Raw genomic sequence first — 288,358 nt, 5'->3', positions numbered from 1 at the left:
AAACAACCCAAGTTGGGTTGAAAATGGACAAACCCAGCGGTTGGGTTAAATGCTTGTCCAACATGCAGTTTTATTTAACCCAACTATTGTTTAAAAATTATTATATGGCTGGCTTAAAATTAACCCAAAAGAGTTTGGAAATTAAAAATCAGACATATAATTACTAGAGGCAACAATAATAATCAAAAGGTGGACATTTATTAATAAGCAATTAAATAATTGTTAATTGTTTAATTGTTTAATTTACTTATTAATAAATGTTCATTTAATTAACATATATTAATAAATGTTCATTTCCAACATATTTTAGGTTCATTTTAAGCAAGCAATACAGTAATTTTTAAACAATAGTTGAGTTAAATAAAACTACCCAGCAGGTTGGGCAAACATTTAACCCAACCGCTGGGTTAAAAATAACCCAATCGCTGAGTTTGTCCATTTTCAACCCAACTTGGGTTGTTTTTAACTTAGCATTTTTTTAAAGTGTAGTTTAAGTAAAATGTTGGTATATGTGACTTTTTAAAATATTTCTGTTTAGCTTTGTTAATTTTTTTTTTTTTTTTAGTAATTTTACTTAAAATTATTTTATTTCAGTTAGTTACCAAGTCAACGTTTCTAATTTTTGTTTAAAGTCCCCCTGTATTCAATAATTGCATCCCTTAAAACTCATCTTTGATCACCAAAATTACATATTTACATATAAAAACATAATTTTGTTCCTGTGAAAAAAAAAATCTTCAAGCCTTAAAATAGCTTGAATGTAACTCTACACCCTCGCCTCATTTAATATACAAAGATCTATGAATATGATAATTAGCCCCGCCTCCACTCACTCACACAAGCTCAGACGAGATGCACTTGGTCAACTTACTGATTTAAACGCTGCACAATGGTATCGCTTTTTACAATATCAGACACATAAAGGTTAATATGATTAGCATTTTGCTTGACTACTTTATCAAACAGTTAATAATGTGTTGCTAATGTTACACAAACCATGTTCACGAGACAGACAGCTGCCTTCTAACAATCAGTATCCTTACAAACATCAGTGGAGAAAAGCATATAGTTCATCATAACATCGTAATATGCATCATACATCCACCATATTTCTAAATCTACCCGATTTTTCATATCAACAGAAAAATATACCAGGATAACCTTCTTTTGAGACTCCCTTGCACGGTCAGGTAATGATATGCTAATGATATTCTGACATGATTGGTTACAAGATAGTTTGTGACGTCAGAAACACCAGCGATTTCAAAACGCGGGTTTGAGACTGTCTTTGGTTTACTGCAGTTTTAAGGAGAAAATATTCAGCAATGGTGTTGACTTATGAATTTGCACATGGTTTGTCTTAAAGCATGTTAAAAACACCACATATAAACAACATTAAAAACTTGATTTTCAAGATTTAAGCTTTTAGTACATTAATGGTTTGGGAGATCCATATCCCCTGTACCTCATGTCAAGGGCATGTATTAATTTTCATATCTTAAATAAAAATCTAAGAAGTTAACATTAGTACATGAGCATTCCTCCTCTCCTCTCCTCTCCGGTTCGGCCTGCGGTCACCTTCATGTTTTAGGCCTGTCAGACAGAAAGTGTAAGGATACAGTTGAAAGTGTTGAAATTCGAGCACTTCTACTTCTGATGGGTTAATTTACCGGAAACACGGTCTGCTCCAGAGGAGAGAGAGAGAGGTTGCATTTTCAAATCCATTGCAATAAAAGCAGCCCACCTTCTTGTGACATGAAAAACTGAAAGTAGTCCATTTAGAGAAATAGTGGGTGTTATTCGTGGTCTGTACTGATGGGTAATGGGATTGTGGTCTGTTAAAGGAATACTGTAGTCATTCAAAAATAAAACTTCTGTCTTTTTTTCCTTGCATGCTGTAATTTTTTCCCTCGTGGTTCAAAAAAGAAGATTCAGATCCGGGTCATGCTATCCTACACAGGCTTTGAAGAACACGCATAAGTGTGACATGTACACTTATAGCTCTCCTTGGATGTCCTTGTCAAACCTGTGCAGAAGTCATCATCCATACTCTGTTTATGTGAACAGCCCTTATCAAACGACTGCAGGAATCAGACAATTCATAGTGGGATTTTAATCCACACACTAATCTTGACTGCAAGACATGTTTACAGAAAGAACCTCTCTTTTTCTTACTGAGTGAAGGCATGTTTCAGTTAAAACACATGAAAATATAAATATATGTATGGGGAAATATTAAATAAATAAATAGAATCATAAATAAAAACACTAAATGCAAACTAAATTTCTTCCCTGTTTTATTATCTCTTACAAATTTCCCAGTGGATCTGGAAATGATTTGTAGTGTTGTTATTGTTAAAACTAAAACTATTAAAACTAATTTTCTAAAATAAAACATATTTTAAAAAATAATTTTTAGATGAAAATGTTTAATATTAATTCCCATGACTGTGGACTATTACATTTAAAAGAGGAAGGTGTGAATATGTGTCATTGTCACTTAGAGATGCAGAACCTGATTCTACATCAGTGTTATTCACCTATCATTTCCCTCTGATTTTATGGGTAGGGTTAGGTTTAGGGGGGATAGGGTTAGGAGTAAATTATCAGACAGGAATGTTGTTCAATACATATGTTCATATGTTGACCTAGGAATGCGTCTAACTCGGCAAAATCAGAACATGCCTTAAAGATCAAGCCATAATGTCAGATTTATATATTAAATGAGATGTAAGACATGGTCATCAAGACAATAAATTGGCATTAAATTGGCATGTCATTTTCAAAAACAGTCATTTGAACTACAAAAATTTTGTTCATTATGTACATAGTAAAAAAAAAAATCAAATAAAAAGCATATATTTCATAAACATTATTTTTAATACAAAAGTAAAAACAAATCATTTAATTATGAATTAAAAATATTAAATATTAATTTAGTTTTGGTTTTATTAATTCAATTTAAAACTATTTATAATGATTAATTTAATAAAAAGTCATTTTAATAGTACAAACAGTGTCTCATATATGTTCTGATTAAAATTTCTGTCATAAAAAGATTTGATGATAAATATACAAAAAATATGAAAAATGTTTAAAATAAATTTGGTGAAGTATAACATGTCAAACTGTAGGTCAATACCAACCATCCATCCATCCATCCATCACAAACAAAAACAAATTTCCATATGCTTATATGGGGACAGTACGATTTATTTTTATTTTTTATTTTTTTTTAAACAAATTATAGGAATACATTAATTCAGCAAGGATGCATTAAATTGCTCAAAAGTGTAACAAAATAATGTTAGAAAATATTTCTATTTCAAATAAATGCTCTTCTTTTGAACTTTTTAATATTAATTTAAGAATCTTGAAATAATGTTTCATGTAGCAGCATAACTGTTTTCAACATTAATTAATAAGAATTTCTTTATTTCTTAAACAGCAAATCAGCATATTAGAATAATTTCTGAAGGATCATGTGACACTGAAGACTGGAATAATGACTGTTGAAGATTTCTATTTCAATAATATTGTAATAATATTTCACAATATTCTGGGTGTACTCTTGGGGTCTTTTTGATCAAATAAATGCAGCTTTGCTGGACAAAAGATCCTTTTTTCAAAAACATAAAAAATCTTTTTTGAACCATATAGTGTTTATATATCTATATTTATATGCACTGTGATATCCAGAGACTCTGCTGTACTACTCCTTAACCCTTAAATGCATACATCGGGTCTTCAGTGACCCGTCATTCACTACCCTCCTCCTCGTTCATTTTTTAAAGTTAGACATCAACCTTCTTGGTATTCCTCAATCAGTTCATTATAAAGAATATAACAAGAAAAAAATCATAAAATTATAAAAGAATGCCTATTTTTGTATTAATTTTTTGTCAAAATTGTATAGGGTCGCTATCGACCCGAGGTGTGTATAAGTGTACGTATATATTTTTCTGCACAACAATAATTGAATCTTATATGACGGAATAAGTGCAATTCACCTTTATTCCACAAGGTGGCAATGTCTGATACACAATGATGAAGTGACAATCCATTCAGACAAAAAACAAAAGAATAAGCAAAACATGAAATGGCTCAGCGATTTACTGCAGAGCAAGTACTGAACGCAATCAAATATGACTGTAACTGTCACTGGATGGATCTGGTGAAGCTGTTAGCGATCGAAATATTGATTTTGAAGATGTTGAAAATTATATAGTTTTGAGAATATGTTTGAGATTGCGAATGGGCTCATATTCGCGACCTCAAACATAAAAATAGCCTATTATTTGTTGAATTTACTGGGAAATGAGCTCTGACGAGGACAATGGTGATGGCATAAAACACCTGCTCAACCGGAGCCCTTTCAAGCTCCAAAAGGTAACAAAATATGATTTATTTTATTCTTCTGTAATTGTTACTCTAATATCAGAGGATTTTTATATTATCACGACAGGTAGCGATCCATCAGTGTTAGATATAGATCCGGGTCGATAAAGACCCGAATATGTAAGAATGATTGGCGAAACAGTCATGCATTTATGGGTTAAACAATAATATTAGAGGGCCTGGTTCCGTGTATGATGGGGGCCGAGTTGAGAGGGGCTGTCACACATTCTCAATTACGATTAATTCATCTCAGCTAGATGGAGGAAGCGCACCCCAGTTCACTATGTTTCCCACTAGTCGCCTGCTATTCAAAGACAAAACATCTGCTCTCGCTAACAGAAAAGTACGCATCAGCCCTTCTCCCTGCTTATGTACTTTCATTTCAGGAAAATAAGACACTTTGCTGTCTTCCTGCTCTGTCAAAACACTACATAATTACTCTGAATAAGGCTCTGCAAAGCGGAAAAAGGAGAAGATGTTTGTTGCTATCTTTAAAGCCACAGCTGCACTTGTTCATGTTTTGTAAGTGTTTGAATTCGGAACGTTTCACTAACGAAGATGCTTGCGGAACGGGTGGGAGCGAGAAAGCGTAATCTTAGTCTTGATTGGTTTTAACAGCTCTCTCTTCATCACTGAAGTGTGTGGAAAGTGGAGGTGTCTATTTTCGACTCTTGTGTAATGGAGGACTTCGATGCACGTACTTTTAATCAGCTTCCTCTGTGCAAATGATGCCAGGGAGAGAGTCTATTTTCCCTGGCTTTGAGGAACATAAAGACCTCAGGGAACAGTCTGGTTATAAGATACACAAGTGAAAACAGGAAATTACAGCAAAAACAAACAGTTTCTGCTTTTGCTACTCTGTTTATCTGTTTGAACGTTAGCATGAAAGCTGAATTGTAATTGTAGATTAAATGGTTTTTAGTTTGTTATATGCAAGAAATCAATGGCAAGTGTTTTATTAAATATAAAAATTTAACAATCTTCAACAGTCTGTGTGTTTATACTGTATGCATATATGTCTAAAACACCAAATCAGCACATTAGAATGATTTCTGAAGGATCATGTGACACTGAAGTAATGACTGCTGAAAATTCAGCTTTGCCATTAAAGGAATAAATTACATTTTAAAATAAATTTAAACATAAAACAGTTGTTTTGAATTGTAATAATATTTCATAATTTCACTGGCATTTGCAATCAACTCAATGCATTAGACTTCTTTCAAAAACATTAAAAAACGTACCGACCTAAATGAATATATACATTACATACACTACTGTTTAATAAAATACTGTCTTGTGTCTCTTGAAAAGATTCTAGAAAAAGAGTCAGCTGTTGAATCACTGGAAAAAGTTTTTGGTTTTTGGAGTCTATAAATGGGTTTCCTTTAATCGACCTCGGTGGATATGATTTCCTTTTCATCAGAGAAAAAATGGCTACAGGTTTCCATGAGAAATTCTCTGATTCAGTCCCAAAATCTTTCCAATTAGAAAGTGCAAGGGACCCTGCACTCCTTTTGTATCACATTTCACACAGAGGAAGCAGCTAGTCTCTGTTTCCTGTCCTCTAATCTCAAGTATCTCTTTACTGCCAGCCGCATGATAGATGTTGGCTGGATTGGTGCAGTCTGTGGCTTTGAGAATTACCCAGGCCTGGCCCATGGTTCCCACCCCCAACCCAAGAAAAAGTCAAGCAATCATGTCGCAAGAGCCCTTGCCATTTTTCACGGAGATAGTGTTTTGATTGCCTGGGAAGAAAATAATACCATTTACTTCTCTAAATTGCCAGGCTGGATTCCCATTGGCTGAGAAGGAAGCCACAGAGTAAACATGACTCTCTCCTTGGCCTTTCACTTCCTCGCCTCCTCATCCAGGTGAAGCTCTATTTAGCCAAAGAGCACTTGAAAACTGAGATCTCAGGCCTGAAAAACAGTCTTTAGGGCTAAAGGACTCCCGGATAGACGTGCACAGCGGGACGCTCGCAAACAGCATGTGTGTGAAATCTCACCGGGATGAACTGAACAATGTCTGAGGAGTTTTAAAGGTTAACCCTAAACGTGATTTAAAATTTACAGTGCTTTCTGATCGCATGGCAACACTGATCAAGCATAGGTTTTAAATTCCATGCTTCTTTCGCATGCATTGACACTGGATTATAACAGGTTTAAGGAGTCAATAATTAAAGGCTTTATCCCTTACAAGTACACTGCAGTTGCTTAGAAATATGTTTAAACTTAACAGTCTGCACAGAAAACACTGAAAAAAGTGAAGATATAGTTACCTTAAAGGGACAGTTCACTCATTTTTATTTTTTAAAAGCTTCATAAAAAAATATTTACATTTTCATTAGTGTATCCTAATGAGTCAGGTTGATTTAGTCATATTAAATAATATTTTTGATTTTAGATGTAAAATTTTTTAGGTTACTTGACCATTTTTTCACTGTATCTGCTTCAAGCTTAATCACTGAGATTTCCTCTAGCAGTTCTGTGTATCGTCAGCGCCGGGTTCAGGGTCAAAGGTTAGATGGTCTTGTCAGACTAAATGACACTGGGAAACTTTGGGGTCAAATAGCTATAAACAAACATCACTCTTAAGAGTTCTTACAAGGCATCAATTTCCTTTCTTCATGCAAAATGATAACTCATTTTTTAGTAATTAAAAAAAATAATATATCAGCCATTTATCCTACATCGCACTGCAACTGAATGCAAGCCTTGTATGGTTTAGTTTTTTTCCCCATTACATGATCATACACATGGAAAAATGAATATTACTTTTGACAAATATGTTCACAATTATTTTCACTCACTTGAGATGAAGACTCCAGTCATATCAGTAGTCTAATAAAAGCTGATTTATTTAACATGGAGCAGGTCGCCTCATGAGAGCGTCATGTTGAGATCACACTACTCGCTCTCTGTCTCAGTAACCTCCCTGTTACCAGATGCTTTGGCTCACAGAAGAAATGAGTAATTGCTGAATTTGGATAGCATTTCTATGATGACATCTGTAACTGGAAACTTGATTTTTAATGTAATGCTGCCTCCATGCCTGCAATAGGTTTCAGTAACTGTCTAAAAAGTAAAACAAAAAAGTCGAAAAAAGTCGAGATAAAATGTTGAGAATAAACTCGTTAAATTACGAGAAAAAACTCGTTAAATTTCGAGAAAAATGTCGAGATAAAATGTTGAGAATAAAGTCATTAAATTATGAGAAAAAAGTCGTTAAATTACGAGAACAAATTTGTTAAATTACGAATTTGTTCTCATAATTTAATGACTTTTTCTCCTAATTTAATGACTTTATTCTCATAATTTAATGAGTTTATTCTCATAATTTAATGAGTTTATTCTCAACATTTTATCTCGACTTTTTTCTCGTAATTTAATGACTTTATTCTCATAATTTAACAAATTTGTTCTCGTAATTTAACGACTTTTTTCTCATAATTTAATGACTTTATTCTCAACATTTTATCTCGACTTTTTTCTCGAAATTTAACGAGTTTTTATTCTCGTAATTTAACAAGTTTATTCTCAACATTTTATCTGGACTTTTTTCTCATAATTTAATGACTTTATTCTCAACATTTTATCTGGACTTTTTTCTTGAAATTTAACGAGTTTTTTCTCGAAATTTAACAACTTTAATCTCGAGATGGTTTTATTTTTTTATTATTGATTGGCCCTAATCCTCTTCCGTAAATTTCAGACCAGTATGACTTTCTTTCTTTTGCTGAACCTAAAAGAAGATATTTGAAAAACTGTTTTTCTCCATACAATGAAAGTCAAAGCAGTCCAAAACAACATTGGCCCCAAATGATTTAACTGTGGACAGAATAGCACTAAGATATTTACAAAAAAATATATATATATATTAAATGCGTGACATGAAGCCACATAATTGAAAATGATTTGATTTAAAGTCATATTTTATATCTGTTACGGTTGCTGGTGTAGAGATGAGGCAGATACGGATTTCCACAATAACATCCAATACTTTAATAAACAAAAGGCAGGAAACACCAAACGCAAGCATAACACAACAGAGAACGAACAAGGAGTGCAGGGAGTGAGTGCCATATAAAGGGAGTGAAGATAATGAAGTCCGGGTGCAGGTGATGAGTGATGATGAGGAGCTGACGAGGGAAGTGAGTGCAGGTGACGAAACAGGAGGATCATGGGAAATAGAGTCCAGGGGAACAAGGGATCTGTAACAATATCGGGGGAAAAAAATTACATTCAGCTCTGCTAGTTTTTGTTTTTATCTGTATTCTGGCATCTGCTTTTCCAAAATTAAGCTCCTATCATTTTACAATGCCTGCAAACCAAATAAAAACAACACGATTCAATCAATCACAGTTGTTCTTTTCCACCACATTATTGGTTATGAAATTGGTGACGTTCTGATCTGTCACAGTTATAAGCCCAAAAGCGTGATCATATTTCATCCTGTAATTAGAATGTTCTGTGTCAAAAGGTTTCAGCAATTACTGTCCAATCACCCACTTTAATAATCAATATCAATAAAGTTTGGAACAACCTTCCCTCTCCCACCCCTCTGCTGAAGCCCCTCTTCCACTTAACATTCCACCCATGGAAATCAACTGGCAATTAATTCCTAATAAGTGTTAGAAAATGCCTAATTGCTTCTCGTGCCCATTCTAGTCAGCTGTAACGAGGAAATGAGCTCGGTGCTAATGATGCATTGCCTCTCAACTACACGGCACAGTCGCTGGCTTTAGCCAGTGTCTTTTAATTAAATAGCGTGTGTAGTGCAACATCTTCTGCCACCACTGGCTCCTCTTCTCCCCACGGGTTTTGGGCCCCTGACAGCATGTGATATCCCCCTCTGAGCCAAATTAATTAAAATATGTGGCCTGCTTCGAACCGGAGAATGTTACCGCTTCTGAGAGAGACAGAGAGAGAGGGAGAAAGAAGAAGAAGAGAGAGAGAGAAACCACAACAAGGCATTCCTTCCATCTGGTTTGATTCCATTATTCAAAGCTCACGAATTTGTAAATGGTTTTGTATCAGCTAAAGGAAGCAGATGAGATAAGAGACGTCGCTGGTAAAAGCCTTTCAGGTTATCTCCCATGCTGCTCTGATGTGTCTTCAGACAGTACGACTGCATTTAAGCATCATATATTGTTCAGCATGTCAGGAATCAGGAATCGCATGTCCTTTTCCTTTTGTCACCTTCAACAAATCATCTCGCAGCAGAATATTAATGATAGGCTAAGCAGTAATCCAACAGACTAGATCATTTTATTCATGATGGTTTATGATCTTTTATGATACTTATGCGTGAAATGATTTGGCTCTTCAATATATAACAAAAGTCTTCCAGAAATAAAAAAATAAAGGGGAAAATCCACTATAATGAATTGTGCCATGCAGCTGGCATTGTGTAAAACACATTTGGCACCTGTTAAACTGGATTGCGAGCGGTTAGCAGGTTTTTGCGCTGAAATACTCAAAAAGTGGCACAAAAGTTTATGCATATGCGTGTTCTGAGGTCAAAAGAGATGAACTTACAGTCCTTAGATGCTGGAGGTCTCCAATTTTAGACCGTTTTAAGACGCATCCACTTCAGTTACTGTCTTTTATGTCTGTTCACCAGACTTTGTCTTGGATGTGGCAGCACTTTAACTCCATTTATCTCTCTGACTCTCTTCTTCTCTCATCCAGCCATTCAACTCAGTGGCAAGATAATGAGAAGTGCTGTGAAATTTGAAGCGCAACAAACAAAAGTGGCTGTCTTGTTGCTTTTCTTTTCTTTTTATTTCCACCAGCCAATGGACAGGAAAAAGGCAGGGTTATGTTTTAAGATTTAGATTTAAACCACAGTAATTTTCCACATTTTTGATACAATCCTATGAGTTTCTCTCTTACTGTTTGGCACCCTCAAATTTTCTTTGGAGTATAAATGACTTGTGGACTTTCTTTCACTTGCTGTGCTCAAACTTTCAGCATACTTTACTTTAAGGAAACATATATTACGCAGAGCTAAAATTTCCCAGTCGGAGACATGAATGAAAATGTTAGCATTTAAAATGAGCAATTTATATTTCTCATTTCCTGTGCTGTAACATACAGAAGGAAATTAATGAGTGTTTTGAAATCCAGGAAAAAGGCAATACCTGTTTCTGGACCTCATCTTAACAGTCTAGCAGCAAAAGGTGCAAACCACTGCACATTCATACTTGACTTTAATGTACAGTATTACCAGGGGATACCAGTACCAACCCCATAAGCTATTATCACCAGTATCAACCCCATAGGCCATTATCACCCATCACTCTGCTCTTTCTGAGGGAATACATGTTTTTAGCTTTTATATATAAGAAAAGTTTGGTCGGAATGTCCAGATGTGTGAAACATTTAACTTGGTTTTAATCCAACATACTGCACATAAAGGGACCATTTTTTATTTTATTTTTTAAAGGTGCCCAAGAATGCTTTTTCACAAGATGTAATATAAGTCTAAGGTGTCTCCTGAATGTGTCTGTGAAGTTTCAGCTCAAAATACCCCATAGATTTTTTTTTATTAATTTTTTTAACTGCCTATTTTGGGGCATCATTAACTATGCACTGATTTTTTTCAGGGCGCCGCCCCTTTAAATCGCGTGCTCCCTGCCACACGAGCTCTCGACTATATTACAGCGCATTTATAAAGTTCACACAGCTAATATAACCCTCAAATGGATCTTTACAAGATGTTCGTCATGCATGCTGTGTGCATACATCAAATCATGTGAGTAAAGTATTTATTTTGATGTTTACATTTGATTCTCTATGATTTTGAGGCTATGCTCTGTGGCTAACGGCTAATGCTACACTGTTGGAGAGATTTATAAAGAATGAAGTTGTGTTTATGAATTATACAGACTGCAAGTGTTTAAAAATGAAAATAGCGACGGCTCTTTTCTCCGTGAATACAGTAAGAAACTATGGTAACTTTAACCTCATTTAACAGTACATTAGCAACATGCTAACGAAACGTTTAGATAGACAATTTACAAATATCACTAAAAATATCATGCTATCATGGATCATGTCAGTTATTATTGCTCCATCTGCCATTTTTCGCTGTTGTTCTTGCTTGCTTACCTTGTCTGTGCACAGATCCAGACATTAATACAGCCTTTCCTTGTCTAATGCTCGAACATGGGCTGGCATATATGCAAATATTGGGGGCGTACACCCCGACTGTTACGTAACAGTCGGTGTTATGTTGAGATCCGCGTGTTCTCCGGAAGTTTTTTAAACAAATGAGATTTACATTAAAAAAAAGGAGGAAGCAATGGGGTTTGAAACTCAATGTATGTCTTTTCCATGTACTGAACTCTTGTTATTCAACTATGCCAAGATAAATTAAATTTTTCATTCGAGGGCACCTTTAAGATATTTAATAATGGTCAATGACATAATGATCTTTTTTTTTATCCAGATCTATTAATTTATGCAAAAATACATAAAAATGCACCTCATACATGCATGAACTTGACTCTTGATAAGCACGTTGTTAATTTTCGATTTTATTTATTTATTTATTTATTGGGGGAGGAGGGCATAAATTAGTTAGTTCAGGTTCAGGTAAATTAGTTCAGGTTGTAAAGAAATAATATTTGTGAAATAATAACTTTAAAAAAAATTAAATGTTGGGTTTTTATGTTATGTTTTATAAGGACTCTCTATAAAGATTATGTTCTGATTTGGTTTCATTGTGTTTTGGTTCTGTTTTCCCTGTTCTGGTTTGCCTGTGTTCCCTAGTTAGTTTTCTCATGGGGACCAAAAAATGTCCTAGTATTACTATCCTTGTGGGGACATCGTAAGGTTTACCAGGACACAGGTTTGTTTTGCTAAATTTGTGAGGATATTCCATAGACGTAAGGGTTTTTATACTGTACAAACTCCACTACTCCTACTCCTAAACCTACCCATCACAGAAAACTCATTCTGTATGATTTATAAGCCTTTTGAAAAATGGGGACATCGGGTAATGTCCTCATAAGTCATCCTCTCCTTGTAATACCTATGTCATACCCATGTCATTGTACAAATTTGCGCGTGGAAAAGAAAGCGCACGAGACCATGGATTAAGAATGCATTTATACAGTTAACCAAATGAGAATTAATTTTCATATGGCATGACAGTTACAGCTTCAAATCTGTTAAGAGTCAATTTTAAATTCGAAAGTAAATTAAAATATCTATCTATTTATTTATGTTATCAATCTGCACGACACTGTCGTTGACTTTCTTTGATGACGTTTGCAGGGCGTTCCAAATGAACGATTATTGTCAGCGAAGTCCACTTCAATGGATATACCGTGCTCAGGGAGTAGGGAGCAGTGAACACTGCGTAGGGACCCTGTCGAATGGAACGCAGCTAATGTTAAAAAAAAAAAAAAAAAACACTTTCTGGATACAGGCATATCACAACACAATAAATTAAGTTTCTTCCATGATAACATTCAATACTATGCTAGATTGTTTCCACCATATCCTTTCATTTCATAAAATCCAAGTGTAAAGGCTCAGGCAAGTTTCCCAAGCTTCATCAACTTTACCTCTTCTGTACGACACTATGAACATAAACATTCATCCCTCTTTCACTTTTAGTTTCTAGCAGGTGAGGAGGCTTTTTCATGGGCAGACAGGCAGGCAGGCAGCGGCAGACGTGAGAGGGGGCGGTGGGATGGAAGTAAAGTGCAAGGAGCTGCTCAGAAAAAGTTACCTGCAAGGACACGACTCATTTTCAGTGAGTGGGCGCAATCCCTTAAAACTGCAGGGAATGAGCGATAGAGTTGTGAAGAATGTGCCGGTTGCCTATACCACCTATGTCAAGATTTGCCACTGCTTTCAACAACACTTCTATATGAAATCATATGGCTAACATGCTTCGGTTATGACAGCCTCTATATACAGATGGTCATATAAGAAGCATTTATATTTTTTTAAAGGGAAAAATAACACATCAGTTACTGTAAACATTTAGATCATGAAAATCATTATCTTGTTACTTGCTTAAAAGAATAGTTCACCCAAAAATCAAAACCACTTTCACTGTGTGGCTTTCACTGTACTGGCTTTCACTGTCTGGACAGCTGAAACATTCTTCGAAATAACTTCTTTCATGTTCCACAGAAGAAAGAAAGTCGACATGAGGAACGACATGAGGGTTAACTATCCCTTTAAAGGCACAGTATATAAGTTTCACCATAAGAGGTCGCTTATTCAAAACAATAACTAAGGTGTAGCTTTATGACGCTGTGAATGAGCGTGGAATCATGGGAGTTGTCATCTTCACCTCCACAACCGATGGAAAGCAATCCGAAAGCAAATCATGAGGAAATCATGTTCATTTATGAGCTAATGTATTAAAGTTTTATTAACGTTACTGTGTTTTGAAGCAGGGCGAGGCTCCTTTCGTTTTGTTGCTTATGTTTATTTTACAATTAAAGTTAAGTTTAATGTCCGCCTTCTTCCCTGAACTTGAACTTTGTAATAATAGGTATGTTTGATCACTTAAATTCACATTATTTTATTTCATTCTAATGAAACTGCTGAATTACTAATCATACAGGTCAGTTTACTTGACAAATTAAAATTGTGGGATAAAGCAGCGCTGTTTTACTTGTTCAAAACAATCATACTAAAAATACATTTGAGTGTAGTAAAAATACAGTTGACTCTGTTCGTCAGCTCGGTGGCTGGTATGAGACATTTTTGCGCATTGAAGAAAACTAGATCGGTATTAGAATATCATATTAATAAAAGCTGAATGACTTGAGTTGCTAAATGGCATGCAATTAATTTTAAAATATATTGTATGGTTGAGAAAATGCTGTATTACTGTTACTACAAATACAGCTCTTTCTAATTATGCCATGTTAGCCACTTGACAAAATAGTGTTGTCTTTGAGGCAAAAATGTTATTCGCAGTAAATCAAGAAAACAAGAGATTCGAACAATAAGACTAATCGTGTTGAGCTATATATTAGTTTTCTGTCGAAAAATGTATGCTCACCTGTCTAATAAAACACATATGTGGTTCAATATTAATATTATAAAGCGACGAGAATATTTTTGGTGCGCCAAAAAAAAAAAGCAAAATAACGACTTATATAGTGATGGCCGATTTAAAAAAAAACTGCTTCATGAAGCTTCGGAGCGTTATGAATCAGCGTGTCGAATCAGCGATTCGGATCACGTGTCAAACCGTCAAACTGCTGAAATCACGTGACTTTTGGCGTTATGAACCGCTGATTCATAACACTACGAAGTTTCATGAAGCAGTGTTTTGAAATCGGCCATCACTATATAAGTCGTTATTTTGTTGTTTTTTTTGGCGCACCAAAAATATTCTCGTTGTAATATTAATTAATCGTGTAATATTAATATTGAACCACTGTACTCACATGAACTGATTTAAATATGTTTTTAGTACATTAATGGATCTTGAGAGAGGAAATGTCATTGCTGGCTATGCAGGCCTCACTGAGCCATCGGATTTCAACAAAAATATCTTAATTTGCATTCCGAAGATTAACAAAGGTTTTACGGGTGTGGACATTTTTTTCATATTTGGGAGAACTAACCCTTTAATGTCTTCACTACAAAGTAAAAAAAAAATCTTTCTTATAGGCATTTTTGAGCATTGCTAACAATAACGCAGGAAAAGTCCTCCATTCAGCTGAGGTGTGATTGACTGCTGCTGCATTGCCCTGATTGCGATGTTCCATCGGGGATAGGTCCTCATAGCAGAATATATTAAGACACTTTCCAAGAATGCAGAGAGTGAAATCATCAGCAAAGATGGCAGTCAGTCCATCTGACTGTCATCATCACTGATGAAGAAGATGAGAAGTTACTTTTCTCAATTGTCTCACAAAAACACTACATGATATTGCCAGTTTCAAAGTACCACCTGTCAATCAGAGATGGTATCCTTAAATAATTAAATAATTGTTATGAAATGTACAGGATCCCTACTGTTTCAATCATTTGGATTCAATTTTAAAGAATCTTAAAGGATTAGTCCACTTTTAAATAAACTTTTCCTGATAATTTACTCACCCCCATGTCATCCAAGATGTTCATGTCTTTCTTTCTTCAGTCGAAAAGAAATTATGAAACATTCCGGCAGTGTAGACACTGCTAAGTGTATTACTGCCCTCCACAGGTCAAAGTTTGAACTGATTTTTATTTGCAATATGCTAGTTCAATAACAATTAGTTCAAACTTTGACCTGTGGAGGGCAGTAATACACAATTCTAATAGAGAAGAAGAGAGCTAGTTCAAGATGAGCATTTCTGGTTAAAATGTATACAATTTTAATTTTTTTTTTTAGAAAATGAGTGATTGCTTCTCTGGGATCGTGTAGAACGCTTTGAAGATGCAGTGAAACTAATTTTGACCTTCAACTGTTTGGTGCCCATTGAAGTCCACTATATGGAAAAATGTTTTCATCAAAAACTTTAATTTCTTTTTGACTGAAGAAAGAAAGACATGGACATCTTGGATGACATCCGGGTGAGTAAATTATCAGGAAAAGTTTATTTAAAAGTGGACTAATCCTTTCAGTAAAAAATAAAATCTTACTAGATAAACTGAGATATTATTCAGTTATTTTACAGAAATTCATTTTATAGTTGGATCCTATTTTATTATTTTTATTTGATTATATTAAGATTGGTTTTGAATATTTATATTTATTGTTTGTTTATATTTATGAATAATTATTTATTTATTATTTAGAGCTTATCAATTTTTTTTAAAAACAAATATATTACATTTTTTACACAGCCAAACTACAAACACATATGCCATAAATAAATAAAAAAATAAATAAAATGTGACAAAGTTAGACTGACTCTAAGTCAAATTCATGGCACACACAGTCCTATTACAACACTCAAAGTAACATAAAAGTGTGCTAAGTACAAACTCATTAATGGCATCAAACACTGCAAACATCGGCGGACTCTCAAATAAAATAAATTGACTTTTGTCTCTCTAGGTTGCGCTTCAACAGATGACAAAAAACTGACTGAAAATTGGGCGAAGCTCCATAGTGTGTGGTCTGAAGATGCATTCGGGATAGAACACTTCACAGATCCATCTGTGCTAATTGACATTTATATTCCGTTAGCAGCAGGGTGAGATCTAATGCTGATGAAGCGGCCATATTGCCAGAGTATCGCCTGTCTGTCAGGTTTATGTGTCAACGCCAGCACATATGGGACCCTGGGGAGGTTCATGCCGCAACTCCTCTTGTTCTAAATGAGATTCATTGGCCTAATCTAATACAAAAACAGCTTTTTGACCAAATTACTCTGTCCTTAGTCTCCAGACAATCTTGGGGATCTTCTGGAGAATCAGCAGTGAGCTAGCTGCACTCTCGAAATCAATTAGTTGCCTACCAGGTTCACTGATGTGATTGAACCTGTGTGTAATGGAAAATTCAAGCTAATTAAATTGGCAAAGAAGAAATGAGGGTAAAGAGAAGAAAGGGCGAGAGAGATTTAGAGACTTTAGCATTTTAGTGAGATTGTGCCTCGCGGCGGCATGCGCTGCGTATTGGCATTCTAAAACTGAGAATTATGCCAGCCATTTGAAACAAGCAAATTAGAGAAAGCCCGTCGCAAAACACTGCCGTCCGGCAGCGAGCCCTTCGCCGCACGTGGCAAAACAATAAAACTGAGGATCTATGAAGCCTGTGACTTCTGAATAGGGTGGATCTCTTCTAAATACCTGTCAAACATTTTTCAAAAGCAAATAGAGCACAGTAGCTCAATCGATTTGCTATTTGCTCAGTTATCACAGCCATATTTGAAAGGGAGACGTAATATATTGACTTTGTTACAGACGGCACGTGCTGCCGATCTGACAGCTTCTTCTTCTTCTCAAGCAGCTGATTTATGGCTTGTGCAAATGGGGGGGAGGGGGAATTCATATTACTCTGGACGCACAGGGAACGATGCATCCGGGTAAAGAACAAAAATAAGCAGTTCTGAACTATGCTTGGGCTGCCCGCACATCGGCTTTCCCTTTCTTTGACCTCTGCTTGGCAGTTTTGCTGATGCGTAAGCTGGCGCTGGCAGGTATAAATGAATCTCAATTTCCTTTATTAATTTTGCATGTCACTACAAACTTGTTTCTGAGGAGACCTCTCCAGGCGTTTATGCTTGGTGGAGTTGAAAGTCTATTACAAGGTTCTACATGAGTAGTTTTTGAACATTTATGTGCGTAGCAACTATTGACTGTACTTCAACTTTTAACAAGTGAATTTATTCACTTTAACAAAGCAAATCTGTAATGCTTGTATCATCACTTTGGTAAATTCTTCTATTTATATATTTTTTTTAAACTTCCCAAGCCAACAAAATATGATGTTAACCTCTGTGTCAGCATTTTTTCTGTTCTTACCATCCCACCGTGAAGATTTTGCAATGAGTTCCCGTGGATTCGCCACATTGACCAAGCAGTTTGGGTTGAAAGCAGTGGTGTTAAGAATTTGAGTATATGTAATTAGTTTCTGTACTTAAGTATCTTTTTGTCAACTTTGTAGTTTTAAAATATTAGTAACTTTTACCCTCTAAATGACTATTTTTTAATAAGTATATGTACTTTTTATTCCAATACATTTGTAATGAGTAATGCAATTACTTGTTACATTTTGCATGGCACCTAACTTTTTCTGCAGCGGTTTATTTCTGCTACAAAAGAAGCGATATTGCCATCTACAGGGCAATGAAGGTACTATATCTTGTGCATTTTGCCCTTACTCACCCAAACTTGTAAACAAGTCTACTTTACGTGAATGTGAGTGCATTAGCAGGTAGTTGCTGAATCGCAGATGTTTCATATATGAGATGAGGACATGAGGCTGAAACCAGCATGTTCATTGCACGTCTTTGACTATTTAATTTTACTTAACATTATTCTATTTATGTACTTAACTGAGACTTGAGTGTTTGTAGATGTTTAAGAGGCTGTTGTGTTGACCTTGATTTATTGCAATATTGAGGTGTTCAGTTTTATTTTGACTTTAGAAAGTAAACATGAGATTGGTCTCCTTACAAATCAACTGTTTCTTTTTTTCACTGGTATGAGGACTAGTGCATCTTTGAGCCAACATTCAGTATGAGTAAAAACCCTCTTTTGGTGTTAAAAAACTACTGTTGGGATTTGCCAAAGACATGCAGTGCAAAAATTAGCGCTGAAAAGGCGTGGACTTAGTTGTTTTTGTGGTTGACCTTATTGCATATGCATTTGTAGGAGTTTCCCTTTCAGACACAAAATTTATGGGAGGAGAGTATTTAAATGAATCACGCAATGTGATTTACTAATGTTTGCGCTAGTCAATTTACTGGTATTTGCGGCATTATTTAATGCCCAAAAAAAGCATGTCTTAAAGGGTTAGTTCACCCAAAAATGAAAATTCTGTCATTTATTACTCACCCTCATGCCTTTCCACACCCATAAGACCTTCGTTAATCTTTGGAATGCAAATTAAGATATTTTTGTTGAAATCCGATGGCTCCATGAGGCCTGCATAGGGAGCAATGACATTTCCTCTCTCAAGATCCATTAATGTACTAAAAACATATTTAAATAGTTCATGTGAGTACAGTGGTTCAATATTAATATTATAAAGTGATGAGAATATTTTTGGTGCACCAAAAAAAAGCAAATAACGACTTATATAGTGATGGCCGATTTCAAAACTGCTTCAGGAAGCTTCGGAGCATAATGAATCAGCGTGTCAAATCAACGGTTCGGAGCACCAAAGTCACATGATTTCAGCAGTTTGGCGGTTTGACACGCGATCCGACACAGAAGAATCATTACACTCTGAAGCTTCCTGAAGCAGTGTTTTGAAATCAGCCATCACTATATAAGTCGTTATTTAGTTTTTTTTGAATCACCAAAAATATTCTTGTCGCTTTATAATATTAATATTGAACCACTGTACTCACATGAACTAATTTAAATATGTTTTTAGTACATTAATGGATCTTGAGAGAGGAAATGTCATTGCTGGCTATGGAGGTCTCACTGAGCCATCGGATTTCAACAAAAATATCGTAATTTGTGTTCCGAAGCTGAACGAAGGTCTTACGGGTGTGGAACGGCATGAAGGTGAGTAATAAATGACATTATTTTCATTTTTGGGTGAACTAACCCTTTAACCTATTTTGCAACATGGCTGCAATTACTGCTGCTAGGAAGAGACACCGCAGAGAAAAGAGAGCGTGTGGTAGAATACAGAAAATATTTTCCACTTGTATTAATTTCTTTGGAATGCCAGAGGAAGATGTTATCCGTATATTACATGTAACGAGTTGCGCCTGTGTCGGCCCGCACTTGATGAGCATCAGCTCTGCTTATTTGCTAATTTGCACTGCTCTTATTAGATTGAGTTGGTCATTATGTAGATGATTTGACTGCGTCTGTGTTCTTAAATTTGCACGTCAGCAGTAGATCATGTGCAAAACTTGCCACTCCCATCGGCACATTTCTGGAATTGCGATCTCACGCTAATGAGCCCCATTTAGTAAATCTGGCCCTAAGACTTTTACTCAAGTCCTATTGGAATTGGTGACATGTAACTTGTAATGGAGTCATTTTCACTGTAAGGTATCTGTACTTTTACTTACGTATGGTTTTCAGGTACTGAAAAATAATAAATTCATCTATTCATCTACTTAATAAATTCAGCTATTTTTTTTTTCTTGTGGACTATATAAACATCTATTATGTAAAATATCTTACTCAGGACAGAACTAAATTAATAAAATAACCAGCATTTTGTATGATCTCTCTTATTTTGTTAAAATTATTCACATTTTCACTGATTCTGCAAGTGGTTCACATACTTTTTCTTGCAACTGTATATATATATATATATATATATATATATATATATATATATATATATATATTTTTCAAATAAATTGCTCTTTTTAACTTTCTAATCAACATAGAATCCTCAAAAACATTAAAGAATCCTCAAAACACAACTGTTTACAACATTAATAATAAGAAACATTTTTTGAGCACCAAATCAGCATATTCGAGTGATTTTCTGAAAATTCAGCTTTCCCATCACAGGAATAAGTTGCATTTTAAAATATATGTATTATTGCTTTTACTGTATTTTATTATGACTGATCAAATAAATGCAGCCATTGTAAAAATAAGAGACTTTTCAAAGAAAAAAAAAAAAAAAAAATCTTGCCGATTCCAAACAGTAGTGTACATGGCGGTATAGTGCAATTATGGTTAAACTGCAGTACTTTCCATATTTTACTGCAATTATGGTTACTCTAATTATGAGCGTAATCAAATTAACATAATTACAGAATTCTGTTTACACACGCTTAATCGCATTATAAGAGCCCATGTAAACGTAGCCACTATCAGGTGTGCTTTCTCCATCAGATGATGGGTTTATGTATATTCCACAGATGCCCGTACATATGGTCATGTGCTGTGCACCTGCATCTAGAAGCATCCGGTGTCATGCCTCCCTCCTTCGAGGGTTTTGTTAGCATCTGGTGTCAAACATGCTAACTGACTTTCATACTCAAACTGAGCGTGCATTTTAATCTAGGTGCAATCCAAACGCACCTGTTTACAAACAAACAAATAAACTAGCCTAAGATAAGCTTCCCTAGCATTAGCCTCTGGCATCTGACGAGAAAATGCAGCATGTGAGTGAGTGATAGAGAGAGGAAGAGACAGGAGGAGAATAACTTTATTTGAGATATGATGGCATGTGTCTCTCAAGCAAGCAGGCTGCTCATTACAGGCACTTTCTTTGACTGGCTGCTCAGATGTCAGCTGTCACAGTTCATCATGGTGTGCTGAGGTGAAGAAAAAACAAACAGCTGCCATCTCTCCCCTGGCAGGAACCATGCAGGTAAACACTGAATAATAGTCAATTCCCCTTCACCGGTGTGAGACTCCACAGATCCAACTATCTCCACACTGCATTGACTCTATTATTTTAAGAAATGAAATGCTTTTCAGAGAGGAAAAAAAAAATCAAGCAGTAAGCGGTCTCTCGGCACAACGATGGAGTTCTGAATGGAAACCGAGCTTTTCCACAAAATGGTGGACGAAAAATGTGAGGAAATGATGAATCACTATATATGCACCTACATTATACTGTGGTAGGGGTCTTCAACAGGGGGTCCATAGTGATTCTGCATTTTTGTCGGAATAATTAACAACAATATTAAGTTAACTTAAGCTAAAGCTAAATGTTTCATTGTAATAATTATGTGTAACAGGTATATGACTCTAGTATACAAATCAATAATTATTATTAACAATTCGCGTACTTGTTCGCGTACTACAGTTTCAGTGCAACTTCAAAGGGCTTTAAACGATACCAGACGAGGAATAAGGGTCTTATCTAGCGAAACGATCGGCCATTTTCCAATCAAAATACAACTGTATATGCTTTATAAACACAAATGATCGCATTGCAAGTGCTTCCACCATTCTGCTTTCCGTATTCTTCAAAAAGCTTACGCTGTATGGCCTACGCCTTCCTTATTCTACTTACGGAAAAAACGGAACTGGTGCCGCGTTCGTTCCATAAGTACAATAGGGAAGGCGTAGGACATACAGCGTAAGCTTTTTGAAGAATACGGAAAGCAAAAGCACTTGCAAGGCGATTATTTGTGTTTATAAAGTATATACATTTGAATTTTTTTTAAAAATGACAGATCGTTTTGCTAGATAAGACCCTTATTCCTCGTCTGGTATCATTTAGAGCCCTTTGAAGCTGCACTGAAACTAATTTTGACCTTCAACCCTTTGGAGTCCATAATAATAATCCTGGAATGTTTTCATCAAAAACCTTAATTTCTTTTCGACTGAAGAAAGAAAGACATGAACATTTTGGATGACATGGGGGTAAGTAAATTATCAGGAATTTTTTATTTGAAAGTGGACTAATCCTTTAATAAAAAGAGTATCTTAGAAGAGTATTTTGTAACAAGTTAATGCTATGCTAAGCTAATAGGCTAAGCTGTTTGCTAACTGAAGGCTGACTGAAAACACACACAAAAAAGAAGGAAATATCTCATTTGACTGCAGCATAGTATAATGTGAATATGTGATATATGTGTCATCTACATTAATCACATTATCTTTCACAGGTTTGGGTTTGGTAAGATTTATTAATGTTTTTGAAAGTATGTTTAAGCTTATGTTTTATTTGATCAAAAATACAGTAAACACAGTAATATTGTAAAATAGTATTATTTAAAATAACTGATTTCTATTTGAATATATTTTAAAGTGTAATTTAGTGATGGCAAAGCTGAACTTTCAGCAGCTATTACTCCAGTTTTCAGTGTCACATGATCCTACAGAAATCATTCTATATAATGATTTAGGCCTAGTGCTCAAGAAACATTTCTTGTTACTGTTAACAATGTTAAAAAAACATTGTGCTGCTTAATATTTACGTGATAGATTCTCAGTATTTTTTTGATTAATAAATTAAATCAAATAAAATTTTTGTAACATTATAAATGTTTTACTGTAACTTTTAATAATTTCTTACAAACAATTTTTTTGAACAGTGTATATTTTCACATTTAAGAATACATTTACAATTAAATATATTTAATGATATTTCTACACTCTAAAAAATGCTGGGTTGTTTCAACCTAAATTTGGGTCAAATATGAACAAAACCAACCTTTGGGTTAAAAATTTCATTTAAAAATTTAACCCAAATTTGGGATGAAACAACCCAGCATTTTTTTAGAGTGTAATCTGGCACAGAATAAAGTTAAATAAAAAGTTGCGTGTGAGGCGGATCTTTCATGCCACCGGCTCTACTTCAAGGTGTCCTTGGAATAAAAAAGGTTACAAACACCTTCATTATTACATTTAAAAAACAAAACAAAAAAGATAGACAGAAGAGCCTTTATTTCATGTCCCAGCTGACAAACTTAGAAACAACCTTTAAACTCTGTCCTGATCGACCGAAAACAGTCTGATTCCCATTGGTCACACCAAGGGCCAAGCTTTAACTCCAATACGTTAAATTCAGTGGTCAGCTGTATAGACTGAGTGCTAACAGGGTGGCCCTAATCCCACAAAATCCCCCAGTTTCCTGCACACCTGACCCAGTGGCATTGAAGAGAAATGAGCTGTTACACTCCAAGCTGATGTCTTCAGCCATATCCTGCCCCACAGAAGGCTCAAAATCTCCTTTGAGTCGTCTGCCATTTTTATCACTCCATTCCTCTACAGAAAGCAGGAGAAGAGATAGCAGGAGGAATAATCACAAATAACAAGAATGTCCTTGATCCCTGTCTGTCTGGTTCAGCAGACAGCCTATAGAGTATGAGAGAGCTCTTCCCCTCTCTCTTTCCTTCATAGCGGGGGTTCTGCAGCAGATGCAGACATTACCCGACAGACTCTCCTTTATCCAGAGAAGCTAGACACAACTCTCCTCTCCTTCTCTTCTTTTTATTGCAGCTTTTCTCCGGTGAGTGCTCTTACCCTCATTACGAATGCTGCTCTCTTCTCATCACAGAAATGGACCTATGCCTGAATAAAGTGCCAGTGACCACAAAATCTGAGGCCTTGGCAGAAGGACGCATTTCAGGCCACTCTGACTCCATGTGCCCGGGTTTGACGGACAGCATAATGAGGGAGTAAGAATGTCACAGAGAAAGGCAGAAAGTGGCACATTAGTGCCTGAATTTTTTTCTTCCATTTCTTCACACTGATAAATTTCATACAGGCACATATGGAGCCTGAACTAGCCTGAAAAACTTTTCGAAGATGTTTTGGGTGGGATTCATTAGTGTGTGACCAGCATTAAAAGGGACATCATCATTTACTCATCATCCAAGTCAATAGTAGATCTGAAGAAGATGATTTGTCCATTCAGTGCAAGTCAATGCATCCAAAAAAGGACTTAAATTTAGTTTATTGTAAAGTAATCCACACAACTCCAGTGGTTTCCAGTGGTTATATATATATATACATAGTCTGCAACAATGCTTAGGTAGGTGGTACGTGTCAAAGTAACATCCACATGGATGGCAGGACCCAAGGTTTCCCAGCAGAACATTGCCCAAAGCATCACACTGCCTCCACCGGCTTGCCTTCTTCCCACAGTGCATCCTGGTGCCATGTGTTCCCTAGGTAAGCAAAGTACACGCACCTGGCCATCCACGTGATGAAAAAGAAAACGTGATTCATCAGACCAGACCACCTTCTTCCATTGCTCCATGATCCAGTTCTGATGCTCATGTGCCTACTGTTTGTGCTTTGGCCGGTGGACAGGAGCTAGCATGGGCACCCTGACTGGTCTGCAGCTATGCAGCCCCATACACAACAAACTGTGATGCACTGTATATTCTGACACCTTTCTATCAGAACCAGCATTAACTTCTTGAGCAATTTGAGCTACAGTATCACATCTGTTGGATCGGACCACACGGGCCAGCCTTCGCTCCCCATGTACATCAATGAGCCTTGGCCGCCCATGACCCTGTCACCGGTTCACCACTGTTTCTTCCTTGGACCACTTTTGATAGATACTGACCACTGCAGACCGGGAACATCCCACAAGAGCAGCAGTTTTGGAGATGCTCTGACCCAGTCATCTAGCCATCACAATTTGGCCCTTGTCAAACTCGCTCAAATCCTTTTGCTTGCCCATTTTTCCTGCTTATAACACATCAACTTCGAGGACAAAATGTTCACTTGCTGCCTAATATATCCCACCCACTAACATGTGCCGTGATGAAGAGATAATCAGTGTTATTGACTTCATCTGTCAGTGGTCATAATGTTATGCCTGATCAGGGTGTGTATATATATATATATAGTTCTTGAAACACATCTTCAGATGCACCTGAACACATCATCAGTGATGTTACCTGGGGTCCTCGGATGTTTCGGGTCTTTCAACATCAGACACCCTCGCCCAGGCGACCCAGCCGCGGCTGATCAGACCGCGACTTGTGTTCAGGTAGCACTCGCTTGCCCCCATGGTGCTCCTCTGCGGATCCAGAGCCATCTCGAGGCTTTCTCGGCTGCGTCGGTGATGTTCTTAATGGCCCTGCTCCTTGTTGTTCCTGTAATGCCCAGCGCAGTAAAGGCTTTGTAAAGGGAGCGCCCCACAAATCCTCTGCAGCCAACCTCGATAGGCATGCATCTCGCCTTCCAGCCCTGTGCTCGACAGTCTGTGACCAGATGTTCATATTTGGTCATCTTTCTTTCATGGGCTTCTCCCAAGTGGTCCTCCCATGGCACAGTCAGTTCCATGATGATTATGCTCTTGGTGCTTTCTGAGACTAGGATGATATCTGGCCTCATAGTTGTGCTCACAATGTGCTGGGGGAATTTCAGCTGCTTCTCCAAATCCACAGAGAGTTTCCAGTCCTTGGCTGATGCCAGGATCCCTGCTGGTGCCTTCCTCCCTGCTTGTGGCTGTTCTCCTGCCCTAACAAATGCGATTGAGCAATTGGTGTTGCTCCCTCGGCCGCCTTTGCTGATCTCTTTGCTGATGGTGTCTGCAATAGATTTCAGCACCTGGTTGTGACGCCAAGTGTACCGACCCTGGCCGAGCGCTGTTGGGCAGGAACTCAGAATGTGCTCCAGTGTTCCCCGAGCTGGGCACAATTGGCAAGTTGGTGTGTCTGCTTTTCCCCACGTACAGAGGTTTGCTGGACTAGGCAGGACGTCGTACACTGCCCGAATCAGGAAGGTTATGCGATGTGGCTCGCTTTGCCAGAGCTCCGTCCAGGTGACCTTGCGGTCCATGGCCTGCTCCCACCTTGTCCAGGCCCCCTGTTGCCCCATTCCAGCTGCTCTACTCATCCTTCCTTCCTCCACAGCAGCTCTGACCTCTTCCTGTATTCGACTGCGTTTCTCCTTCCCCTTCAATTCTTTAAGTCGAGGAGGTGTTGGGAACATCCCCAAGCCTGCTCTGCCTCGGGCCACCACTCCCACAAGCTCTTTGTGCCTCAGACGTGCCTGTGCATCCAGCACAGCGGCTTGGGCGCTCCACTTTCTCCCTGTCCTCACCAGCACTCCTGCCTGGGCCACCTTTGGGTCGTTGGAGTCTCTATACATCACCACCTCGCGTGCCCGAGTCACTTTAAACTCCTCTTCCAGGGATTTCAGAGGCAACCGGAGCATTGTGGTATTTCCATAGAGGGCAATGTTGCTGAGGCTCCTGGGCAACCCTAACCATCTCCTGAGACAGCTGCTGACCTTTCTTTCCAAGGTCTCCACCGTAGAAATGGGAACCTCATACACAAGTAGCGGCCAGAGTATTCTTGGCAGGACACCATGTTGGTAAATCCATGCTTTAAACTTGCCGGGGAGGCCAGAACGGTCTATTGCTCTTAACCAGCTGCCCAGCTCCTGGCAGGTTGACTGGACTGATGCGGAGTCTCTGAGGCTGCTGTCAAAAACCTTGCCCAAGCTTTTCACTGGCTGTTCTGACAGTGATGGTATCTTTGCCCCTTTGATGCTGAAATGGAACTTCTCCGTGACCTTGCCTTTCTTCAGCACTAGCGAACGGGACTTGGTTGGTTTGAACTCCATCCGTGCCCACCGGATGAGCTTTTCCAGTCCTTGGAGTATCCATCTTCCTCCTGGCACTGACTCTGTGGTGACTGTCAAGTCATCGATAAATGCTCTAATTGGTGGTTGGCGGACCCCTCCTCTACTTTGGGGCCCTCGACACTCAGGCTCAGCCGATTTGACAATCATATTCATCGCCACCGCAAATAGAATCACTGAGATGGTGCAGCCTGTGATTATTCCCACCTCCAGTTTGTGCCAATCTGATGTCACACCTCCTGCAGAGACTCGCATCCTGAAATGGTTGTAATAGTCCAAGATCAGATCTGCAATGTGATGTGGCACATGGTGCTTGGTCAAGGTGGTCTGGACCAGCTTGTGGGGGATAGAGCCATATGCATTGGCTAGGTCTAACCACAGTACCGTAAGGTCTCCCTTATGATCCCTAGCTTCCCGGATGAGCTGAGTTACCACTCCAGTGTGTTCTAAGCAGCCTGGGACACCAGCAATTCCTCCCTTTTTTTAATATATTATATATATATAATAACCCGATTCCAAAAAAGTTGGGACACTGTACAAATTGTGAATAAAAAAGGAATGCAATAATTTACAAATCTCATAAACTTATATTTTATTCACAATTGAATATAGATAACATATCAAATGTTGAAATTGAGACATTTTGAAATGTCATGCCAAATATTGGCTCATTTTGGATTTCATGAGAGCTACACATTCCAAAAAAAGTTGGGACAGGTAGCAACAAGAGGCCGGAAAAGTTAAATGTACATTTAAGGAACAGTTGGAGGACCAATTTGCAACTTATTATGTCAATTGGCAACATGATTGAGTATAAAAAGAGCCTCTCAGAGTGGCAGTGTCTCTCAGAAGCCAAGATAGGCAGAGGATCACCAATTCCCCCAATGCTGCGGCAAAAAATAGTGGAGCAATATCAGAAAGTTTCTCAGAGAAAAATTGCAAAGAGTTTGAAGTTATCATCATCCACAGTGCATAATATCATCCAAAGATTCAGAGAATCTGGAACAATCTCTGTGTGTAAGGGTCAAGGCCGGAAAACCATACTGGATGCCTGTGATCTTCAGGCCCTTAGACGGCACTGCATCACACGCAGGAATGCTGCTGTAATGGAAGTCACAACATCGGCTCAGGAATACTTCCAGAAAACATTGTCGGTGAACACAATCCACCGTTCCATTGCTGGCTAAAACTCTATAGGTCAAAAAAGAAGCCATATCTAAACATGATCCAGAAGCGCAGGCATTTTTTCTGGGCCAAGGCTCATTTAAAATGGACTGTGGTAAAGTGGAAAACTGTTCTGTGGTCAGACGAATCAAAATTTGAAGTTCTTTTTGGAAAACTGGGATGCCATGTCATCTGGACTAAAGAGGACAAGGACAACCCAAGTTGTTATCAGCGCTCAGTTCAGAAGCCTGCATCTCTGATGGTATGGGGTTGCATGAATGCGTGTGGCATGGGCAGCTTACACATCTGGAAAGGCACCATCAATGCTGAAAGGTATATCCAAGTTCTAGAACAACATATGCTCCCATCCAGATGTCGTCTCTTTCAGGGAAGACCTTGCATTTTCCAACACGACAATGCCACATACTGCATCAATTACAACATCATGGCTGCGTAGAAGAAGGATCCGGGTACAGAAATGGCCAGCCTGCAGTCCAGATCTTTCACCCATAGAAAACATTTGGCGCATCATAAAGTGGAAGATGCGACAAAGAAGACCTAAGACAGGTGAGCAACTAGAAGCCTGTATTAGACAAGAATGGTACGACATTCCTATTCCTAAACTTGAGCAACTTGTCTCCTCAGTCCCCAGACATTTGCAGACTGTTATAAAAAGAAGAGGGGATGCCACACAGTGGTAAACATGGCCTTGTCCCAACTTTTTTGAGATGTGTTGATGCCATGAAATTTAAAATCAACTTATTTTTCCCTTAAAATGATACATTTTCTCAGTTTAAACATTTGATATGTCAATGTTGTATTCTGAATAAAATATTGAAATTTGAAACTTCCACATCATTGCATTCTGTTTTTATTCACAATTTGTACAGTGTCCCAACTTTTTTGGAATTGGGTTTGTATAATATATATATATATATATATATATATATATATATATATATATATATATATATATATATATATATATATATATATATATATATATATATATATATATATATATATACATACACACACACACACATACACACACACACACACACAGAAACAATAAATTTTACATTTATTGCAAAACATGTAAATATATACAAATATTTAAGTATGAGAGCATAGGAAGACTCCATTATGCCACTCACAGTGCTTCATGTGCATTAATGAGCTCTTATGCATCTTTTTTGGCTTCAACTAAAGCATATATCGATTAAAAACCTTGTTTAAAGGTTTATAAGTTAACGTTTAAAATCAATTCCCCTATGGAGAAATTGATTAGGATTTTTACTTCCAGAGCCCCACTGTTGTACTCTATCAGTTCTTGTGTGTCACATGGCTTAATGTCACCATTAAGGCCACCAATAAGGCTTCAGAAGACTGATTAAACCGCAGAAGATGTATGGATTACTTTTATGCTACCTTTATGCCCTTTTTGGAGCTTGACATTTTTGGACCCCATTGACTTTCAGTGTATGGACAAAAACAGCTGAAACCTGTTCTGCAGATGAAAGAAAATAATAGTAGAACGACATAGTGGTGAGTACATGATGATAGAATTTTAATTTTTGGCTGAACTATTCCTATAATTAATTATTCTAGGTGTCACAGCAAATTCTGAGCCACACAAAATCAGAGAGGTTAGGTAAGTGCCTCAGCAACAAATCTCTTTATTCGTAGCTACTGCAACCCTTGTATTACAATCACAATGCATCATTTATTCAGAGACGGTGTGACCCTGAAAAAAGAAAATACCTGACCTCTGGGTCCCAAAAAAGCGAGTGTTTACTGGGCTGAATCCCTTGGAGAACACTTTAAAGAGCTAATCTACTACTCTGGACACCATCCACATGGCATAAATCACTTTTTAAAATGATTGATTCTCTTTGAAATAAGATGTAGGCACTGCATAACAAATGGAGTGAAACTAAGAGAGAAAATAAGCAAAGTGTGTCATAAAGAACAGAACACCGTGACTCAAAGATATTCAGCAGGCCTCTTTCTGTACCACTGCTGATAATGGTAAAGCTCTGGACCCTAGAGCTCATTACCAGACAAATACCATTCCTTTGGTGCGCAGCATTCCTCTATATTCAAGCTCTCATGAGATCACTGTTATTATTTTTTTGTTTATTTTTGTACTTTTCCATTGCATCATTATGAGATACAGTTGCAAGACTTATACCTTGGTTTCGGATGCAAATGTTTTGCTTTTGGCTATAAATTTCAATGAAAATTCTCCATTTAAGGGTTGATTAAGTTTGTAAGGTAGGTTGTTTTTGAAGATAAATGTAATTACACTTTAGCAAATTTTACATCACTTATTTCCTGAGAGAAAATGTTTGCGCTTAATAATGTTTCTTCTGTGAAATTTACATGACAACATTGCATCAGATTAGAAGAGGTACTCGCTCCATTTTTTCTGATTAAAAGGTTACAGATAGTCATAAACCAGGGCACTTGAGGATAATGCTCTCATCTACTTATATGAATCTTTTAAAGATTAATAATGTCTGACGCCTTTGATGGAAAGGCCTAGCTCTAAAGTGGAGATGCAGCAGCCGCAACAGACAGAAAAGGTCATTCACCGTGCTTGTTTCCATCCTCTTTTAACTTTGACTGACAAATTATCACCGCATAGAGACAATAGAGGTCTTATCGTTGGGATCTGTGTGGTCTAAGCAAAACATTGGTGCGTTGCAGTACAGTCTCGGCCCCTGGTGACCCCTCTTCTCGCTTGGCACTACTTATCAAGCGCAATGTCCCCCAGCTCGGGTGGAACAATTCGGAAAGGTCAGTCTCAGCTGGTCCCCATGCTCAGCAGTTGGTCTCTTTGGCTGTGCAGCCAGGCTCCAGCTGAGAGCAGCTGCAGTAACTCTGTCACCCAACACCCTGCAGGGACGGCTGAGCTCAAATTATGCTTTACGAAGAGAGAACAAGCCATTTATTCAAATGCTGTTATGAGCATTCAAATAACAAAGTTTAGTGTGAAGCAGCAAGATCATGTATTATGTGATATATCATCGTTCAGCTCGCAGTGTTAAATATGTTCTTTCATAAAATGAAAAAAAGTTTCGAAAATCTATAACTTCCTACAAGAGTATATATGCTCTGACTGTCTTTATGAGTGAGCCATTTGAATCATTTATACAACTGATTGTTTAAAAGCACTTATTTATTCAGGGGGAAAAAAAACTTGGTGAGAAATTGAAACATTCACTCAGCCGATACGTTTATAAACACTGATTCATTCAGGAATGGAAAAAAAATGATTCTATATGAATGAGTCATTAAATAAATTCATTGAAACGATTAATTCAAAAGCACTGATTCATTCATGAATTCATCAACTAACTGCTTTTATGAGTGAGAAATTGGATAATTTAGTCAACCAATACATTTGTATACACAGATTCATTCAAGAATTTAAAAAGTTCTTCTTTATGAATGAGTCGTTGAATCATTCAAATGATTTGTTCAAAAGCACTGATGACGTCCAGCTCCTCCTCTCTGGACGTAACGGCTGGAGCTTGACATAGTTATGTTTAGGAATAGTGTTATAGGGTGTGGCTGAACCTTCAAGCTCCACCTATTACGTCCAGAGAGGGGAACATCTCAAGCTCTGCAAGCTCTTATTTGCAGATAGTAAATAAGGATAGTAAGGCCCGGTATCAAATGGCACACTGCATGTGCACTTGTGGTCTTGTGGACTTACAATGACCAGTGATGAAGAAAGTTACTTTTAAAAGTAATGTCTTACTCTGTAAAAAAAGTAACTAATTGCATTACTTAGTTACTTTTTATGGAAAGTAATGCGTTATATACTTTTGTGTTATATTACTTTTCACTTTTTTTGATAAAAAAAAAAAAAAAAAACACCTGCCGCAATGTAGCGTCAGGTGTGACGCTAGTGTTTTTTGCTTGTTTCAGCTTGACACAGTTATCATTTTCACATCCTGCGCCAGGTTGTTTAAATAGCAAATGCATTTGTGTCCATTTATGCACCCATGGGCATGCTGGTCTGAAAACGAGGTGCGTATTGTTGACACGTTGCTATTTTGAGGCAACTGAAATAGACTGCGCCATTGACCAACTGAAACTTGGTCTAAAGTCTAAGGTGCAATATTTGTTTTGTTATTTAAAGAGTGCGTCAGTAATATGCACCTATATGCAGCTGCACAACACGCGTACACTCTGCTTATTATACACACAGGGACACGCAGCAGCACACAAACATGCAAAATATAAAAAATAAAAGGATTGCCATGTAAAAGATTATTATTGTGTGCATAAAGATAAAAATGCTTTGGTGGAATGCTCAAAACATACCCATTACTCATTAAGAGAACAGGGACAACCCTTTTAGACCACGCGCCGGGTGCGTCGACCATTTTTCCCGTCATTAAACTAGCAAAAGTGGATTCGGATACGGCCTAAGTGCACTTGAGCCGTGCGCTTTAGTCCATGCGCTTAGATCGTTAAAATAGGGCCCTATGGTTGAACTGGATCATTGAAGGTCAGCAGCAAAGACTTAATAAAGTGAGATTAAATACATAAAGTATATTTGTGTAATTTAAAATTGTGTGTATATATTTGTGTAATTTAACATAATTAATTATTGCATGTTTGTGTTTGCATTTCACTGCTTTTATTCATTCTGTGGAATACTGAATCTGTTTTTGTGTAAGTGAGATGAGTAAATGCTCTCATTTAGTCTAGAACTACAATACCCATCATGTTCACACAGCGCACACAACGCCTCTGTACTTACGATTCCTCTCAAACATGGGGACAGGAGAGCTGTCAGTCAATACACAGGAAAACAAAGTAACTTGCGTTACTTATTTGAAAAAGTACATTTAAAAGTAATGCATTACTTTACTAGTTACTTGAAAAAGTAATCTGATTACATAACTCACATTACTGACAATGACCACCACGTGCACATGTCTGTTGAGTCCACAAGACCATAGAGTATCCCATTTGTCATTTCAGGTTTCAGAAAAGTTCTCGTGAGCATCCCCTTTGCGGCCGTGATGTGCAGCCGAGCCACAGCATACTTCTACCCGACAGCCAAAGTGGAATTATGTCAGTGGTAATTCCAGTCACCCCCTCGAATGCGATTTCAATCACTGAATCATTCACTCGGAGATGGCACAATGGTTAATTTTGCTGTGCCTTCATTTATAACTATCTTTACTGGTAAAACACCCTCACAAAGTAATATTTAAAAATAAAAAAATAACATTCACCAACAAATGGTGTTGAATATTTGTATATATTGTACATTTCTGGTAAAAAGCCCTATGCATGTCAATCTACACTGCATTTTACAGTGCATTTAATTTGCTCTAGGCTTATGCTGTATATTAAATGCAGCAACAGCACTCAGTGAGTGTAGCAATTGTTCACGGGGCTCTTTTATGTGGCTGCTCACTGTTACAGCAGCAGTAGACTAGTACTAATCAGCTTGTTGGGTTTATTCTTCAGCTGATTTATTTTAAGTGTCACATAAATCCAGAGCAAATGAATGGAGCATTTAGATAGAGTTAAAATTCTTTAACAAAATGACTGCACACAGTCCCCTGATGCTCTCTCTGTTTTGCTTGTCTAGCTGCAGCAGAGGGGATTGTTCTACTTACACAAAATGATCTGCATGAATATTTACAAAGAACAGCCTTTTCTCGCACCCCTACCCCACACGCATACACACTCTTCCTACTCCAATTAAACATTGTTTGTCTTATTTGGGACATGGATATTCATAATGCCAAGCTTAAGAGCTTGCGGCATCTAAAAAGCCATAAACGAAAGACAAATGTTTGTCAGCTGCAGAAACATTACGCAATCAATCAACTTAAAAACGGCAAAAGATTATTTCCACTTCAACAGAGTGCTGATACCGGCATAAGGAAATTAATGAATTTATTCTAATTGTATCGCAGCAATGCATATGTACCTACGATGTGTTCTGTGGCTGCTTCTACACTTCATCATAGTGAAGGTAATGGAGCGCTTCGTGCTGATGCGAACGTGATAGAGCGCTAGTGCCACCATGTGGGAGAACAACAAAGTAAATGAGACTGCTTTTCACTTCTTTCTATTAGTCCTTCAAAGAAACCACCTTATAGAGTTAGTATAGCACTAAATAAAGCTTAAAATAGTTGCCAATTGTGGCTGTGTTGATGCCAAAGTGTGCAGATGAACTCTCACTAAGGTTCTTGTTAGACAGAATGATGTCTGTTCCCACGCCTTACAAAATAACAAGCAGACGAGGGCAATGTTGTGTGTCTTAGGGCATTCTGGATGAAGACAACCTAGCAACACAAGGTAAGCAAATATCATCTGTTCAGAGCCAGATCCCACACCATATGCCTACCCTTGTACTTTGTCTCAGAAGAACATGAAGAGCATTCTAATGAGCTATTTGGTTTTATCATTAAGCCTAATTATTACATGGGGACATGAATGGTACCTGTGTGGCCACAATTCAATATATCTGCTCAGCTTAATTACTATCACTGCATCATCATAATGCCATTATGTTTAAGAGAACTGATCGCATTCATTATAATGTACTGAAAAGTCTATTTCGGATATTTATGAGGTGTACTTCTTTATTGATTCAGTATTCTTCTAAAAAAAAAAAAGTCCATGAGAAAAATTAAAGGTGCAGTAAGTGATTTCTGAGAAACGCTGTTGATATTTGAAATCACCGAAACAAACATGCCCCTACCCAACACCCCTATCTTGATAGCTCCGCCCCAAAATTCACAAACATTTTATACAGCACAGGCAACTAGTAATCTAGTAAAACTGAAATAAAAATAAATTAAACCTAAATAGCAATATTTAAAACAAAAAAGTAATAAATTACAAAAGCACATAAGGAAATTACTAAAAAAATAAGCTGAAATTAACATATAATTATTAAAATAAAAATGTAAAAATAAATCTAATTCAAAATATTAATAAAACTATAATATATATCTGAGAAAATATAAGGTTTTGAGTCAAAGCTCCAATTTCATTTTAAATAACTTTTTTATGCTGTTTATTTAATCGTTGTGCGTTTCATAAACACATTCTGTCATGAAACTCTAGAGGGTGCAGGCTGATGAGTCTCAACACAAACTGATGATAATTACAGCATTAACTACTTGGTACAAGCTGGTTGGTCCATGTCACTTCTGCAGCCAATGAGCTTGTTGCTCACACATTTTAACAGGCCTGGCTCCAGCTTTGAGCTTTTGAGGAGTAATGCTAAGGGATTTACTGGTTATTTGCCCTGCCAAAATTTTCACTGTCCCCACCACAAAAAATAAATAAATACATAAATACATACATACATAGTTTTTTAATAAATAATGTTAAATAAAGACAAGTAAGAGTCAGTAATAAAAATCTAATAAACTTTCTGGTAGGTCGAACAGTATTCAGGTACGAATTACTATAATGTATAAATTTAATATTAATCCAATTTTGTTCTTTAATTAACATTATATGACACAAGACAGCAGCTGGCATATTAAGCTACTGTCACTTTAAGACCAAATACATGGATCTGACACACATCAGATTTTCTCCCAACACAACCCCTAGTCCAGCTCCACCTTGGTCGATCTAATGGGTGGAGGGATAGAGTTATCGGCAGGGTTAGGGTGTTGTTGGACCTTATCTCTAAACCAATTATGCCCAAATTACATCTGGAGAGGAGGAGCTGGACTTCATAGCTCTGCAGTGAGCAGCCTCTCTCAAAATCTGGAGCTGAATGGTTTGGCGTGGGGCCAGGGTGGCCAAGCTCCTGATTGGGTGGGACAGGCCAACCCTGGCCCCCTGTGGAGCCAGGCCTGTTGGGCAATAGCAATGGAATTTCTTTTATAGTATGTGCCTGTACAGAAATTGAATAATAAACATACCCTGAGAAATATTCACCAGGCTGAAACGTTTGACAGCTAGCCCCGGTCTCTTCCACTTCCTGCCAGTACTATCTACATTAAATGAAAGAGAAAGACCTGCACCATTACTCACTCCATGGAACCCACAGTGGAAATGATGTCACCAGTTCCCCAGAGAGGACAGCGCACCGCTGGAAAGGTTACTTCATCTCAGTAACCTTGTTTGCATATGAACGAATGTTGTTTATGTTTTTCCAGCAGTGTTTCTTTCCAGTGATGAATAGGGATCATTTTCAGCTGTCATGAAATGATGGTTGAAATTCTGGGCTTATATTTAGCTCACCAAGGGCATGTGATCAGGTTGCTCAAATGTGATTTGTTGATCGGTTTGATAACACATTACTGTGCAAATACACTTACATAGGTAGGGATCACAATGGATTTTTAAGATGTGTTAGCGCAAGGGATAACAATTTCCACAATTATACAAACACCTGTATAAAAACAATCCCCAGATAAACAGTACAAATCAACAATAACTCAACTGAGACTGGGATGTGGTCACTTACCTATAAAATTATGATTATTTTCAAACAAGCCAGTTGTGAGGTCTTGATCAAACTATGGAACCTAGGATAGAGAAGAACCTCATTACTGACACTACTGGTAATGTAAAGCCACTTTATGTCAAATTAAGCATCAGTCACAATAGATTCCCACACCTTTTAATAATTAATAGGTCTGTATTTTGAACAACTATCAGATAAGGGCTGTTAGCCAACCACTGATTCACAATGAGAGATGTTCACAATAATGTTGCTGTCAAAAAAAGATAGTACTATGTCCTGACAGAAGGAAGGTTAATAAAAAAAAAATTTGCCTCTTTTGCTAGGTTTCACAGCTATGCCATACATTGTGCCATTAGATATGTATTAAATCTGATAATATTAAAGTCAGCCTTCATCCTGATCGCACAGGCTCAGGTGAGTTTTAGATTTCTAATGTAATTTCAAGCAATTGTGCTTTTTATTTTCTGTGTAACAATCATGACATATCTACTCTGTCATATAAGTTGTATAGAAACTGTTTGTGATTTTTAGATAACTGCCATCACTTTAACATTTAATATATGTGTGATGTGCAAAATATTATCTTGTCAATGTTGAAAGATTACATGTATGTGGTGACAAATAAATAGATCTGAAAATCATTTTGGAAATTCATTCCTTGATTGAAATGAATTCTAGATATATTTAATAATCTTGTCAATATTTATAATAATTTTCCCCCCATTTCCATATCATATGAATAAATATACATGACAGTGTTGACTAATACTGAGTGACAGGAAAAGAAAAACATGTTTTTTGAGAAAATGGAAGTTGAACCCAAACATAGACCTGTACTTTTAAATATGCTGAACAGATTAATACATAAAATGACAGTTTTTCATTCTTCAGAGAAAAAAAAAGGATGAAATGTATTGTTTTTCAGTAGGCCTCCATGAAGTTACCTGGTGGTGTTGTAAGGATGCTAATGTAACTGATCCTTTTCTTCTCAGTAGGAATACACCTCCAGATAAATATTAAAATCAAAGCGAATCCCCTGTTAGAACGACTGGAAATTATTCTGGCAGGCCTTGCTTGACTCCAATCTTGGAGACATTTCAGTTGGCATGGACTAGAGGGGGCACAATACAAGAGAGCGCACACTTCCTGGAGCTTAAACAACCCCCACAGAAAACAAGAAAAACAAACGAGCCCATGGAGGCGAGAGCTGTAAAGTTCTAGCCCCGTATCCGATGGCTCGGATGCCTTGTCCTGGTCAACGGGACACGTAAAGCAGTTTTTATCGAGCGGTATTTTCGGGCACGTAGAGAGGCCGATGCGCGGAGCGGCAGCGGCGGTGTGGAGTGAGCGCTGCGCGGAGGGGAGATCCATCGACCGCACCAGCGCGAGCCAGCAAGCGGCCTAGCGCTAACACACACAGAGCCTGCGCTTTAATGTCGATGGGATACCCTTAAGTGTACTTCACAGAGACCCTAGGGCGTATTCCCCTTCTGAATGACAACATTTACCGTCGTTTGGCATGTCTGACATACTTTAATCTGGTTCGGAGCCTCTTAGCCGTCTGGCTAACGGATTAGATTGACAGGTTAGCTCGTTAGCCGCTAAACAAGTTTTTAAAGTGACTTATCATACACCTATATTTGTGTAATGCAGGCCGTGTTGGAGGAAGGGGTGCTCCAGCTACCGTTTTTATTCTGAAACCGTTCGGTAGTGTAGTTTTAAGACTATAAAGTCAGTTGTTTGTGTATTAATGATTAGCTGGCTAGCGAGCTAGCGATGTCTATGCCCTCCGCCGATATGCTGGAAACACCGCCTATGTACCCGTTTGAGGAGATAGAATATGGTGATATTGATGTGGAAGAGGTGAGTGACTTGATACGCAAGTTATGAAGTTAATAAACAGGCTGACAGGAATGTTTAAATATCCTGCAAACATTCCCTTGATAGCTGTACTATAACTGGGACACTTGACATTGTATAATCTCACTACTCACTAATCTCTATTTTTAACTTCATTTTTTTATGTTTTTCATAGTTTTTGTCAAGCCACCGTGTGTTTGAAGTTCTACAAAATGTGTTCTACTGAAATATTTCTTTGCAATTTTTATAAAACACTTGTTTTACACTGTTCTAGACGTGAACCTGTGTAATGTGTGAGTTTCTGAGTTTCACATGTTAGTTTTGTTTTCAACTTTTCCAGTGCTGTGAGTTTGTAAATGTGTACTTTAATTCTGTGTGATGTTTTTCTACGTGTGTGTTTTGTAGGTGGTGGGCAGAGGGGCGTTTGGTGTTGTATGCAAGGCCAAGTGGAAAGGCAGAGATGTGGCCATCAAGACTATAGAGAGTGAATCGGAGAGAAATGCCTTCATTGTTGAGGTGCTGTCATATTATGTTTAATTTGTTATTAACTGTAGTCAGAAACATAAAACGTGCATACACTGATTAAACAGACATTTGGTCTAATTTATTTTATAAAGCTTTTGATTGAGTTTTCTTTATTCTCTCTCCAGCTTCGCCAGTTGTCTCGTGTAAATCATCCCAACATTGTGAAGCTGTATGGCTCCTGCAGTAACCCTGTAAGTCTCTACAACATGTTGCTATTGAGTGGATTTTGATCATGATAATGAAACTTGATAAAGAAGTGTTTATGATCCAACATTTTTTTGATTCTTGTGAAAGCAAACATGTGACAAGGTTAATGATTTTACTGCAGGTATGTCTGGTGATGGAATATGCAGAAGGGGGTTCATTGTATAATGGTAAGTAATTTTTTTAACTTACTTTTTGAAAATGTGAACAGAATTATTTAAATCAGAAGGTCAGCTGGAAGTTTAGCAAATATCTGAAGTACTTAAGTCGACAGAAAAAAAAAACTAATCAAGAAGGTTTGGGGTAATGAGATTTTTGCTGTTTAAAAAAAGCAAGGATGTATTAAATTGATCAAAATTGACAGTGAAGACATTGTTCAAATAAATGCTGTTCTTTTGAACATTTTATTCTTTAGAGAATACTGAAAAAATGTATCACAGATTCCACAATAATATTAAGCAGCACAACTGCTTTCAGCATTGATAATAATAAGCAATGTTTCTTGAGCAGCAAATCAGCATATTAGAATGATTTCTGAAGGATCATGTGACACTGAAGTGTAGGGCTGGGCGATAAATCGCATGCGATTCTCACGCGCATTTCGTCAGTAAAGCCGGTTCCCTGATTACCGCTAAATCGCCATCACCTGCTTTCAAATGGTGCGCCATTTAACAGACAGAGCCGTAGTTCACTGATAAGCCACGCAAATATCGTGTTCATTATCGAAGGCGATTCATCTGCGATATGAACGTGATATTGCGTGGCTTATCAGTGAACTACGGCTCTGTCTGTTAAATGGCGCTCCATTTGAAAGCAGGTGATGGAGATTTAGCGGTAATCAGGGAACCGGCTTTACTGACGAAATGCGCGTGAGAATCGCATGCGATATATCGCCCAGCCCTACTGAAGTGGGGTAAAAAAAACAAAATACTAAAAGTAAAGGTTAAACTTGCATTACTGACATCATATTTCATGGGTTATCATGGGTCAAATTGACTCTAAATGGATTCAGTACAATTCCCCAAAAATCACACTATGAAAAAAAGCATACAAGCAGGTACAAATTATTAACTTTTAATATCAATACTTTTCGCACATTACAATGAATACATTTCTCAATTTATGATTTATAAAAATGTTTATAACCGCTATTTTTAGGACTGCTCCACCCCCTCCTGTGGGACATTTGGGATTACACATTTATAACTATAATATATCTTAGTCTAAACCTAAAGTAATCTTGACAAACTATATATCATTTGAAAGCTTTCAGACTCTAGTTTTCATATTTTGTGACTGATTATCAAAAGAAATGACAGAGTAATAGATAAATAGCGTTAGATTCTTCATTTGTGATGTGGTGCCAAACTATAACGCTCTGATTCTTTCCGTGTATTTTGGGGGGTTTTTTTTATGTGGGTTTTAGAGATTGGATTCAAAACAAATATTAACTTTACAGCCCAAACTACTTCTGAATAGGATGTCTACTTCATAAATATTATGAAAATTATGGAAATCTATGGTTCAGATCACTCAAACCATAAATGGAAATAGAAGAGTCCTTATATGGTTACCGGTGGAGTCTGGATGTCATCTAGTGGAAAAGTTTGGTACTGTGCACAAAAAAATCTTACTGAAAGTTCTTTTTTTGAGATATCAACTTAAAATTTGGCACAGAACTTAGTTTTGATTTTCTTGACGTTTTAGAGTTTAAACATGTTTTGTAAAATACATATTTTATATAAAATATAAAAAAAATTATATTTTTATATTTTACATTTTCATAAACGTAAACTCCTATACCTTTTTTAAAACTTTACTTTTACAACTTTTTTTTTTTCACTTCTACAATATTCTGTACCATTATTAATTTAAAAAGATATCAAACTTAAGTCTGTGCTCTGAAGTAGTCAAGATTTTTAACAATTTAAGTTGGAAAAGTCATTTTCATGTCAATGCTCAAAAAGTGGGACAGACAGTTAACGGGTAAACAACTTTATATTTTCACAAACTTTGAAAATTAAAAGTTGTTAAACTCAGCAAGACACTGGCCCTTCAGGACTAGAGTTGAAGAGCTCTGACATACAACACAGAAGTGTTTTGACCCACGAACGTAACGGTAATTTTGTGTGTATATGTCATAACACATCAGCGTGTTGAAACTTTGCATGCATGTTCATGACCCTAAATGAGAAAAAGTCACAAAATGTCAAGGAAAAAAAAAACAACTCAAGTTTTGCCTACTAGTTTTAAGCACTTTTCTGGCTGGCATTGGGTTTGCAGTTATAAAATAGAATTAAATAAAATGAAATTAGATTTGTGTCACTTAAATACTTTGCCTCCAGTTGCTGTACTTGGACAAATCAAATAATATTTAGTTTGTTCTGTTGTAGAATTAATTTACAGAAATGTGAAAATACTCTTCGGCCTATATATATACAAATTTGCATACGTGCTCCGAGCATCACAACAGATTATCTTGTGCAGTATTTTTTGCAGTACAACTGTTCTTTGATTCCATGGAACTTTGCATTTCAAAAATGTATCCCTAATCCCAGGCCTGTAGTAATAGCAAGTCCTAAAGTTCTAGTCAGTGTCCAAGCACACGAGCTGTTTCACAGGTGAATGATATCGCATGTACGCGTGCTTGTGTTTATGACTGTATTCTGTGTTGACAGTGCTGCACGGTGCAGAGCCTCTCCCTCACTACACTGCATCTCATGCCATGAGCTGGTGTCTGCAGTGTTCTCAGGGGGTCTCGTATCTCCACGGCATGAAACCAAAGGCTCTCATTCACAGGGACCTCAAACCACCCAAGTATGCACCTCCATCATTTCTCTTTCATCACACTGTCTTGCCTCATGTCACTGGAAATCTCTGAGAATTCCCTTTTCTCCTCACCCCTGTGTTTGTTAAAGTTAGTCCTTGTCGTATAAGATGTGTTTTCACTTTTATTCAAAGATAAGGGTTTTAAACACACCTGGTTACATTAAGTCTTGCCTGACCATTTGTGATCTAATCACCTGAGATTAACACCAGGTGTAAACTCATACATGTGCTGACTTTTTTCTGACTGATGATGGTGGAAACATTACTATATCATTCAGGACTGCCATTGCTCATAAATGCCAGGTGTCGAAGGATGTATGTTCTGGATTCTTATCCTGCATCACTTACATCATGGCAGCGTATGGTGTTGTCCAGGCCAGGGCTGGTTATTTATGAGCCCCTGTTTGTAAAAAGCCCTGGCAGCACACCATGGAAATGGTCAGCTGGCTCCTCTCCCAGACACCTAGAATGAAGTTCTCTGGAAGAACTGGGTTATTACGAACATTTGATATATTACAGCTCACTACAGTTGGCATCAAAGCTCCATGAATAGTTCACTAGTGTTTAAACTTTTTAATAGGACTAAAGCACAGCTGGTTAACTGCCATCTGTGTATACCTGTAGTTCTGCTCAAAATATTGCAAACTCGAGCAATTTTCAGAATATGTGCTCAGTTAATGTTCTCATGCTGGAATTTTTGATAAGGCACACACACACTTCTACTTTCTCTTGTATTTAACCTTCACTACCGTTTAAGTATTTCATTTTTTAAAGAAATTAATACTTTCATTCATCAGGAATGCATTAAATTAATCAAAAGTGACAGTAAAGTCATCTAAACGTCGCAAAATATTTCTATTTCAAATAAATTCTCTTAAACTTTCTATTCATAATTCTGATAAAAATGTATCACTGTTTCCACAAAAATATTTTTAACATTGATTATAAGAAGTGTTTCTTGAGCACCAAAACAACATATTAGAATGATTTCTCAAGAATTGTGACACTGAAGACTGGAGTAATGGCTGCTGGTAATTCAGCTTTGCCATAACAGGCATAAATTGCTTTTTTAAAAATATTACATTTGAAAACAGTTATTTTGAATTGTAATAATATTTCACAATATTGCTGTTTTACTGTATTTTTATTAAATAAAAGCAGCCTTGGTGACCATAAGAGATTTCTTTCATAAACAACCCCAAACTTTTGAACGGTAGTGTATATGTTCTGTTTAACCCAAAAGGCTTTGGCTCTGTCCTGAAACCTAGTGAACTTACTTGCTGAATTCCCAAATACAACCTTTTAAGTTGGCATACACTAGCAGGATGTTCACTAATAAAGGGGTTGGGAATGTACATTTTACATTTTGAAATTTACAAATAAGGGACATCACAAGCAGCTTATAATACAAAAGCCAACAATATTTACAGTGCAAGGAAAATTTTAGTAATCAGGTCGCACACTTTATTGCAACTGGCATTTAAATGGATAGGAATACTAAACTGACTAAAACAAACTGCTTAATAGACTAGTAATAACCACAAAAAATTGTTGCAATTTTAGTCATAATTTGGTAATGCAATATTGCCATAGTACTCCCATGTTGCCTAAAAATATATATATATATTTTTTGCTCATAGTCTGCTTCTGGTTGCTGGAGGTACTGTACTGAAGATCTGTGACTTCGGGACAGCATGTGACATCCAGACACACATGACTAACAACAAGGGAAGCGCAGCCTGGATGGCCCCAGAGGTGTTTGAAGGCAAGTTTCAGGAACTTTCCAAGAACTTTTGTTCATATTTAAACAGTCACTGGTAGGGCTGGGTATTGACACAATTTTCACGATTCGATTCGATTACTATTCACATGCTTTCGATTCAATTACGATTTCGATTCGATATCGATTTATTTTGGATGTAGTACATCAGTTACAGTACATGGCAAATTTTCTAGAGGAAAAAAATCTCTCATCTAATGCTGTAAACTACACATGGAAGTCAGTTGGTACTACTATAATAATATTGAAGGTTAAATTAACTCATTTATATACAAACACTTAAATTACACTCAATGATGTTTTTATTATAAATAAAGTTTAGAATTACATAATCATATTTCTAGTCCAATTAGTTGTTGTTGTTTTTTAAATATAAACATTTCAATTGTGGCTGTCATAACTGATTTATTCAAACATGCATTAAATATTGAAGAACATTAATGAATATGTAATGGTGCATAGCTATATTTATCCGAATGCTGCTCACTAGAGTTAATTTTAACGAGTTTATGGTCACTGAATGTTTTTCTGAGGTAAATGCGACGTTACGTGACATTGTTTACAAGCTGTTTTATTGACGTCTTTCTGAGGTTGAAACACTGATTGAGCTATTACATGAGACGTGATACGGATTTCGGTAAGTTTTACTGTATATTTTAACATACCTTCAGATGTTTAGTCGTGTTTATCGCACGCTGTAATAAAGCAGAGGAGAGGATCAGTTCACATGCGCTCCGTGCTGCCGCTTCTCCTTAACTGAGGCACTACAGCGATCTGTCACGTCACATTAAACAGCGCCAAAACGGTATTTTATTTTTTGAGTCTCATAATAAGATGGATGTCATTTGAAATCTGAGACTTTGCTTCATATCAAAAATAACAAAGCACAAAGATTATTGCGATTTATTGGATGGGAAGCGCGCTACATGTTCTGTGCATTCATCAACTGAAAACAGACTAGACTAATCGATTCTTGGGATTTAAGAAATTGATACTTTTTACCCAGCCCTAGTCACTGGCTTATCATTGGTTTGTTTTTGATTGTATCCGATGATCAAAACTGACATCCCATTCTCTTTTTTTACCAGTCTTTCTCATTACTTGTCTTCTCATAGGCCACTTCATTCTTCACTATGAAGCATACAAATATTTCCCTAAAACCAGAGTTACTGGTTGTTCCTGGTCTATATGATGGATGAAACCATTATAATTTAATGCATGCGTTTGCAATCAACCGCTAATGGGTTTCAATTTTACCAAACGCATTCAGGGGCACTCAGCTGTCAGGGGGGTCGGAGGAAACATCAATTAGGAGCAGGTTGTTATCTTGTTTGTTTAGGGAGGAGCAGAAATCCCATGTTACTCCACTAGCACTGCCAGCAGAGTAGACGCAGCGCTTCTCATTTCCCGCACTGACAACAGTATTATCAGAAGACCAGAGCAAGGCAGCGTAAAGACATACTAGTGCGAGGCGCTGTAATTTAAGAATAATAAGAGCAGCAATTAAGGCTCTCCAGGGCAGCATGAGTGGAAATTAGCTCATCTGTTCAAAAAGGGCCGACAAGATAAAGGCTCCACAACCCTGGATGGCCAAAAATTAGCTTATGGGAAATAGCTTTCATTCTTTATGGTGTGTGGTATCATTTGATACTATGTTGCTATTTTGGGTAGCTCAATGCAGATAGCAACTATAACGTAGAATAATTAATTATTTACCAAAAAAGGTAAAGGTCTATATTTTACTGTATTAAACATCTATTAAAATGTAATAATATAAGGAAATTTCAATGTTTATCCACCATACAAGACTAACACTAAAAGAAAACAATATAAGATATATATTTCCTTTTCATATTGGTGCACATTGTGTATGGTAAATAGATAATGCAATTTATAAAATATTTGAAATAATTTTCAAAAATGCAGTTTCCTTAATTTATACTACAAGAAACTTATTTTAGAATTTAAAAGGGCCACATGTATTGTTTGTGTTTTATTGCTATGCCATTGAAGGCTTAGAAGTTTATATCAAAGTTTATATTACACACTACAGTTCAAAAGTTAGGGGTTAATACGATTTTTAAAGATGTTTTTGAAAGTCTCTTATGCTGAACAATTTATTTGATCAAATGGTAATGCATGTTTGTATTGAAAAATATTAGTACAAATTAACGCAATATTTGTTTAAAAAATATATATTTTTTATATTTTTAAATGTAATTCACTTCCTGTAATGGCAAAGCTGAATTTTCAGAATCATTACTCCAGTCTTCAGTGTCACATGATCCTTCAGAAATCATGTTGCTCACAAAACATTTCATATTATCAGATATAAAAAATAGTTGTGCTGAAAATGGTTATTTTTTTTCTTTTAGGATCCTTTGATGAACAAAATATTGAAAAGGACAGCATTTATTTGAAATTGAAAACTTTTGTAACATTATAAATGTCTTTCTTGTCAATTTAATGTGTCCTTGCTGAATAAAAGTATTAATTTGAACAAACTTTTAACGGTAGTATAATTCATATCAGCAACTTGCTGTAATAAGTTACCGCGTCCATGTCGGTGGCATTCCTTACTTAAGCATTATAAAAATGTTAATACAATAATAAATCTTTCACAGAAACATTGAAATGTCAGAATTTTGTGGTTTAGTAGTGACAATAGCTGTGGAGCATATAAATGTCTTTTTCAGAATAAAGGCTCAACCAGAATGTGGACGTTAATCAGGAAATGATGTGCATGTAGGTGATTATTATCTGTATGTGTGTATGTTACAGGCAGTAACTACAGTGAGAAGTGTGACGTGTTCAGTTGGGGTATTATTCTCTGGGAGGTGATCACACGCCGGAAGCCCTTCGATGAAATTGGTGGCCCTGCTTTCCGCATCATGTGGGCTGTGCATCGCGGTGAGTTTTATGTGCGCTTGCTTGTGCCCCATTTAAGACTTTTTGTCATGATGAGAATCTGCTGAGATCGTCTACAGGTTCAAGATTAGAAGCTTCAGTCATCTCTCTTTCTGTAGGCACGCGACCACCTCTCATTAAGAACCTACCGAAGCCCATAGAGAGTCTGATGACTCGTTGCTGGTCCAAAGACCCATCGCAGCGGCCTTCCATGGAGGAGATAGTGAAGATTATGAGCCACCTCATGAGGGTAACGCCACACCGCCAGCATGCCTGGCAAATCATTCCAATGTTCCTGGTTGTTTTGTTTTGCATCTAAATCTGCCTCTTCGGTCTGATCCCTCTCTCCCCCCTCTAGTATTTCCCTGGATCAGAAGAGCCTCTTCAGTACCCTTATCAGTATTCAGATGAAGGCCAGAGTAACTCTGCCGCCAGCACAGGTACAGAATAACAAAATGGGCTTGAATAATAAATACTTGTTCATGGCCATTTCATCTTTTTTTTTATTCAAATAATTTTCTGATGGTGTGGGTGGGAAAAAATTGCTTAGATGCTAAACAAATGGTTTAAACTAAATTCTTCCAAACAGTTACACAACCGTTCAAAAGTTTAGGGTCAGTTAAAATTTGTTTGTTTTGTTTTTTTGGATGAAATTATTACTTTTATTCAGCAAGGATGCATTAAAGTGATCAAAAGTGACAGTAAAGGCTTTCATGTTGTAACAAGATTTATTTTTCAAATAAATGCCATTCTTTTGAACTTTCTATTCACCAAAGAATCCTTAAAGTATCAGAGTTTTCACAAAAATATTAGGCAGGACAACTGTTTTCGAATCTGATAATAATAAGAAATGTTACTTGAGCACCAAATCCGCATCTCACAATTATTTATGAAGGATCATGTGACAATGAAGACTTTCATTACAAGAATTAGATTTTAAAATATTTTAAATTGTTATAATATTTCACAATATTACAGTCTTTACTGTATTTTTTTTTTAATCAAATGCAGCCTTGGTGAGCATAAGAGACTTCTTAGAAAAAATACAAAATTTACAGAGCCCATACTTTTGAATGGCAGTGAATGTGGAAATGTTGTTACATTTTTAAAATGTTCTGAATTCACATTTAAATATCATATCTGTTTAATCCAGGCTCATATATAGACTACACATGTACCAGCAACAAGAATGACATCAACATGGAGCACACCAACTCCCCAGGCAGCAACGACACCATCAAATTCCCATACAAACCAAAGGTAACGCATCAACAGTTGACATAACCACACAAAGACAGTGTCCTTTAAGAAAGTTCAGAAGTAGAATCCGCGTTTGTGTGTGTTTCAGGGCGACCCCTTAAGGCCTGGTCACCCCCTCTCCAGAGGAAGCAGCGTAGAGAGTCTTTCCGGCAGGCCACATTGTCTGGCTTCATCCGACAGCAAACGAATGAGCGCGGATCTCTCCGAACTGGAGCACAGATTGCCCTTTGCTCCCACAGGTATTCCTCAGTGCTTGTCATAAGGGTTCATACCTACCCAGAAATTCATTGCGAAACTGACATTTTACAGTTCATACATCAGTTGATCTTATTTAACATTATTTTATTAATATGGAGTTTCTTTTCTCTTTTGCAGTAGACACAAATATTGATATATTCGTAAACTTCACACTTTTATATTCCTGTTATCAATTTTGTCCTCAGGTTGATATGTTAACAAAAATACACACCACTAACAATGTCCCTTTTATAGACATTGACCTCACTTTTCTGTACTTGCACTGGCTGAACAGTGCGTACACTAGTACCCAGTGTACCACTGACCTCAGTCAGTGCGCCCAAACACACATCAGGCACAAAGAGCTGCATGGCATCTCCATTCCTTCTTTGATCTGTCCTTCAGCAGTCACTAGTTCATCAGGCTTCCTGCCACTGCACGAATGTATGTGTTTGTATGTATGTGTTGCATGTATGTCTTAATGCAGCTGAAGAATGGAGTGACGTCCCTCACCCAATCAGCTTTGATGTCTGCACCACACACTTTCTCTCTCCCTCTGTCTCAGTACACACATTGCATGCTTGTGTTCGTCGCTACATGCGCGTATCTGTATGTGTGTTTTTGCAGCACGTCCACAATATAAGCGAGGTCACCGTAAAACGGCATCACATGGCACCATTCTGGACATTCCCAAGATCATCGTCACAGGTACCGGGAGTCCAGGTGCTCCCAGCAAACAGCTCCTAATCAGAGAAGGGCGTCACTGTGACGCACGAGCACGCATTGGTTGTTACTCCTGCATGTCATATATCCCCCGTCACCCTGACTTTTTCATTTTAAGGAGAGTAGAAGATCCACATCTGAACATTTTCTATGCACGTGCATTTGCGCAGTGGGCATGCAAAGACACGCTGATGCACTATTACTATTATGGAAGTAACTCTTGATCAGGGGTTGTAACCTTGTGGTTAGTTATGAACCATATTTAAGCCATATACTCCAGGTGAACCACAAAGATCCACTTGACAAATCACACAAGTTTGCTATCCAGTTGATTAATTAAAAATTTATATAAAGTAATTTACTTAATATATGGTAATTTATTTTGGCCTACTTTTTGCACTATAATACTTGATTATTAATGAGGTTTACAGGGAGAAGTGTTTTAAATACATGATTCTCAACATGCCACACACAAAACACGATGGTGACACTCAAAAGGTGCACTTTAAAGGTACATAGTGTAGCTTTTGTCCCTCTAGCGCGGAGGTCGGCAACCCGCGGCTCTAGAGCCGCATGTGGCTCTTTAGCGCTCCCCTAGTGGCTCCCTGGAGCTTTTTCAAAAATGTATTAAAATGGAAAAAATATATATTTTTTGTTTTCATATGGTTTATGTAGGAGGACAAACATGACACAAACATTCTTAACGTTTTTCAATGCTGTAAAAATGTGTATAATAAATATTAAATTTCAACATTTCTGTCAACGAAGATTTGCGTCATAGCCATCGACGTCACTTTCCCGCCGAAAGCGCGCTCCCTCAGCTGGACTGATTGGCAAAAGAACCTGCTGCGTGACTGGATTAAATAGAGGAAACTGCGAAAACGCGAGTAAAAACAAACGAATTACACTAAAGGTTGGACTCGAAAGTGTTTCTTACAACTTGTCAAATAAACCTAATCCATGGATATTGACATGTAGCCAGGAGTCGTGTTTCCTGACATTTATATGTATTTATATTTATAAATACATAAAGCAAATCTGCCTGTGAATATTTTATATAACTACAATATAGGTAACTTAGGTTTAAATCCGCGTAATTACTTAACGTTATATCAATGTTATATATATCGTCATATTGTCCATCCCTAAAACATATAGTTTTATAGTATAGTTTTTGTCAGTGTTTATTTTAAAACGCACAATTATGCAGAATATAAGATGGGAAATATTTAATAGATGATTTGTCAACATAATATATAACAATACAATATATATGGAATGATTTTACCTCAAAATCCAACAATTTGACACAAAATGATAACTGCAATTCCATGTTTCTCTGCTGGAGTCCAGCTGTTTCTGTGGATTGCACCGATCCATTTGCTTCTTTTTTCTGTAGCTTTCAGCAGTTTTTAAATATATACCTCGAGAATACCTCATTATGTATTTGTAGCCTACTTAGTCATTTTGATAGTAGGCTAATATAGCTAATATACACTTACAGCCTGTGTTGCCTTCATATAAGGCTTATATAAGGCTTTTAATTTTTTGCGGCTCCAGACAGATTTGTTTTTTGTTTTTTTGGTCCAATATGGCTCTTTGAACATTTTGGGTTGCCGACCCCTGCTCTAGCGGTTAAAAAAACAACTGCATGCATTTTGCGGAAGACTATTGTTTTGGTTGCGCTTCGGCTCTGCGGATGAATATGGTTATCCTGTCGTTCGTAAATCATTTACGACTAGGCTTAAAGGGTTAGTTCACCCATAAATGAAATTACCGTCATTAATTACTCACCCTCATGTCGTTACACACCCGTAAGACCTACGTTCATCTTTAGAACACAAATTAAGATATTTTTGATATTTGAGATCTTTCTTAACTCCCTATAGACAGTAACGTCATAAACAATTTCAAGGCCTATAAAGGTAATAAAGACATCATTAAAATAGCCCATATGACTGCATTGGTTCAATCTTAATGTTATGAAGCAATGAGAATAATTTTTTTGTGTGCAAAAAAAAAATAAATAAATAATGACTTTGTTCATTTATGCTGTTCACGTAGTAAACACAGTGCAGCGCTTCCGGGTTCTACACACGTATGCTTCGTGGTGCTCACATGAACTGCGTTCGCCAATACTGAGCCGGTGTTCTGACATAGAACCTGGAAGCGCTGCACTGTGTTTACTAGTCTTCTTGTTGTTTCATGAAATTAAGGTTGAACCACTGTAGTCACATGGACTATTTTAACGATGTCTTTACTACCTTTCTGGGCCTTGAAATTGGTTATGACGTTGCTGTCTATAGGGAGAACAGAAAGCTCTTGGATTTTATCAAATTTATCTTAATTTGTGTTCCAAAGATGAACAAAGGTCTTACGGGTTTGGAAAGATATAAAGGTGAGTAATTAATGACAGAAATTCCATTTTTGGGTGAACTAACCCTTTAAGAGATGTAACCAGTGCAGAGCAACTTTTCTCTATTTATGGATATGACGAGACACACACAGGCAGGTGATGAATGTACACAGTTTCCTGTGATAACCATCCTGCTAGGTCTAAAACATAAACACTTATAATAGGCTTACCATAGTAAAGGGTAAGACAAAAACACGTTTTGAAAGAAGAACTGGTGTATTGACTCACTTAAATGTTGTCAATTTTGAACAAAAGAAAGTTACATAATGTGCCTCTAGTTATCAACACAAGACACTCAATAAAAGCAGGGGTTCCCATGGTTCCCAGCTGGTTCCCAGCTGGAAATATCAGGAACATTCAGAAATGTCAGGAAAAGTCATGGAAATTGAAATCTTAAAAAAGGGCAAGGAAATTTCTATAGTCAATATCAATTTTTCTAGTTATTCTTAGTTCAAAATAATTTTTCCTGAAATTACTCTTTTGTGAGAGCAGTAAATTTAGTTAAAAAAAAAAAAAAAAAGTCCATATGCAGCCTTTACAAATGACAAAAAAAAAAAAATTAAAGAAATTAATAATTGGTCAAAGTGTGGGACAAATAATACAGAATGATATGCTGTGGTGAATGCTGGGAAATAGTCCAGTAATAAACAAATTAAAAATAACTTTATAAAAAAGGTTGGCAACCCCTGCTCAAGATAATTATTAGATCAGTGTTTGATTCACTATTTTGAATCCAGAATCAAATAGTTTGTTGATCTTATTTCCAGCTAATATTTTCAGGTAGTTTTTCAAATAGATTTTTTTTTGTCAGATTTGACGGTGGTTAGTGATCCTGGAGTAACACCCATTCCACTCTCCTCTTTCTCTCTCCTGCTCATCTCTCTTTGCTTTTTTGACTGTAGTGTCCTGCAGGCAATGATTTTCACACCCCATCCTCATGTCTGCCTCTGACCACTAGAGGCACCTTTTATAAATGCTGTTTAAAAAATAATCAAGAAAATCTCATATGCAGTGATTTAAAGCATGCATGTTGAATGAAGGTGTAGATGGGGATGTGGATTGATACGCCTGCCTCAGTCTTCCTGTTTGGCTTTGTAGCAGGTGAAAGCGGATCAGCCCCCAGGATGTTTGTCTCTCTCTCTCACTCTCTCAGTGGTCGTACACTAGTTCGTCCTTGTCTCGCCTGCAGAAAGGATGTCGCCAAATGCTCTGCTTTTTGATCTTCCCTCCTCCATACACACAAGTTCATTAACTTGTTCATTAATTCAGTGGATGTGATAAATCTCCTTTACGTTGAGGGTCATCGCTATTATTATCATCATCCCTAATAATGCTGAAGGAAATAGGGACATTGAAGGATTGCGTAGTGGGAAAAAAAAAGTTCAAAGCGGGAGTTGCATGATAAAGAGGTTATTAATTTGGTGTAACAATGAGAAAATCTGATTGGCATTTGAATTGTATCCCTCCTGCATGCATGTTGTTAACCTGTCAATCATTTTTGTTATTCTCATAATCATTTTGACATGCAATTGACCTCATCAATGTCTATCATTATTAATAATAAGAGTTAGGGCCATATTCATCAGAGGATTATTGGGGGTTTTTTTCTAACGTTTTTGTTGTAACATTTTGTTTTTAATTTTTTAATTGTGTGCTTGAATGGGCTGATTTCATGGTATAAGAGAGATTACATAGACATAAAAGGAATATTACTGGTGAAATGCAAATTAGGATCTATCAACAGTATCTGTGGCATGCAGCAGATGACTACAGACAATTTTGACTCGTTCTTCAGGTTTTAGAATGCATTTACAGTGATAAACGTACAATAGAAGCCTTGCAGAAGCTGGCAGCCTTTTTATTTTTTTTTAAATGAATGTATTTGTAAAGTTGTCTGCATCATTTTTTTGAGTTAGGGCTACTTGTTTATGTGGTTATGTTACCAACATAACTATTTTGGGTGGAGTTTTGCTTTACAAATAGTTATGACAAATTCCTTCCATGTGTCCTCAAAGGAATATCAAGTAAAAGTAGTCAGGTTAAGTTTTGTTTTTTTGTTTTTAGCTAGGCAAGGCATGATTTTGCATAGACTAGGGTAGTAAACAATTCTGTCACACCTGTTTTATGTTAACTTGACATATTAAGACTGTAGTTAAACTGGGAACAGTTTCTATTTTACATTTTATTACCTTTATCATTTCATTACAAACTTCAGGACAAATGTATTTTTTCTGTTGCCTGCCACAGATAAAGTTCATAGAGCTCAAGCTTTTTTAACCCGGAATATTCCACCTAATCATTTGCATTATGTATTTTTCTGCACATATAGTACATCATATTTATTAAGTCACAGTCTATCGGTAATGGTTGCATTTCCTTTTTACTGATACTATTCTAGATGCTTTACCTGAATTATAGTTTGTCTATGAAGTGATTTGTGTGAGTGTTTGTTTATAGGCTTTCTTTAGTACACTTGTGTTAACTTTTAAATGAGTACAGCTCCTATCATTATTGCTGCTTTATTTTCCATAAATACACACTAATCAAAACCAAAACCAAAAAATAACAAACAAAGAAACAAACAATAAACATTATCACACCATGATAGGAGCTGTCCAATCAAAGCAGGATGAGCTGCCTATGTAATTCTGTAGGTGTGGTCTACTGTTTTTGGTGTAGTGTGTGTGTGTGTTTTGCTGGGACTTCAAAAGGGGTTTGGTCACGTGAAGGCCATGTTAGAGGAGATGCTGTCATGGTAGTGATTTGGGGCTTTAATCAGTGCAGCTGTCTGAGTGTCACATCCCTCTTGTTCCAGCCCTTGGACGAGAGCTCATACACTACCAATAAGACTTATCAGATTCCTCTTTTCTCTCCTTTCTCTGTCTCTCATCTCTTTTTGCAGCAACCTGTGAGCCTCATAGACGCAGATCAGTGCAGGATCTCCCTGCCATTGGTACGGAGTCCAGTCAGGTAGGATGCTTCAATTTCACACTTTCATTGGTGCGATATGCAAGGAACTGGGAAGAGTTTAGGTGCCACAAACGGTCTTAACGATGGCATTTTATACAGCCAAGTAACAAAAAGGTGTGCCATATCTCATGTGAAATAAGAGCTCTCACATCTTATGCACTGGGAGGACACAATAGGGGGTTTGCGTGAGATCTGTTTTGTAACAGGAGATGTGTTGTGGGTCTAGATTCAACCAAAAGTTAAGTTGGCACCAGGCAGATCATCACTTATGGTTGAGACAATTTCTCTGATTTGTTTCATGTGATTTTTTTTTTTTTTTTTTTTTTTTTTTTTTTTTTTTCTTGAAGGGTGAATCCCATTCATATGTAGACATTACTATGTGCTTGTAATATACACTACTGTTTAAAAGTTTGGAGTCGGACAGTTTTTTTAATGTGTTTGAAGTATCTTAAGCTCAGCCAGGCTGCATTTATTTGGTCAAAAATACATTAAAACAGTAATATTTTGAAATATTATTATTATTATTATTATTATTATTAAAAATAAGTGTTTTCTATTTTTAATATTTTTTTACAATGTAATTTATCCCTGTGATGGCAAAGCTGAATTTTCAGCATCATTGCTCCAGTCTTCAGTGTCGCATGATCCTTCGGAAATTTCGCTCCGGAGGAACCTTTTCATAGTTCCTAGAACTATTTGGCTGAAGTACTTGGATTTTGCAGTGTTCACACTGCAGGAACTAGAATGATTTTAGTTCTAGGAACTCCTTTTGGGGGAACTAAATTAGCTCCTACTTCAGAGTATGGTCTAAACCAGCTCTATAGGAACTATCAGTGACGTAAGTGTATGTTGATTGGTCAAACGCATGTCAAACACCGGCATTTTTTAAAAGCTGTGTAAACAAATTTACTTCAAGAACATGGAAAACAGCTATAACTGCATTTACCTGTTGTCTGCAGGGTTGTGTTCTTTTCTCCGCCTTTATGATATGTAATATTTAAAGTTGTCAGGAGATTTTGTCTCTTAGCCCCACTTTTTGCTCTTTCAGTGGCGTAAATTATGCGTTTACATTCCATCTCCGTTATCACGAAAACCACAACACACAACAAACACAGCTTAATATTTTTGTGGAAACCATGGTGCATTGTTTTCAGGATTATTTTATGAATAGAAAGTAAAAAACAGCATTTATTTGAAATAGATTTTTTATAACATTATAAAAGTCTTCGCTGTCACTTTTGATCAATTTAATGCGTCCTTGCTGAATAAACCCCAAACTTTTGAACAGTAGTGTAGCTGCAAAGATTGTTGCCAAAATAATGCCAAAATAGTGTGGATGTATATTGCTTTTATTGTTTGCTTTGAATTCAAACTTATTTCAACTTGCGCCCAGTCCCTGGGTGTGTGAGAGCAATTAAAATTCCTGGTAAGATTTTCAATAAATGACCTCAGGGTTTAAAATAAATGATAAGGATGTTGCACTCAGGATCACGTGATTATAAACGGCTATATTGCTTCGTTATGGTGACCATCACATGAACAGTGATGGGGACCCTTTATTAGAGGATCTGAAGGCCTGCAGTGCTCTCGATGGGTGCAAAAACAGCATTTTGGAATCTACAGTATTCCAAATTTGAGCTTTTTTTTTTTTAAATTATTATTAAGTTTCTAATTGACACATTGTTTGACCAATCACAGGATAGCAGAAACAACAGCAGACCATCCAGCCCCAGTGTGAGGATGATTACGCCAGACAGGACAGGTAGAGTCTACAGTTTTCTTTCTAACCATCACACACTCATGCTTGCACACAGAGTTCCTGTAAGAATCTTAAGGCCGGGACACACCAAGCCGACATTTTTGAGCATTGGTCGGCTTAGTTTTTTTGGTGTGTTCTGCACCATTGGCTTTAGTCAGATACCGTCTGGGTTTTTTTGGCTGATTCAGCATGTTGAATTGCTGTCGGGCTGTTGGTGAGAAAGAGAACCCTGATTTGCAGTTTAGCTTAGTGAACAAGTCATTGCACGAGAATAAAAGCGAAAGTGATGAAAGCGAGCAAGGAAGTCAAGATGGTACAGACAGAAGGCTATTATTTACGCCATCTTACCTGAGCATTCGAATGCACAAATATTTTCATAACATGAGCCGACTGGTATGAAGAAAATGATCAACGTGATTGATATTCAAAATGGTAAGCAAGTGCTGCGTTGTTTACGGTTTGTATATCTGCAGTCCTAGTATCGGTTTCACTTTTTGAATGACGAAAATAGACAATTGATACCTGCTGCAGAAGATATTTATTTACACGCAGTCGCCTTTCGTCCTTTTGGTGTGTTCAAGCACAGCTTTTTACCCGAGACGCAACTGACGAGAGGCGACAACACAGTCAGCTTTCACAGTCGCCTCTAGTTCTTTGTCGGTTTGGTGTGTCCCGGGCTTTACAGGGACACACTTAAAATTTAAAAATGGATTGTATAAATATATAATAACCCAATAAGCTGGGATTCTAGTTGATTCATTATTATGAGCCTTGTGCACGTTTGGAATTGCATCATTATATAGATTGTGACATTTTGTGAAGATATTTCTGAACACTCTGTTGATGTTCCCTCAGTGTGACCTCAAAGTTCACGTCCTCAGTGTGTTTGTAAATTAGTATCAGTGACAGTAAACGGCTCAGGCAGAGCTGCAGACATTACGTAAGCGCCATCAATGATTTAGGACGCTTTTCTGTCTGACAGTCGCAGTCCTGGACTGAGATGAGACTGGGCTCACTCTCACTCTCTTTCTGCCGATTATCACAGTTTATAGTAAACTGCGTTACTCAACAAACTAAAAAAAAAAACCACACAAAAAAAAACACTTGTTGTTCTGCGTAGAGGGGGGCTTTGCTCTTCATATCCAAATAATATAAATAACCATAGAATACGGATGGAATAGTTCAGATCTGCTGTACTCAGTTAATAGTTTTTGGATGTTTACTAAAACTGTTTTCCCCATTCTTTTAGACACCAATGGCTCAGATAACTCCATCCCCATGGCCTATCTGACCCTGGACCATCAGTTACAGGTACACACTTCAGATGTGACTGATATATGTAGATTTTAGAAAGTTTTTGTCCACCAAAAATAAGCTGAAAATGTCAAAAGGTTAAAATACTATGACGTATGACTGCACGTGCATGGAAAGTGTTTAGTCTATATCTGTGGTGTGGATGGTTTTGTTTCCAGGGTGCTGTGGTATCACTCCTCTCTGAAAAGGTTCCCATGATGTAAAAACAGCCCTCTAATCGAATCAAGTCTGGGTTAAAGATTAACCAGCCTTTTTTATGCTATTTATATGGTGTAATTCAGTTATAAATACATGGCAGCAAATTGGGAGTGAGGCATTTTGATATTTTTGGCAATCAGATCACAGCTGGTATAAATATCACTTTTGCATTTCAGATTAATTAGCCAATAGGTGACATTTAATGAATGAATCTGTGTTTGTTTGCAGCCTCTAGCCCCGTGTCCAAACTCCAAAGAATCAATGGCAGTGTTTGAGCAGCACTGTAAGATGGCACAGGAGTACCTGAAGGTGCAGACAGAGATCGCTCTTCTCATACAGAGGAAGTAAGTCTGAGGAATCTGAATCAAATCATCAGTATGTACAATAGGAACTAGGGTTGCCCAGGGTTTTTACCATTAACCAAGTCTATTAAACACATTTCTTATGAATAGAATAAAAGCTGAAATAAAATATAAATAATAGATGAAAAACATAAACTAACGACATTTAGAAATGTTGCCTTGGCAACTAACTGAAATAAGTAAGTTGAATAAAAAAAAAATCATTAACTAGAAAGAAAGAGTAAATCTGAACTGAAATTAAAAAAGAAATTGTAATATGGGGGAAAAAACAAATAAAATTGATGAAAGCAAATGACTAAATTACTGAAAATTAAATTAAAATGAAAATTGAAAAGATAAAAATAAAAGCTAATTCAAAATATTAAAGGGGACCTATTATGCCCCTTTTCACAAGATGTAATACAAGTCTCTGGTGTCCTCCAGAATGTGTCTGTGAAGTTTCAGCTCAAAATACCCCACAGATCATATTTGCCCCTATTTATGTGTGAGCAAAAACATGCCATTTTTGTGTGTGTCCCTTTAAATGCAAATGAGCTGCTGCTCCCGGCCCACTTTCCAGAAGAGGGCGGAGCTTTAAAAGCTCACGCTTCATTTGCTCAACAACAACAAGGCTGGAGAATCTCACGCAGTCAAAATGACAATTGTTAGTAACGGTGTTCAGCCTTACCTTGTTCAAACCGGAGTCGGACACTGATGCAAAGACTCAGGAAGAAGTTACAACTTGTAGCATCTGAACCGTTGGTGGATAAATTTATATAGTTGCTGTGGAGTTGATTCAACTCATTGACTAGCATGTGCCGTCATATTAATCTTTTATGCAAATCCAGTATTGAATTGACCCTCGTTTGTGAAGCAGACCAGTGTAAAATGACGGCATGGCAACAACGCTCTACTACAACAACTCTTCCTCTTCTCTAAAGCAGCCCACTATGGCCTCGCACCCTTTGTTGTGTGTTCTCAGGGGCAGGGTGGGTGTTGTAGTCCAGAGAAAATATCTCTGTTTGCATTGAACTTTGAGCATCGTAACTTTCCAGATGTTGTTTATGCTCAAACAGCAACATTACACACCAACTAAAGTTTAAAAAAAAGTGAAATCATAATAAACTATAATAGTATATAAATAATACTAAAATAACACTAGTGTTGCCATATCATCAAACTGACATTTCACAATCATTGATACTAATTCTGACATCACAGCAAGAATTAATATATAAAGTTACTCCTTTTATTATAAAAAGTTAAATATGTAATGTACTAAACATTCCTAAATATTCATATTCTTAAAATAAGTTATCTAATTTTTTAAATAATATTTATTTAAATATGGAAAAGCTATGGTGAAATACATTTTATGTTTCTGTTTATAAGTTGTAGTATGCATGCTATTCGATTTGCTCTTTCTGAAAATTATTATTATTATTATTATTATTATTATTATTATTATTATTATTATTATTATTTTTAATTCTAAGTAATTAAAGGGATGGTTAACCCAAAAATGAAAATGCTGACATTCACTCATCATCATGTTGTACCACACATCTATGACTTGCTACTGCAGAGCACAAAAGAAGATATTTTGAAGAATGTTAGTAACCAAATAGTTTCGGTTCCCATTGGTTTCTATTATATTTTTGACCATTGACCATATAATGGGTGTCAAGGGGAACCGAATCTCTGTGGTTGGATTATCCCTTTAATTAAACAAATAAAAAAAGAAAACAGGGTTGGTACAAACAACCTAACAACAATAGAACAAAGATGCTCATCTTTGGGCTTGAAGCATTACAGGTATCTAACAGGAGTATCAACTGTTAAAGTAGACATTTAAAAATGTATATATACAAAGCTATCATGTACAATAAAGCTGCTGTATTATATTACAGAGTACAAAAAACAAAAACAGCCTAAAGTAACAGCCATTGAAAAGCATAACAATGTAATATGTCCATAACTGTTATTCAAACTTTATTAGTTACATATTGCTAAATGAACCTAACTAAGGGTGAAATTGTGCCACATTCCAAAACAAATGCTCAAAGTGAGCCAAACATGAAAACGCCCTAAACCAACAATACCAGATAAACTAGATTCCAAAGTATTGGTACTTTTGACATCCCTACTATGATCGATGTCTTGTTTTCTCTCCTTCTCTAATGTCCGTTTACATCTCTACAGGAAAGAGCTGATAGCAGAACTGGACCAGGACGAGAAGGATCAGCAGAACGCATGTCGCCTCGCTCAGGAGCACAAGAAGCTCCTAGAGGAGAACAAGAGTCTGTCCACCTACTACCAGCAGTGCAAGAAGCAACTGGAGCTGATCCGAGCGCAGCAGCAAAAGAGACAGGGCACGTCATGAACCCCTTTGATTATGAAACGGAGCCAGAATGACTCTTATAATCACAGTCCCCGTTATCTCGTCCACCCCAATCCAAACATTGGGGTTAGCTATATAGTTTGGCCCAGAAACCCCCTTATTCTACCTAAAAGCACCCCACTCTGGCCGCCCATGCTCATATATGCCCATGAAACTTGAAGATGGTAACTGTATGAGCTATACTCCACAGTGACCATGGGCCATTTCCGCCCATGCAAACAGTTCTGAGACCGAGACCCTGCACTCAACTGCACAAGCATGCTGCGTTGCATGCACCCGTGAGTCTGCGGAAGGATATGCAAAAGCAGGGATACGATTAAAGCCCGGTGGGTGTAAAACACAACTGTTGGCCGTGATTCACGCAGACAGTTCTTCAGAAATCATACAAGTCTAAACGAGCCAGCAAACCCAAGTCTGTCTGCAAAAACGATTTGTTTTCAAACAGGAAAACCGGCATCTTATGCCAGGGATGTTCAAAGAGAGGATGTTAAAGGAACAAATGAGGTCTTTTGGAATGTCACATGTTTTTTCCCTTCCTCTAACAATCCCAGAATTCTCTGTGGGGTTCGCCTAATTCCCCTCAATTAGGTGTCGGTCCTTAAGAATGTGAACGCAAAGTGGCTTTAGGTTACATAGAAAAGCTAATTTTATCATTTTAAAATCTAGATTTTTATTTTGTTGCATTCACTTTGTGTGTACTTTTCATTTTAGCCCCTTTTATGCAAAAAAGTGCTACAGATGTTCCCTCTTTTTTGATTTTTCTGCCCTGAAAAGTGTTATGTATTGATTGAAATCGGGGGATGTATTTTACATATGCCTTGCATGTCGACCTTGTGTTTCTAGATGAACAAGGGTCGATCTGTGTGTATGTGCGGCCTCACAAGAAAACGCAGTTTGTAATCCGCTTCCTTTAACACAACGCTCAAAAATCATCGCTCTTAAAGAGACCGAAACAAATGGACTTGAGTGTATGTGATTGTGAGTACAAACATTTTAATCATGAATACAGTATTCTTGTGTTTCTTTGCTCTGTTGTGTATCTTTATCTAACAACGTATGGTAATTTATCCAGGGTTTTCAGAGATCCGCTTCATAGTTTTTGTTGTAAGTGTGGGAAAGACTCTCTTTCTCTGAGCTTGATTTAGGTATTTTTAGTTCACATGATGCCTTAGAGTTGAATTGTTTGCGTTTTACTTGACTTGTTTTGTTGCTTTACGGCAGCGAGACCGCTCACACGCCACGATTAGAAACATGAATGAGAGTTTTAAAAGGCTTTCGAATGCAACATGAAATCAAGAGCGGCCAGAGTTTTGTCTGGTCTGAATGATCTTGTCAATATGCTGCAGAAATCACGGTAAGGGCAGTCAACCCACTCACCCATTCTTTTTTCGTTAAGTTCCTTGTTCTTACCACTAGTTTTCATCCCTGTACTTAATTTAAGGTTTTGAAAGAGAAAATCAGATGTATTGTTACATATTATGAATTCCTTTTAGAGATCACACTTTACTTTGTTGCCCCCAACACACACTCAACCCATGTTTTTGCACAATCCTGACTGGTTATCACTGATTACAAAGAATGCGCTCTATACCGAGGAAATCTCGAGCAGGGTTAAAGACACATTTGGATGTTCAGGATCTTTAAATGAGTTCTCTGCAAAACTATTTGTTTAACAGTGAAGTGGTGTATTATTATTATTTTTTCTTCGAGTTCAATGTTCATGTTGAGTTTCTGTACTATGTGCTGTAAATAAGATGTCTGATTTCTTAAGCTGTTGGGAACGGGAATACACAGGTGAAGGTCGCATCTTGAAATAAATCGAACAGGTAAACATCATGCTTCAAACTGTCTGTGCCGTCTCTGGTCTTCAGTTCACCTTTTTAAAAAACAAAAAACAAAAAAAAAAACAGGATATTCGCAAACACATATGTATGTGTATGTATGTATGTATATATATATATATATATATATATGTGTATATATATATATATATATATATATATATATATATATATATATCACACTCGTAGCCATGCAGTATGGCTGTATATCAGCACGGCTATGCGGCCTCGTTCCGTAGGTAATCACAGCGTGCTGATATACTGCCATATCGCACGGCTACGAGTGTGATATTGCATTTATACAAGAGTTCGATGGCACGAGTGTGTAAATAAATAAGAAACAACAACGGATTGTTTTTAAAAACCCTCTTCGCCATGGATTCAAATCTCAAGTTGACAGTTTAACAGTTGAGCCCAAGTCACCATTACTAATTCTAAAAAGTCACTTAAGAATTGGTAACGAAGGAATGCTCAGTAGCTTCATTAAAGGGTTAGTTCACCCAAAAATGAAAGTAATGTCAATAATTACTCACCCTCATGACGTTCCACACCCATAAGACCTTCGTTCATTTTCGGAACACAAATTAAGATATTTTTGTTGAAATCCGATGACTCAGTGAGGCCTGCATAGCCAGCTGAAATCACGTGACTTTGGCGCTCCGAACCGCTGATTCATAACGCTGATTCATAACGCCCTGAAGCTTCCTGAAGCAGTGTTTTGAAATCGGCCATCACTATACAAGTCGTTATTATGTTTTTTTTTTTTTTTTTGGCGCACCAAAAATATTCTCGTCGCTTTATAATATTAATATTGAACCACTGTAGTCACATGAACTGATTTAAATATGTTTTTTAGTACATTAATGGATCTTGAGAGAGGAAATGTCATTGCTGGCTATGCAGGCCTCACTGAGCCATCGGATTTCAACAAAAAATCTTAATTTGCGTTCCGAAAATTGGAACGGCATGAGGGTGAGTAATAAATGACATTATTTTCATTTTTGGGCGAACTAACCCTTTAAAGCACATTGTAATATATAGAGAGAGCATTTAATATTGTAAGCCTACATATAATATTGTAATGCATTATAAGCCTATTTAATCATGACTTAAGTGTTCTTGTTTGTTTGCTGTGTATCCTACTTTAAAGCAACGCACGATTATAGTGTTTATATTAATACAGTGTACACAAGAGTAAACCTATATTAAATATAAAAACTTCATTGGCGTATTAATGTTAAGTATGGCAGGATAAAATTATTTAAAACAATATTTAAAGTTCAAAGAACAAGGTTTTGGTGCAGCACTTACAATGGAGGTAAATGGAAAAATGGAAAATTTTATATAAACACTAAAGCTGTAAAGCTGTTTAAATCATTTTAGAGTCATTTTAGGATTGACAGTTACATTGCCATGGTGAAGATGTAAAAATAGATTTTAAAAAAATAGTAGGCCTAATACACAAACACATTTTTCACATTAATATCATATTAAACATATATATTGTTTATATATTGGAATTTGCTTTTGAAATAGTATGTTCTCGCTATTACTGTAATCGAGATTTTGGCTTTTGTAAAGCAAAGAATTGGAAACTGTAAATCAACTTTATGCCACCGACTGGGCTGAATCCGGAAAATTCCTTTAATGTTATGAGAATGTAATGCTTCTTTAAACCAGAAGAGGGCGATATAGGTTAAGCTGGCTCCTCATCTGCGCAAACCCTTCCTCTCTCAAACAAAGGAATCTGGTGTGATGCTGTTTGAAGAAAAAAGAAAAAAAAAAAACACCCAAATGACTTTGATAAACACAATGCATGCATCAAATATTTCTTAAAACATAAGTGAACCATAATTTCTTAACTTAAGGAAGTAGTACATTAAAATAATATTAGCAACAAACAAACAAAAAAAAAAGTAATGCCCAATATCTTCAGATAAAGGAAAATAAGGGAGGTGGTGTGTATTACAGCCTAGAATAACAAGTATTGTGCAAATTAGGCTTAAATGTTACCTGTGCAGTACAGTTGTTGTCACGCCATGTGCTTGAGGTTGGAGCCACTTGAATCGAACTCATTCAATCTACATGATGTCATTGAAGTATTGTGTGTTGTGGCTTCTCTGGGCAGTGTGAAGTGTTCAGGAGGTTGAGAAAGGGACTGAGGGTATTGTTTAGTGGCCGTCGGATGAGATGCTGTCATCCTGTCCTTTTGTTTTTTGTTGTTCGATGGTGATGGCGAGAAATGAGAAACAGGCTACGGAGGGTTTAGGGTGACTGGAGGGACCCAGGGCTTTGATGAGGTCATCAGGAATGGTTACGCATTACAGAAACTGCAGGGCGGTCGTGACATTTCTGTATCTCTGTGTACCGGGTTACAGTTTGTGAATAAATTGTAAGTTAGAAGCTGATGCAATAAAATCACACGAGTTGTTAATAGCAATGTGATGCATTACGCAGAGAGGAAGGCTTTTGTTTTGCACGCCCTGTCAGCAGCGTTCCTTCGAAATACTCATTTTAAATGCATCATCATTCTCTTTTTTGTTGGTGACAAAGTTTCTCTGAAATTTGTATTAGATCTCTCTCTTTTTCTTCCTCTCCCCCTCTCTTTCTCTCCCTGTAACCATGGTAACTGCCTGGAAATAGGCTAGGAATGGTAGAGGTGGTTGCAGTTTTTAGTAATGGCCAGAATTTGGGTCATAATATCTGTATATCAGTCTATAAATTGCACCGTGTTCCAGATAACTTATTTCATTAATCAGAATGATTCCCTGGCCAGCCCTTTTCAAATGTGGCTATGGGCGATTCTTCACATGCATGCGAGCACAGCTCCTCCGAGACCCTTCAGAGGAGACAAAGAGATCTCACTGCTGCTGGTGCAACAGTCTGAGGTGTTTGATTCAGGTTTTTTTTTTTTTTTTTTTTTCACCTCTAGCACTTAAAGAATGGAGAACATTAAAAATATTCTCTGGCACATAATGTGAATAGTTCATCCCTAAAGTAAATTGTTAAATGGTTTGTGTATGCTGATAAGATGCCTTATGTGCCTTACATGTTCCCTCTCTCTCAAATCAGAACATTTAAGATGTAAAATGCCGGCCCTATTTTAACAGTGTCATTTTCACACACTGCAATTGTTGAAACTGAGAGTCCCTGTAGCTGGTTTGAGGGATCCTGTGCCTTACAAACTATCCAGAGCAGGTTTTCAATTCCCAACTAACATATTCACAGTTTCTTCAAGTGCAACAACAAAAATATGACTATTTAAGAATCAATTTTGTTGTGACGAGTGGAGCCTTTCGGCAATGTATGTGACCTTGTGCTTTAACTTCAGCTTGAACACCGCTGAGCTACGAGTCAGAGGGCTGTAAACTTGCCTTCAATAAAACAAGATATTAATATTGAGTAACTTACAATTTAGAAACAAAATTGTGTTTTTTCTTTGCCACCGAAAGTTCCAAACAATGCCAAAGTGGGTTAACTGCCACACGCCCCCGAGCAGTATATAGTGGCGTTTCAAAGAACAAATGACTGAAAGATTAAAATTACTTACTCATAAAGGCACTGATTTGTTTGGTTAACCCACTCAAAATTCACTTGTTTTGTTTCCAAATTGATCAGTGTTATTGAACAAATCAGTTCAATCACTCATTCATAAAGACAGTCATTGTTTTCGTTCCTGAATGAATCAAGAATTGGTTGAGAGAATAATTCAATGGCACACAAGAATCTGTTTTTGAATGAATCCTTTGAATGATTCATATGGTTCATTTATAAAGACAACTGCTGCATCCCAGTTGACCTACTTATACTATGCCCTACAAGTATATACTGCTTTTTATGGAAAATTAGATACTTTTGAGTGTGTAGCAGAAGAGTTGGCAAGCTTTGGGACATACTACTTCATCATAATTACGTCTTTAATGGACCGCTCTGTCACTTAGTTATGTGCATCCTGTCTCTGTTAAAACTACCCTGTCAATCATCTTGTCACAGTTAAAATCCTCCACATTTAATTTAATTTCCTAACATACCGGACAGAAATGTAGTAGCGCATTGATCTGCCAGTCATGTGTCTTTGCGTCAGGTTAGATATAATTATTAGAATAATTATTAGATTATTAATCACTCAAACCCCTTTATCTAAACTTCTCTACCTAACACATTGGTCTCGCACGCATCTTTTTATTTGAGTTTGTAGTTCTAATCGAATCCTCGTCCAACATGCAATGGGTTGTGGGCAATATTAGTTGATAGAGTGTGCATGGATCTGGACTTCGAATTCTAACTGGAAATAGCAGATCATACAGGTATCTTTGGAATACTCATTTTAACATACAAGGATTTGGGACCAGTTTTGGTGGTAACGCATTACAAGTAACTTGAGTTACATAATCAGATTACTTTTTTCAAGTAACTAGTAAAGTAACGCATTACTTTTTCAATTTACAACTAAATATCTGTTACTTTTTCAAATAAGTAACGCAAGTTACTTTTTCACATTTACTGACTGACAGCTCTCCTGTCCCCATGTTGAGAGAAATAAAGTACAGAGGTGTTGTGTGCGCTGTGTGAACATGTATTGACTAATTGTGAACATGCATTTACTCATCTCACTTGCATGAAAACATTCAGTATTTCTCAAAATGAATAAAAACAGTGAAATGCAATCTCAGAATTTTACGCAAACCTGTAATAATTAAATATATTAAATTACACAAATATCCTTTATGTATTTAATCTCACTTTATTAACCAATGTCTTTGCTGTTGACCTTCAATGACCTAATTCAACCATACTAATAAGAAAAATGTTTTTAACTTCCTTCTCTTGTATCCTATTCTTCTTTAATCATCTTCAGAATGGCAGCACAGCTGAAAGATTTGTTTGAGCTGCGCCCTCTACTGTACGGGTGTAAATATGCATTTCCTTCAGCCTGAGGCTTATTCATTTCACTTTTGGTGTGAAAGGGCCTTTACATTTGCTAAAAATTAACTTTTTTGTTGTTACTAAAAAACAAACAAGCAAGCCCAGTCCAGGTGAGAAAAAGTAACACAAAAGTAATGTAACCCATTACTTTTCATAGAAAGTAATTAAGTAGCACAATTTAGTTACTTTTTTACAGAGTAACGCAATATTGTAATGCATTACCTTTAAAAGTAACTTTCCCCAACATTGTTTAGGACACACTAATTCTAATTTTGAATACTATTTAGGATGGATAGTATGCGAACTGGGACGCAGCAAATCATTTTTTTTTTTTTTTTGAATGAATGAATCAGTGTTTGAAAGAATCAGTTGAGTGAATGATTCAGTGATAACTTGTAAAAAGTCACTTGTTTGACGTAAATACCTGCTGAAAAACTCCCCACCACTAATTAGCAGACTGCAAATCTTCAAACGCAGAAAAGCAGAGCAATGCAAACAGTGAAAAGCCCCAGTGTTGTTGCACTCGCTGGAGCAGATTAGAGATACTGACTGCACAACTATGCTAAATACACGAGAAAGATTGTCATGCTGTTTTATTCTGAAAAAAGTCTTAAATTCAATGAAGGAAAATGTAAGTGAGAAAGAATCTAAATGACTCAAAGAAAGAGAGGGGAGAGGCAAAGCTCAACCCTATTGTTGTGATCGCCCGTGTGTATGTGAGTGGGTGACATGGTGTGGGTGGAAAGGTAATGGCTTTGAGCATGTGGAGTGATGAACATCTCCCCGCATAACACAGGAGCTTCAGACTCTCCACTTCAAAACTGATGAGTCATCTCGCAACACCCTGTTTGTTCGTTTTTAGTCAGACATGGCCCAGCGAGCGCACTGTAGCCTCTCACCTATAGAAATCTAATTAGAGAGTCTGGATGTACAGGATTTCATCCATTTAATCCAGCTAACAGGGGCTAAATGCACACAGACACTAGCAGACCACATGGGGGGAAAGATAGCCTGTGACTGCGTTATTGTATCCTGTTTGCATAGCTTTATCATCTTCAGGCATGCTGAAGAATGCTAATTTACACACTTATACATTCTCATGGGCATTTAACTTTTTTAAAGGAACATGTTTGCTGTGGAGAAGCTTTGATCTTTTTAATTCATTTGAGATTGAGTGTATGATCCATCATTTCTACAGCTCGTAGGGTGTCAGCGGTATCACAACAACACCTTTGAACAGCAACACTCTCACATTGCTTTGTGGTGAGGTGTTTTCAAGCTTTGTTTCCAGCACAGCACTAATTCCTGTGGTTCTTCCTGTGCTAACTCATTAATTATTGATATTTAGCGTATTTAGACATAGACATGTGTATATACAAAAGCACTTGAGTTTACAGGTTAAATTTTTTTTGCCATTGTCCCTGTCCCAGCACTTCATTATAATGTACAAACTTCATAATGTGTACAAATAGATTAGATCTCTTGTTGTGCTGATCTTAGTGCACTCGTGTGCTGTAATTATTTTTAGAATGGCCATCTGTTATCTATTAAGTTTAAAAAAAAAAGTGCACGCATTTTGAAAGCATCCTCAAACATTTTGATGACAAGATTCAAAGGGATTTTTCTTATCATTCATCACTGATAAATCTAGTACAAATGTCATTTCCTTTTCTGTACATTCTTATTTTTCACATAAACCTCATCACTATGATAATAGTGCAGTAAACACAACGCTGTTATTGTTTGACTGGTTTGCTCTCAGTACAAGATGTGGCTGATCAAGAAACGTCTAAAGCCAAGAACAAAACTATTGGTTTGGCTCTGGTTTGAACTCTAAAACAACCCTTAACCACCCACACATATACACACACACACACACATACATATATACATGCATAAACACCCTCTCTTGGCTTTAGGTGACAAATGAACAATAACAACCCGTCAAGCATGGAAGTTCTGTCTTTCATCTGAATGTCTGAAGATGTTCTGCAGAGTAACAACTTTCTGTCCAGAATTTTAAGGAGAACCCTGCCAAAAGAGAAGCTTAAAAGATTAGTTCAACCAAATATGAAAGATTTGTCATCGTTCACTCACTCTCATGTCATTCAAAACCTCTCAAATTTCCTTCAGAAATTTTGAATAATGTGCTGGTCATTCTTTTGCTTGCTGTCACAATAAATGGGGACTGATGTTTTCAGTAACTGAAAGTAAGCTAAGCTAAGTTTCTGCTTTCCAGTGAAGCAGATGCATCTTAAAGGCGGGGTCGGTGATTTACCTCAAAAACATTTTTGTTATGCTGGTTGAAAGTCTTCACATTCTAAAAGCAATCACTAGTTAAAAGGTCATGAAACCCCAAAACACATTTTTTGAGATTTTTGAACAGATATGCAGAGGCTGCACGTCACTGAAAAAAATAAAAGCACTCATAAATGTAATCAAGAAGTGGAAACTGGGTATTTTTGCGTTTTTTTTTTTTTTTTTTTGAGCAATTTCATTCTTCCGGGTTGAGAAAAGCAAAGTCGAACTTACAACGTGGAGCGTGCATGAAAGCGGAGCTAAGCGGAGTTTAACAATGCTTGCAAAGATTAAAGATCATATACGGATTGGAGTAAGCATGTTTCAAGCTTTATGGACATATTTCACATACTCTAGTGCTCTAAACATGAACCAGCACCGTGTATGTGCATATATTTAATCACGTCTTCTTCAAATGAAATAGGCCTATATGTGCAAATAAGGACGTATGCCTGGTCATGAACGCGATGATATGTGGAATTATTCTGATACACAGAAGACAATGATGTAGTCCGAAAATTCAAAGAACAATGGACAAAAAAGTAACAATTCCTTTATTCTTTTTGTGTTAAACTGACGCGTGTCGCTTGTTTAGAGACTGTAGTGCTCGTAAATGTAATGAAAACGTTAAAAAAATGCCCTCAAATGTTTTGTTTTTTTTCTCCATGGTCAAATTTTAATATTCATATTAGGTATACTGAGTGTGTTGCAGGTCTGTTTTATTGGTTGTTTCCACTTTTCTCACCCTCTACTCTCCCACTTTTCCACTGCTTTATACTCTCATTTCTTGAGACTTTTTCAAGAGGTGTGAACGACCAGGCTAAAACAGGCGGGGTGTAGGACCATGAAATGTTCGTCCGATAGGATGTCCTACCTGCCTGTCAACTAATGTGTTTCCATACTTCCACGCACCCTGCTCACACAGACATCACACATCACACGTTTTATGCTATGCAGCAGAGACAGACGCCAGTCTCGAGCACCGCAATCAAAGCAGCAGCCACTTTCTACAGTTCCTCATGAACCAAAACAATGAGGTTATGCTGCGTTCATGCCATAACTACCGTAATTTGGAAGAGATAGTGTCCCGTGACGTTATACTTGGAGCGGTTCGTGACTCTAATTTATGAGTTTCAATGGCAACACTGTCAACGCTGAAATGAATCTGCAGCAGTCGGCTGGTACAGGTCAGTGCTCTTTAAGTTGTTTTCGTTCATCATTATTATAATGTCATGTGCTTTGAGACATGTTGTGCTTTAAGACACGCATGTCTCTCATGACGCTTTTGTTTGCTCCCGGCTGTAAGCATTCATGTGTTTTAGAGGAGGCGTGGCTTTGAAGATACTCTTGTTTGAAGGGAGGGTGGGATCTTATGCTTTCAAAGTTAGCTCGCTATTGCTACTAGCCTCTCTGAAAATAACCTACCCTAACTGATTAAAAAAATCATTCAAACTTAAAAAAACTTAAAGCCGCAGTCCGTAACTTTTTTTTTGGTTAAAAATTATCCAAAATAAATTTTTGAGCAAGTACATAACCAGCCAGCGTTCAAAACTATCTCCTTTCCTTAGACAAATTCACAATGGTAAGCTTGAAATAATGTTTTATTATAAAATTGGAACTGGTGGGTTTCCGCGGGAAATTCGAGCATGCAGCTGTTCGTCTTCGCGTCATTACATCACATTACATTTATGTTTACATAAAGGAGGAGTCCCAGCTAGTAGGCTATATGGCATGTGGAGGATGCTGCAGGTGATGGATCATTTATAGCCTTTTCTCACAGCAGCTTCAACTATTAAACTTATCATTTTGATGGTGGATTGTAATCCTGAAAGGTCCAATTGACAATCATCAGTGACAACTGGAGATTCACACGTAGTCAAAAGCAAAAGACTTTGGGTTGCAGAGTGGCTAAAGAAATTGAAATGTAATGCTAATACACACTAAATACACAGTCATGCAATGCTGATGTTGTTAACATTAACAAGTTGAGAACAAAGTATAACAATAATAATTTGCACAGTTTGACGTGATCTGAGCTAAGCGATCGTTAGATTTAATCACCACTGGTAGCGTGATTTATTGTAATGCTTTTTTTCTCAGTTGGTCAGAACAAAAGTGGCAGAAATGTTACTTACTTGTTCAGATGACATTTTCCGGTGAAAATTCTTATTTTGGTCATACTCCCAAGATGTAGAATCCGTGATTCCAAAGTACAGTATCCACACCGGTGCGGTGACTGACAGCAAACATTCGATTCATCTGCGCCGAGGAGCTGTGTCGATGCACAACCCACATAAAGATGATAATTCTGCAAATAACTGCAATTGCAGGTTTGAAACAGAGATGGCGACAAAGAAGCTAAAGAAGCAGACTGCAGCTTTAAGCAAAAAATAGAAATATTTCTTCGGAAATTGAAATAAATAAGTTAAAGTACTAAAATTACTAAAACTGAAATATAAATAAAGCTCAATAGAAACATTTAAAAACTGGCAAATGCACATAAAAAACTAAACTTGAAATGTAAAATATAAAAATAAAAGCAAATAATTACTATAATTGTATATAAATAATACTAAAATAACACTGCAGTGAGTTAAACTCAAGGACTGGATTGAATGAATCATTCAGACCAGTTTTGTGAACTGGATCAACTGAAAAGATCCAACTCAAAAGAATTTTTTTTTTCTAAATCAGACATTTTCTCATGAACATGCCAATAAGAGGTCAAAATATTCAGTGAATACCTTAGGTTTAATCTGTTTAACCCCCAAAAAACTATGCCTTCAGAAGACTCAAAATATAGTGCCTTTTTGGAGCTTGACAGTTTTGGATTTTATATATAGCCTATAAACATTCTCTTTCATTTATTTATTTTCTCTCTCTCTCTCTCAAGCCTCCCCGTGTATGTATATGTGAGAGTGTGGGTGAAAGTGTACGTCCTGTGTGCACAGAGGTGTGCAGTGTTCTCAGGGTGGAAGTGTTACCTGTCCTGTAGGTAACCTGAGCTGTTGTTAATATCTGTGTGGTGTCTGTGTTGTGAATGGCGGTTAGCCGGCTCCCCGAGGCTCTGCTGGGGGAAGCAGCAATTGACGTAATCAAAGCATTTGGCTTGAACTGCTACGTTGGCTGGCCTCTGAGTTTACGTCTTTGTGCCTCTGTCGGGGCTTGCCTCGCACCTTAGCGAGCCAATATAGGGATGTCATTTGGCACCGTGTTGCATTGCAGCGACCGCAAAGTCAATTAATCTTCTCCGAAATGAGTCATCAAGCGTGGCCGACTGTTGTGCATTCGACTGGTTCAGGGGGCCTGTTTTGATTTTACACCAGTCCTTACTGTTATGACTCATACCTTTCGGCAGCTTGCGGGATTTGACATGTCGTCTGATATTGCGTTGTATCTCAGTGAACTTCAACCAGAACAATACAACCACTTATTTAGCCATTTTCATGCAACTGTTCAGCAGTTTTTCCTAACTCTAATGATCTTTTCCAAGATAGCCTATAAAAAATAACTTTAAGCTCTTATACCACGGGTGTCCAATCCTGCTCCTGGAGGCCCACTGTCCTGTTTAGCACAGTTTAGCTTCAACCCTCATTAAACCCCTCTGAACCAGCTAAACAAGATCTTTAGTATTAGAAACTTCTCGGCAGGTGTTTTACGGTTGATACAATTTCATAAAACAGCAACGTGAAAAGGTTGCATATGATTGTACTAATTATATATATATATATATATATATATATATATAAATACACACACTACTGGTCAAAAGTTTTTAAACAGTAAGATTTTTTAATGTTTTTAAAAGAAGTCTCTTCTGCTCACCAAGGATTTCATTTATCTAAAATACAGCAAAAACAGTAATATTATGAAATATTTTTACAATTTAAAATAAATGTTTTCTATTTAAATATATTTTAAAATTAAATTTATTTCTCTGTTGGCAAAGCTGAATTTTCAGCATCATTACTCCGGTCTTCAGTGTCACATGATCCTTCAGAAATCATCATAATATGCTGATTTGCTGCTCAAGAAACATATATTATTATTATTATCAATGTTGAAAACAGATGTGTACAATTTTTTTCAGGATTATTTGATGAATAGAAAATTCAAAAGAATAGCATTTATCTGAAATAGAATGCTTTTGTAACATTATCACTAGGCTACTGTTCAAAAGTTTGGGGTCAGTACGTTTTTTTTTTTTTTTGGAAAGAATTTTATACTTTTATTCAGCAAGGATGCATTAAATTGATCAAAAGTGACAGAATAGACATTTATAATGTTGCAAAAGCTTTATATTTCAGATAAATGCTGTTCTTTTGAACTTTCTATTCATCAAATAATCCTGAAAAAAAATGTACACAACTGTTTTCAACATCATTTATATTAATAATTATATACAGTATATATATATAATTAAAAGTCAATATTGCTAATATTGCTTCTATGCATTATATTGATTAAAAGTGACAGTATAGACATTCATAATGTTTCAAAAGATTTCTATTTCAAATAAATGCTGTTCTTTTGAACTTTCTTCTATTCATCAAAGAATCATGTAAAAATGATCATGGTTTCCACAAGAATATTAAGCAGCCCAATGTTTTCAACACTGATAACAATAATAAATGTTTCTTGAGCAGCAAATCAGCATATTAGACTGGTTCCTGAAGACTGGATTAATGATGCTGAAAACTCTGCTTTGCCATCACAAGTATAAATTACATATATATATATATAATATGTATATATATATATATATATATAATATGTGTATATGTATATATACTGTATATATGTGTTTGTATATGTATGTATGTATGAAGATGTGCTTTCTACCATATATACATATGCATATATACGTGTCAGTACTTGTCCACTGTCTTGCTCGAGGAGGTTTAGAGAAATCCATTCCACAAGCGCTCCATATGAGCTTCAGATATGACAATGTGTTGAAGTGGTAATTGCTGAGGGAAGATTTGGTGCTTTATGTTTGTTTAAGCTACAGTGGGGGCACTTTCTCTCAGTTGTTGGTTAGTCAGTGAAGTAAAAGGCCCTGTCCAAACTGCAAAGTCTACATTATATCTCCCATGTTCTCCCTCTCTATCTACCTCTCTGTTTGTCCATTAGAACGATGGTGGGAATCAAAAGTCCCATGACTTTGATGGTCTGCCTTAAATCACTCAGTCAGTCAATCCAACGGTACGGTGGGGCCCCTGGGAGAAGACCACAGGGAAAGGTCACTAAGTGCAGGAATGCTTCTTGAACTCCTTGGCTCTTTCGTATGTGTGTACTTAGTCCTTGTAAATGTTTCTTGTGCAACAGTCAACACCATAAATGACTGAAGTGTTCTGATCTTTCAATATAAAAGACAAGATTTATATCTATATCAGCTGCAGTGTGGAAGATAAACACTGAAAAATATTCACTTGTAAAAAAAAAAAAAAAACAGATAAAAGTAAAACGAATAAAAACATAAAATAACAATTATTTAATAAACTTATCACAAAAAGCGAAATCACAGCATAATAGAAAAATACAGTAGTGGCCAAAAGTGCTAGGAAAATGGACATCTTCACCCTTTATTCAAATTATTAAAAATTAGATTTTGTAAGCATATTGTACACTGTAAAAAAATATATATTTTCATGATTTGTTAATACATATTTTCTTTTGTCAAATCACTTCAATAATCAATGTGGTTCAGATAACGTATTGAGTTTCTGTTGATTAAACCAATCACCTTCATTGTATTAACTCAAATTTTTTATTTCAATGAACTCAATTTTAAGGCAACCAGGTAACTTACTTTTTTAAGTTAAACCAACAATTATTTTTTAGTGTATAGTTGTGCTTGGAGTCAGTTGTTTTATTTGTGATAACACAATGAAACATGCCAAATTGTACAGACATAATTTGTGGCCATGCTGTCAGACAAAAAAATTATGAACATGCAAAAACAAGAGAGGACCAATTAAATATTAATAACTAATTATGTTGTATGATTTTTCCTGTGAGCTTTGATTTTCTGTGAATTGTTTTGCATAGTAAAATAAAACCTGTAGCTGTAGTTTTTTTCTGTACCTCCTTTTTTCCAAATAATTAAAAACAGGATACCTTAATCAAGTTTTATTCCTCCTTCATATTTAAAATATTCAAAAATATAAAGTATTTTCCTCATATGTTGATGATTTAGCCTAATAAACTTGTAGGGTCATTAAAAACAAACCCCAAACCAATAGCCTCCGAACATCACTTTTTCTGTATGTGAAAAAATAAGCCTACAATGAGAAATATTCGCTTATAAATGTGTTCAGAAATAAAAACCAAAACAAACAATTTTTGACTAAACTCATTTGAAAGGCCTAGTACAAAAAGCGAAATCACAATGACAGAATAGCAGAAAACGATGTAATGAGCAGCTCGCTATTCAACCCACACATTTCAAACCGCCAGTCAGTTTAAATCTGTATTCTCCTTTAAAGTCTTTCAAGACGCGAGCCCCAATCCTCGTCTAGGATCAGCCTGTACTCGTGAAACTGGCTTCGGAACACACACCGCTACTCTAATTCGCGAACCGCGGCTGCGCACATATTTGGAGTAAGGTGCCTTGCCACTGGAGGCAGCAACGCAATGCGCAGCGCGCTATGTTGTGAATGAGGGATGGGATGACGTCAGTGCGCGAATGTCAACAATGTAGCGATTGAGAGTAGGCGTTTCATTCGAGTGTAACAAACAGAGGAGACGGAGCCGCACGCTGCAGAGATCACCACACACACATTCACATACACACATTTTTATATACACTTTTACAACCATAAACGTGCTTTCTTTCTTCTAAAGAAAAAATAATATTATAAGAGTGCAAGGCAAAACGTGATCTCCCTGCAGCCCCGGGGACTTTAGGAGTCTGCAAGGAAGTCATCATGTGAAAAAAAATATTTGCTAAACGGACAAAAGGGCTGGATCACAAGGAAAAATAACTAGGCTGAAGGTGAGTTGCATGATTATTTTTTTTTTCTCGATGCCTCCTGTGCGTTACATGTGATGCCTCTGTCGTAAATGGAAACGGAGCGCCAAACTTGTGCGTTTGAGTGGGCTATTTCACAGCTACCAGGTACTTGGAGGCTTTGTTTCACGATATACTGGCAAATATTACAGAAGGGGAAAAAGCTAAACCGCATGCCTGCCAGGGTTTACTTCAGCTGAAAACACACTCCCTTTTAAACGTAGTTACCACATCCTGTTGTGCAGCGGTGACAATAGTTTGAGTGTGTTTGCTAGTAGTGGGATGCACTGCTATCCCGGGGGGAGGAGGGTCAGGCATGGCTTGTTTTCGCTTAAAGAAAAGAAGTTGTCACTCGGCCTTGACCGATCATAACAACGACGGAGACCCCCGGTGTAGATTCCCGCCTCCTTTTTCTTCCTAATGAGTTGAGAATTAAAGTGCTTTTTTATCGCAGTAGTTTAATAAATATCACAACGGTTAATAGGTTTATTATTAACATTATTTATCAATTAGTATTTTTATTATTAGCTATTATTATTAATATGCATAAGGGCTCAATATAGAGAGCAGGCGCTGCATATCAGCTCATCTCGGTTTCAAACAGCAATCGGATAAAAATACGCGGCTGGTAGGAAAATGTGCTTACTGCAGTGGGTTGTAAAAATGGGAAGCAAGCTGTCTTTGTTCTGCGCAGCACATCTCTGATGTAAACCACAGCCATTGCATTACACACTGATTAATCCCCATAAAATCAGCAGAATATTTGCTGTGTAAGGGACGGCGAGCCTTATTTGGTTCAGCAGCCAATGCAAACGTCTCGACTTCCATTTAAAGGAACGAGGGACAGTTTTCAGCGCGCGCACGCTGGAATGCTGGATCTCCGGTCTTCCCTCAATGATGGTGAATAAACTCAACGAACTTCACTCAATGATGCAGGTGTTTCGCATTAGCACGTTAGGTTCTGCGTTGAATAATACGAGCAATTTAACGGACACCAGCAGAGGTGGATGTAATAAGCGCGAGCGCGCATTCGGGAATGCGATGTGAGAATTACTCTTCTGCTAATGTGGAAAATATCCGTAAATTGTATTGGTTTATGTAGATTGGTTGTTAAGTTGTTATGAATGACTTGGCGGTTTTATTCTCAGGTTTAAATCTCTAATCCCACACATGGACACAAAAGCCACTTGATCATAATAATAGCTTAATATATTAACCGGAATGATGATTTTGTGCTGGACAATAATAACATACGCGTGAATATAAATGTGTATATATTTATTTCTTTTGGACAGGATTCCAAACACGATTCATTTAATTAATTAATTCCGGTTATTCAGTAAGTGAGTTGACAAGCGTCTGAATGAATCAATGTTATGAGGGCATTTGAAATGAGGTGATGCAGCAATTTGAGCTGCGCGTGCATTCCTTTGTCTGCGGCGCTACTGAACCATCCAGTATATTTTTCTTTTGCCCACACACTGAATTGTTCAACCAGCAACGTGTCGTTAAGTATTTTTACATTAGTTTCGAATTTTAAGTTATTTTCACATTTCTCTATAATAGCCTATTCGTGATATACTCTATCGGTTTTTTTTTAAACACTTCCCTTTTATAAAACTGTTTACACATTTGCCCCCTCCCCCTTCTATAAGCCTTTAAGGTAGACTGTAGGAAACCATAGCTAACAAAACCCACGTTATTGTCTATTTAAATGTAAAATGATTTTAGGTTTGTAAATGTATGGAGACACGTGGATAATCTCGTGTTGCAGATATGACGCCATTGTTTTTTATGTACAGTATCATGCGTTCAAGCTCACTGTCCCTCCTCTAATGGAGATCACATATGTACATTTGTCATTAGTTGATGCCTTAAAGGGATATTTCTTTCAAATAATGAGCATTCTGTCATGGTATTATTCCAACCCTACAACTTTCTTCCTTCCATGTAACACAAAAGGAGATGTTGGGAAATCAGTCACCATTCACTAACATTGCATCTTTTTGCATCATACAATAAAAGTGAATGGTGACTGAGGCTGTCATTCTGCCTAACATCTCCTTTTGTGTTCCACAAAAGGAAGTCCTATGGGTTTTGATTACATGTAAATGATGCAAACTGAACCTAATCTTAATACATGTAATACATATTTGTGTTGTGATAGATGTCTGTTGTAAGGTAATTATTACTTTTATGTATTTTCATTTATTTTAATTCATTTATTTACTCTCTTTAATATTATTACACTGTTTTTTTTTTTCCTAAAAATTTCCACACACTCCCTTGCAGAGTCTCCGGTCCCCAGTCTGAAAACCCCTGTTTTAAAGTACAATACATTACAATACAAGTCCTTCTATCCCATTTAATGTAAGCTTTCTTGTTGAATTTCGTCATGTATACATTTTCTTATTGGAAAAGAAAGGTAGTGCAAAAAGCCCCTGTCAGCACTCATAATTAAATCATATTTTCAGGGAGGATGAGTCTGTCTGACCTAAGTTTGCAGCGCAATTAATAGCTTAATTAAGATCCACCTACATTTCTGATATAAATCCACCCTCAGTGTGTTTCCTCTGCAAGTCATGATTTGCTTCTTGCTCACAACAATTAGAATTCAAATGAATTATTCATCAAATGCGAATTCCCTAAATTAATGAATTGCATTATTTGTATACTTATGATTTTTGTTCTTTCTTTTAAGAAAATGACTGAATATACTCCATTCACGATCAGTTTAACCACAGTTTTTTTTTTTTTTCCAGGCGTTCTCATGCTGATGATTCATAAACTGACAGGTTTTAACAGTAATTTTTCTAAAGAGCCTATCCCATTTTGGTTGAGTTTACAGATGGCATTGAGTAACTAGAGTAGGAAAATAAACGGATATTTTACATCGACCTCATTAATGCCTAATGATTGATATTGGATTAAGTGTATTTTAAACTCTCATGTATCATAGTACTTGAACAGCAGTGTTCTGGTACATTTGAGTTTTTACAAGTTTTAGCATTTCTTCTCTCCCTCCTGTTTGAATAAGCCCACCAGTAAAGCTCTTCACAGAGAATAACTGCCTTGGGTATGAAAACATGTTCCCATAGCCGTCCCACGTCAGCACTAAGGCATGTTTGACCGAGTTCCAGCCTCTGAGAAGGAGAAAAAGAAAAAGATGGAGAGAACGAGAGAGCAAGCTGAGCCATTTAAGTTCAGATGGGCCTTTTCTTCTGTTCTCACATGGCATTTTGGGTGGTAGTGAGTGATTGGCATCATCAGTCACTGTGCAGTGAGCGTGTCTATAATCTCTGTGTTCACCCTCATCAGTGTTTGTGCCAAAGCAAATCGCACTGGCTGTTGCCACAGGCCAAATCCTGATTGGATGATTTTGTTCTTGGATTTTTGGGATTGTCATGCCTGTGTTGTTACCTCAGTCAGATTGTAAATCATTTTCTCCATGCACTTTGGCATTTTAAAGTTTTCATCTTTGTCATCTTACGTGGTGTTAAAGCGCAAATAAACTAATAAATTAAAAGATTGACAGGCCAGTCCACATCTGGCCTGAATTGAGCTCCAGTTAAAAACAACAAGCGCAAACGAGCAGGAAGTTTATGGGTGGAAGAGTGGAAGCGTTCAACTCAATGGAAGCCCATAAAAACCACACCAGGAATTCCGTGTAAGTCAACAGTCTCTCTGGCCCACAGCAGCATGCAGAAAGAGAATTCCACTCGGAGCGCTGAATTAACACAATTACTGTCACGTTTGGATCATTGCTTTTTAAACTCCTTCTTCGCGGGAGTTCTGTTTTAAGCTGAATCGAGGGATTTATGCGTTTAGTTATTAATGGATGACGTGTGTCTGTTGGATTTTCGGTGCTTCCTCCTGGCGGCCTCAGCTTTGAGCGAGCAGTAAACACACAGCACAGCTGCTGTTTTGATACTGTCAGCCGCTCTCGCACATAGAAAACCTCTCACATTCTGTTCTCTATCTCACTGATTATTTTGATCAATGTACACTACCGTTCAAAACTTTTTTTATTCGAAAAAATTAATACTATGCATTAAATTGATCGAAAGTGACAGTAAAGATATTTATGAACGATTTCTGTTTTAAATAAATCATAAAAATGTTTATAAGCACAACTGTTTTTAACATTGATAATAAGAAGAAATGTTTCTTGTGCAGCAAATCATCATATTAGAATGATTTCTGAAGGATCATGTGACACTGAAAACGAGTAATGATGCTGAAAATTCAGCTTTGCAATCAGAGGAATAAATGATAAAATATATTCAAATCGAAAATGATTTAAATTGTAATAATATTTCACAATATTACTGTATTTTACTGTATTTTTGATTAAATAAATGCAGCTTTAAGAGACTTCTTTCAAAAGCATTAAAAAAATCTTACTGACCCCAAATTTCTTTAAATGGTAGTGTATATATAAATTGTTCTGAGACTGAAATAAAGATCATTTAGGGTCATTAGTAACATTTGTCATAATAAGTGTTGCTTGATTTTAGATATACGTTATGAACGGTTTCCTAATTAAAAATCGTGGCCGTGTAGGAGTGTAGAAGTGGTTTTAATGTTATTCTAACGTTATCAAAAGAAAAATGAAAACTAGCTGTAACAGTGAGGTGCAAAATGTTACATGTGTTTTCTTTTTTTAGATCAAGCTGATAAGTGTCTTGGTTTACAGCACCTGCAGCACATCATCTGCTGTCATTTGTTAGCTTTGCTGTTTTTTTTATTTATTTTTTTTGCCAGGTATTTATACCAGAAGTTCTTTAGCATTGTGAAACTATGCTGTTTCAATTTACGGCAAGTTTGGTTTCACCATTGGAGCGTGTTGCCCTGCAGGTTTTCGAACCTTTGTGTGGTTACTCACATACTTGCAAAGTAACTGTTTGATATTATTTCTAATCAATTTTTTTACTCTGTGTACAGAATTTTTGAGCCTAGTGAATTTTAAATGCATCTTTCATCAGTATCTTTAAAAATTAAGTCACACAATTATTCTAGGTAAAGAAAAGTCTAAAACGCCATAGTAGTAATCATGCATTCACATGTCCAATTGAGTCACACCTTCAGCAGATTATTTGCTTTGTCTGTCATCATCTACCCATCCTTATGTCTCTGCAAACCAGTATGACTTTTTTCATGGGCATTGTGATCACTGACTTGGTTATTTATACTATATACTATACTATATAGCCAAACAGTATAGCCAAACTTTTTCAAATAACAAAATCTTGTCTTTTAGGGTATACCTAATTCTTTCTAAATGTAGTGTACCGGTCAACTCTGTCAGCCACATTTTTAAACGGGACCTATAATGCCCCTTTTACAAGATGTAATATAAGTCTCTGGTGTCCCCAGAATGTGTCTGTGAAGTTTCAGCTCAAAATACCCCTTTAAATGCAAATGAGCTGCTGATCCTGGCCCACTTTCTAGAATAGGGTGGAGCTTTAACAGCTTGCGCTTCGGTTGCTCAACAACAACAAAGCTGGAGAATCTCACACTCAGCCAAAATGATTTTCGGTAACGATGTTCAGACTTGCATTGTTCAAACCAGAGTTGGACATCTGGACGTTTCTGTGGTTTAATTTATGTAGTTACTGTGGAGTTGATTCAACTCAAATCGACTAGCATGTGCCGTCATGTTAATCTTTTGTGCAAATCCAGCGTTGAATTAACCCTCGTTTGTGAAGCAGTGTAAAATGACGGCATGGTAACAACACTACAAACACTGCTTTGTTGCGTGTTCTCGGGGTCAGGGTTTATGTAAATTTTAGTGTTTGTGATGTCACTAACCCGGGAAGAAGCTCATTGTAGTCCCTACCAGCCGTTTGTTGTAATCCTTAAGCAGAGAATTCTTTAAAAGAAAATATCTCCCTTTGCATTGAACTTTGAGCGTAGTAACTTTGCAAACATTGTTTATGCTTTAACAGAAACATTACACACTAACCTAAGTTAAAAAGCGAAATCATAATCAACCACTCCTTTAAGAGTTGGAACTTCCTTTTTCCTCCAAAACAAAAGAATACGTTTTTTTGACAGAGATAAGACTCAAAAATTCTTCAGAAACTCCAAATATTATTAATATAGGATCTGATTCAAAACGTATGTCCACCATATTTGAAAAAACCTTAAAGATTTTGTTCCCTGGTCCCATTTATTACTAAATAAAACTTGTACCCCTATACTATCTCACAGTTATTTAAAGAAGTACTGGTTTTGTATTGCACAAAACAACCTATATAAGTATAAACCCAAGTGCATCTCAGAGATTTCTGTGGATGATTCATCCTATGTGTGTGTGTGTGTTTGTTCTGTGGTTAAATTTGGATCTGTCATTCCTGTCAGAATATTCATGCCTGCAGCTGCTGAGTCACATGTGCACTGCAACTGGAGAACCCTGGAGAACTACAGACAGACCATTATATCACACTGTTTTTCCATCGTTAAGACCTGTTCACTTGTTTGGTTACTTCACTTTACTTGGACTCATTCATGCTGTTCTTTATTCTGCAGTCTGCAACTCATTCATTCTCACATTCCCCATGTGCCAGACATCTCTCTCCTCTCCTTATCTCCTCTGCGTTCTGCTTAGAGTGGGAGTCAAACCAATAGAAACTATAGATCGAAGTGAGGCTGACTCAGTCTGTCCTGTCTGATCTCTATGTACAGTCAGTTCACGCTGTGCTGACTCACTAACAATAGATAGACAGCGGTCCAACAGGTGGCTCACTACCATTAGAACAGTTAGGTCCAACTGTTAGCTTTCAAACATTTCAGATCTTTGGAAGGAATACGATCAGTCTGAAAGACTGCAACCTGGCATCACATCATATGATTTAACAGGAGGTGAAGAGGGAAAGTTCCCCGCCAGTTTTTGCACACCACCTGAGTACTAAAATAAATGTGGTGAAGAGGAGTTCAGCATGTTTTTAAGCTTGATTTATCTCAGATGTGCTTTTTACGCAGTTGTTTGCAGAAATAATATATGCGACTGTTACGACACATACATGTTAATAATTAAACAAATTTGTAGACTGACAAATAATATTAATTTAAATATATTATTTTAGCACAGATATTTATAATATTAAGAATTTATATTTACATTTAATTGGAAATTGTAAATATTAAATGTATATTTACATTTATATTTAAATGCAGATTTATATTTATATATTAAACACTACCGCTCAAAATGTTGGAGATTTTTTAAATGTTTTGCATGAAGTCTCTTATGCTCACCAAGGCTGCATTTATTTGATAAAAAATACAGTAATATTGTGAAATATTTTTTGCAATTTAACTCAACTGTTTTCTATTTTAATATATTTTATTTTAAAATGTAATTTATTCCTGTGATGGCAAAGCTGGATTTTCAGCAGTTACTCCAGTCCTCAGTGTCACATGACCATTCAGAAATCTTTCTAATATTCTGATAATTATTATTGTCAATGTTGAAAACAGTTGTGCAACCATGATTTTTTTCAAAATCCTTTGATAAATAAAAAAGTTCAAAAGAACATAATTTTGTTATATATATATATATATAATATAATGTATGTTTTTGTAAAAATGTAAGCTTTTAATCACTCTTTTGATAAATGTAATGCATCCTTACTGAACAATAATATTCATTTAATTAGTAATTATTAATAGCATTAATTTCTTTCTTTTTATTAAATCTTACTGAATCCAAACTTTTCAACAGTAGCATTTTTATATAATGTTTAAAAGTAAGTTTTGACATCATATTTAACATTGCAGGGTTTTCAAAATAAACAGTTTTCGTCACACCAAGTTAACTTCTACAGACATCCTCCAGTATATGGAGGCATGAGTGTACAATAGGCACCATGGGAATTGGAAATCAGCTTATGTAGTGTCACTGGATCTCTGTTTGCAACTCTCCCTCTCTTTCTCACACTCTTAACTGTTCCAGCATTATTTATGCACTGATGTGCTGCTGTCTGCAGAAATCTCCAGGACACCTTATCAATGCTTGACTGCTCCGAAGCCTTAAGCTCGGAGTACTTCAGTGCTACTCTCTCCAGAAATGACAAACCGGCAATCGGTGACCCGAGTGAAGCAGGCAGGAGTGTCTTTACCTCCTGCAAACAGCCAGTCCAAGTGCTGTAGCGAATGTGGGCCAGGCATAGCCTCAGGCAGTTACATACACACACACACACACACATACATATATATACATACATGGACACACTGTCACTAACACACATTCAAATTAAAATGGTTTCACACCACAATAGGACTAAGGAAACCTGTGAGGGAGGGCAGGGGTGTCACTGGCCTGTGTCGGTACGGATGAGTCATATGCAGTGTGCTGTGTCAATATTGATGCTCAGTCTAAATATATCCTACACACTATACCACAAAACTTACTAAAGCACATGCACACACACACTAGTGCCGCCCAGTCTGGAAAATGTGTTTTGTTGTTTCTTTTTTCTTTTTTTTCCCCCTCTATCTCCATCTGTCAGGATGACGGTGTTGAATGCTTTCCTGCATATTTTAGCATATATGAAAAATGGAGCATTCCAGGGAAAATGTGAAATGTTTCTATAAATGTTTCATGCCAGATTTACACGCCCAAACCATTAACATTTATGTGAATGTTTCAAAATTTGAGAGAAATGCCCATCTGTGCATCTGTGCCAGCAGAAGTCAGATTTATAGAAGTGTAGATGTTTTTTTTCTCCGCTTCTCTGCGTCATTGGATGCTCTGTCGAGGCTTATCCCAGGTGAACATACCACAGCTATGCTGTCAAAACCTCCGCTGCACACTCTTCGTCAGAGAAATGGTTTTGAGTTAGATTGAAAAAACAAAAGAGACAGTTCCTGTACCTTGGCAACTTCATTTTCGGATTCCTTAGATTTTCAGCCAACCATAACTTGCAGAAAAATGTGGATGTTTTTGACCTCTTTCACTCTCTCTCTTTTTCTCCATTACGTCGTATTGAATTGCTGTATAGGACAGCAGTAATTTAAAACAATGTCGGCTAAGAGCCTGAATGAACTGTGTCTCAGGCATGCTAGAACTTCCTGCCAGGGTCATTTTCTTTCCCCCTCTGCCATTTTTTTTCTGGATGGGAAAATGTGACTTGAGTCCACAAGAGTGGAAGGTATTTAAAACAATCAGCGGATTCCTGGTAAGTGGGTGAGATCATTGTTTTAGAGAGAGACAGCGTGTAAAAGGAGAATCGGAGTGAGGGAGGGCAGTGGGGGTGACCCCTGTGTGGCGAGTTGTTTTCCGTTTGCCAGAGCGACTCACAGGCAGACTGCTCTCGGAGGGAACGCTGGCTCTGGCAAAGGTCAGAATTCCTCCCAGACGAATTTATTTGTATTGCTTTGCACTTCAGAACGAAGAACAAAACATTCCCGTTGTGTGCGCGGAGGTTGTTTTACACCGCAGTCTATTGGAAACATCTGCGGATGATGAACGCTTGTATGAATAATCATGAATAAATAATAATCCTTCAGCAGACGTCAGCTCAAACAAGTCAGCGGTGTTTACCACTCTGATGGATGAATTAACCTCTAGTTGTACAGCTTTCATCACTGTGTTTGGTAACTTTAACAAAATGCTGATTTCATATTTGTGTGTGTGGGTGTATGTGTATGAAAAACTTTAAATGAGGTGGAACTGCTTCGAAGGTTTTAAAAAAAAAAAAGACTACCTAACACCCCACATCTGGGTTTTGTTGTTTTTATTTTATTTTTATTTCAGATACTTTTAGTTAATGAACCAAAATGAGGCAGTGTTCACTAGCTGTTAAAGTTAATCTTAAACGGTGATATATAATTGGCAGTTACTTTATTAAACAGAAACATTTTATCACAATTTTGTGATAATCGGTGTCATTCATTTGTTAAAGGCACAATATGTAATTTTTGCCACTAGAGTTCGCTTATTCAAAACAAAGGCGTAGCTTGATGACGCAGTGAAAGAGCGTGAAATCATGGGAGATGTCATTTTCACCTCCACAGCCGATGGAAATCCGACAGACTCGGGCAGAAATCACGTTCATGGATGAGCTAATGCGTTGAAGTTTTATTAACCTTATGGTGGTATGAAATAGGACGGGTCGAGAGCTGTGGGAGAGGAACGAGGCGGCTGGAGCAAATGCTAATGAAAGACACCTGCGTATGTGGGGTAACGCATGACTGTTTTACATGGTTAAAACAATCATACTAAATACATTTGAGTGTGTTGAAAGTTGTTATAACATTACTCTGTGCGGTCGCTTTGTGGATGCTATGAGAGACTTGTTGCACTTTGCAGTAATCTAGATCGAAATCAGTAAAAATGAAAATTGAGGTTAGCCCGGATATGACATCATTGACAGGCGACGCATTGACACGGTCCATGTCCTGGTTAAAACTATTGATTTATCTGGATTTAAACATTGTTGGAAACATTTTGGAGAATGTAAGTACACAAGTCAACAAAACTTAAAATTGGATATTTTAATCTGAAAGTCTTACATATTGTGCCTTTAATCTATCGGTTGATTCAATATTGGTGATTTTTGTCAATTAAAATAATACTTAGAATAATAACCTAGTATTGATTGTTTTTTATTTTTATTAATATGATTATTATTATTATTATTTTGTATTAACTGAATGTTGTACTGTCTTTTTTAATGATAATATTTATAAATGAATAATAAAATAGATTTATTTTTAAATTGTATTAATATTAAATTATTTTTAACTTTTAATTATTATTATTAAGTGTTTTAATATTTAATAATAATTCATTTAAATCTGTTTTTATCAGCTATACAACTTACGGACCACACTTTCATTAGTTTTATAATAATTTCATTATTTGGTAACACTTTACATTAAGGTACATTTAGTTAACATGAACTAATAATGAACTGCACTTATACAGCATTTATTAACCTTTGTTAATGTTATTTTACAAATACATTATTAAAATCTTGTTAACATTAGTTAATGGACTGTGAACTAACATGAACAAACAATGAACAGCTGTATTTTTATGAACTAACGTTAACGTAGATTAGTAAATACAGTAACAAATGTATTGCTCACGGTTAGTTCATGTTAGTTAATACATTAATGTTTAACTAATGAACCTTTTTGTAAAGTGTTACCCGTTATTTTTGTCACCATTATGATTTCAATATGCATCGGTGACTGACTGTTAACTTAGTAGTATCCTTCAAAACAACAGTTTATTGTCTGAGTGGCATTTTACAGTCTCTGGAGTAAATTGATGATTTGTGGGGCACTGAGGTGTGAATGAATAAAAACAAGTATGATATGTGGTTTTACTCTTTGTGCAGCTGGAGGTGTGTAAGTGTGTGTGCATCCTGTGAGACTCGCACAGGTGGTGAGGGGGAGGGGTAAGAGGTGGGAGTGGAGCAGCAGGGGTGGCGTGACCACTTCCTGTCTTAAATGTACAGTAAATCAGTCGTGTCTTTACCAAATCAACACCGTGCACCGGTGGTGGCTTTACACTGCCTGGCAGAAACCTCTTATTGGTTGAGCTCTTGCAGTGTGGCTTGCAGAACGAGACAGCTTTTCTTTGTTCTGTCTTTATTTGCGTAGATATGTTTTCCCTGTGTCTTAAGGAAGAAACAATAACAACAGTCGCAACAGAAAAAATATTACGACAAATGTTAGAAGCCATACACAAGCGCATACACACAAAACGTGACATTTGACATCTTTTTGCCGAATGTTGCGGTGGTAAACAACGGCGTAAGGAAAAGCCTGAGGTCAAAGGAAATGATGTTTCACCCCGCTCTGCAGAATGGAAAAGATTAAACGTGGTATTTAAGAGTTTGCAGTCATATAGTTGAGTTTGACGTATGGAATGCTGCTTTGACTTGCCTGAGGTGGGAGGCTTGACGTGGGTGTGCTCAGGACAAAGTTACAGTTTCTTAACCCGAGAGTGCGCTGGTCATGACCACAGACCTCAAAAGCTTTGAATGTTCTATACACACTCCATGTAGTACTGATGTTAAGAATGCATTGATCCATAAATGGATCTCTCTCTGCACGCCGGTCGGAGTGAAGCTCGATTTATCAGGTAGCTGATAGAAAAGCTTGTCCGCCTGCGTTTTGGTACGGTCAGATTTATGTCCCTGCAGTCAATAGTTGTGACCTTATCTTACAGTCAACAGGTTTAAGTGGCAGGGGTCAATGAGTCCAAGACCTGGCCATTCCAATGATGAGTGTCTTGAAAGAAAACATGCTGCAGCCTATAATTGTGAAGCTAAGACTCACAATGACTTGCTGGTAATAGTGTTTTAAATTGCTTTGAGTGTTATTGGTGCTATATTTTACTTTGCTGACATTTATTTATGTACAGTCAAACCAAAATGTATTCAGACACCTTGAACATTTCATTCATTAATACAGTTTGTTCACTATTGTTTAAAAACATGGTATGACAAGATCTCAGAGTTAACCTGTGTCAGAAAAAAAAAATCTTAATTATGTCAGATAACACAAAGTGTCTGAATAATTTTTGGTTCCAAATTTTTACTGGTAGTCCACTGTATGAAGAATTTTTGGGTATAATATGTCACAGTTTACTTTATTTTAAAATCCTCACTTACATAAAAGAATTATAGTGTCCTGCACCCACTGGTAAAAATATATCAAAAATATCAAAAAATGTCTGAATAATTTTTGGTTTGATTATATATGCTTAGAAAATGTTACCACATTTTTTGATTGTTACCAGATTTTTTTTTAAATGTATTTTAACTACATTATTTTAATACATTTAAAAAAATGTAGATGTACTGTGATATTTATGATGAGTGTTAAAGTATTAAATATTATTTTTAATTATTTTTAAACAATGTTAATTGTAATTGTTTGGCTTTTTTTCAAATGGCTGTTTGAAAAATAGTTTTTTGGTTATTTAGATAATCATTTTAAAGAACAAACAAAAAAGCAACATTAATAACTCATATAAAAAGAGAGATAAATTCTGAAACATTCTGATTTTGTACATTCAGTGTTTGTATTATTTTTATTATGTGGCTCTTACCTTTATGTCTTAAAATTATAAGATTTTGATAACATGAATAACATAACATTTGAAAATGATAACATTTTAAAACTTCCTGTGTTTGTTATTAAGCCTTTCATTTTTAATCTTCCTCTATTTGTTATAGACTCTCTCGGTTTCTCTTTTTTTTTTTTGTATTATTTTCTCAGTAATTTCTGTTTTTTGTTTTATTTGATATGCAGGTGTGCAAGTTTCTATGATGTTCTAATTCAGAAATATTTGTATCACACATATTTGTACAGTTTGATGTCGCGTAGTGAAACGTTTATATGCAGATCCACAGAAGTCTGAGATAACTAGTCAGGTTTGTTTGTCTTCTCATATAGACATAGACAGGGAAGGTCTTGCAGAACAGGTCTCCACCTTTGCCAAAAGGCAAATGCTTACAGCAATTACTAATTTAAAAAAAAAAAAAAAAAGTGGAAAAAGAGAAAGCCAAAAACGTGGGGTAACATTTCAGCGTGTCTGACACATACCTACATGGTTTTCAACATTTAAAAATGTTTCCATGAGGCTAGTTCCAGAAAAAGAAGCACACGTGTATTATCACATGAATTTCTTTCTTTGATTTTTTTTTTTTTATTCAATAAAATGATTCATTTTATATAATATTTTTAAACTGATACAATGTTTTTATTTTAAATTAGAACTTTATCTTTAGATAATCTTCTTATCTTTAACATTACATTAAGTTTATTTTGCCAGTGAATACATTTCTCACCAAACTTTTTACAGAAAACCTTTTTGAATTTTGCTTTTCAATTTTACAGTTAAAAGTTTTAAACTTCATTAGAACCTTTAGTTAAATCTAAATTAAACCTGACCAAAAAGAAAAAAGTAAAATCTAATATAATTAATAGAAAAAAAATGAATTATATTAGAATTATGCCTAAATCAAAATTGAATGTCATAGATGGCGATGGCCGTATGCGCAGGTAAAATAAACCACTTTAAAAGAATGCTTGCAGAGAATGCTAAAAACATTTTGACATACATCAGTAAGTTAACAAGTTTTCAACACAGAATCAAATGACTGCCAAATTAAGTTTCAAATGTTTCTGAAACTACAAATCACATAGATCACTTTCCAAACATGATACGATCACTATAATATCCTAAACTATATTTCACTGCCGTCGTTCTGCCAGAAGTTCATGACATCCTTCATTCAGAACAAGCGTGATCTAAAACAATTGCCTAAACCTGTCGGTTTTGCTTCATAAAGTGTCAACCCTCATTCGTTGTTGTGTTTATCTGAGAAAGATATCATGTATGATAATAAGAAATGCACTGTTCATTACAGGAAAGGAAGTATGGCTGGGGTTTACAGTCAATGAAGTCCAAGGGGCGTGTGTTAGCGTGACAGAGGTGGAGCTTACTCCACACAGAGAGACGTTCCTCTCTTAGGAGGCCTGTGCTGTCGACCCAGAAAACCCAGCCGAGAACTGTTGCTGGCGCTGCACCACAACATGCGTCTCAATCCCACAGTCACACAGGAGCATCTCAGCGCATGCTAACACTCGGAGCTGTCATTGTCACCTCCTGTCAGAGCAGTCAAACAATGGAAAAGACCACTGTGAGTGATCAACTTTGAGTTGCATTTCATGGTTTTTGCTTTTACACCTCATGCATATGCATAAAAAAAATGAGCATCTTGTTCTGTCCCGCTATGTCACGTGGTTTTGGGATTGCTATTGCTTTGCTTTGTTGGACGTGATTTAAAAGACTTAAGACATTGTCAGATTTTATATAGACCCAACAGCCTCAAAAGATCATGGAAGTGGATCACGTTCACAGTAGAGTATCAGGTCAGATGTGGGGCGGGTAAATGTTTGACAGGTGCCCTCAAACGTCCCTGCAGATGTCCAGTGGTCCCCTTGTAGAGCTGAATGAAACAACATCTTGCAAAAGACCTCCATTAAAAATAGCATATCAAGTTTAGTTTCAGTTAGGAAGTCTGCCATTTTGAGGAGAAGGCACTTTGAGGGCGAAACTGCACTAATAAACAATAGATTTGTTAAAATTTTAGCTATTCTACTCTAGTTTGTGTACGTCCATTTCTAAAGTATCTTGCAAAGGAAATAAAGCTTCCTTTTCACAGTTTCCTCTCCAGGTGCTGCAAATATCAACCGTATAAATAAATATCGAGCCACAAAGTGACTGTAATATTAACTCAGTATACCAGTAAAACAACTTTTGTTGTTGGTGAATTCCTGCAAAAAAAATTATGAATGCATTGTAGCACCTTGTTGGATCCATTTTTTTCTTTCTTTCCCTGAAAGTTCAGTCATACATTCCAGTTGAACTATTAATACGGTGGAGCGGCTTGTCATGCTGTGAAAGGGAAAAATTTGATCATTTTGAAATGTGACTCTGAAATCTTTGAGTTAACGGCCTCACATCCACCTTATGTGCATGTGAAGTCAAGCTTCATATCCTGTATTCATTAGTGGACTATTAAAAAAAGAACAAAGGAAAGCTTTGTTTCACTCACAGACTTACATAGGTGATGCTGTTGGTTATTCAGCTTTTCCTGTTGTGTAGTAGTAGAAAGTTCTTAAGTATGAGATTTTGGAGAGCAGATTTCTGGGTGTAATGCAGGTCAGAAGAGCGCAAAGCAATGATTTTTGTTTGAAGAGCAGAACTTATGCAGATCTCCAAAGGCTTTTACTGTTAGCCATGCCACACCTGGCTATTGTAATGAATCCAAATGTCCAAAAAATGCTTCTGTTTTGCATTTTTCTATTTAATACAAAATTCAGCATAACAATTTGAGTCAAAAGTTGAGTTAAAAAAAATGAAGATGAGTTTCGGTCCCTCTTTTGCTTTAATGATAGGAGCACTCAAGCTGCATGAACTTTACCAGGTTGTGTCAAACCCGATGTGTGTTCTCCAGCATGATTTGAGATGATCCAAAGATCATCTTGAGCTTCAATGGAAGCAAGAACATTTCATTGTCTGTATAAAAAGTCACATGATTAATGTCACACATTTGCTTCTTTGATTAGAGTCTAGAAATAGTCCACAATCCAAAATATTTCCTATTCATTTTATGACATAGCATTTCTTTGTCACGATGAAACGGCAGATTGTTTCTTCTGTATTGCGACATATATCTGAGTGTATTGGATTTTTTAAAAAGAAAAATGTAGGGCAGGGACTTGGTTCTACCCATCGGTTGTTGATTGGATTTTGAAATGTGGCCATTTCTTGCGAGCTTGCTGGGTCAAATCTGGCATTTGTCACCAGACAGAAGGTCAAAAAACCAAAAAAATCCACAAGCATTGCCAAATTGTTCACAATAAGTTCTACAATTAGATTGTTTTTTTCATTTCATGCCAACATTTTTCAAAACTCTAAAAACTTTCCAGTTTTAAATGAGATTTAAATCAGATTTTACCATGTATGTCATGAAAAACACAAGTTGCCTTTAAAGCACATTGATTGATTTTATACATCTGACGTTATCTCATGTGATCTGTTGTTTTGGCATTTTCATAAATTGATAATTTGCATATAACTGACACGGCAAGTTTACTGTATATCCTCTATATACGTCAATCTTCTGTATCTATCCTCAGTTCTTCCTCAGAGTGTGTGCATACTGTAAGGCAGCGATCTGTCCCGTTCCCAGTGTGCTTTTCTGCATGTGCAGCATGGGGTGAAGCCAGTGAAAGAGGACATTGTTCATGTCGTAGTGAGGCATGTTGCATGCACTTATAACTCTGAGTGGGTGAAGTTTCCCCCATCATGCACCAGGAATGCCTTTGAATGACTGGATTGTGTGGAAGGGAAAAGCAGCAGGCGTTCAACGCTTTTGTCTTTATTTTTCGCTCTCCTATCTCTGTCACAAACTCAACGACAACGTCACTTAGTCTTCTTAAAAGGATAATTCAACTGGAAAAACAAAGTTGCCGTCATTTACTCACCTTCGTGAGTTCCAAACCTGTATGAAGTTCGTTCTTCTGTGGAACACAACATTTTAAAGACTATTTAATTATCATGTCCGTGTAATGAAAGTCAATGAGGTCCAAAATAACACTGAACCCCAATGATGGGGGGTCATTCCATAGTTTGTCTGTAGTAAGACAAACATAAATAGTGATGAAAGCCAAAATGTTAAATGTCACAGATGTACAGTACAGTCCAAAAGTTTGGAACCACTAAGATTTTTAATGTTTTTAAAAGTTTTGTCTGCTCACCAAGGCTACATTTATTTAATTAAAAATACAGTAAAAAACAGTAATATTGTGAAATATTATTACAATTTAAAATAACTGTTTTCTATTTGAATATATTTCACAAAGTAATTTATTCCTGTGATGGCAAAGCTGAATTTTCAGCATCGTTACTCCAGTCTTCAGTGTCACATGATCCTTCAGAAATCATTCTAATATGCTGATCTGCTGCTCAAGAAACATTTAATGTGTACAATTGTACAAAATATTTGTGTACAATATTTTTTTTCAGGATTATTTGATGAATAGAAAGTTCAAAAGAACAGTGTTTATCTGAAATCTAATCTTTTGTAACATTATAAATGTCTTTACTGCCACTTTTGATTGATTTAATGCATCCTTGCTGAATAAAAGTATTCATTTTTCAAAAAAATAAAAATAAAAATTCTTACTGACCCCAAACTTTTGAACGGTAGTGTATAATGCTACAGAAGCTTTGTATTTCAGATAAATGCTGTTCTTTTGAACTTTCTATTCATCAAGGAATCCTGAAAAAAAAAAAGTACACAACTGTTTTCAACATTGAAAATAATCATAAATGTTTATTGAGCAGCAAATCAGCATATTAGAATGATTTCTGAAGGATCATGTGACACTGAAGACTGGAGTAACGATGCTGAAAATTCAGCTTTGCATCACAGGAATAAATTACTTTGTCAAATATATTTAAATAGTACACAGTTATTTTAAATTGTAATAATATTTCACAATATTACTGTTTTTTACTGTATTTTTAATTAAATAAATGTAGCCTTGGTGAGCAGACGAAACCTCTTTTAAAAACATTAAAAATCTTAGTGGTTCCAAACTTTTGGACTGTGTATATTTACTGAGTAATCAGCTATTTTGTAGAGGGGAGTCAAAGTAACAATTTTCACCTTAGATTTGGAGCTAGTAAAAATGACTTTAGAAAGATCAGGCAGCATCATTATTTTATTTTTACACAGAGATTGGTAGGTCTGTTTTAAAATTTGTTGACTTAGCAATCTTTGTTGCATTATATGCCAACAGTGACAGTTCAAAAATGGGAAAAAGCACTACTTCTGTTTTTAACTCAAGAAGTATTAAAGATATCTTAATATGCTTTTAGGTTCTCGTTCTTAACAAACTTTCCTTTCAGTATCTTAATTTTAAAGGCCCTCAATAGTACAATCCCAGAGATATGGACATGTTAATGTGGCTCCATGAGTAAATTGTACACACATTCAGTGATCAGTACCCAAATGTGGATCACTTTGCATACAGCTAATACTTTTTTCTTTTAAAGAGGAATATCTAAAGAACAAATAATGTTGAAACTAAAAATGTATCTTGTGTTTTTCTATCAACTCAATTTCATAGAACATACCTGTCTGACATATTAAAGGTGCCCTAGATTCAAAAATTTAATTTACCTCGGCATAGGTAAATAACAAGTGTTCAGTACATGGAAATGACATACAGTGAGTCTCAAACTCCATTGTTTCCTCCTCCTTATATAAATCTCATTTGTTTAAAAGACCTCCGAAGAACAGGCGAATCTCAACATAATACCGACTGTTACGTAACAGTCAGGGTGTACGCCCACAATATTTGCATATGCCAGCCCATGTTCCCAACATTATGAAAGGCATTAGACAAGGGCAGAACGTCTGGATGTGCACAGCTGAATCATCAGACTAGATAAGCAAGCAAGAACAATAGCGAAAAATGGCAGATGGAGCAATAATAACTGACATGATTCATGATAACATGATATTTTTAGTGATATTTGTAAATTGTCTTTCTAAATGTTTCGTTAGCATGTTGCTAATGTACTGTTAAATGTGGTTAAAGTTACCATCGTTTATTACTGTATTCACGGAGACAAGAGCCGTCATTATTTTCATTTTTAAACACTTGCAGTCTGTATAATTCATAAACACAACTTCATTCTTTATAAATCTCTCCAACAGTGTAGCATTAGCCGTTAGCCACGGAGCACTATCAAACTCATTCAGAATCAATGTAAACATCAAAATAAACACTGTACTTACGCGATTAGACATGCTGCATGACGAACACTTTGTAAAGATCCATTTTGAGGGTTATATTAGCTGTGTGAACTTTTTTTATGTTGTTTAAGGCAAGCGCGAGCTCCGTGGGCGTGGAGCACGAGAATTAAAGGGCCAGTAGCCCTGAATCGGCTCATTTCTAATTATGCCCCAAAATAGGCAGTTAAAAAAATGAATTAAAAAAAATCTATGGGGTATTTTGAGCTGAAACTTCACAGACACATTCAGGGGACACCTTAGACTTATATTACATCTTGTAAAAAAAAGTTCTAGGGCACCTTTAATAAAATCACAAATTTGAGCCGGGGACCTCTGGTTGAGTTGACATGGAATGACCCTTGGATTAACATGAGCATAAGTAATGATTTGTGGGTGAACTATCTCTTTAAGTAATGTTACCGGAGAACATAACTCATGTTATGACTTTGTGTTTCATATTAAACCAGCCAACAAAGTAGATGGGGGAAAAAGAACATAAAGGAAAGAGTGATTTGAGTATGTTGTAATGTCATGGATTAAGATACCCAGCGCAGCTGCATCAGGGCCGAACTGTATAGTGGTGTGTTTCTCATTCTCTCCCATGTCCGAGAGCAATGACTCGTTAAAACTTGTGACTCAGAACGGCTTGTTTGTGAGCAGACCACCTCCAGAGTTTGATTCACAGTCCTCGGCTATTGATTCGAGTCTTCCGCTTGTGCCTAACAAAGAAAACAAATGGCTTTCACGTCTCTCCCTCCCTCTCATACATTCTTTTCTCTCAAAGAGCATTGATTGATGAAACCACACAAGTGAAGTGTCCTGATGCCACGGGGGGCTCCCGGCTCTCAGTGATGCAATGTTTCTGAGGTCTGGTAAACGAGCGGATCAACGCAAATATGAAAACATAGATTTTGAGATTTCTCTAAACACGTGCTCGTTTGTTTTCGCTGAGTCGCAGAGGAGCGTTTGCTCTCTGTGAGTTTTGGCACTTACGTCAAGGAACTTGGCGAAATTTACGTCCATCCAGTGAGGGAAACTTTATGTGGGAAATCAGTCGGTAAGGATTTCCAAAGATTAAATGACACAAAATTGCCTATTGATTTCAAAAAAGGAGCGCTATAGCGAAGATTTCGTCATATCCTAAAGAGTGAATCACGATCCCACCCTGAGGGTTTAGATGATGTTTCATGTGCTTTTTAATATGACAGGTAGACATTTGGAAATGACTGACGGCATTCAGTACATAAATGACCATTTTGTGTTGGCTTGCGTAGCTGCTTTTCAGCTCTTTCCTTTGGTTCTTTTATAAATCATAAACGTGACACCGGCCGCTGTGTTCATTTTACTGCCCCGTGAGAAACTACGGGCTATGACACCATCTCCTGTTCTGGGTGTGTTTTGGTTCGAGGAGTCTCCTCTGTGTCAAAGAGCTGCATGTCGAGGCTTCCTCTGATGCTCAGAGCGGTAAGGAGAGCACGGAGCGAAAGGTCACGGAGAACGAGAGAGGTTATTTTTAACCCTGCTGTATCATGTATCACCTCCGACCATGAGATTGGGTGAGGGAAGATATTTCAGGAAGCTCTTGGGTAACCAATTAGGCCAGGTGAAACCAGGTGCTGTTCTCTTCTCAGGTTTTCATCCAATTATGCTTTCTGAGAAAGAAAAATCCATATCAGTGGTCATCAAGAGTATACAGGGTGGTCAGTAGTGGTTGACAGATATAGATTTTTTTTATAGCCAATGGCCATATCGATGTATTAGAGAGGATAGTGGCTTATGGCCGATATAAAGCAGGCATAATAGATCACACTCACACTTCATTTAGTAAATGAAACTTACTGGCCGAATGGAAAAACTTATCGGCCGATGCCAATCATTTAAAAATACCAAATATCGGCCTTGGTGATAAACTGTCGAACACTAACTTAACTGGTCTGTTGAATATTATACTGTATGATATAAATGTTGTGTGGCAGTGGATGGAGTGTTTACCACAGCTGCAGTCACAGATGGCATGGTACAGTACCCTTGCAGTGCTCAGAAGCTGTCGAAACATATGGTAAATAGCTGAGGAATGTTTTTCTCATACCTGCGAGGGCATGAACGAATGCATTTTGGGATGACATTGAATGACGTGGACTCAAGACTTCACTAGATAGATCTCTAACCTGACAAAGGTGACACTGAATCCCTCTTACTTCCTCTCTTTTATTTGCTCCCCTTTGCAAGTGTCTCTTTCCTTCCTTTTGGTCTCTGGGAATGACCTATATTTTATACCAAGTCATTTTTCCCATGATGCAGCCTTACCCTTTACATGTGGGGTGTCGGATAGGGGCGACCGGGGCTAGTTTTTAAAAATTTTATTTCCCTACAGAATTAATAAAAATCTTGACTCTGTACTGCACTTGGAAAGGAATACAGTTCATGTTTGGCGTCAGATTTAATGTTTTTGAAAGAAGTCTCATGCTCACCAAGGCTGCGTTTATTTGATCAAAATACAGTAAAAACATTAATACTGAGAAATATGATTACAATGTAATATTATTTCTATTTTAATATATTTTAAAATGTAATGTCCTTGCTGAATAAAAGTATTAATTTCCAAACCCCAAACTTCAGATCGGTGTGTCTTTATATATAATTATTGTTTTGTTAGTAAGTTGTATCCCTTGTGACAACTAGCTCCCCTACTGTATATTATGCTGCAGTTTGTCCAGCATAAACCTTATGTTTGTACATGTAGCTCAAAGGGGGTGGCATTAATGAAAGCAGAGGAATCTCTGCAGCTCTTGGGTGTTTTGTATCCCTTTTGTCTCTCTCTCTCTCTCTCTCTCTCTCTCTCTCTCTCTCTCTCTCCCTGGTGATTTCTCACTGTCTGGACTTGGGAAAAAGGGGGACGTTTGTTTTTGGAATGCACTTCTCTTAGCCATGCTTGGCATCAGAACATCTTTGTTCGAAAGCGAGGGAGGAAGGTCTCGGAGTTGCCGTCGAGGGTTATCGGGGAGTGTTGTTTTTTGGGATGAGGTAGGGGGTAAAGCTGCAGCAAAGTTCATTCATTCATTCATCCGCCCGTCATGGGCCTCCACTTTCTTTTATTTTTAGCCAAATCCATCAGGCTTGACAAGCGGGAAATTTGAGCCAGCGCGGGGCAATGCTCCAGAACCCCCCACTCCACAGCGTCATTCTTCTCCCTCTCCCTCCCTCTTGATCCCCATACTCTCTCTTCCTCTCCCCCCTGGGAAAAACGGAGTAGAGTTGAGGCTGGATTCAGACCGCCAGAGATGTTGAGTCATGTGAGTCTGTGTACACACAGACGCCACTGCTTTATACTGATAGAGGGAGGAAGAGGGTGACACACTGCAAAATATCATTTTCTTAATCAGTATTTTTAAAAATCTTTTTAAAAAGTTTTAAATTCTACATTTATTTTAGCAAAAAAAATCTTATTTCAGGGAATATTTATTTATTTTTATTTATTAATAACTTTTTATTAATTTTATTTAGTAAGTATCTGTTTGTTTGTTTATTAGTTTGTTTAGCAATAATTCTAAACAATCGGGTATAATATAATATAATATAATATAATAGCGGAACATTGCATCCCCAATTGGGAAAAAATAAATGATAATAATAATTATTATTAATAATAAAACAAAATAAAATAATGATTATTTTTTTTTTATAATAATTGAAAAAAAACTAAAATTAATAAAATGATTTTAAGCATAAATCTAACAGTTCTTAAAAATGAAATGCCAACTGGAGAAAAATAAAATTTAAAATAAATAAAATAAATAGTTTTGAGCAGAAATCTAGGAATTGTTCTTAAAAAAATGAAAATTGGTGTTTGTTTACTGAAAAAAAAAAAAAAAAAAATACAGTCAAACCAAAATGTATTCAGACGCCTTGAACATTTCCATTCATTATTACAGCTTATTCACTATAGTAAAAAATGGTAATAAAATATGAAAAAAAAAAAAATAACCTTAAGTCAGATAACACTTAAAGGATTAGTTCACTTTCAAATAAAATTTTCCTGATAATTTACTCACCCCCATGTCATCCAAGATGTCCATGTCCTTCTTTCTTCAGTCGAAAAGAAATTAAGGTTTTTGATGAAAACATTCCAGGATTTTTCTCCTTATAGTGGACTTCAATGGTCTCTAAACAGTTGAAGGTCAAAATTACAGTTTCAGCGCAGCTTCAAAGGGCTTTAAACGATACCAGAAGAGGAATAAGAGTCTTATCTAGCGAAACGATTGGTCATTTTCGAAAAAAATGTAAATGTATATGCTTTATATAAACAAATGTTCGCCTTCCAAGTGGTTTCGCCAAAACCGCACTTTCGTATTCTTCAAAAAGCTTACGCTGTATGCCCTACGCCTTCCCTATTCTACTTACGGGAAAAAATGGAACTGGCGCTGCATTCGTTCCGTAAGTTAAAAAAAAAATTATATCTAATGTCTGAATAATTTTTGGTTTGACTGTATATTGCAGGGGTGGCTAACCCTGGTCCTGGAGAGTTTAGCTCCAACCCTGATTAAAAACTCACCTGCCTGTAGCTTTCTCGCAACTTTTCAAACCTTGATTAGCTTGTTCAGGTGTGTTTGATTAAGGTTGGAGCTGAACTCTGCAGGACTGTGGCTCTCCAGGACCAGGGTTAGCCACCCCTGGTATATTCATTAAGAAAGTGATTCTTCTTCAGTGCAGATGAAGTCAAGGGTTGGGCTGTGATCAGGGTAGAGACGGAGAGAGAGAGAGAGAGAGGTGGTATGTTCCCCTCTGGTTCTTTTATAAGGTAATGTCTAGTGACTCTGCAAGGGGAGACATGTGCACGGATATATTTTAACACACAGCAGGCAGATGGAGAGCAGGGGAGGGGACCGAGGTGCCTGCCAGCTTCCTCTCAACCTATCTCCCTTTCTTTTGCCTTGCCCTGCCTGCCTGCCCAGTCCAGCATTCACAGCAGACAGGAACATAGCAGTAAAGTAAAGCCAGAACAAGCCGAAAAGCACACACACACTAAAGAGGCAAGTGTCAGCCTTGAGTTTGACCTATTAACCTGCATGTTACTGTCTGACCGCTTCTCTTCAGGCTGTAATGTGTTTGCGTGCACTCCAGAGACTCCAGTCCCGCTCTAAAGCATGGTTTGAGTTCAGTACCCACTACACTTAGTTATGGTTTGTATTATGCAAGGGCCACGCCGTATTATGTTTCTCTTAAGATATATGGTGGAAAGGAGACGAGTGTGTGTTTGCACACGTGTCTGTTCGAATGTGTTTTTCTATTTATTTAATTTTATGTCTATTAACTTATTTTTTTTTTGTTTTCCTATTTTCTATCTGTTTGTTTATACTTTTATTTATATTCATATTTTAATTTTAATAAACAAATTCTTTCTTATGAGTACATGTATTCTTTTAGGAGATGATTTTCATCTAAACCAAGTTAAAAATGAAGAATGCAGCATCACAGGCTAATTAACTAATAATGAGTTAGTCAACAGTTGACTACTGATGAGTTGGCATGATTCAGCAACTCTACCAATGTAATGTCTGAAATGCAGCTGAAAAGCTTGAGGGAGATTTTTTTTTTTTTTTTTCCTTAAAGCTGTTGATTCTCTGAGCTACTCTTTCACCTCATGTATTTCTCATAATAGTATAAATTTAGTATGTCAGACAGGTACATGTGCAACATCTGTGGCCCCGCTCCATCCCTCCAGTGTTGCCAGTATTATTCTCATTCACAGCACCTCTCAAATCTAATTTGACTATTATGGTGTCAGGATAAGTCCTGCCTGTCAGCCTGGGGCAGGGTTCAGACCATGGTTAAGTACAAGCTTCAGCAGGCGCTGACATGGCCCTGCTGTACCCTCACTTATCTGTCTGTTTCTACATCACCTCCACTACATCTCATCCAGTGTGACATCACCGCACAGGCCGCTACCACATCAGAATGTGTGTGAACATGCCGATACTTTGGGTTTTCTCTAAGTTAGGATGGTTGGCTAGTCGATCAGTGAAGGTGACTACTTGATATCTACTTTTTTTTTTTTTTTTGATATCTACATGTATTTTTCGTAGTGTATTAATTGTGTGATAACTGTGTGTTGTGCTTTAGCTGTTAAACAGTTTGCAAAGTTGCATTTTTATTGAGGATTCAAGCATGTGCTTTGTGATTTTTAGATGTTGTGTTAAGTTAGCTTTTTTATTTAAGATATAAAAATGTGTCTTGAGGCTCCACGCTCTGTTTCTTTTACTCTGTTTTCCGTCTACCAGTTCTTCAACACAAGAACACATATGTTAACATCAAAACCAGCCTATACAGGACTAGACCATTTAGCCAATTCATTTCTTTCTTTCTTTCTTTCTTTCTTTCTTTCTTTCTTTCTTTCTTTCTTTCTTTCTTTCTTTCTTTCTTTCTTTCTTTCTATCTATCAATCAATCAATCAATCAATCAATCAATCAATCAATCAATCAATCAATCAATCAATCAATCAATCAATCAATCAATCAATCAATCAATCAATCAATCAATCAATCAATCAATCAATCAATCAATCAATCAATCAATCAATCAATCAATCAATCAATCAATCAATCAATCAATCAATCAATCAATCAATCAATCAATCAATCAATCAATCAATCAATCAATCAATCAATCAATCAATCAATCAATCAATCAATCAATCAATCAATCAATCAATCAATCAATCAATCAATCAATCAATCAATCAATCAATCAATCAATCAATCAATCAATCAATCAATCAATCAATCAATCAATCAATCAATCAATCAATCAATCAATCAATCAATCAAACAAACAAACAAACAAACAAACAAACAAACAAACAAACAAACAAACAAACAAACAAACAAACAAACAAACAAACAAACAAACAAACAAACAAACAAACAAACAAACAAACAAACAAACAAACAAACAAACAAACAAACAGTTTTCAAATAAGTACAGTATACATTTATTTATTTGTTTGTTTGTTTGTTTGTTTGTTTGCTTCACATGTATTAATTTAGCAGATACTTTTATATTCATACTTTTTGAGTTGCAAATGAGGAATGCTGCCAATCCAAACTCTATTTGATTTTTTTATTATTATTTTTAAAGGTCCCGTTCTTCGTGATCCCATGTTTCAAACTTTAGTTAGTGTGTAATGTTGTTGTTAGAGTATAAATAAAATCTGTAAAATTTTAAAGCTCAAAGTTCAATGCCAAGCGAGATATTTTATTTAACAGAAGTCGCCTACATCGAACGGCCAGTTTGGACTACATCCCTCTACTTCCTTCTTTAATGACGTCACTAAAACAGTTTTTTGACTAACCTCCGCCCACAGGAATACACAAGAGTTGCGTTTGTAGAGTGTGTTTGTCGTCATGTCGTCGAAACGCTGTTATTTTCATCCCGCAGTCCAATCACCGGGTCTGATTCCGGCTCAAATTGATAGGGTAAAATTAAAGACATGTTTACAATAACACTGAGCGCGTGCATCTCCACATTATGGTAAGAGGCGTGACCTTTCCGGGCAAGGTTCACTAAGCTGCTGTCAAATCACAACACAGGAACCGCTGGCACAATCAGAACTCGTTACGTATTTCTGAAGGAGGGACTTCATAGAACAAGGAAGTCATCAGCCCGTTTTTATGACAGTGGAAACAGCGGTAAACAGATAAGTAAATTATGTGAAAAATACTGTGTTTTTTTACACGCGAAACATGAACACATGTTATATTGCACACTATAAACACAATCAAAGCTTAAAAAAAAAACACGAAAAACGGGACCTTTAAAACTGAGATTAAACAAATAAAATATAAAAATCAGTATTTTAAATAACAACTATTTTATTTTTTCAACAAATGCTTTCTTATTACCAAAGTTTCTCTGCTCATTTTATTTTATTTTATTTTATTTTATTTTATTTTATTTTATTTTATTTTATTTTATTTTATTTTATTTTATTTTATTTTATTTTATTTTATTTTATTTTATTTTATTTTATTTTATTTTAATCAAGCTCACTGGCATTCTGCCTCTGTTTCACACCTATTGATCAGATCTCTTGCTGTTATTGGGATTCAGTTAGATAATGTTTGATTGAGTGAGTCTTGTGAAGCATGTTGTTAGCGGCCAACTCTCCAATCATTTATACCACAATTGCTGTATTTGTCAGTCAAGTCCAAAAAAACAGAAAGCCTAGCAGGGCATTTTGTAATGCAAGTGTCAAGAAAAAAAAAAACAGTCAGCTCTAACCTTCTTTCAAATGTGAGTTGCCGAATGAAAAATATCCACATTAAAACGACCTCCTGTGCTATATTTCAAAAGGGAAAACCCCTCTGGGGTTAAAACGGTCCAAACACAGTAATTCCTCTCTTCATCTTGATGGTAGCCATTTTACATCAGTATACCCACCACTGGGAGTTTAAGACATTTAATATGCACTTGTTGCATAATGTCTCAGCTGAAGTGACCATGCTAAAGATCTCCTGAGGCATATTAAATCCCACTGTGTGCTGGAAACTGAAAGTTGAGTGAATTCCCATGGGAAACTATAAACGCCTCTGAGGCCTGACCGATGCGTGAGAGACAGGAGGTTTAATAGCACATGTAATGTAAAGGAATGACTACATGCCATCATTAATGTGATTGGAAAGAGAAGTATAAAAATTATTCATTTTAAAAATTATTTCTAAATTATTCTAGGATACATTTTCCACAGTTATGAAACGCAGAGGTTTGTAAAAGCGTCATGAATCTTGAAAGTTTGAATGGCTTCCTTTTCACGCTCTGAAGTCACAATCGCCATGGTTACCGCTATAATGGGTAACTGGAAGCTGAGCGTATTTGGCAGATTGCAAAGCCTCGCTTTTGTCACTACACGCGGTTTGCTTAGCTTCCTCCTAAAGTAACATGGAGTTATTCATGGTTCGTCTTGGTACTGACCACAATTGTGTTTTTTACAGGCATCAGATGAATGAATCATTGCAGGTTGATAGTAGTGTTCACATTTCTCATAGCACCCATTGAAAAATGTCCACTGTCACAATCAAATTCCCATCAAACGAAAGAGTCGATGACTCAAGTCAGACGTATTGACTGAGAGCTGAGCTGAATACTAAGGCTTTCAGTCAAGGACTGGCTGCCCTTCACATAGCTATCTGATGAATGTGGATTTGTCAATAATCTAAGATGGCCGACTCCAATCTTTGTGGATCTAACCTAAGCTAAATCTGCTCTAATCAATGACTCTTGAAAATGTATTAAGATTAAATCCTGTAATCGTGTGACAGGACATGTCAGGAAATTTAGAGATTATGTTGACTGAGTTAGGTAGAATGGCACAAAACATACAAAGCACCATTTATAAGATGTAAGTGAGGTGAATAATTTATCCCTGCTCTATTTGCATGTTACCCAGCACTTTTTTATTTTTTTGACAATAGCTAGATAACAGCTAGAGGAGCATTGTTGCAGAAAAAAGGCTCCATATTCTCTTCCATCTGGCAGAGGTGATTAGCTGAAGTTGGGCAGATGGTGCCATGGTTAGGTTCCTCATAGCTTTGGGGGTTATCTACACATACTTCCTTACAAGGCCAGTTCTATTAGTGGAGCTCATCGCTATCTCTGCACTCATGGGATTTCACAGAAAGCTCTGTAGATTTATTGCAAGAATTTTTTGGTTTTGTTTATTTTCGTCCTGTTGGCCATTGAAAATATCGGAACAAAATGAGAAAAACATTTGAGAAGCAAAAATGTATGATAATACTTGTTGTCAGAAAATATCTAATAATTCTGTCTGGAGCTGCTGTGCTGTTGGCGACTAACAACGAACTCTTGTTTGTATTTACTCTTGTGTACTGTACCTTCATTTCATTGGAGCATTATTTTGTTGCGCATAAGCTGTGATAAACAGACGTCCACTCTCGCATTGAGTGTGTAACAGTGGCCAGCTAGTGAGAGTTGTTCAGGTAAACCACTGTGCACTAACGACTGTTAGAGAATGTGGTGTTTAGTGTCATTGTTAGTGCACTCGCCTCGCCTGCCAGCAGCGATCGGGCCGGGGTTCGAGTTTTGGAGGCGGAGCAATGAAGAGAGGGGTGGGTTTGTTTGGGTTGATTTCAAATATCAACAATATCCAACAGCATTTTTAAAAATGGCTTACCCCACCTTTAAAGTCGTCATGAAATAAAAATTGATCCTAGTTACTTTGCTAGTGCATATTACTAGTCTTGTGGTGAACATTTAATCTGTGCAAGTTAATACACACACAAAAAAAATTATTTGTCGTGGTAATCTTTAATCAAAATCTGAAGAGATATTTCCGGTCTGGAATGCCGTTCCTTCTCTGATGACGTCAGTTTGGCGGCTCGGGTTGAAAACGCTTAAAGGTGCCCTCGATTGAAAAATTGAATTTATCTTGGCATAGTCAAATAACAAGAGTTCTGTACATGGAAATGACATACAGTGAGTCTCAAACTCCATTGTTTCCTCCTCCTTATATAAATCTCATTTGTTTAAAAGACCTCCGAAGAACAGGCGAATGTCAACATAACACCGACTGTTACGTAACAGTCAGGGTGTACGCCCCCAATATTTGCATATGCCAGCCCATGTTCCCAACATTATGAAAGGCATTAGACAAGGGCAGCCAGTATTAATGTCTGGATCTGCACAGGTGAATCAACAGACTAGGTAAGCAAGCAAGAACAATAGCGAAAATGGCAGATGGAGCGATAATAACTGACATGATCCATGATATCATGATATTTTTAGTGATATTTGTAAATTGTCTTTCTAAATGTTTCGTTAGCATGTTGCTAATGTACTGTTAAATCGTTTCTTACTGTATTCACGGAGACAAGAGCCGTCGCTATTTTCATTTTTAAACACTTGCAGTCTGTATAATTCATAAACACAACTTCATTCTTTATAAATCTGTCCAACAGTATAGCATTAGCCGTTAGCCACGGAGCATAGCCTCAAATTCATTCAGAATCAAATGTAAACAATATAACAGTGTACAATACTCACATAATCTGACGCATGCATGCCGCATGCATGACGAACACTTTGTAAAGATCCATTTTGAGGGTTATATTAGCTGTGTAAACTTTGTTTATGCACTGTTCAAGGCAAGCGCGAGCTCCTGGGGCATGGAGCACGAGAATTAAAGGGCCAGTATCCCTGACTCGGCTCATTTATAATGATGCCCCAAAATAGGCAGTTAAAAAAATGAATTAAAAAAAATCTATGGGGTATTTTGAGCTGAAACTTCACAGACACATTCAGGGGACACCTTAGACTTATATTACATCTTTTTAAAAAAAGTTCTAGGGCACCTTTAAACCACTCCCCTCCAACTGTCAGTCTGCTATGAGCGAGAGATGGAGAGGAGGAGCGCTAAAATTAAACACTGCCCTCTATTCACTATTCCGTTTTACTTGGAAATACGTCACAACACTGGAGAAAAGTCGTTTGCAACTTCCGGTTCACGGGGATTTTAATATCATATAAAACTGTTCTCAACTATTATTTTCGCTTAAAACAAGACAATTCATTTTTATAATATTAATTATATTCAGATATGTGAATTAAATAAATATGAACACATTTTCATTCAAAAATTAGTTTTAATGTATTTATTTTATTAAAAGTACAATAAAAAATGTCGGCGCCGATGGCCTCATGGGCAGCCCGGTGACATGTAGCGCCAATGCGCTTCGGGCGACTCAAGTTCGAGTCCCGGCTCGTGGTCCTTTCCTGATCCCATCCCTATCTCTCTCTCTCCCACTTCGCTTCCTGTCTAGTAACTGTCCTATCATAATAAAGGCAAAAACGCCAAAAATAAATCTTTACAAAAAAAAAAAAAAAGTACAATAAAAAATGTAATATGATGTATTTTTACAATTTACAATAACTGTTTTTTTTATTTTAATACATTTTGAAATGTAATTCATTCATATAATGGAAAAGCTATATATAAACCTCATTTGTTATTTGATAATTGGGTAAGAAAAAAAAAACTTGATTCAAGATATATCATCTGAAAAGAAGTCTAATTATCTTATGTGTAAGATAAGTACATTTAAGAAAATGTGAAAATAATTTAGTGTTTCCACAGAATTTCTGCCTGTCATTCACACAAATATGCAAAATTTTATTTTTTCATTCCACAGATCTTCCCTCACAATCAGTGCAGAAAATATGCAAAACATGCACAGATTCTGTGTGGCCTTACTAGCAAGATCTATTCCTCAATTAGCAAATGCTAACATCAATATATCGCTCACAAAGCTTCTGAATCATTGTTTCCAGAAGAACATCCTTTTTTCTGACTAATAACACATTGTCTGGGTCTGTGCCTGGCCTCGGCTCAATCCCCGTTTCCTGTAGTGGAGCCCTGAGCAGGCCTGGCCCTCAGGATGTTTTTGTTTGGGACGAAGCGAGAGGGGAGGGGTGGCTGCGATTCTTGTGTGGCAAATGCACCCAATTAAAAATGCAATGGTCAGTGAGTGGACCTGGCACAGAGTGAGTCTGGAAGTGTTGACATACCAAGAACGAAGAAAAAAGAGAGTGAGAAAGAGAGAGAGAGAGAAATGTTGGGATCACCCTGGAAAAAAGGCACGAGGGAGGTTGGGCGGGCGGCTGTTAGGGGGAAGGGAGCGGGGTGAATCAAGGCTGTGGAATGCACTCGGTTTAGTCACATATTCACTTGCTAAACACCAGGAACTCCTGAGTCAGCGGCTTCCTCATCAGCCTGCCGCATGTCAGGGACTCGTCCCTCTCTCTCTAGTCTCTTTTTCTTCTCGTTCCCTACCCCCCCCCCCCCCCCCCCTCATCGATTGAGACTCAAGCTGTTGCAGTGTGATTGGCAGAACTCCTGGCTCAGTGTCAAAAACAACCCCTCCCCCTCTGATGCCGCCTCCTCTCACCCTCCTGTATAGGCTGAGGTGAGGACGAGCATATGCTGAAAATGGGAGACATCTATGGCAATGAGACTCTGGCTTGTGGTGAATGTAAAACTCATAGAGCAATTAGATAATAGAGCAATCAACACATGTAAACCTCTTAAACTAGACTTCAGAGTCATTTGTGCTATGATAAATATCATTATCTGCACCCTTTAGCCCTCGCCCCCTTTCTTTTAGACAGGATAATCTGTCCGTTGACCTTCTAAGACACGCATCTCTCTCTCTCCCGGATGATCTGAAGTACTGCACTGATCTTTGTTTATCTCTAATGAAGAGCTGTGTGTTGGTAATCGCAGACATTCTGTCCTAAGCGATCATGTATCAGTGCAAAGCGAATACAGCAGTGATTCCAGGGGTAAACAATGAGAATTAATATAAAGGAACATTAATGAAACTTGAAAAGGTTCTCTTTAATTTAATGTTGTTTTCGTTAAAAATACTATGATTGATTTCTTAGGTTTTTAATTTGTAATTAAAAATGTTAATTCATTAATTAGTTCATTTTATATGTAAACTACTCCTCATAAGTTTGAGGTTGGTAATGTTTTTTTAATGTTTTATCTTTTTGAAAAATAAGTGTTGTGTTTGCCAACTCTTATGTTTGCCAAAGCTGCATTTATTTGATAAAATTACAGTAATATTGTGTAAATATTATAACAATTTAACGCAACTGTTTTCAATATATTTTAAAATGTAATTTATTCCCGTAAAGCTGAATTTTCAGCATCATTACTCCAGTCTTCAGCGTCACATGATCCTTCAGAAATCATTCTAATATGCTGATTTGCTGCTAGAGAAACCTTTTTTTATTATTATCAGTGTTGAAAACAGTTGTGCTGATTTAATATTTTCATGGAATCTTTGAAACTTTTTTTTAAGGATTCTTAAAGTAAAAAACAGCATTTATTTGAAATAGAAATCTTTTGTAACATTATAAATGTCATTACTGTCAATTTCGATCAATTTAATGTGACTTTGCTGAAATAAAATTATTAATTTCTTTCACGCTTTTGAATGGTAGTGTATATCTATATACAGTATTATTTAGCTCTGGAATTTAGCTCAACTTATATTGATAAGTATCCGGATGTTATGTGCAATCGATAGTCATGCATTTCCTCTCCATAGATGCAGCCCTAAACCTTGATAAATCAATGTATTATTGATATTACATCGAACATTACAGTTTCCAGTGGTGATTTTACCATTGTTCCAAGGCCGACAGGGTGAAATAGGGAGATGAATGATTCTGTTTCTCCGAGCAGTGGTAATCCATGACTGTGTGGAAATGGAGCACACCTGTCCTTTGCACTGTCATCCTGTCACTCACTTTCTGCACAGTGACATGTGATCACATGCTCATGAGAGTCAGATGGTTCAGCACACACACATGCATGCAGATGTGTATTACAACAACATAACATATATATTTATATAGCCATGATGTCCTGGAGTCGCATTGAAAATACTGTAGATCTTATTTTTCAGTCTTATCCTTGATGAATTGTGGGTTTTGAAATATTAAACACATTTCTGAAAAGGCACCTCTTTTCGCCCAGTGAGATAGTAGCAGAAATGATTTCCCTTTGTGAGCTCAACATGATTTTACAGCATTTCTATCCAGGGGCTCTTCATATTTTATGATCCAGTGAAGGCAGAGTGTATAAGTGTGTGGTTGATTCAGAAGTTCTTTTGCTCGCTATGTGTAAGTTTGAGTGTGTGTGGGTGTGATATAGTAGTTGTAATGTCATTCTGCAAACCTGTGCTGCTAACTGTGGTGGGAGAATCTATCTTTAGCTCTGAGGGGGATTGTGAACAGTTGGCCTCCAAGGCTGGCGCTAACTCCGCTCGCTCAATTAGCACTACAGAGCTGCTAAAGCATGCAGAGAGATGTGCCTCTTTGTGTTCAGAAACTCACAATAATAGTAGTCCTTTTCCCTACATAAAGATTTGAGATACATTGCTATTTATAAGATGGAAAGGCTGTATACCTGTTGCCATGATTAAATTCCATAATGGGTGTGACTTATGTAAAGGCACAGTGTTATAACACTGTACATTTTCATTGTTTTTTATTATTTATATATATATATTATTTATATTTATATATATATATATGTGTAATAAAATATGTTTTCGTAGTTTGTGTTGTCCCTTATCAGTGCGAAATTATCACAAATTAAAAAGGGTGTTTTCTAGGGCGTTTCCAAACTTTTGGAGGGCAGTATATATATATATATATATCACAAGTAGCTTGTGATACCGCTATCTATATATCTATCTATCTATATATATATATATATATATATATATATATATATATATATATACATACACTACCGTTCAAAAGTTTGGGGTCAGTAAGATTTTTTAATGTTTTAAAAGAAGTATCTTCTGCTCACCAAGCCTGCATTTATTTGATTAAAAATACAAACAAAAACAGTAATATTGTGAAATATTATTCCAATTTAAAACAGCTGTTTTCTATGTCAATATACAGTAAAGTGTAATTTATTCCTGTGATCAAAGCTGAATTTTCAGCATCATTACTTCAGTCTTCAGTGTCACATGATCCTTCAGAAATCATTCTAATATGATGATTTGATGCTCAAGAAACATTCATTATTATTATCAATGTTGAAAACAGTTGTGTACAATTCTTTTTCAAAATTCTTCGATGAATAGAAAGTTCAAAAGAACAGCATTTATTTAAAATAGAATATTTTCTAACATTTATAGTCTTTACTGTAACTTTTGATCAGTTTAACTGATCCTTGATGAATAAAAGAAGGATCAATAAATTACACTTTACTGTATATTGACATAGAAAACAGCTGTTTTAAATTGGACTAATATTTCACAATATTACTGTTTTGTATGTATTTTTAATCAAATAAATGCAGGCTTGGTGAGCAGAAGATACTTCTTTTAAAACATTAAAAAATCTTACTGACCCCAAACTTTTGAACGGTAGTATATATATATATATATATATATATATATATATATATATATATATATATATATAAAAATAGAGAGAGAGAGTGTATAGATATATAGATGGATTAAACTGACTTCTGAAAAAACCATCATAGATGCGAATTTAAATTTTTTCGGAAAAGCTATCTTAGACTTTTACTGACACCTAGTTGTACGGCTGCGGTATCGTGTAAAAGTTTTCAGTAACCAACGGCATTGCAAAATTGCATTATTTACAGTCAAGCATTACACATTTATTAATATTAAATAATAATTTATTTATTGTAATTACTTATTAAAATATCCAAAAACAGAGGACTTTTATTTGCTTTTCAATTTATTTTTAAAATAAAGCCTGTGGTAAACATAACTCGATGATACTTTGACATTTTTCTCCACAACGTAACGTGCACACACTCACACCCCGAACTATCTTATCTAGTTACTTATTAACATACATTTTCAAAAATAAACATAACTGCTTCAAAATTTGCATTTTATATGGGTGTGTGTAAATTACTTTGTAGGGCAAAATGTCAAAGTATCATCAAGTTATGCCACAGGCTTTATTTTTCTCATAAATTGAAAAACCCAATTATAAAACCCCATATTTAGAGGTCATCCCTGCACCTCTCTATTCGGCTGGTCATATGACCTTAACATGGCGGCTCTCATGAGGTGATCCCCCTCAATAAAACAGCCATTATTAGGCTACTGATATGACTCATTTGAGTTAAAACATAATTTACATAAGTATTATTAATTTCTTTATGCGTAAAACTTTTTAATGACAGAAAAATTTTGCACCTTCAATGTGAATAAAAAAAAAAAAAAAATCTTTTCACCGAACACTTTCGTAAGTCTTATTGTTGTGGCTTGTTGATGCTGTATTGTAAAATCTGTCAACACAAACTCGACATAAACTGTTGAAAGTGGGTCAGTGAAATATCAGAGGAAAAGACAAAGTATGAGACAGCACTTTTACACAAAAGCATGCATACACACATATACACACAGACCTCCTGTTTCAGGAAGTACGCAGAACAGGAGACGTTAAACACTCAGTTCCTTTTTGACATGTGTTTCCATCACCCTCCATAAGACGAGAGCAGCAGGCAGCGGGCCACACAGACACACACACACTCACGCACACACACACACACACACATCCTCACCTCTCGTTTCGTGAGGGTAAAAAGAGGCCACCGCCACTTTTCAGTTTAACTGTTCTTTCAGCCTGTCCCCTTGAAACCTCTCATATTCTGGTGACTCGTCATTTGAACCCAGGCCCAGAAAAACAAGCAGGGGAGATAAGATCAAACCAGACAAGATTCTACACTGTTTGGTTGCTCCACCAAGAACCCACAGGCCAGACAGCCGTTTGCCAGGTGGATGTGGATTTGTGGGAGAAAGGTTATAGCCTACCTTTCTCTCATCAGAGTCCAAGAGAGTGTTTATTTAATATGATTGATTTCAACGCGGACATTTGGCTAAATCCAAGTTTTTGTGATAAATAGGGAAGTGCAAATCTACATATTTCTGGACAAATTTAACCCCCGGTTTCACAGACAAGGTTTAAGCTAATCCTAGACTAAAATGCATGTTTGAGCTGTTTTAACTGAAAGCAACTCACAATGACATATCTTAAAATAAGTCAGTGCCATTGTTTTGTCTCAAGATGCACACCAGTAATGTTTTTTTTCCGGTGTACGTTTATAAAAGCTACTTAAATTTCCTAACTGAACTAAGGCCTAATCCTGGTTTAGGGTAAGCCCTGTCTGTAAAACCGGTCCTAAATCTATTATAATCTTAAGTATAAGGCTGGTTTTAAATTCTTCTGTGAAAATGCATCAAAATTAACAATTTAAAGAAAATGTGGAACAAATGTAGATTGTGGCTTTTTGATTTGGGATGCTGAAGTTGAAACTGAAAATCAGTGTCAAAAAGCCACAATTTTCATCTTCAATCTTCATTTTTTAAAAATGATTATTTTGATGTATATTCAATAATGGACCAAAAACCTGCCAGGTGCATCACATTTACTGTTGCTTATGCTGGACACACTCTTAGAGATTTTAAGCTTGATTTTGGACCCGATGACAATCTCCATCGTTCTCTTCTGAATTCATGTGAGTTTCTGTGAGATCTCGTGTCTGTGGAATTGTCACTGTGAAATCACAGTCGTCAGGTGTGTGGTCTTGTGTGCCTTCGGAGGATTTTAATGTTAAAAGTCTTTTAACATTTTTAAAATCAATTAAGATTTAAAAGTCATCTAGTGTGTCCCATGCAGGCCTTAAAATTTTGCAGCCAAAATCGAATCATTTTAATAGGAATCTGCACATTTGGACACGAAAACATTCCCGCAACAGATTTCACCCGCATTCAAGTTGGTCACAGAAAGCTGCTTGGTTTGAAAGTGACTTTTGTGACTGCACCTTAATACTTAGTTTTGCACAACCTTATACATATATACATAGTTCTGTCATGAAACTCTAGATGGCACAGGCTGATTTGTCTCAATGCAAGCTGATGATAATTACAGCGTTAACTATACTTGTCACAAGCTGATAGGTCCATGTCACTTCTGCAGCCAATGAGCTTGTTGCTCACACATTTAAATGGCTGGTTACATTCACTATAGTAGTTTGCAGCACACTTCAGATTTTCTATAAATCCCTCCACCTTCCCCAGCTCCACCTGTATAAATCTTCTATGGGTTATTGATATATGCTATTTGTGCAGCAGCACTATGTCTTATTCGCAGCAGCGTATCGGCGCAATAATCTACAACAACAGCAATAATCTACAGCAGCACCATAGCAGATTTAATCCGCCAAGGCCAAATACATTACCATTGTCAAATCTATTGCCATGCTAACAATCTTCCGAGAGTTGTCATGATAGAAATATATATATGTACATACATATAATTGTATATCAATTTATATATATATATATATATATAAATTGAGCTTTATCTCTAAATGAATATTTTTCATACTGTACATTTTAATGTTATGTGATGTCTAAATTCACTTGTACTGTAGCATTTCAAATGATTTTAGTTTTTAGAGTTTTGTTTTTATTTTAGACAAAACAGTAGAATTTTATTATCAGTCATTTATTAGTTTTCAGCTTTAATATTGTGCATCCCTAAAATGAACAAATGACTCTACATGAATATTTAGCATTTCTGTCTTATGAAAATAACATCTTTGACACAGAACGTTTATCATCAGCCATAAACAGCACTGTAATTTCACTCCATTTTCATCCATTAGACCCCGCTAGAAAGATGAGGTCAGCCCATTGAGAGACAGTGTTTTGATGGGTAACTGAAGTCCGTGAGAAGGTAACCTGATGTGATGGCCTTTTGAGTAAGGCGTGCAAAAGCATAAATTCATTCCTCTTCCAGACCTCCTCGAGTTTCTGGTGACGTCAGAGGTGCATGTGGGAGCATTCTTATTCCTCTCAGGTCGCCGCGGATATGCATCTTATCTGTCTTTTTCCGTTATCAATACTCAACGAAATCCTTCCCTTCTACTGTTTTCGGGGCTCCCGTGCACATGAGTCAACGTGCACGCGGGGATATTTTTAGAGACACAGATAGTGTGTCCTACCAGACGGCAGAGGACCAATTAAGCATGTCGTACACCTTCCATTACACGAAAGAAGAGCTGAAGATGAATGGAGAGAAGGAAGAGCAGGGAGAAAGGTAGAGAGGAGAGCCTCTGGCCTGGATGAGGTCATAACACCACAATGAAATGGTTTCCTCTTTGGCGATCATCATTTGTTTTGCTGCATATTATCTTAATGGCTTTGTGCCATATTCGGTTTTTGGAAAATGATCCTGTAGCGGGAAAGCCACTCACAGAGAACTTCCAGTCATGTCTGTGTTTATTGGCTCTCTAATGGACAAGAGAGGCAGCAAAAATACAGCACTCAATCATCAATACACTCTTTAAACCACAAAAAGGGTGAAATTACTCTCTTGTTTAATCAGATTCTTTCCTGACATGTTTTCGCAGATAAAAGATCACCAGTTGAGATGAAGATGATGATACAGAAAATATTTTTTTTTTTTTGCTTCCCTTTATGGAAATACTGAGGGAGAGACCCAGCCCACGTTTCTTTGATTCCTTTCTTTTAATTTCATTAAATGTTACAGTGGGCGACTCAAAGTTTCCATCATTGAGGCCTACCGCGTATTTTGCTATCTTAGATCGTGAGTCATTTTTTTCAATGCACAGGAGTAGATAAACATTTTATACTGTATTCATAATAGGGCCGGGTGATGTATTGAATATTTATGTTGTATTAGGGATGATTTTGCTGGTGATGTAAAATTCAGCAACTTGCAATTTAAACATGTATGAATGAAAAGACAGAGATTTAATTGCATCTCTGATTCATGTTTCAGTTGTAGTAATGTTGTTTGAGTTGGTCAATTTGATTCAATTAAATTTGTTGCGTTCCATGAATTCATTCAAACTGTTTCAATGAATTGATTCAGAACTTTGATTCAAAAATTGTGTTATCATGCAAAAATTGTTTTAGTAAAAAATATATATTTTGGTACTGTACATGTTGTAGTATATTCGGTTATACTGGCTCATATATGAAATACATTTCTTTTTTTTTTGGTGAAAAATACTATATGGAAAACATGCCTTGATCATTTTATATATATACACAACTGTTCAAAAGCAAAACAGCATATTAGAATGATTTCTGAAGAATCATATGACACTAAAGACTGCAGTAATGATGCTGAAAATTCAGCTTTGTCATCACAGGAATAAATTACATTTTAAAATATATTAAAATAGAAAACAGTTATTTTAAATTGTAAAAATATTTCATAATATAGCTGTTTTAGTGTACTCAAATAAATGCAGCATTGGTGAGCTTAAGGGATTTTTTTCAAAAATCTTACCAACCCCACACTTTTGAACAGTAGTTTTGGTTATTTAACATTTTTGACTTAAATAATTGTTCCTTTAATCAATCTGTCGGATAAATCACCCTTTTAAGTCATTTCAGAGTAAATATATATACTATATATACTGAATATCATCAAAAGGCTAGTTTTGTTTTGATTTTCAGCTATATAAGCCAGTTTGTTGTTGCACTTTGTTGTTGTCTTTAATGCATTTAGCACAGCGTATGTATTTACTTGCACATGCAGTGGTGTCTTGTTGGTGCTTTGCACAATTGTCGATTTTCATGTTTTGATATATTGTGACCTTACAGTTGTCTCCGCTCTGCTTGAATTACATTTGCTATGCTTTAATTAATGGACTGCTGAAAGTCAGGGTCACCAAGGCAAGTGCTATAGTGATGTAAGCCAAAAGAGAGACCACACGATTACTACACTGAGATCAGACTCATCAATAGCAGAGATAATGTGGAGACGCGCACTATGACATCAATATCAGGCACTGAGATCGTGGTGCTCTATTGTGTTTCCAGCACCTTCCTCCCCCCTCCATCCCCTCCATGTTCAGACACTGAGAGACCCATAGGACACTGACAGCCATTGATGGGCCCTGCAGGCTCTCAGTGACTCACGGCATTGTGAGAGTTTGCACGCTTGCTGAAATGTGTACTCGCTTACCTTATTTTCGGTCTCGCCTAACTCCTAAAGGGTTCCAAAAGGAGGTTTTCAAGGCGATGCCATAGAAGAATCATTTTGGGTTCTCCAAAGAACCTTTCTGTGATCCGTTCTTAAAAGAACCATTTTTTGTCTTACTGTGAAGAAATCTAAAGAACATTTTTGCAATGGAAATGTTCCTGGATTTTAAAGGTTGTTTGGACCCGGATGCCAATAAAGAACCTTTATTTTTAAGAGTTTAGGGATGTGAAAAGTACTTTGGTCAATGCTAAAAAAAAAACTACATGCAGCCTAATTGTCTATTATGTTAAAATGAATCAATGTAGATTAACAAAATTATGCTGTATGATTATAACAGTCATTTTTTGAGTTCATATCTTCTGCACCAGTTGCTTATTTAAATGTGTGTGATTATCCATTACAAATGAGCTCAACAGACATATCTGTGATTGGTTACATTGCTCAACGCTGAAAAAATATGTTTTAAATATAGTTTGAAGCAATGCTATAATGTAATATGTATACTCTATATGTATCATGTATAACTAATAAAGTGTGTTCAATAGCATATTGCTATCAAAAATCTTGAAATTTTACTGATATTGATAATGGCAACTAAAATGCTGGTATGGAAATTGCACTATAGTCCCACCTCTGGTGTTCAGGCTACCGAAGATGTCGCAAATGAGAGGTCAGCATTTTGATCACAGTTAAAATGATGATCTCAGAGCTTTTGGACGTTGATTGATGGTCGTGAGGCTTTTGTGCGGCAATTTATTGAATCATAAAATAAACATTTTGACTTCTGCCTCCCCTAGCTGTTGTATACGAGGTGAATTTATTGTTGCTATCCATGGGTTTATTGACAGCCTCCTTCCTTTGGACATCCGAAGAAGGTGCACACCACCTCTTAGTGACGGTACAGCATAAAGTCTCATAAGTGTTGTGACTGTAAATCAATATTTATCACTGCAACAAAGAATAGAGCTTGCTGGAAGACGCTGATGGCATCTTGCACTGCAGACTAACCCAATAAAGGAAACAATAAATCAGACTGAGTCTGAATAATCCCTCTCCATCAGTAGAGATTACCACCTCCTAATGCTCACAACAGCACCTGTACCTTCACCATATAAGACCTACAAGAACCCCCCATTTTCCCTTGAAAGACTAGATAAATATTCCATGTTTAGTTTGGACTATTCCAGGAATGTGTCCTCAATCATAAGGTGTCTGTCTGCCTTTCTCTTTTTTTTTAGCAGACGTTAGGAAAACAATCCCCATACATTGGGGGACAAAAGACAAAGGACCCCTTTCACGTTCTATATTATACCTTTTTTGTAGCTCTGTGGCCCTGCGACAACTGAATAGCCTGGCAAAGTTGACCGCACTTCAAACGTCGGCACATGGGTAGTGGCTCTGGAGGTTTGATGAATGGCTCTAATTCCTTTGAGGCTCACATGGTAACAATAAATGTGACGGAAGAGGCACTCTCTCGTTTCACGAGCCGGGTACCCACGCTTTGTGTTGCGGGGCTTCAAATGCTAATCCTTTCTTTTGCCTTCTTCTGGAGTCGAGTGGCTCAACCTCTGCTGAGAAACTGTAGTAGTACCCATTGGCAAATCCTCCTGACGCAGGGATGTCTTTGTCGGGGACAAAAGTGGTAGATCGTGATTTACTTTTGCCACATTATCGGCATGTGAGCGGTGTGTTGATCCTTTCCTGAATCACTCCTGGCAAGACAAATGAGATGATATGATATATACAGTACAGTTAAAAAGTTTGAGGTTAGTAAGATTGTTTTGTTTTTTTTAAAGAAATTTATACTTTTATTCAGCAAGGAGGCATTAAATTGATCTTACAGTAGAGACATGACCTGATTTCATGTTTCAAATAAATGCCGTTCTTTTGAATTTTCTTTTCATTAAAAAATGTATCATGGTTTTCACAAAAATATTAAACAACACAACTATTTTCAACATTGATTATCATAAGAAATGCTCCTTGAGTAGCAAATCAGCATTAGAATGATTTCTGAAAGATCATGTGACACTGAAGACTGAAGTAAAGGCTGCTGAAAATGTAGCTTTTGCTGAAATTTCTATCATTAAGTACTCACTCAATGAAATCCGAGGGTATCGGATCCACACATAGGCGAGACATTGCACCTTTTGAGGTCCAGAAAGGTACTAAAGACATTGTTAAAACCGTCAACATGACTGCAGTGAACTTTAATATTATGAAGTAACGAGAAAACTTTTTGTGTGCAAAAACAAAACAGAAAGAATGACTTTATTCAACAATTTCGCCTGTCCCCTGTCATACTGCTACACTATTTTCGTTGCAGAGCTTCAGTGTTTACGTCCGAATACGAGCTCAGCATCACACGTATGCGTCATGCTGGTCACGTGACCAGAGTCGTCCAATACTGAGCCGCCGTTTGGACATAAACACTGAGTTTCATGACTGAACACACACACACACACACACACACACACACACACACACACACACACACACACACACACATATACATATACATATATATATATATATATATGTATGTATATATATGTATGTATATATATGTATGTATATGTATATGTATATTTTCAGGTAATTTAAATGACAATGTGTAGTAAATTAGGCCTACCTATAAAATCAGTTAGTTTAGACTGGAGTGAGGTGAAACCAGAACAAAGCAAGTTGTTGTTAGCTAGGTGCATTCAATTGTAAATGGTAGAAAATTATATTATTAGTTAATATAACTTCTAAATCCTACTTTTTAATACTTTTCAGGTTTAGCAAAAAAGCATCTTCTCTTACAAAGCTATAAAATCATTTATTATAATTTTTTGTCTTTTTTTTTTGCAAAGAGGGCAAGAAAGAATTACAGTGAGAGTGACGGGTACTTTATTGTCAGTATCGGGCTCGCAGATCATGTGGGTAGGGCACTTTTTACTGTTTGTGTGGATGACCATGTCTGTTACCACAAAAGACCATTTTTGACCCAGGAAAAACCCTGCATTGATTCATTTGAATTGAAATATTTAATACTTTCCCAGCAAAAATTACGTATGCGATTAATTTAGATTAATTAATCACAGAGTATGTAATTAATTAGATTAAAAATTTTAATCAATTGACAGCCCTAATATATATATATAACATTATTTTAAAAACTACTTTTCACCTTGAGAAATATATAACATTTACAATGTTAATATATATATAATGATATTTTAAGATGTGTACACAAAGTTTTAAGAACTGTTTTTCAATTTTTGGATGGTTACACTGCATAACATATTTAGAGTCATTAAATTGCAACCTTTCTTGAAAATGGTAAACGATTTTCAAAACCATGTAAAGCCAGAGAGTGTATTTCTAAGATTTTCCTAATAATTTGGCATCATGGATTCTATCAAATAGCAAAAGACAAAAACTTAACAGCCTTTGCTGGAAACCTTATAATGGACCATGGTTGGATTTTTAGTTACTTGTTATTTGTCATTCATTTACCCAGTTGAGCACCTTTGAAAAATATACAGTATAGAACAGGGTATCACACAGCCACAATCAACAGAGTCGTGAGCGAGAGTCTGACATCAGCCATGTGATCACAGTCTGTTCACAGGAGGCTGTCCTCTGTGCCCCACTTCAACCAAGCCAAATGAGATCATGTTGTATATTATCACATGCTCGTGTAAGTGTGAGAATGTCTGCGGACCGGGCATATTTTTGCACAGCTGTCTGGATAATTCGTACAATGATGTGGGCGCTTCCCTCTCAGCATGTTCGGAAAGTGCTTCCATGACTGGAGCCGTCTAGGGAGAATGACTGAATACACAATGAGCGGGACCCCTCTCTGCCACGCCCTTCTCATCACTTACTCCCACATTTCGGTTACACAAGAGAGGCCCGCTGTAATTGAACTTCCTTTGATGTGATGCATGTTTGCTAAGCCTCCTTATTCAAATCTCTGCATTTAACAATACATTTCTCATTTTCATTGCAAAGCCAATTAATTTCTCAGATGGAATTGAATTTCAAAGACAGCGGATGGAGGGAAATAAAGTACTAATGTTGAATTTCTCTGTGTTCATCACTGACTTAAAACTAAAACTGACTGTCAGTGAATGTGTAGTGGTATAAGCATATACCATCATTTTTACCATATATATATATATATATATATATATATATATATATATATATATATATATATATATATATATATATATATATATAAAAAAATTTCACCTGAAATTATGACACAAAACCTACAGTATAAGATCATATCAAGGGGTAAGTTGAATCATTCGTGATTCAACTTATGATTCAGTCATCAGTTGAATGATAAAAAAAATTGTGATTTTAATAATAAAAGACTGTAAAAATGCAATAGTGAAAAACAGTAAATTGGTTTCCATACTATATGGGGAATAACTGTAATAGATCTAACCATACATTTAATGTAATTTTACAGTAAAATACTGTTAAATATACAGTTTTTTGAAGTGAAAATAACAAGTACTTGTAAAAAAAAAATGCAAATTGACATTCCCATAATGTGAAACTTCACATTTAATGTATATTTTCGTCAAAATAACTGCTTCTTCTTAGTTTTTTTCTAATCAGTTATGTACATTAGGGTTTTATGTTACATCTAATGTTGTTAAATTAATGTTTATTGCATTTTTAAATTTCATATGTGTTACCATAATGGTGTTTAGTGTTTGTGTAAATGACACCTTCTATATATTAGTAATGCTGCTTGTGATGAGCTTTGATTCATCATGTGACTCTCATCACCACTGTGGTGGTTGTCGGTGTATTATAAAGATACAAAACAGATATTAGTTCTTTAATAGGATGATAAATTAACATTATATTGGTTAATGAAATACGGCATTTTACTGTAAATTTAAGAAATCTTTTTTTACAGTTTTTTTACCATAACTTTGACATTTTTTACAGTGTTGATTAATATGTGAAAACTTAATATATTGATGATAAGTTTGCTTTTGCACAAAATTAATTTTACATATAAAAATATAGATTCTTTTTATTTTAATATTTTTAGAGCTATACAGTCAGTATGTCTCTTATATTCACCTATTCTGCATTTATTTGATCAAAAATGCAGTAAAATTGCGAAAAATAACTGTTTTCTATTTTAATATATTTTAAATAATTTTTTCAGGACTTTTTTAAATTGTGAATATTACTGTACATATGCTTTTTCCTAAATAATATGAGAAATATATGGTGTCACACCAAATATTATGGACTGTGTGCATAATTATGCAGGTGACACATCTTATCCACTGATATATCTAACCCTGCTCACCTCTACTCTTGACATTTTGAAGCGTGTAGAACAAAGACTGATGCACTGGAGGAAAGACGGGTTACTTAAGGTGCCTTTACACCTGAGGAGACGCTTATTGTATGTTATTATAGACTGTTTATTCATTCAGTAAATAATAGCAGCGCAAATGTGGTTTGTTTACCTAAATGTGGACAGAATATGAATAGTGTGTTTGGAAGTCATTCAGGCGTTTCTAGCGAGTCTGTACTATTGGGCTTGTGGAACATTCTATGACTCATCTCTGGCACCCACTGAAAAATTATGACTCAGAGGAAGTAGCACACACATTTCAGAACATTCTTTGTGTTCTGTGCCATGCTTGTGTATTTAAGTGAGTGTGTGTTCAGGGTGAGAGACGTTTGAATTATGGGTACTTTAAAGAATATATGAATCAGAACAATGTGGTAAGAATTTGTGATGCTGTTTGTTTAGTCTGTTAATGCATTTGAAGATTGTGTGCATGCAAATTTTTTTTTTGTATGTTTAGGTTTTACACCCTCTTTTCAACCACGTCTGCTCAGTTAGTGTGTGTCACATGTGTGTTCTGCACGTGGGTGTGCGTGCATGTTCATATGTGGCATTATTTCTACGTACAACCACGGCAGCATTTTTCCATGCGCTCATGAGCATGTTTACGAAAGACTATCGGTGGGTGTGCGTGGAGTTTATGAGGCCCTTTGAACGAGAGCTGTGGTCCCAATTATCTGTAGGACCCCTCACAATCTCTTTCCTCGTCTCGTCTCTAACCCCCTGCCCCCGTCTACCCTCCTCAACCTGTCATTTTCCCCTCTTAAAGGGGACAGCACCGCCTCGAGAGCTTAGGAAGAGGGGATTTCTCCACATAAAGTTGAAAAGAGGATTATCATTCTGTAGACTTCTCCCCTAAGGTGTAATGTCTTTGCTTTGAGTTTTGGTGCAAAGTTCAGAAAACTCACATATTTTTTACATGTGGCACTGACTTGAAAGGTGTATGCTTTCATGTCAAGTATGCATGTGGGTTTGTGGAGTATGCAGGGACCACACAGTGCATGCTGAAATAGTTACTTACTAATATGTACAGTGGATCCAAAAAGTATTTGGACACCTAAGCAACACTTAAAGTATCTAAAATAGCTGCGTAGACAATGTCAAACCAAGTGAACTTTACTTTTTTAGCTATTTTATTGTACTTAATCAACTTATCCCAAATGATTTCCCTCAGTTTCCCCTCAAGTTCAAGTTATTTTTAACAATATTAAACTGTGAATGCTCATTTCTTTTATTTAAATAATAGATCACCATAGAACTGCACAATTGTGGATCAGTTGAGAATAACATTTTTTAATAGAGATCATGATTCTGAAGAAATTCTTATTTCATTGGTTTACAAAGTCTTTAAGCTATACTGACAAAATAACCAGAGGTTCTGACAAAATCTGTTTTGCTTCAGTCCATTAAAAAAAATACAATAAACAAAGAGGCATGTGAATCAAAAGATCCCCCTCAGTCCATGTGTGTATATATATATATATATATATATATATATATATATATATATATATATATATACTGTTCATATATTAGGGGGGTGGTACATGTATTCCTCCCAAACCTTACATTACGGACGCCACGGTTCGGTTCATGCAGTCACATGACGAATACAGTCAGTCACAGGCAAGCAACACTCCAATCCAGAAGGGGGCATGCGCGGTAATGCAACGCTGTTTGCTACCAGTAAAAAGCGTAGATGAAGAAGAGACGATCGATTGATGTGTTTACTTTCTCTCACCAGTGTTTCATCTGCTGAAAGATATTAAAACATTTTGAGAATAATATCTCACTTAGCATTATATTTGCCTCAGGCATTTTGGCTGTTCATTTACACGACAACGGCATTTTGGTGGGCTGAAAAAGCAAAACGCTTTTTAGTCATTTTCACGGATTTGTATGAATGGGGATCGTTTTGACAATGGAAAACTCCAAGAAAAAACTTCTCCTTTTTAACTATATCGTTGTCGTGTAAACGTACCCTTAGTGTCTACAGTATGTTAGTTCACTAGAGAAATGAACTCTAGAGAGGAGCGCTATAAATGCACTATATTAGCCTATTCATTATATTTACTTAACCTGTTAGTAATGTCTTGATTATTTAATATACCTTTTAATAAATTTGTCATGAAAACAAGTTATGACAGCCACTGTGTAAATAATTATATTTCAAAAATGAATTGGAGTAGAAAATTAACTTTAGATTTAGAAGTTAATGCAAAACCTGCCTCATGTGCACTTTGAGTGTTGATTATTATATCTAAAAATAAATAACATCTGAATTTAATAATTTGGGCTCTGTTGTTAATTATAACCTTTAGTATTATAGTAATGAGTAAGTAAGGGCTCCCTATATAATTTACAGCAAGATTTTTTTCATCCTTAAAGGTGCCCTAGATTCAAAATTTGAATTTACCTTGGCATAGTTTAATAACAAGAGTTCAGTACATGGAAAAGACATACATTGAGTTTCAAACTCCATTGCTTTCTCTTTCTTATGTAAATCTCATTTGTTTAAAAGACTTCCGGAAAACACGCGGATCTCAACATAACACCGACTGTTACGTAACAGTCGGGGTGTACGCCCCAATATTTGCATATGCCAGCCCATGTTCTCAACATTATGAAAGGCATTAGACAAGGGCAGCCAGTAACGTCTGGATCTGGTGAATCAACAGACTAGGTAAGCAAGAACAACAGCGAAAATGGCAGATGGAGCAATAATAACTGACATGATCCATGATAACATGATATTTTTAGTGATATTTGTAAATTGTCTATCTAAATGTTTCGTTAGCATGTTGCTAATGTACAGTTAAATGAGGTTAAAGTTACCATCGTTTCTTACTGTATTCACGGAGACAAGAGCCGTCGCTATTTTCATTATTAAACCCTTGCAGTCTGTATAATTCATAAACACAACTTCATTCTTTATAAATCTCTCCAACAGTGTAGCATTAGCAGTTAGCCATGGAGCACAGCCTCAAACTCATAGAGAATCAAATATAAACATCAAAATAAATACTTTACTCACATAATTCGAAGCATGCATACAGCATGCATGACGAACATCTTGTAAAGATCCATTTGAGGGTTATATTAGCTGTGTGAACTTTGTAAATGTGCTGTAATATAATCGAGAGCTCGTGTGGCAGGGAGCACGCGAATTAAAGGGGCGGCGCGCTGAAAAAATCAGTGCATAGTTAATGATGCCCCAAAATAGGCAGTTAAAAAAATAATTTAAAAAAATCTATGGGGTATTTTGAGCTGAAACTTCACAGACACATTCAGGGGACACCTTAGACTTACATTACATCTTGTGAAAAAGCATTCTTGGGCACCTTTAAGAAAATGTATTATCATTTTATTTATTTAAACACAGACACATTTGTTTAAAAAAACACAGTTTAATAATAATAAAAAAAGAGCAATTTTATGTTTAGTTTTCTTCCCCCTGCTGTACCAAACCATGACTATATATATAATATACACACACCAAGATATTTTGAAATTATTATCCCTATTTTTCATGAACAGATATGCAATCTAGCCCGAAGGTTGCTGCTAAACATGCTACACAATGGCACCCTTTGCAACTGGAGTGATACTGAGTGCACCTATGTAAACAGGAAACTTATTTTGTTGTTGTAAAGTTTCATAGGTTACATTGGGTCGGTGGTTGAGGCTGTAGTTTTGGTGTTTTCAGAGGGTGCAGTGCGTCAGCGCTCTCCTTAAATGACCTGCAAGTTTGCAGTAACTGAGTCACTCTGCAGTGAGGTGATGGATGCCTGGTGAGTCATCACTCGAGATCGCTGGCAGGTGGAGGGCTGTGAAAAGGCTTTTATCAGGCTCAATGATTACAGTATGAGAGGCACAGCTTGATGTGTGGTGATTCATTCAGAGCTGAGTATGTCTGTGCTGAGCGTTCTTATTCAATCTGAGCAAAATCTGTACATCGAGACACACATTGTCAGTGTGTTCAGTGTTGGTACTAGTAAATCCAAGGAGGTTAGCGTTCACATTCATTTCAGTGAAAGTTACTCAAGTGGTGCATGCAAACCTGGATGCTTGTGGTTAGAAGACATCTTTGCAATTTCCACATAGGTGTTTTCACCTGAGCCGTATATGCCATGTGACTAATTGTGCATCTTATTAGTGTTCATTTCCCATTGACTTTAATGCGCGGCGTCGATCAAACAGAATGTATTGCACACATGCAACTGAAGGAATCAATGGCCGCGGTCCATACGAGGTCTGAGCAAACATTGAACAGATTGAGTGGCACAGCTGTATGACCACACACATGCTGGGAGAGCAGAGTGTTGTGAAATGATTGTGGCTGTGGATGTGTCAAAACAGTTCTTCAATTTCAGCAAGTCAGAAGCAATAGTCAACTAAATAGAAATTATAGACTCGCAGAGAGAAATCTGATTGTGGAAATGAGATCATAATTGATTTCGATCCTGATCTAAGTCCATCTAAACCTTTTTGCTGTAAAAATTTGAGAGAATGTGTTTTCTTGCATAGAATGTTTCATAATATCATCTGAGAGTTGAGTTGGATTCATAATTCTTTCCTGAACATGATACACATTAGTGTGGGAATTCACATCCCTGTTTAATAAAGATTAGCCAGCTTTCACAGTCTCTTCGTTTAACTCTGTATCTCCAGAGTTAAACGGAGTCACGAACGGGCCAGACGGGATGACACACAGACGGAGAGGATGCTGATTTATTTTCTTCTCTATGCGGTGGACAAATTCATGTCCAGTGTGGATTACCATGTACCATGTCCTGTCTATGTACTTAGTAATCATCCCTGGAATAGTTATATGTTAGACTATAAATCCAAATATGGCACCTAAACATGACACTGGAAAATACTGGAAATCCAGGTTCCAGGTGGATATTTTCACCCAGAATATAATGAAAGGTCACATAAAAACCTCTGACATCATCTTTTTTTTTTTTATCCTTCTCGTTCTTTTTCCTTGTTATTGATGTTTTTTTTTCTTCATCTCTGCAGTCTGAGCCATTATAAATCCATTGAAGGATTAAAGGAGCTAAAAATAGGCACTTACGCAGAGCGGGAATTAGTGCGCCGCTTCCTTCATAAACAAACAAGCGTGGATCTGCGCCGCTGGCCTAGGCGGGCCCGTCTGCCCAGGGCTACAGGGAGTCATTTGCGGCCTGTGGGAGGCTGACCTCGGTCAGGCACTGTCGGATACATGAGTCCCTCTCGCTCGCTCCCTCAGAGATGCACGCAGACATGGAGGCTTGTTTCCAACGTGTGGGAGTAGTAACACTACAGACGGGCCAAAACGCTTATTGATGCTAAACCGCATCCGTGGCTAGCGGCACGCACCGGCCCTCGCATTTTGAGAACTGAACCAGACCAGTCCAACCAAGCCGGACCAGACCAGGCAGTTTCAGACATGTCATTTCAGGCTGCTGAACTGCTGCGTGGCCTGTCTGCAAATAGAAAGGGCTTCCGTGAGCGTTTTTACTAAGAGGAGAAACTAGCAAGGGCCATTACTACACTTGGTTCAGAAGGGACTTTTTCCTTTCTCTATTTCTTTTCTCTCATGCTAATTGTTTGTCATCCATCCTCATTGTGGTGGTAGAAAAACAGCGGTAACAAGTGGAGGAAAACAGGAGAAGTTCACGGAATAAGAGACAGGATGTCTTGTTGTGCTTTTGGATGTCAGAATCAGAATGAAAAAAGATGGCCTTTATTTTTACAGAATACCATGGTCGAAGCCATTTGAAGTTTAAGGTTGCAAGCCATTAACCGGACAGACTGGGCTTATGAAACCTATTAAAGCAAGAATTTGATGTAAACAATAGGTCTACATAATATTCACATATGCAGTTCATAGGGGACATGATGTACTAATGTTATGGTGTTAAACCTATAACATTTTTATTTCAGAATTGTGCCTTTTTTTCTCGCAAATGCGAGTTTATATCTCCAAATTTGGACTTTATATCTTGTAATTGCACGTTTCTGAGAAAACTGTGGGATATAAACTGAGGAAACAGGAAGAATATTGAGTTTATATCTCTCAATTCAGATTTTTCTTCTCAGAATTGTGATATTTAAACTCGGAATTGTCTTTTTTCACCCTTTTATTCTGTGGCTTCCATAGACTATTACTGTAGAACTGTCATTTTCCAAGTGTGGGTATCTGTTGGAGTAATGGGCGTGTCCGAAAGCTATAGGGCTCGGACTCATTGGTTGCGAAAGCTGTCTGTCAGGGTATGAGGTAGGATTAGGGGTTAGTTTCTGTTGTAGCAATTCACCTTTCGGCACGCCCATTACTCCGTCCTGTAGCTGTATCTCATTTTCTGTCACCAGGATGGTTTCGCCCACAAAAACATGTCATCTGTGTTTGCAAATACCTAAATGTTCTATTGGCTTCTATTGTATGGAATAAAAAAAAGCAGTGGGACATTTTTCAAAATATATTCTTTTGTGTTTTACAGTAGAAATACAGTCATAAAGTTTTGGAATTGCTTGAGGGATGGTAAATGATGACAACTTTCATTTTTGGGTTAACTATTCCTTTAAGCTCTGTTTCAAGAAGTGCTTTCATTTAGTCAAATGAAAGCTGGTAGTTTTTCGAAAGCTTCTTACTAACAATGGAAAATGTGGTTTCCAAAGAGGGGCTCATTTTTACCTGTCTTCACTGTAGTACTGAGTCATTCAGATGACAGATTTCGTACGAGTTTAATTCCCTCAGTGTTTAACCTGCCTCTGAATGACTAACCCAGGCCCGAGCTGAATCATTCTAGTGTGATTTTTCTTCTGTTGTTTGGAAATGTATGATCACAGGTAATATCATTATTACTTTATGAATAAGATACTAATTCTTCTTTCTTATAAATCCATCTCTTTCTTAAAAGTCATCTTTGTGATTTTTTTTCTTTCTTCATCTTGTAATGTACAGAGTGGGGTCCGAAACATGTGAGTGAAAATATTTCTAGTTAAATACAACATTTTTACATATTATCATTTTTACATATTAACTCCACAAGTTTGTGTCAAACCTGATGTCCATGTTCTCTAGCATGATTTGAGATGATTGAATCTGTACAAGAATCATTTTACAGCAAAATGATTGAAACAAATTTCACAATTGGGACGTTTGATCTGTTTCTAGTTTTGAAAAGAATTTTGGGATTTCAATCTACACCCTGCTCAGTGGTGATAGAATTTATATATCACATATTGTTGGGTTCAAATTTACAATCTTTCCATTACAAGCCTAGATGTTTAACCCTTAAATGCATGACTGTTTCACCAATCATTCTTACATATTCGGGTCTTTATCGACCCGGATCTGTATCTAACACGGAAGGATCTCTACCTGTCGTGATAATATAAAACTCCTCTGATATTAGGGTAGCAATTACAGAAGAATAAAATAAATCATATTTTGTTACCTTTTGGAGCTTGAAAGGGCTCAGTTTGAGCAGATGTTTTATGCCATCATCACTGTCCTCATCAGAGCTCATTTCCCAGTAAATTCAGCAAATAATAGGCTAGTTTTATGTTTGAGGTCGCAAATATGAGCCTATTCGTGATCTCAAACATATTCTCAGAACTATATTTAACAGCTTCACCAGATCCATCCAGTAACAGTTACAGTCATATTTGATGCGTTCAGTACTTGCTCTGCAGTAAATCGCTGAGCCATTTCATGTTTTTCTTATTATTTTGTTTTCTGTCTGAATGAGTCATCACTTCAGCATTGTGTATCAGACACTGCCACCTTGTGGAATAAAGGTGAATTGCACTTTTTCCGTCTTCTAAGATTCAATTATTGTTGTGCAGAAAAAAATATACGTACACTCATACACACCTCGGGTCGTTAGCGACCCTATACAATTTTTACAAAAATAGGCATTCTTTTATAATTTTATGATTTTTTTCATGTTATATTCTTTATAATGAATCAAGTAAGGAATACCAAGAAGGTTGAAGTCTAACTTTAAAAAATGAATGAGGAGGAGGGTAGTGAATGACATCACGGGTCACTAAAGACCCGAGGTATGCATTTAAGGGTTAACCACTAAGCCAGACTCAAAATATACAAATATATTTGTCCTCCAATTGAGGGCAGGTTTGCATAGTGCAGAATGGGTATCTGCAGAGAGAGCCTGCGCTGAACGCTGTGGAAGAAACACATTTTCAGGACAACAAACTTAAGGATATTGCAGATATCTGGCTTTTCACAGTGCTCTGTTCTACACTTGTCAACCTCTGTAGGCACTTACAGTAAATTAAACGCACATAAAGTCAATGTGGAGCAGCAGTGGGTTAAGACAATAGCTGTACAGTTCAACTGGCCAGTGCACTCCCTGAGGGACCCTTTGGGCCCTTCATGCGGATGTATGTGCGAATGCGCCCCACATCCCTGCGCTGTATCATTACTGATGGAATTCAGAAATATCTGCATTGCTGTTCTCCCAGGCTACACACCGTGTTAAGATTCAGTGTTTTAATCATGATTGAATCAATATTCTGCAAGATTCGTATTGATCCCTCAGTGCTGCCGGTGACCCTACATAGGCTAGCAAAATTCTGCGGCATAATCAGTATGAAAACAGATGCTACATCTTTATTGACACAAAACAGGGCTTACCAAGTGCGTATGTGTGTGGGTGGATGTCAGTGTGCAAGAAAAAGAGGCAGATCTCTGGCATTTTTAGAGCATCTCTATAACTGAAGTGCTGAGTTTTGTGGAAGCCTTGTAAAAAACAGTTAACGGATAATATTCGAATAGGTCAACAGCATGAATCCCACATCCCAAATGTCAGATGGCTGATAAAGGAAACCCTGTCACCAGCACAAAGCAAGCAGTGGGCAGAAACCTCCCACAGTCTGACATCAGTTATACACTCTACAGGTTCGAGCTGATCTGAATATTTCCACTGTATGTTTATGTGTGTGCGTGTTTGAGAGAGAGAAATATTTGTCCTCTCGTTCTTAGTCAACTTTATATGTGTTTAACCCGAAAACCCACAACTAGTCTCAGTTGCGCACACTTGGGATCATAACCTTTAAAAATGATTTATCTGAAGGAGAGTATGCGCACTCACGCACCCAGACAAATACACAGCCATTTAGAGGGGAAAATACATGGTTTATGACTTCATGGATTATAAGAAGATGATGATGATAATGGCAATAATATTGTCTTAAAATATTGGTGATTTCTCACAATGTCTAGACCTCTACAGCACCACCCAAATGTCTTTTTAAGTTTCTCAGTTTTAACTGTGGTCGCAAACTGAATGCAATTTGAATTTGAATGCAAGGATGTAGAATTAAAAAAACTGAAATTCTAAGAAATGTATTAAAGGATTAGTTCACTTTCAAATAAAATTTACTCACCCGATGTCATCCAAGATGTCCATGACCTTCTTTCTTCAGCCTTAACCAACAAAAAACTGCACACTGTCACTGCTGCTCTCAGAATTTATTAAAAGGACAACGTTTTGGACCAAAGAGGTCTTCGTCAGGTCAGGCAAACAATAGATAGTGACAAAATGGCAATTGCTTTACATTTTCTCAGCATAGTCAATAACACCTGATACAATTAATTTCATCAACATGATCAATCACACCTGTTACAAATCATCATGCTCATCACCCAATAATTATATCAACACTAGTAACAAATAGAATCATATACAATCAAATTAAAAAAAAAAAAAAGGTTTTAAATCAAAATCCAAATTTAAACCTTTTGGAGAAAGAGTATTCAATGTATAAATATAAAAAGCTTCCCTCTGTAGTAAGATTTTGTCAATATCACCACCCCTTCTAGGTAATTTAATTTGTTCAATGCCTAAGTAACGAAGAGTCGATAAATTATGTTTAAAAGAATCAAAATGCACAGCAATGGGATTTTTTTGGTCCTTCAATCGTATATTACTTCTGTGTTCGGCTATACGCGTTTTTAAACACCGTTTTGTTTTACCTATATAGGCCAAACCATGGACATTTGATCATATAAATTACATTTTTAGTATTGCATGAAATTATTCCCTTAATCTTAAACTGTTTCCCTGAGTGCGGATGACTAAAAGTGTGACATTTTGTAGTAAAATTACATTGTGCACATTGTCCACATCTATAGTTGCCATCAGGGACTGAGAAGGGATTCGTGGATCGTTCCGATCCTTGGTCAGCTCTGACCAACATTTCCCGTACATTAGGGGTTCGTTTATAGACAATTCGTGGAGGATCTTTAACAAACTGACTCAGTGCAGGGTCTGAGCTTAGAATATGCCAGTGTTTACGTACGATGTTTGCAAACTCATTGCTTAGAGCGGAATATTGGATAATACAAGCCAATCTGTTGTTGGTCGGTTTAGACACTGTTCAAGCAAGACTTGCTGATCAGTATTTTCGAAACGTGCCACAGCCCTCTTTAATCCAAGTATTTTTATAACCTCTCTCGCAAAACCTCTGACATAAATCTTTACATTGTATCTCATACCTTTCATTATACATACAAATCCTACGAATCCTCTTAAACTGACTAATCGGAAGACTCTTCTTTAAATTGGTAGGATGAAAACTCTGACCATTCTTCTACATGATTCAAACTTCTTTCTTCAGCCGAAAAGAAATTTAGGATTTTGATGAAAACATTCCAGGATTATTCTCCTTATAGTGGACTTCAATGGCCTCCAAACGGTTGAAGGTCAAAATTACAGTTTCAATGCAGCTTTTTGTGAAGTTGAATAGGGAAGGCATAGGACATACAGCGTAAGCTTTTTGAAGAATACGAAAGTGCGGTTTTGGCGGAACCACTTGGAAAGCGATCATTTGCTTATATAAAGCATATACATTTACTTTCTTTTTTTTAGAAAATGACTGATCGTTTCGCTAGATAAGACCCTTATTCCTCGTCTGGTTTAAAGCCCTTTGAAGCTGCACTGAAACTGTAATTTTGACCTTCAACCGTTTGGAGGCCATTGAAGTCCACTATAAGGAGAATAATCCTGGAATGTTTTCATCAAAAACCTTAATTTCTTTTCAACTGAAGAAAGAAGGACATGGACATCTTGGATGACATGGGGGTGAGTAAATTATCAGGAAAATTTTATTTGAAAGTGAACTAATTATTATAAAAGACTTAAAAAACTATGGATGGGTGGTTGGATGGATAGACAGACAAGCAGATAAATAGACAGACAGACAATGAGTTTAGCTATTAAAAAAAGGAAATGTATGTATTGGTAGGCTAACATTAGACACCTATAAATAGTATCTGGGGGCCCTAGTGATCAGCTTGCACTGTATGTGCAGAGAAGACCTGTGCTATGCGCATTTAGCTTCCTTTGGCAGTTTTGGGCCATGCGGTCTGAGGCTTTTGTGGCCCCTGATAGTCTGAGACTCACTCAGGCCCAGTCCATATTCCTGTCTTCTCTGTCATTTTTGAAGGAATCATACTTTCACACCTTTATTTTGCTATATTTGTCACATCTCTCAGCAGCTGAGACCTATGAACGGAGAACCACCGTTGTTTTGGAAACCTACTACGTGTCTTACGTGCGCGTATGACACGCGCAAACAAATGCACATCTCTGTGTGCTTATATTAGCTCTTAGCATTTTGTCACTCAGGCTGCCAACACGTTATCTGATCCTGAGGGTGTCCATTCTCTATTTCTACTGTGTAACTTCTCTAACACATGCAGAGAGCAGTTTACTCAAGGGTAAACAGCATGTAGTTGTATTTGGAGTACTATAGTAATGTAAAGTTTGACAACCTCAGCATATAGTTCCCTTTTGAATGAATACATGACAGGTTGCAGAAAAGGAACAAGCTACTTTGTCAATGAAAAAACAGCCACTGTAGTGACTCAAAGGTGATCCGTGAACTCTGGTCGTCAATTTTCCCATCAAAAATAAAGGAGAAATATATTCCTGACATGAAAGACGCAGTTTAAACAGACACAATCACTCTCATTTTCTGTGTGAGTCAGATAAAAGAAGGCACGTGCAAAGAGAGTCTTGCAATACTAAATTGCACATATATAATCTGTGAAAATGTTCATATTTCATTTAGACTTGCATTATCAAAGACACACATGACACAGTTTGTAAAACACTTACCCTGAGAGTGCAGATGTGGGTGGTGCTAAGTGTCACTTCTTTCCTATGGGGAGATTTTCCATCAGCCTCTGTTGGTTTGAGGTTTGTGCAAAATAAAATCCTGGCAACTCTAATATGAATTTGCTATGTGTAATTAAATTCTTCCAGTGATGCAGATGTGCATCCCATTTTCTAAAACGGTCTTCTAACGGGTCTAACCACCAGTTAGTTATCTGGGTTAGTTGTTTCGGCAGTGGCCAGGCTGTTTCGATGGTGTGTGATACTGTCTCTATGTGTGAATATATTTACAAGTATGTAAGTGCATGCATTTTGTACTTATATAAGTCATATCTGTGATGTCTTGGGTAAAAATCTCCATAGGGCAGCTGCAATAATGCATTCGATGATTGACACTGAAGCAATCATTTTTATCTGTGTGTGTGTGTGTGTCTGGAAACGTAAAGAATTTGCTCGAGGTGCTTGAGGATCATCGTTCCAGGATGTTATGATTCTCTCTGTGTTTAAAACATTGGAATACCTGTTTTTCTCTGAGAATGTGATCACAGCCTTTCTGTCAGCTCAAACTTGACTATATATGGATGCATGAAATGTTAACTTACATTCACAAAGCACCAGAATACAGTTATCAGTCCTTTAAATTTGAAGATAGTTAGTTAGTTTGTTTGTGTGTCCTGTTTGCTAAATACAATTCTGTTCACACACAGTTTGTTTATAAAGGAGTGAGAACTGTTTTCTGTAAACGAACTGACTCCTTTAAATTTGCAAGATTCAGGTCCACATTTTGAAAGAGAATTGCATCTAATAGGCATTTTTCATCATTTTCACAAGAATATAAAAGGTGTTTGACTTCGCTTCTGTAAGCTGTGTGTGAACAGGATTATTCGAGAGTCACACCTTTTTGTGAATATGGTTATAGCTGACTGTTTTCAGAAAAACACTGAAATCTTTTCATTGCAATTTATTTTGATTCTTGAGGCAGTTGGGTTAGATAGTTTTAGATTAGTTCTCAGGGTGTAATTTTTGCAGATGAGCAGCAGAGATCTGCACCCATTCAGGCATAACATAGTGAGAGTGTGTGTGCCCTGTCTGTTACCATATAAGACTTGCTCATGACTCATGCTGCTTTGTGACCTGCAATGTGGGAAGTCATGATTCATACAAGCTACATTTAATCAACCTCAGCTCAAAATACTCCGGTATGCGTGACCCCCCTCCCCTGCACTCACATACACAGAAACGTTCAGCTCCACAGATGCCACCACACTTGTGTCATTGTGCTTGCAGTGGCCTGAGTTCAAAGTTAGGTTATGTAGATTTAAAACAACATGAATATTTTTTATTTCGTTGGAATGGTTTTGTTTGTAATTGGAATTTCCAGACTATCCCATCATCCCTTGCACTGACATGGTTCTGCTGTGACATCATTCAGAGGTAACAATGCTTTCATCAGACCACATGCTTTCTGTTGTGAAGGCTTTTCTGACAGGAGTAACTGATTTTATGAATGTGTGGCTTTTCTGTTTTATATTTAATCAACTGGAATTTAAAAATGTAAACCTTTGAGAAGTTTGAAATTTGCTTTTTGCTGATTAATTATATTTTTAAAAATATATGTGTTTTATTCTTTAAGTATTTTAATAATATATTATATAATCACTTCTTGTTTATATTATATTTATTAATATTTATTTATATAATCTTAAGCAACATGCACAAAGCAAACTGACCCATTGAAAGAGTTGAGATGTGCTATAATGAGTGTGAATCAATCCTCTGCGATCAGCACATCCCAGAATGTGACCTCAGAGTGCCCTGATGGTACAACCTGAGTGTTTCATATTATAGCGGAGATAAACGCCACCTATCTTGAGCAGAAGTCAGGTAGACATTGTGTTTTTTTTACTGATTGTTTTTCCTGGATGGCTAACCTCTTTTGTGTTTAGTATTGATTTATTCAAAGAGGGTTTTGGTCTGCATCTACCTTAGTGACAACAGTGAGAGAAGACTAGTTATAGAAAGCACTTGATTTCTAGCTGCTCTACCAAAAGTGGTCTAAAACATCTGAGGGTCAGTGATATTGTCAATGTGTAATATTTTGTTGTCGCTTTTGTTATTTTTACTGTGCGATATGTCTGCAACACGCAGATCCTCAGGCGGTAGGGTTCGTGAGAGATTGATGATGATGGGATCTGGGCTTCTGTCTACCCCAGCTGTACAATAATTCAAGCAAAACCATGCCCCCTCTACATTTTCCATTATGAATAAGTCGCACTCACACACACAGCTGGCAGTCTCAGTCATGAATAATTAACAATGTCTCTGCGTACTCCAGGAAAGAGAGAGAGAAAGGGATGATGCATTGCTTTTTCTCTCCCCAGGGGTGTAGCACAAGCAGACAATACTATTGATTTCTGCCTGAGCAAGAGGCACTTGAATCCATTTAGAGATTGAGCTGGGCATAATGAACACAGACATGTCTTCATACTTTTACCTTGAACTTTCCTCACACGCCATCCTTCCATTAATAAAGATGGTTCTGGTTCTTTGAATAAGTACAGCATTTTCTTTACTCAAGAAACACTATATAAAGGCTAAGGTCTTATGTATTTGAGAAATGGAGAAGAGTGTCTTAAGGCCCGTTCACACCAAGAACGATAACGATATAGTTCTAAAAATCATGTCCACACCACAGCTATAATGAGAACGATATAGAGAAGCAAACGTTAAAACAACCAATCAGAATCCATTCTAATTCAAGGGCTTGCGCATTTAAAATGGCAGACGACATTGCGGAGAAGTTAAACGCAGAGGTCCAGAAAAAGCCATCACTGTTTGATAAGTCGAACCTCCTTTCAAAGTAAACTTTGGTCATACCCTCGGGCTAGATAGTGAGAAGTATTAACGAGATCATTATGTCAGGCTAGCAAACTGTGTAACATAAAATTACCTCAGGTATCCAGCGCTACCCAGCAAACATTTGGACGTTTAATGACCGTTGAAAAGACGTCCCTACAACACGTCCTGTCATGGTTGAAAAATAGCTCCAAAATGAAATATGAATGGACGTCTTTGACGTTATCTTATTAATTAATTAATTAATTAATTATTACAAATTGAACTACATGTAGCTAAAAGTCAAAGTAACAATTATACATGCAACCCCAGAGAACTGTAGACATGTATAAATGTATCTAAATGCGTTTTTATGAAATGTTCTGTGTTACAAATTTTTACCGATTCATGCCCTCTTACCACAACTAGTTTTGGCCAGGGACACGACGTTGCTGTCGGACCAATGTTTGCTGGGTAGTTTCGACAACATTGTCTTGCTTCCTTTGAAGTTGCAGTGAAAAAGACTAGGCATTGTTTTTATTCCACTATATTGACATTGTCAGCTAAATTCACTGTTAGATTAGATCGATTACACTAGTTATTCACTCGAAACATAGCATGCTGAGGACATCTGCTGGTTAAAGCTGTGTAAGTGCAACAAGAACAGCAAAAACATGTTGTACACACTTTGAAACCGCAGCGTGTGAGCTTAGAATAAACAGACCGCTAGTGTTCGTTGGTGTGGACGCAAATATAGTTATCATTATAGTTATCTTTATAGTTATTGTTCTTGGTGTGAACGGACCTAGTCTAGCATTTGTCTAGTTTTAAAGGTCCCGTTCTTCGTGATCCCATGTTTCAAACTTTAGTTAGTGTGTAATGTTGTTGTTAGAGTATAAATAAAATCTGTAAAATTTTAAAGCTCAAAGTTCAATGCCAAGCGAGATATTTTATTTAACAGAAGTCGCCTACATCGAACGGCCAGTTTGGACTACATCCCTCTACTTCCTTCTTTAATGACGTCACTAAAACAGTTTTTTGACTAACCTCCGCCCACAGGAATACACAAAAAAGGGGGCGTGGTCTTGTTGCGCTCCCACGGAGAAGAGCAAGAGTTGCGTTTGTAGAGTGTGTTTGTCGCCATGTCGTCGAAACGCTGTTATCTTCATCCCGCAGTCCAATCACCTTTGTTTGGCCTTCCCAGGGACGCTGTACTTAGAGATCAATGGTTACAATTTATGTTTAACTCGGTTCCCGAAAATTATAATCCACATGTAAAACTATGTGCAGCACATTTTGCTGAGGACAGCTTCCTCTATCTCAATCAGTTTAATGCCAGATTCGCACTCACACAAAGATTATTCTTGAAAGATGGAGCAGAAGCTGCTGTCGAATCACAACACAGGAACCGCTGGCACAATCAGAACTCGTTACGTATTTCTGAAGGAGGGACTTCATAGAACAAGGAAGTCATCAGCCCGTTTTTATGACAGTGGAAACAGCGGTATACAGATAAGTAAATTATGTGAAAAATACTGTTTTTTTTTACACGCGAAACATGAACACATGTTATATTGCACTCTATAAACACAATCAAAGCTTCAAAAAAACACGAAAAACGGGACCTTTAAATAACCAGTGCGTAGCACTTTATCTCAATAACATGGGATTTTGGCCAAATGACAGAAAAATACAAAGCACGACATAGATACAGTAAACATTATAACCTGTAAGTTGATGAAAACATAATGTGATGCACCTACTGTCTCAGATATGGCCATTCTAATGATGGACAAAACACGCATGTCTGAAACTTGCTGAAAATTGATGGTCAAAAACCTTGTATTATGCTAATAATGACATATGAACACACTTGAACACATATAAAGCCACAATATCAATATTGACAAAGTGGTGTTTAATTATTTTAAAAAATACAGTGTTTTTTCCATTTCCTGAAAAGTATAATTTTTGGAGATACAAGGTTTACGCCCGACAGCGATGTTATGTTGATGATAGTGTGAAATGTTTGGCCCCTTTATAGGATTGTAATATCCTGTAAAGTTGTAATATATTTCACTTTTTATTAGTATGATGACCACTTAAAATAATATATATATATATATATATATATATATATATATATATATATATATATATATATATATATATATATATATTATTTTTTTAAAAATATATTAATCTAGAATGATCTGAGGCTATTGTTAACTAAATAAACCATAAAAACATTTTCATTACTTGAAATAAAATAAACGTGAACAGAAATAAAATAAAATATAATATAAAAAAAACCTTAAGCTTATTTTATTTCGGCTGGTTGCCAAGTGAACATATTTATCTATATGCATGCAATCATAGTTCAAAAACAAGAAAAGGAAAAAACATTTGACCTAAATCTGCAGTGAAGTCATAGAATGGTTATCGGTATATCATATATACGTAGAATATCCTTATTACGTCTGCTGTGTCTGCTGGTTGTGAAACCGTGCGGTCGTGTTGACTTTAATCTGATAAGCGTGTCTGAAGTATGACTGAAGTGAGCTCAGATAACACTTAGTTGTGTATTCAGCACAAAAGAGCTCAGTCAGAATGTCGGTCAAGGCTTCCAGAGACATTATGGGATGTCTGCATCGAACCGGCACATTCCCAATCGATGCAAAGATCTAATTAACTTCATCACCATGCATAGGATCCCATGCTATCTCCACTGTCTGGACCAATTAGATCTTATCTTAAAACTGTACAGCCAAATATGTGTCTACCATGCCAGTTATTCCCAACCAGAAGTAAAAACATGGCTTTGTTAAAGGTAAAGAGTGTAACAATGGGGCAAAAAAAGTTTGGGAACTACTGTATCAAGCCTTTTGCGTGCAGACCCCGAGGTCACCAGTCATATATCTGCATGTGGCTGAACTGGAAAGCCCCAATGAAAGAATAAAGAAAAATCCCTTCTTCCTGTCCTCTCATTTCTAAATCTGTCTGTTTTTGTCGTTTCTCGCTCTAGTCACCAGCTTTTTGCCGTTTTCTCCCTCCTTGTCTCTCTGTCTGTCCGTGTCTATCATGTTCATGTAAATCACAGACAAGCCCGTTAGTAATACTGAAACAAGGGTGTTGAATGGAGTGTCGAACGATTTGGTTTCTCACACTTTCACAAAATAGTTCCTCTTGTCAAATGTTTGGTGAGGTGTGCTTTTGACCTAAATCTACATATAGTGCTGTGGCAATACCACTGTGACCTTATTAGACCTCTTCCATAACACAAAACACCAGAACTCATTGACCTCTGCTGGCAGCAGGTGCCCTGTGTGATATTTATGTGTGTGAGCATGTGTGAATTATTGTTTCAAGACCCAGCCAAAGTTAAAGAGGCTTTAATTAGTTCTCAAGTAGATTTATTGAGGGTGAAACTCCCGTAGTCTCAGACAAGGGCAGGATAGGAGTTAAGTGTTCTATGAATGAGCCATTATTAGCTGTATAATGATGACAAGGGTGATGTGGGCCACCCGGTGAAATAAAGTGGAGACGAATGAGGATGAAAATGATGGTTAGTGTTGAAACTTTAGGTAAGCTTGAGAAAACAGAGGCCAGGTTTAACACTGTCAGTTTTTGGGATTGACAACCGCATTTACTTAGAGGTGTGTGAGTCTCGAAATGTCTTGTTCAAACAGCAACTGACATCAGTGTCTTGAATACTGTCTGTATGAACGTGCAACAAGAGTCAAGCCCGTATTCTCCAAAGTAATTTCAAAGATGGCGACATCCATAAAACGTATCCACCTTATTCCTGACGAGCCTACTGCGTTTTAAATTATGGGTGGAACTTCCGGTTTGGGGAACTTCCATTTAAAAAGACTGAAACGAATCATTTCAAATCATAAGGTTGCTCTACAAATAAAGCTTACCCGTCAGTTTGACTGAATGAGCTGTCAATTTTTCTTTCTTGTTTTATTTTCAGACATCATGAGAATAGCATAACGCTTGGTATTTTAACGTGACGCTATAACAAGAATATCTATGGCAAGAGCTCTTCAGTCGCTGCTTTCTATCCTCATGATAATTTTATTTTGTCCCTTTGCATTCCAATGTAATAGTATGAAAAAGGACAACATATATTGCATATTTGTGGTCTGTTCTCCTGATTTAATTTAAGATATATCCTATTAATAATTCACTGGAATGCATGAATAATCTCTCATTTTTCTCCTCATGTCTCTTTCCAGGTTTGTTTTCACAGGTAAATTCAATTTATTATCTGTGAAAATAACGGAAATCACTTTGAAATAGTATCACGCAATGCTGAAGTGCATTAACATTTTTTATTAAGGCAACGTATATTAGGCTACATAATACAGATCACTACAGTTATATTTTAACCCATTCGTTATTGCTGTGGAAAGAATCACGGTCTTTTAAAAGTACCTTGTTGATGCTTTTACACTTCTAAATGTCCTTTCAATGTTCGTTGGTTGAAGGGTGAGTAGAATGATGTCATCTCGTTGTACCCAGTTTTTAAAAAAACGCATTATTGCGTTCATAGAGTGAGCCTTTCACTGACTGTTTACAACTTAAAGTTACACCCGTGATTCGCTCAAAGCGTCATGGGGCGTAGGAATAAGGTGGATAAGTCTTATCACTTTTGACACGACAGAGTCCAATTGGGCCGCGATCGAGCTCGTCCATCAAAAATCTTCATTAACCGACAGCAGCTTCAATGTAATCATGTACTCGCCGGACACCTTTAACTGTTGCACTCGCGTCTCACGTCCTTCTTTTCAGCGTCTCACGCATGACACGGCATTTGAGTCGCGCATAGAATACGAAACTGATGAGAGCGGCTCCGGTGGAAAACAAGTGACTGGATCTAAAACCTTCAAATGACACACAGCTCATATATCCGTCGCTGTAAGTTACCGAAAGTGAAACCACACACACACGAAACCCCTTAGCATAAGTTGCACTGTATGATGTGACTAGGGACTACTTGAGGGAGAGTAAATAAAATGACTTTTTTGACAATTCTTCATAGGATGAGATGATTTTTTTTTAATTAATGTACTTAAATGATGACTACATTATTATGTAAGTATTTGTCCCATTTGTATCAATTTTTTTAAATGTCAAACTGTATGACAGGATTATTTATTATGTATGATTAATATACAGTAGCCTAGCTAAATGATAAATTAATAACATTTGTTAGGCTATAATCTATTAATTAGTTGGTCTAATGTCTAAAAATATAATCATGTCTGCCAACCTCTGATATTGTATGGAATATTTTATTAATATATTATCCAATTTTTTTAAAAAACAAAACAAACAAAAAAACCCAACAGCAATAGGCTACCTTTAGATGAAGCACATATGTGTCTGTCACTGCTTGCTGCTTTAAGTCTGAGCAACTGGAATGCTTCTCTGCAAAGTGTGCAGTTCACCTTAAGTTCATCATTAGTTACTGAACAGACCCACTGATACCTTTTCCTATTCAGCCCTATATCTGGAGAGACTCTTGCGTTCAAAGAGCGGATGTGAGCTCGACATGTTTTTTAAAAAAAAAAACGTGCAGGTTTACAGCGCATGTTCTCGAAACTCGGTGGTTATGGACGCAAAGCCGCACAAATGAGCTTCTCTGCTACTTATTGTGAAATGTATTTCTTTATATTTGCTATTAGTATTCTCCACACTACAAAATCCTTATGTGTTTATTCAGCTATGTCAAATACGGGAGAAATCGCATCATTTTACCTGTAAATACAGGGTGATTTCGTATTTCACGAGACGGGTGGCAACCCTATATGTGACAGACAACTAGTTGTCCAGTGCGGTTCCGTTCACACAGCGCAAATTTTCAGAGAATGTGGTTGTGAGTCCTGAAAATTAATGGGTGTGAGTTCAGTTATAGAATGCGATTGTCACTCCCGTTATTAACCGTACTGTGTGTGAACGTAACCGTATTAAGGACTCAAATACAGGACTGACAACCGTATTCTGCTGCTGTGTGGACATGGCCAGAATGTATTTATAAAAGCTATTATAGAAACATTGATATTATGCAACTTATGGTGCTTGAGGCACACATCTTAAATTTAGCAGAGTACTAAATTAAATAAACTATGTTGACATATACACTACCAATCAAGCATTTGGGGTTGGTAAGATTTTTCAATGAGCTAAATTGGACAAACAAGAAAAAACTATTTTTGAGCAAATGTGCTTTGCCTTTTTTGACCACACATTCTATTCTATTCTATTCTATTCTATTCTATTCTATTCTATTCTATTCTATTCATTCAAATTGGATGGATACAGACAGAGTAGAGCAATATCTTGGATGTGTTCTAAGGTCATCACACATCAAAAGCTTGGCACCCACACACAAAATCTAGACTTCAGCTTTTGCATAAATGATGAAATTGAAACAAATTTAGTGGGAAAGTGGAAATTTTCTGCTCTTGTCAGTAAAAAGAAGTGAGTTGGTAAAGTCTCTTGACCTTTACGAAAGTAAACGGTACATTCCTCTTAAGTGCGTAGGAGAGCCGCATAGAGAAACGATAGACTGATTATCTTTGGCACTAATGAAGCATGATTATGTATCTTGGATATGCAGTTAGCATAAAGAATGGTAATTGCATTCCATTAGGAACATCACTGAAAGTGTATTTATAAAGTCATTTTATTCTTACCAAGTGCTTATTACCGATGTGGTTGTCCAAGGTTAAGACTTTCTGCATATATAGATCAATTTGAGGGAACATGGTGTGAGCCCGGAGCTTTTTTTATCAGTTATAAAAAATGGATAATGTACAGTTAGCCAGTCATTATTGCAAAATTAAAAAATAATAAAGTGGTCTTGTATCATAATGAAGGGGTTTATTTTGCTATAACGACTGGCTGAATGCACTTTTTTTCCTGCTTGTTACAAGGCAAATTAATAAATAAATGGATATGAATTATTTATTTGAGAAATTATTTTATTATGTGAGACGAAAGAGACTGTAGGGTGATGTAGGAAATCAGCTGCCTTGGATGATCACACAGTAATGGGTCATTGATGTGACGTGTCATTTTTTTTGTCCAGAGGCCTTAATAATAAAAAAAACAAAGATATGACATCCAAAGAATATAAGGTAGTACAACTAGAACACTTTTATTGAATCCAAATGGTTTTAATTATATTTTGCTACATATAAAGGTATTTTAAAGATTTTGAAGTGTCAAAAAGTCATTGGTTTAACCATCCAAAGACCAACACAACCATTTCATTTGTGATTAAAATAACTTAAAATGAAATAAATGTATATATTTTTTATTCTGGCATGATTTTATAACATAATATATCTACATAGTGCCAAATGGCATTAAAATTATGTGTGAAGTTGTTGCTTTGTTATGAGAAAGAATGTTCGGAAAAATGAATTTCATTGATGTCATTCAGAGCACCATTTTGGATCAAGTCATGCTGTCAATATCATGTGACAGGATGCGATATCATTCAGACACCTGCAAAGGACCACATGGTCATGAAGAAAAGTAACTAACTCTCTTTTAACTATTTGAAAAATTCATGTTTTCACTTGCTCATATGCATGTCCCGAAACAACAGGTAAATCGGTACAACCACTATAAAACATGGAAAATGTTGTACTATTTTAAAAACTTGTACTAAATATAAAACGTTTGATTGTCCTTTTGCTAGCTAGCTAACTAGATATGAGCCTGTTAGCATTGTTTGAAAATATTGTCATTTGGTATAACAAAAAGTGTCATTCGGTAAAACCGGAATTTTGGTTAAACCGAATTACATTTTTGGTGACAAATTTTGTCTGTCTTGTAAAAAAAAAATGGTGAAAGCAGTGTTAATTTATTATAAAAACCACATAATCTAATTGTTAACACTTAATAAAACTTCAAAATTAATTATATCTCCATTATGTTTTTTTTACACTTTTAAAGGTGCCCTAGATTATGTTTTTAAAAGATGTAATATAAGTCTAAGGTGTCCCCTGAATGTGTCTGTGAAGTTTCAGATCAAAATACCCCATAGATTTTTTTTAATGAATTTTTTTAACTGCCTATTTTGGGGCATCATTATAAACGCGCCGATTTTATGCTGCAGCCCCTTTAAATCCCGTGGTCCACGCCCACAGAGCTCGCGCTTGCCTTGAACAGTGCCTTAACAAAGTTTACACAGCTAATATAACCCTCAAAATAGATCTTTACAAAGTGTTCGTCATGCATGCGGCATGCATGCATCGGATTATGTGAGTATTGTATTTATTTGGATGTTTACATTTGATTCTGAATGAATTTGAGGCTGTGCTCCGTGGCTAACGGCTAATGCTACACTGTTGGAGAGATTTATAAAGAATGAAGTTGTGTTTATGAATTATACAGACTGCAAGTGTTTAATAATGAAAATAGCGACAGCTCTTGTCTCCGTGAATACAAAAAGAAACAATGGTAACTTTAACCACATTTAACAGTACATTAGCAACATGCTAACGAAACATTTAGAAAGACAGTTTACAAATATCACTAAAAATATCATGATATCATGGATCATGTCAGTTATTATTGCTCCATCTGCCATTTTTCGCTATTGTTCTTGCTTGCTTACCTAGTCTGATGATTTGGTTGTGCACATCCAGACGTTAATACTGGCTGCCCTTGTCTAATGCCTTTTATAATGTTGGAAACGTGGGCTGGCATATGCAAATATTGGGGGCGTACACCCCGACTGTTACATAACAGTCGGTGTTATGTTGAGATTCGCCTGTTCTTCTGAGGTCTTTTAAACAAATGAGATTTATATAAAAAGGAGGAAACAATGGTGTTTGAGACTCACTGTATGTCATTTCCATGTACTGAACTCTTGTTATTTAACAATGCCAAGATAAATTCAATTTTTCATTCGAGGGCACCTTTAAAAACCTTGTTCGTCAATGACCCTAATACAATATTTGATCACAGAATGATTAACCAAACAGAATCAAGTATTCCAGAGAGCTGATGTGTCTTCTATAAAACATTCTAGTGGATGATGTAGATACACAGAACTTTAGCATTCCAAAAATCTTCTTTGAGTAACAAGTAATGCCTGCTTTTATATCTTGTTGTTTTGTGATATTTCCCAGAGGCTACAGTTAATCACGTAATTATTTCCACCACATCCAGCACCGGTTTTCCCTTAGTCAGTAGAAGTATGATTAAAAAACATGACAAAAATCCACATTCATTCACTGCTTAATTAAAAACATCTGGCAGAGACCGCAAACAGGTCTCCTTGATGATGCATTTGCAAATGTGTTTGTTTATATTGTTTTCATTGACTGAATGCCTGATAGCCCTGAAGTCTTATGCAATTAAAGCAGTAAAATAAAATGAAATAAAATAAAATAAAAGAGCTGTAGAAGAAATGTCTCACTGTTCATATCCAATAAATAAATAATATCATAAATGTGACACAGTTTAAGCATAAGCACTTAGCAAGCCAAACTTTGCCAGAGGCTTGTTTACTCCAAACGCACCCAATAATATTTTCTTTTCTTTCTGTGCACAAATTAATGCTCTTTGCCTAATACTAAATAAGCTTATTAGTTCTTCATTTGATCTTAATCACAGAGACATACAGGATCAATAGTAATAAGTGGAATAAATGTGTAATGCAAACTTATGCTCCAAATTTGCATGCTCACCTGGAAAAAAGTGTTTGCGGCTGAGGAGGCATGTGAATCATCTCCTTCAGACAAGCACACTCAGTGCCCAGAGAGAGTTTTTCCTTTGAGGGACTGAAGTACAATTTAACTTTAGTACTGTAGTCAAGAGTGTGTTTCATGGAAAAAAATCCATCTTCTGTCAACTAATGATCGAGAACAACAACTCTCAACATCTTACAAGCCTATTGCATGTGAGAAGGTCCAGGGAGGGTTGTTCCCGCACTGCTGCGCATGAATCTAAATGAGAATCTGTAGCCGGTGGCTAATGTTTCAACAAAGCAAAGGAATTATGCTCATTCTAGGCTCTTGTCTTTACACATTACCCTCTGTAACAAGAGGTATTTAAGATTCCTACCCAATTAAGATAAACAATTCTAGGAGAGCTGTTAGAGTCCAGCATGGTAACAATCGAGACCTTCCTCTGCTGTGGATGAACACTCTCAAACGCTGCTCTAAATGTCCATTATTGTCATTCAAGCCCACTGAGACAGAACCATTAAAAGGGCTCCATTAGTGAGTGTGCACTTTTGCCAGAGTATGTGCGTGTGGAATAGTAGGATTAGTCATAGACGCTGATGATTAATACCCAGCAGAGCTAGAATGTAATGAGCCATTAAGTCTGTTTCAGTGTCAGAGGGTTGAAGGAAATGTACTACTGCTTTCTAGACTCAGATCACAAGCCTGTATGAGATTATATGTGTGTGTGTGTTTGTCGTCTTGTGTGTTTGTGCACACGTGTGTACTCTGATTGCACGAGGTAAATGGGCTTTTAACACTTAATAGCCAATAATTACTGGTAGAAAGCAAACCCGTCAAACTGCAGGTTTGTCTGATTGGTGTCATCACATCTAAAACTGCTGCGTAGTTCATCGGATCATTTGCTAAAATCGCAAGTTGAATGTAAACCTATATTGTGCTAGGATTTAGCATGAGGATTAGCATAAAGCAAATCAATGGCTTTTAATCTGCAGTAATGGTAAAATGAGTGTTGGTAATGATTATGCAATCAGCTATACAAGTTACTGACGCTAATGTTAACAGCATTACCATTAGCGCAATGAATCTAAGTGGCCAACAATTTGAGAAAGGTGTCATGGCACTTCCATTAAGGAAAAATGCACTATGCTAATAAAATTTGTTTCACTTTAAAACAGTCACAAATCAATATAAGGTTATAAAACAGTGCAGTTGAAGAAGCTTGTCTGTTAGCTTGTTTTTGCTTGATTCCATTGAAGTCCAGTTCACTTAGTGGCCATATTACCATCAGCTTTTTAGAGTTAGCCTATGCTCCCTGATTATTTACAGTGACAAATGCAATCATGAATATTCATTTTAGTTAATATAGTTTATATCTGTTTTCTATTGTAAAATATTTTAAAATGTACTTTATTCCTGTGATGGCAAAGCAGTATTTTCAGCAACTAATAGGCTTACTCCAGTCTTTAGTGTCACATGATCATTCAGGAATCATTCTAATGTGGTGATTTGATGCTCAAGAAATATTTCTTATTATTATCAATGTTGAAAAGTGGCTTAATATTTTTTGCGGAAACTATGAAATTTTTGACAATTACAAAGTTCAAGCATTTATTTTAAATAGACTTTTTTTTAACATTATAAATGTCTCTACTGTCACTTTTGATCAATTTAATGTGTCCTTGCTGAATGAAAGTATACATTTCTTTAAAAAAAAAAAAATCTTTTTGAAACTTTAATTTAAAAAAACTAAAAATTTAAAACTATTACAACGCATTCTGTTTCTGAATTCATTTACTTCTGTTTAATGTTATGCTGTTTAGCAGCATAAATAACAAAACTATGATTCAAATTTTGAATAAATTACAAACATAATGCAGTGTCAGTGAAGCTGTTTGTAGTGCACAATAAATCTCTTATTTACACTGTTTATGTCTTGTTGATTTATAGCAAAGACTCACAGAAAGACTGTGCATTCGTATTATTATAAATGAGAGAAAGTGCAACGCGCAATATGGCGGAATAAGACCCGCTTTCTAAATAAGAGCCAATCACCGATTGGTAAAGTCATCTCGTCACTGTATCTCCAGTTCCTATAGAAACAGTCAGATGCGCACTTCCTCTAGAGACGCGCACTTAGGACTGCGCATGCACATTAGCTTGATGCAGCCTGAAAAAATGCTGTTTTTTGTCATGCTTCAAATTTATGAATTTGATATGGAAATGTATGTTGTTGTCAGATTTTATTGGTGATTTCAAATATGAAATTTAATAGAAAGCTTGGTGAACAACTTTGGAGAATGTGATGTTTCCCCATTCAAAGAGATAGGAGCTGCACATGCATGCGTGAAAGGCATTTCAAAGATGGTCACCGAGTGAAATGACTTGTCTTAAAGGGACTTTTTTATAGACTGAACGAGTTTTGCATGTTTTTGATCGAATGAAAGTTGACCTAAATCAATGCTGTAAACTATAATTTTCATGTCACAACAGACATAATCGTAATCTTGATCATTTGTCTGATTGATTGTATTACCCAAGTAGTAACAATCTGTAGTAGTATCAGGCTGAAGTGTATTCAGAGCTGTATCTGGTTCTGGTATCTGGATGGTAAGATGAAACCATGGTTACCGTGGTAATTTTAGTAAGGCTTTTGTATGGAGATGGTCACCGGTGTCTGTATGCTTTCTGTTAACGTATCAGTGCAGACGGCTTTGTTCTGTCAGACATGTTCTGCTCAGCAGCAGAGGGAGTCTGTGGAGACAGAAAAGAGGACACACATCACAGAGCGCATCATACGCTGTCAAACCCCAAACCGCCATGTCAGGCTTTCCTGTGGAGTGCAGGAACACAACTGCATACCCATTCCACACGTAACATGCACGTTAGGACAGATTCTGAGCTGTCATTTACTGATGTTGGCTGAGATATTTAAACTGGTTATTGGTTGACAGGCATAGAGACACCAAGATCTGCTTTGTTGGCATAGTGAAGCTGTAAAGAAGGCCTCTTGTGGGTTTTGTTTATTTTTAGGGTCTCCAATGAGTTCACCTGAAATCTGAAGCCAAGAGAAGAACGCTCAAATGCTAATTATAAGGACATTAGGTCAGTGTACTTTATATCAGGAAAATGACTGCTTTGTTAAAAGTGGTCAAAAGCCATAGAGTGTGAGAGAGAAATGCAAGATGATGAAACGGGCTGTAGTATAAGCTATGAGAGATGTGTTCTTCAGCACCATATATGTCCAATTTGTGAACATTTGGAAAACCGTGCTTCTACCTACATTTTTCCATAACTCAAAAAAACTTTCCTATACTGTACATCCAGTTCACTGCAGGTTCCAGCTCAAATGACCACTGTAGGGGCAATAAAACACCAACAACTTTTTTTCCTTTTCACACAAATTATGATTATGGCGCAGATTATCCATTAATAAATACTTTTTTTAGTGATTCATTGCGCAATACTATATTATGACCTGAAAACACTTTTACCATAATGCATGTTACAGCTTTGCATTTGCGACATAAGTCACGACACTCAATATAAGTTCTTAAAGACTTTTAGAAGCAAGCTAAAATGGCATAGTTGCTATGTTAACACTATTGTTTAGGTTTACGGTAGGGTTTATTGTAGGTAGTACATTATTTTTTAAGTGCAATAGAGCATTAACCTTTTTGCGCCACTCGCTGGACATTTCGTTTCCGGGCTGTTGCGAGATGTACAACAACTAACGTAATAGAACATTGCCAGATTCAGGTTCATCTGTTTCATATAAAACTCAATGCGCTTTTCAGGGCACTCACTGGACTTTGTGGACACAAAGTGAAAAGAAGCAGCGCTATACAGGCATGCATTCCCAATGTGCCTGGGTTGTTCTTTTGAATCAGAACTTTTCAATGAATCAGTTGAACCGGTTTACCACACCAGTTTGAACAGTTCGTCCACAAATCAGTCTGAAATTGGTCAGGTTCTCGAATCAGCATGGATAGTCCCGCCTTCCATTATACCAGAACATTTTGAAAAGACGATTCGTTTTGAGTGTGTTCTTTATACTAGCAATTGAGAACTGAGAGACTGTATTGCTTATTAATAAGTTGGATACACAATCATTCTTCATTGCCTTTGGGGTATTCATCTCTGAAAGTAAGGCTCCATACTCAGTCTAATCGGCTGGTTTCAGATTAGTCCCAGTGCTCTGTTAGTCTTTCAGCCCCTTGAGCAGGCAAAAGTAGAACGCCAGCGACAGCTGTCGGAAACCCATCACGGAGCTCTGCTTTTGATGTGTGTGGGAGTGTTCCTTGCAAAACCAGTTAGCTGCCACAGTTAACAAGATTGAGAAGGGCCTGCAGAATAAAAAAGAAGAAAGGGAACTTATAGAGAGAACGAGACGGAGCACAAACCCTTTGCATCCCTCAGCAGTTCTAATCGGTAACACGGCCGAGAGTAGTCATTTGTGGTGAGTTTGTGTGCATGTGTATCATCCTTTTGTGCACAAAACGCACACATCTGAAAATCCCAGCATGGAAAGAAAGCGCATTCCAATTTTGAAATAGTGTGTTTGGCATCTTATGAACCTTGCAACCACATCTGGAAACATTATTCTTGGAAGACAGGTCATTATCCACCAAAGGGAGCATAGAAAACATATTTAGAGCGAGGAAAAGTAACAAAATGAAAAACAATAATTGAAGTGACCAACAGTTGGACTGTTGCTCTAAATGTCTGGGAATGTAGGACACTTGGTTATACATGGGTACAGTTCTGTCAAATTTCACAGTTCAAATCAGTGTTTCCTGCTCCACTTTTCAGCAGCTACTGAATCTTCAGTGGCACGGCAAAAGAAATCATAATTTACCTGAATGTGAGTTTGCAGTCTGCATTGAATTGGATGCAATAAAATGAACCGTATACTGTGAAAACTGCTGACAAGAAATGTCTTTCTATTGAATTGTCCTCGCGGACTGAGGCATAAACAACATAAAACACAGCCGGTCCAGTCTAATTCAAAAACAACTGACTCTTATGAACTGGTTCTTTGTAGTGAATCAAAAACAGACTGAACTGCTTGTTCTGTTTGTTTTTTATTTGATTAAAAGGACAGGTTCATAAGAAACACCGAGTTTAGGAATCAAACCTGCTTGTGCTGTTTGATCCTAAACTACTGATTCTTATGAACGGTTCTTTTTAGCAAATCAGAAACAGCAGCATGAGCAAAATTAACAGGAATTCTTTTAAAAAAATTCTTTGTTTCATATGGATGTGATTGGTGCTTTGCACAGATGCATTACAACCACCTATCATTGTCTTTCGTTTTCTTTCTTTTCATGCTAACCACAGTGTCCCTCCCACACGCATGCACAAATGCACACACGCACACTCACACACTGCAGTATAGGATCCCTGAACCCACATGCCGTGTGGTTTGAATTTCTCTGAGACTGAGTGAGAGAGATAAGAAAGAGAGAGAGAGAGAAAGAAAGAGAGGGAGGCGTCGGGCCCACTGATTCCATTCTTTTGGTTGAGGAGTTTCCATTTGCACACGCAGCCATTTCCAATGACCAAGGACAACTTTCCGCTTGCACGTTTTAATTTGTGCTGCAGTAAACTGTCGGTGTTCGTCAAGGCTCACAGCTTTTACAGGCTCGCTCTGATTGCAGGAGCCCTACAACGATAACCGCCGCATGCAACCTGCCTTGAATGGAGCCGCGCTTTGAGGGTTTGCGCCCGTCTGTGTCGTCTTTATGGAGTACACAAACTGCCAATTTTGCCCAGTCAGGAGTTAAATCAAGATGACAAGGGTAAGAAATTTCAGGCCTGTGTCTCTGTGGGTCAGAGTTTGCCTAAGGTGCAGTCAGTGGTGGTTGTGGGAGCAGGGAGGAGCGTTGGCTGCACAATCCTCACCGCAGCAGGGCAGACAGGGGCAGCCCTGGCTTCAGCAGGGATGGAAAGAGCAGTGTTGGCTGCCACTAGAGCTCTGTAGGAATTGTTTAGTCATGCACCGATCATTCCGCAAGCAGAAGTTGGCCCCGGACAACTTAAATAGCTCAGTGTGTTGTGGAAAAGACTGCTGGCAAAGACTGAAAGTAGAGATTGTGTAGTTTCAAAAGCAGTTTAAATCTGCCTGATTCAGAGCTTAAGCATCCTCTCTTTCTGTATGTCTTTTCATGCTGTGCTTAACCTTGGTTTATCAGCTTTTTAAACCTCAGGCTAAAGGCACTTTAACCCTGAGCAATGCAACATTTGTACTTGTAATTTTAAGGGGAAAGGCTTGTGAAAATGTTTGCTACAAAGTATCATGGCTTTGTTGGACTAGGTAGCATGTTTTTTAACATGTACAATGGCACAACATAAACAAAACATTTTTGTTTGTTTTTTTCTTACCATTCTTCCATGTATTTTTGGACCTGTACCATGGTATTCTTGGAAGTACCTTGAGGGCTTTTCATACTGTGCTTAACCCCTGGGTAAACCCTGGGTTATCGGCGTTCAAAACACCACTTTTAACCCTGGGTCATCGTCGTTCAAAATACCACTTTTAACCCTGGGTAAACGAATGTTTCACACTTGTAATTCAGAAGCGAGGTTAGCACCCCTTTTTACCCGGGGTTATGAAACCCTGCTCCGGAGCAGAGTTAGCACCACTTTTGCGGTGTTAAACCCACATTGCGGAGCCAATCTTGTATAGTGTGAAGCGATGCGGTGTTAGTCACGGAAACACTGCGCATTGTATATAAACAGTAAATTCAGCATTTGAGAGGAAAAATGTCAAATGCTGACAGAATATGCAACAATTTGAGTGAAGAAGAGACCATTTCATTCTTACTTTTTATAGTCCGAAATGTTCATTCAGTATAAACTAGATAGTACATTCGGCAAAACAAGGATGCGCAGTACTAGAGCTGTTATGTAAACAGGGCGCCTGCTGCGTTTATCCAATCAATGACACCGGCACCGCAAATATGCAAATAAGAACGTTAACCCAGGGTTTAGGAACGTACAATGTGAAACGTAAGCTTATGAATACCCAGGACTTAATGTTAACCCCGGGACAATTATGAGCAGTGTGAAACATGAAGCAAGATAACCCAGGGATTAGAATGACCTAGGGTTAACAATTTTAAGTGTGAAAAGCCTTTTGGAGTACCATGTATATACTATGGTACATGAATTGTAGTGCATGGTATATATCAAAGTGTCAAAATGATACATTGTATCTACCGAGAGCGATTTTTAATAATTTAGTTGACAATAACAATACTGAGGTTAACCATGTAAAATTATTCTGTTCAGTGAGATGTTGTAGCAACGAACCAATCATAAACTACACAGCTTACCTTATTAATTATGCATGCGCAATGCACAGTCACTGAACTATTGGCGTGCTGTTTAGTTTTAGAACCTGAGGGAATAATGAAAATGTTAAAAGGTGTGACAACATTTAAACTGTAGTGAACAAGATACTGTACTCTTTGTATTTTTATTTTTTTTAACTATGTAATATTATCAGCCTACTGTCTCTAAAGTTACTTTAACCCAGGGTTTAGCATGGCACAGGGGTAACAATTTCAAGCCCATCTCTCTTTTTCAATTGTTCCTAAATGAACAGATTTGCCTGGCCTGGTACATGTTCAGAGAACATATGCACACCTTGCCAATACTGCAAATAAAATTCCTTAAGAGGATCTTAAGGGTGTGCTTTATGCTGAGGTCTGCTCCTGACTCATCATATTCAATCTTCACTTATTCAAATCAGCAGCAGGGCTGAATGCTTATTTGAGGTTAGTGATATTCACTTGGCAGCCAGAAGGCAGCCGATCCAACGAGAATCCCCGCTCCCAGTCTGATTAGATTAAACGTGCTGGAGTCATTGTGAGGAGCGATTGTTGAAGGGTTCTGATACAGGACCTGGGGTACGGGGGCAGGACATGTTTGTGTACAAAGAGTTGATCCAGAATCCGGAGACACTTAAGTCCCTAATCACACATCCACCGGTTGAGCCTCTTTGATGGCTGAAATAAGGGGAAAGGAAAAGGAAAAAGAGCTCAAGTTAATCTTTGTGACTGGATGTCTGAAGATCACATGTGCCAGCATCTCTCTGTGTGCCTCCTACATGAGAAATGATAGCAGAGACCCCACTGTTTTGACAGCTAAATCACCCTCCCCAGCTAATCTACCACTGTGTGTGCGCATAGGATCATTGTTTAAAGTGTGAATGTGTACCTGCTTATGTGGGGGTGTATGTTAAATGGTAAATGAGAGAGTGTGAATGCTGCGACAGCAGCTGATCCCCACACTGGTTGTGTGGGAGGGTTTGGGGCTTTATTTTTGCTGTTGCTTTGTGTGGTTGTGCGTTTGCTTTCTGTAGGTGGCAACTTTGAGGAGGAGGTCACGGTGAGATTGCTGAGCGGTGTAGCCAGGATGCAAAATTACCTTGACACTTTAAAATAAGTTTCTGTTGATTAGCATTAGTTATAGGTATCATGAACTATCAATAAACAACCATTTTTACTGCACTTATTAATCTAGGGAAAATATTTATTCAATTTATGTAATTGATTAATTTAATGCCATTGTTCATTGTTAATTTATGTTAGCTCATAATAATACATTAAAGTGCCCAATATGCTTTTGCAAATATTACATTTTGTGCAGTGTAGCTGTTTGTGAATGTAAAAGGTCTGCAAAGTTTTAAAGATCAAAGTGCATGACAATTAAAGTTATTGTCTCCTAAAAGAAAGAATTGATTCTTAACTGCCGAAACAAGTTATCAGTAATTTCAGTCTCACTTCCTGTTACATACGTTCATACGCTCTAAAAAATAACGCAACAGTTTGCATTAATTTATTTGGTTATGACAACTTTGAATAAATTTACGTTCCACCAACAAGCTACATTGAGTTAAAGGAACTTAATAATTTGTAGCATAAACACAAATTTTTAAGTTGATTACTTTAAAAAAATTAAGCCGCTCCAACTACTTTTAGTAATCCCAACTACCTATAATCTTATCTATTTCAGTTCAAATCAACAGCTACAACAGCACAAGCTAACATAACTTATTTAACATGTATATTTAATAAACAAGTTAGATTTTACTGGCATTAGCGCAGTCATTGCTGTAAACCGTAGACCAATCACAACAGATTGGGCCCTCTGACCAATCAGAGCAGAGTAGGCTCTCAGGTTTAAAGAGAAGGTTTAGAGAGACCAAATCTTCAAAAGAACCTTTTCTCTCTCTTTAATGTTTATTTATACAACTTATTTCATTAACTGTTATTGATAATGATAAAATGTAATTAATAATAATCTTTAATAATGTAAATAATGTAAATAGATGTTTTAAATAAATTAAGTACATGTATATTGTCAACCATGGATTTTTAAAGGTGCCCTAGAATTAAATATTGAATTTATATTGGCATAGTTGAATAACAAGAGTTCAGTACATGGAAAAGACATACACTGAGTCTCAAACTCCATTGTTTCCTCCTTCTTACATAAATCTCAATTGTTTAAAAGACCTCCGAAGAACAGGCGAATCTCAATATAACACCGACTGTTACGTAACAGTCGGGGTGTACGCCCCCAATATTTGCATATGCCAGCCCATGATCAAGCCATTAGACAAAGGCAGAACGTCTGGATGTGCACAGCTGAATCATCAGACTAGGTAAGCAAGCAAGAACAATAGCGAAAAATGGCAGATGGAGCAATAATAACTGACATGATCCATGATATCATGATATTTTTAGTGATATTTGTGAATTGTCTTTCTAAATGTTTCATTAGCATGTTGCTAATGTACTGTTAAATGTGGTTAAAGTTACCATCGTTTCTTACTGTATTCACGGAGACAAGAGCCGTCGCTATTTTCATTTTTAAACACTTGCAGTCTGTATAATGCATAAACACAACTTCATTCTTTATAAATCTATCCAACAGTGTGTAATGTTAGCTTTAGCCACGCAGCATAGCCTCAAACTCATTCAGAATCAAATGTAATACATCCAAATAAATACTATACTTACATGATCCGATGTATGCAAGCAGCATGCATGATGAACATCTTGTAAAGATCCATTTTGAGGGTTATATTAGCTGTGTAAACTGTGTTTATGCTGTTCAAGGCAAGCGCGAGCTGTGGGGGATGGGGAGCACAAGATTTAAAGGGGCCGCAACCTATATATCGGTGCATAGTTAATGATGCCCCAAAATAGGCAGTTAAAAAAAATGAATTAAAAAAAATCTATGGGGTATTTTGAGCTGAAACTTCACAGACACATTCAGGGGACACCTTAGACTTATATTACATCTTTTAAAAAGAAGTTCTAGGGCACCTTTAATAATCCATTGTTTAATATAAGCAGGCCATTATATTATTCACAGCATACAGTATTTTAGCCAGTCTATCTGTGAAAAATTACCTCTCCACGTTTTATTTCCTGTTTGACACATCGCCACCTGGAGTTGTGTGGCCAAGCCAAAACATCCTAATTGTAAAATCCTGTCTTATCTGTTGCTGATATCCGTTAGGATCATAATAGTCTGATCATAACTTAAGACTTAAAACGGGAAGTTTCTGTAATAAGGCCCCATGAGGGAAAAAAATGGGCTTCTGAGATTGTTAGAAGATGCACAAATGATGACAGTCACTTTCGAGCTGCTTCCAGAAGATCAGAGAACTCTGTGTGCAATATAAACACAAACACTTCCATTGTTATTAGATAGTCTCTTCAGTAGTGCACCTGTGATTTCATTGGCTTCTATCACTTATATCAGATAAAACAATGTTGTTCTTGCTATTTAAACCAGTCTCTTTGAAACTCCTTTGCTCTCTAGCTCATTTTATTTTCTCTCCAAAGCCTAATTTTACTCACATTTGGGGTTCATTGGAGAGTTGGTTGGTTCACATTGGAGTGTTCATTTTGGACTAGGTCTGGATGCATTGTTGAACTGCTGCTGTAATCTGGATGACATAAGTTGACCCTGCCATGTCTGTCTATCTCTTTCTGCGCAGGGTGTGAGCGGTATGTCCGTGGATGAGAAGTCTGAAGCTCCCATGTACGTGTATGAGTCGACGGTGCACTGTACCAACATCCTGCTGGGTCTGAATGAGCAGCGGAAGCAGGGCCTGCTCTGTGATGTGACCGTGCTGGTGGAGGGGAAGGAGTTCCGCGCGCACAGGGCTGTCCTAGCGGCCTGCAGCGAGTACTTCCTACAGGGGTTCGTCACCCAAAATGACAATGAACTGGTTCTCAGCATGCCAGAGGAGGTATGAATGAACACATCCACATTCACAGATTTGAAAATGTTTTGTTTTTGTGTCAATAATAGTTGACACACTACCGTTTAAATGTTTGGGGTATTTATATTCTTATTCAGCCAGGATGTATTCAATTTTATCAAAATGACAGTAAAGACATTTATAATGTTACAAAAGATTTCTATTTTAATTAATTTTCTATTCATCAAAAAATTATGAAAAAAAGTGTATCACTGTTTCCACAAAAAATATTAAGCAACACAACTGTTTTCAACATTGATAGTAATGAGAAATGTTCTTTGATCACCAAATCAGCATATTAGAATGATTTCTGAAGGATCATGTGACACTGAAGATGCTGAATGTAATGCTGAAAATTCAGGAATTTTTTTTTTTTAAATATATTCAAATAGAAAATGGTTATTTTAATTGTAATAATATTTCACAGCATTATTAAAAAGAGATAAAATCTTTAAAAAACATTACAAAAAATCTTACCGACCCCAAACTTTTGAACGGTAGTGTACGTTATTGGTGAGCCTCACAAGTTAGCTTTTGAAAGTCTGATAGCAAATGTATTGCTAGGAAAACAAAATCATGACATGGTCTTCCATGCATCACGTTTTTAATGTATAAGGTATAAAAATGGCTATATGATCACTTTACTAGCTTTATACTGTACATTAAAGCATGACTATAATCACCACTCATCACCTGTCTACCTACCATATGGCAGCTGCCATTATTTTACCCATCTTTATGAGCAATGGCCATGTCTCTCCAACACACACTCATGCACCTTCATGAGCAGTAGTGTGTCTTCTCCCACAGCACAAAATGCACATTTAATGAACTAGCATCTGTTGCATTAACCCTCCATATCCACTCTCTGGTTCATGAATCCAAAATTAAGATGCAAAGTTTCTCGGAAACAGAGCATTAGCATAACAAATGGTCACATTTATTATGGTTTCTATTACGTAGCACAGTAAGAACAGTAAGTAGTGTGATTTTAATGGGATGTACTTGATTTGTTTCCTCCTTTTAGCATGTCAAGTAGCTATTTAGAGCCTTAATGACATGTGCATACGTTTAAAGTTCGTAACTGTTGTAAGAAAGATGTAGCTACAAATGTGCTTGCGCATAAAATAAAAACGCATATTTGAGGCTGAGATTTCAAAGAAGCTAAAGTTTGCTTATGCTAGCAAGCAGCTAGAAAAGAATTCATGTAGCTGTTGAACAATGTTGAAGATTTTATTCTCTAAAACTGATAATAAGACTTAGTTTAGAAACTAATTTCAGATTTAAAAAGTGACTATAGCGACAAGCATTATTTTAGTTAGCAAACCGTTACATTAAAATTGCTAGTGTTTCGTTAGCAGTTCACTGTCTCTGTTCATACTTACTGATTTAGCACATTGATGGATCAGATAATTGAATATCATATTAGTAAATAATTACATTCATTTTTCATTCAACAGTAACTTGTTGAAGCCACCTGTCCACAAAATTTGAATTTTTTTAAATAATCATGTTTAACATAGCAAATTCCTGAAAAATGCATATTTTGCAATAAACGTAAAATATATTGTTTCTGGATATATTTAACATCTTTAAATCAATAGATTCTTCATCATTTTCAATTTACGTCATTCTTCATGGGATTATAGTTATCTCCTTCCATTTAGTACACAGTCTTGTACCTTTGTCTTTTTGTCTGATTTTGAAATACTTTTGTGCTTCGGATCAAAGTTTGTAATGATGTGATTCACCTTTGAGCTGGTTTGTTTGGTTCATGGCTTATAAAGTACTCTATGGCTTTAGAAGTGTTAAAGCAATGTGATTATGATTCATTTATTGAAACTGTGGTCCAAGCCCAGCATTGTACTCCAAGGGCATGCTGGGATTTTGTGATTGTTATACACATTACCACAATGCATGCACATACACCCCTGCTTTCCGAGATTTGGAGTGATTGAGTTTTCCACAGAGGTGTTAATGCGACATAAGAACACCTCCAGAGATGAATTCACACCTCTGCTCATAGATTGTCTCTAACATGCATGTACTCAGAAGTGGGACACTTGTAGCGCATGGGGCATGTGGTTTAAGGTGGGCGTTGACCAGTGTTATTGCTAACAATTAACAATTGAAATTTGTTTTTGTTAATTGAGTACTGCTGAATAAAATTCTTAAACTTGAAAAAAAAGTGAAAATTAGAAATGTTGCCTTGATAACTAGCTGCAATAATTAAATTTAAGTTGAAGTACCAAAATTACTGAAACTGAAAAATAAGGAATTAGTGTTGAGGAGTATGTATTTGTTATCTATAATATGCCTGTTGAAGAGTATTGGCGTTGCATTGTTCTGTGACTGAGGAAAGTTAAAAATAAGGAAGCAACATGTTAACAGGTTTTTCTGTGCAGAAATATAGGGATTAATACTGGAGTTCTAGAGACTTCCAGCAAATTGAAATACTTCTTTCATTCACATCTTGCCTCCTTCATCAATTATTCATCAGTCTCTCACTCTCATACTCTGGTGTGAGTGTGAACGATTTTAAAAAAAGAGTCTGAGGATTTAATAGAGTGCTTATCTTCACCTCAGATGTGACAGAAAATGTGTTATTGTCTGTTACTATTAATACTGGTAAATGTCATGCATATTCCGGATAAGATCAAAGTACTGTTTGGTTTAATGCTTTTTTCAGTAGCACAGAAAATTAAGATTTCATAATTTGGAACCGGTTCCTTTTAGTTACAGAGCCTTCGGTGTTATTTCATTCTATTATGAATGATTTGTTTTGTCATGTTGATTCAAAGTCTGCAGCTCTTGAAAGACTCAGGCGGTGTATCTGCTGCGCCGTGAGTGTGTATAGACTTTGTGCTCGGTGTGTCGCACGCATACACCGCAGCATCCAGTGATTTCTGCTCAGCATTCAGGGTTTGCTGAACATCGCCCCCTACATGTCACATGAGGCAAGTGATGGCGGAGAAGAATGGGGGGTATAAGCTGGGGTGGGGGTGTGCTGGTGGGGTGGTTGATGAAAAAAATCCACTGCAGATGAAATGTGAAACAAAGAGCGCTGCCACCTCCTTCTCTTCCACTCTGCAACACCCCCCGCATCCACCCCACCCCTCCCAGATGACCTTGTTATTGTTGAGTCGTGGGGACCGCATCGGGTTAGTGACATCATCTGTGTTAGCCAGCGAATGTTGAGCGCAGGGAGAGAAAGAGAGAGAGAGAGAGAGAGAGGCCCTTAATCGGCTCTTTGTTGGGAATCAGATCATGAAGAGAGACAGAAAAACAGCTTCAAACCCCTACGGAGATGCAAGAAACCCCATATTAGACTTCCAGGATTCCAATACGAAGAGATACATGAAGAAATCACTGTCTGTACATTCTGCTGTGTCTTTACACAAAGAGATGTTCTTTAAAGCTTTTAATGCTTAAAAACGAATAATGCAGAGGTCGTTTTTTATGTCTTGAGTGTGATATCAGGTTAATTTGGTTATTATATCAGTAGCGGTTATTATTTGACTATCACATTAGAGGTTTTGCTTTGATGATGGTCTTGGATTCCCGCCAGCCACAGTCATTAGGAGACAAACCGCATGTTAGATCAGTGGTTCTCTAATGGTTTTGATTTTATATTGGACAACTAATGCCAACCAACACAGTACTAAAATAGTTTTTGGACAAAATTGACATTTGAATTGTATTAAAATTATCTTGAACTGCAAGGCACAACAATGACATAGGTAGAGTAATTTGCAAGTGATTTGTCTGGCTAACACATGGAATAAACTCTGAGCCATTTAAAAAAAAAAATAATAATAATTATATTACCAAGTCACACATGACAATTGCATCAAAATACCACAAAATGCATAGCCTTTGATGTCTACAGTATAAGATAATAGAAGCTTTTTCTCCCCATGTTAAGTTGATAAGCATATTTATTTAGCCATGCAAACTTATTTGCATGAATTGCATACATGTTTAGTTGCATTTTATTATTTGTTTTTATTGATTTATTTTAGACTTTTGCAACCACATACAGTAAGACAGTAAGAGGAAAAGGTAAACCACTCATAAAATGAATGGAAGACAATTTGGCAGTTGCCAAAATGGAAGTCCTTTCAGTTAAAAAAAAGTCTGATTGATTGATTGATTGATTGATTGATTGATTGATTGATTGATTGACTAGCTGAATGATTGATTGATTGATCGATTGATTGATTGATTGATTGATTGATTGACTAGCTGAATGATTGCTTGATTGATTGATTGACTAGCTGAATGATTGATTGATTGATTGATTGATTGATTGATTGATTGACTAGCTGAATGATTGATTGATTGATTGATTGATCGATCGATTGATTGATTGACTAGCTGAATGATTGATTGATTGATTGATTGATCGATCGATTGGTTGATTGATTGATTGATTGATTGATTGATTGATTGATTGATTGATTGATTGACCGACCGACTGACTGACTGATTGGCTTTATGTAACTCCTGTTTTTTTATTTAATTTCCGATTTGAAATATATTATTGAAATGTAATCTTGTTGTACACTTTCAGAGATTTTGGTCTGCACTTGTAATGTAGGTAAAATGCAAATTAATAACGTAAAAAAAAACTGCCAGTGTTACCAAGATGGCTGCCAGGACTTTGGCTCTGAACCCACCAGTTAGATATTCAGATGGGTGTGAATCGGCCTTATCAACTGCCGCTTTAGGAGTTGAGCGCTGTCAGCACCCTATGAATGGCCATCCATCACATGATGAAACCATGTGTAAGTGTTAGGTCTGCCCCAGCTGTTCGCTTTTAGTTCGTTCATCATCTGTAGTTAAGACGCAGTTCAGCATAAACAGTATTAAGTGTGACTAATTTTCAAGGAAAACTGATTCACTACTCTGTTCCTCTATTATAATCATATAATTTGCCATACCATTGTAACCTCTGCTGATTCAAGTGATTCTCTCTTCTGTATTATTTTGTGACACCACCCAACAGCTCATGTTTTCATCCTCGTTTCCTCTCTGTCTGTTATCTTTTCCTTCACTGCTCCTCTTGTGACTCATGCATTACTTTCAAGAGCTGTCTTAATGCTGTCAAGTAATAAAACCATCATTCAGTGCTCTATGCCTCATTATTCAAGGCTCTCTGGAATACTTGATTCTGGTTGGTTAAACGCATAATCCAGCGGTCTGATATTTTCTTATATTTTTTTTAATAGAGTGCAACAGTCGTGTTCCAAAAGTAAACATCCCATTTAATTGTTTCTGAACGTTAACTTACAAACCTTTAAAAACAGACCTACTGTGAACTATGAATTTATAACTACTGTTAAGGCCACCAGCCTGCATTATTTCAATTTATTTTTTAAACAATCATGTTAAACAGCAGAATTCCTGATGGAAAAACGACATTATCCATGATTCTACAGAGTAATCTCCACCAATTACAGAATCACTTTAGTACCCGCACACTCACATGAATGCTATCAAACCACTTAAAGATTTGTATGCATAATATGCATATCTGTAAGTCTGTAAATTCTGTAAACCAGTAGTTATATATTGCTCCATAATTTTTAATTTGATAATTTAAAATGCTTCATATTTCTTTCCCTCATTAAAGCCGTATCAAATGCTTTTTTCATTCAAATCAAGTTTGTAATATTTTGATTCACTTCGTAGCTGGTTGGATAGGTTCAAGGCTTAGAAATCAAAATAACAACAACTTATGGGAAAAATGAATGGAAAAATACATCCATAACCAAGGCTGCTGAAAAAGTGGACGGGCGCTGTTGCACTCTATTTATTTGCAGTCATCTGTGGCAATGCTGTAAATCATTCTGCTCATCCGGGTAAAAGAAACTGGTGCTATCTCATGTCGCACTGCAGATTTGCTCATTCTTGTTTCATACTCAACATCTTTCCTCTCAGTTATTAAAATAAAAATAATCCCATATTTACTACCACTGTAATATTGTTGCAGTGTTAGTCTAAAGCTCAAAGTATTCTGCTTGTCAGAGTTTCACTACTTCTCGCAGGGCTATTATAGCAAATTGTTTTGTACATTGTAATGGACTACTTTGTTCTTAGCGGAAGCTTTTAGATAACATGCACTTAATATTATACAATTATTTAAACTAAAATCAATGTTTTATGCCTACTTATATGTTTATTTGGTAAGCCATATAACATGCATTACCGCATCATTAGTGAAAGACTCCTCCTGTACAACATCCCTTCTTTAATGCCTGTTTTACATATTCGGTTTTCCCTTCAAAGCTTGATTGGATTTGACTATTGATGTATTCCAGAATGTATGTGTGTGTGTGGTATTTGTGAGTGTGTTCATACTCGAGTCCCGCAGCTGTGCACTGCAGCTGTGTCACTGTGATTCAGCATTGCTTTAGACAGCCAGTGTCGGTCTGTGTCTGTATGTTTATGTATGTCTGTCTCGGCGAGTCTGATTCAGCAATAGTCTCTACAGCGACCTCAAACCACCTCCTGTTATAAAGTTTACAGTCCTCCACATGGAGCCACTTGTGAACAGCAACCACATGAAATTCAGCACCATTGCAATACTCTCAAAACCAAACACACACACACACTGCAAAATACACATTCATCAAAACACATAACTAATCAAAACCCCTACTAGAGTCAATTGCAAAGCATCCTCATTCCTCAAAACACTAGCTCTTTGAGACTGTACTTCTGAAGGGCCTGTTAGGATTGGAAAAGAGATTACCTTTCCTTGAACTCTCGAGTAATTTAACACACTTGCTGTTACTCCAATGTTTTGTCGTGTACTATGATAAATCATGGCAGGTTCATTGTTCCTGATAAGCAGTAAATATACCAATGAAGGTTAAGTGATTTAGGTAACACTTTCCATGCAATAAGGTTTAATTCAAGTCAAGTGAGCTTTATTCTTTAACATTAGTTAATGCATTCGGTATAATGAATTAACAATGAATTATATCATTCAAAATTCTGGACTCTGTACTTTTTCTTTTTTTTTTTAAAGAAATTATACTTTAATTCAGCAAGGATGCATTAAACTGATCAAAAGTGATAGTAAAGACATTTATAATGTTACAAAATATTTCTGTTTCAAATAAATACAGTTCTTTTAAACTTCCTATTCATCAAAGAATATACAAAAATGTTAAGCAGCACAACTGTTTCTTGAGCAGCAGTAAAATTCAGCTTTGCCTTCAGAATCAATTACTTTTTAACATATTCAAATAGAAAAGGGTTATTTTTAATTGTAATAATACATAAATATATATACATTTTTAACATTTCAAGTTGTATAAATTAACGTAAGCTAAATATATGAAAATGAATTAACAATAAACAATAGTATGTTTATTTAATTATTTATAGCAATTGACACAACCTGAATTAAAACATTTAATTTATAAATAGGTATTGTTAAAGGGATAGTTCACACAAAAATGAAAATTTGATGTTTATCTGCTTACCCCCAGCGCATCCAAGATGTAGGTGTCTTTGTTTCTTCAGTAGCACACAAATGATGATTTTTAACTGCAACCGCTGCCGTCTGTCAGTGGTATAATGCAAGTCAGTGGGAACTTGGACTATAAGAGTAAATAAAACAAGACAGACAAGTCCAAATTAAACCCTGCGGCTCGTGACGACACATTGATGTCCTAAGACACGAAACGATTGGTTTGTGCGATAAACCGAACAGTATTTATATAATTTTTTAACTCTAATACACCACTATGTCCAACCGTGTTCAGCATTCGCTTAGTGAGGTCTAATCGCGCTCTGACAGCGGCAGTGATGTCTCGTGCATATACTTCAGTGAGAGCGAGACATCACTGCCGTTGTCAGAGCACGATCAAACCAAACGAATCGAGTGATGAATGCCGTTGGACATAGTGGTGTATTAGAGGTAAAAAATGATATAAATACTGTTCGGTTTCTCGCACAAACCGATCGTTTCTTGTCTTAGGACATCAATGTGTCGTCACGAGCTGCAGGGTTTAATTTGGATTTGTCTAAGCAAGTTTTATTTACTCTTATTGTAGAAGTTCCCATCCATTAGCATTATTTGACTGACAGACGGCAACGGTTGGAGTTAATCATCATTTGTGGTCTACTGAAGAAACAAAGTCACCTACATCTTGGATGCTCTGGGGGTAAGCAGATAAACATCAAATTTTCATTTTTGGGTGAACTATCCCTTTAATTGTTATTAGTGTGCCTAACCTTTTTTCTAAACTTTTACCATAATTTGTTTACTTTTACATGTTCTTTGCATTTTTGTAGAATTATATTTTTATGGCTTGTTTTATTTTATCCTCTCTCAGACTGTTGAATTGAAATGTTTTTGTTACTGAACTTTTATAACTTTTATAAGTGCTCAACTTCTGTGCCGCTAGCAGCACAAAACAAATTGTACTGTTTCCAAACAGGTTTCTCAAACACACCCCTGTTAGCAATTTGTTGGACCATATCATACTGAAAATGTCACATTTGAAAGAAAGGCTAAATGTTTAACCAGTGTTACGGTTAATTGGTGGTACACACAAACATAGTGAGAGGCTTTTGAGCAGGTCAGGACCTGGCTGGGACAGTCGAGTGTTAATCCTGAGGGATAGAGCAGGTCAGAGAGGAAATAACAGACTACATGAATGCCATCACGAGACTATCACACATTTGCAGCCTATCATGCAGATGGAGGGAGATCTGTCTTCTATCACAGCCGGGGGGGGTTGGGCAGCGAGGGAAAGCCAGCAAGAGAGGAAGTCCGTCTGTTAAATGGCAATCTCAGTAGGAAGAGAAATGACTCGAGAACAGGGAAATAAGAGTGTAAGGCCATAAAGAGTCTTAAAGGCCAAAAGTTGCAGCGATGTCTAGCTTTTAAGGACAGCAAGGTCGTGTCCTTTTCTCTGTCTGGTTGTGTATCGTAAACCTCATTTTGAGAGGATTATCCAGGAGAGTATCTGATTTAATCCATCGCACTAGGGAGGGCCAACTCTAAATCTGTCAAGTGTTTACCGTCTGCTTGTGACTTTGTGTGTGTACATGTGTGAGATAAATGAATTTAGGCACCTTAGACGCACATCATATCTGTATCTGAAAACAATGTTTCACAATTAACTTTACTTTTTAGCTTTTTTCCGGTTACTTTTAACCAACTAGTTCCAAAGTATTTGTGTGTGTACTGAAGTGTGTGTGTGTGTGTGTGTGTGTTTTCTTGGTAAACCCTGCTTTATGGGGACCAGAAGGATAATACCAGTCATTTTTGACCTTGTGGGGAATTTTTTTATTTTTTTTTATTTTTTTGGTCTCCATGAGGAAAACAGTTTATAAATCATACAAAATAATGTTTTTTTTTGAAAATGTAAAAATGCAGAAAGTTTTGTGTAGGGTTAGAGTTAGGGGATAAAATATACAGTTTGTATAGTATAAAAATCATTGTCTATGGAAAGTCCCCATAAAACATGAAAACCCAAATGTGTGTCGATGTATAAGATGTCCACAATAAAGAAAATAGTGAAAAAAGTGAAATTAAAAGGAAATATTTTTTTTCACGTTGGACACATAATTGTGATTATGTGGATAAAAATGTGCAAATATTAAAGGGATAGTTCACCCAAAAATGAAAATTTGATGTTTATCTGCTTACCCCCAGCGCATCCAAGATGTAGGTGACTTTGTTTCTTCAGTAGAACACAAATGATGATTTTTAACTGCAACCGTTGCCGTCTGTCAGTCAAATAATGCTAGTGGATGGGAACTTCTACTATAAGAGTAAATAAAACTTGCATAGACAAGTCCAAATTAAACCCTGCGGATCATGACGACACATTGATGTCCTAAGACACGAAACGATCAGTTTGTGCGAGAAACCGAACAGTATTTATATCATTTTTTAATTCTAATAACACCACTATGTCCAACCGCGTTCAGCATTCGCTTAGTGAGGTCTGATCGCGCTCTGACAGCGGCAGTAATGTCTCGCGCATATACTTCAATGAGGGCGAGACATCACTGCCACTGTCAGAGTGCGATCAGACCTTACTAACGAGTGCTGAATGCGGTTGGACATGGTGGTGTATTAGAGGTAAAAAATGATATAAATACTGTTCGGTTTCTCGCACAAACCGATCGTTGCGTGTCTTAGGATATAAATGTGTCGTCACGATCCGCAAGGTTTAATTTGGACTTGTCTATGCAAGTTTTATTTACTCTTATAGTAGAAGTTCCCATCCACTAGCATTATTTGACTGACAGACGGCAACGGTTGCAGTTAAAAAATCATCATTTGTGTTCTACTGAAGAAACAAAGTCACCTACATCTTGGATGCGCTGGGGGTAAGCAGATAAACATCAAATTTTCATTTTTGGGTGAACTTTCCCTTTAATAAGTAGTGAAGCAGTACTGTTAAAATATTTTTTTTTCTAAATTATAATAAAATGTAATGGCAAATTATTCTTTTTTTTTTTAAGAATTTTATTATATTAATGAGTTGTGATTGATCATTGTGTTATCTGGACAGTCATATTACCCTGATATTTTTTATGTCTCATAAAATAAGCAAAAACTAAAGAAAAAAACAAAAAAGCTAAAAAATATAATTAAAAAAAACTATAAAAAATGAGCATCAGGTTAATTATCTTTAATTAATTTATTTTTGTTTGACATTTTCTTTCTTTTTATGCAGCATTAAAACGTTAAAATGATGTACTGCCACCTTAAAACGTGGTATTTTTGGCATTTTTAAAGGTCTGTGTTTCAAAACCTACTGATCTGCCTTCTTAGAACAATCTTGTTTGAACAATCAAATTGCCTATAAAAATTCCTAAAAATGCTGTCTCAGTAGGTTCTAAAGCACAGTCAATAAACGCCCTTACCGTAGCCCTGCATATTCCAGTTCAGTGCGAGCGTGACTTTGTGCTGCACCGTGTCTCATTTATCTGTGTCTGCATGTGGAGTTTAATGTCAGGTTAGTCAGCAGATTTCATATCGCAGGCCCCCGTCTTCAGTAAAGGTTTTGTATTTTTCAGACACCCTGTAAAGTATTCGCTACATTGTCATGCGGATCTTTGCCTCATTAACATTCATGACATGCAGGAATTTGCCGGAGCGAATTTACATAAATTAGCCGTCTCTGCTACTGAGAGGGGAAATGCAGAAGATCAAAGAGAGAGGGAATGAATGAACGAGAGGGCAGGTGTGAGGGGTTTATGGCATTCCGTGACCTTTTTATGGATGGAATCGCTTGGCACATTTCCCGAATAGTCAGGAGTTGTCAGGATGTATGATGTACAATTCATGTAATTTCCTGCTTTGTAACAATATGACCCTTTTGAGGCCCAGTGAGGGGAGAATAGTCTGTAGTCGGAATTAGCATAAATGTCCCAGATCTGTCGTGGAGATAAATTTGCTCCTTTGTCTGTTTCCCACATAATAAATGTTGTTAACAGGTCCAGAGGCTCATATGTCAAAGTCTGTCCCCTAATGAGCTGCAATTGTGCTTTATTTTTCCTCTTCTGTGAGCAACTCTCTTTTGTTGTTTGTATTCGTAGTGCAACACAGTTAAAGTGATAGTTCACTCAAAAATGAAAGTTGCGTCATCATTCACTCAACCTCACGCCAAAATATTTTTAGTCGAATCTTTTAATTTAATCGGTCATTTCAATTCTCAAACCTTTCTGAATGATTTGTTTATAACTCACTGACTCGATCCAGTTTAACAGATTAACAGCATCTTTCCAGGCTAAATTTTAGTCCTTTGACATGAGGGTAAGTGAATAATGAATGAATTTTTATTTTTTAGGTGTTATACCTTTAAGCCTTTGTCTCAGACCATATCACCCATCCCCCATCCATTTTAACCCCTCCACCTTTTTATTCCTTCTCTTTGTTTTCACATTTCCATCTCTCCATGCTCTTCATTCTCTCACTCCCTCTTTACTTTCTTTCTTTTTGTCCACACACCTCATCTCTCTTTCCATCAGGCTGATGGTGTGTGTCATAGAGACACTTGTAGTAGCTTCACAGATGGCGCAGCCGATGCTGCCGCTGCAGCCTGTGACTGTCTGCTGATGTCAGCTGAAAAACACATTTCAGCACATTTTTCCCCAGCAGAGAGAGCTGTTTGTCAGCCATAGCTTCTCCATACCTTCACACCCCCCCCCAACATCACTGTCTCTCTCCACCTTCAGTCACAACCTGGAATGTCCAATTGGATCTGAGCCCATCAAAGAGCACTAGAGCTTGGCAGTATAGCTCGAATGTAGATATTTTTCAACTTTTTGATGATGGTCAATATATTTTCTAATTATCGATGTATTTTTTTTAGCCAAGGACATTTAAAATGTAACTAAAACAGCAAAAATCAAAGCATGTTTTCCATACCGTTTCTCCCAAATGAACACTAGGAAGAATACTGAATCGGTTTCATTTAAATGCACCAATACAACAACAGCAATTGACAGTTTGATTCAGACTGATTCTTGGTAATTAATCAAACTCTAATGTCATTTTTGCTACTGAAGCTTAAATAATGTTAAAATAATGGATGAATTGCATTAAATAACCGCAATGTTCACAATGTTAATTTTATATCTCCAGCAAAATGATCATGAATATATTGCGAATATTCACTCATTTAAGGGTGTTGATTGATATTTGTATGAAAAGGCTCCACTGACTTTAAAACAATCCACTGTATGTTTGAACGAAATCTCTCCCTCTTTCTCGTTTCTCTTTCTTTCTCTCCTAAGTGGACACACTTCCTATCATAGAGCCATGATCATCCCATTCACACACATGCACACTCTATATACGATCCTCCCCCACACCCATACACTGTACACACATACAATACACACACTAGCACACACCATCCCCCACAAAGATTACGAGTCAGCAGCTTCCTCTCAGCAGTGACTGATTGGCGCTGTTGTGTTGCCAGCGGGCAGATGAGCCTCTTTTCTCTCTATCTCTCTCTCTGTACTATAATGCGTCTACTGGACACAGACAGCCCCGGATGACTCAGAGTCAGTAGTCATCAGTTTTGTTTGTGTGCATATTTGTGGATGCAATAGAATCCTTTGTTTGTGTATATGATTGGATAAGTATGATATCTCTGAAGGAGATTATTCATTGTAATCTTTTCTTGAAGATTTGATGTGTTCTTCGTTCTGCTCTTTATTGAATGGAAGTCTATACATTTGAAGATTATCGTACATCATTACACTGGAATGCTTGATTCGGATTTAGTCAATCACAGCATTTCACAGTCAAATGTTTTTTTTTTATAATGACAACCAAACAGTTTACTGTTTTCCCTGGCAACCAGTCTCCTATACTGTGCTGGTTTCATGTCTTTTGCATCATTCTGTGGTATCTTTCTTCTCACTGATTTAAATCATTTGGACTTAAATCAGTATTTCATGTCCATTTATTTATTTGAAAAATAGCCATGTAATAAGAAGGATAATGTACAGTCAGCTGACCATTATCACAAAATAAATCCCTTTAGGAAGATTCTGCTCATGTTGTATGGTATAGACTATCCTGTTAACTGTAAATTATATGTTATATTAGAGCAGAGAATATATTTCTTATTTTGTTTTTATTTCAAATTTACATTTAAAGGGTTCATCCAAAAATTACTCCCCCTCAAGTCATTCCAATCTCGCCATAAGACCTTCGTTCATCTTCAGAAAACAAATTAAGATATTTTTCAGGAAATCCGAGAGGTTTTTTTTTTTATCCCCCATAGAAAGCAACATAATTGCCACATTCAACATCCAGAAAAGTAGTAAAGACATGGTTAAAATAGTTAACGTGACTGCAGTGGTTCAAACTTAATTTTATGAAGTGATGAGAATATTTTTTGTGAACAAAAACAAAACAAAAAATATAGCTGCAAGCAGCAATTACGGGGCCAAGCACAAAAGCGGCACAACAAGCCAGCCAACATGGCTGGGAGCATCAGACTAACTGCAACAGTGAGCAATTAAAGACCTATTAGGATCATTTTAGTCAAAAGAGCTGAAAAATGATCGAAAATGAGGATTTACTGGTTCATCACTTTCGACCAATAGGTGGCGCAGTGTCCAAATTGTTGTGGTATGGTCAGAGTGAGGTGACAATGACACTTGCAAAGTTTGGTGTCAATATGTCAAAGCACTGAAGAGATACAGCTTCAAGAGTCGTTTTTGCATCATTCCTCAAATTCTTTGCTCTGGTAAACGAAAATGGTTTGACATATCGACTTGAAATCCATAACTTTTTGTCGGCATGGTCTGAAGATGACACGGTTCAATTTTGGTGAAAATCGGAGCAACGGTCTAGGAGGAGTTCGAAAAAGTAGTATCTATGTTCTCAGCATGATCAAAGGAATCTACTGAGACCAGTTTCATTACAATTGGTGAATACAGTCAAAAGTTATTAACATTTTTGTACATTTTGTTATAACTTTTGACCACAAGGTGGTGCTGGTCCGAATCTTCTCAGGCTCCTTCAGGACATTGTGCTGATGACCCATACCGAGTTTCGTAATGATACGCTAATGCGTTCGTAAAATACAGCATTTTAGCACAAAATTCAAAATGGCCGACGGCCAAAATGGCCGAAGTGGGAAAATTGGACATCATTCGACTCGGCATGATTCCCCGAATCCAACGAGACCAAATTTATGATTTTTGGACAAACCCATCAGAAGTTATAAGCAAAAATAACCATTTTTCATATCTCCGCACCAGTAGGTGGCGCTGCACCGAAACACTGCATGGTGCCTCAGGTCATGCTTGTGATGCAATCGATTCGGCTTGAGCCAAGGAATCAGAGGAAAAAATAATTTTGTTTCTAGCCCTTATGGTTCAAAAGTTATTAACATAAACATAAGTGCAACTTTGGACAGCTGGTGGCGCTAGAGGGATTGAGTTAGAGACTCCAAATTTGCTATGGACATAGATCAGACTGTCCTCTAACTGTGTGCCAAATTTCATAACTTTCCCGCAAGCGGTTCTATGGGCTGCCATAGACTTCAAGAGCGGAAGAAGAAGAAGAAGAATAAGCGTACGGAACGCCAACAATAACAATAGGTGCCTAAGCACCTTCGGTGCTTGGCCCCTAATAATGACTTAATTCAATAATATCCTCTCTTCTGTGTCATTCGTGTTCACAATGCCACCGGCGAGAGCGTCAAAGAGACAGGAAGTCATTCATTTTCAATGTGAGCCGGTGGTGAGCTCCGGCAAGAGCGGCGCGGCGCATCTTGGGCGGTGAGAGCGTCGAGGAGAGTTGAAGTCAGGTCAACTTTATGGTAATGGACTATGACGTGGTTCGGCAGCAACCAATCAGAATGTAGAGGTCCTCGCTTGAGAGGATTCCGATTGGTTGCCACAACTTGTCATTTACTTTGACCCTCCCACCGGCGGCGGTTTGAACGCAATGTACAGCGTTGTTGGCAGGGCAGCCAGGGGGAATTTTGACGCTCTCGCCGGCGGCGGTGTGAACGCACTGTTGTACACTGTTTACGCTCAGCGCTTCTAGGTTCTATGTCAGAACGCCGGCTCAGTATTGGCTGAGGCTGTTCACGTGAGCAGTACGACACATTTGTGTGATGCTGACACAGGTGCTGGCCAATAATGAGTTGGTGTTCGGATGTAAACATGGAAGCGCTGAACTGCGTTCACTGCGTCAACTCATCGCTTCATGACATTAAGGTTGAAAGTGAACTATTTTAATGTCTTTAGTACCTTTCTGGACCTTAAAAGTGGTGGTTAAATTGCTGTCTATGGATGAGTCAGATACCCCTTGGATTTCATCCAAAACATTTAAAACCCAAGCCCAAAGTTTAACATTGTGCTTGTTCTGCTTTTCATACACTAGATTTCCTTCTGAATATATTCAGATATAGTTGGTGATTAATACAGTTAACATTCAAGTGTTATTTTTAAAACTAAACTATTACATTTCCTCAAAAGGTTGTACATGAAAGGAGGCTTGAAATGATACTAAAGAATTCTTGGAATGAGCACTTTTGTTTTTGATTTTGCTATAATGAAGACGTCAGTCAGCTTAATCAGAAGTCTTTCACTCAGTGTAAGAGTGTGTATGTTGTGTGTGTCTGATTTGTTTCACATTCCCCACACTATAGCAATCAGCTGTGCTTTGATTCATTGTAACAGAAAAGGCTAATGTAACCTCAGTCTTGGGTTTTCCCTCCATGCCTTTGCCCTGACTGTAAATAGAATCCCCATGTTTTTTCCAAATGGAAAAATCTACAAAACAAATTCTATGGTTCTGGTTTTATAGTAGGAAAGAAATGATCTGCACTCCATTCTAACCACAAGAAAAGTCTGATGATATAATCTATGAAGAGTTAGCTGTTTGTCCCTATCAACAAAAGAAACAAACTCATAGTAAACAGTGTCTTGTCCTCATTCATTGAACATAAAGTGTTGATCTCATTCCCTCTCATCTATGAGCACAAGTTCACTTGTGCTGTTGAGCACTTTACGTAATAGAGGGAGAAGAGAGAGCGTTTTGTGGACTGAACAATGCTGGCCCAGATCAAAGTCCAGCCATTGTAATGTGTCTGAGAATGAAGAAAACCTACATCGATGTCTGTCCATGACGTTTTGACTCTAGCATAGCACAGGCAGAGTCTGACTCACTGTCAGAGAAAGAACAAAATCCAGGGGTCTCAAAATTTTAATAGTTGTTTTGATGTCTAAATCTATTTTGTGAAATTATTTACTCAGCTGCCATGATAATAAGTCTTAAATTATCTTAATTTAGAGGCTTTTCTCTGCAAATATTGATAAATTTGATAATTTGCTTAATTTGGTTTATGAATTAGCATTCCATTAAAATTTTCATTTGACTAACAATTCTAGTTTACAGGTGAGCCTATATAGAGAGTTATATAGAGACTAGGTTTAGAGGTCCCACAAGTTGCTTCACACCTGTGAAAAGAAAAGCTGTGAGCTTGGGTTAAAGTTGCTTCACACCTGTGAAAAGAAAAGCTGTGAGCTTGGGTTATTTTTTTTCCTTGTCTGAATTCACTTACTCATATACGCTAACAGTGTAAAGACCACAATGGGTCAGCCAAGCTTTTGCAGGCTCAGGCATTTACCTAATTATCTAGCATTAGGTCAGATGGAAAGCTTCCATCATCTGTCTGTCTCTCTCTCTCTTTCTCACTCTCTCTCTCTCAGCAGGCTCAGGATAGCTGTAGTAAGGATAAGCCATAAGAGTCCTAGAGCCCATTAGGCTTTAAGGTGCCTCACCTGAGGGATAGATGTGACATTATGTTTACAAACCTGCATGCTTCTACCTGTTGCTGTAATGCCACTTGCAACAAAAAGGGGGCCAAGCTGAACCTAGAGGACTGACTTGGGCAGGGAGTGGAATGTCAGATGTCTTTGTTACATAAATGAGGCTGGTCTCTTGTCTTTACTGACAGACTCCACCTTTTCACATTTTATTTCCCGCTGTATAGAACGTTCGGTGCTGACCTGATAAAAGATTAACTGGCACTTTACAGTGTTTGTTTACGGTCATTTGAGCTGTCTAGTTCTCTCAGCATACTCCAAGTGCCTTGAACAATAGCAGTGCTGATGGTAACATTGGCAATTTCCCCTGTTTTTTCTGTGTGTGTGTCCGCAGGTCAGTGCCCGGGGATTCGCTCCATTGTTACAGTTTGCCTATACGGCTAAGCTGCTGCTCAGCAGAGAAAACATCCAGGAGGTCATCCGCTGTGCTGAATTCCTGCGCATGCACAACCTGGAGGACTCCTGCTTTCGCTTCCTGGAAGCCCAACTCCGCAGCGAGGAGGACGGCCTGCTCCTGTGTCGCAAGATGGCGCCTGAGAGCAATCACTCGGAGGATGAAAGCATGCAACCTGAGTTGCTAACGACAACGACAACTGCAGTGACCCTGTCCGGTTCTCCACGCTCTCGCCGTTGCGCAGAGACCCTGAACTCCTTGCGGCGACCGGACCATGAGCGGCTGGCAGCAACAGAAGATTTCGCTGATGGGCAGATGGACTTTGAGCGACACGGCACCTCAGACCTGCCACGATGCCCTAAGTACAGGAAGTACCAGTGGGCATGCAACAAGCACAATAACGACTCCTCCTCACACACCAGTACCTCAGGTTTTCCAAGCACATTCAAGGAGATGAGCAGGCCAGCAGTGATGCAAATCAAGCAGGAGCCACGCAGCGAGGAAGAGTCCATCTCGCTTTGCCTGTCAGGGGACGAGCAGGACGGAGGTGAAAAGGACGGTGTGGCTGAGATGGAGCTGGATGGTTCCATCGCAGTGGACCAACCAAAATGCAGCAGCAAGTCACCTACCTGCCTAAGAACTCTCTTCAAGAAGGACCTGCCTAGCACACCCCAGCAGCTTTTTGCTAACAGACTCGTCAATGCCCAGGATAAAGGAACCACTCAGGGAGACCACAAAAAAGACTACAGGCCTTCGCTTGGCAATGAGCTTGGCATGCCTGTGGCGTTCCCCAAAGACACTGATGGTTTCCCGCCTGGGCTTTCGTTGAAGTCGGCTTCATGCGATGGTGTGTGTAAGCAAGAGGGGGAGCTGGATCGCCGCAGTGTCATTTTCTCCTCAGGGGCCTGTGACCGACTGGGTACGCCCACCCACTCCCATCCCAGTGGGAACTCATTGGAGAAGGAGCTCTCAGAACACATGCCAAAGGGATTGTGGGCTGGCGCCAGCCAGTCCCTCCCCAGCTCCCAGACCTACTCCCCCAGTACCACAGCCAGTGACCCGCCCCTACTTTGCCGCCAAAGGCCTAATACCAGCTGCCCAGTGCCAATTAAGGTATGCTCGCGATCGCCCCCTTCAGAGACCCGCACCCGGACCTCCAGTTCCTGTTCGTCGTATTCTTACGCTGAGGACGGGAGTGGCGGGTCCCCCTGCAGCCTTCCACAGTTTGAGTTTTCATCCTCGCCTTGCCCCAATGTAACACGGTGTCCCACCGCCGACTCGCAGGAGGCAGGCAGTGGGACAGATACACTCTTTGCACGGGTGCGGCCCAAGATAAAGTGTGAGCAGTCGTATGGAACCAATTCCAGTGATGAGTCAGGGTCCTTTTCGGAGGGGGATAGTGAATCATGTCATGCTCGAGAGCAAGGCCCTGAGGTGAGTCTTACCAATTTCTCTCTCATGTGCTTACCTGTTATCTAACAGTTCCCTCCGTAAGCATACTATGCATCTCATACCCTAGAGTTTATTCATGCAGGAACCAATTAGTGCGCGCAGCCCTCATGCTATTAGAGACTTTCCCTTCCCTTTGATCCCTATTCACTTATTCATTGAATAAAGCTGCTGACTGCTAATGGGCCAATGAACACTGTAATCATTTCCATGTCTGGGCTGACATGAACAGGAATAACTGCAATGATATTACTCTGACCTTTTGTGTGTTGTCTGGGGAAGACTAATATAGTAGTATACAGTGGAGAGGAGCATTCTCGATTTGACAACAAAGTCTAGGTTGCTGTTGTGTAAAGGGAAAGCACAGTAACTACACACTTTGTCAAAAATGAGCTATGACTTAAATTCTGGTCTCTTAGATATGATCTGTCCTGTAACAGAAGTGTTTGGCCTATCCATGCTCAGATTCTGAGAAAGTGTTAAAGGATAGTTCACCTAAAAGCTACAATTCTGTCATCATTTACTCACCTTCATGTTGTTCAAAACCTGTATGACTTTCTTTGTTCAGCAGAACACAACATATGTTATTCTTAAACATGTTTTCCCCATATAATGAAAGTGTTGTTTTTGGACACCATGACACCATGACTCATCATTTCAGTTTTCAGATTTTATGTTTCACAGAAGAAAGAAAGTCATACAGGATTAGAATGACATGAAGGTGAGTACATGATGGCAGAATTGTTGTTTTTGGATGAACCAAATCAAAATTCAATCAAAAACTTTGAAACCCTTTGTGTTTTCCCCTTCGTATGGCAGTGTATGATGCAACAGAATGGAGCAGTGAAGATTACAGTAAAACAGGGCAAAATAGGGCAGTTTAGAATAGGTCAGCAATATATATAGCCCTACATAGACAAAACCGTAATGTACAATGTAACAGAGTAATGCTGAATATGAAAGTTCATTTATATGTTGCTCACATACCATATTACTAATAAGGGGGTGTGGGTCTGCTCTGTGCTGTGATTGGTTAATATCAAGCTATGATTCATAGCCTCATCCTCAGAACATGTTAAAGAGAGAGGAGAAAAGAGAGCCAGACTACATGTGCACACATCAAGCCCCAGTGCTTCCTAAGCTCAAGGGACATGATGCTTCTTTCTAAAGAAAGTGCCCTTTAATAGTGAGTGGCAGAGTCACATGTTATGCTACATTTTGTCAAAGGTTTGATTGATTATTCAAACATCTGGTAGGTGCTGGGTGCAGAAATTTGTCTGCAGAAAGCATTTTTTATTCATCTAAATACTAGAGAAAAAAACAGTAAGTAAGCATCTGTTAGTGATAGTTGTAATCTAACACTGAAAGATGAGAAATTGATTTAAAAAAAAGATTTAGAATGAAGAGAAAGTATGGATAAACACTTGTGTGAAGTTTGCATAGAGCATGTTGTCTAATCTGAATGCGAGTTGAGTTTCACTTGGGATGCTGTATATTTTGAAAGAGTAAAGAAGTATAAAGGAGAAGGAGAGATCTTTATGTTTAGAGACTGGGTATAAGACCTTCAGAAATGCATGTGGGGGCCATGATGGAGAAACTGGTTTGTTGCCATGGTAACCAGAGCACTCAGGAATGAATTGGCCAGTTTTCAGGATTTTGTGCATTGTTTCCGTTTTGTTTGTAAAAGACTTGAGACACACTGCACCCGACCTGCTGGACAAACCAGCTGCTAATGTGTAATTGTCACCTCTCAAAAGCATTCGCCCTCCCCACACACTTACAGTGCATCTGACTCTTCATTTGACTTTTCAGTGGAGCTTTGTATTTCTACTAGTTTACTTTTTCTTTCCAGTTTTAATTCAGAAACAGACCCAAAATCACTTAAAGATTCCTGACTTCACTAAATGGATTCATTTAAAGTACATTGGGGTTGGAATTGTATCTCCAGATGTTCAAAATGAGGGTCAAAACCTCAGATAGCTGCTGAAGTTGAAAACTTTCATGTCACTCTAGTATTTCACACCAGCTTTCAGTTTTCTTCTCAGTTGCATTCTCGTTCATTTTCTCATCTACACCTAACGGTTTCTGTGAAGCTAAGCTGATGGAAGTCTGAGAAATGTACTCAAAATCTCCCTCCTTCCATTCAGAAACTTCATCTCAAGAGCAAATGCTACCTTTCATATATGCTTACATATGCTGTACATTTTTTCCAAGTATGGGCACTTAGTCCACTAGACATGGGTCTAGTTTTTTTTACCCAAGTGTAAAAATATTTTGATCAAAAATAAAGTAAAAAGCTAATATTGTGGAATATTATTACAATTTAATATGTTTTCTATTTTATTATATTTTAAAATGTAATTTATTGCATCATTAGTCCTGTCTTCAGTGTAACATGATCCTTCAGAAATCATTCCAATATGCTGATTTGGGGCTCAAGAAACATTATTATTATATCAATGTTGAAAACAGTTGTGCTGCTTAATATTTTTGTTAAGATTCTTTTAACGTTCAAAAGAACAGCGTTTATTTGAAACAGAAATCTTTTGTAACATTATAAATGTTTTTACTGTCAGTTTTGATCAATTTAATGCATCCTTGTTTAATAAAAGTATTAATTTCTTTAAAAAAAAATCTTACTGACCCCAAACTTTTGAATGGTAGTCTATAGCATAAAGAAAATGGTTGAAATGTGTCAATCAAAATCATGCTTTTAGTTGAAGAAACTCCCATCTTTCTCTCTCTCTCTCTCTCCTAGTGAAATGCAATACAAACACACAGAATTATCAAAGAAGAGACTCAGTCTTTTCTGTGTTTGCACAGCAAATGGCAGGTAAGAGAAAGAGCATGAGAGTTAGAGAGAGAGAGAGAGAGAGAGAGAGAGAGAGAGAAGCAGCACACAAAGAGACAAACACAGTCTCAAAAATAGCTTCAGTCTGCTGCTCGAAACAATGAATTCAGAGGAGGAAGGAAGTTGTTAAACTGCAGGCTAATCATAGTACTAGTGTAGTCCTTCTAGGCCAGTCTAGATACTGGAGTCAAACCAGGTCTTTGAACTTTTCTCTCTGTTTCATGAGTCATAGACAGTATCAATTACCCTCTGAGACCAGCATCAATTCAAACAGGAAGACCTCAGGTCCAAGAATATTCCCATATCATTCTTTTTGAAACCGTCTTGACACCTCAGGAAGATACTGGAGGACTGAAGTCTTAGTGCTTTTAAGGGCAACTCACTCTGACAGTTACCTGAAGATTTCACTGTAGAGACTAACCGGAGAGATTTCAGTAGTTGGGGGCAAAGAAAGGTCCTGAAGTAAAATAACAATGCCCTACTGAGAACGGTTATCATATCTTGAGATCTTTGAGAAGATTTCTCTACCATTTTCTTTACATTTAGTCATTCAGTTACACTGGGTGAAGTATTGATCTCAAAGTCAGTGGGTGTGATCAGAAAAGCCCACAGACGAAAATCTCACTCTCAGTTCTTCATTTTCATTCTTGAAAATCATGGTGCAAGAAGCATTAACCCTTTAGTGAAGCCGCCTGTGTTGCAGGAAGTGAGGAGTGAAGTCAGAACCATTTCTGTTCCTCTCATTCCGTCTTTAAAAGCCAAGCCGCTCTCTCAATATGAGCCGATTGTGGTCTACAAATTATTCGTCAGACGTCGCATTGGTGAGCTGTAAAACCGCACGATTGAAATATGCTCAAGGTGAAAGCTTGAAATATTATGAAAGCTCACTGTTTGTTTGTAGAAGTAGATGCGGATATCACACCTTTTTATTTAATGAATGGATGTCTAGACTGATGTCATAAATAGAGTGTAATTTGCAGTTATGTTGGAATAATGATTATTTATTTTTAAGGGTACATTATCAAAGTCTAGATTGAATTTTTTTACAGTGAGAAATTACTGTTTAGACTTTTCTGTTTTGATTAACTTAGTGATAGACAGATCAGTTGAACAATATTATAATTGGCATTAAAAACATTACCATTCAAAAATTTGGGTTCATTAAGAGTATATGCAAGCAAGAGTCGGTTGTTAGTTGCCAGAAGCACACCAGCTCCAGACAATGACACTTTTTCCCAGTGATATTCTTCTGAGCTTTTCTCTTTTGTAATGTCTTTCAGCCATCTCTCTTTCTACAGTCTTTTTTCAAATCTCCCTCTCTCCTCCCCCATCATGAATGTATACGCCCCCTACTGCTGATTGGCTACAAGTGTGTTGTGGTGCTCGGTCCGATCCACTTTCAACAGCGTTTCTTAGAAATCGCTTAATGCACCTTTAAATTCAATTCGACCTCAACTTTATTTATATTGCACTATTAAAAATAATTGTTGACCAAGGTGCTGTACATTATATCAAGTATCATCAACATTTAGCACCATGTACAACATAAATTTCAAAACAGAACAGACCAGACACAGCACAGATCAGCTACAATTAAAAGCCAAAGAAAAATGATAGGTTTTGTTTTAAAATCATGCAGTGCAGCGGCAGTTCTAATGGAAACAGGTAGGCTGTTCCAAAGTTTCGGTGCAGCAACGGCAAAAGCACGGTCTCCTCACAATTTCAATCTAGCCCGAGGAACATTTATCAGTCTCTGGTTGGATGACTTAAGAGACCTTCAGGATTGTGAATGGATAATAAATTGGACATGTATACAGGAACTGATTCATTTAAGGATTTAAAAACCAACAATAACACTTTAAAATCAATTCTGTAGCGAATTGGGAGCCAATGTAGGGATTTCAGAACCGGACTAATGTGCTCTCATTTATGCACTTCATTAAGGAGCCTAGCAGCTGCATTTTGTACCATCTGCAGATGGTTAAGAGATGCTTGGTTAATAATAAAGGGAATTACAATAGTCAATGCATGGATCACCCTTTTAAAGTCCTTAAAAGAAAGAAATGATTTTACTTTAGCTCTCGAAGATGAAAAAACTAGTTTTGACTACTGCATTAATCTGTTTGTCAAATTTGAGAGCTTTATCAAAAAAAAAAAACACACAAATTCTTCACTAGTGGTGTCACACATGAAGACAAATGTCCAAAATGTAAGCAAGGAGAGCTAGCAGCTTCTGAAGGTTCGGTTTTGCCTTCATTGAGGTATCAAAAAATTTAGGGTTGATCAAAAATGCCAGTAAAGACATTTATAATGTTACAAAAGATTAATAAATGCTGTTCTTTTGAACTTTCTATTCATCAAATAATCCCGAATGTTTACAGTTTTCACAGAAATATTAAGCGGCACAACTGTTTTCAACGTTGGTAACAATGAAATGTTTCTCCTTCAGTTCCTTAGGAAAAAATTAAATCAAAATGATGCAGTTTTTGACATACAGAAAATGTAAATAACAGATATAAAATTATTGTTGATATTGCTCAAATAATTTGGTCTTGGAATAATTGTTGAATAAGAAACGTTAGTATCTTGGGAAATACGAGCACAGTTTGAGACTGCTAAGATCTCCTCTGAAACTGAATCTGATTTTTAGAAGAAAAAATTGAGAAGCTGGAGATTAAACTCTTCATTTGCTCGTCGTTTGATCTCATTGCCGTATAAGAGAAAGAGAACTCATCCTACAAGATGGTGCTTTTTACTCCAGATGTGTTACATTAGGAATTTACCACTGACCTAGACAGGCATTCATACAGGCCATTTATCTTAGGCGTACACATACACGCACAAGCAGACACTTTGGTCCTGATGGGGATGAAGCCCCATGGTGACCACGGACAGGCCCATCACTCCATTAGACAGAGTGAATGTGTGTCCGTCCTGTGTCTTTGAGAGGGGGGGATGCATGCGTGTGTGTGTATGTGGGTAGCTTTCCCCCATTACTCAGCCCCTGTGGAGAGTTCCAGTAATAGCAACAGGGCTGAGAGAAGAAAAACAAGAGAAGAAAGGAGGGAAGAAGAAAAAAAAAGAGGAATATCTTAGGGGTTGTTTCAGACTGTTTTCTTATCTGTGTCACATGGCGTCTCATTACCGAGACATGTGAAACGAAGAGATGGATAGCAGCACAGTAACGTTTCTGGGAATGTCTGAAGGACAGTAATGATATTTAGCAAACATATGATCTAATTACCGCTAAAGGCATTTAACTGACCAAACGGCTAACTTTTCTTTCTTGTTTGCACATTTAAATCATTTCCGCTCACTTTTCACTCACATTAGACAGGAAATTAAGCAATCATAGAGACGGTGTGCCAGTAATATCGCTAAAATATCTGTGCGTGACCTAAGGCATTCGGCCATTCTCATTCCAGTCACCTCTTTTGTCCATCGCCTTCCCACAATTCCCTGCCGGAGATGTCCATGCTAAGAGAAAGTATGCAAAAAGGGACAAAAAGAGTGGTAACAGATGAGTCCTACTTTTCACTCTAGACCCATTTCAAGAATAATAATAACTATAGAAAGAGTAAAGGCACAAGAGAAGAGAGAGAGAGACAGAATCGGGATCACGTTTGAATTTATAAGCGCCACCGGTGTACGTTCTGTCATCTCTGCCGGCTTTCTAAACTGGTTCTGCTGGTAAGACACTAAATATAGACATCACTCTTATGCTACTGCCCCACACACACACACACACAAACACACACCTCGAACCAATATACCAGAGAGGGGAAGGACACATGAGAAGGTCATAGAGAAAAAGCGTCTCCTTGGACCGTGTAAAAAGACATTTCTCTCCATGTAGTCTAGCTTAAAAAAAAAAAAAAAAACGTATCATTAAGACAACACAAATTCACACACAGCGATTCTCCATGTCGGCTGAGCTGTGAGAGTAGAAAAAGGTCTGTCCATCATTTATTAATGATGCCGTGGAGACAGAATGGGCCGACCTGCCAGTGCTCCGGGCCCCCTGCTGTTCTGCGCCAGGCTGGGCCAGATCTACACTTTCATCTTCTCTCAGTCCCAACCAGAGTCACTGTGGGCTTCCCAGCAGAGCGGTCCACTTCACATGGAAGAGTCGCAGCACCGCTGTGGTTCAGGTTTATGGGGTCATAATCACACTAAGCCCATGTGAGTTCTTAAGTAGGGCAGCACTATAGCCAGTATACTGGTTACACTACATTCATTAACCACACTAGTTTAAGTGAGATTATTTTCATGTTATGGCCAAAAACTGATAAATAGGAAATTCTGTAATATTTTGTCTAAATAAATTAAAAATAAAACACTAAAATTAAAATCAGACATTTTAAATGCTGCAAGTAAATTTAGGCAATATAATGTACAGTATGAAAATAGATATTCATTTTGAGATTTGCTAAAGATTACATTTAAAAATGTTGAATTATTAGCGTTTATGAATTATTATTTGAGTGTTGAAAATTAGCATAAACACAATTGAAAAGTCAATATCAGTCAATACATGGATAAAAACTCGACTGATTATTGATACAGTGCATCTGATGTATGTCAAATTATGTAATGTAAATTATGTGCATTAGATGGATCAACAGTGACAGTAAAGACATTTACAACATTGCAAAAGATTTATATTTCAAATAAATACTGTTCTTTTGAACTATATATTCATCAGAGAATCCTGAAAAACATAAATCATGTTTCCACAAAAATATTAAGCAGTTTGTTTAAGCAAATGTTAATATTAATATTAAGCAAATGTTTCTTGAGCATCAAAACATCATATTAGAATGATTTCTGAAAGATCATGCGACACTAAAGCCTGGAGTAAAAATTCAGCTTTTCCATCACATTACATTTTAAAATTTATATTAAAATATTAAACAGTTACTTAAATTGTAATAATATTATTTCAATTATTTCATTGTTTACTGTACTTTTTATCAAATAAAAGCAGCCTTGGCGTGCATAAAAGACTTATTTCAAAAACATAAAAAAATCTTACCAACCCCAAACTTTTGAACTATGATGTATAGGCTATATAAGAAATATTTTCTGCCTGAGGAGATTTTTGAGTTTTCTCAACTTGTAACAAGTTCAAATTACAACAAGTTGAGAAAACTCAATAATCTCCTGCAGCTGGTTGCCTTAAAGTTTTCTCAACTTTTGATTTTTTACAGTGCAGATATTGCCTGAGTGCTTGAGAGAAACTCTGCATTTTAATAAGGAAAATCTTAAATTTCTTCAGATATATGAAACCGAGGTCCCCAATATTTAGTGTTCAGCAGGTACAAAGACAGAGTGAATGTCTCCCTCAAAACCCTGATAGACTTTGCGCTTCAGCAGATTCACCTACAGAGGACTGGCTCAATCCCTCTCGCTTTGTTAACCTGATATTTCTCTCTCTCTCCCTTCATGACACTCATTCCTTCGTTTATCCTTCATGAAAACTCTCTCTGAGAACAGCGGGGTGTCGAAGAATGGCATGCCCTGAGAAAGCCCTCCAGACCATGATGGAGAGAAGTCAAATGATGCTTTATACTGTCAAAGAACCTGAGTATCTCACTCACTGTACATGAAGGAGACATCCGCTTAGAGTGTGTATGTAAGCGGTGATATGTTCAGAATCCGCTGACAGCTTAGCTCATTAACAGTTGTAATTTGCATACTCATGCCCTCTGGTAATCACCTGACAGGAATGTGAAATAGAGGAAGAAACGACTAAAGCAGCTGTGCCGCTACATTCAACCATTGGCTTTTTTAAAAATCTTATTTCTCTGACAGAAAGATGCTTTCTTGATCCTGTCTTTCTCATTCTTCATTCTCAGTCTTTGTTGCTGTCTGTCTTTCTTGCGCTTTTGACCTCTTTGTTAATAAGTGATGCTGGTAGATGTTGTAAGCTTGTGTTGTTAGACCTCGTGAGAGATGCACTTTGTGAATGTGAAGAGCTGTGTTCTGCCTCCATCTAGTGGTGAAGAAACACATTGCAAGTTAGAGTACGTAGGTTACATTCTATTTCATCAGAATACAAAGATCATTTTCACTGGCCATCAATGGAGAAAGATGCTTTTTGAAACAAATGATGTAGTAAATCTCCTTGTGTGATGCTGATTGTGTTAAATTCTCTTGTTGTGTCAACCACATGAGCTCTGATGATGTTGATTTAATGGCTTGAGCTTTCAGAATGAAAAGCAATGTTCATAGAGTAACACTTTGTTACTCATGTATGTCTTTACAGGTCAAGCTTCCGTTCCCTGTCGATCAAATCACAAATCTTCCACGCAACGACTTCCAAATGATGGTGAAAATGCACAAGCTGACCTCAGAGCAGCTGGAGTTCATCCACGACGTGCGCAGACGCAGTAAGAACCGCATCGCGGCCCAGCGCTGCCGCAAGAGGAAACTTGACTGCATCCTGAACCTTGAGTGTGAAATACGCAAACTGGTGAGTAGCTACACAAACACTGACTCAGTCCTGTTGTATGTGACTAAACATCTTTATCGCACACGTCGGCCTTCAGGTTGTTATTAATAACCATAAGCGGCAGGGGACCTTATCTCCTAGGCTGTCACGTTGCCATGGCAGCACAGCTACCTGTCAATCACAGAGCCGGTCCCATGCTGTTTCCATGATGGAGGCGGAGCTGACTGTCTTTGATGTGTGAAGCAATGTATGTGCATGAAGCCTGACAGACTGCGCTTTGATGCCACATGCGCATCCTCCATATAATCTCGCAGAAAGCAGCAGGAGAGATGCCTCTGCTCCTCTTCTCCTCCTCCTTCTGCTCTTATCTTGGAGTTTGACAGCTATATTAAAGCACAACTGAAATGAAGTTGTCGAATGAATGAATTTATGAAGAAGGGAAATGTGTGAAGCGTGTGGATCTCCATGGAGATTGAGAGCGGGAAGACAATGTTAGTGCTGCAGGGTGACCTACATATCTCAGCTGGTCCCTATGGATCACTGTACGTTCATAACAAAGTGTGTTTGCGTGTATGTGTGTGGAGCAGGTTTTGACTATGTTATGAGGACCAAATGTTCTCGCAGACATTGTGGGCCAGGGTTGCCAGGTTTTCACAACAAAACCCGCCCAATTGCTCCTCAAAACTAGCCCAATGGCATTTCAGGGGGGGCCCCCGGTAAAAATGGCGTTCCAGAGGGTAAATTTCGCGTTTTTGGCGGGGTTACCCTGGTAAAATTCGCATTCCAGGGACTAAATATCACATTATTTTGGGTCGATTCACCCCGCGGACATGAAAAACAACCCGTGGCAACAGTGTAAAAGTAGCCCAATTCCGCGGGAAAACCGTGGACTTGGCAACACTGTTGTGGGCATCCCCAAAAATGGCTTAAAGGGATAGTTCACCCAAAAAAAAAAAAAAAAAGAAAATTTTATCATTTACTCACCTTCATGTTGTTCCAAACCTGTATGAGTTTCTTTCTTCTGTTGAACACAAAAGAAGATATTTTGAAGAATGTTTGTAATCAAACAGTTGACAGTAGCCATGGACTTCCATAGTAGGAAAAAAATACTATGGAAATCAATGGCTACCATCAAATATCTGGTTACCAACATTTTTTTAAATATCTTCTTTTGTGTTCTTTCTTCTTTTAGAAGAAAGAAACTCATACAGGTTTGGAACAACTTGAGGGTGAGTAAGTGAAAACAGAATTTTCATTTTTGGGTGAACTATCCCTTTCAGTATACTGAATAATGTTAAATGAAAACCAACATAATGTACATATTCTCAAAAAGTATTTATTTCAATGTACAGGCTCCCTACAATTAAGCAAAACCTGTAAATATCAGTTTGTGATTTTCATCTATATTATCTATATTCAATATAAATCTAATGAAATATTTCAGTGCTGTGTAAAATACAGTTTTTTACAATCGCTAGGACATATTTCTCAATACTTAGGACAGTTTTTCAAAACAGCAGTCTATGTGGGCTAAACTGTGGATCATTTATAATTGCTTTGGCACAAAATGCATACAATGACTACATATTTCAAAAATCACATGAATTCTTTTCTCACAACAACCACCAAAACTTCATGTACCCACAGAACAATTTGCATGTTTACATGCTCTTTTCAACTAAGTCCAACACCTAACATAATACAAAACTAAATAAGACAGCAATTTGCTACAGTAATGCAAATTGAAATAAATACCAAGTCTAAAAACTGAAATGCCATCAAAGCAATTAGATGTAGCTGAACACCTACACAGATGTTGGTAATGAAATTGAAAGACTATCTATACAAAAGGGGAAAACTTAGGAATAATTTTGTACTGTAATGTAAACATGGACCATGTAACATATACTGCAGTGAATTCTAAACAATAGAGAACTGTCATTCTTGTTTTGTAAAGAAACTTTACAAAAGGAAACATTGTATTATGCTGCTTGTTTTTAGTGGCTTTTAGGTCAATGTTTTATGAGTGAGAAAGTGTGAAAAGCTTTGCTAGTGTAATGGAAGGATGAGTTGATTTGAGACGTGTATGAAGTAGTTTTAGTGCATTTTGAATATAAAAAATTAACTGATGTGCTAAGCTGAAAGTTGGTTAGGAGAACTGTGTGAAGTGTTGAGAAATGTGTCCTAGTGATTATAAAAATATTCTATAAATATTTATATTAAGTGTAATTCAGTAAAAAATACAGTAAATCTTGCTATATTGTGAAATATTATTACAGTTAAAAAATAACTTTTTTCTATTTTAATATATTTAAAAATGTAATTTATTAGCCTCTACTCCAGCCTTTAGTGTCACATGATCCTTCAGAAATCATTCTAAAATACTAATTTGGTGCTTTAAAAAAACATTTATTATTTTCAATGCTGAAAACAGTATTTTTGTGGAAACCATTATGCAAAATAAAACATTAACATTATAAAAGTCTTTACTCTCACTTTTGATCAATTTATTGTGTTCTCACTGAATAGAAGTATTAATTGCGTTCTAAAACAAATAATCTTACTGACCCAAGCTTTTGAATGGTACTGTTTATATACTGTATATAGTAGGATTATGTTCAATACAAATAATATTGGTAACACTTTACAATGATGTTTCATTAGTTAACATGAACTAATAATGAACTGCACCTATACAGCATTTATTAATCTTTGTTAATGTTAATTTCAACATTTACTAATACATTATTAAAATCTTGTTAACATTAGCACAGTGAACTAACATGAACAAACAATGAACTGTATTTTCATGAACTAACTTTAACGTAGATTTAGTAAATACAGTAACAAATGTATTGCTCATGGTTAGTTCATGTTAGTCAATACATTAGTGCTTAACTAATGAACCTTATTGTAAAGTGTTAATATATATATTCAGTTGAATCAGTATAGTGATCTTTTTTAAACTCTGCATTAAAATATTTCTTTGATAGAAATTTTCTTTGTGAGTGTTTTTGTAAAGCAGAAGAGCGAGGAATCAGATTTCATTTGAGGAATAAAAAAAATGAGGAATTAATGAAAATGCTTAAATATGAATTAGTATAAACTGTCACTTGACCTACAAATCTGCAAGAAATCTCCGCAATCTCTGCAAAATGATTTTAAAAAAAATTATTCTGAATGACTGGAAAGGTCATACAAAAATCATGGTTATTTATTGGTCAAAAAGTGTGTGTGCTGCACTACACACAGGTTTAAAATGCGTGTTTTATGTGTGTCCACCCCACAGGTGTGTGAGAAGGAGAAGCTCTTAACGGAGCGCAACCAGTTGAAGGCGTGCATGGGAGAGTTATGGGAGAATTTCTCCTGTCTGTCTGAGGAGGTGTGTCGAGACGTGCAGCTGAGCCCGGAACAGGTCCATCACTACTGCCCCATACTGCGCCCCGGCAACACCGCCTCCGTCGCCCCCGGCACCCAGGCCCTGCCCACCGGCAGCATCGACCTCACCACTTGCTCCACCCCCGAACAGAGCTTCCTCAAATCGGCCACTGCAAAAGACGGACAACCGCGACCGGCCCAGTGGAAGACCGGCAACGGGTCCGAAGACGTAGGCAACGACAGGGAGGAGCAAGAGGCCGGCTCCGCCTACCTAGAGGCGGGGCTGTCCCTGGAACAGTCCAATCAGACGGTGACTGTAGACTTCTGTCAGGAGATGACAGATAAATGTACAACCGACGAACAGCCCAACAGAAAGGACTGTACCTAATGACGGTGGTTTCTCTGTGTTGATTTGTTTTCAATGTTTTTTTTATTATTTAATTTAGTTACGTCTTCTGACAAACCCTCAAAACTCGAGGGCTGTTGAGATGGCCAGCCTCTGCCAGTGTTTTTGATTTTTTTTTATATATATATTTATGTCTTTTTAATTGTCTTTTTTTAAACAAAGGTTGACACTACAGTTGTCTTAACAGCAGCAATACTGTTCTCCAGGTTTTCTCTCATTCAGCCATGGCAGAGTGGCTGAGACCTTCTCACAGAACTTCACGATGGTGCTACACCTTTCCATGACAGTGGCAACACTGTCTGTTTCCAATTACAGTCCATTCAGATGGGATGGGCTCTGACCACATCTCAAATTCAGACCTCTATGGACCTAGCAGCAGCATTTTGCTCTCTCTCTCTCTCTCTCTCTCTCTCTCTCTCTGTCTTTCTCCCCACCCCACCTCTGTTCACTATTCCTACCCTCTACCTCTAAACCTCTATCACTCCTTCTCTCGTCTCCTTCTCTTTGTGGCCCTTGTCACAGTAAATTCAAACTCAGGAAATATTCTGAATGTTCAGTATAACTCATGAGAAAAAAAAAATTACAGAATTTTTTTTTCTACAGCAGCTAGACTGTAAATGTCCATATGCAAAAATGTCTTCTGCATCATGCGTTTGTAGTGTCTGTGTACCGCAACACTTAATTTGTACAGATGGTGGTATCTAAAAACATTCCTCCTTTGCCTTCCACAGCACTGATACGAAAGAAAGTACGACGGAAAGACGAACGATTCGAATCGTAGTTTCGGCCACCTTTTGCGTCAGCAATACTGTACCATTGGATGTTTTCGAGAAGTGCTCGCTCGGCAGAAAGCGTATTGTAAATAGTACGGCGCATGGAGGCGGTCTCGGTAATATTGTACAGGTAGAACTTTAGATGGCTTTTTCCGTTGATTCGTTTTTTTTCTTTTCTTTATTTTCTCTGGGGTTTGATCAAGCACCTTTTTGTCACGAAGGGAAAGTTGTTGCTGTTTCCTGTCCCGAATGAATTCCCCATGACGATGGGTGTGCTTAAACTCAGGAAACTAGCATTCTTACACTCACGCATGCACACACACGCTCGCATACGAACCCCCCGGTGCAGCGCATAGAGCCCCTTGCATGTAATCTGGATGTAAACGGTATGCGTAGTGGTGAGCTGTTCTCCTTTAAATGTGAAAACGTGCTCTTTTATCAGTATTTACAGTGTGCTTGCGGACACCTCCGAACAGTGTTATCTCAAAACAAATGTCATCACAATCCCACAGCCTTTCAGTTTCGAGATGGTCCTCCTCACTGCAGAACATGAGATCCAGGGGGCAGGGTTGAATCTAGATCCAACTCCTCCCACTTTACATATCCCTCAACCTACCCGTCTCCGCCCACTGGATCTCGTGCGTCCTGCAGTGAGGGGCTACTGCTCGAACAGGAACAGGAAATGATGTTGAACTCAATTAAAGGGCCTTGCCCTTACCTTTTTTTCTTCCCTCAGCACTCTTTGACCATTTAGCACTTCTGAAAGGGTAGATTTCTTTTTCAGGACCCTAAAAAGTCTGAAATTGAAGCACTTAATGCAGACACTTAAAAGTGTCTCTCCTGGCTAATGATCTTTAATGACATGGTATCTTATAAAGAACGTTTTCAAGTTCATTTGAATAAAATAAAAATAAAAAAGATGAGGGAGTGTTCAAATTGCGTGTTTATGGAAGACACTAAAAAGCTATTTTAGAGAGCATCGAAATTCTGCTCTGAATTGGATGTAATAAGCCCATTCTTTAAAGTTGTCGTATATTTCCCTTTATTGTACATTTGTTAGAGACGTATATCCATACTAATGGGATTGCATGCTGCCTGTATGTTTTATATAGTTTTAGTTTCTTTGCCTCAAAATGTAGGCCTCGGAAAAACCGTTTGAATCCCGACGAGTTCACTCTGGTTTAGTTGAGCAAAAACTAAGAGTGTTTATTTATTTTTTTTAAATAAAAAAAAAAAATTGGATCTCCCAATAAATAATGCAACGCAGTTGGGAGTGCCACTCGTTTGACATAGTTCCATATATTATTTGAATGACCTTTGACCCCCTAGAGCTCTATGTGTGCGTGCTTGTGCATTTCGAGTCTGATGGTTTGATCTTCAGACACGTTTCAAGTTATTAAATACATCCCCTCTCCCTCTCGTATGCAAGCGCACACACACGCACACACACACACACACACACATGAACACGTCACACTGGGTGGAGTGTCTCTCATAGGGATGTAGAATCTAGAGGTGTTGTGATGGATAGTTGTGCTGTTGTTTTCGTTGTGGATCTGTTCTTTTTCTCTTTCTCTTTCTCTTTTTCTAAAGAAATTTAAACAGTATTTGCCATTTCTAAATTGTAATCAGGTACAAGACTAGAACTAAAGATTTATGGGTCCAAGTGGACATTTGTGCACACATATGCAAATCATCCCTATAATGATGCGTTTTTCTTATTTCTTGTTGTATAAATAATGAAGTGTGGAAAGCATGACCTTCCACTTGACAAGCACACTGTCGTACACTTGAGAATCTTGTCCACAATTTTGACATTTCTGGAAAAAACAAAAGGTCACACCTGCATCAAGGCTATCCAAAAACATTTTCCCAAATCTGCTTTTATTTATGTTCCTCGCATAGCAATGTATTTGTTGTGTACTTGTGTATTTCTGGGCCGTACATGATACGGCTGACTCCTCACGCTTGCACACTTGGCCTTAAGAGCCTGGGGATGCTTCGGTTCAGGCTGACGTTTCGATACGGACGTGGAAGAAACCGAGAGTCTGGGTGACAAGGATTGGAATTCTGACCTCTGTTAGCCTCTGTTACTAAAAGCTGCATCATGTTTGCCTCCACGGTGACTTCAAGGGTTCGTCCTGGTCACAGAAAGCCTCACAAGGTTAAATAAGCTTATTAGCTCTCCTCTCAACAACACTTCTGCTAGTTTTTGTTGTTTTACAGAGGTTTTATTTTCGTATCGGACTCGTGGTTGCTCTTGTATCTTGTCTCAGGGTGCGTGCCAACGTTTTTTTTTTTGTTATTTTTATTTGGTTTTCAGACATTTTTGATGGTAGCTGGTGAGCTCAGCTTTCATTTGTCACTTATTTTTGTGTCTTGCATTTTTGTGTCTTCTTATAAAGCTAATGGGTGGGTAGCATGATTTTTTTTTTTTTTAGAGTTTCTAAGTTAAGAATAATTGATGAGTAGAGAAAACCAACTAGATTTGCACAATTCTTTTGGATAACAAAAAAAAAAAAAAAACCCAACAAGGGCTATGGAATATCTCGAAATAAAATCCAGCAATTCGTTTTTGGTTGTAAATTGGCTGCTACAGCTAATTGTTTTAGCTTTCGATCTGCAGTTGCGGTCAAAAGATGCGTATTTTAAGCTTTGGTAAATGTATTGAGAAACAATACTGTACAGGAAAACACCCTACATCTCTTCATCTACGTGAGCTCAAGTTTAATGTCGTTTGAATAATTTGGTCGGTTTGTTTCATTCGTGCTGCTTCTCAGAAATATGAACACTGGCGTTCCAAAGGGTTGCTCAAAAACTTGCCTTTTTCACAATTTGCTCAACTTTATAAAACATTTGGTATTCGGACTGAACGCGCAGGCAGAAAACGGCGCAAGAAAAAGGCAAAATGTTTACAAAAAGGTGTCGTGTTTTACGAGAATTTTGCCATGTACATAGAAATCGTGAAGCTCATTCGAATGGATAGGTTTAGCATTCTGTCTCTTTGTTTTGTACGTTTTTACAAGCGAACAGAGAAATGGCCGTTTGATAACTATGCTCCTTTTCCTCAAGTTGTCTTTTCGCCCGACGGGGATGCTCCAGTGTACCGTGAATACAAATTGCACCTCCAACTTTGCCTTAGAACTTCCAGAGGCCATAGTTCACATTCAAGTGAAGTGTGTATGCAGGGGCTGTGAGCCCCCATGTTTCGGCTAGCAGAGCGGACTCTCTCTCTCTCACACTTATCTACCTGTGAAATCCTTCATACCTCTCATTACTGGTCAATGACTGTATCAGCAAACTGCATCAGGTGTTTTTTCTACATGCTTTTTACACAGATTATATGGATTATTGTATTGGTAGATTTTGGTGCATCATTTTTAATGGAATAGCTCTTTGGCTAGTAGTCACACGAGTTGTTTTCTTCTCTCTATCTCTCTTTCTGACTCTTTATCGCATTTTTTCTAGAAGACTGTTTTGTGTTAATATTGTCGATTTGAGGTAGCTGTTTCTTTGCTTATTCTGTACTAAGAGTTTTTACTTCTTTTTTTTTTCATTTTGAAATGCTACATGACCCTAATGAATTTAATGACTTAAAACCATTGTACATACTGTATTGTGCAGGACTCATTTTCATGCATTTCAATTGCTAGTGTTATATAAATTACAGATTTTGTCTAGACACCATTTCTGTTTATGAAATAAAGAAACATATCATGTACATTGTGTTGTGATTGCTTGATTCTCCTCTCATTGTTGAATAAGTGTATATAGAACCATTTTTCCATAGTTTTTTTTTTTTTTTACTTTGTGCTTTCATTGTGTGCCGACAATATATAATAAGATAATAATGAATTGTCTAAATTAATTTAAGTAAATTTGTCTTATAAAATGTTGTGTAGTATTGATTCTTGAGTTAAGGAACATAAAAGCAGAGGTTAACTCTGAATTCACAGTCAAACTGTATTCCTGCATTTTGTCAGCACCATCATATATTTATGAAAATAAATTAGGCAAAATCAAAGTCAGCTATCATTCTGAAGCCCTCTTTCCAAAGTTTACTTGTTTTGAGTTCTAAAAAGCCAAAAGTTCTATAACGTCAAAGACTATAGAATAACACAAGACGTGTCACTCGTATTGTTTTGAATGAGAGAAAGTGTAACGCGCAATATGGCGGAATAAGTCCCGCGTTCTAAATAAGAGCCAATCGCCGACTGGTAAAGTCATCGCGTCACTTCAGCGGCCGTTAGAATCACCGGTTTCTATAGAAACAGTCAGACTCGCGCCTCCGAAGAGACGCGCATTTAAGTCTGTGCATGCGCATTAGCTTGATCCAGCCTGAAAAATACAGTTTTTTTGTCATGATTCGAGCCTTTAGAAACTAAATTTATGAGCTGGTTGTTGTTAGATTTCATTGGTGATTTCAAATATGAAATTTAATCGTAAGGTTGGCGAACAGTTTTGGAGAATTTGATGTTTCCCCATTCAAAGAGATTGCATGATGCCCAGGATGCCCGAGAGGCGTTTCAAAGATGGCCGCCGAGTGAAATGACTTGTCTTAAAGGGACTTTGATAACGTTCATCCTGTTAGTCAATTCATTCTGTGAAGTTGATTATACATCTGTATGTATATAGTAAGCTAAGTTTAGACTCCCCTAGATGCAGTAGGACAGCAATCATGTGTTAATGAGGTCTGTGTTAGCCAATTTACTGAAATCAGTCAATACATTTGTATGTTGCTTCCACTAACGGAAACTTAACTAACTTTGATCGGCAGTGCACTGACAAAAGACATTATTCTAGTGTTAAAGCTGCAATATGTAGATTTTCGCCGCAAGAGGTCGCCTATTCAAAACAAAGGCGTAGCTTGATGACACTGAGTTTGAGCGTGGAATCTTGGGAGATGTGGTCTTCACCTCACAGCCGGTGGAAAAGAATCAGGACAGGACTTAGGCAGAAATCATGTTCATGGATGAGATTATTAACGATACTGTAGTATGAAGCAGAGCAGGGCCGAGTATTGTTGAAGCTAAACGAGGCCGCTGGAGTGACTGATAATGAGAGGCGAGCGCGACATATGGCTAAAGCAGTAGAACTTTTATTATGCCACAGTCGCCACTTCTGCATCTTCCGGTCAAGCAAATGAGGTAACACCACACTGTTTATCATATTAGATACATTTGAGTGTGTTGTAAATGATGTTATAGCGTTACTCTGAGCGTTCGCTCGGTGGCTGCTGTGAGACACTTGTTGCACACTGCAGTAAGCTCGATTTTAGAATAACATTAATGTTGGGTGGCTTGTGTTGATAAATTTAATGCAATTAATTTTAAAACATATTGTATGCTGGAGAAAATGCTGAAAAGCTGCATCTGATTATGCTATGTTAGCTACTTGACAAAATAATGTTTTTCTCTGAGGTGTGGTAAAAGCATGGTACTCTTGGAAAATCAAGAAAACTAGATTTAAACAATAAGACTAAATGTGTTGAGCTATATAACAATCATTCGTTTTCTGTCTATAAATGTAACCAAACAGTTGTTCCCTTGTCTATTAAAACATGTAAATATTAAAGCGTCTTTGGTGTTTCTATGGTTTCTGCAAAATAAAACCGGAAACCGGGGGTAACGCAGATATGACGCCATTGACAGGCAACTCCTGCACACATCCCGTATCCTTGGTTACAATCCTGATTTTCTCACGATTTACAATTAGTTGGAAACATATGGGATATTGTAAGTACTCAACTGAACAAAATATATAACACTGGCCTATTTTACTGCAAAAATCTTACATATTGTGCCTTTAAAGGTCTAACATTTTTATTATAGAGGGTAATGCACGTGAGGTCACCGTCGACCGTTATGGGTCGCGTCCACTGAGTGGCACAAAGACTGAGTGGCAGCATTGGTTTTCAGCGTGAATGCCGCGAAAAACACACAAAACACATCCAAAACGGGAAAGAGCTTTGTGATTGACTGTACAAATAGCTTTGACACAAAACCCGAAGTATATATTTAAAGACTGCTGAAAGCTACAGAAAAAAGAAGCCAATGGATCACTGCAATTCACAGAAACAACTGGACTCCAGGCAGAGAAATATGGATTTGCAGTTATCATTTTGTGTCAAATTGTTGGATTTTGAGGTAAAATCATACCGTATATATTATATTGTTATATATTGTGTTGACAACTCATCAATTAAATATTTACTATCTTATATTCTGCATAATTTGGTGTTTTTAAATAAACACTGACAAAAACTATACAAGTTGTAGAGCTGGACAATATGACGATAGGCTATATATAACACTGATAAGTGATTACTCGGATTTAAACCTTATTTAAACTTATATTCTGCATAATTGTGTGTTTTTAAATAAACAACACTGACAAAAACTATACTATAAAAACATTCAATTCCAACCTTTAGTGTAAACGTTTCCTCTATTACATCCAGCAGTCACTCAGCAGGTTCTTTTGCCACTCAGTCCAGCTGAGGGAGCGCGTTTTCGGCGGGAGAGTGACGTCGATTTATACCTGATTCATACCCTCTATATGTAGTTTACCACCAGATGGCAGTGTGGCACGTTCTTGTGGTAAGCCTGAACTCACCTAGACCTACTTGAGAACGGTGACAGGCACGGAGACCGGGAGGGCAAAACATCCATAGAAGGCCTGTCAATTTTCCATCTCAAAAGAAGAAAAACAAAAATATGTGAACTTGTGAATAAAAAGCTTTGCAAGTTTTAGGCACCCGTGATCCATATCCAACACCTGCTGCAGTATTTCAGTCACTAAAAATAGCGACATGTTCTAAAACGCTTACAAATTTTAGTCTAGGACTAGCTTAAGCCTCGTCTGTGAAACCGGGGGATTAATGTACTAAAAAAACAACTGATATTATAAGACCAAATTCAGTATACACATTATTGATGTTGAATATTATATAAAAACGAGATGAGCCAATAATATGAACGCAATATGTGTTAAATGGGTAAGTTAAGTGTTTTCTTCATAATGATTTTTTTTTTATGGAAGAACGCTTAACGATAAACTGTGTTCCGTTTATTCTGGGTTCATCTGCTTGCCTGTACATAGCATCATCAATAAGGTATTGAAGGTAAATTACTTACTTCATTAGAACTTTGTAAAAGTCGGTAAACCTGGTAAAAAAAAAATCGCTGGCGGGCAATGGAGGAAAGCCTTGTTTTGCCCTCCCGATGGGCGTTCCAATAATGTGACGTCATGTGAAAACTATGAATATAAAAATAAAAGCGTTTGCGATAATTAAAAAAAAAGATGGATTTTTATATTAAATAATGAGGAAAGTCTGTTGAGGAAACAAATAATCTGATAATAATATCACAGTGAACACAAAAGCACTTTTTATTCCATAGTAAGGACTGATTGGCAACAGGTGTTGCTTGATATAGATAAATATATAGCCACCACCATCTATGAACTGTAAAGCGAGAGAGAGTGACTAGGCCTAAATGTTGTGAATGCATTTATTGAGAGTAGCTCTACTACAGTATGTATGTCAGTTAAATTAATTATGGAATAATGATGGAGTCAATAAAAATTAAGCCAGAGGAATACACAGCAATTTCCATCTTTGCTATCCGCTTAGAAGACGGTTCCAAAATGTCACTTTTTCATGATTGAAGACAGTTCCAGGATCATGCTCTGAAAAAAAAGAAGAGAAAAGAAATTATTCATCTTTACTGCATGAGTCATTTTCCTACATATCAAATTTAAAAATCTACAATACACGGTGAACGTAAAAATGGCATTTTGGTTGATTTTATTTTTTTACACTTTTTTTTTTTTTTTTTTTTTTTACAATTCTTTAGTCAGTTTTTGTCAAAAAATATCCTTTGTGTAGTCAATTTGTCATCATATAATTTTAATTATAGTAATTTCTACTCTGACTAAAATAACATAGGCCTATAACTTTCGTCAATGAAAATGGCATTTTATTCAATAAAAAAAAGCGCAATATGAAAAATGAAACCAAATATTCACATTTCATATAACGAAAATTTGAAAAACGTCCTTATTTATCGTTATGATGAACTTTTTTTGCCTGTTTGAGAAAAAAATAAGAAACATTTTCATGATTTCGTTGATGAGATTTGACTGTTCGTCAATCTTAGTTGGCCAGACAGTGATTCATCTTTACTAAATCTTTAAATATCTGTGTTTGGGACACCATGAGCCCGGAGACTATAGTCGTGAGCTTTTTAAAAGTTTGAATAGTGCTCATAAACTTTATAAAGTTGCCTCACTTGTTGAAATGGAACAGAAGCTTGGACCCAGAAACAGTATTTGTTTCGCCACTACTTATCAAGCGGATAGTGGATTATATGTTCCTCTACTCACCATTGACATTCTGCGTCCAGCGGCAGGGGGTGGTGTTATAGCTGGACTCTCCCCTTGAGCTATACGGTTAGCCTCCGTGTCTGATCCACTCTTGGAGGCTGGACTATCAGACGGGCTCTCTGAAAGCCCCCGTGACATGAAGCTTGCTTTCCTGGCAGTGGGGTAGTTCCCGCTCTCTGGGGAATCACTCTCCTCACTGAAGTCTTTACACTGACTGACGCGGCTCTGCTTCCGTAATGCTGCTGGTATTTCTATGTGACTGGCTCTGAGTGAAGCTCTGGGCTGCTCACCGACATTTCTGGGTGGTCCAGAGCCCTTGGGCCCAGACTCCTCGCTGCTGCAGGAGTGCAGACGGCTGTCTAAAGTGGACCGTCGTTCTGTGGCTCCCAACTGCTGGAGAGTCTGAAATTCGGGCTGGCTAGGAAGCCGGTTCTCCCTGGGGGGTTGCTCAGATCCGCTAGGGTCACCTTTTGGCACCTCGTGACTAGGTGGAGGACCAGCCATTGGCATATAGAGAGGCAAAGATTCGGTCTGCTTATCTGGCACCACTGCGAGGGAAGTGTGCGTCAAATGCATATGTTTTTGAGGTGAGGAATTGGTAAGGATGCATACTTGTTGGACCATGGAGTTTTTCTTTGACCTGCAAACGCTATCTTCATCTCCATTGTACTTGGATCCATAGATGGTCTGCTTGATCTTTCTCACACCAAGATGGAATATCTCTAGGAGATTGAGGAACAGGGACGCCCCTGCAATGACCAGCATGAAAATCATGAAGATGCTCTTCTCTGTCGGCCGTGAAACGAAGCAGTCCACACTGTTGGGGCAGGGGTCACGCTCGCACTTGTATAACGGCGCCAGTCCGATACCATAAAGCACGTACTGCCCCACTATGAATCCCACCTCCACCACTGACCTGGTTAAGATATGCAACACGTATGTGCGCAGCAAGGAACCCCTCAGAGGGGCCTTCCTCACTTTCTTCTGCTCATCCAGCTTCTTAAGCTCCTTCTCTATCCTTTTGTGATCCTCCAAAACCTCCGTCTCCTCCAGCTCCACTTTCAGCTGAGCTTTCTTCTTGTGGCGCTGCTTCTCCAGCGTTCGGAGCCGGTAGAGTGCATGGCCCATGTACACCAAAGATGGTGAGGAGACAAAGATGATCTGTAAGACCCAGTATCTGATGAGAGATATGGGGAACGCCTGGTCGTAGCAGACAGTCTTGCATCCAGGCTGCTCTGTGTTGCACACAAACTCACTTTGCTCATCGTCCCACACGTCTTCCGCAGCAACCCCGAGCACAAGCATACGGAAAATAAAAAGAATGGTGAGCCAGATTTTGCCCACAATGGTGGAGTGAATGTGAACCTCCTCCAAGATACTCCCTAGCAAGTTCCAATCTCCCATTTTCACATGGCCTAAAACTGAAACAGTGAACGTTATAAATTGCTTGGGCAAATTATTGTTTATGAGATAGATAGATAGATAATAGATAGACAAAAAAGGTTACGTTAATTACACTGAAAAAAAAATAAAAACTTACATTTTAGAGATATTCACAGAACACTTGCTGCATCAGTTTATCACACTAAAAACAATATCATACAACTCCAGTATCCTTTCATCCTCGCGGGAGTAATTTGTACTCCTCTGTGGACATCGCTTTGTTGAATGAAGTCCAGTTTCTCTGTGCATTGAACTCATACAATGCTGCTATCGATCTGTAGGCTGGACGGTACCCTGAGGGGGCTAAATTGCATCACAACAGTTGAGGGCAGGTCAGGGGGAACATAAAATTCCAAAATACCCCATGACCTGTGTGGAAATGTGTTTATGTTCAGGTAATTAATAATAAACTGTAAAATCTGAACATACCCAACATTATCTTAATGTTAATGGAATATATGCACTTAAAATACTGTGAGATTAGAATAGCATACTATAGTATAAAGTATGTATACAGCATCCAGTATGCACATTTTCAATACGCACAGCACAAAGATGGACTACTAAGGCCAAAATGTGCAGTATACATGAGTGTGTTTGACTTGACCTTCCATTTCCAGTGAGACAAGTGAACTGGAAATAATTCTAGCTGCAGTTTTTAACATCTTTATATTGACTCATTTTATTGGATTTCCAAAAATAGTGTAAAAAAGACATTTTTACGCTACATTAAATGTGTAAAATTGCACTCCCATGCATTGTGATGAGGTCATGTGACAACACTAGCATACTGCTTCTTGAAATGTTTATTGTTGCATAATACATACTGTTTTATTAATTCCTAAAACTAATATGTACAGTGTGTGTACTGTGCAGTATTCAGTAAGCAATAAGCCAGAATTCCACTCTGAACATATAGTACTTGTATCTAGGCGAGACATGATGATCAATGTGTCATGTCCGATTTTATAGTCAAATGCTTGAAGGGCTATTTTTGGCTAGTCTGAGGGTGATGTAACAAGAGATAAGCTGAAAACCGCCTTCAAGAATATAAGCCAGCTGTTAATAGCTTAGTGCAGATAGATATGTAATTAACTCTGGAGTTTAACAATTGCATACCATACATTCCACTAGGTGCAAAGTTCAGATTTAATACCAGCATGCTGCTGAAGCTCATTTATAGTATTTACCTTCTAAATTTTTTTTTGTTGTTGTTACTTATTTAAAAATGTTTTAGTGTACATGTACAAAAAATCCAAGATTTTTAGCTAGATGTAAATTCATGTAGATTTTGTACAATCAAGTCATTTAGGTTACATCTGTGTGAACAGAAGTTAAATCTAGATTTCAGACAGGGTTGCCAGGTTTGTGTAACAAAACAAGACCACTTGCAATTCAAAACCCGCCTAATCAGGACCAAAACTTGCCCAATTGCATTCCGTGGGGGTTTAAGGGTTGGGGGTTCCGCTTCAACCTGGACTAGAGAAAAAACAACCCACTGCAACAGTGTAAAAGTAGCCCAATTCCACAGGAAAACCGTGGACTTGGCAACACTGATTTCATAGGTGAAGTAAGGTTAACAGCTGCCAGACTGTGACCTAAATATCTCACTTCTGCCTGGACCATAGTATTGTCAGTGAGCTGTGAATTGTTCAATGAATCACAGGATTTATACCTCCTGTGATACAAACTACAATAGTAAGCCTAAACATGATGGTGATATATAACTGACTTTATACATCAACTAAAAATCACATTGACATCAGTTGGTTAATTGTAATTGCAAAAACAGATACCCAAACATCTTTTGTTTGCCATTGTTTTGATATTTTATATCAAATTTGTTTCAAACAGTATATATAATCCTGTGATATGGCAAATATTATTTTGAATTGACTAATCCAAAATAAGAACTGAGAACCAAACATTTAGATAAGTCTTAGATGCAGTTTGAAAACTGCAAAATATTCATCTCAAGAGGAACTTGCTGTAAGATGTCATAAATAAGATTTATTTCAAAACATTGAAAGATTTGTCAGAACTTACAAATATTTACAAAATTTATTTCCAAACAACATACAAGGTATTTTCCCACATCTAGGTTTCTCTTTGAGAAAAAAATAAATTGTTTAAAAAAATGATCATAGAAAAATCTGTTCATTTCAACTTTACAAATATATATACAAGGAAACACTCCCCTTATTCATTACCTACACAAAAAAAAAAAGAGAGAGAGAAAAAAAGAGAAACTACTCTTAATGTTACTGATAAGTCATCTTTATGAAAATTAAATCTTTCAGGATGACTAATGTATCAAAGACTGAAAATTCAAATCCTGACAACTGCAGACCAAAAAATAAAAAAAATCTTTTCCATCTCTACATTTAGAGCCATGTTACTCCAACACCAACCTCATTCACGTAACCAAATGGGAGAAAAAAATTAAGTGATCAAAACTATAGCAGGTCTATAAGCATTTAGGTTAAAGATTTTAAAACATTTGTAGTTCAGAGGTAGGTTTAAAAGGCATTGCAAATATCACAAAAGTCAACTTGTAATACAAGTTAATGTCCTTTAAATACTTTGTTCATTTAATTGCATAAAAACACGACAACTGTAGTACTTTGTGCAATGACTAACTTGCCAAAATAATGAAGAACAAGTAAATTCTAAGGCATCATACAGGGCTTTATGCACTGAAAATACTATGAAGCGTCATTTATCTACTTTGTTGTGTCTATGTCCTTGACACAGATTAATGTAAATTTCAGGGACCACACTGCAGATGTTTCTCTAGTTAATAAATTCTTCAAAATGTTGCCTGTTTGGTGTCTGCTCTGCAGTAATTATGAATGTTGTTAATCTGATGTTGGTAACCTAAAAAAAAAAAAAAAAAGCCTCTAAAACAGATCATACCATTTACTGCAGATCTTTTGGTGAGTTACAACTGTAAGTGCTTTTTCAAACAGATGGACGACAGGTAAAATACACTTATTTTTATATTCAATGTATTATAATTCTGCAGTTGGATGCTGATGCAGATATTGAAATCTCCACAGACTTCTTTGCAAAGTATGTTCAATCTCGTTCTTCAATCAATTCTCCATTTTCTCTTTCTTCTTGAATAGCTTCATCAATTGAGAGAATCGCTCCTCAATCTGTCAAAGAATAGCAATCATTAGTTTTACGACAAAGAAGTTAGCTTAAATCATATTTTAGAGAACACAGTAACAAAGCATACCTGCTCTGTTGACTTCTTCAACCTTTTCGACAGAGCAGCAAATGTCTTAGGTGAAGTGCCCTTCATTTTAAGCTCGATGAGTATATCGCGATCTTCATCCCTTCAAAAGACATAAGCTTTTATTTATTGGTTTCTTAAACTGAAGTACAAAAACACATTATGCAAAGAGAATTAATAACACAAAACAGGAGTGGAAATTCATTGAACTCACCTGGTCCATGTCACCACCACTTCTCCTTTCTTCCTGATTACATTCTTAGCAGATAGGCTGCTAGGGGACACCTGGGGTACTGCAGTTTTTGAGCCTTTTTCTTTGGAGGATTTTGACCTTTTCTTATGCCTGGACTTGGAATGTTTATCTTGAGATTTATCTACCTTTGGGCGCTTTGCCTTTGGCTCAGATTGGTGCAGCCTGCGTTTCTTTGACACCCTCTCAGATTTAGACTCTGGTGCCCTTGGGGTTTGAGTTGTGTTCCTTACATTTCCTAACATCGTCTCTGATGTTTCAGTCTCTGTTGCAGTGCTTTCCTCAGGAGCAGTAACGCATGCTTCTATGGAAACAGGCTCAGCATTGTTGCAGGACAAGTTGTCATCACCTTCAGATGAGGATTTTTGGCTTGATGGTTGAGATTCTACTGCTTTATCATTATCTATGTGACATGACTCGTTTACCTTGGTTGGGCTTTTGTTCAACGTCTCTCCAGGTGCAGGACCCAAGTCTTCATGGGTCAGAGTGAGATTAGGCTTAAGAGATGGCTCTGGACATTCAGCTGATGCTGGTACTGCTTTCCCTTCATTTTGTTTACTTTCAACTGGGCCAGTAGATGTTCGTCTTATTCGCACAATGAAATGATCATTTGACCTCTCCATTACCACAGCCTGCATTTGTAAATTGGGTTGGAATTGGAAACCAGATGGATTAGAGCCCTCCCATGTCCTGCTGGGACTTGACCCACAACTGGAGTTGTCAGTGTCCAGAGAAAGGTGAATGTCCTGTTCGGTGGCATCTTCTCCATCAAGAAGAGCGTCTTCACTATAATGTGCACTGAGGACACTGTTTGGGGCAGACAATGGCTGTCCAGTACCAGGGTGCAAGAAACTCAAGTGACTATCAGACTTTAATGGTGAGGGAATGGTGAGGGACACGGCTAGATCTTCCGCCAAGATAGAGAAAGATCTCTGAGAGATTACAGTTGACTGAAGCTGGCATGGTTCAGAATTAGAGGGCACTTCTAACAAGCAGCTTTCATCGAGAATTGCTGGGTCTACCAGCATTTTGCTGTTTGAAGGAAACTTGTAGGGGGAAATGGAAGACCAGGGTGTGATGAATTTTGATGGGGTTGTCTTGTTAGGGGTCATAATGCCAATAAAACTCTCCCCTGGAAGTCCTTCTTTTCGAGGCGTGCTCAGTGGCCAACTTGTATTGTCCCCAACGGGTATGTTGGATTCAAGCAAATCAGACCCTTGCAAAAGACACTTGAATATCTCTCCCATTTGAGAGTCAGAGACCAAGTTGAAGGTTAAGCTTGAAGTCTGCTGCTCGGTTAGAATTTCAAAGTCCGACTTATCCTGAATCGATCCATTATGGGAGAGACGTCGGACATAGGAAGAGATTCTATTGCCAGATTCTGAGGTACCTTCGTGGAAAGACCTTTCAGAGGACGAAGTAGGAAGCTGATGTGATGTCGTCACCTTTGCAGGCTGATCATCTTCATTCATGACAGCTTTTATGTTTTTACCTCTGCTCCCAAGTCCTCTGCGAGGCAGATTATTTGGAAGGGCCTCTCTGACAAAACTTCCTGTGTCAACTTTAGACTTCTTGGCCCTGTGAAGATGCCCAGGTGTGCTGAAAGGTTCTTTATCTACCACCTCACTTTCAACCTCTTTTCTTTTAATGGTTGAATTTTTATTTTCATATGATGCATTCTTGGATGGCTCAGACTCACTTTTGAGTGCTGTCTTTAGTTCCTTGAACAAGAAATCAAACTGCCCATCCACAAATGTCCACAACTTCTGCTTGAGATCTCCAGCTCTCTGCTCAAAGATACGATTGACGATGCCATTCTTGGTGACCTTGCTCATGATTGATGAAATAATCTTATTAAGTCTAACTTTTATGTCATTACCTTGGCAGCACAATTTATCCAAGTCAACCGCATTAATAAATTCTATAAAAGAGGCATGAGACATATCCACTATACAGCAGAATGCAGTCTTAGTGACATTTTTCTGAAGCTTCATGTACTTTTTCCTCAACTCAACTCGAATAGATCCTAACATGTCCATAAATCCGTCTAGCGTATAGACCGCTGATTTCAATGGTGGGCTGACAGTTTTAAAGCGTCTCTTACTTGAGGTGGGACTGTCGTTAGAAGCAGACGACTTTGAACACTTGCTTTTCTCTGAATATTTAGCAGGGGGACAAGATTTCTTTTGGGACACTCTTTTCCCAGCTGCAGGTAGCTTTGGACTTGGAGTCTTTGAGGTTGGTTTTTCCTTTTCTCTTGGAGGAGTCTGGATAAACAGAGGTCCTTCTTCTTCACTCTCACTCACTATTTCACCATCCTCCAGCTCATCTTCATCAGTTCCACAAGCCGAGAGGGCATCTTTTGTCCCTTTGTTGGAGGAAGCTGTGACAGAAGAGTCAGGTGACTTATTCTCCTTGTTCATGTCCATATTTACTTCATCCTTATCACTGCGAGTCGTTACAGTTGAGAGATCTTGAAAGGAAATAAAGAAATTAACATTAGTAAGATGTACACCTACACCTGTTGGGCCAATTATTACAAGAGTCAGGCAAACATGCATTTCAATCAAATGTTCATGGAGTAACTAGTGCAATTTTTGGCAATTATGGGAAACTTACAATATTAAACAGCAATACTATCAACAAAAAAAACAACACCACTTACCTTTGTTAAGACTTTTGACATGTGGTTGCTTCTCAGCACGCTGAGGCTGTACTTTTTTCACCTGACGGACTGGACTTGTGAGAGGGCTGATGGGCTCTGGAATAACTCTGATGTTCCTCAGGGTAAGCATCATGGAGTCTTCATCATGGCAAAGCACAGCAGGGTTCGAAGACTTTGTGTTCTGTTCTTCTTTTTCTGTGGAATCTGGCTCAAAGGAACCAGGTTGCGAAGATGACATTGTATCCTCTCCAACAGTGGTGCTCTCATTTTGAGCCATAGTGTTCTGACTCCATAATGGACTTTGAAGGGATTTTTCAGACATTTTCAGATTTTCTGATGTGTGCTGTGTTTTAATTGATTTTGAATGTTCAGATGATTCCCCTGCTATCTTATTGTCCTGTTTTGAAGTACCCCCTTGTTCATCATCACAAATAACATTGCTTGGGTCATCTAGATCTGCACTAATTGTACTAGATGAAACTTCCATGTTGACAGAACTCCCAGAATTCCTAGAAGAATTAATCTTAGGAATACTTTGTGCTTTGTCAGAGCATGATACATCATCTTGACAAATCCCATTTGATGCAGGTAGTAAATCCTGAGACTTGGCCTGAGGATTTCTTTGGATTTCCATGTGAGAAGTCTCCTCAGACAAAGTGGCAGAAGGATCTTGTTGCTGACAACCATCTACTATTGAATCAGGAGTATTATCTGAAACGACCACTTCTAATGTTTTACAGAGCAAAGTATTAGAGACAACAGCATTATCTATAATTCCCGGAGAGTCTTCCGTCTTCCCAGAGAGTCCGTTCTCACAGACACGATTTGGAGATTCTTTTGTAAGGGTTAATTTTGATGACAAATCATTGTCTAACACATTGGAATCTGAAGTCTTGCCTTTTTTCTCCTCTGAGGTTTCAACAATGGATGGCACTTTGTCCACATCCTCTTGACTTTCAGTGGCATTCTCTTCTTGTACCTCCATATCGGTTTGTTCAGCTGAGGGCTTCTCAGAGGCTACAGCTGTGAAGAGATCAACAACTTGTCCAGACTGTTTGCAAGAACTGGTAAGGTCTTCTTTTTCACCTGCAGTTGTAGCCTCAGGGTTCTTATCCATTTCCTCATCACTGTGCTGGCTGTTCAATTCATCTATGACACAGAATTCCTCCCCAGCATCAGATAATCTGCTCTCATGAGCTTCTGTGGTATCAGAGGACTGCTTCTGCTTCTTAAGAGGCGATAGGGTGAGGTTCAATGTCTCCATGAAACTCAGTTTTCTGTCTGGACTATTATCCTCAGATGTTTGGCAGCGATTGATGCTGACAGCTACCGATGGTGACTCAGCATGAATAGATTCAAGATGTTTGTCTATCTCATTCTTACTATCTTGACCTTTTCTGTATTTTTTGTGCTTTTTAGGAGAGTTCTTTCTGCCATCTTTGGTAAGAACATTTTTTGATTCTCCATGCTTCTGTACCCTATGCTCCTCCAAATGTCCACCTCTTTTTCTTTCTCTGTCCTTGACTTTACCCTTGTCTTCAAAACAATTCTTTTCAGAACTTCCATTTTTGGCAGGGCATTTTAAATCATCTGTCGCTCTAGATTTATCATAGCAATGAGAGCGTTTGCTTTTTGATGATGGCTCCTCGATTCTGCTTGATAATTTCCCCTTATAAATATCCTTTCGTTGAGAATCACGTCTGGGAGAAGAAAAAGCTTGCCTACTGTCTAAGACATCAACTTGTTTCTTAGATCTTTTATCTTCATCTTTATTATCCATCTCCTTTGTACTCCTTCTCTCATATTCTTTGCTACTGTCTGACCTGTTACTGCTTCTTTCTCTACTACTACTGCAGTTGTTACCCTCATCTCTTTTACTCCTTTCACTCTCCTTTGGCCTCTTTTGCTTATGGTCTCTGCTTCTTTCCGTTCTGCTGCTCCCCCTCGCTGCACTAGAACTTTTATCCTCTTTCCTTCCATGGCCACTTGCATCTCTTTTCTTCCATTTGTGGTTTTGGGAATGGCTTTCTTCATCCACCACAGTACAATCTGTACATCTCGAGCCAGTGTGTTTTGTTTCTCTGCTAGTTTTGTCTGCATTTTCATTATGCATGTTCCCTTGACTCTGTGCCTCCACATCTGCTGCTGTCTTATCTGAACTTTTGGATGGCTTGGAATTGACAGATGGTGAGGCTTTGTGTGACAGGGAGGAAGGGCTTTTCAATTGTTCTGAAGTTTTAAGAAAGTCTGTAACTTCAGGCTGCTTATTTCTATTTTCACTAGACACAGAACTGTCTTTTGCAAGCTCTTTTTCATTTCTTTCTGACTTGCTTGAGTTGCCATCCACTTTTCTCTGAGACTCTAGTGACACATGCTTATCCTTCGAGTTACAATTTTTGTCCCGGCTTGTGAAATTCTGTGGTTTTTCTAGCTTGTCTGTATGTTTTAAGGGAGAGTTTTTATTTTCCTTCAAGCTACTAAATCGACAATCAGTTGTATCAGGAACTCTTGGTCCAGAGTTATTTGTTTTGGGAGTGTTCAAGACATCTGCCACTGTGGATATGGTGGGATTTTTTATACTCCCTGATGTTCTGTGAGGTCTGCAGTCTTGCTCTGGTTGAACAGTGAGGGTCTCATCGTCAGGTTTAGCAGCAGATTTATTCTGACAGTTCAGAGGACTTTCAAGATCAGTTCTAGGGCATCTCTGGAGCACCTCAAATGGTTGTGGTGCTGCAGTTGGCAGATATGCACAGTGATTCGACTCAGTGTTTCTGTGCTGATTTACTTCATTCATAGTATTATCCTGTCTAGCACCTTGTGATCCTAAAACAGAACTTGTAGGATTGTTCAAACTGTGCCTTGTGTTTGCCGGACCATTTTCCATTTGAGATCGACGGAAATTTTGACCATAACTTCCTCGACCGGACCTATGATGGCAACACACAAAAACAGGAAAATGACATTAAAACCATCCAATCCTGACACAAGCCAGGGTCCATCATCTTTTTGTGAATTTTAGTACCAGAGCTAAAGTTTTTACCTATTGCTGAGTCTGCTAATCTCCTCATCCTTACGCACAATCTCCATTCTAGCCGTCTTGATGAGAGAACAAATGTTCTTCTTCAGAAGTAAGTTTTCACTGCTCAGACTTGAATTCTTTAAATAAAGTACAAAAAAACAGATTCATTATTTTAAGTTTTTAACCAATGTGTGTGGGTATTAATTAAGCATCAATATATAACAATAACTGTTAAAAAAAAGTAAACACACCTTTGTCTGCAGTAGCTGTAACTTTGAAAGCAGTTCCTTGACTTGTTTTTGTGCATCATCAAATTTTTGCTTTAACTGTTATAAAAGATAAGTACAATGTGATAATGTAACTATTCTGTCCATTTCTTAACATTTAAAGTAAAACCAAACCATTAGCATGCCATGCAACCATATTCAAAGTTTAGAGTTCAGGTTACAAGACCTCATTGTAAATTTAGGTTACAGACCTCATTGTAAGTTGCCTCCTTTTCTTCTTGTTCTTCCCTGATAATTTCCTCATATATATCCATTGATTCCATTGTCCGAGGGGAAACGAATGGGTTAAATTCACCTAATAATAAAAAGACAATACAACAACTATAACAATCTAAAAACATGCACCCTTCTATTTCTCTGATACTCATACATCAACAAATTACTATAAACAAATATAAAAACTATGGAATCTGATTTACTTAATTCAAGACTCATTAACGAAACCCACCTTGGTGCCCATCACCCTTAGGGCTGTTCTCCAGGCCAGAGTAAATGTCCACAGAGTCCTCATTGTAATGCAGAGATGTACCTGTATCAAGCACAAACACTGATAAAGTCATAATTTAAAACATTTCAATCATATATACACGTATGTTTTATTTTCACAGAGCTAAGGGCTGAACCTGTTAAGACAAGAAACTGGGCAATAACACAAGAGGTAAACTAAACAACATTATCTGGATCAAATGACATACATATAGATAAATATTAGAAAGCACATTCAGTTATTAATGTGATCATTCCTAGCCTCAAATTTAAATGCAAATTTAAATTTAAATGTTGTGCTGCTCATGCAACTATTACTCATGTGACTTGTCAATATGATCTTGTGAAATTGTTGAGGAATCATTAGTAAAGTTGATTATCTGCTATAATGACAGTGTTATCAAGATACACCTAAAGTATTATTGCAGAGACATGGCAGAACAATACATTGCTGAAAATTAAATGCATATATAGACAAGAATGTGGTTTTGTTAAAGTATTTGTGGATTACCTGGACAAATCTAAGATCAATTTAATATATAATAGATTCATACAGATAATAGATAATACAATAGTACTCTACTGATCCTACCAGAAAACATGCCAAATATGTGAAAATAAAGTGCATCTGGAGAATCTTACCAGAGGGCTTGTCAATAAGATCTCCACAAAGCTCATCCATTAAGTCCATTTTCAGTCAGCTAATGAAAGACAAAAGTACAAGAAGTTCCTGAAAACAGTGACATTAACAGCAACAGTGGGCATGTGTCAGTTCAACTACACCACTTCCTGTCATTTCCTTTAAAAACCCTATACTGAAGTAATGCAAATTCAATGTGGTACTAAAAGGACAAAAGAATCAACGTAATATTAAGCTGAAAAAGCAATATATCACCCCCTCCCAAAAACACTATACTTCTTACAAAAAGTATACTTGAAACTGTAAGATCGTTGATTTACACGAACTCCGACGAAGTAAAGCGATCAAAATCATTAGCATAGTATGTGTACAAAGTGAAATTAAATTAAAGTATATGAACAATACCTGTATCTCTGGTAGTGAGCAAACGACAACAGGCGGATATAAAACTGTAAGATGGACCAAACACTGTACAGCGGAGTTCAGGATGTGACACTCATGCTATCACACGGGTAAAATATCATTTGCAGCCAATTAGCAATTTTCAAACTGCTTGTAGACAGCGATTTTTAAAAAATTCTTGAAGCATATTTCCACCAGCTCCGCGCCATCCTTATACAGTACACATTCTCCAAACAGGAAGTGACATCATTTTCCCGCGGTCTCTCCTTTTCTAAAAGAACGCTTTCAGCATATATATATATATATATATATATATATATATATATATATATATATATTTATATATATATTTATATATATATATTTAGTCTTTGTTTATTATGTAACTTTGTTCATTTTATCTTAGCTAAATTTCAGGTTTTGTAAGCAAATGACAAAATAATGGAATGCTCATTTGTTCAGTAATTAATTTATGCTGGGTTATTACTTTAATACTGGGTTATTAGTTATTACTTTAATGAAAGTCGTTTGTTCCGGGGTTTTAATATGAGAATAGAAGACTTGTACATTTTAAGTATCACATATTATTCTTAACAGAAAGTGTAACAGTAAATAATTCGGTAAAATAATATTTTTTTTCCTTTAAACTCTTATGGTCGTTGTTATTATGGTTCATTATTTGCCAAATATTATACAGACTGTAAAGATAATACATTTTAAAGCTTACATCGAACTGTACGAAACATGTTCCATATAATAATATTCATTGCCCTTATTTCAAACATTGACTACAGTTATCTTATAGACGAAATTACAACCTTACTTTTTTGTGTCTTATAAATGTTTCTAAAACACAGCTCTGTGTTGTTGATTGACCACATTTGATGAAATCCATTTACATTTAGAGGATTAATGGAAATTACATACAGCTGTAAGATACACACAGGCTTAAGAACAGTGGAGCCCAAAATAACATATTTAGTCGAAATTACTGAAGCGTTTTCATACAAAATCCTCTCACAAAAGCTGTGAGTTTGCAGCACAGAGAGCGTGTCAGCGCGAGCTCCGCGAGACACAGTCGAATGACCCGGAAGTGCTCTTCATTTACTCACATGTGGACAGGGATTTTAATACTGACGGGAACGTGCTCGCTGTGTTGTGTACAACCTGGACAGCAAAGCGAGTGATGAGTCTTATAGTTGCCATCACGTAAAGTACTTGGAATATTAAAGCCTTTATCATCCGAAGAGACATCGTCGGAAATCCCTATATTCACGACAAATGATAGAATGGAAAACCTGGAGTTGAGCCTGACATCTCTGGGTGCAATCTCAAGACATATCGAGAAAAGTCACAACGAACTCAGCAAGTATCTCTCAAAACAGGTGAGACTGCATGGCCCGAGCACTTTATAAGACCGTTATAAGACGCTTTCATCTGTTTAACACATGCAGAGTACAGCGTGTGTGTCACACCACACTGTCCCACGTTTCTGTAGTACACATGCTGCTCCATTGGTTGTTTATACAGATGTAATGATTGAAATTCATTAGTTTGAATTAGTTCATTAGTTAAAAATTTAAGTGTTCTGTATATTAGTCTATTTGGGAAACCAGTGTTGTTTTCGAGCACAATAGATTATTTTGGTCCTGTTGCAACATAGTTTCAGTAGTTTGAGTTGTTGAAGCATGCTGCCACTCTATTATTTTGACAGATATACAAGAGGCACTGATTACCTTAGTTTCATCAGTATTCCCTTACATTGATGTGAACGTAAACCAGGTTATAAATTCATGCTTGAATATCTATCATAGTTTGGAACCAATCCAAAAGTGGGTATTTCCAATAAGGATATGATGATGATTACTAATAAGATAAAATATTTCTGTAAGACATTAGAATTAATTTAGTAGAGAATATTTCAGTATTTTAAAACACCCGTTACTCATCCTGTTTATTATATCATCATCATCATTATTATTAGACATTTTTTCAATAAAAAAGTAGATATCTATGAATTAAAGGTGCAATATGTAAGAATTTTGCAGTAAAATATCCAAAATCCACTAGACCAGTGTTATGTATTTTTTTGGTCTCTTCAGTACTTACAATATCCCAAATGTTTACAACTATTTGTAAATCGTGAGAAAATTGCAATTTTAACCAAGGCTCTGGGAGGTGTGAGGAGTCGCCTGTCAATTGCATCATACTCGCGTTAACCCTCGGTTTCCAGTTTTAATAGACAAGGGAACAACTGTTTTGATATATTTGTAGACAGAAAACTAATTATTGTTATATAGCTCAACACGATTAGTCTTATTGTTTAAATCTAATTTTCTTGGTTTTTTGTGAGTACCATGCTTTACCTTGCCTCAGAGAAAAACACTATTTTGTCAAGTAGCTAACATAGCATAATCAGATGCAGCTTTATTTTTAGTAACAGTAATACAGCATTTTCTCCATCATACAATATATTTTAAAATTAATTGCATGCCATTTATCAGCACAAGCCATCCAGCATTTAATATGATATTCTAAAATCAATCCAGCTTACTGCAGTGTGCTCACAGCAGCCACCGAGCGACTCGCAGAGTAACGTTATAACATTTTCAACACACTCAAATGTATCTAATATGATAAACAGAGCTGCGTTACCTCATACTCATGACCGGAAAAACGGAAGCAGCGCCGGTGACTGTGACATAATAAAAGTTCTGCTGCTCGTAAGGCGTGTTGCGCAATCACTCCAGCGGCCTCATTCAGCTCCCACAACACTCTGTCCTGCTCTGCTTCATACTACAGTAATGTTAATAATCGCATCCATGAACATGATTTCTTCCCGAGTCCTATCCCAATTGTTTTCCACCGGCGATGTGAAGACCACATTCCGCGCTCAAACTTGGCGTCATCAAGCTACGCCTTTGTTTAGAATAGTCCTCTAACGACCTCTAGCGGACAGAAAATCTTACATAGTGCACCTTTAACAAGAATGGAAAAAGATTTGTTGGAATATATTCAGCAAGATCTTTTTAGATTTTTGTTTGATTCCATTGGGATACTTCAATATTATTGTTATTACATTTTCTCTTTATGTTTACTTAATTTATTCATTTTGACTGGCATAAATTGTTCTGCTTGTAGATATGGAGCCAGCAGGACAGGCAGTGCATATTGGAATGTCTTGCGCAGCTCCTGTTGGAGAAGGAACACACTCTCCTCATCGCTCGTCACTTACGACCACTGATCCTGGACCTGTTGGAGAGGAATGCTGAGAGGATCAAAGTAGACGTCAGGCTGAATCATGACCTCCACGAGCGCTTGTGTGTGGCTCTAAGCAAACTTCTCAACATCAGTCCAGATGCTCAAGCGTAAGTGATCCTTCAGAATTTATTCACAGCAGGGTTCCCATTGGTCTTGGAAAACCTGAAATATCAGGTCAGTTTAAAACAATGAAAATTAATGGAGATAATTCAATTGGGAAAAGTCATGGGAGTTGCAATTCCTTAAAGTATGCTATTCTTGAAAATATTTTATTGGCTGGATATTGCATTTGTGTGTATTTGTTTATTTGTGAATAGCCAGTTTATTTGTTTTGAGTCAGTTCTTTTCAACCTTTCACATCTGTTAAACCAATTCATTAGTGTAAATTATTTGTTAGCATATTGGTTTGAGTTTGAATGATTTTAAAAACATAAATCTTATTTGAAGAGATCATGGAAATTAATTAGTTAAAAAGTGTGAGATGATGAATAACAGATGATGTTATATAATAACCAATTCAGAACAAAAGTCTAGCATGTCATGACCAAGTTTGAATTGTTTTTTCACAGGTTTGCAACAAGGTATTTCAGCCGCTCTCCTCCAGTATTTCAGAGGCTCTTCTTCACCAGTGAAGAGGCTGCCTCCATTCAGTATGGGCCCAGACGGATGAAACTACGGGACCTGATGGGGGCCACCCTCCGCTTCCTCCAAAGCGATTGTGAGAAGTTCCGTGTCCTGTGGGACTGGAGTGCCTGTGTTTCACAACTTCTCACAAGTGACGTCATGGTCAGAAGGTACTGCAATTAGCACATCAATCACAGGCTCTCACAAGTCCACAAAATCACTAGAATTTGTATATACATCTTTGCTAAATTTTTCTGTGTTTTTGTTAAAGCTACACTGCCCAGTGCCTTGCCCTGGTGTCCCACATGACAGACAACCAGAAAACAATATTTTTGAGGAAGGTTCTTTCAAGTGAAGAGATTCTGCATTTGAAAATGAAGTAAGTTTGGATATCTTTTATTTTAAGGTGTTTTTTCTAGTTGTTCAAAAGTTACTCGCTAGCATTAACTCTTAAACAAAATTACAATATCACATCTTTGTAGGTCACTTGAGGAGACACAGCAGCTGGAAGTAGAAAAGGCTCTGGTTTTGGCCAATCAGGGCTCAGCAATATGGCGAAAAGAGAGGGTTAATAAGGTCACCCGTGGTCAGGTGGTGACAGAAGACCTGACGCAGAGCGTTACTGTGGTGTGTGGGGTGATTCTACCTAGACGGATGCCACGACAGGATGAACAGGCAAGACAGTCATTCAAAAAGACAATATTACGCTTATTAAAAACCAGATATAATATAATATTATGGGAGAATATTGTATGTATTGTAATGTCACTACATCTGTCATTATCAGACAAGTTTAAGGAATTTGGTGCTGGTGGATTCAACGTGTCAAAATCTACGGCGACTTGCCATGGCTGTGGCCTCCCAGAAACCCATTCTTTTGGAAGGGCCAATTGGGTGTGGAAAAACTGCTCTTGTTGAATATCTAGCTGCTGTCACAGGGCATGTTAAAGCCCCTGACATCCTTACAGTTCAGCTCGGAGATCAGACCGACAGTAAGGTGAGATCTGTCTGACTTTATAATTTTTGAATATTCTTTCCATTATTTACACTTTGCTGCTTCTAGTTTTACCATATTTTTAATTTACCTGCTGTGAAGCACTTTTTCTATATATATTTTTCATGCCTCTATTTTCTGTAGATGTTGCTGGGAATGTACCGCTGCACAGATGTTCCTGGAAAGTTTGTGTGGCAGCCGGGATCCCTGACCCAGGCAGTCTCAAAAGGTTATTGGATTCTGCTGGAGGATATTGATCATGCTCCTTTGGATGTGGTATGTGGTAAATCTACAAAAACAAACAATCTTTCATAGAAATTTTTCTGTTAGGACTGTCAAAGTCCATAAAGTGTGGGCAAAGATTTTTTTATTACTGAGTTATTGCAGATTTGTGGCATTTGTCGTTTGCTGCTGCATGTATTCAGGTACACTATGCGTAAACTAAATAGTGCAGAATTACAGTCTGTTAGTGACAATAAACCAAACAATACTTTTTTTTTTCATTGAAAATGTTGTTGAAATATTTTGATGTTAATTAACTATATATGTTTGGCCAAATTGAACTATAGATAGAAACAATTTTTTTTACTAATATATATATATATATATATATATTTAGATATATTTAGTTGAGTAAATGGTGTGGTTCATATTTACAAGATCAGTCCACATTTAAACATGCTTATGTAATTTCCTCTGTAGATATCAGTTCTGCTCCCTCTTATGGAGAACAAGAAACTGACAATTCCAGGACGTGAGGACTGTATTCAGATGGCCCCAGCATTCCAGTTTTTTGCAACACGAAGGTAAAATAATTTGTGTGTGTGTGTATGTCTATATAATATAATATAATATAATATAATATAATATAATATAATATAATATAATATAATATAATATAATACAATTATTTCTAAACTAAATGTAATTATTAAAATCATTATATTCAGGACATTTTACAGCGGAGGTGCTTGGCATCGACCGCAGAGTACCCATGCTGCACTTCTGGACAAATACTGGAGTAAACTGCAGATTGGCAACATGAGCAGAGAGGAACTTAAACAGGCAAGCTATGCCTTTACAATGAAATAAATTTTTTGATGACATTTTTCTTTTTGTATTCAGTTTCTACATTTTTTTTTCTCTGTTCAGGTCCTAATGAAGAGGTACCCTAACCTGGCAGTGGTGGTGGAGCGTCTTTTGGACATATACTGCCAGCTAACAGGTGACAGACATCTGATCAGTTCCAGCCCTCAGGGTCCTAGTGCAGCCCAGAGCATATCAGATGAAAACATCACATCACTGGAGGGCAGAGGCCTATCACTGAGGTAACGTCATACACTCTTTTATTACATGCGAAATTATTCCTGTGTCTAACGTTATAATTTAATGTAAAAACTAATAGCGTAATGATATAATATACGAATCTATGTACTGCAGGTTTCCATACCATTTCATGCCAATTTGAACCTTTCTCTAAATAGTTAATTATCAGGTCAGAATTTAATTTGTGCAGTTTGTTTTATAATGCCCATGGGCATTTCCAAAAATCCCTGCATTGAGAAATGACACCATAGACTCATCGATAAATGATGAGTGTCATTTCGGGCCTCTACATGTAACAAATAGTTCAACCAAAGCAGTGACGCTACATTAAAGCCCTTACTCCATTGTTGCATTAGAGTTGTGATGTATCAGTCTGTGCCCATTGTGTAGTCGGCCTCAGGCTGTTCATCAGCTTTCCACTGGACCCTGCTGCAGTCAATGATACATTGATCTCTCTGTCCCCTCTGTGGACCCCATCCAGAGACTCAGTATGAGATTCGAGCCAGGGCAAATCATTTACGTAACTAGCTTTGTATAATAGATACCACACACTGACATACAGTGTCATACCTGTCTTGTAGATGGTTGAGGGGGTTGTTTGTTTTTATTTTATGATTTTTTTTTTTTCACCTGTACATATTCAAAGCATGGTACGGTTTGATAAATTTAACTTTGCAAATTGTTATTTTGTTTTAAGCTTTTTTTTTTCTTTTTTTGGTGTTACTACTAAAACAACAGGAGCAGTATTTGCAAGTGTTTATATTAAATTAAATGGGTAGCCAAAAATATGCCTTCATTTTAAATCTCTGAAAGTATGTCATATATAGAGGGCTGTTCTGTGAGGAGAGATTCAATAGTGTGGAGACCCTGCTGTTTCCAATCAATACACTTCCACTTCCTCCCTCAATCCCCTACTGGCATGGGGGTCTTTGTAGAGACCCTGGGTGAAATACAATTTGAGCAGCCAGTCTTCCTGTGGTCATGCCCCATAACAATGTTTTGGCCTGTGTGATTTCAATTGGAAGTAAAAAAGAAATGGTTCACCATGGCTGCATTTATTTGCATTTATTATATTTTAAAATGTAATTTATTTCTGTGAATGGCATAGCTAATAGAATAGAAAGTTCAAAAGAAATAAAACATTTATTTGAAATAGAAGTGTTTTGTTATATTATATATGTCTATTACTTTTCATCAATTTAATGTATCCTCACTGAATAGAAGTATTCATTTTTTTTTTTTTTTTTTTTTTTAATCTTACTGACCTCAAACGTTTGAATGGTACTGTAAATATGAATAATTAATTTGATATTTATGGTTGTAAATGATCTAAATGTGAATTCCTAAAGGATTAGTTCACTTTCAAATAAAATTTTCCCGATAATTTACTCACCTCCATGTCATCCAAGATGTTCATGTCTTTCTTTCTTCAGTCGAAAAGAAATTAAGGTTTTTGATGAAAACATTCCACGATTATTCTCCTTATACTGGACTTCAATGTCCTCCAGACGGTTGAAGGTCAAAATTACAGTTTCAGTGCAGCTTCAAAGGGCTTTAAATGATACCAGACGAGGAATAAGGGTCCTATCCAGCGAAACGTTCGGTCATTTTCGAAAAAAATGTAAATGTATATGCTTTATATAAACAAATGATCGCCTTCCAAGTGGTTCCGCCAAAACCGCACTTTCGTATTCTTCAAAAAGCTTACGCTGTATGTCCTCCAACTTCCCTATTCTACTTACGGACAAAAATGGAACTGGCGCTGCGTTCGTTCCGTATGTTGAATAGGGAAGTCGTAGGACATACAGCATAAGCTTTTTAAAGAATACGAAAGTGCGGTTTTGGAGGAACCACTTGGAAGGCGATCATTTGTTTATATAAAGCATATACATTTACATTTTTTTCGAAAATGACAGATCGTTTCGCTAGATAAGACCCTTATTCCTCGTCTGGTATCGTTTAAAGCCCTTTGAAGCTGCACTGAAACTGTCATTTTGACCTTCAACAGTGGAGTCCATTGAAGTCCACTGTAAGGAGAATAATCCTGGAATGTTTTCATCAAAAACCTTAATTTCTTTTCGACTGAAGATGACATGGGGGTGAGTAAATTATCAAGAAAATTTTATTTGAAAGTGAACTAATCCTTTAAGTTACTTTCTTTGCATCCATGTTTTGTTTGTAAATGCATGGTAGTACAACATGTTTTTTTTAACTAATGAACAGGGACTTGCTGAAGTGGTGCGAGAGAATCTGCTTAAATTTTGACAGCTCTTGCGCTTCCACAGCACAGAATGTGTTTCTGGAGGTGAGTGGCTGTAGTTACCTTAATCTGTCACCTATCTTTATTTATGTTTTTTTGCTTGTTGGATCATATTATTAATAAAATGTTTATATGTTTTTTAAATATTTAGAAAACAAGAACAGTAATACTGAAAAGCTGTGCTGTTATAAGCTTAATGTTTTTTTTCTTCTTCTTCTTCAGGCTCTGGACTGCTTCACTGCCATGCTCTCTAAATCTGAGAGCAGACTCAAGATGGCAGAGATCATTGGCAGCAAGCTCAACATATCCAGAGAGAAGGTGGGACTCTGCACAACTCTTATCTCTTTACTGACACAAGCTGTTACATGGGCACGAAAAACCTGGAAATAAATGGGAGTTTTGCAGTTCCCTGTGATTTTTTTTTTTTTTTTTCATGTCTGGAAAACTTATTGAAATGACAAAAATCCTAAAAATCCTGAAGAGTTCATAGAAATGGCTGTAAAATACTTGTTTTGTGTTGCTCTAAAAAATTCCATTGCTTGGATATTGCTTGTTGTGAGAGCTTGTGTATTGTTGGATACATTCATAAATGACTAAGTCCTTGGTCAAAAAGTGTGCATTATAGTAATGGTGAATGATTTCTTCATAATATATAGAGACAAAGTAAAATCATATTTCACTTCATATTCAATAACCTGCAACTTTTTGAGCAATGTTGCTGGGGAATGTTGCTTGGGCAATTTCCCATTGAGAATGGGCAAAAAATTTCTAGTATTTTAGATCAAAATTTGTTGCCCATTCTCAAAGGGAAAGTGCCCAAGCAACATTGCTTAAAAAAAGTTGCCCAGTGTATCATCACCTTAATACTGTCAATGTGACATTTCAGGCCCAGCACTTTTGCCAGATGTACCTGCCCGCGATCACTGTGACGGAGTTGGAGGTGACGGTGGGCCGTGCGATGTTACTCCGCAAGCAGAGCGAAGCGGTGTGGCTAAGCATGTGAGATTGCATTATCAGAGTGTAACATTAGCCATCCCCAATAATCTGTTTCACAGTCCCTGTCTGGCACTTCCCCTTTCAATTTACTCTGTTACAAATGGTGTCACTGTGCTACACTATCCCTTGTGTGGAAGGCACCCTGCTGAGAAATTGAGTCAACTCGGCATTGATTGGTAACTGTGCTGTTTAAGACAGAGAATACAACAGCCTAGAGCAAACCAGAGGAAAATTTAGCAGGATTCCTTCATTGGTCATGATGAGTATGAACACTTTGATTTAAGGATAGTGATTATTAGAATTTTTGGAAATCCCAGAGAGATCTCATTGTAAAACTGGTTTTATGTTTTATTTTAAAATGTGTACTAGCCAGTGTTGGTATGTTAAAGGGTTAGTTCACCCAAAAATGAAAATTCTGTCATTAATTACTCACCCTCAAATTCATGAGGAATATGATTTGTCTATAGACGGCAATTTAACCACCACTTTCCAGATCCAGAAAGGTACTAAAGACATCATTAAAACGACTTGACCGCTGTGGTTCAACCTTAATTTTATGAAGTGACGAGAGCACTTCCAGGTTCTATGCCAGAACACCATTTGTAACAAGCAATCAAGCAGTTGAGATGCGCTATTAAATAATACTAAAATAACGCTGGTCGTAGCCAACATATTTGACATGTATCTGCCCCACAGAGACAGACAAACATTTGCTGCCACACGGCCATCCTCGGTACTTTTGGAGCAGCTCTCGGTGTGTGTCACTAAAGGGGAGCCTGTCCTGTTGGTCGGGGAGACGGGCACAGGCAAGACCTCTACTGTGCAGTACCTGGCAGGAATGACAGGTAACACACCTAAACTACGCTGAGCGAGTAGGTTTAACACTGTGCATAATTCTCAATTCCTGCTCTGTTCTGCTATACCCTTACAGGACACAAACTCAGAGTGGTCAACATGAACCAACAGAGTGACACAGCTGACCTACTAGGAGGGTGAGTAGATGAGTGATTCAGGATTTGATATTACAAATACGTAATATACAAATGTGATGAATGCTCTTGGTTTATTGCTGACCTTGATCTGTTATGATTGAAGGTATAAACCAGTAGACCACAGGCTCATTCTTTTGCCCCTGCGGGAAGCATTTGAGGACCTCTTCTCTCAGACGTACTCACGGAAACAGAACCTGACCTTCCTGGGGCATGTCCAAACCTGCTTCAGAGGAAAACGCTGGCAGGACCTTCTGAAGCTCATGGATCATGTCTGCAAATCAGCACTAACCAAGGAACTACATGATAAACCCAATGGTAATACTGAAGGTTCAAATAAATTACATTACTTTTTTAAAATTAATTTCTTATGTTGCTCATTTCTTTTGAGTAAAAATTTTGTTGTTAGGGATAATCCACAGCTAGGTGTGTATAAATTATTTTAATGCATGACATGGAGGCAATGAATCACCCGACACGCAGCAAAGTTAATTTGAAATCGTTTAAAGGTGCAATATGTAGGATTTTCTGTCCGTTGAGTGTGTTGAAAATATTATAATGTACGTTACTCTGTGCGTTCACTCGGCGAATGTGATACACTTGTTGCACACTGCAGTAAGCTAGATCGATTTTATAATATCATATTAAATGCTGGATGGCTTGTGCTGATAAATGGCATGCAATTAATTATAAAACATATTGTATGATGGAGAAAATGCTGTATTACTGTTACTAAAAATGAAGCTGCATCTTATTATGCTATGTTAGCTACTTCACAAAATAGTGTTTTTCTCTGAGGCAAGGTAAAGCATGATACTCGCAAAAAAATCAAGAAAATTAGATTTAAACAATAAGACTAAATGTGTTGAGCTATATAACAATAATTAGTTTGTCTATAAATATATCAAAACAGTTGTTCCCTTGTCTATTAAAACATGTAAATATTAAAGCGTCTTTGGTGTTTCCATGGTTTCTACAAAATAAAACCGGAAACCGAGGATAACGCGGGTATGACGCAATTGACAGGCGACTCCTCGCACGTCCCGGAGCCTTGGTTAAAATTAAAATTTTCTCACAATTTACAAATAGTTGCAAACATTTGGGATATTGTAAGTACTGAAGTGAACAAAATATATAACACTGGCCTAGTGGTTTTGGATATTTTACTGCAGAATTCTTACATACTGCACCTTTAATGCACAGATGGCTGTGGATTATACCGCTTATACCATCGTCATTTGCCATCACTGACAAATTTAAGCTTGGATAAAATTAAGTTATTTTCGTCAGTTACGACTCGTTAGATCTAGAATTCTGCTCTCTTTAAATCAGACACAGAGTTAAAGTATGCAGTAAGATTACAATTATTTGAGTGAATTATTTGAATTGTCAAGAGAGCAAGAGTTTGTAGGTGTGTCAGTTACCTGCGTCTGTGCAGTGTCTCTACTATTCAATTGTATTCACATTTATTTGTATAGCGCTTTTCATGATACATATCGTTTCAAAGCAGCTTTACAGGAAATGCATGTAAACATTACAATTTAGAGTGTATCTGAGTATCTGTTATCAGAGGGGACTGTGTCCAAATTATGTAATTTCAGAAATGTACATATACAAATCATGCAGTTATCTAATAATGTATTAAAGGTGCCCAAGAATGCTTTTTGTGTCTGTGAAGTTTCAGCTCAAAATACCCCATAGATTTTTTTAAATAATTTTTTTTAACTGCCTATTTTGGGGCATCATTAACTATGCACTGATTTTTTTCAGTGCGCCGCCCCTTTAATTCGCGTGCTCCCTGCCACACGAGCTCTCGATTATATTACAGCACATTTACAAAGTTCACAAAGCTAATATAACCCTCAAATGGATCTTTACAATATGTTCGTCATGCATGCTGTATGCATGCTTCGAATTATGTGAGTAAAGTATTTATTTTGATGTTTATATTTGATTCTCTATGAGTTTGAGGCTGTGCTCCATGGCTAACGGCTAATGCTACACTGTTGGAGAGATTTATAAAGAATGAAGTTGTGTTTATGAATTATACAGACTGCAAGTGTTTAAAAATGAAAATAGCGACGGCTCTTGTCTCCGTGAATACAGTAAGAAACGATGGTAACTTTAAACACATTTAACAGTACATTAGCAACATGCTAACGAAACATTTAGAAAGACAATTTACAAATATCATGCTATCATGGATCATGTCAGTTATTATTGCTCCATCTGCCATTTTCGCTGTTGTTCTTGCTTGCTTACCTAGTCTGTTGATTCACCTGTGCAGATCCAGACGTTACTGGCTGCCCTTGTCTAATGCCTTTCATAATGTTGGGAACATGGGCTGGCATATGCAAATATTGGGGCGTACACCCCAACTGTTACATAACAGTTGGTGTTATGTTGACATCCGCGTGTTTTCCGGAAGTCTTTTAAACAAATGAGATTTACATAAGAAAGAGAAAGCAATGGAGTTTGAAACTCAATGTATGTCTTTTCCATGAACTGAACTCTTGTTATTTAACTATGCCAAGGTAAATTCAAATTTTGAATCTAGGGCACCACCTAACAGTGAAGTTTACCACCTTGTTGCTGAGAAATATAATGTAGCAAAGCTATTTTATTGATAAAAGTTGTTTTGATTTTAATATAGAACATTTTGACATTAACATAGAACAGTGATTAAACTGATTGGAACTACCTGTGCATTACATAGTTTGAACACATACAGTATCTTCCAGCCAATCAGAATCGAGTATTCAGACAGACCATGGTATAAATAAGGTTATTAAAACTTTTAAAGAATGTACTGCATGTATTTCAATGTTTTTTTTCTGTCTTTTTCTTTGTGTTTTTCCTCATAGCTGCCTTGCTGCAGGAGCAGTGGGAGGCTTTGGCTCTGAAACTCAGTCAGACGCAGGAACAGATTCGGGCCTGTGAATCCGCTTTGGTCTTTGCTTTTGTAGAGGTAATTGCTGCTCTTCCCAACTTGTCTTCACCTCTTCCTTTCTCTTCTCTCTCTTGTTATCTCCTGTATGTTGTGACTGACTGTGTGTCTGCACAGGGAACTTTAGCCCAGGCTGTGAAAAAAGGCGAATGGATTCTGTTGGATGAGATTAATCTGGCTGCTGCAGAGACACTGGAGTGTCTGAGTGGTTTGCTGGAGGGAAGCGCTGGGTCACTAGTGTTGCTTGACCGAGGCGATACGGGTGAGTCCTCCATAAAGTGCTAATTTTTGCTATTTTAAAGATGTGGCTATTTTACAGTGGTATGAATGGTAATTATGTGCACTAGTAGTACCTTGTTTAAACCCAGGCTGCTTTAGGGGGGTTGTAGTAAGGGTATTTGTGAAACACTTTGGATAAAATACAATACATTTTAGCTAGTTGTAATTAGTTGATTGGACAAAGTCAAGTTTAATTGGCTAAAAAGATTTTTTAAATGTATTGAAAGAAGTCTCATATGCTCTGTAAGGCTGCATTTATTTGCTCAAAAAAGCAGTAAAACAGTAATATTATGAAATATTATTACAGTTTAAAAAAAACTGTTTTCTATTTGAATACATTTTAAAATGTGATGGCAAAGCTGAATTTTCAGCATCATTACTCCAGTCTTCAGTGTCACATGATCCTTCAGAATTTGTTCTAATATGCTGATTTGCTGCTCAAGAAACATTTCTTATTATTATCAATATTGAACCCTGATACCCTGATTTTTGTTTCAGGGTTGTTTAATGAATAAAAGTTTCAAAAGAACAGCATTATCTTACTATTATTTGTCTTGTAGTGTACTTTAGAAATATATAAATGTGCTTGATGCTACTATTTATTCCCATAAGTGTTGCAGTTGATTAATGGTTTTATGTGAGTGCCACATCATGTATTCTGAGGTAACTTTACTGTTTTCATGATGTCATTCTGTGTAGAGCCTCTGGTTCGTCACCCAGACTTCCGTCTGTTTGCCTGCATGAACCCAGCCACTGACGTAGGCAAGAGGAACTTGCCACTGGGCATTAGAAACCGGTAAGAGGGGCATGAACTCCAGGCGAACTGACTTCAATAAAATGTACTGTTTTGTAAATGTCTTGCTGGTTTGTTTGCAGATACTATATGTAATGCAGTGACATTTATACATTTTTATAGAAGGGAACACATGTTTTTGTGTTTATGTATCAGGTTCACAGAGTTGTATGTGGAGGAGCTAGAGAGTGAGAGTGATTTACGAATCCTGGTCTCTGACTACCTCAAAGGCCTTAACCTGTCCAGAGGAATCATCCATGGAATCATCAGGTTTGTCCACAGTTCTTTTGTAGGTCTCCATTACATCCATAACAGCAGATACACTGAAAAAAAACTGGAGTATGATTTATTTGAAAAAAGCTTGGCAACAATTTTCACTCCGTAACTGCTTGTAAATTTCATGAATAATTACAAAGTAACAGCAAGTAACATATTGAATTAAAAGTGAAATTTTGAAGTAGAAATACTAAATTAGTATGTTCTTGTAAAACATAATCCAATAATCTTTTTTTCCCCATTTTAGTGTATTATGAAAAAAAAAAAAACTGGTAGCCAATAGCACAACCATTATAAAACAAATTCACATTTCTTGATAATATTAAGGATGTTTCAGATGTTACGCCGGTTTCACACCGCAAGCGTGAGCGGCGTGTGAGCAGCGCATATTTTTTTCGCCGTGCATGTTAACCAATGTCGCGTGAGCAGCAGTGAAGCGGGTGTTTCGCCGTTGAGTCCATTTTCTCAATTAAAGTGAAAGCACACTTTTGATGGACAAAATAAATACAATTTCACACAAAAAGTGTTCAAAATGTACAGTATAAGCATGTCTAGTGTGTTTTAACAAGAATTTGAGTATGACAGAAAAGAAAATTAAGAATCAAAAATATTTATAGAAGATTTACCCATTTAAACTGGTTTTTAATTATTCAGTTTGGGTTCAAGTGTGGTGTATTATAAAAAACTAAAGTAAACTAGCCAGAAAATATGATATATAAACATTATTTTAGTTATTACACAGACAGATATATAGCCTGCAGCATACCCAAATCAAACCCGAGTTTGCTGACTTTTTTCACCGAGTTTGCTGTCTTGTAAACATGCATGAGGCAGATGATATGAAACACAAAGCTTATTTCATTTGTGTGCAGCAATGGATGAAACAAGGCTTTCATGGCCTCCATCAAATGTTGTATACCTCCCCATGTTAATAAACTTTCAAGACTATCAAGTTTATAAATGACCAACTTATAAAAACAAATTTATAGCTCTTTGTAAAGAAATGCTCACTTTATATGTAGCTTCAAGCCGCTGCTGTGATACTGTACAAACGCTTCCAGTGAATATTCGCACGTCTCTGCAGCTACGATGTAGTTGCGCTCATGCGCTGCTCACACGCTGCTCATGCGCCGCTCAAGCTTGCAGTGTGAAACGGGTGTTCGGTGTGATATTGCTTTTTTTACTTTAACAATTGTATGTTGCTTAGCATAAAAAGCATAAAATGCCACATACAGAGTACATCCCTTGTGTTGCAACCTTTGGTTAGGTGCTGTACAAAAACACAATTGTGATGTTCTTCTGTGTTGTTCTTTTTTTAACAAAATTTTCCCTTTTTTCCTACCAGTTTTTATTTGGCAGTTCGTAAGGAGGCTAACGCTCGACTAGTTGACGGTACGGGGCACAAGCCCCACTACAGTTTGCGTACTCTGTGCCGAGCTCTGAAGTACGTAGCCTCTGACCCTTGCCACAATATCCAACGATCCCTCTATGAGGTAATGTGATTGTCCTCGTCATAGTTTCTGCCAGACTGTATTGTTAGTGTCCTGAGGGTCCAAAACATAGCGAGTAAAAGGTTAAAATGTTACATGTAGCCATATTGAAGTGACATTTGTCTGTTCATGTAAAGGCACATGAAGTTGACAGTCAGTGAGCATGGATGTTTTACAATGTGCCTACGGTGGAAGTAAGCAGCATGACATAACAAACTAGCTGTGTCACTCTTCCGTCACTATGAATACTGCTGAATACACTGCAGAGTGCAATGTTGCTACGCTTGCAATCTAGACAGCTTGATTGATTATAATTGAGCAATCTAGTTTTGTCGCGTCACAACACACCGCTCTCGTCTGATGTAGATTGTATATCAAAGACTCATCGCCACTGTGTTTTCCACAGTGCAGTGTACATCATAAAAAAGCTCTACAAAGTACACTGTATTTTTGAGTTCACACAACAAACTAACTTGTTTATTTACTATCTGTCCGCACCATATGGGTTTCAGTCTCTCCTGGTCATGCATTTGCTCTCATATTTTTCTATAGCTCATCAGGGCCTACTTTCATGTTTTCTGTAGCTCATCAGGGCCCTCTACTGGTCTGGGGCCCTCGACAAATACCCAGTGTTTATTTATTTACTGACAGTGTGTTGTGTAAAGAAATTAAAAACAAACTGTTAAGTATTTTTATGGAGATGTTTAATATCTTCTGCAGGGTTTCTGCCTGAGTTTTCTCACTCAGCTGGATCGCAGCTCTCACCCCGTTGTGCAGAAAATGGTGTGTCAGTACATACTAGGAGGAAATGTGAAATGTCTGAAACAGGTAATCCGTTCAGAGCTTCAGTGAGACAATTTGATCCATTCTAATGTTTGTTTGAATGGATAGACTGTAAACTGGTTAGAAATGTTCTTTGCCAGAAAAATGATCCTCTCTTCTCTCTTCAGCCAATCCCTCAGCCAAAGGACCGAGTGTGTGTACAGATAGAGGAGTACTGGCTGAGTCGGGGTGACATGGAGCCTACTGTGGACCCCACTTACATCCTCACGCCCTCCGTCAAGCTCAACCTAAAAGATCTGGCACGGGTGGTCGCCGCCGGGTAGGAAAACCCACCGCTAATATGTGCCCTGCGATGTTCCGTAGATCAATCCCTCTGTCGATACATATTATATATGCAGCGTTTCTATGTTGATTTGTGGGATTGTGCGTAACTATCGTAAGAGATTTGATTTGCTTTTAGTTTATGGGGCAGTATTGTTATAGCGATTGATTTTGTTTGTCTGTTTTGGTACCATTGGCCTGGGACTGTTCAGACCTGGTGATCAATTGATCTCTGCATCTATAAAGTGGTGATTTCGGGACTTTATGGGCATCAGCCTTTTCACATCAGCGTTTTTGTGTACCTTCATTGGCCAAATAACAGAAACCCTACATTTCGATATTTCTATTTTGCTCATAATTCTTTATTTGTTAACTAGTTGTCAACAATCTGTGTACTGGTTACACAATATTTACTCACTCTACACACCTAGATGACAAATAAAAAATTTACTCCAAAGTTTAGGCTTCTGTCAAACTTGCACAGGTACATTATTTCTCAAAATGAGAAATATCGCCCAAATAATTAGCCTGACTAATACATTGGTCTTTGCCGCCCACAATCCAACTGGGCTCGATATATGTTTATATGTGTACTTGTCGTTATTTTCCCTCCATCCATCTTTAGTCCTTTTAGTTCTTTTCATGTTCATTACATACTAGGAATCATTTTCATATCTTAGACTTTTCACCTTTACAAGTCTTACATGTTTTCTTTCCTCTCTTCTTGTGTGTTGTTTCTGTGATTAGCATCCATCCAGTGCTCATTCAGGGGGAAACTTCTGTAGGAAAGACGAGTCTGATAAAATGGCTTTCAGCTTCCACAGGAAACCAGTGTGTGCGAATCAATAACCATGAGCACACAGATATCCAGGAGTACATTGGGTGCTACTCCTCTGATGAGCATGGCAAACTTGTCTTCAAAGAAGGTAAAGAGCCTTTAGTGCATATATCAGGATGGAATGTATGTATATGAATCTTTTATGATGCTTAGATTGCAAAGCCATTAAAATAATCATTAGTTATGTAATGCATATGTAAATAAATACATGAATATGGTGCTAAATGCATGTTTTTATAGGCCAGATTTAAAATGAAACTCTCAGGGGGTCACTGCTCCTTCCTTAGTCTGAAAAAATTGAAGACCCTTGACTTATGTCAATGATATTAATGAATTCTAAACATTCATTGCCATATCAGATGGTAATCTTAAATCGTTGTCTCTCTTTATGTGTAGTTGTGTGTTCGATTGACCCTCTGTTTATGTTTATGTCATGTTTTCATGTAAACAACATGCATGTTTTTTCCCCCTGAAGGCGTGCTGATCGATGCCATGCGGAAAGGTTATTGGATAATTCTAGATGAATTGAACCTTGCCCCCACCGATGTCCTCGAGGCACTGAATAGATTGCTGGATGACAACCGGGAGCTCTTCATCGCCGAGACACAGGAAGTGGTCAAAGCCCACCCCAGATTCATGCTCTTTGCCACCCAGAATCCTCCTGGGCTCTACGGGGGCAGAAAGGTTTCTTGAATAAATTTTAAAAACCATCACCTGTGTGTTAAGCATGCTTGCCTTCTTAACCTCTTGCAAACTGTAACCTGCAACAATAGTGCCATTCGGGAACTAATTTTTAGATAGGTGGGCGGTGGTGATGTTTTGGTTCTGACATCACTACTCAAGAAAGGGCTCTTGAATATTAATGCACTAAACTTGTCTTTCATTTTGTGTAGGTTCTGTCTCGAGCATTCAGAAACCGATTTGTGGAGCTACATTTTGATGAGCTTCCCAGTTCGGAGCTTGAGAACATTCTCCATCAGCGCTGCAGTCTGCCTCCTTCCTACTGCTCTAAACTCATCAAAGTCATGCAGAACTTGCAGGTGTGCATCTCATTTTGTTGTATCAGTGTATAAGATTCAATTTTGAGAAATCCATGATTGTATTTTTTGATATGGTGGTATTTGTGTTAGTCTTTACGTAGAGGATCCAGTGTGTTTGCTGGGAAACATGGATACATTACCCTGAGAGATCTGTTCCGCTGGGCTGAACGCTATAGTCTGGAGGAGCAGAGTGACACCTCGCGTGATTGGCTACAGCATTTGGCTGATGACGGTAATATCTAGTGACAAACCTTTGACCCCTGTGGAGTAGAAAATTAAAATATGCACAGTATTATTCAAAGGTTTATTGTCTGTAAGATTTTTTTTTTAAATGTTTTTGTTATCTCTCTTAAAGGGATAGTTCACCCAAAAATGAAAATTTGATGTTTATCTGCTTACCCCCAGCGCATCCAAGATGTAGGTGACTTTGTTTCTTCAGTAGAACACAAATGATGATTTTTAACTCCAACCGTTGCCTTCTGTCAGTCAAATAATGCGTGTCAATAGAAACTCCATCTATAAGAGTCAAAAAAACACGCATAGACAAATCCAAATTAAACCCTGCAGCTTGTGACGATACATCGATGTCCTAAGACACGAAACGATCGGTCTGTGCGAGAAACCGAACAGTATTTATATCATTTTTTACCTCTAAAACACCACTATGTCCAACTGCGTTCAGCACTCACTTAGTGAGTTATGATCGCGCTTTGACAACGGAAGTGATGTCTCGCTCTCATTGAAGTATAAGCGCGAGACATCACTGCCGTTGTCAGAGCGTGACCAGAACTCACTAAGCGAATGCTGAACGCAGTTGGACATAGTGGTGTATTAGAGGTAAAAAAAATAATATAAATACTGTTCGGTTTCTCGCACAAACTGATCGTTTCGTGTCTTAGGACATCAATGAGTCGTCACGAGCCGCAGGGTTTAATCTGGATTTGTCTATGCGTGTTTTTTCAACTCTTATTAATAGAGTTCCCATTCACTCGCATTATTTGACTGACAGACAGCAACGGTTGCAGTTAAAAATCATCATTTGTGTTCTACTGAAGAAACAAAGTCACCTACATCTTGGATGCCCTGGGGGTAAGCAGATAAACATCAAATTTTCATTTTTGGGTGAACTATCCCTTTAAGCTCACCAAGTAAAATACAGTAAAAATAGTAATATTGTGAAATATCTAGGGGTGACCCTGAATAGTCGACGATTCGAATCTTCGATAGGAGGAGCCTGATTCGACTACCAATCTCACAGTCGAATCGTCGCAGAGGTGTTATGAGAAGAGATATGGGGGCGTTCAATATCTGATTTTACATAGACATACCGGTTCTTTCCCAATAGGTTAATATACAGCTTATTATGTTAATACTATAAATAAAAATGTGCAAAGAAAGAAGCTTTTAATAAATATTTTTAATGTGCGTGAATAAATCCAACCTGTGACAACGAGCTGACTATAGCGCACTATTTGAAAAGACTCAAACGGACACAGGCAGATCACGTGAAAGACTGGATTTTTCTCTCTCAGTCAGGTAGGGTAGCTACAAGTGATTTCAAACTATTTCAGCCGCTTGTAATTTGATTTTTGGATGCTGTAAATGTTTAGCTAAAAAGACTGCCACTCCAGTTTAGCGTTTATTGTCTCTGCAGTTAAAAAGACAAAGTTGACAATTCTAGCTATACTTTTGTTATTTTAATAATTTCTTTAATTTTAATTTATTTATTGATCACTCTGGGTTATTTAATTTAACTATTTCTGGCTTGTGTTTTGAATATATGTTCCCCTGCACTTCAGGCATTTAGCATTTTTTTAATTAGGCTATTTTAATGTATTAGAACGGTATATTCTGTTCTAATTCAATTCTGTAAATTAATATTTGATTAAAAAAAAAATGTTTTTTATTAAATTATTATTATTTTTTATTTTTTGGGGTTTTTGGTGCATCAATGTTGCGCTGTAGATTAGTTAAAGCTTGCTCGCACAGACAATTTAGCCGATGTAATTTGATTTGCCGACATATGAAATGTATATCTGTCTGCAGTGTGGCCTTTCTGCAGTTATTAATATATATATTATAAAGTTTATTGATCCAAAATGTTTTTATTCATTTTCTTCTATATCTTTGAGAGTGTTCTGTACATCGTGGCTGAATGTTTATCCACATTGCCTTTCATTTGTTTAAAAAATATAAAATCATTGTCAGTTTCGTCTATCACTTGACAGGCAGTCGGTTTATAGAAAGATGTTTCTCTGTGCTGTGTGCGAAAGAAAATAAAGCCGCAGGTAGACTATAGCCAGGCCTTACTTCATTTTCCGTGTCCCGCTCCATCTCGTGCACAGTTCAGCGTGCACGTGAACCTTTCAAAGTCCGTGCGCACTCTCTAGTGGACCACACCCCCTCCCCCTTTATGATTCGACTATCAGTCGAATATAGGCAATCTGATTCGAATCGGATTCGACTATGTAAATCTGTAGTCGAGGACACCCCTAGAAATATCATGTTTCAAAATGACTTCTTTCTCTTTTAATATATTTAAAAATGTCATTTATTCCTGTGATAGCAAAGCTGAATTTTCAGCATCATTACTCAAGTCTTTAATATCATATAATCCTTCAGAAATCATTTTAATATGCTGATTTTGTGCTCAAGAAACATTTCTTATTATTATCAATGTTGAAAACAGTTGTGCTGTTTTCTATATATATTTCTATATTTTTGTTAAAGAATATAAAAGTCTTTACTGTCACTTTTGATCAATTCTATGCATCCTTGCTAAATAAAAGGATTAATTTCTTTTAAAAAAAATTCTTAGTGAGCTCAAACTTTCAAATGGTAGTTTATGGAAAGATATACTTTTTTTTTTTGTTATACTTCATTTCAAAATGTAATAGTCATTATGTTCACTCTTTCAGGCTATATGCTGTTGGCCGGCCGTGTCAGGAAGCCAGAGGAAGCACTGACCATCCAGAACATCCTGGAGAAGCACTTTAAAAGGACGGTGAACCCAGATGCTCTTTTCTCTGAGGCTCAGGTCACCACTCAGTTCAGTGAGTTTATAAGCACAAACACAGTTTGACTACAGAAGCACACCGCATTCTGACATCAGGTCGATGACTTTCAATTAGGAATGTTGTCTCACTTGTTGTTCCATTGCATTATCACATAAACAAATACCAGTAGCACTGCAATTTAATGACAGTCCCTTAGTAAGTCATCTTAGCAACTCCCTGCATGTGCTTTTATAATACAGTTTTTGATTGTGAGTTTATCGATTGTATATTGTGATGTTCTTTTCCTTCTATGCAGATAAGTTAAGATGGCACAATCTTTTCCATGAAATGTAGAATTCTTGATTTTGAGACTTTACTAAAGATCTGTTTGATTTAGCTCACTATATAACTAATGGCCAGATTGATTGTTTTGGCTGGCACAGTTTGGTATATTGATGGTTGTTGATGGCTTGGCACTTGGCAGGCCCTTTTGTGGACAGCATTGCGGGTGTCCCTGAAGAGTTCGGTCATGTGGTGTGGACCCAGGGCATGAGGAGACTGGCTGTACTAGTGGGAAGAGCGCTTCATTTTGGAGAGTCTGTCCTACTTGTCGGAGACACGGGGTAAGCTGTGATACGATCCTCAGTTGAACCTGAATGAGAGGGTTACAAAATATGACCTTATACTATTTTGTAGTAGATGTATGGAAATGAAGATGAAAGGCTTCTTTATTTGAGTATTAATCAAATCTAGATGGTTGTTAGAAATAATTTAAGCATTTTCAATGTTAATTTTAAAGATTTAGTGAATCCAAAATTAGTTTTGTAGCTTGTAGTACATGTCTGTTAACTTTGACAATTTTTAAAGTTAGCAAAAATGAACATTTATTAGACTTGTGTACAGTCGAAAAAAAAAAAAAAAATATGATGTTGCGCTTGACACATCCAATTTTGTTTCAATAAAGTTCTGCACTACGCTGATTAGCAATAACTAGTAGCCACACCCCTGTTTCAACAGGAAATAGAACTTTCTATTCAGCAGGAAATATGTCAGCACAGGAAACAAAATTAGCCTTTAAAAACTTAATCTGTTATTCGTAAATAATTAATGAGATAACAGAAGCTCAGTTGGTTCACATGTTCCTCCTCCTCTTCTCCAGATGTGGTAAAACCACCATCTGCCAGCTGTTTGCCGCACTATCCGGTCAGAAGTTCTTCTCCCTGAACTGCCACTTGCATATGGAGACGTCCGACTTTCTGGGAGGCCTCCGACCCGTCCGTCACACAGGAACCCAACAGGTAATATTCAGATTTTTTTCAAATTATTGATAAAAAAAAAATTGTCATTTTATATAAATGTAATATATTTCAGGCTGATGCGGAGGATGGCCGTCTGTTTGAGTGGCATGATGGACCACTGGTCCTGGCGATGAAACAGGATGGCGTGTTTCTGATGGATGAGATCTCGTTGGCAGATGACTCGGTGCTGGAAAGACTCAACAGGTGTGTATTTACACTCCACATTTTTCTGTTCTCATTGACGGATTGTTTTTTCAATTCAAGTCTTTTTCAGTTCAGTTCTGCTTAGGAAATTCAAAAACAGGCCTGTATGTACTTGTTTACTTTCTCTCTTTGTAAAATAAATTGAAATTGTTCCCTGGATTTGCAACTTCTGCTCCACAACAGAACAAAACAAAAAATGAATCACCCAACCTCTGTACAGTACTGATATTTGCACATCTGATGTGATCATGTGACTGTCTATGTGTCCTGTGCAGCGTGTTGGAGACTGAAAAATCTTTGGTGCTGGCAGAGAAAGGCAGCGGTGATGATGATGATGTTGAGCTGATCATTGCTGGGAAGAAGTTCCGACTTGTCGCCACCATGAACCCTGGAGGTGACTTTGGAAAGAAAGAGGTCAGTACATGGAGAATTAGCTTGGCTGAAGAATATTATGTTGAGGTTATAAAATAGCCAGAGGTTGCTTTCTTTAAAGATTAGTAGTAATAGTTCAATAAATTATGTTTGCACGGAAGAAACAAGCAACTAGTGGTACTGATGTGTTTGCATATGTACAGCTGTCTCCAGCACTCAGGAACAGGTTCACAGAGATTTGGTGCCCCCAGAACAACAGCCGTAATGATCTAATGCAGATCATCCAACACAACCTGCGGCCCGGACTATCTCTGGACCAGCATGACCACCAAGGTGAGTCGCTCTACACAGAGCAACCAATTATAACAAGCCTTATTCCCACCTTTTGGAATATTCAAATCTGATTGGTCAGTAGCAGAATTCTACAGCCAAATATCTTTGTATAATTACCACTAAACTGTAGAGATTTTCATTGTCCTTGGCAGCCAATCTCCTTTACTGTTCTAGTCTCCTGTCATTGCCATTCCTCTCGTCCCATCCCAGGTAAAGACATAGCAGATCTCATGTTGGACTTCATCGACTGGCTGACCAATCAGGAGTTTGGTCGGCGGTGTATTCTAAGCGTGCGAGACATTCTGTCATGGGTGAACTTCATGAACACGGTATGTGAGAGGGACGAGGATGGCTTCATGACCATGGGGGAGCTGGAGGAGGAGGAGCCAGAATGGGACTTGAGATTGGACACTGTAACAGCATTTATTCATGCTGCATGCCTTGTGTACGTGGACGGAATCGGCTCAGGTGGGAGAAAAAAGACTTTCAAACAGCTTTTTTGCATGTTTTGGTACTCATTTACTACCAAAAGGAGTAAGACAGGCTTTAAAGGACTGTCTTGCTCCTTTTAAGTTTTTATGCTTCTATAAAATCCTTTGTAGCTGTTATTGACACTAGTGAAGGCTTTTACGAAATTAAACGAAAGCCATATACACTGCCATTCAAAAGTTTGGGGTCTGTAAGATTTTTTTAAATGTTTTTAAAAGAAGTCTTGTGCTTAGGCTTGTAAAATTATATTACAATTTAAAAGAAATGTTTTTTAACATATTTAAAATGGAACTTATTTCTGTGATGAAACAACAGCCATTCTCCAGTCTTCAGTGTCACATGATCCTTCAGAAATCATTCTAATATGTAGGTTATCAATGTTGAAAACAGTTGTGCTGCTTAATATTTTTTGTAAACCATGAAACATTATTTTCAGGAGTTTTTGAGGAATAGAAAGTTCAAAAGAAAAGCATTTATTTAAAATAGAAATTTTTTGTAACATTATAAATGTCTTTACTGTCACTTTTGATCAATTTAAAGCATCCTTGTTGAATAAAACTATTAATTTCATTTAAAAAGAAGGAAACATGACCCCAAACTTTTGAACAGTAGAGTATGTATTTCATTGTTGCATTTACAGATCCAATATCCCTTCCCATACTTTATTTCTGTGATCTAAATTTTTTCTTCTTGGTACCAGGAACCACAGTGTCGGCAGCAGAGAATGCCCTGGTGGCACGGAAGGCAAGTCTGGAATACCTGGAGAAGAGACTGAGCAGAATTACAGAGCTGGATGAGGAGATGCAAGACGCACTCCGAGTCTACGACACCAGCATCCCCAGAGAGCCCCAGTGGGGCGAAGACTTCTTTGGCATTGATCCCTTCTACATTGCTGCAGGTGAAGACTCTACCAAAATATAAAACAAATATTTTATATTTTAACATTTATGTCAAGGTTTAGTCTCTAGGTGTTGTTGGCAATTATTGTTATCAAATCATTTGTCAGATATGCCTTTTGGGTTTTGATTGCTGGATTTGGTCTGATCTTCCCACAGGTCCTGAGAGTGAGGGAAGGAGTCTGTCGGACTATGCTTTGAGTGCGGGCACCACTGCAGTGAATGCTCAGCGGTTACTGCGGGCACTGAAGCTTCAGAGACCCATACTGCTCGAGGGCTCACCTGGAGTGGGCAAGACCAGCCTGGTCACTGCCCTTGCCAAGGCCTCTGGGAACCATCTTGTCAGGATCAACCTGTCTGAACAAACTGTATGTCAAAGAAACGTAGAGTTTTGCTTTAGTAGAACCTTACTCTACTGTAGAACACAAATTGATTTTTGATAACTATCCCCAATACAACGACACCCTTTTATTTTTATTGATTGATTGATTGATAGGAAAAAAATCATTGTTATATACACTAACCTTCAAAAGTTTGGAGACCTTTTAAAGAAATTAATACTTTTATTCAGCAAGGATGCATTAAATTGATCAAAAGTTACAGTGAAGACATTTGTAATGTTACAGAATTTTTTTTATTATTTTTTTATAAATGGCTGCTGAAAATTCAGCTTTGCAATCACAGTTACATTTTAAAATACTTTAAAATAGATTAATTGCAAAAATATTTAATAATATTACTGTTTATACTGTATTTCTCATTATTTAATGCTGCCTTGGTGAGCATAAGTAAAAATTTTACAGACCACTCTTTTGAATGTTAGTGTATATGCAATAGTGCATAATTTCAAAGATGATTTTAATCATGCTGTATCCTCTCTGCACAGGACGTAACGGATCTGTTTGGGACAGATCTGCCAGTGGAAGGTGGGAAAGGAGGGGAGTTTGCATGGCGTGATGGTCCTCTACTTGCTGGGCTGAAGGCTGGACATTGGATCGTCCTAGATGAGGTACAGAGGAATGGCTGTCTTTTGTAGCTCTATGCCAGTTCAGTGTAATAAAATAAATGTTTGAGTCTTGAACATTTTCAGTCAGAAATGATAATTATATTATTTTTGACCAATGTTTTTCCTTTTTTTGCAGCTGAATCTGGCCTCTCAGTCAGTGCTGGAAGGTCTTAACGCTTGCTTTGACCATCGTGCTGAGATCTACATCCCTGAGCTGGGCATGCGCTTCCAGGTTCAACATGAGAAGACCAAGATCTTCGGCTGCCAAAACCCTTTCACACAGGGAGGAGGACGCAAAGGCCTTCCCAAGTCCTTCCTTAACAGATTCACTCAGGTAACTTGGATCTAATGACATTTTTGTCATCTGTATGTTTTCTCTTCTGTCTAAAGAAGAGAATATTATTTTACAATATTTTTCAGTAGTTTGTATTATAACCATGAGTCACACAATAAGAGACCAAAATATAGACAGAAAGCTGTATTTTTCTCATTCAGGTTTATGTGGATTCGCTAACCAATGAAGACATGCAGTTCATTGGTGACTCCATCTTTCCTAACATTGACAATGCTATCATCTCAAAAATGGTGCAGTTTAGCAACCGAGTAAGTGGACGACACTTCCCTTAACTAGTGGTGATCTTCTGTTGCTCTTTCAATTGTCATTTGTAGATATTCCTTTCATCTATCATCTCAAAGGTTTTGATTTTTTTTTTTTTTTTTTTTTTGTTCTCTAAGCTTGTCCAAGAAGTGATGATTGAGAGGAAATGGGGCCAGAGAGGAGGACCATGGGAGTTTAATCTCCGTGACCTGTTCCGTTGGTGTCAGCTGATGCAGACAGACCAATCACCAGGCTTCTTCAACCCTGGGCAGCATGTTGGACTTGTATATGCAGACCGCATGAGGACAGAGGCAGACAAGGCTCAGGTAGCCACACTAATCAAAATACCATTTATCACTCAATATAAGGAGACATGAAGATATTGCTGTTAAACAATAATATATGTTTCGTTCTCAGGTGTTAGCAGTGTTTAGGAAGGTGTTTGGAGAAGACTTTGAGCCTTACATGGGCTCTAGGCAGTTTCATATCACCCCTTTGAACCTGCAGGTTGGTCAGAAATATATAACATAACATAACATAATATAGGTACATTTATTTATGTAGCACATTTCATACACAATAATACAATAAATGCTTTACATTAAAGGGATAGTTCACCCAAAAATGAAAATTTGATGTTTATCTGCTTACCCCCAGCGCATCCAAGATGTAGGTGACTTTGTTTCTTCAGTAGAACACAAATGATGATTTTTAACTGCAACCGTTGCCATCTGTCAGTCAAATAATGGGAGTGAATGGGAACTCCATCTATAAGAGTCAATAAAACATGCACAGACAAATCCAGATTAAACCCTGCGGCTCGTGACGACACATTGATGTCCTAAGACACGAAATGATCGGTTTGTGCGAGAAACCGAACAGTATTTATATCATTTTTTACCTCTAATACACCACTATGTCCAACTGTGTTCAGCATTCACTTAGTGAGGTCTGATCGCGCTCTGACAACGGCAGTGATGTCTAGCACTCATTGAAGTATAAGCGTGAGACATCACTGCCGTTGTCAGAGCGCGATCAGACCTCACTAAGTGAATGCTGAACACAGTTGGACATAGTGGTGTATTAGAGGTAAAAAATGATATAAATACTGTTCGGTTTCTCGCACAAACCGATCATTTCGTGTCTTAGGACATCAATGTGTCGTCACGAGCCGCAGGGTTTAATTTGGATTTGTCTATGCAAGTTTTTTCGACTCTTATTGTTCGAGTTCCCATTCACTCCCATTATTTGACTGACAGACGGCAACGGTTGCAGTTAAAAATCATCATTTGTGTTCTACTGAAGAAACAAAGTCACCTACATCTTGGATGCGCTGGGGGTAAGCAGATAAACATCAAATTTTCATTTTTTGGGTGAACTATCCTTTTAAAAATGAAAAGAAATCATAAATTTAATCTTTATTTTTTTATTTTAACCCTTAACCTGTAATCTATGATGTAAAATTATATTATAAGACTTAAGAAACATTGGGTGTGAATATATCTCTTTCTTTCTGTCACACATATGCAGTTGGGTTACTCAGTTCTGCAGCGTAGTGGAGGGGCACCTATTGCTCTGGATCCTCCTTTGTCGATTACCCATTATTCTTTGCGCCCTCTGGAGGCACTGATGAAGTGTGTGGAGATGGGGTGGATGGTCATACTGGTGGGTCCCACTGCAAGTGGAAAGAGCAGTTTAGTGCATCTGCTTGCACTGTTAACGGGACACAGACTGAGGGTTATGGCCATGAACAGCGCCATGGACACAACAGAGCTGCTGGGCGGCTTTGAGCAGGTCAGTTGGAAATGACAAGCAAGATGATTGTTTCCCTAACTTGGTGTTATCATTAACCTGGTGTTCTGTTTTAGGTGGACATCATACGGCCATGGCAGCAGGTTTTGGAGAGCATGGACTATGTGGTTGCCATGGTGACCAGGCGAGGCCTGATGTCATTGGATGGGGCAGTGCAGGACACTGAGTTCCTGTTGAGTACGTGGAGCACTTTCCGCCGCTGGCTGCGAGAGGAGGGTCTGGATACCACAGAGGGCATGGTCACATTTGAGGCTTTAAACAAATTGGAGGTCATTATTGTTCTGCTGCACAAACTCAACACTAAACTCAAGGTCTTAACGGGTAAGGACACTACACTACTAAGTATTTTTCCTGTATATGCATTGCAAACTTGAACATTTGGTTTTCTGTGAGTGAACATTTGGTTTTCTTTGAATGTGAATTCTGCTTGTCGACTTGTCAGCCCTGTAAAATTTTTGGCTAACCATGGCAGGTAGCATCAGTAAGAATCTTTTGAAAATTATAATAAAAATTATATTAAAATTATTATATAATTATTTACTATTATTTGAAATTAGAAATGTAAAATTATATTATTTAAATATAAATAAAATGTTTAAATAAATGAAAAAATAATTCTTTATTTTGTGCTTTATAATCCATTTAAAACACTTTGAGTGTGATATAATCTTTGATTGTCCCCTGCAGACATGTCAAAGCTGCAGATGGACTTCACTCTACTGAAGGAGCGTTTGGCTCAGATGCAGGACGGCTGGACTCATGGTGGCTTTGAGTGGCTGGATGGGACATTAGTTCAGGCGCTGCAGGCTGGAGACTGGTTGCTCATGGACAATGTCAACTTCTGCAGGTCAGATGTTTTAAACAGATCTTTCTTAAAATTATTAAAATGCTTAAACACTCTTTTGCTTAAACAAAATCACTTAGTGGATTTGTAGAGACACATTTTAATAAAGAATAATATGACTAATTTAAGTCAAGTCTGTGTTTTAAAGGGGACCTATTATGCCCCATTTTACAAGATGTAAAAGAAGTCTCTGATGTCCCCAGAGTGTGCATGTGAAGTTTTAGCTCAAAATACCCCACAGATAATTTTTTATAGCATATTAAAATTTACACTTTTTCGGGTTGAGGAAAAACATGCCTTTTCAATGTGTGCCCTTTAAATGCAAATGAGCTGCTGCGCTCTGCCTAAGAGGGCGGAGCTTCAAGAGCTGATTCTCTGGTGTCAGGAGTCATTCAGGACACAATGTCAGAAACTGCGATTATATGCTGCACTGAAATTGAACAGGTATAGTTTAGTTCAATTACGGTTATAACTTATATTGTCTTCTTCCACTATATTAGTACAAGCCTTTTGTACCGGACCCCGTCCGAATGATGGCCAAAACTTTACAGATGAGTTTTATGATGTTTATTGTACTTAACTTCACACAAAAGATGAAGTGTCCGTTTTCACTCTAGAAAATCACTGTAAGAGTTTAATAAAACACAGTGCAATTGTGAATTAAAATATTATCCATAAACTCTCTCTCTCTCTCTCTCTCTCCCTTGCATTATCATCAACATACACAGCGAATTACACAAATACTCATTAAAACTAACAGTAAACAAATATATAAAGACCTTATGCCTTTTCAGGTGGTGCTTAATAAACTGGTAAATATTATATCCGTAAATCAACTCTGATGAACTGTAATAAAGTGCTCTCACCTTCATTACTGCCGTATCCAGTATCACTCTGGAGGCTGTAAGCTGGATCACGAACAGTTTACTGATCTATCCTTGAGTAACACATTTTTAGCACAACCTCTGTTTTGTATTGTCCCTTTGTATTGACATTCGTTCACAAAGTCCGGTGTGAAATGATTTGCGCAGACATAAATGAATTTCGGTAGAGTTGAGGGAGCATTTTCTTGGAAAACAAAATTAATCCACCTCGTCTTCAGCGGCTCAGATTTAGGGAGTAAATGGAGAGAGCTATGTGGATTAATCCATCCAGCTGCAGAACACCTAAAACGCTTGGGAGACGTTCTTGTCAGTGGAGTAATGGCGGACTGTGAACTCGCTGTGAACTCACTCAGGGTGGTTCTATGTTAAAACGGCAGTGTCTGTCAACAGTCGTGGGCGGGGCCTATGGCTAATGTGACGTCACACTGCCAGGGATCTGGAAACGGCTTGTTCTGAGACATTGCTTATGATTTATGGGGATTAAAAAAAGGAGTGGTTGGATTTTTATCTCTATAGGGTGGTGCTAACTGCCAACACACATTTATGTCCAAACACCATGCAAAAGTGAATTTTGCATAATAGGTCTCCTTAAATGAATCAGTTGAGTAAATGATTCAATGACTGATTTGTAGCCACCTGCTGACATAACACTCTTGTTAACATTATCTTGTCAACTCATTACTGAAAAATAAAACATGAGTTATCCAACAGGAAGCAGGAATTATCTTATAATTGTTTAATTTAAAGACTACTTATGAAATCAGATTTAATTTAAAATTAATTAAAAAAATATATATATTGATTTGAGTTTTAAGTTACTTAAGAAAGAGTGCAGAGTGATACAAGACATGAATAGCATAATGAAAAAATAAAAATAAAATAAAATACTTGGCTGAAGAATGCCATAATTGACCAATCAGAATCAAGTTTTCCAGATAGACCAGATGTAATATGAAATTTCTTAAATTAACTATGTATGTGTGTTTCAGCCCTTCAGTGTTGGATCGACTCAATGCCCTCCTGGAGCCTGGCGGGTCATTAACCATTAATGAACGAGGAATTATTGATGGAACCACACCCACCATCACCCCCCACCCTAACTTCAGGTACAATCAAAGCATAAACTGACACAACTTCCAGCTAAACAGATTCCAACCTCATTTTGCCATGTGAAAGTACAGATCTGCTTTTGCTCAATCCTGTTTCACACTGTGTTTCAGGTTGTTCCTCACCATGGATCCCACACACGGAGAAATCTCTCGAGCCATGAGGAACCGTGGTGTTGAGATCTACATTCCTGGCGAGCATGAGGGTGTATGCTGGGACACTCTGGATCTAAAGATGGTTTTACACACCCTGGGTGTGACAGGAGACTGTGTGTGCGACCTGCTCATCTCCATTCATTCGGAAATCAAGAAGACTATATGGGGTGCGTCTGTGATTAATAGTGATGTTTAGTGATGTTTTAACCCATAAATGCAGGGTTAAATGTTTCACAAATCTTTAGCGACCCAGATCTGTATCTAACCCTGATGGATCTTTAACTTCCTCAATAGTATAAAACCTCTCCTGATATTATAATAACAATTACAAAAGAATAAAATAAACCATATTTAGTTACCTTTTGAAAAGTTTGATTTGAGCAGATGGTTTTTACCATCATCACTATCATCGTCAGAGCTCATTTTCCCAGTACATTCAGCATATGGCTGATCATATTGGTGATCTCAAATATTCTCAATACTATTGTTTTCAATGTCTTCAAAATCAATATTTTGATCCCTGACAGCTTCTTCACCAGATCCACCATCAAGTGACAGCAACATTGATTGCATACAGTACTTTCTCTGCAGTAAATTGCTGAGCCATTTCAAGTATTGCTGATGATATTTGTGTATTCTTTTGTTATATGTCTGTGGCAATTATTAGTGAAACATTTGTCATCATTGTGTATCAGACATTGCCACCTTGAGGAATAAAGGTGAATTGCATCTATTGAGTCATAAGAGATTCAATTGTTGCACAGAAAAAAATATACTTACACTATTACATACCTTGGGTATCCTATGCACTTTTTTTACAAAAAATAATTAGAAAGCAGACTTCAATCATTCAATTTTTTTTCTTATTATATTGTTTATAATTAATAGATTGAGGAATACTTAGAATGCTGATGTCTAACTTTAATGAATGAGGAGGAGGGTAGTGAATGATGTCCCGAGGTATGCGTTTAAGTATTAATGACTGTTCTCTTTTTAACGTCTTCTAGACTCACCTGCATCATCCATGTCATCTCTGCTCCATGCTGCGTCTCTGTTGTCGGGTCAGCTTCAGAGGGGTGTGGATCTTCCCAGTGCCCTTCTACAGGCCTGTGGAGAGGCTTATGCTTTCTGTCAGCGCACCACTGCCAACCAGCAGGTTCATAGACATTTTTTCAATAAGCATGACAAGTTAAAGATATATGATGCCATAATCAAATCATCAACCCCACCTTTTAATTCCTGTCTCAGATGGCACAGGACATCATAGAGAGGCAGTTGGCAGTGCTGGACTCTGAGGACTGGGGCAGTGGGCTGCTGTGTGCGGGCGTGTGGCCAGACCGCATCCCCTCAGCCCTGCTGTGCACTGAGGACTCGTGTTTTTCCAGTGTCCAGAGAGACGGACAGGTCCTCCTGTACTGCCTCAACACTCTCAGCCTTTACGGAAAAAGGTCAGAACATACTTACAAATCAATTTGTATTTCATTACCAGCCACTTTATTGGTGTTAATGAGATTGTACTAATATTTGTGTTTATTAACGTTATTACAATTTATTACTTAAAAGTTATTACAGTTTTTAATTTTAATTTAAATTTTACTTTAATTTCCATTTTCAATGTTGATATATATATTCAGTAAGTAAGATAGAAAGATAAAATACCTAGCTACTTAGAAACTGCAATAATAACTGAATCATAACACTAAATTAATTGTTCATTTTATTTTGTTCTAGTTTTGAGCTGATTATTTCAATTAGCAAAAATGTTAGGAAAAAAAATATTTAGTGTTAACAACACTAATCTTGTATAATTATCTTTTACCGATTCAGGAATCGTCCACTGAGCCTAGTTGACCTGCAGAGGGCGATGCAGAGCGGTGCTGTACTGGATGGGCTACAGTTTTCTGGAGGAGGACTGGACGGAGGAGCTGAGAATGCATTGCGCCTCCTCCCGACAGCAGTTAATATACTGACAGAAAGAGCTTCTCACAGTGATTGGGTGCTCAGAACCAGCTGGCTTTCTCACCTCACCAAAACTTACAAACATGCACCAGGTAGGCTGTATAGGAAAAAGAATGCCTTTTAATGTGTAGCTTGTATAACCATACTACTTGAGTGATTGTCTGCCACAGTCCTGAGATCATACTTGTCCTTGCAGATGCAGCTCTGATGCAGTTGGAGGCAGGATGCACAGCACTGAAGGCTGTATTTAACAGCAAGCTCATTGGGAAAGGCAAATGTCTGGCAGAGCTTTTGCAGCCTCACAGCACAGGTACATATACCACTTGAAGTTATAACCTTATTTTTTTTCTTAGAAAATGCCTTTGTGCACTAATAATCAGTGACTATAACTTTCATCAAACTGTAATAACTGTCTCTACCTTTTAAACATCTTTCTGATGGTCTAAATAAAGCCGTGTGAGTATGGAAAAACAATATTATGATATAATATTCATCTAAATGACCAAATAATTCAATCAAGTCCTGATAGATAAAAGACCCACCCTATATTATTTTCTGCTAAACATTGAATTTTATTCTGAAGTTATGGAAGTTAAATACATTGAGAATCATATTCCAAAAATATATATATATATATTTATATGCAATCCTATAATGTTCAGACTTGTGAAATTACTCAATTTTATTCTTCTCCAGATGACTACAGGATTTTGGTAGACATGCGCTGGAACAAGCAGTATTTGGACATCTTGGCCAACACCTGCAACTTTGAGGATGAAGAGAGATACATGGAATTCATGGAGGCACTAAACGCTGTTGCTAACAGGTAAGTCCTTATTCTGTTTTACTGGAATGTTTTTGTAGTAAAAATTATATGTATTATGTTTTATGTTTTTAAGAATCATATTGCTGATGGACCGAGAGGAAAGAGCAGCTATTAACAGCAGTGCTGGAAATACGTCACCTCATAACAGTGCCCTTAGACTTGCCACAGCCTTCTCAAAAGGTACTCAAACACTTCCAAGAGACGTGAAAACACTAAGTTGTATGTGACTATTCACATATATATATATATATATATATATATATATATATATATATATATATATATATATATATATATAATATATATATTTGGGTTTTATAGGGACAGTGGACATAGGGCACCTGCCGCATCCAGTGTTGGTCCACCTGCGCTCGTTTTTTGACGTGTGGGATTCATTCGTACTGCAAGCCGTGCAGTCTGGCCAGCCCTACATCTCTGACCACCTCATGTTTGAGGTCAGAACCTTGTTCCTCAGAGCGGTTTCATTATAGCCACGCTGCTCTGTTCTGCAGTTGGTTTACAGTGATGTGATTGTGTGTCCAGATCCTGCAGCTGCTGCAGTGGAGGGATCGTTTCTGGCTAGTGTGTAACTCTCTGTCTGCGGATACACGGGGGGTGTGTGTGCTGTCCCTGCACTGGCAGTGGGTGCACAAAAACTTAATTTTGCGGCTGCCTCAGCTTTTGATGGGGGATAGTGACTATGAGTGAGTAATGGACTTATTACATGGTAAAAAAATGTAATGTTCTCTTTAGTGTTTGTTTTATATGTATATATGAATATGTTAATTTCAGAGGCCAACAGGAATTACACACCATCTCCATGGCCATCCAGAACACACTTTCCAGCTCCGTGGCTGTGGCCTCTGCTCTGAAGGGCATTCAGAAGACATTAGGAAAGCCACTGCCGTTCAAGGTTAGGCAATATATAGAATATGGATAGTTGTATATATTTGTGTTCAAAAGGTCTGTGAATGGTGAAAAAAAAGTTGCATTTATTTGATCTAAAATACAGCAGTATATAAATATTATTGCAATTTAAAATAACTTTTTTTATTTCAATATTTTAAAACCTTTTTTTTACATTCCATTCCATAATTTATTCCATTACTCCAGTCTTCAGTGTCTCATGATCCTTCAGAAATCATTCTAATATGCTGATTTGCTGCTCAAGAAACATTTCATTTCTTATTATCAGTACTTTTGTAACATTATAAATCTCTTTACTGTCACCTTAGATCAATTTAATATGTTCTTTCTAAATAAATGGTATTAATTCCTTTAAAGGTGCCCTCGAATGAAAAATTGAATTTATCTTGGCATAGTCAAATAACAAGAGTTCAGTACATGGAAATGACATACAGTGAGTCTCAAACTCCATTGTTTCCTCCTTCTTATATAAATCTCATTTGTTTAAAAGACCTCCGAAGAACAGGCGAATCTCAACATAACACCGACTGTTATGTAACAGTCGGGGTGTACGCCCCAGTATTTGCATATGCCAGCCCATGTTCCCAACATTATGAAAGGCATTAGACAAGGGCAGCCAGTAACGTCTGGATTTGCACAGGTGAATCAACAGACTAGGTAAGCAAGCAAGAACAATAGCGAAAAATGGCAGATGGAGCAATAATAACTGACATGATCCATGATATCATGATATTTTTAGTGATATTTGTAAACTGTCTTTCTAAATGTTTCGTTAGCATGTTGCTAATGTACTGTTAAATGTGGTTAAAGTTACCATCGTTTCTTACTGTATTCACGGAGACAAGAGCCGTCGCTATTTTCATTATTAAACACTTGCAGTCTGTATAATTCATAAACACAACTTCATTCTTTATAGATCTCTCCAACAGTGTAGCATTAGCCGTTAGCCACGGAGCACAGCCTCAAATTCATTCAGAATCAGATGTAAACAATATAACAGTATACAATACTCACATAATCCGACGCATGCATGCCGCATGCATGACGAACACTTTGTAAAGCTCCATTTGAGGGTTATATTAGCTGTGTAAACTTTGTTTATGCACTGTTCAAGGCAAGCACAAGCTCTTGGGGCGTGGAGCACGAGAATTAAAGGGCCAGTAGCCCTGAATCGGCTCATTTATAATGATGCCCCAAAATAGGCAGTTAAAAAAATGAATTAAAAAAATATATATGGGGTATTTTGAGCTGAAACTTCACAGACACATTCAGGGGACACTTTAGACTTATATTACATCTTTTTTTTTTTTTTTTAAGTTCTAGGGCACCTTTAAAAAAAAATAAAATAAAATGAAAATCTTACCCCAAACTTTTGAATGGTTTTGTATGTCTAATATAAATAAAAAGAGGCAAGCACCCAAAAATAAATGGAGAAATTCTATCAAAAGTATCAGAAGTATTTATTTCAATCCTCCATTCTAACTGACCTAAAATAATCCCTCAATCTTTTCTGTGCAGCTGGAGGCGGTGGCTGAATGTGCAGCCCGTTTGCGAGTGCTGTGCAGGGCATTGGATGTTAGGGACCTGCGCCTCGACAGCAGCCTCGCATCACTATGGAAACAAGAGGTGTCTCGTCTCCGTGGTGTGGCCATGGGTATTGACTCAAAAGAGGCTCTGCTGGAAGCTTGGGGTCTGGTGCTTCAGGCCAACGTTCTGCTGGAGCCTCAGAACTCAGGTAAAGCTTACATTTAAAAGTTTACCTTATATTTTTGACTAATTCTTAAGAATTTTGGGCATTAGATGTTAGTGCTAGACCATACAACCAGGCAAACCCTGACACCTTAGTTTAATAACACAGAATGTATTAATCTTTCTATCCAGGTGTCCTGGAGAGGCTTGTGAGCTGTGTGGATCAGCAGCAGGGTCATATGGCTTCCTGTGGCCTGCTGGACTCTCTGTCTGAAGATAATGAGGAGGAAGTGGGAGACAGTGCCGCACCAGGCAGGGAGGTGTTACTGCAGCTTGCACGCAGGGCTCAACTGTGGCCAGCGCTGGAGGAGCTGGCGGTACTTAACCAGATGAAAGTCACCACAGACCTGCTGTACCTGTCAGTCACACCAGGGTATGATGATGTTTATTAAATTATTAACTATTATAAAACAAGTATTTGGCAGGTTAGTGACATTGACACTGTTATTTTACTATTATAGTATTAATATTTTGAATTAGATTTTATTTTTATGTTCAGTTTTCATGAAAATTGTTTTAGTAATTGTGTTGTGCTTTTTGTCATTTTTATAAGTTTTAAATATATTTCTATTATTAGTTTGAATTTATTTTTATTTGAGTTGAAGTTTTAGTAATCTTAGTACTTCACCTTAAATTTATTTGATTTCAGTTAGTTGCCAGGCAGAATTTCTAATTTTCTTTCTTTTTTATGTTGAAGTTTTTCATCTTTTTTTTTTTTTTTTATTTAAATTATAAAAAAATATTTTTAATAGATTTAGTTAACAACAAAACTTGAAATTGGCACTTGATTTTGCAAAGAAGTAGGATCTTGTAGCAAGGCTGTTTAATAAGGTGTTTTTTGTTCTGTGTTTATTTATATTGTGTTATATATTTTGCTTTACAGAGGCAATAAAAAGGCAGAAGATGGTCTGCGCAGGTCCTTCTCTAACCATCTGCGTTTCTGTATGCAGTCGACTCCCATGAACATCCGACAGCTGCAGCCTCTCTGGTTCCTGCTAGGCACTGAGAGGGTCTGTCAAAACACCTTTATTATAATCATTCTGGTGTTATTATGAATGACCATGTTTAATTTTGTTTAATAATAAAATTAATGTTTAATCATATTTGACAAGCTTCAACTGATTTGTTACATTTATTATAACAATACAAATGACTTTTGTTAAACATTTTTTAAGTTTATAAGTTTGACTTAGGAATTCTTTATAGATAATTTATGTATTTCTACGTTTTCTGAGAATCACATGCTTCACTAGGGACTAATATATGAATTTCAGTTCATCTCATTTTTCATTCTTGTTTTAATTCCCTCACCAGCCCGTGGAGGAGCTGCCGCTGGTGTGGTGTGAGCTGCTGTCTGAGACACTGGCAGCATTATGGAGCAGCAGTGTGACCTCTGACCCTGACCGTTGGCTGAAGTGGAATCCACTGAACCCTGAGGAGCACATGAGCTCCAGATCACTGTTGGGACCATCTGATACGGTGTGTGTGTGTTTGTGGAGGAAGAGCTATAAATATTAAGTGCTTTTTTGTTTTGTTTTTTGTATTTAACATGTTATTTAACATGTATAAATAACCTTGCTGTGATGTTTGTTGATATGAAGGGTCCTGGCATGCTGAGTCGTGCAGTGTGGTCCCGCTGCATGCTGGGAGTTCTGAGCAACACTGATGTTGGCGGCCGATGGGATCCATCAGGGTCACACCTCCTGTCATCATCACGGGTGACCCTGGGCGAGTGGAGAGAGAGAACCGGGCAGCTACAAGATCTGAGTGCTGTGATCTGGGATAATATGGCTATGCCTGAGCTTGCTGACTTCAGGTAGAGACCACATATCATACCTAGTTGAGAAACATGGATACATGTCATGTTGGATTTTGAAAATTTTAGTACAGTATGGCATTTTAATATTATAATATTATTTTGTTTTATATTTTTTATTTAACTTTTTCATATATTTTCAATGTCATTTCTATTGTGCAATGATTAATTTTTATTGTTCTGTCTCTCATTCCTTCTCTCATTCTCTGTAGATTAACTGACTGTAGGTTGCAAGGACTTGTGTTGCGTAGACAGCTGCAGTCGCTCTCTGAGCTGTTGTCTCCAGGTTTACAGGAGAGCTATGCAGAATCCTGTGACAGTCTAACTGAAGGCCAGGACCCCATTGGTGCTGCCCAGGAGATTCAGATCGCCCTCAGAGAAGGCCTACCTGAAAACCTGCTACCAGAGGGCTTTCTGGATACATTAGTCACATGCTTGACACAGTTTGCACACAACCGGGCACAGGATTCGGTCCAGCTTGCCCGCTCTGGAGTTTTCTGGGTGAATATGGGTTTGCTGCAAATCCAAGTTTGGGCTCCACAAACAATTTTTGATCCTGCAGTAAAAAGGGGGTATAAACTCCGCTATGCACAAGAGGAGGTAAGAAGCTCGCAAGTGGCTAATTCTAAAAACCTATTGCAACCTTTCATCTACAAATGCAAGACAACTTAAGATGACTGTCTTTGTCTCTCTCAGCTTGCTTTGTTACAGGAAGAGTGGAGAGGGCGGAGTCTCTCCTCACAGCTGCTCACAGGGGCGGAGCTTGAGGAGAGTAGCACAACTGACAGCTTCCAGCATCCTCGCATCAGGTAACAAAACATCCAGCTTCCATTACTTCTGGTACAGTCTACTATGCAATTTTTAGCGGATGCACGAGACGTTGTACTAGATCAGTTATTGGCTGATATTAGAGATTTTGAACAAGTCTCCACCGATATTTGATATTTAATTGTTTATGCCCCTGTTTTCACAACCTACTACGCAGATTTGCATGGATGCACAAGATATTGGCACCATGTCAGTTATCGGGATTTTCAGCCAATATCAATTTCCCTGTTTTTACAGTCTACTATGCAGATTTGTATGGATAGCAGCACCTTATCAGTTATCGGCCGTTATTAAAGATTTTCAGCAATTGTCAACCGATACTGGATTTGCTCATCTCCCCTATTTTTACATTTAGATTACCTTTGCTGTCATGTTATACTTCAAGTGAATCCTTAAATTTATTTGGCTATGTATCGGTTATCAGACACAACTTGAAAAAATTATTTGCTTATCTTTGTTGGCAAGAATTTTAATATCGGGTTTATCTCTACGGACTTCCAATTTGATGTTGAAAACTCTTTTGTGTGGGGTTTTTTTTTTTTTAGGTATTTGTGGATCCGTATGCAGCAGGTGAAGGAGCAGATTTGTGAACTGAGTCGTAAACAAGCCTGCCGCCCCCCTGACCCCCAATATGGTCACCTATATCAGGAACTCCAGCACTATCTGTGCAGCATCGGCCAACCAGCTGCAGTGGGTGACCTGCTTTCCCACCTCCTAAAGGCCTTACAAGCTCCTGGGCCAAAATCCAGGCTGGGTATTCAAGGTTTGTTGAAGGAGGAGGCCGTCTGGCAGGCTTCACAGCACCGTTTTTCCCAGCGTCTGGTTGAGGAGTACCCGCTCTACCCTGATGTGGTGGTGCCCCTGAGGGCAGCAATTCTGCAGGTGCAGCATGGCATGCGACTCTTGGCATCTCAGGTGTCCTCCACAATGACTGCCCAACCAGGTCTGACGCGTCTCGTGTCCACTATGCTAGCTTTTCCAAGTCCAGCGGCATCCTCTGATCTGGCCTGTGCAGACTACCTGTGTTCAAGGGAATGCATGCATATGTTAAAGGGCCTGGGAAAGCATTTGCCAGCGATAGAGGTCAGCCGCGTGATCCCAGATCATGCAGTGTTGCTGTTGAATGCGCTGCTCTACATACAGAGTCACACGCTAAGTGCCGGACATCTCAGTGGAGAGACGCTAAAACTCTTCAGACATGTTTGCCAGGTGAGATATGAAGTACAGAATCCCCAACAATAAAACCTGTCAAGAACATGACAGGAGGAAGTCTTAAAGGTTTTGAATTTAATTTCAGTTTGATTTTGGATCTCAGATTTTTAATGTGGTGTCAAACTTTTTTATAATAAATAAATAAATACATAATGTGTATATATCAGTGTTATTTTAATATTTTATATTGTAGTATTAAAGTATTTATTATTATTTTGAATTAGCTTTTATTTTTATATTTTCAGTTTTAATTTTTGTTTAATTTTTGTGATTTTTATTATTTTATTTCTATATAGCTTTATTTCTGTTTTAGTAATTGTATTATTATTTTATAACTATTCACTTAGTTAAATTTTTGGATTTCAAGTTTTGCTTTAAGTAAAGTTTTGATGTAATATATATATATATATATATATATATATATATATATATATATATATATATATATATATATACTGGTTATAATTTTAGAATAATTAATTTATATACACTTAAGTAATGATTTAATACTAATTAACTACGTGTATTTACTGTAGGGTTACGATTTTAGGTTACGGTTTAGGGTTAGTTGCATGTAATTATGCATAATAACTCACAGTTATTACTATAGTAACTACATTTAACATTTAATAAGGACACTGTAAAATAGTGTTAACATTATTTGTTTTAAATCCAAGAATATTATCTATTCAGGAAAATATTTACTCAAAGTTTTTTTCCTAGTCACTATTACTATTAGATGTGTAAACCTGCAGAGAAACATTTTCAGTTGAATTTTTTTTTTTAGCGCCTTTCACAATACATATTCACAAAGCAGCTTTTGTGAGCACACTATGTTGTGATTTTTACAAAAATGATTTTGTGTTTTGTTCAGGCTATAGTGAATGAGTGGGACGAGCAGGAGAAGAGAGCGAGAGAAAAAGAGCAGATGGAAGCCAGTCTGTATCGCAGCCGTTCTCGTCTGCACGGTTCAGGCCTAACAGAGGACCAGCAGGAGGAGAGGGAGTTCAGGCGCTCTTTTCCATCCTACCACAAGGTTAACATAGACTAAAATAGTCATTTGTTTTTATGTGTTTTAATCTGTTCACACACATTTGCATGTTTTGTTGCCCTTTCCATAGTTGTCAGATCAGTAAGACTTTATACTTTGGCCAATAATGTGTTTTCTCCACAGGATTTTTCTGATATCACTTCAGAACCCAGTCTCGATCAGCCAATAATCATAGAGGATGATGATGCAGATATGGAGTCGTCATCTAGTGAGACAAGCAGCTTTATGTTGGTCAGCAGCATGAGCATAGTGGTCCAGGTCCATCAGAGTCTCTGCTTGTCTTACGCTCAGTCACTTTGGTACCAGCCCAACTCGCCAACCAATCACACCAAACACCACATCAGTGCCCTGGTTTCATCCTATCAAATCACAGCTCCACTGATAGCCCGCTTCTACCATCTAATGGGTATGGAGGCATCATTTTATGCAGATCACAAAACCACAGTCCCAATGCATCTTGTCATCTAACCTTTCCCTGTTTCTCCCCTTCTCTCTCAGACTGTGAAGTGGACCCTAAGTTGATGGGCTCTCAGCTCCTCCTCAGCACTCTTCTCCAAAACACAGTTAGCGGTTCAGGGGGTCCAGCTAAACTGATTCTGCAGAATGATGGGCCGTATGACTTCTACACAGAACCTAACATGAGTCAGGCCCGGATCTGTCTGCCAGGGCTAGAACAGCTGAGTAAGGCCGTGAAACAGCGCCTCAGCGACTGGCCTGAACACCCCGCTCTTGTTCAGGTGAACATTTAACATTTGAGATGTAACCTAATTGAAAGTATGTTTGCTTGATAAAGCTTTTGACTGTTTCTCTTAACACCTCTCTATGGTATTATGTGTCACAGATCACGATGGTGATAGAGAGGATATTAGCATTCAGTCTTTCCAGCCCTCTGGCAAAGTTCCTAAATGGTTTGGAGATCCTGCTCAGCAAAGCACAGGTAGAGGAATCAGTTTATGCACGTATATCCTTAAAACTCTAGTCAGTAGTGTACTGGCCATTTGTGCACATCTTAAGCCATGATATTAGTTTGAGAGCAGCTCTTCTCTCATTTTTCCTCACAGGACTGGGAAAACAATGCTAGCCGGGCAGTGTCTCTAAGGAATGAGCTGGAAGCTATCACACAACTTATCATTCAGTGGAGAAAACTTGAGCTCAAGTAAGTGTATAATAAATAAATACATAATCCCCTGGTTTCACAGACAAGGCTTAAGCCTAGTCCCAGACTAAAATGTATATTTGAGCTGTTTTAACTGAAAGCAACTTGCACTGACATATCTTAAAGGTGCCCTAGATTCAAAAATTGAATTTACCTCGGCATAGTTGAATAACAAGAGTTCAGTACATGGAAATGACATACAGTGAGTCTCAAACTCCACTGTTTCCTCCTTCTTATATAAATCTCATTTGTTTAAACGACCTCCGAGGAACAGGCGAATCTCAACATAACACCGACTGTTACGTAACAGTCGGGATCATTAATATGTACGACCCCAATATTTGCATATGCCAGCTCATGTTCAATGCATTACACAAGGGCAGGCAGTATTAACGTCTGGATGTGCACAGCTGAATCATCAGACGTTGTGCAGGTAAGCAAGCAAGAACAACAGCGAAAAATGGCAGATGGAGCGATAATAACTGACATGATCTATGATTACATGATATTTTTAGTGATATTTGTAAATTGTCTTTCTAAATGTTTCATTAGCATGTTGCTAATGTACTGTTAAATGTGGTTAAAGTTACCATCGTTTCTTACTGTATTCACAGAGACAAGACTGTCGTTATTTTCATTTTTTAAACACTTGCAGTCTGTATAATGCATAAACAACTTCATTCTTTATAAATCTCTCCAACAGTGTGTAATGTTAGCTTTAGCCACAGAGCACTATCAAACTCTTTTAGAATCAAATGTAAACATCCAAATAAATACTATACTTACGCGATTAGACATGTTGCATGACGAACACTTTGTAAAGATTCATTTTGAGGGTTATATTAGCTGTGTGAAGTTTGTTTATGGTGTTTAAGGCAAATGCGAGCTCTTGGGGCGTAGAGCACGAGATTTAAAGGGGCCGCGTACCCTGAATCGGAGCATTTATAATGATAGGCAGTTAAAAAAATTAATAATAAAAAAACTATGGGGTATTTTGAGCTGAAACTTCACAGACACATTCAGGGGACACTTAAGACTTATAATACATCTTTTGAAAACATGTTCTTCGGCACCTTTAAAATATGTCATTGCCATTGTTTTGTCTCAAGACAAATTGTGGTGTCTCACACCAGCAATGTATCTTTCTAAGCCACAATTATAAAAGCTACTTAAATGTCCTAATTGAACTAAGGCCTAATCCTGGCCTTGTCCGAGCCTGTCTGTGAAACCAGGCCAATGTGTATTTATCAGTGTTATTTTAATATTTACAAATTAAATACAGTGTGTAAAGCCTGATAGGTTGCAATAGTCTGCAACATGTTGGTGTGACTGGTTTCAACTTGTGTATCTCTGCAGCTGCTGGTCGAGCAGCCTTGATAACGCACTGAAGCGCCATGCTGAGAATTCAACCAAGCACTGGTTGTCCATCTACCAACTCATAGAGAAATACCTACAGGAGCAGAGGACAAACACCAGACATGGTGACTGACTTGCACTTTTATATATGTAGTAAAATGATTCCTCCCCCTCCATTGTATTGTACAATAAATAATTCCAATATATCCCATGTAATGTGTTTGCATAGTATCACACTTTTTTTTTTTTTTTTTTTTGTCCAGTAGATGATGGTGTGGAGGATATTTCCCTCTCGTCAGTCTCATCCACACTGCAGGCCTTCATTGAAGGCTCCACCTTAGGAGAGTTTTCTGTCCGCTTATCCATGTTGCTGGGTTTTCACTGCCACGTCCTGCTGGCTCCTAAGCAGGAAGGACATGGTAAGATATGGTTTATTTTGTCTAGCTTTAGGAGTAGGCTTGCATACAGATCACTAACACACATGGAATAAATGCCACAAATGTACAATTTCGATTTCAAAATGTACTTCAGAGTGATTTCATGACCTTTGAATTGCAGCATCCATATCCAACATAGACGCAACAATACAATGTTGATGCAGTACAGTTTTTATTTTGTCGTCTTTGCTACTTTGTGTATTAGTGTTGTATGTCAAAATGATGACCCCACCCGCATGCCACTGCAGGCCACATTAAATGAATGACTTTGTCCTTTCATCCTCACAGACTCACTTTGCAGTTTGCTGTGGAATCTCTACAAATACTACACACAGTTCTCAGAGAGCATCCAGACCAAGATCACCCAGCTGAGGACTCCTATAGAGAAAGAGCTCAAAGTAGGTGACACTAAAGCATACAAGACTGATGTCCAATATATTTTGGGGTTTATCTTCCGGTCTCTTATTGATTTGATGTAATCTTTATCTTGATACATATAGGACTTTGTCAAAATCTCCAAGTGGAATGATGTCAGTTTTTGGTCCATCAAGCAGTCAGTGGAAAAGACACACAGGTGAGAGTGAAACTAAAAGATTATTTTTGTTTTTGTTTTGTTTTTTTTGTTTTTTTGGGAATTAAATTGATCAAAAGTGACAGTCAAGACATTTATAATGTTACTGAAGATTTCTTTCAAATAAATGTTTTTGAGCACAAAACTAGCAATTAGAATGATTTCTGAAGGATCATGTGACACTGAAGGCTGGAGTAATGGCTGCTGAAAATGCAGCTTTGCCATCACAGGATTATATTTTGTATTTCAGATTTCATTTCACAATATTACTGTTTCTACAATATTTTTAAAATAAATGCAGCCTTGGTGAGCATCAGAGCATTCTTTCAAAACCTTTAAAAATCTTATCAACCCCAAAGTTTTGAATGTAGTTTATTTTCAGCTTAATCACATCATCAGCATGATAATGTCATTATTTGTTTGTTACATTCCAGCACTCAACGGACTAGATGTAATGTTTATATAACAAAGTGCTAAGCAATGGACCTCAAACTAGCTGTAATGATTTAAAAATAACATTATGAAATTGTGTCTGTGATCAGGACCCTATTTAAGTTTGTGAAGAAGTTTGAGGCAGCGCTGAAGGAGCCATGTACCCCCTGTCTGGTGGAGCAGGGCAGTAGCAACAGCATGGATGATGTGGATTCACAGCCTGAGGAGACTCCTCTGCACAGGATTCACCGAGCACTGAAAGGTGCCCTGCCTGGAAAGGGCAGAGATCTGCAGGTAACATAATCTCAAACTGAAATAGCAACTCAGTTCATTTTAAAATGTAATTTTCATTTTAAATTCAACTCTTTGCCTATGAGACAATTTCTTTGCATATAATATGACATCTTAACTTCTAGAGGATTTCCTGATAATGAATATTGTATTTAAACACTTTTCATGCATTAGGCTGACGGTCCAGAGGAACTCTCATCTGATAAAGAGCCCTCGTCTCTCCAAGCCCGTCTGCCTGTCCTCACGAGGAAGATGAAGAAGCTGTGTGTGCAACTGGTAAAGAAGATCTCTCTGCCTGAGCTCTCAGAAGACCTGGATCAGTTCACAGGTATCACTGTTTGCCCTCATCCAAAGGCTGTAACTTCATAGAAGAGTTTATTTTGTCTTGTCTTCTTCTTATTAAACTAGATTCTTTTATGCTGTCTTTATATGCTGTAGTCAGGCTACCTAGAGCTTACTCGACATGTTCAAGGTTATGTTTGTGACTTATTAAAGGCATACTTGATGTATGAATTGTGAAAATCTCATGAACCTGAAAATGTAATTTTCTCTCCAATTTGTTATTGTCCAGCCGAGATAATTGCAAATGTGCAAGCCCTGCAGAGCCTGTCGGTGGACCGTAGCATGGAGCCAGAGAAGCAGAAGGCAGAGGTGAAACACTTCCTCCTGCAGAAACAGAGAGCGCTAGCAGATCTCTTCAAGATGCTTGCACAGATCGGTCAGTCTGAGTCATTTCTTGTAGTATTAAAGAATTTGTTGTCGGTCATGAACAGAACATGTCATTGTTTAGTTATTTGTTAATTTAATAATAATAATAAATAGTATATTTAATAAATAATGAGAGTCATTATAAATATAGCTGCAAGCAGCGATATGGGTCAGCAACAGTAATGCAGAGCCAGAAGAACACAAAGAGAAGAAATAAATAGAATGTACATGATCAGATAGGTTCAGAAGTACTGGTGAGAATGAACTCAAAATGAACAGAAGTTCAGGTGAGAATGAGCACAGAATGAAAAAAAAAAAAGAAATTGCAAAAAAACTAATATCTCTGAAACACTAGGTGGGGCTGTGTTGAAAATTCTCATGGAACTTCAGGATGTCCTGTCAGTGAGCTCTACCAAATTTTGTGTCAATTTATGACAAATTTCAAAATGGCAGACCAATGGTTCATCCAATTCTACCAAAATCGGTATCCACACATGAATACCACATATTTGGCATTACACAAGGGATCCATAGACACCAAGATCATGATTTCCTGACAAACTGCTCAAAAGTTATAATCTGTTCTTCTTTCTGTGCAGCTTTGTCCAAAGATCATCTAAGCCATTTTCATAAGAATTAGAGTAGTGAAAAACTGAACTTTTCAAAATGGCAACTACTCTAATGAGTGGAGTCTTAATGTAAGATGTTGAGTGTGATCAGCATTGAGACAAATCAAGTGTGCTAAGTTTCAATGGTTTAAGGGTTCAAAAGTTACAACCATTTGAAAAGTGAATTTTTGAACCGGTGATGATGTTATAGAGTTGGCCCTAGAGACCCTAAAGTTAGTCAGTTTACTAATCTGGACCACCTCTATAGACCTTATTTTCAGGAGAAACAAGCGCGCCGCCATCTTTAGAATATTGTCTTTGAACTTCCGGTTTTGCGGTAGCCCTGTATATTTCTATGGAAATAAGAATAAGAATAATTAACTGGTGAAGTGGATTTACCTGTTGTAGAGTTAATGAAAGTTATCATGAGCATTGATATGTTTAAAGCAGATGTCTTAACAAATGTCAGTAGACCGGGAAGATTTTAAAATGAGCAGTTCATTCATAAATACAAGATCGTTGTGGAAATACAAGCCGGAAGTCAAAAGACAACGAGCGCAGCGCTGAAAAGGGGCGGGGCTACATAAGGTCTATAACTGTGCCAAATTTCTGATTTTTACGATGTACGGTTCATAGGGCTGCTATAGACCCCCTTATATAAGAAGAAAAATAATAATAAAGTAAACTAACAATTACAATTATAAACTTTTGTTTATTTTATGTGTTCAAACATTTCTTCCTTTTTTCTATAAATTATAATCCTGGTAAATAGTGCTTTATAAAAGCTGATATTGTGGTCTGAACTGTATGTAGACAGCTAAATGATTGGGTTTTGTTTCTCTCTAGGTCTGTCCTACCGTAAGGGTCTGAACTGGGGTCGTACTGCAGACCCAGAGGAGACACTGTGTCTGCAGCCAGTGGAGATGAAGATAGCACTGTCTGCAGTCAAGACACAGGACAACACAGAGCACACGTACGTAACCATCATCTACAGACTAGTGTCTTCCATAGAGCTGAGAGTCAGAGCCTGATTTTGATAGTAATTAATGTTGACAGGTTATTTGCTGAGATGACGAACGCATGGGAAGGCTGTGAGAAGTATTTCTATCGATCCTGGGCTAGGCGCAACGCCATGCTGACAGCATTACAAAGTGCTGTTAAGGTGAGGGCCTTAAATCAGCTCCGATATATATTCAGCAAAATTACATTTCTGCTTTAGATTTGATGTTCATGTTAGTTGTGCTTTGTTGGTTTCATGTTGTCTGAGTGCTGCATTAAGGGATTGTTTTTTATTTATTTATTTGTCTTTCTAGGAGCTTGGGTTGGGAAATATAGAGCGATGTCGAGGTTTCTCCTCTCACCTGTTTAAACTTTTGCTGAGGCAAAGACGAAGACTTGCCGGACTCACAGAGCACTGGGTCAATCTGAGGTACTGTCCTTTCAAGATACATTAGACACACAACCATTCTAAAGTTTTTTTTTTTTTTTTTTTTTTTTTTAAGATGAAAAAATTAATACTTATAATAAGCAAGAATGCATTAAATTAATCAAAAATGACAGTAAAGACACATTGTTGCAAAAGATTTCTATTTCAAGTAAATGCTGTTCTTTTCAACTTTCTATTCATCAAATATTCAACAAAAATGTATCATGGTTTCCACAAAAATATTAAGCAGAGTTTTCAACATTGATAATAATAAATGTTTCTTTAGCACCAAATCAGCATATTAGAATGGTTTCTGAAGTATGACGTGACACTGAAGACTGGAGTAATGATGCTGAAAATTCAGCCTTGTCATTGTAAAATATATTAAGATAGAGAATTGCATGTTTTCTGTTTAAAACAACAGGAAATTAATCGACAATGTCAAGAGCATCCAGTCCCACACAGCTGGCGCTGGAGATGATGCCAGCGGTCTCCCTCCTCAGGTGCCTCTCCAGCACTGGATCACCCGGGCTCAGTCTTCAACGCTGCACTGCTCTGTCGTGCTCCAGCAGCTCTCTTGGATCCTCCAGTGCTGTCCTGAAGGTTCTTCTGCAGCACCCACTGAGACCAGGGAGGGGGAAGTTGTGCAGGGTCAAGCCACACTGAGCCACCCATCTCCCCTGGCCCCGCACATCCAGCCACAGGCGTGTTTGCTGCGGAGAGGGGAGCAGGCTTGGAAAGAGGTGGAGCAAAAGGTGGAGAATCTGATGAAGGAAGTGAAAGACCTGAAAGAGAAGCTGGATGGATTGGCCCAGGAATCCACAGAAAGAGTTATCCATAGCTGGTGAGTCAGAGAAACACTTGAATTGAACTGTTCAATTATGTTCAGGAAGTGCAAACAATGATCTTGCATAAATTAAAAAAATATATTTTTTGTGTGTGTTTGAATTTTTTATTTTATTTTATTTTATTGTTTATTTATTTTATTTGTTGAGGCCTAGAAATCATGAACATTTCTATTGTGAATAAATTTTTTTTCTAGCTAGATATTGCCCCTTATCCCTCTTTAGTTTATTCCTCTGGTTTAAATCCACCTCCCTTTATACTTATGACACCATGCATGATTATGCATTTATCTTCTGTCTCATCATCTCAGGGATCACTTCACACTTTGCTGTTCCTCTCTGGACCGGCTGGGCATTGTGGTTGGCCAGATGCCGGTTCTAGAACAGCTCTTTATTCCTGATGGGGTTCTGGTCCTCCATACCCAGCCTGCCCTTATCCGCGGTCTCCAGACTGTAAGGAAGGAGGTTGAAACCTGCCTCACAGAGTTCACCACCTGGAAGACTCACCTGCTCTCTATCAGACAGTCACAGAAACGTAAGATCACAGAGTTCCTCCTGTTTCCAAATTTCTCTTTCAATAGGAAATACGTTGACATCAGTGTTGTTATTGTTAACTAAAATGAAAGTTATGAAATAAAATATATAACTAGTTTGCAAAAGTAGGTTTTGGACAAAATCCAATTTGGTGGAAAAATTTTCGTAACGGAAATGAAATGCATTTGTTCATCTTGACCCAAGGATTCCAATGATATAAGACAATTGAGTCTGTGACAGGATTCAAAAGTTATGGCCATTTTTGTCAAAAAAAAATTTAGTCACTGTAGCGCCACCATCAGGCTGATTGGGGCGATACTTTGTCAATGTTGACACCTACCATCCTACCAAATTGAGACCTATCTGGCCAAATTTCAAGTCTCTAGGCCTTACGGTTTGGTCTGCATGATCTGTTTTACAGCATAATAATAAGAATAAGAATAAAAAATCCTAACAATCACAATAGGGTTTCAGCGGTACGCACTTGAACCCCTAAATATTAGGTGAAAAACTTAAACTTAAAAATAAGAAATGTTGCCTCTGCAACTAACTGAAATAAAAATAAGTTTGCTGAAGTACTAAAATGACTTGAACTATTAAATTATGAAAATGAGAAAAGCCAAACAAAACTAAATTAGACTAAAATTAAAATGAAAATTGCGAAAATGAAAATAAAAGCTAATTCAAAATATTTATAAATTCTGTAATAGTATACATATAATGCTAAAGTAACACTGGTTGACAGAAAATTACACCCTCATTAATGGGGTTTGTGCCAGTGGTCAAATGTTGGTTTATTATAAAATCATCTTGCTTTCATTAGAATTTTTGTCATTATTAAGGATAGCATGAGTGTAGTCTATACTGATCCACATTTATCCTCTTCTTTTATTCATCCCATTTTTTTCTTGTTTGCATGCAGGACGTTCCCATCTATTTTCTGTTGAGTTCTCCGGGCAGTTGGAGAAAGCAATAAACATGATTCTGTGTGCGGTTCAGACCCTTGTTAAGAGGAATGAGAGAGAAAAGCAGGAGGATCAACAGTCGGAATGCAAGAAAGGTGGGAATTCACCCAGGATTTTACATAGAGCATGTTTGAGGGAGATCTGTTTGTGTGTGTGTGCTCATTTTGTGTGTTTCTCTAGAGAGTGACTCAGAGGTGGCAGAGGAGCTTTTAAAACCAGGACACTTGAGCAGGTTACTGGAAGAAGACCTGAGTGGAGACGTGTCCAGTCTCTCATTACCAGAGGTCAATGGTGTCGTGACAGAGCTGCTGGAGAGACTTCGATCATACAGGGACGACTGTAAGCCCCACCAACTACAGGTCAGTTGCACATCACATATACAAACAGTATTATTTGTAAATAGTTCATGTTTGAAAATAAGCTGAAATGTGTATTTAATGTTTTATATGAAGGAACTGAAAGAGGCGTGTAGGAGTGTGGTGCGTTTGGAGCCCTTGCTGTGTCTGTATTCTGAGTTGGTGAGGTATTATCTGGCCGTACTAATGGGAGCTCACCGTACCACCGGAAAGCTGCTGTCCGTTCTTGCTAACGTCTTCACTGAACTCGCACAGAAGGTATTTTGCCTTCTGCTTGCCCTCACTGGTCACTAGGGCGATTTTGAAACTGTAGTGGTGACTCCTTGCTACATTGTCATGTGACTTTAAAACTACTTCCCCTATATGTATGTCATGCCAGAGATCACTGTGTGTACAACATTTAATTGGATTGGAATATTTCTTTGCTGTTTTTAGTCTTGAAATATATGGAGATACTTGTATATTTGAACATGATCATTTCATTTACTATGTCCTTTTATCTGTCTCCTTCTCTTCCTCTCTCTTCTATCACTCTGCAGGGTTTCTGTCTGCCCCAGGAGCTGATGGGAGGAGGAGACGGTGAGGGAGCGACAGAGTTCCATGACTATGAGGGTGGAGGAATAGGAGAGGGTGAAGGAGTAAAGGACGTCAGCGACAAAATCGAAAATGAGGATCAGGTATGTTAGTATGACTAAACCACTGTTCAGAAAATGTTTGTATTAGGGCTGTGTATCGCCAAGAACCTGGCAATACAATACGTATCATGATACAGGGGGTCACAATACAATATATTGCGATATATACTATAAGAAAGGCGATATATTGTGATATTTCTTGTTTTTTTAGGAAGTGGATCTAATTTTAGAAAAACTATCATAACACCACTGTATGCATAAATACCTGAGCAAAAAAGTTTATTTTAATTAATTAGAACAGTGGGATCTGCATTTGCATTTATTAGAAAAAAAAAAGTGGCAGCATTGGTTTTCAGCGTGAACAAAATGCATCTTGCAATTGACTGTACAAATAGATTTGACAAGAAATCTAGAGAAATCTACAGAAAAGAGAAGCAAATGAATCGCTGCATTTCACAGAAACAACTGGATTTGCAGTTCATTTGCATCATTTTGTGTCAGTATGTTGAATTTTGGGGTAAAATCATACCCTATATATTGTATTGTTATATATTGTATTGACAACTCATCAATTAAATGTTTACCATCTTGAAAGAATGAAAGAAAAAGCAACAGTTTAGAAAATTAATAAAAAGCTGAAAAACTAGAATAACAGAGTCATCAGTCCCCTGTTTTAATACTTCATAGTGCCACCTTTTGCTTTAATTACAGCCATTAATCTTTTTGGATATGTCTGTACTAGCTTTGCACACCTAGATTGGGGAATATTTGCCCATTCTTGCTTTCAGAAGATAAACTCCTAATTTCTGCTTATTAATATTTAGTAAGCTAGTTGTTAAGTTTAGGTATTGGGTGGGATTAAGGGATGTAGAATATGGTCATGCAGAATAAGGCATTAATATGTGCTTTATAAGTACTAATAAATGGCCAATATCCTAGTATTACGCATGCTAATAAGCAACTAGTTAACAGTGAGAACTAAAGTGTCACCCACTTTTGTTGTATGTTTTTGTTATTGAGTGGAAAGCGCCCAGCACATATTTACATCTTCATCTAAACTGCTATCTCAGCCAATGCGGATGGCACCGGGATGTTAAGTGAGCTCTTTAGATTCAATGTGGATGTAAACAAACAAAATAAATATCGAACCAGTGTTTTTGAGAATCAATACAATATCTGCAAATATAATATTGTGATATTTATGTGTACTGATATTTTCTTGCACCCCTAGTTTGTACACATAAACCACTGGAATTGAACTAAAACAGAATTGGTATTGAACTTCAAAAACTGAATTTTGAAGTGGAGTCAAACTTAAAATCTGAACTGGAGTCCAACATAAAATCTGAATTGGAGTCCAACTGAATTCTGAACCTTGCCTTTTGTTCAGGTTGAAGACACCTTCCAGGAGGGTCAGGACAAGAAGGAGGAGGAGCAAGACAAACGGGACATTAAAGAGGAGGACAATGCCATTGAGATGTCTGAAGACTTTGATGGGAAGACGCATGACGGCACAGACCATGAGCCAGGTGACTGTACTTACTGATGAATTAGATGATAGACTGAACTAAAAATGGTTTTGGTAGATGCAAATTGTACAATATATAACTTTCTCAATGAAATATTAGAGAAAATATAACTTTAATCTCTCGTCTCTGGTTTAGGAGAGGAGGATGAAGAAGACTCTGATAAGGAAGAAGATGAGGAGCTGGATAAGAAGATGGGGGATCTGGGAGATGGTCAGACAGATACTCTGGACGAGAGATTATGGGGAGATGATGAGGATGAGGATGATGATGTTGATGGTGAGAAAGAGGAAGAGTCCGGTCCAGGAATGGATCAGGGAGAGTCAGAACTGGTTGCAAAAGATGACAACATGGATGCTGGTGAGTCAAACAAAGATAAGAACCAGGACAAAAATCACCCAAAAGATGAGGAAGAAAAGGAGAAAATCCATGAACAGGTGGATGAGGTCAGTCCTTCACCATTTCTTTCTCTCAATATCAGAACTGTCTCCCAGTAGAATAAATCATATTTATGGATACATTTTTAACAACTTGTTTGTGTGTGTGTGTTTGTAGCGTGAGTTTGATGAGAATGAAGTAGACCCATACCACGGAAAACAGGAGAAGGCAGCTGAACCAGAAGCAATGGACCTGCCAGATGAGCTTAACCTTGATGAAGATGGCAAGGATGAAGATGGGGGAGAAGGGGATGGTATGTTCAAAATTCAGGCATCTCCTGAGTTTTTTTATATTTAACAGAAGGTACACTACTAAATGCATTTACTGTCAATTGAACAGAGGTGTAAAGTACTTGAGTAATTTTACTTGATTACTGTACTTAAGTATTATTTTTGGGGATTTTTACTTTACTTGAGTACATTTAAAAATCAGTACTTTTACTTTTACTTGATTACATTTTTTGAGAAAAAAAGAGTACTTTTTACTCCTTACAATTTTATTTACAGTCAAAAAGTACTTATTTTTTGGAGATCACTTAATTCTATTTTCTTTTGCTATTACCAAACCAATTGAATTGCGCTGATGACCAGTTTAATTTAATGGTTATTTATTCAATGAGATTCATTTTCACATTCCATGAAATTGGTCAGACATGTTCATTGGTCCTTTGGAAGTGACGTCATGTTGCATCAATTACCACAATGCACAGCACCTTGACCTCAAAGAATATACACTAACAAGAAGCAACACTCAACAGAATGTTCCATTGCAACACCTGCGCCAGCAGCGGCCTTGTATTTCCGCCATTTTGGGGTGAAGGCGACTTGGCAGTCCACTAGTTTCTATGGCAAAATCAGCTGCTTTGTTTAAAAAAAAAAAAAAAACTTTTTCACAAAAACTTTTTGCTCTCAGTCAGTTTGGGTTAAAACTCTTTAAAAGATCTAGTATTAGTATTAGACTTATAAACACTGAATTAATACCGACATATGAAATTGAAATTATGACATGCATCAGAAAAATTGGGAATTTTGGACAATAAATATATGAAAATAACAGCTTGATTTTGCAGTGTTGTCTAATGTCCATTGAAGCAAAAGTGTCCAAAAGTGGGAATTATGCGATAATGGACACAGCAGATCATAAGATCATTATGTTTGTAGCGTGATCCATTAAAACGTACAATATAGCTTATTTCAGTTCAGATCTAGATATTATTATTATTACTCCACTAGGTCTGAAATATATTGTTCGCTGCAAACATGATGATCTTAAATTAATTAATTATTAATTTACTATTAATAAATGTGTAAAGTTTCATAAAATGAAAATGCTCAATAAAGTAGGCTAACTACGTTACCTCAGATGGATGAATGGTTGGATTCCACAACTGGTAAAATAAAACGTATATAAGACAATACAACATTTACTGTAGGAGCCATACAATTTACTGGTGACTTAATTTAAAAAACTGTTCTATTGCGCTTCTGATTTGGCAGTGAAATTCACCGATTTGGGGTGCATAAGATGTGAAGGATTCGATGGTCCAGTTAGTATTTTCACCCCATAATGGTGGCCGCGCTACCGGAGCGCCATCTAGTGACTGTTGCCTAAAAAGTATCAGAGTGTCGCCTCTTGGGTTCTAAGTTCTTTGTTGACCTGGAAATTACAGTGGGTACGGAAAGTATTCAGACCCCTTAAATGTTTCACTCTTTGCTATATTGCTAAAATCATTTAAGTTCATTTTTTTCCTCATTAATGTACACACAGCACCCCATATTGACAGAAAAACACAGAATTGTTGACATTTTTGCAGATTTATTAAAAAAGAAAAACTGAAATATCACATGGTCCTAAGTATTCAGACCCTTTGCTGTGACACTCATATATTTAACTCAGGTGCTGTCCATTTCTTCTGATCATCCTTGAGATGGTTCTACACCTTCATTTGAGTCCAGCTGTGTTTGATTATACTGATTGGACTTGATTAGGAAAGCCACACACCTGTCTATATAAGACCTTACAGCTCACAGTGCATGTCAGAGCAAATGAGAATCATGAGGTCAAAGGAACTGCCTGAAGAGCTCAGAGACAGAATTGTGGCAAGGCTTCTGGCCAAGGTTACAAAAAAATTTCTGCTGCACTTAAGGTTCCTAAGAGCACAGCGGCCTCCATAATCCTTAAATAGAAGACGTTTGGGACGACCAGAACCCTTCCTAGAGCTGGCCGTCCGGCCAAACTGAACTATTGGGGGAGAAGAGCCTTGGTGAGAGAGGTAAAGAAGAACCCAAAGATCACTGTGGCTGAGCTCCAGAGATGCAGTCGGGAGAAAGTTGTAGAAAGTCAACCATCACTGCAGCCCTCCACCAGTCGGGGCTTTATGGCAGAGTGGCCTGACGAAAGCCTCTCCTCAGTGCAAGACACATGAAAGCCCGCATGGAGTTTGCCAAGATGGTGAGAAATAAGATTCTCTGGTCTGATGAGACCAAGATAGAACTTTTTGGCCTTAATTCTAAGCGGTATGTATGGAGAAAACCAGGCACTGCTCATCACCTGTCCAATACAGTCCCAACAGTGAAGCATGGTGGGGGCAGCATCATGCTGTGGGGGTGTTTTTCAGCTGCAGGGACAGGACGACTGGTTGCAATTGAGGGAAAGATGAATGCGGCCAAGTACAGGGATATCCTGGATGAAAACCTTCTCCAGAGTGCTCAGGACCTCAGACTGGGCCGAAGGTTTACCTTCCAACAAGACAATGACCCTAAGCACACAGCTAAAATAATGAAGGAGTGGCTTCACAACAACTCTGTGACTGTTCTTGAATGGCCCAGCCAGAGCCCTGACTTAAACCCAATTGAGCATCTCTGGAGAGACCTAAAAATGGCTGTCCACCAATGTTTACCATCCAACCTGACAGAACTGGAGAGGATCTGAAAGAAGGAATGGCAGAGGATCCCCAAATCCAGGTGTGAAAAACTTGTTGCATCTTTCCCAAAACGACTCATGGCTGTATTAGATCAAAAGGGTGCTTCTACGAAATACTGAGCAAACGGCCTGGATACTTAGGACCATGTGATATTTCAGTTTTTCTTTTTTAATAAATCTGCAAAAAATTTAAACAATTCTGTGTTTTTCTGTCAAAATGGGGTGCTGTGTGTACATTAATGAGGAAAAAAATGAACTTAAATGATTTTAGCAAATGGCTGCAATATAACAAAGAGTGAAAAATTTAAGGGGGTCTGAATACTTTCCGTACCCACTGTATAACAGTCAGTGGAAGAAAATGGAGGAAGTCAAAAATCAGCCACAGAATCAAGAGCACCCATGGCCAACAGTTCATCTGATGATGAAGATTTTTTCGCTTCTTTGAAACAGACAACACATGAAGCCAGCAAAGAGTTGGATGGATATCTGTCCTGTGTTTCAGACACCAGTGTTTCAGGCACTGCAGGATTGATTTTTAGCTCCAAAAGAGCTAGGCTTGACACTCACAATTTTGAAAATCAGCTTCTGCTTAAGTTAAATCAGAGGTTTTGCAACTTTGAGTAGCATGTTGCATACTGGCATTGGGTAGTAGTCTTATAGTTTGATAATTAAATACAATTAAACACAAACAGTTCTAAAGGAGGATAAAACTTTGTATGTGGTTCATTCACTTCATGTTTTTAGAGATTAAAAGCTTAAACAAGAATCTCTAGTTTTCATTCTTGCTGTTACTTTTACTTTTTTAATACTCAAGTACAATTTTAATGTAGTACTTTTTTACTTTTACTCGAGTATGAATCTGGACAGATACTTTTACTTTTAATTGAGTAAAATTTTCACTCAGTACTTGTACTTTCACTTGAGTAACATTTTTGAGTACTTTTTACACCTCTGCAATTGAATGCATCCTAGCTGAATAAAAGTCTTAACAAGTTTTAAACTTTTGAATGATAGTGTGCATTGTATTAAAAAGTTGATTTTTTTTTTTTTTTTTTTTTTCACACTTTTTCATTTTACTGTTGTTTCAGAGGAGAATCCATTTGATATAGATGATAAACTCATGGAGGTGGATGAGAACCCTGGAGAAGAGCAAGATGGATCGGAGGAAGGTGGCAATGAGATGACAGATGAGCAACAGGAAGGACAGATAGAGGAACATGGAGAAGATGAAAAGTCAGAAGAGAAGGAAGGAGCAGAAAAATCAGAGGATCAAGAGCCTGAAACAGATGAGAGAGGAGAGAATGAGGGAGAGGAGGACAAGGAGGAGAAGAATAAAGGACAGGAGGAAGGACAAGAGGAGGACAAGTCCATACCGGATGATCAAGGCCAGAAACCAAAGGTTTGTTGTTCAAAAGTGAATAACAAGGAAATGTGTAGAGGGAAAAGACTTAATAAAGCCTAATCATTTTTATCTAACATTTCACAGGAGGAACAGGATGGGGGTGAGGATGATGATGCACAGGTTGAATCTTCAGAGAGGAAGGAACATGCGTCAGATGGACAGACAGGAGAGGAGAATGTTCAGAGTGACACCGCAGTAGAGCTGGCTGGAGCCGCGTCAGAGAGAGACCAGGCAAAGGAGGTACACAAAAAAGAGACTGGCTTAATATTTGCAGATGTCAGCCTTACAAAAAAAAGTTTTATTTCTTTAAAGAATCTCTTTTTCCATGACACCAAGGTCATAGGGAGTGAACATATAGTCCTAGAAAACCTGAAAATATCAGGGACTCAAAATTGACAATTCTTTTTTTATAGAATATTGCAGTGTTTATTACAAATGATTGTGTAAATCCTTTTTTTTTTTTTCTTCATGTACCTAACCTTTCACTCAGATATACATCACCATAGGGAAAAGACACTATTTCCATTTAATGCCGACATTAAAATTGATTTTCAAGCCTGGAAAAGACATGGATATTTATCTTAAGATGAAATTTCTTATAGTCAGTATAAATCTTTAGTCAGTATACATTTTCATGTTAAGCTCAGTTAAGTAAATCAGTTATTTAAATGTCCCAATGTCCGACAGGAGGACGGCAGCGGGGCAGCAGATGCCAGTCAGTCTGAAGGGCACGACTCCAAGCTGATGGCCAGGATGAGTTCACACAAACAGAGGCAGAGAAACACACAGGTCAGTGTGTGAAATAACAGACTGTTTCATATAACAAATATTTGCTCATTTATTCAATTCTGGCCTTGTGTTTTATCTTTTTGATTTAAGTGTAAAGCTGATGACCACTCTTATTTTTCTACTAGAGCTTCAAACGAAAACCTGGACAGGCAGATAATGAGCGCTCAATGGGTGATTACAATGAGCGTGTGAATAAGCGTTTGCGTACGGTTGACAACAGAGAGGCGAAAACGCAGGATCAGACTCAGACTGACACACAACAGGAGTCTGACCTGTACGAGCATGTAAAAGAAGGAGAGGAGAGATACGACGCTCAGACATATGGTGATGACTTGTGTATAATATTGTACTGTGTTTTTTTACTTTAATTTTCTGTAAAATGCATTTACTAATTCAGAAACATTGAGCTGTGGTGCTCATGTGAGGCAGGTCCGACGGGTCTGCAACATATTCCAATCTAAGAAAACTGTGTAGTCACGTTCTCTTTTGACATCTGTTCTTTATAGATGCAGCCAGTGCAGAGCAGCAAAAGCCAACCGGTGTGAAACAGGAAGAGGACGATAAGCAAGATGACATTGCAATGGATGTGGAGGAAGAGAAGGACCTGCAGGCAGTTGAAGCTCAGGAGCTTAAACCAGAGAAGCTGAATGACAATAAAGCATCTCAGAAAGGTGCAATGCACTCATCCACCAAATGCTTGTTCACACTTGCATAACCTATGTGTCCATGTTGAACATTTGTCTGTTCTCTCTCAGGTCTGGAGTGTGGGGATTTGGAGGCACAGAAACAGGCAGATGATGAAGAGAAGGAGAAGACCGAGACACAGAGGAGCAGTAATGAAGAAGAGATGAAAGAGAGGAGTGACGAGTCCACTATCCACACTGTGCCTGAACTACTGATGGACACGCAAAAGGTATGTTGTTTTACTCCAGAAATACATTACCTTTCAGAAGTTTGGGGTCAGTAAGATTTTTTATTTTATTTTATTTTTTTCAAGAAATTCATACTTTTATTCAGCAAGGACACATTAAATTGATCAAAATTGACATTAAAGACATTTATAATGTTACAGAAGATTACTATTTCAAATAAATGCCGTACTTTTCCTTTTCATCAAAGAATCCTGAAAAAAATTTACCCCAGTTTACACAAAAATATTAAGCAGCACTTAATATTAATAAGAAATGTTTCTTGAGCAGCAAATCGGCATACTAGAATGATTTCTGGAGGATCATGTGACACTGAAGACTGGAGTAATGATGCTGAAAATTCAGCTCTGCCATCACAGGAATAAATTACATTTTCAAATATATTAAAATAGAAAATAGTTATTTTAAATTGTAATAATATGGTTTTATTGTATTTTTGATCAAATAAATGCATCCTTAGTGAGGGTACAAGTCTTTCAAAAAAACATAAAAAAATCTTACTGACCCTAAACCGAGACTGCTAATTAAAAATGCTCCATTTTACATTCTGCATATTGATTGTACAGCAATTTTGTGTGTATCAGGTTCCACTGAAGAACCCAGAAGAGCTGAGAAGAGAGATGGAGCTGCAGTTGGAAGCCTGGCAGAGACAGACTTTGGGATCTCAGGAAGAGGTGCCATCATAACACCAGTCACATGACAATTGAGCTTCTTCTCCTCACTTCACATATCAAAACTGTAATATATATTTTTATTCATAGCATTTTTTTTTTACTCTGTTGTCACTCAGGAGAGTGCCGCAGCAGTGCTGTGGCATCAGTACCAGGCCCTGACGTCTCCTCTGTCCCAGCAGCTCTGTGAGCAGCTCCGCCTCGTCCTGGAGCCCACGCAGGCTGCCAAACTCAGGTTGGTCCCTCCACCTTCCCATCCAACCTCAAATGAAGCATTTCTATTTAACCTATTCCCTCAAGATCACAGGAGTGATTATTTGAAAGAGTAGCTTCTCTAGCACCGTCAATTTACGGGTCAAGTTTATCAGTTCAGACCCTGAAGACCCAGTTCAGTTCAGCTTTGTTTTAGTTCTCCTCATTAACACTGTTTGATGATCTTAAACAGGGGAGACTTCCGCACAGGCAAACGGCTAAACATGCGCAAGGTCATTCCTTATATTGCCAGTCAGTTCCGTAAGGACAAGATCTGGTTGAGGAGAACAAAACCCAGCAAGAGAAACTACCAGATCTGCTTGGCTGTGGACGACTCCTCGAGTATGGTGGACAACCACTCCAAACAGGTACGGTCTCCTAATATTGCTTTAGATATCAAAGGGTTAGTTCACCCAAAAATGAAAATAATGTCATTTATTACTCACCCTCATGCCGTTTCACACCCGTAAGACCTTTGTTAATCTTCGGAATGCAAATTAAGATATTTTTGTTGAAATCCAATGGCTCCGTGAGGCCTGCATAGGGAGCAATGACATTTCCTCTCTCAAGATCCATTAATGTACTAAAAACATATTTAAATCAGTTCATGTGAGTACAGTGGTTCAATATTAATATTATAAAACGACAATAATATTTTTTGTGCACCAAAAAAAATAAATAAATAACGACTTATATAGTGATGGCCAATTTCAAAACACTGCTTCATGAAGCTTCGGAGCATTATGAATCTTTTGTGTCGAATCAGCGGGGTTTTTTTCTCTTTTTTTTGGCCTATGAATCACACTCAAAATATGTGTATAGTAAGGTGTAGAGAGAGTTTACGTTAAGGTACAATATTGTGTCAGCCATATAGTTAATGCTGTTGGATTATTCACAATATTATAGTTTGTGTGGTATTAACATAATATCAATGTAATTTTTTCAATATCACAGTTGTTGTCAGTATATTGGAACACCCCAATAATGAACCCTTTAAAATGGCAGAATGTGTTATCTTATTTTAATAAACATTTTGTTTGATAATGTGTCTGTCTCACTTGTGCTCTGTAGCTGGCGTTTGAGTCGGTCTCTGTCATAGTGAATGCTCTCACACTTCTGGAAGTGGGCCAGGTGGCTGTGTGCAGGTGAGTTCAGATTATTTTTCCACTCCTCTTATGGCTAAACACAGAAATATTGGTGCAAAGATTCTCTCAGGATTAAAAGTGATGTATGTAATTTTTTTTTGACTGTACCAAAGAATAAAAATACCATTTTCAGATATTTAGGAAACATGCTAAGTTCACAGACGTGTTTCTCCAAACAACAATTCTACATCCAGTTATTCTAATTTGAAATGTGCGTCCCGTGTCGGAACGTCTGTTTTTGTTTTGGACTGTGTGATCCCGCTCACTGTCAATTTACCCAACAGTATTTCAACACCCCAGGTTGCCAGTTCATGGAAAACACAGCGTATTGCAGCTATGGAAGTCAGCAAATGAGCTGGGTCAGAGATCACAGATTCTACCTGACATAAAAAGTTTCAGGATCCATTTGAAAAGCTCTATGACCAGAGGCATATTAAAACAAGGATAAATCAACTGATCAACTTGAAAGCTTGTCACTTTCCATTGTCAGTTGCGCTCTTTCTTGTTGTGTGTCCTAAATCTGACAACCCGCATGAACGTCAAATCTGAGGAGGAGGAGGAGGGTGCGGGGAATCACCTCTCTCTAATGCTGCGTTCACACCGAACGCGTCTGGGGCGTCAAATTTGCGTCAGACGCGTCTAGTTGGACGCTTGAACATTTTGAAGTCGCATCAAATTCGCTCTATTCGCGCGTCTAAACAAAGTGTGTTCAGACGCGAATTTGCGTCATGGGAGGGGTTTCCATCTCTTTCTGCACAGATCCTCTGAATAAACACATCATCTTGTCAGTTGGAAACTAGTAGCGGCAATTTAACTCTGTTATGCCGGCCGGCTTTTGCTAGCGAGCAGGTGGGCTATGATCAACGGCTAAAATCATGCAAAGCGTTTTACAGCTAACCAGATTGTCTGATTTCTTTGCTTATCCTCTTCCAGGCAAGGTCCTTTTTATTCCTGTCTCAATGAAAATATGATGACATATCATAGGTGGCCACACACAGACTATTATCTTTGTTCTGGTCATAATATTTTGAATTTGGACTGCAGTACCCATTTCAACCGCTAACTGCCAATATTACATACTGTACCTTTAAATTCCTGGTTGATTAATTAATTAATGTATGAATTCATGCACTCATTTATCTTTTAATTCACTTGCTGTAGTTTTGGAGAGAGTGTCCAGCTGCTCCATCCCTTCCACCAGCAGTTCAGTGACCAAACAGGAGCAAATATACTGCGGCTCTGTCAGTTCCAGCAGAAAAAGACCAGAATAGCTCAAGTAAATTTTTTTTTGTTATCTTTAGTTCTTATGTTTTACATTATTTTGTTATATTTTTAAACTGACTTGTCAGGTTTTATTCCACATCGACATAAAAGCAATTTGGAAAAATTTTATCTTTCAGTTTTTAGAGACTTCAACAAATATGTTCATGGCAGCCAAACAGCAGATACCTGGCTCGACAAACACAGGTAAAGTAGTTTATCAGACTTATGTAAACGAAGCAGACCTTAGTTCTGATTCTTCAATATTTGCTTACATCGATTTCTGATCTAACATGCTCTTCTATGATTGTTTTTTGTCTCTTTCTCTTAACAGAAACATCTCAGTTATTGCTTATAGTATCTGATGGTCGGGGTTTGTTCTTGGAGGGCAAAGAGAGAGTCGCAGCTGCCGTTCAGGCTGCTCGCAGCGCAAACATCTTTGTCATTTTTGTAGTGCTGGATAATCCAAACTCCAGGGTGAGGAATTCATTTGGATGAAAGCGGAGTTTAGCTGAAGTAAAAAAAAAAAATAAAAAAATGAATAGGTTATTTGTTATTAGGGAAAATGTGAAACACTTTGAACTGGACTGATCCCCATTTTTATTTTAAACTTTTTTTTTTCTTTTTTTTTTTTACTTCAAATAATTATATAGCATTTACAAAATTTGTAACATTTATATTAATATTTTTATTTATCATAATGTAATTGTTATAATTAAATTAATTATAATTATTATCATTATAATTTAAATATAATAAATATACATCCTAAATTTTAATGTGTTAATTAATACATGAATCTCTCCATGCCAGGACTCCATTTTGGATATTAAAGTGCCCATATTTAAAGGGCCTGGTGAGCTACCGGAGATTCGGACCTACATGGAGGAATTCCCTTTCCCCTTCTACGTTATTTTGCGAAATGTGAACGCCCTTCCAGAGACCCTGAGTGATGCTTTGAGACAGTGGTTTGAGCTCGTCACCGCCACAGACCAGTAGTGGACCACATGGAAGCAATTTTGCAGGGGCCAGAAGACACAACTGTAAAACTGAAGTTCTGCTGCTGCTAGTCCTCCCCAAACATAAATACACACACACATATAAAAAGACATTAGACAGGCTGCTGTACATGTGCCTTTTTCTTAATTTTGTTATTTTATTGAATTGTAGTTTGATTGCAGTGGTTTCTCCTTTTCATCGCCACGATCACTAGGAATTGTTTTCTCTTGTTGTTACCATCGATCAACTTTGCACATCTTTTTTTTTTTTTATTATTGTTTGAGGTTTTTTTTTTTGTGTTGTGTTGTTTTGTTTTAACTGCAAGGAAATGTGATGCCCGTGTATGGAAAAACTTCAGTTGAACGGACTGAATGTTGACTGAAGATACCTCCAATCCTGCAGTATTTCCCACCCCCGTTCTTGTCCGTTTGCATCCAGTTTGTAAATGTGAATGACAAATTTAGTGTGAACGGCACTGCCAGTGTTTGATAATATCATATGCAAAAATCAAAAGTACATCTGCATGTCAGTAATGACCTTCAGCCCCATTTATGGTTATCCAGAAAAAAATGTGCCTTTACAAAAACCCACATTCCCATCTAGACGGTTCTCAATGAAAACTGATGAAATCATCCGCACTGTACATTTGAAAGGATTCTGACTACTGAATCACTGGTTATTTCTTCTTTACAACCAGGAGCACAATTTCTGCCAGTTAAGAAAACTTTTGAAGAATTTCAACCAACACTGTTCTATATCCTACAAACCTTAGATATTTAAACTCAGACTATAGCTGCATCTCTCACTAGACATATCTAGTTTTAAACATTTCATTTTGAAGTATTTTGATTCAGTTACATTTTGCACAAACTTTTCTGCTCGTCTGTGCATTCTGCATCAGTGAAACCAGGATCAAAAAACAAACTATTTCATCATGTACACATTGTCCGAATGCAACAGTAACCTGGTGTGCGCCTTTGGTCTCCTGTCATCTTCCTCATCTTGGTTCATGAAATAAATTGCTGATAACCGTGGAAATGACAATAAAACATTTTGGACATGTTTTCATTATGGTCTGAATTTTGATTTTGTAACTGACAGCGGCTGGTGAATGTTAGTTACAACAAGCCGTTCGTAATACATCCAAGTGTTTGTAGTAGTCCTTAATTCACACTTTTGAGGTACAAGTGTATAGTTTGTTGTGGAAAACTAAAGTTTTTTCAAGTAATATTAATCGCAGACCTTCTTTTATTCATAAATCAAAAACTGCCATTCTAAAAAACATTCCTAATGGAACCAATATCTTGCAGTGTTCCTACACAGTTTGGAAAAGTATGTAATTTGATTCAAGTAATTTCCAGGTCTGGAAAAGTATGGGGGTGAGGGGGAGTATGGAAAAAGATTTGCATTTTCATTTACTGAAAATGTCTTCACTGACTATAATTTGTACTGATCTGGACAGTTTTTGCACACAAACGTTTTCTAAAATTCAGTAACAGCACCAAAGTTTAAAAGACATCCTGATTTCATTATATTAAATCAAAACAAGATAATTTAGTTGTGAGTTTGTCACTGAATATTAAATGTTCTCTGTAAACAATGAACTGTTTTACTGAGTTCATTATTTTGTATATGTATTTGATCGTAGATCTGCTCGTATGACGTAAATAAGGTTTACAGCAGGTGTAAACAGTGATTAACAATCCTTAAAGGTCCCGTTCTTCGTGATCCCATGTTTCAAACTTTAGTTAGTGTGTAATGTTGTTGTTAGAGTATAAATAAAATCTGTAAAATTTTAAAATGCCAAGCGAGATATTTTATTTAACAGAAGTCGCCTACATCGAACGGCCAGTTTGGACTACATCCCTCTACTTCCTTCTTTAATGACGTCACTTAAACAGTTTTTTGACTAACCTCCGCTCACAGGAATACACAAAAAAGGGGGCGTGGTCTTGTTGCGCTCCCACGGAGAAGAGCAAGAGTTGCGTTTGTAGAGTGTGTTTGTCGCCATATCGTCGAAACGCTGTTATTTTCATCCCGTAGTCCAATCACCGGTTCTGATTCCGGCTCAAATTGATAGGGTAAAATTAAAGACATGTTTACAATAACACTGAGCGCATGCATCTCCACGTTATGGTAAGAGGCGTGACTTTTCCGGGCAAGGTGTGCTAAGCTGCTGTCGAATCACAACACAGGAACCGCTGGCACAATCAGAACTCGTTACGTATTTCTGAAGGAGGGACTTCATAGAACAAGGAAGTCATCAGCCCGTTTTTATGAAAGTGGAAACAGCGGTATACAGATAAGTAAATTATGTGAAAAATACTGCGTTTTTTCTACACGCGAAACATGAACACATGTTATATTGCACACTATAAACACAATCAAAGCTTCAAAAAAACACGAAAAACGGGACCTTTAATCTGAAGAGCGGGGTGGGGTGGGGTGTTATAAACCATTAATACTCATTTAGTTAGAGAGAAAACACCCCGTCCTCCTTTTGTCAATCACTGTGTCACACCCCCCACCACACTACTACACCACATCCACCATCTGCGACACTATAGAGCCCCCCTGCATCCGCGCCCACCACAACCCTGCAGGGGGCCTTCACAGAAGAAAACGTCTTGGTTATGTAACCTTGGTTCCCTAAATAGGGAACAAGACACTGCGATAGCCGTCGCTATGGGAACACCTTCGGTGTGACGAATGTCTGAAATCCATATACCATCATGCCATTTTATTGGCCAGTAGCGCTTAGCACCACCCTGAGAATACGTCATGAATGCTTCATATCAGTGTGCTATTTCATCAGATTTCTATGACGGAGGAAGCCCTTATCGAAAGCTATGGGAACGGCCGGTGTCACAGTGTCTCGTTCCCTATTCAGGGAACCAAGGTTACATACGTAACAGAAACATTCCCTTTCATAGGTTCTCTCGACACTGCGATAGCCGTCATTATGGGAACAATATACCAAAACGCCTTCCTATACCTGAGGGTAGCTGGAAGACCGAGGAAAGAGTCCGCTCAAGCAGATAAAACTTGGGAGCCAGGAGCAATCCTCACATCCAGACCCAACGCACAAACAGTTGGTCAGATCTACACCACTGGACTGTGTGGTAGACAGACCAAAAGCCAAGAGACCCTACATCACTCCCATGGGAAAATACTCAGCAGATATAGCTGCTACATAAACCTAAAGAGTGGTAGGGGCTGCCCTGCCGAAACGACTCTGCATGAGCTCCAATATTGAACCTACAGAGCAATGACTGGGTCCAGGCCACAATGCCTGCACCAAGAGGCAAAAGCTTCCACTCAACAGCATACAGGCGCTTCATAAAGGGGGCCCTAGAGCTAAGAAACATTAATGTGCTCTGCTCAGGGGTCACACCCACAGTTTCAATAAATTAGGACGGGGGCAGGTCAGGCCTGAGGACAGACTGGCCAGATCGGAGAACCATATCTAAGTGGGCCAGAATGGGGCCATCAACAACAGATACCTCACTTTGGTGACAGAGGAGACAGGGAGAACCAGAGTGAGAAAAGCATAGTCATGCTCGAAGCAAACAATCCACTTCTGCTCGGCCGAACCTCTGCCATGAGGTTCGCCACTTGAGGGTGTAGCCTCCCTGGTCTGCGCCCAAAGGAGGACACACCTCACCATCCTGTTCAGGGGCGAGAACGTAGTCCTCGTACAAAGACCAGTATATGACAATTCCTCAAATAGGGTAAGAACCATTTGAGTGCCAGAACACTGCCAGCATCTCCAAACTGTTTGTGCCACACGATGCAGCTCTTTCCAAACTCCAAAGTCGGGCAGCCCTGTTAGACTGCCTACAAGCCCGTGAGGTTGTGATAGGTTTGTGACCAAACGCCCTTAGCTGGACTCCTCTGAGCCTCTGCGCGTAATCACGACTCTGCAGAGGGTGACACTTAGGCAAGATCCCTTGGCTCTTGATCCACCATTGAAATGGTCTCAAGTGGAGCAGGCCCAACTGAACTACAGGGGACACTGCTACCAGAGGACCCATCAATCCGCAGCATAAACCTACGTGGACCTAACAGCATTGTAATAACTGAACACGTGCAGGAGACTGACATGCCCGCATCGTGCAAGAAAGTCCACACCTAGAAAAAATGTTCGCTGACTTGGCAGCAACACACACTTATAAAAGTTTAAGCATAAGACTCCTCAATGATCAAGTATGAAATCTCAGTGAGCTACTGCTGAACTCTGTGATTGAGCTAATATCAGCCAATCGTCCAGGTAATTTAAATTTCGGATGGCCAGGAGCCGCAATGGGACCAGAGTCATGTCCATACACTTTGTGAATGTTCGAAGAGTCAGAGCCAGTCTGAACGGAAGAATGCCGTATTGGAAAGTTTTTTCCAAAAGCAAACCTGAGTACCTTCCTGTGTCTCTTGACGATCTGGATGAGGAATCACGCATCCTTAGATCGATGGTCATGAACCAGTCTCACTTGATTGGGCAAGCCATCGCCATCTGTAGAAGTGTTGCTTGGATGCCAACATAGACCCTGTACACATGGCCTTAGGGCTATCTTCTCAGACTCCGAAAGCTAAAACGCAGAGAGCGGTCAAAATCAGTCTGAAACGCAACAAGCGGCGGAACACGCTAACAGAGAGGCAAATAACTTAGAGCAGGGGTCTCCAAACTCAGTCCTGGAGGGCCACTGTCCTGCAGAGTTTAGCTCTAACTTGCCTCAACACACCTGCCTGGAAGTTTCTAGTTTGCCTAATTAGACTTTGGTTTGCGTCTAAAGCTGTGACACAAAACAAGTCGGAAGCGTAAGCGCCAACTGAAATGCATGTGCCTGCATTAATGCAGTGCAGAAAATAGAGTGCGATAGGAAAACCCGTCAGCTCACTCTGCAGCATGAAGCCACTTTGGCATTAGTGTAAAAAACAGCTTGTCCTATGAATTACTCTTTATACGTGAACTGACCCACTCATTGTTCTAGCTCAAAGCAGTAGCGGAGCTGAAAGAAATAGTAATTAGTCAGGCAGACTAATGCTTGGTAGCATGAAGCTCCAAAACCATAGCGCACGACAAAATGTCCTCTGCAGAACTCATCAGAGTTTGCGCCTAAAAGCAGCCAAACGAAACAAGATTTGGAATCATAAGCAAAATCAAATGCATGTGCCTGTGTTAATGCAGCGCAGCAATGCTGCGTTCATGCCACCTCGTATTTACCGGAATCTTGAGATGATAACACGTGATGTTGTATTCGGAGCTCTTCACGTCCTCGGACTGGGAATTATCCGTTTCTATGGCACCACCATCAACGCCTAAATGAATCTACAGCGGTCAGGTGGTACAGCGGCCACGTGTTAAGGCTGATTTATACTTCTGCGTCAGACCAACGCCAGAGCCTATGTGCCATAGGCTATGCGTCTGTTTTCATTTATACTTCTGTGCCGTTGTCCACGTTGACGTGCATGCAGACCACTAGTAGGCAGTGTCCGCGGTCATGTTGAGTATCAAGGCAAAAGCCGAAGAAGAAGCAGCTTGTCATGTACGTTGTCAGAAAAGCTTACAAATAGAAGCGGCATATCGGTAACGACTTTTGTTGCAGTTTGACAGCGTGTGTCCCCTGAAACAGGTTGTTTGTTCATTCCTATGGAAGTTGAAAACGCTCACTCTTGTCCGATTGCTCCGCGCCAGTTTTTTTGACTTGAGGGAGGGGTTCTAGCAGACCAATCACAGCGCAGTCCACATAGAATTGACTTTTGATTTTTGAAGAGGTGCACGTAAGGTAAACACAGCCTACACTGCGCGTGGTAAACACAGCCTACACCATAGTTACGGCGTACATTCGACGCAGAAGTATAAATCAGCCTTACACGTGGGAGCTTTCAGAAAACTCCCAGCCTACAAGCTGTAATTATGAGCTCTTTTTACAAGCTAGAATCTCGTAATTACAGGAATTACAAGGTGGCGTGAACGCACCTAAAGTAGAGAGAGAGAGAGAGAGAGGGGAAAAACAGTAAGCTCACTCTGCAGCCTGCAGACACTATGACATTAGTGTTAGAACGCCATAAGAATTACTCTTAACACGACTCGTCCACTCATTTGTTCCAAATCAAAGCAGCAGCAGGGCTGAAATGAATAGGAGTTCGTCGGGCAGACTATGCCTGGTAGCACTAAGCGGCAAAACCATAGCGCAAGACAAAATGTCTGCTACAGTACTCGAGTTCGCGCCTAAATGCAGCCACACGAAACAAGAGTTGGAAGCGCATAAGCGCCAAATCAAACGCTCGTGTCTGCAGAAATGCCTCTCGCGCGGTTTAATAAACTAGAGAAACACTTAATCCAGGAGAGGGGAAGAATAATAGAAGAATATCCATCAGCTCGCCCATTAAAACCCCAAGCTTATATAACAGCGCATGTCACCACATCCAGGGGCGTAGCAACCGGGGGGGACGGGGGGGACACGTCCCCCGCACTTTTAGAAACTGGTGATTCTGACCCCTGCTATTTTTTTGGATCCAGCGTGAATATTTCCGGCACCGGCAGTGTTCTCTGATTTGTTACTTAGATTTGAGTGAACTAACATTCAGCCAATCACAGAGCGAATCATCTCTTGGGCGCGTCTGCTATGAGCTTCAAATCTCTTGTTGGTGTTGTGAGTTTTCGTTCGTTCATTCGCCGTCTGGGATAAAATGCACCCCAGAAAAAAAGCAAAGGACGATTACATCCTTTTTTCAAACACACACTGTAAGTATGTTACAGTATGTCGTGATGACACGAATCACGCGATAAAGTTTTCATGTTATGATTTAAACTACTGTAACGTCAAAAGACAACAGAACCTGTATGGACCTCGTCACGTCGCGCCGGATTCAGTGTGTTAAATGCTCTCCTACTTGTTGCTTTGTATAAAAGCGTCTGCTAAATGAGGCGTAACAAATTATTGGTTTCTGCTGTCTTTTGTTGCCTACGTGCTGCTCGCGGAGTAGAATTATCCTTTCACAATAAATCAAATTTGTTTTGCACCGAATATCTTAAAATACTTTATCAAATTTAAAATATATATTTTTTTATACTTTATGTAAATATTCTACTTTATGTCCTAACTGGTCTGTAGGAAAGGCAGGCTGTGACGTCACTGACAGAGAGAGGGGACAGTTGCTCAACCTCTCCAGAATGTGTACAGGTGAGATTTGTATAAAAAAAAGCAGATTGACTATTTTAAGGCAGTGTTTTCTTAATTGGAACTGTTTGCCAATATTTTAAGGAATTACACATCAATTTAATTCCTTAAAACAAAAGATCAACCATCAATCACCTTTATTTATATAGTGCTTTTAATAATACAGATTGTGTCAAAGCACTGAACAGTATCAAATAGGAGAATAGAGTAATTTATAATGACAAGATTAAACACTGAATTTCCAGTTTAAGGCATTTTATTATTGAATGCAGAGAATATTTTAAATATCATAAAATATCTTTATCTAAATAAAGTATAGATGGTCTCACATTGTATGGAAGGCCGTTTCAGCATAAAAACGTTCCAGCGTTACTCGTCGTAATTATATTTTTACTAGTAACAATTAAATTAAAGAGCTCTCTAATTCAGTTTTTACTAGTAACAATTACAATTAGAGAGCTCTATAATTCATTTTTTACTAGTAACAATTATGATTGTAGAGCTCTCTAATTGAATTATAGAGCTCTGCAATTGTATTCTTACTAGTAACAACTGAATTGTAGAGCTCTATAATTCAGTTTTTACTAGTAACAATTCCAATTAGAGAGCTCTGCAATTCATTTATTACTAGTAAGAATTCAATTGCAGAGCTCTGTAATTCAATTGTTACTAGTAATAATCCAATTGCAGAGCTCTACAATTCCACTAGAGAGCTCTCTAATTCAATTGTTACTAGTAAAAACTGAATTATAGAGCTCTCTAATTATAATTGTTACTAGTAAAAACTGAATTAGAGAGCTCTTTAATTCAATTCTTACTAGTAGCAATTCTAATTACAGAGCTCTATAATTGTATTATTACTAGTAAAAACTCCTATTCATGAGATGCAAAACAGATTGCAGATTTCCCGCCTACAAAAGTGCGTTTCAAAATAAAAGCCCTGTAGCGTGGTTCTAAAGTATCCTGAAATATTTTACAGACTTAGGTAACATATTAATCATGTTCACATTAAAGCAAAATTAAGATGATGCCTGAGATAAAAGCCTATATTTAGTCGTTATATTCATTCACCTTTGTATATTGGTAAAGCTAAGAGCCAAGAACACTCCATATCACTGGACATAATATAGGGTGAAATGCCCTAAGCCACCCAAAGTGTTTTGACAAACTTGATATTAAGGAGTATAAATTCATTTTAAATATTTACAGTGTTTAGTATTGTTATGCAATAATAGAATGATTATCGCGGATATCTAATACAAAATAAACACCTCTATTGAATTGATTATCAAATTGTGTTAATAATAGGCGATTTGGCGCTGGGGTATGTTGTTTTTGAAATTATGTTGTTGTTGAGTGCTCGTTGTTATCAGAGGCGCGTGCAACAGGGTTCACAGCGCTCGTGCACACGGATTAGCACTTCAATCTATCGCTGTTGCGGAGACTCTCTATTCCATACGTTGAAATCACAAAAAACAAAATACATATAAACGTGTCACTGCTCTTGATATACAATGACTGATGAAAATCTTTGGTTTTAATGAGAAAAAAAAAAAAAAATTCACTTCGTTGGATTAGAACCGGGAATCTCTTACATCCTAATCGGAGAAACTGCCACTAGTCCATCAGGACATTCAATCATCAAAGGCGGATCGTCGTATTTATTAACTAATGTACATACTCTCGAGACTAACGACATTGTATTATAGTAGATGTAGGAAAACTATCATATTTGAACACATTTATAATTTTAATATCATATCATTATTATTGTAATAATAATACAACCACCCATACACATTCTTGTCCCACCCACTTTGTAAAACAAAGTTACGCCACTGACCCCAGTTGAATATGCATAAGGCACGATTAGCATAATGATATGTCGCCGAATACAGAGCTCTGTAATGCAATTGTTACTAGTAAGAATTGCTATTGTAGAGCTCTGTAATTCAATTTGTACTAGTAAGATTGCAATTACAGAGCTCTCTAATTCTAATTGTTACTAGTAAGAACTGAATTATAGAGCTCTGTAACTTAATTCTTACTAGTAACAATTCAATTAGAGAGCTCTGTAATTCAATTATAGAGCTCTCTAATTCAATTGTTACTAGTAACAATTGAATTAGAGAGCTCTATAATTTAATTATTACTAGTAAGAATTGCAATTAGAGAGCTCTACAATTGAATTCTTACTAGTAACAATTTGATTATAGAGCTCTCTAATTGAATTACAGAGCTCTCTAATTCAATTGTTACTAGTAACAATTATGATTAGAGAGCTCTGTAATTCAATTGTTACTAGTAACAATTACGATTAGAGAGCTCTCTAATTCAATTGTTACTAGTAACAATTGAATTAGAGAGCTCTGTAATTGAATTATAGAGCTCTGCAATTACACATATCTTTAATGTGTATTTTTACTAGTAATAAATCAATTGAAGAGCTCTGTAATTCAATTGTTACTAGTAAGAATTCAGTTAGAGAGCTCTATAATTGTAATTGTTACTAGTAAGAATTAAATTAGAGAGCTCTATAATTGTAATTGTTACTAGTAAGAATTAAATTAGAGAGCTCTATAATTGTAATTGTTACTAGTAAGAATTCAATTAGAGAGCTCTATAATTGTAATTGTTACTAGTAAAAATTGAATTAGAGAGCTCTATAATTGTAATTGTTACTAGTAAGAATTCAATTAGAGAGCTCTATAATCCCAATTGTTACTAGTAACAATTGAATTACAGAGCTCTATAATTAAAAATGAATGGAAGTCAATGGAGACATATGACTAGTAATAAATGAATTGTAGAGCTCTCTAATTGGAATTGTTACTAGTAACAATTGAATTAGAGAGCTCTATAATCATAATTGTTACTAGTAAAAATTGAATTATAGAGCTCTGTAATTGTAATTGTTACTAGTAAAAATTTAATTGTAGAGCTCTATAATTGTTATTGTGACTAGTAAAAACCGAATTAGAGAGCTCTACAATTATAATTGTTACTAGTAAAAATTGAATTATAGAGCTCTGTAATCGTAATTGTTACTAGTATAAATTAAATTATAGAGCTCTTTAATTTAATTGTTACTAGTAAAAATATAATTATGACGAGTAACGCTGGAACGTTTTTATGCTGAAACGGCCTTCCATACACATTGGTCTCAAAGTCCTGCAGTATTTTTAAATTTTGAGGATGATTTCACAAAAATAGGTTCCTGTAAGCTATCACGGCATGTTCCCAAAATTGCCACTGGGGTGCTGTAAAATGCCAATTGGTATTCTATTTAGAATTTATTATTATGAACATCAGCT

The 288,358-nt window shown here is 37.5% G+C and overlaps 5 protein-coding genes and 1 long non-coding RNA gene across 14 annotated transcripts; 3 read left to right on the top strand and 3 right to left on the bottom strand.

Annotated features, from left to right (window-relative positions):
• Positions 1-8,555: 8,555 nt before the first annotated feature.
• Positions 8,556-37,748, bottom strand: LOC125278038. 2 transcript variants are annotated; one of them, XR_007187036.1, is made up of 3 exons: positions 37,614-37,748; positions 36,670-36,730; positions 8,556-8,611 (listed from the first exon to the last, which is right to left on the bottom strand). It is a non-coding gene; the product is annotated as an uncharacterized LOC125278038 (long non-coding RNA). The 2 variants fall into 2 exon arrangements; XR_007187035.1 differs by lacking the exon at positions 8,556-8,611 and adding an exon at positions 35,321-36,193.
• Positions 37,749-37,791: 43 nt separating this feature from the next.
• Positions 37,792-62,229, top strand: map3k7 (mitogen-activated protein kinase kinase kinase 7). 2 transcript variants are annotated; one of them, XM_048206761.1, is made up of 17 exons: positions 37,792-38,532; positions 38,935-39,045; positions 39,180-39,245; positions 39,383-39,428; positions 41,937-42,075; positions 43,728-43,852; positions 46,649-46,777; positions 46,894-47,024; positions 47,133-47,214; positions 47,928-48,034; positions 48,123-48,273; positions 48,899-48,979; positions 54,313-54,380; positions 56,079-56,142; positions 57,389-57,450; positions 57,880-57,995; positions 60,195-62,229. In XM_048206761.1, exons 1-17 carry the CDS (start codon positions 38,446-38,448, stop codon positions 60,373-60,375), a joined length of 1,746 nt encoding a protein of 581 aa, XP_048062718.1. In that variant the 5' UTR covers positions 37,792-38,445; the 3' UTR covers positions 60,376-62,229. The 2 variants fall into 2 exon arrangements, with proteins under 2 accessions (XP_048062718.1, XP_048062719.1); XM_048206762.1 differs by lacking the exon at positions 48,899-48,979 and having other exon boundaries at positions 37,794-38,532.
• Positions 62,230-76,098: 13,869 nt separating this feature from the next.
• bach2b (BTB and CNC homology 1, basic leucine zipper transcription factor 2b) lies at positions 76,099-195,540 on the top strand. Of its 5 annotated transcripts, XM_048206755.1 has the most exons (6): positions 76,099-76,455; positions 90,867-91,139; positions 158,502-158,756; positions 176,449-177,942; positions 187,077-187,283; positions 190,552-195,540. In XM_048206755.1, exons 2-6 carry the CDS (start codon positions 91,074-91,076, stop codon positions 191,026-191,028), a joined length of 2,499 nt encoding a protein of 832 aa, XP_048062712.1. In that variant the 5' UTR covers positions 76,099-76,455; positions 90,867-91,073; the 3' UTR covers positions 191,029-195,540. The 5 variants fall into 5 exon arrangements, with proteins under 5 accessions (XP_048062712.1, XP_048062714.1, XP_048062715.1 ...); XM_048206757.1 differs by lacking the exon at positions 90,867-91,139; XM_048206758.1 differs by lacking the exons at positions 76,099-76,455; positions 90,867-91,139 and adding an exon at positions 133,871-136,367.
• Positions 195,541-199,200: 3,660 nt separating this feature from the next.
• gja10b (gap junction protein alpha 10 b) lies at positions 199,201-201,630 on the bottom strand. Its single transcript, XM_048206760.1, has 2 exons — positions 200,205-201,630; positions 199,201-199,508 (listed from the first exon to the last, which is right to left on the bottom strand). Exons 1-2 carry the CDS (start codon positions 201,606-201,608, stop codon positions 199,470-199,472), a joined length of 1,443 nt encoding a protein of 480 aa, XP_048062717.1. The 5' UTR covers positions 201,609-201,630; the 3' UTR covers positions 199,201-199,469.
• Positions 201,631-203,637: 2,007 nt separating this feature from the next.
• Positions 203,638-212,882, bottom strand: casp8ap2 (caspase 8 associated protein 2). Of its 2 annotated transcripts, none has more exons than XM_048206753.1 (10): positions 212,638-212,882; positions 212,235-212,322; positions 211,555-211,635; positions 211,298-211,401; positions 211,071-211,145; positions 210,841-210,956; positions 207,801-210,727; positions 205,100-207,608; positions 204,889-204,988; positions 203,638-204,805 (listed from the first exon to the last, which is right to left on the bottom strand). In XM_048206753.1, the coding sequence occupies exons 2-10, from the start codon at positions 212,281-212,283 to the stop codon at positions 204,743-204,745; spliced, it is 6,024 nt and encodes a 2,007-aa protein (XP_048062710.1). In that variant the 5' UTR covers positions 212,284-212,322; positions 212,638-212,882; the 3' UTR covers positions 203,638-204,742. The 2 variants fall into 2 exon arrangements, with proteins under 2 accessions (XP_048062710.1, XP_048062709.1); XM_048206752.1 differs by having other exon boundaries at positions 212,235-212,293.
• An 840-nt stretch (positions 212,883-213,722) lies between these two features.
• Positions 213,723-278,934, top strand: mdn1 (midasin AAA ATPase 1). Of its 2 annotated transcripts, none has more exons than XM_048206751.1 (101): positions 213,723-214,019; positions 215,776-216,002; positions 216,465-216,689; positions 216,791-216,898; positions 217,002-217,194; positions 217,307-217,516; positions 217,658-217,789; positions 218,216-218,319; positions 218,464-218,578; positions 218,666-218,841; positions 221,063-221,144; positions 221,322-221,417; positions 221,986-222,098; positions 222,792-222,940; positions 223,027-223,087; positions 223,191-223,402; positions 225,949-226,052; positions 226,149-226,293; positions 227,010-227,106; positions 227,260-227,373; positions 228,725-228,872; positions 229,590-229,697; positions 229,820-229,971; positions 230,721-230,899; positions 231,287-231,495; positions 231,705-231,851; positions 231,942-232,083; positions 234,770-234,904; positions 235,332-235,470; positions 236,007-236,145; positions 236,219-236,349; positions 236,625-236,763; positions 236,925-237,054; positions 237,265-237,522; positions 238,244-238,441; positions 238,599-238,807; positions 239,326-239,448; positions 239,582-239,779; positions 239,941-240,048; positions 240,181-240,369; positions 240,461-240,550; positions 241,574-241,837; positions 241,912-242,176; positions 242,543-242,702; positions 244,573-244,689; positions 244,804-245,012; positions 245,853-246,001; positions 246,094-246,293; positions 246,673-246,896; positions 247,001-247,114; positions 247,501-247,630; positions 247,704-247,810; positions 247,952-248,085; positions 248,174-248,334; positions 248,423-248,543; positions 250,076-250,292; positions 250,439-250,679; positions 251,190-251,316; positions 251,621-251,785; positions 251,908-252,122; positions 252,335-252,722; positions 252,819-252,931; positions 253,496-254,159; positions 255,037-255,198; positions 255,337-255,619; positions 255,712-255,950; positions 256,055-256,150; positions 256,275-256,369; positions 257,726-257,850; positions 257,992-258,144; positions 258,451-258,560; positions 258,663-258,736; positions 259,276-259,459; positions 259,631-259,784; positions 260,028-260,174; positions 261,619-261,745; positions 261,829-261,934; positions 262,086-262,201; positions 262,623-263,042; positions 263,355-263,578; positions 264,500-264,637; positions 264,723-264,901; positions 264,995-265,156; positions 265,438-265,575; positions 266,924-267,062; positions 267,198-267,505; positions 267,615-267,750; positions 271,508-271,818; positions 271,906-272,061; positions 272,509-272,610; positions 272,736-272,934; positions 273,117-273,281; positions 273,366-273,523; positions 274,124-274,213; positions 274,330-274,445; positions 274,656-274,830; positions 275,534-275,607; positions 276,769-276,883; positions 277,008-277,074; positions 277,202-277,344; positions 277,681-278,934. In XM_048206751.1, exons 1-101 carry the CDS (start codon positions 213,924-213,926, stop codon positions 277,864-277,866), a joined length of 16,587 nt encoding a protein of 5,528 aa, XP_048062708.1. In that variant the 5' UTR covers positions 213,723-213,923; the 3' UTR covers positions 277,867-278,934. The 2 variants fall into 2 exon arrangements, with proteins under 2 accessions (XP_048062708.1, XP_048062707.1); XM_048206750.1 differs by having other exon boundaries at positions 257,989-258,144.
• The last annotated feature ends 9,424 nt before the right edge of the window (positions 278,935-288,358 follow it).

This window comes from Megalobrama amblycephala, linkage group LG11 (assembly GCF_018812025.1).
Source record: "Megalobrama amblycephala isolate DHTTF-2021 linkage group LG11, ASM1881202v1, whole genome shotgun sequence".
Lineage (NCBI taxonomy): Eukaryota > Metazoa > Chordata > Actinopteri > Cypriniformes > Xenocyprididae > Megalobrama > Megalobrama amblycephala.
This window is presented reverse-complemented; position numbering and strand designations above follow the sequence as displayed.

Coding starts and splice junctions, on each gene's coding strand:
- map3k7 (XM_048206761.1), top strand. CDS start 38,446: ATGTCTATGCCCTCCGCCGATATGCTGGAAACACCGCCTATGTACCCG. Junction 42,076..43,727: donor AGGGACCTCAAACCACCCAA/GTATGCACCTCC, acceptor TTTTGCTCATAG/TCTGCTTCTGGTTGCTGGAG. Junction 47,215..47,927: donor TAACTCTGCCGCCAGCACAG/GTACAGAATAAC, acceptor TGTTTAATCCAG/GCTCATATATAGACTACACA.
- bach2b (XM_048206755.1), top strand. CDS start 91,074: ATGCTAACACTCGGAGCTGTCATTGTCACCTCCTGTCAGAGCAGTCAA. Junction 158,757..176,448: donor TTCTCAGCATGCCAGAGGAG/GTATGAATGAAC, acceptor GTGTGTCCGCAG/GTCAGTGCCCGGGGATTCGC. Junction 177,943..187,076: donor CTCGAGAGCAAGGCCCTGAG/GTGAGTCTTACC, acceptor ATGTCTTTACAG/GTCAAGCTTCCGTTCCCTGT.
- gja10b (XM_048206760.1), bottom strand. CDS start 201,608: ATGGGAGATTGGAACTTGCTAGGGAGTATCTTGGAGGAGGTTCACATT. Junction 199,509..200,204: donor CTGGACGCAGAATGTCAATG/GTGAGTAGAGGA, acceptor CTTTTTTTTCAG/AGCATGATCCTGGAACTGTC.
- casp8ap2 (XM_048206753.1), bottom strand. CDS start 212,283: ATGGACTTAATGGATGAGCTTTGTGGAGATCTTATTGACAAGCCCTCT. Junction 211,636..212,234: donor TCTTATTGACAAGCCCTCTG/GTAAGATTCTCC, acceptor TGCTTGATACAG/GTACATCTCTGCATTACAAT. Junction 204,806..204,888: donor TGAAGAAGTCAACAGAGCAG/GTATGCTTTGTT, acceptor ATTCTTTGACAG/ATTGAGGAGCGATTCTCTCA.
- mdn1 (XM_048206750.1), top strand. CDS start 213,924: ATGGAAAACCTGGAGTTGAGCCTGACATCTCTGGGTGCAATCTCAAGA. Junction 226,053..226,148: donor TGGTCTTTGCTTTTGTAGAG/GTAATTGCTGCT, acceptor GTGTCTGCACAG/GGAACTTTAGCCCAGGCTGT. Junction 252,932..253,495: donor TTCCAGCATCCTCGCATCAG/GTAACAAAACAT, acceptor TTTTTTTTTTAG/GTATTTGTGGATCCGTATGC.